The sequence below is a fragment of the Amblyomma mixtum genome, chromosome 3 (assembly GCF_055824585.1).
Source record: "Amblyomma mixtum isolate Tamu chromosome 3, ASM5582458v1, whole genome shotgun sequence".
NCBI classification, from domain to species: Eukaryota; Metazoa; Arthropoda; class Arachnida; order Ixodida; family Ixodidae; genus Amblyomma; species Amblyomma mixtum.
In genome coordinates this window covers 306,832,311-307,077,213 of record NC_143014.1, presented here as the reverse complement: position 1 = coordinate 307,077,213, position 244,903 = coordinate 306,832,311, and the positions used below count along the sequence as shown (strand labels likewise).

The 244,903-nt window shown below is 46.8% G+C and overlaps 2 protein-coding genes, 2 long non-coding RNA genes and 3 pseudogenes across 13 annotated transcripts; 3 read left to right on the top strand and 4 right to left on the bottom strand.

Moving 5' to 3' along the window:
- Positions 1 to 28,140: 28,140 nt before the first annotated feature.
- LOC149355517 (uncharacterized) lies at positions 28,141 to 59,820 on the bottom strand. 4 transcript variants are annotated; one of them, XR_016291529.1, is made up of 4 exons: positions 59,391 to 59,820; positions 54,586 to 54,703; positions 34,054 to 34,264; positions 28,141 to 28,416 (listed from the first exon to the last, which is right to left on the bottom strand). XR_016291529.1 is itself a non-coding variant. In XM_089583825.1 (4 exons), the coding sequence occupies exons 1-4, from the start codon at positions 59,647 to 59,649 to the stop codon at positions 48,792 to 48,794; spliced, it is 546 nt and encodes a 181-aa protein (XP_089439951.1). In that variant the 5' UTR covers positions 59,650 to 59,820; the 3' UTR covers positions 48,730 to 48,791. The 4 variants fall into 4 exon arrangements, 3 of the variants coding, with proteins under 3 accessions (XP_089439951.1, XP_089439952.1, XP_089439953.1); XM_089583825.1 differs by lacking the exons at positions 28,141 to 28,416; positions 34,054 to 34,264 and adding exons at positions 48,730 to 48,863; positions 51,896 to 51,992; XM_089583826.1 differs by lacking the exons at positions 28,141 to 28,416; positions 34,054 to 34,264 and adding an exon at positions 48,730 to 48,863.
- A 53-nt stretch (positions 59,821 to 59,873) lies between these two features.
- On the top strand, positions 59,874 to 65,538 carry LOC149355516 (uncharacterized). Its single transcript, XM_089583824.1, has 5 exons — positions 59,874 to 60,283; positions 60,923 to 61,086; positions 61,460 to 61,589; positions 62,428 to 62,571; positions 65,266 to 65,538. Exons 1-5 carry the CDS (start codon positions 60,134 to 60,136, stop codon positions 65,341 to 65,343), a joined length of 666 nt encoding a protein of 221 aa, XP_089439950.1. The 5' UTR covers positions 59,874 to 60,133; the 3' UTR covers positions 65,344 to 65,538.
- Positions 64,598 to 88,776, bottom strand: LOC149355515 (uncharacterized). 5 transcript variants are annotated; one of them, XR_016291534.1, is made up of 8 exons: positions 88,650 to 88,776; positions 87,707 to 87,833; positions 85,699 to 85,774; positions 83,974 to 84,370; positions 74,080 to 74,149; positions 73,778 to 73,847; positions 71,383 to 71,456; positions 69,714 to 69,868 (listed from the first exon to the last, which is right to left on the bottom strand). It is a non-coding gene; the product is annotated as an uncharacterized LOC149355515 (long non-coding RNA). The 5 variants fall into 5 exon arrangements; XR_016291532.1 differs by lacking the exons at positions 69,714 to 69,868; positions 73,778 to 73,847 and adding an exon at positions 64,598 to 64,639; XR_016291531.1 differs by having other exon boundaries at positions 71,383 to 73,847.
- A 5,580-nt stretch (positions 88,777 to 94,356) lies between these two features.
- LOC149355514 (uncharacterized) lies at positions 94,357 to 98,967 on the top strand. Its single transcript, XR_016291528.1, has 5 exons — positions 94,357 to 94,418; positions 95,225 to 95,351; positions 97,295 to 97,398; positions 97,473 to 97,536; positions 98,867 to 98,967. It is a non-coding gene; the product is annotated as an uncharacterized LOC149355514 (long non-coding RNA).
- A 171-nt stretch (positions 98,968 to 99,138) lies between these two features.
- Positions 99,139 to 150,992, top strand: LOC149355513 (FK506-binding protein 15-like; annotated as a pseudogene). The gene is made up of 15 exons (XR_016291526.1): positions 99,139 to 103,477; positions 103,908 to 104,080; positions 106,790 to 106,855; positions 109,398 to 109,550; positions 113,651 to 113,751; positions 119,882 to 120,112; positions 121,652 to 121,841; positions 128,570 to 128,655; positions 131,185 to 131,391; positions 132,566 to 132,661; positions 139,473 to 139,576; positions 139,648 to 139,711; positions 140,668 to 140,921; positions 150,146 to 150,238; positions 150,857 to 150,992. The product of XR_016291526.1 is annotated as an FK506-binding protein 15-like (transcript).
- An 8,074-nt stretch (positions 150,993 to 159,066) lies between these two features.
- On the bottom strand, positions 159,067 to 163,281 carry LOC149355512 (nuclear envelope integral membrane protein-like; annotated as a pseudogene). Its single transcript, XR_016291525.1, has 2 exons — positions 161,792 to 163,281; positions 159,067 to 160,329 (listed from the first exon to the last, which is right to left on the bottom strand). The product of XR_016291525.1 is annotated as a nuclear envelope integral membrane protein-like (transcript).
- Positions 163,282 to 176,592: 13,311 nt separating this feature from the next.
- On the bottom strand, positions 176,593 to 177,918 carry LOC149355511 (uncharacterized; annotated as a pseudogene).
- Between the last annotated feature and the right edge of the window lie 66,985 nt (positions 177,919 to 244,903).

Sequence of the window (244,903 nt, the reverse complement as noted above, 5' to 3'; positions counted from 1 at the left end):
ATCACCATCAGGCCCATCACCATCAGGACCATCACCATCAGGCCCATCACCATCAGGCCCAAATTACGGGTTCCTTCAGACCGTCAAGCTGATGGAACTTTATGGTGGTGGTCCTAAGGGGAAAAGAAAAGAGAGAGGAGGAGTTCAGGGTGAAGCGGCCCGTGGTGGCAGTCTGCCGAACTAAACGGCCATATCCCGGAAAGCTGGGCTTGGTGTGGCGCTACAACTAATCGATACGAATATAAGCAAGTTAGTATTAAAGCGTTACAGAAATACGCATGGCACTCAAATTATTCTGGCCAGTCAGCGAAATCGAAGATATCTACGGCGATACATGACTTTGTTATCAATATAGCAATTGTTTCCCAGAGTTTACGAAATCTTCATACAACCATTCCAGAATTAGGCTATCAAAAAAATTAAAAGAATAGAGAGTTTTAGTATAGCGTTAGCGTGATAGCGGACCTAAGGGAAATTACGTTAGCGTGTCGCAAGCAACTTATCCCCGCAGACAGTTTTAGTATAGCGTTCTGAAAACGTTAAACGCCACCTGCTTGACATGGATGCGAACGGTCCTTCTAAAATGGTCGACACTGCCGCTACCTAGACAAAATATAATATTTCCGAGTTTTTTAAACAAATTATTACTGTAGTGCTTATTTTCGCCTGCGAAATGACCCCGAAATTTGAATAAAATGAAAAAACAAACGTAAAGCAGTGGCGCCATGTAGTCAATGCAATGTTAACTACAAGCCGTTCGAGCAAGGATATTTGCCATCAGATGACGTGTAATGTCAAAAAAACTATTTTAAATTTAATATAAACTCGCTTTACATCAATTAAGTCCATAAAACACTGCGAAAAAGCTCCATATCTATTTTTGTTTCGTTCCGGACGTTTGTGCTAGGTTTCGGCTGCCTTTCGGGCAGTTGCAGACGTTAGCAGTGCAGCTGGAGGTACCATTAGGCTTGCGCGCTCCAGAATCGAGAGCGTATCTCAAAAACATGGCTGAATTGCAGCTTAAACTTTATCGTCGAAGCAAGGTAAGTCATTTCGAAAAGCAAAAACACCAGTAGTTGCCGGTAAACGTGCCGACCGGAATCGCAAGAGCTGCTGAATCGGCTGAAGCGGGCGGCTGTCGCTTGAAAGGACGCCGCCATGTTTCCACGCTAAGGGCGCAAAAGCCGCAACTGCCGCAACGCTAAATTCTGAAAATTGCGTGCGTACGCTAACGCTATTTCCCCGTTAGCGTTCTGCGCATGCGCACTCTGGACCCGCTATTGCGCTATGCACGCAATTACGCAAAGCCCGCAATACTATAACTCTCTAATATTTCACTAGTGCCGGCTAGTGGAAACAATGCACCCTCAAAAGGTATCAAGGGTTGAGCACCATTTCATCGCAGCTTTCATCGCAGGGACCGGCAAAAAGTGTCTGCCTGGACGGTTGGTTGCGCCTTTCTTGTAATGTTTTGCGTTTGACACGCTTTTTCATCATTCTCTGCCTCACAACTCTCTCTTCATGTATATATGCACATACCAGGTATCCATCAAAATGTAAACACGTTTTTGAAAAGGATGGTGTGCTCTGGGCGCGTAAAACAAACTCAGGGCTGTTGAGGGTCGGGTGGCATATTCAGAGTATTTTTTTTTCGTTGTGCATAGCTGGTTATTTATTTAAATTAACTAGCGAGCTATTTAAATATTGGCTTCGGGAAGAAAGTCCAGCGCTCGTGAACGTCCTATGTGTCCTCTCTTCGGTCCCTCGTCCGTTTTTTTTTTGCGCTGACGTCTTCACAAAATCCATTCCGAATGTTGTAGGTCACCTTGGAAAACAGCCGGCTGAAGTGTTTTTAGCGAGGTACCGTCTAAGCAGTTTTATTGTAGAAATCTAAAGGAAAATGCGCGGAATTCCAAATCCACTGCATATAACTGTGGCGCAACTTGACCGCCCCAGATGAAAATTATTTCCTTGTCGCATATCCCGCGACCAGCGCAAACCCGAAACTCAGTCGGGGACTAGTTTAGCTGGAACACCTGGTATATTGCCAAGTCAAATAAAACCTTCACCCGCTCTCTGTTCTTCGTCAGCGGAAGCTTTTCGGAGGAGGAGGTGAGATCCTTGATGTTAAAGGGGAAAGGTCGGCACGCGACGATTGCAGTAATCTCTGTAGGAAGAAATGGTCGCAGCGCCCCGATAATGCTTTGTACGAGGAGGGGTGATTTGAAAGTAGAAAGGAGTGGAGAGGGTCCGCCTTGGGGGAGAGAAGCAGGGGGAAGGAAAGGAGCATGCAAATTGGTTGATGGACAGCACATTATTTGTTGTTTGCTACAGGCGCGCCTGAAGGGTGAGCGTCTTAGATAATTCAAGGAGCTGGTTCAGAGCGCGCCGTGTTTTGTCGCGCCGGGCGTTTGGGAATAAGAGCTCTTCGAGGTGGTGGCGGTGTTGTGATCGGGGTCCCAGCCAGGGGAAACAGGCGAGCCAGGCAGGCGCCATATCAAGCTATCGTGGTGACCGAAAGCGCTGCTGTTCGGAGGAAGCGCAAGAAACGCCGGCGTGGGGGCGGCTACTGAACGAAGGCGTCTAATCCCCTTCGCCGGGGATGCTGAATGCGGCCTCCCGAGCTGCGCATTTCCGCGGACCGACGGACTCGACACCCAATGGCGGCGACGGCGGAGGTGTCGGCGGCGCCAACCCATTGCCCGCGTGCGCCCTGTGCAGCCGAAAATGCGGGGATGGTCACGGCTGATTTGTCCTTCCCTCGTGAAGAGTCCACCGGTGTGAGCCGTCAGCAGTCGTGTCTACCAAGATCAGGATCGCCACACAGCAGCTAACGACCTTTGGGCCTGGTCGGCCCGCGGCAAACCAAACAGTTCGCGACTGCGAGGCGCCAAGTTCCTCCTTGCCAGTGCGTGTGTCTGTGCGGTATGCGCGGTCACGTGGGGAGGGCGGAGCCTATGAAGAGGCTCACGGCGCACTGCCAGATATGACGACTACCATAGCTGCACCGACAGCACTAGCAAAATTCTAAAATTTAACCTGTATGTCTAAAGAATTTTCTATTTCAAAAGGAGCAAGACTAAGCTGGCATACTCAACTATAGTAATAATGTAAGCGTAGATAGAGCGGTACATACCCGAATAAGCCCCCAAAAAGGCTGGAACTGTCCACAAAGGCTGACAAACGGCGCCGGCCTTCCTTGATCGCGGTGCAAGCTTCCGCCAAGCTCCCTAAAGGTCAACTCCCAAGACCCTCCCCAAGCGCTTTTTTATATAGAGCCACTGGAATGGACCACTTTCCCAGTAACGTCCTGCGCATGCCCAAAGCCTCCTCGTCCGCCAATTTTGAAGACTGAATCTTTTAATGGGACAGGAATTCGCTGAACGTGCTTTTCCACGACGTCCCCTCGACGCGACACACCCCTGCACAATAATGGACCATTTGGGGAAATCTGTAAGTTAGCTTTCCGAGACGACGCTCTCGCATTCTTTGTGCAGTCTCGTTGCCAGGTTTACCAGATTGGGCTATTAATAGCCAAATTGGGCTACTTTCTGCCCGAGTTGGCGTCAGAAATTTCGTTTTGGCTATGTGGCTACTTTTGGGCTACATCTTTTTCATGCGTGAAAAAAAGTTAAAGTAGTTATAATGTGCTCTGTTATAATTGTACACTGACAGAAATAAAAGGCATGATGGAATCCAAATGCAGGCTATAGCAGGTTAAAGGAATTGAGCGCGTCTGCAACAAAATGACAATTTGTAAACGCTGTTTTCGAGAAAACTTATGCGTTTCAGACGGTCAAGGATCATGGCCTTTCAATTTCTTTTATAAAAAGGCCGCCGCGGTGGCTCAGCGGCTATGGTGCTCGGCTGCTGACCCAAAAGACGCGGGTTCGATCCCGGCCGCGGCGGCTAGAATTTCTTTGGAGGAGAAATTCTAGAGGCCCGTGTACTGTGCGATGTCAGTGCACGTTAAAGAACCCCAGGTGGTCGAAATTTCCGGAGCCCTCCACTACGGCGTCTCTCATAGCCTTAGTCGCTTTGGGACGTTAAACCCCATAAACCAAACCAATCTTTTATAAAAAGTGGCCACTACGTAAAAGTTGCCCCCGGAAACACTTCACGGCCTATAGATTCCATTTAATCCGCGAACTAACGCCACCCGCGCGCGCGCGTCACCCCATCTGCACATGCGAGCGTTCTCCCATTGACAGTGCACCACGGGTGACCTTGGCGCCAGAATAGAAGGAAAACACTGTGAGAGAACTTAAGTCTCCCTACGTGGTGTGAATGCGTAAGCATTAAATGCTACTGTTTCGCTTCTGTTGCCTGGTTTCGTGATCCTCTCATGTTAACCGTTAACCGTAGACGTGGCCTAGTCGCTTCGGCTGCGGTAGGTGGCAGGTTGGATACCCACCGCCAGGCATGTTGTTTTCTTGTAATGCTTATTCTGGTTCTGCGGACACATTCTGCTCAGAGGCAAGTAATGCTTACGAATTAATAAGATATTTTTCTGTTTCTTCTTATTCTCATGGTGGGCACAGCAAGCGCGCCACTCGCAAGAGCCTACGCTTTTTCTGCAGCCTCATGCGGCACACGTGCAGCCCTCGCGATTCACTGCGAGCGACGCGAGAGCGCCGTGTCCGTTGCGTAATCTGCATGCACTCATGCGGAGCCATATAGCCATCCTTCGGCGCGGCGCGGAACCCATGAAGGCGGCGGAAGTTAGTGGCATGACTTGGCATTAGATCCGTCGCTACGAGAACTTTCATAATGGGCAAGTGGGCGATGTACATCCAGAACTACAAAAAGAAATGCAAAAAAGAGCCGGAATTCAAGGGTAATGTATGTTTTTCTCATTATTGTGAACGTGCTGTTAGACTGAAGATAAAATCGACATGGAATATCATCTAATGGCCTATATCCTTGATTTATTCTGAGCTCATGCATATCGTAGAATGTAGCTTCAAGAAGGCACATGCTAGATGCTTTGAGGTGACGCTCTCAGTGAGAACCTTTCTTTTAAAGCATAAAATTGAAATGTGAGGCTGCGTAAGTATGCAGTAAGGTACTTTCACTGTCGATGTGTCTAATCTGCGCGCGAACATTTAAAAGGTGAAATATTCTTAAACTAGAGCTGCGATTGCGCTATATAGCGCCGCCGTTCTTTTCCGCGTGCAGACTAGCTGTCGTCACTCGCCTCAGGTGATATGGCCTACTGCCGCGCCTGCAAAGTGGAACTCCGGCCCCATCTTTAGGACCTGGTTAGCCGCACTGGTTAGCGCGCATGACGGAGGCGAAACGTAACAACGGAAAGAACACGCCGTGCGCACCCCCTCAGACATTATGTGCGGGAAAGAAATCTAATGTGTAAATATTCTTGCCGAAAATTAATTCAATATGCTTAAGAAATGTCGTCCCAAAAAAAAGTATTTTTGGCTACTTTTGGGCTACGCAAAAATCTCGCTTTTGGCTACGTTTGGGCTACTACGGAGGCCAATTTGGCTACCTGAGGTCGGAACCATCTGGCAACCCTGCTCGTTGCCCCTTCTGAGTAACTTCCAGAATATCGCCATTCGACTTCAAGATGGCCCCGAGAGATGGGGACCACTGTCAACCTCCTGCAGCACCGCAGTAGAGGTTAGGCAGGAAATGCAAGGAAACGGGCTTTGCTTCTGTAGCCTCGTATACATGGAGCCCGACGTTGCGGGTCGGGTCGGGGTGCGCCAGATGTCGGGCTAACCAGCCCGACCCCACCGCGTTTACATGAACCGGTTTTCGGTCGGGCAGAGATCGTCGCTACCCCTAGCGTCGAGCAAGCAAACCACACGCATGGTAGAGGAGTAGGAACGCGCGGACGAAAAGTTCCCTTTCCCGACTGCTGCTCTTTCCGGTCGGTTGGTTCGCCCGTTCGCGTGCGCGCTCTTCGAAGCCGGCAGCGGCTCGGTTTGATTTACAATAGGTGTCTCCGCTGCTGCGTTGAGCTTCGTGTTATGTTTGAATCAGCTCTATTTCATGGAGATTTTAGTTTCATGGATGAATGTGCACAACATGGTACTTGCCGTGGCGATGCAACGTCAAAACGTTCGCATCCGCCGCTTCCGAAGCCTCACGTCAAAATGGTCTCGTTCAAGACTGAGCAACGACTGGTCCGATCCGAACAGCTCCTAACATCCGCGAATAAATTACCCGGGAGGTCACACAAGGACGACTTTTTCAATATTTACAAGCGTAAACCTTTTCTTCATGTTCTTCCAGCAGGTGCGCAGCTGTTCCCATGTAAAATTATTACCCATACCGCGCATCTCCCGCTCCAATTCTTTATATACGTCTTGATTTCGCTGTCGCTTGCTGTCGAGTGCTTCGCTCAGGTGCGCGCTCCATCTTTCGACAGCAGCGCCATCTTGCGTCTGGCCGATTTCTCCGCCATGTTGGCTTGGGTGGCCACCGCTGCAATACAGGCAGCGAGTACTCACCGCGCTGTTCAGCCTTATCCGAGTGTTGATTTTTGCATGATTTTGACCTGCAAAGTGTTGCACTGTATGCACTCAGCAACTGTGAACAAAATGGCCCGTGCTTCGGTGAGCAGCAACGCGGATGTTTCCCTGCAAGCTTAAAATCGACAATGGAGGTGCGCTTCTACTCAAGTGTGCGAAATTCATTTAACGGCTTTCTGGTATCTATAAAGGAGACATTTATCAATGCGAGCACGAAACTTGCTGAGCGCTTCTATGTTGTAGTTACAATTATAAAAGAAAAACCGCTCCGTTCCGGGCTAACAGCAGTGTTGCTGTCAAGCGCTCAAGCGGTCTGCCCTGCGTTGCGCCGGTGACACGAACAGATTGAAACTGCGTTCGACCGCGTCTTTCACTACATTTCCCCTCTGCACTGCCCTAAAAAACGGTACTTTCTGTAGTGCTACATGGAGAAGGCACCGCTGGAGCGCATAAGCGCAGAGAATTCTGTTGCGGCTTTTGGCTTTGCATAAATTTCTTGATTACTTCGTACTAACGGTAAAATAACTGGTGAAGCGTGCAAATGTAGGGTGGTCCACTCTTAGCGTGAACATGCGAGTGTGTGGCAGCGCTCTTCGGAGCGCCAGTGCATCGGTCGGCGCCGCGCGTCGAAGCAAAGTGTCGCATGCAGAGGAAACTGGATGTGGAGTTTCGCGTCGTCTGACATTTCGCTAAACTCGGAAAAGGATGTAGCAGAGAGGCATCTGGCCTTCGAACGCGATGTAATTATACACTCGAAACTGGTGCACATGTATGTTGTGACAGTTCCTGAGGGGTCTCGGGTGCGGCCTCTGATTAATGCCGAAAAAGCGAAAAAGTGCGTGCGTGTGGTCGGGTGGGCACTGTGTGCCTGTTGATTGCACGTCCCTAATAGGCACATTTTTTTTTAAACAATCGGCACTTTGCATTATGGCGTCAGTTGAAAATAGTATTTGGTCGAAGCATGAGGTGACACGATGCAAGGCGGACACGTCAAAGCTGCGGCCTTGAGTTTTTTAAGTCCTGCTGGTTTATCGGATATTTACTGCAAGCAAACAGCTGTGGCATTTGCGCAATGCATCATGGCTTTCAAGTACTGTCAAATAGCTATGTTTACAGTGCCGTTGTCGCTAATAATCAGTCGCCAGTGTCGGCAGTTATTTATTTATTCAGAATACCCTAAGGGCCCAGCAGGGCATTACATAGGGAGGGGGGGGGGGACTGATGAAAAACAAACAAGCGTGCACAAAAATTTTTACAGAAGAGCTATAACAGAAATGTTTCACGCAACCCGCAGTGCTGCTGCATCATTTCCCCGAATTATTACTTATGTTTTGATTTTGCAAGGTTCACAGACGACACATATCTTAGCGACATCAGCAGTAGGTGCTCGCGTGTAAGGTATGTGTAGCTGAAACAGCCCGCAAACGCACTGCCGCCGTGGCTCTCTGTGTTCTTCGCACTGCTCCGCTTCAAGCCGCCTTCGCTTCCTGTAGTTGTTTGAACAGCAGATGACTGCGCAGTGGTTTCCTGAAGGCCTCGTTTCAGCTTAAATCGCGCTACTACAGCTAAGCAACCGCATACAATAAACACGGAGAACCGCAGAGAACGCACGGGACGCACAGATACCGCCTTTCCGAACCAGTTAGAGAGGAGGAAAGCAACATGGCGGTGTTCGGCGCGCATCTGGAAAACATATCTCCGAGTTCCTGATCTGCGCCAGCCAGACCAGAGAGGAGGAAAGAGAGGAGGCAGGAGAGGAGGCGCTAAGCCGATGCGGCAGCGTATACATGCTCCTTCCAGCCGGGTCGGGCAGAGTCAACCCACCCCCTGCAGTCGGGCTGGCCCAGCTCGACTCGACGGTCCCTTAGCTTGACCCCCTAGCGTATACATGAGCCCGACAACCGGTTCTCGGCCCGACAGCCCCCTTAACCCGACTTTTGTCGGGCTCATGTAAACGCCCAGTGTGACGGCAAAAGTGGACTACCTCATACGGGAACTCTGCTCATAATAAACTTACTTAGAAGTTTCTGCTGAACAAATTAGACTGGCCCGCACCGTCGCGTCAACTTCCCCTCTTCACCCCTCCGTACCCCTAGCCCAAACAACAATGAACAGCCATACAGCCTACCAGCCACTTCTCGACGACAAAGACCCTTTTCATGCGCCACGCTGATCGATGACACATCCGACTCACAAAGACGACAGTGATTGGGACTCCGGGAAAACTTCCCTTCGCATACTGCGAATTGCAGTCACTCCCAAAGAAGGGATGGAGCTGGTGCTGGAACCTTGGATTGCAAATAAAGGGTTTTCTACATGAAGGCCATGAGATATACTTGTCTCGGTCATTCTATTACCTTATTGGCATTTCAGCCATAGAGTAATATAGAAGTAAAGAGCGGACACTCCCGTAGGCCCCAGCGGCCGACTTTTGTGCACAGCGCACCTAGCGAACCCGGGGAAACGCACTGGCCTCAGAGATGATAGGCATAAACAGGAATCTTGGAGGCTCTACTGTCAAAACCTGGTGGTGGGCATCTGCCCTTGACGCAGCTTTGTTGCCTCTTTGTAAGTGCTTAGGAAGAGCTGTTGGACAGTTCACGGGGTGGAGGAAACAACCGTCGCAGCACCACAGCAGTACACAAAACGGACGTGCCCACGAAGCTTGCAGACGCCGCAAAAAAATACAGCCGCTCACACCGTCGGTCCGTCGCACACTGCCGCCTGGGCGTGCTTGCCCGTTGGCTTGACGCACTTAAAAGACGCCGCTGTTGCTGACGTAACTGCGGCCGTAGGCGCGCAGCGCACGTCACTGCAAGCCAAGATATGCCAAGACCATACTCTTTTTCTTTTTTTTATTTGCACGTTCAGTGCCATCTGGCGGAAACGGGGAAGCGCCGAACTCGGCCGCGAAAGGGCCCGAGTGTCCGCTCTTTACTTTTATGTTTCAGCGCTGAATGAAACTAGCGAGCAAGTGGCGCTCGGCGTGGTACCTGCACTAGAGTGTTTTTATTGTTAGAATTGCCGTTCTATGAAAACCAAAATGAGGGCTAGCACTTTAATTCATACCTGTTCCAGAGACTTGGGGGTGTCTTTAACGTGTAGTTTCCTACTAGGACGTCATGGGAACGCGGAGGTCGTAAGTTAGGTTACAGCAAAAAAAATGTAAACAAGGCAGGAATTCAGGTGGGGGAGGGGCTGAGCCCCCTTATGAGAATACTTGGGGGAGCTCTGGCCCCTCTCCCCCCCCCCCCCTGTTCCGGCATTCCTGCCACCAAGGTCACCTGACTTATCTCCCCTGGACTTTTTTCTTCGCGAATACGTGAAGAATAAGGTTTATACGACGCAGCCCTCCAGCCTTGATGACCTGAAGCTTAGAATTACTGTGGCCTTGACAAGCGTTCCGCAGGACAGGATTCAGCGCTCTGTCCGCCCGATGAAAGATCGTTTTTTTGCTGTGCATAGCCATGGAAGAACAGCGTTTCGAGCAAGTGATGTAATGCTCTTGTATTGTACATGGGCGATGGAAAGAAATGTGAACAGAGCAGAGTAGTATAGGCGATTCGTTATTCGTATTTATTTTCATCGCGCTTTTACTTCGGTGGTAGCAGAAATACGCTAGATTCTTCCGTGATGCATTCTAGGACACCTCCAAGCAGGTAAAAGCGCCATGAAAAGAAATTCGAATCGCGGAGAGCGTAGGCGCCGCCTTGTTCGCGTTTCTTTCCATCGCGATAGTAGACACGCACATTTTTTTTCTTCCAGACGCGCAAGTTTTCTGCTTTGTAATGAATCGATTTTTATAGATAGATTTTTATTCCACGTGGTTGCACTGTTGAATATGTGGGACAGCATTTTTAAAGCCTCAGGGTTAATTAGTCCGCTTGAGCGTCATTACCGTCCGCCTAAATGTCACTAACCTATGTTACTGCGCTTCAGCCTTGTAAAGGTGACCTACGTAACTTGGAAACATAATCCATAGACTCTTGTCGGCATACTGTTAGGTCCTGTGTTTTCTTTTCTTTTTATTTTACAAACAATCGCTTGGAAAAAGACATCAGCACTGACGACTCGTGTCGTTTGCTGACTCACGTTTTGTTGAATACGAACGAGGCACTGCCTTCTTAATTATAACGCAAAACCAATTAACCCTGCTCATGTCCTTACATACTCATGCTGTTGTTGTGAACGCTATAGTTATTGAGCAATCTTGGCGGAGGCTTTAACAAATTTCAAAGCCTGTGAAAAACTATTAAACAATTACAAAAAATAAACAGGGAAGAGCGAAGGCAGCGAAGGACAGGAGGCGGAAGAAAAACATCGAGCAAAAGGTATTATCAAACCATCAATTTTCGGCCTGGAAAAAACGGAACGTCGTGTGAAACGAAAAAATATGCAGATAATTTACTGCAGCGAGCTATGGAAAGGAAAATGATAGCTGTAACGTTAAGAGATCGGAGGAGGGCGGAGTGGGTGAGGGAAGAAACGCGGGTTAATGACATCTTAGTTGAAATCAAGTGGAAGAAATGGGCTTGGGCCGGGCATGTAATGCGAAGGCAAGATAACCGCTGGTCCTTAAGGGTAACGGAGTGGATTCCAAGAGAAAGCAAACGTAGCAGGGGACGGCAGAAAGTTAGGTGGGCGGATGAGATTAAGAAGTTTGCGGGGATACAGTGGCGGCAACTGACAAAGGACAGGGTTAATTGGAGAGACATGGGAGAGGCCTTTGCCCTGCAGTGGGTGTAGTCAGACTGATGATGATGATGATGAGAAGTGACAGCGCAAGGAAAACAACCGTTGAGCGCGCATTTCTTGCCTCAAAATTACCTGCGCGACAAAAACGAAAAAAAAAAGAGCAGCACACGCGTAACTTCATTTTACACATGCCGGAACGACAATTAAACTTGACCTGCTGGTGCTTTCACAGCAAAAAGGTCGGTGGGAAGAATAATACCGATACACAGATAAACAAAAATTGGAAGATGCAATCAGTTCAGCACTGTAGTCCAAGCCGCAAGCCGTGCATTCAGGGCAAGAAACTCGTTCGCCAAGTGCGGCAGCCAGTGGGCCTCTTCTATTACCCGCGGCGCCAGGCGCTCGATTTTCTCGGGCTGCTCCGCGCACTTCCGGTGGCTGCCCGGAACGCGTTCGTTTTTCTCTGGCTGGCCCATGGGCTGGCCCGTTTCGGGCTGCCAGCGGGAAGCCAGACTCGCCAGGACGATTTTGTGCTGGCAGCGCCGTCTGCTAGCTGACACGGCTCTCCGCTGTGGCAGCTAGCAGACGACAAAATGAAGGCAGGCGCATTCGCGACAGCTCGGGAGTGGGGCTAACAGCGTGGAGAAACGGCGTTCGCGTTCGTATCTCTGCCGTTTCCCTAACATTTGCACGTCGCGTGGTGACCCGAATTGTGGTTGCAAATCATGGTTTCCGATGGTTATACGTATCTCATTTATAATCGAATCTCCGCGGCGCATCTTGTTTGTTTACTCGTTTCAACTCTCGCTTCTTATCTCGGCACCTCTGCGCAGCGTCTCGTGCGTGATTACTCGCGGAAATGGGTTGGTTTCACGTATTTTATTTTACTGCATGCACGTGAGCGTCGGCATATCGCATTGACGTACTGCATGCATGCATGCATGAGAGCGCTTGCTTGCGGGTAGTATATCTTCTTCTTGCATCTCCCATCTTGTATTAGCCGTATCTATCTTCGCTTCATGTCTTGCAGGTTCAGCGACATATTTCGGCAGCTCTGCGCGGCGTCTCAAATGGGGCGGCGTTATCTCTCATGACTACTTTCGCAGCAAAGATACGTCGTTACCAGAACAAAGCTATAGATAAGACGCCGCAAAGGACGAATTAGACACCACTTAAGCCAGCAGCAAAAGGCGCTACAACGCCTGCATGCATATCCTACATCAGAGGGATGCGCCGACACGCGCGTGCGTATGTGCTGCAATAAAACGCGAGCCGAAACCAACTCCGTGAGCTCACGAAAGATAACGGTACGGTACGATGCATTCGTTATCTCTCTACGAGACGCCCGGAGCGCGAGCATGCCGATACGATCGAGTAGAAGCAAGCCGTCGCATCAACACAGGCGCGCGAACGCATGTCTGCACCAAAGAGATGCCGCACGGATGCCGCGCAGAGCTGGATGCCGAAACGCGGAAACACGCAATGTGAACGAAACAGACGGATCGCCGGTGTCGGAAGCGATCGCCGAGCCTGTAGGCGAAAAAAAGCAATGATAACACCACGAGATTGACGCGCCGCGCGCAAACGAAAAGATAAATAAGCGCGCGCGCTAAGGAGTTTTAGAGAGAAGCGACGACACGCGCTTGTATGTGTTTAGATAAAATACGGCCCGAAACCAATTCGTCTCTTGCAGCTTGGCCGATATCGTTCTGATGCCTGTGCTTCGGACCGCGTTTCGGTATCCAGCTCTGCGCGGCATCCGTGCGGCATCTCTTTGGTGCAGACATGCGTGCGCGCGCCTGTGTTGATGCAAGCTTACCGGTGGTATCTAATTCTGTTTCTTTGGCGGTTTGCGTATGTCTAGCAGAGATCTCTCACATGCTATCTTTTGCATCTTGCTTCGTCCCTTATTTCTACGTCAGCTCCCTTCCGACACATGCGTTCATTTCGGAGGAGATAGGATGACCGCGACGCTGAGAATCCTCTTGGAAGGTGTGGAGACAAATTTTCGAGGCAGTCGACGGCACCGGTGCACCCATTGCCCATGGAAACCACCGCCTTTATGTGACGGCAGGTATACGTGCCCACTTTCTCAATGTGCAATATTTGATGCATGTAGTGCGTAACATACATGCTTTCCTTTGGTTGCAGACAACGTGCACGTTTGGCTGCATGCGCCGGCAGCCCCCTGCACCACCTACCAGCGAGCCCGAGGAGTTTTCCTCGAGCGATGTTCTGTTCCTGATTGAAGAATATAAAAATTTCAAAACAGACCCTTCTAAACGCCTAAAAACTAAAAGACAACTCTGGGAAAATATGGCCGATTTGGCGAATTCAAAGTTCGGATGCCATTTAACCTATTGGCAAATTGAAAACAAGTGGAGGGGTCTTAAGAAAAAAATATAAAACTGTGCGTCTGCTGTGCACGGGCCGCAATTTCGAACCCGCGCCCAGCCCAGGCCCTACCCTACCGGCAGGAAGCCCGGCCCGACACTGAAGGACGTCGAGCCCGCTCGGGCTCGACCTGCAAAGCGGCGACGACACAAAAACAGAATTTCAGGAAAATGAGTTTATTTCAATGACGTTAAAATTTTTAACCTCGCATTCCAGATGACTGTTTGCGAATATACACCAGACACAACGCATAATGGTATAGATTTATCACTCTAAGCTAATATGCAAGGAAAAGTTCATTGATGATGGCTTGATCGAAACTAGAGCGGCGCTCCTTCATTACGAATCCTACGGCGCTGAAATTTTTCTCGCTGTTTGAATTAGTGGCCGCAACGGCTAATACTTTCATAGCAAGAAGAGAAACGCTTGAAGTACGAAGGGGAGTGACAGGGGTGGTGTCGTAAGCCATGGATGGCGTGCCACGACAGGAAGACTATTTGACTTGTGTTGTGTCCCCTTAGTGCTTTTGTGTGTGTGCGCCCCCGCGTCCTCCTCTTAACGACAGTAAGTGTTGTGTCCCCTTAGTGCTTTTGTGTGTGTGCGCCCCCGCGTCCTCCTCCTAACGACCACTCGCATCCTCCTCCTAACGACCACTCGCATTCCCCTCCTAACGACCGCTTGCCCCTCGTCGCACGCTGTCGCCAGATGCCCCCCCATGGTGCGCCCCCGCACCCTCCTCCTGCTCTGGGAAGCCACTCCCTCCCGTGGACGCTTCTCAGCTCCCTCCTTTCTTCGGGCGGCCAGTTCGGCTCCTGCCTCGGTCGACGCTGGTCGCACCCTCATCGGCTTTAAATAAACGAAGTCTAAAAGTACCGTGTGCGTCTTTCGCTGCATTCAACACAGCGACCGGACACGACAGTGGCGACGAGAAAGTGGATTCGACCCGCGCTACGCAACGCTATTGACAAGCCATGGCTACGCGAGGGTTTCCCAATCAGATACCAGAGTTCAACGGCTCATCGTGGTCATCGTGGGTTGGACGCCTTCAGTTCTACTTTGAAGCTAACAACATCACAGACCCAGCCTTGAAGAGGGCCAACCTGCTGACGCTGTGCGGGGAGCAGACCTACGATACTGTCTGCGCCCTTATTCAGCCAAGCACACCAGCGGCAGTGTCTTACGACGACATCGTAAAAGCGCTGCAAAAGCACTACGACCCAAGGCCATCCGAGGTCTACAGCCGGGCTCGCTTCCAACGACGAGATCAACTGGGAGGAGAAACTGTGAGCGCCTACGTAGCCGCGCTCAAGAAGCTCGCTGCCGACTGCAATTTTGGAACGCTGTCGACAACAGCTACCGGGCAGGAGGGAGACGCAGCTTCTTCTGCTAACACCACCATGCTTCCCTTGGACGTGATGTTACGCGACAGATTTGTGTGCGGACTGAGTGACGAGTCACTGCAGCAGCGCCTGTTCGCTGAGAAGGACCTCACATTCAGCAAAGCTTACGACATCGCCGTTCGAGCGGAGAGCGCCGGTCACCAGCAGAGAGGGATTCGCCGGAACACCGAGCCGGTACACCAGACAAGCAACCAGGTGCGCAAGCCTTCTGTTGTTGTAAAATCGGTCAAAAAGGCACAACGCTGCTGGCGGTGTGACGACCAACACAACCCCCAGGGATGTCGATTCCAGTCAGCCACGTGTAATTTTTGCCACAAGCGAGGGCATATCGAAAGAGCATGCATTACGAAACGGAGACTTGCCAAGATAAAGTCACCTTCCCAGCCTAATCACAGCGTCAACGCCTCAGAGAATACGCCGCTATCTGATCTCCATGGAACAACATCAGCAACACCATCTGTGTTGTACGACCTGAACACCATGAATCTCGGCACGCGACCGAAGATTTTTACAGAAGTAAGCGTACATCACCAGCTGATTAAGTTCGAGGTGGACTCCGGCGCAGCCTGTACTCTGATCAGTGAGGACACGTTCCGAACTTCATGGCCATCTGACGCACCCGCCCTGCAACAAGACGACACGCACCTGCGAACGTGGTCAGGACAGAATCTGCCACTATTGGGCTCTGCCAACGTGCAGGTTAACTACAACGGCCAGACCCATACGCTACCTCTGCTTGTTGTGAAGGGCACAGGATCAAGCCTTCTAGGGAGAAACTGGTTTTCTCCACTAGGCGTGATGATATGCGGCATACACCAGACGCCGAGCCAGAACATGGTTGAGCAACTGCACGAGAAATACGAAAGAGTATTCTCGGAAGAGATTCCAGGAAACGAAGGGCCCCCGGTCACACTGGAGTTGTTGGACAACGCGCAACCCAAATTTCTGAAGGCCAGGCCGGTGCCGTTTGCTCTCCGAGATTCAGTTGAAAAAGAGTTGGACAAACTGGAGCAGCAAGGTGTCATCGAGCCGACGCAGCATTCCATCAAACTCTCAGCGTACGACTACGCTCTGGTCTACCGCAATGGGAGTAAACATCAAAACGCCGATGCGCTAAGCCGTCTGCCACTAGACGCAACTGTTGACGAACCATTTCCACCAGGAGACGTTCTGATGTTCGAAGCACTGCCAGAACCTCCGCTTACAGCAGGCACAGTTGCAGCATCTACGCAGAAGTGCGCAGCTCTCCGGCTAGTTTACACAGCTGTTCAACAAGGCAACGTGCATAAACTCAAAGGGGACAACTTCGACGCTTACCGCAGGCGAGCTACAGAGTTGAGCACCCATCGCGGCTGCATCATATTTGGGTCCCGAGTTGTGATGCCGAGAGAACTACGCGCACAAGCTATGTCTCTCATCCACGCCGGACATCGGGGCATCGTTGCAATGAAAAAGTGTGCCAGAAGCTACATGTGGTGGCCTGGCATTGACAACGACATCGAAACAGTGGTGCGAGAATGCAAGCCTTGCCAGAGCAGCCGGAGCGCCCCGCCGAAAGCTCCTGTCCCAGAATGGGAAAAGCCAGACACACCATGGCACACACTGCACATTGATTTTGCAGGACCAATTGAGGGCTGCACTTTCCTTGTGGTCGTAGATGCCTACACAAAGTGGCTTGAGATAAGGCAAATGGGACAGACGACTTCGGCAGCAGTCATTGACAACCTCCGATCACTATTTGCAACGTTCGGCCTGCCGCGCAAGGTAGTGTCGGACAACGGAACACCGTTTGTGTCTGCGGAGATCCTCAAGTTTTATCGCGACAACGGGATCTCATCAGTTACATCGGCCCCCTACCACCCAGCGACAAACGGACAAGCCGAGCGCTACGTAGCCGAGCTAAAACGCGCCCTTGAAAGAGATCAGACAGGCTCGCTGCAGCGCCGCCTTGCGCGCTTTCTCTTCAAGCAGCACACGACGGTTCAGAGCACAACAGGCGAGACCCCCTCGAAAATGATGTTCGAGCGTGAAATGCGAACCCAGCTCACAGCCATCCTCCCCGAGCCAAAGGCAGAGACGTTCCGGGAAGAAAAAGCAATCCCGCGCTGCGGCACGCTTAATGAGGGGCAGCGCGTCCTCGCCCGACAGTTTCTGAAAAAGCCACGCTGGGAGGAAGCTACAATTGTCAGACGCATAGGCCTGCGCTCTTGGCTCGTCAACATACATGGCACAGTAGCACGCCGACATCTCAACCAGCTGCGTAGATTTACGAAGCCGTCTGAGAGCTGTCCGCCAGCGGAGAGAACACGTGCACCATCTTCCCACATAGCCTGGCACCTCTTCCAGGAAGAAGAGACTTCGCCCAGGACAGACCTAGGAGACACAGCGAACAACAGCCAGCCTACAAGTGTTTCTCCCCCGAGCGCACAAAGCCAGCGCGCCTCCACGCGTGAGCGCCGACCCCCTGCACGATACCAGGCAACTTTCTAAGGGGGAAGGAAGTGTTGTGTCCCCTTAGTGCTTTTGTGTGTGTGCGCCCCCGCGTCCTCCTCCTAACGACCACTCGCATCCTCCTCCTAACGACCACTCGCATTCCCCTCCTAACGACCGCTTGCCCCTCGTCGCACGCTGTCGCCAGATGCCCCCCCATGGTGCGCCCCCGCACCCTCCTCCTGTTCTGGGAAGCCACTCCCTCCCGTGGACGCTTCTCAGCTCCCTCCTTTCTTCGGGCGGCCAGTTCGGCTCCTGCCTCGGTCGACGCTGGTCGCACCCTCATCGGCTTTAAATAAACGAAGTCTAAAAGTACCGTGTGCGTCTTTCGCTGCATTCAACACAGCGACCGGACACGACAACTTGTCAGAGGATAAGCGAGCAAATAAGCGACAGCGCGGCGCTATCCTGCGAATGCCGATGTGGCCGCGACGTCCCTGCTTCTACTATTCACGGGAAGGCGCGGTGCTGTGTTCACTTCGCTGACAAGCGATTACGCCGAAACGCAGCAACCAAGGCTGCGCCAGAATAGTACGAGCTGAGCCGTAGTGGAGGCACCAGTGACATTCTTCTAATGCCATTCATGTGGTGGGGATGGGTGGGGGCGCCCCTTCGCTCTCGCCCGCGACTATTGTCCGTCTCCCCTGCCGGAACCGGAGAGAGTAGCTCCTGCCGGGTAGACGGACAAGAGAGAAGGCTGCCGCCTCTGCGGTGCGCTGCGAAGCGTCTTTCCTAGAACGGAACCGCAAAGCGTCCCATCGTTATCTTCGCTGGATACCGACAGTGGCGAGTGGAAGAATTTAACCTCGCGGGACACCGTGACCCCGCGACCTCGCGTGCGCCGTACGCAGCCCTGCCTGCCTCCGCTTTCCAGAACCTTCCATTATTCTTACATGGCGCCCAAAACTTGTTGCTTTTCCCCAACGTTGGTACTTGCTAGAACCAAAAATGCGTTAACGCAAAGTTATTAAAAAGCACTGCAGGTTATTCGTTCATTATACTAACCAAACTTTTCTAGTATTGACCTGTCAACGCTGCTACTGAGTGGAAGATCGGAAAGGTGGTTACAGTCTACAAACCCGGCAGCAAAGCATCCCCTAGTAATTATCGTCCCATATCCCTTGCCAGTACTTCATCCAAAATGTCCAAACATATAATATTCTCCAACCTTGTTGACTTCCTTTCATTGAACTCCTTTTTTATGTCAGCGCAACATGGTTTTTGAAAACCTGATTCTTGCCAAACACAGTTAATATATTTTACACATGCATTGCACTGTATTCTAGACTTATCATCACTAACTGACTCTATATTTCTGGATTTTTCAAAGGCTTTCGACAGTGTATGTCACAACCTTTTGCCTCACAAACTAAAACACCTGAATATTGACTGTAACTTATTTATATGGACTGAATATCTACTTAATCGCTCACAATTAGTTTTTGCTAACGGTTATAACACCAGTTTTACAGAGGTGTCTTCCGGAGTTCCACAAGGATCAGCTCTTGGACCCCTACTGTTCCTGATTTAACATCAATGATCCCCGCTCTCTTATGGATTCTCATATTCACCTATTCGCTGATGCTTGCGTCATTTTTAGAGAAACAACCAATGCTAACAACCTTACATTACTTCAGTCAGTGGCGGTCCCAGAGAGTGGTTTTAGGGGGAGCGGGCAGACTGCTGTATATCAAAAAAGAAAAAAAAATAGAAACAATTTTTTATTTATTTTATTTACATAAAAATTTTTGTGCGCTTTGTTATTGAAAAATAAATGGCGAAAGGTATAGATATTATACCATTACTCAATCTTTGAATGTTAACGTTTACGCGAGCAATATTCATTTCGATACCAGGAGAAACAAGTCGATGGCTGAGATATCCCGCCACGACATGTCCACGAAGGTCAAGGTACCTGCCCGGACATTTCACCAGCGGGATTAGCGGCCTTCATTACTCAGTTCTGGGAAGTGGCTTTGTTCCGCCCTCAGTCCCCTCCTTCAAGGCGGCTGGTCGGCACTCCTTGTCAAGCCAAAAAGGGATGATCCCCTCGCTGGCGTCGCTGTGTCCCATGGTGGGATAAAGACATGAATGGGTGGCTCCCCCCCCCCCCCCCGACGAGGTTGTTGGCCACCGCATCCGCAGGTGAATGGCACCGCTGTCGCCGTCATGGCAAGACAACGGTGGGGTCACGGCAGGAATACGATACCTCGACAATCACTACGAATTGTGCTCATATAACTATCAACGAGTAGAACGTGGAATTCTGTGAAATAAGACAGCCGCTTATAAGGTGAACGTACAAAGCAGGGGACTACTTGACAAGACCGCCACTGACTTCAGCCAAACCTCAACACAATAAGGGAGCTGGTGCGAAGAAATGCAAAGTCATGCGTGTATCTAGAAAAACTTCCATCCCACCTCACTACTACATTGATAACATTTCGTTGGAATCAGCCTCGTCATATAAATGCATCGGCATCCACATTACTTATTATCTTAACTGGTCTCTTCATACCGAGAACATAATTGAAAATGCTAATCGCATGCTTTGCTACTTACGTCGCAACTTTTTTAACGTTCCTTCTAATTTGAAACTATTGGTTTATCAAACACTAATACGACAAAAACTCGAGTATGCAACACCTGTATGGCACCCTGCTCATGACAACTTCATTAATGATCTTGAGCTGGTGCAAAACAACTCTGTGCGTTTAATCCTTGTTAACTACAACCGCACAGCCAGTATGACTACTATGAAGTCTAATACATGCTTCCCATCACTGACATCGCGTAGAAAAGTGTTTCGTATCACCCTCTTCCACAAGCTGTACCATCATCCCGCTCTTCGTGATCACCTCATTCCCCAGCCAATTTCTGTATCCCGCCGCATTGATCCTGATCACATAGTCGGAAGTGTGTCATGGAACACGAAATGCTTCTCGCAGTCATTCCTGCCGCGAACCTCATGCGATCGGAACCACCTTGCCGCAGAAGTTGCCGGCACTGAAAATTATGAGCAGTTCCGCGTAGCACTAGCTAACGTTGTATATTCAGGCACTGTTTAACATTCATGCAATCAACTGTATTTTTCTCTCAGTTTTTGTATATTTACCATTCCCCCTGTGTAATGCCACCGGCCTTGAAGGGTAACGTAAATAAATAAGCAAATACAGAGTGTGATGAAGAAGAAGTGGAACCTTTGACACCCTCCTCTGACCACCGCCGCCGTGGCCGTGAAACCGTTCACATCAGCCGCCTCAAGCCCTACCACGAACCCGTGATGTGTACCACGCCGTGAGTAGCCAGGATGGCTCCTCCTTCGCCGGGGGCCATTGTGATGAAGAAGAAGTGCCCGCGCGGCAGCCGGACTGCTCTCGGCGAGCGCGCGCTTCCTTTTGGTGCCGTTGGAACCAGTGCCTGTCGGAGAACGCCGTTCCGCGCTTTGTTCTTTGTGTCGAGCTGTGCTTTGTGCGTTGTACCCGAAAAACCCATTACAAGAGTAATATGCAAGCCTCGCACACAACATTCACTAATATTTCTTTCTTTCTGTAATAACGCTTTGTAGACAGCCTAAAGACTCATATTGCACTGATGTGAAGGTTCATTTTTCACAGCCACAAAGTTCCATACTGTGAGCGCAGGATAGCTTTTGTCCTGCATCGTTCTTCTTCTGTGTTTGTCACTGTAGGCGCTATTGTTTGTTTTCTCAAGTACTATGCACCAACTACCTCAAACAGAAGTTCTTCTAAATCTTATTTGATATTAGCAGTTCTAAATTCAAGCCTTCTGCAGGATTTGAAGAACATATGCTTATATAAGCGCACAGCCGATTTTAGGCCCAAGGAGCCGAGGACTCATTTTATGCATATGTAAACAGCTAATTATCTGTACTATTGTAACTTGAATTTTCTATTTTACCTTATGTGCTGTTCTTATATTTCGTGCCATAGTGCTGAATGTCGCAATTTTTGTATGTATTATAGCGTAAATTGATACTGTATGTCTGCTGTCAAAGTGATTTCTTTTTCTTTACTGTAATGCGCGATTGTAATGTGTATCTCTTATGTTGTTTGGTGTACTTTCCATGTTCTTTTAAAGCAGCAACTTGTTTTTCTTACGTTCAAAACTCATCTAATGGTCCTCTGGGCCTTGTCAAGCTGTGTGAACAGCTTTTAGCCCAGGGTGAACAGCCAGATTTTTCTGGTAAATAAAGTGCATTGACTGATTTATTAATTCATTGATATGCAACTTACAAATGATTGGAAATGAGGGGAACATGTGCACGGGGCGGAAAGCGCGTGGTCTGCCAGGAAACACTGAGGTGGCCCCGAGAAGGGCCTTTAGTAAGGACGACATCCGTTTTGTGTCCGAATTTCATTCCAATTCTCGAATGTCATTAGACTCAGATGTCATTCGAACGTTCCCGTGTACCACAGGTATAAGAAATAGCGATGGCGACGAGATGGCAGAGGAAGGCTTTCCGGTGATCAGGCGCAGTCGGAGAGACAGACGAAAGGACGCGAGCGCGGCGCCGCGGGCGCCGCGGCGCTCCATTTTCCCAGAGTGCTTTGCGCGGCCGCCTGGTGGCGCGGCGGAATTTGTGAAAAGCCAGCGCGTGCACATACCAGAGTACAGCAGACACCAACGTTTCTCGATAAAGACAGTTGGAAAACTCTCTCCGGGTATGCGGCCCCTTTCTGTCGCCGATTTCATCTCAAAGAGATGCGAGCGTCATCTCTTGGGTGGTGGGAGTACCGCGTTTGTTTTCTATGGCCTCCGTGACCAGCTAAAGCATCGGTACTTTAACACCGCGCTTAATCTCAGAGGCCACGATTTCTCTTCGCCGCGGCGCCCATTGACTGCGCTTGGTCACTGTTTGCTGCGCGAATGACTAACGTTAATTCGCGCCTCGCATCGTCTGCGCCGGGGGCGGCTGCTTCTAGCCGCGCTCATCTACGCATTGCGAAGTCCGCGTGCGCTCCACGTCTGGGGTAGGTGCGGGCAGGATGCTCGAGGTTGAGCTTTTGGCTGTAAATATCGGAGAAAACTGGAAGCCCTTCTTTCCGCGGTTTAGAGAAACATGACCATACCGCTTGCCTCCTAGTAGTTTATGTTGATAATATTCCTCGGGTGGGTAATATTCCTTAAATACGTTGTTTTTTTTAACGGACGCGAGCCATCTTTTTCCGGCAACCCTCAAGCTGGGAGTAGCAGACGACGCGCTCATCCTAAAGCGACCGCCGCGCCACCGCCTAGACCGACGTTTTTAGATCCCTTTCAGTTTGAAAGCTGCGGTGCGCGGATTGTCGCCTTTCCGTTTCCTGCCGCGCGGTGGCGCTCGCCACGCTGTTTGCCCGACCAGCGTGGCCCTTCGCGTCTACGCCATCGTCGCCGCCGCCCGATTTGGAGCAGCCAGCAGATATCAGCACGGAAGATATCAGCTCGCCATTGCCAGTTGTTGGCAGTGACGCTTATCTTACAGTATACAAAAGCTTCAAGCAAGGGTGCTTAAAGCATCCCACCAAAAAGATGCTAGAGTTTACCAACATTGTAAACAAAGCAATCTCGATTTCTTTGAAAGAAGGTCCCGTTTTTGGGGACGTTTTTTGAGAGGTGTAGACGAGCTGGAATTGCAAAACGTTGCTCGGCTTGGATGTGCAGAGCATATGGCCACTTTTACGTGCCAAGTGCTGCATTTTGTCATAGTGACACGCATGCACTTCTATGCGAGAGACGTGAACCGTCGGCTGGAGAACAGAGAAAAGGTTATCATTGCAAATAAAAAAGCTCGCCTTCTGTAGCCATTCCCTCCGTGCTTGATGTCGTGTTCGTCGACCAAGCGACGCCAGGCCGCTCCATTAACACTTCCGACTTAGTGTGTCTGCATTTAATGCTTGTCTGTGTTCAACGAAATTAACCTTCTAAAAATGAAAGTGCAGGACGCTGCTTTCGTCTGTGCGGTCATTGCAAATAAAAAGCTCCTTTATAGGTTATTCGCTCCCTGCATCCAGCTCAGTGTGTCTGCATTTATACTTGTGTTCACTGAAATTGGCATTTTAAAGAATGTGCCAAATGCTGCTCGTTTGTGCGGTGCTTCGTTGATAATAAGCGCGGAATTTCGTGATTGATCTAGAAGCGGAACATCGCTAGTTTTAACCTTTCATTAATGTTTCGTGCATTCTCCCGAAGAAATATTGATAGCTTTACTCCAACACACGCATATCATCAGCGCTAAACATCGCAAACGCGATGCGATAAAGCGCAAAGCAAACGATTGTTTTTTTGCGAACTGGCATCAGTCTGCTCTTTATCTCAGCCTTACTAGCCAGGCGAAACATTTCTTTAACCACGAGACTGAAGTTTCAATGTGACAGCTCTAAAAGTACAGCAAATTTGAGTTCGACGTGTTCGTTCCCAATGCTATCGCGGATGACAACGGGCTGTCACAGCAACTGGCAAGCGCAAGCGCTCCGGCGGTTCCGGGCCGACAGCGACAGCAGCGCCGCGTGGTGAGTGGAAGCGGACGGGGGCCGCTTTCTCGGGCGCGGCCCGGGGGAGCTTGCAAACTGAAAGGGATCTAAAAACGTTGGCCTAGACAGCGATCGCGTGGGGCCGCTCTGCTCCCTGGCTCGCCGGCGCAGTTTCCCAACTGTCTTTATCTAGAAACGTTGGCAGACACCGCTGTGATGGAGGAAGGCTTCCTCCATGCACCGCTGTGATAGTGATCTCCATGGCCATTAGACTGCGGGGCGTCAGTGAAACCAGAACTAAATTTCTTCGGCAGTTTTAATTTTGTCTGCGTGTTTTATTGAAAAACAAAGTAATTCCAGCTGTTTAAAATTTTTTTACATAGAAATATATCTTTCTACCTTAGTGTTGCACTGCTCACTATTTGCATACACACCACATGCAAACTTGCACTCGAAGTAAAAATTAATAAATAAATAAATTAATACTGTCATGATGAGGAGAAGTGATCTGGTACCGGCTTTTTTATTTGGGCTTCAGAAATAGCCCGAGAGGGCAGACAATTAGCCTATAGCATGAATGTTATAGCAATGCCATCGTATGTGGTTCAACATTTATTCATCATTTGACAATATTGTGACGAAGACGAAGCTGGCAGTGGCGCGGGACGGAGCGCCCGCGCTAGGCCAGCGGCCATTAAATCATCTCATAGCCATCGTTCACCACGCCTGGCCGCCACGTTACATTTGGTGGAGGTGCGGGGGTCTCTTCATCGCCATCCTGGTCACGAAGCTTCGGCGTCCTGGGCCTGCCGTGGACGTCGGCCGTGAGTACCTGGTCAGCGCCGCACGGCCGCGCCCCAGCCCGCCCGACCTGAACCGACCTCGCCGCTCACCCCAGCCCCGTCCCCCGCCCGGACCACAAGACACGACGACCCAAGACCCCACCGACCCAAGACCCCACCGACCCGAGACCCGAGCGACCCAAGGCCCAAGACCCACACGTGAAGACACTGCCCCCCTGCCCTTGCCGTCCGGTGCGACCACGGACCTCGGCCGTCAGCACCTGGCACCCTCCGGCCCGGATGCTTCGTGGGCCGGGACTCATTCTCTCATCTTTCTCATCGCGGCGGCCAGCACTGCACCATCTTCTACATATTGTTCGATCCTTCACTCAAGACCATCGCCATTTCGCCATCTGTTCGTCACCGATCGGGACGATCGCTCGGAGGCCCCGGGTAGTGTGACGAAGACGAAGCTGGCAGTGGCGCGGGACGGAGCGCCCGCGCTAGGCCAGCGGCCATTAAATCATCTCATAGCCATCGTTCACCACGCCTCATTCTTCGGCTGGCCGCCACGTTACAATATTGCTGCAGTGTGAAAAGACCACTTTAGAGCAACGTTATCAGCATGTTGCTTGGTAACATTCCGGCAACATTATCTAATGTTGAAGAATGTTAACGCAACATAGTACAACATTGGCAATGTTGCTGCAACGTTGCGGTAACATACTGTGCTACTAGGGTTGTGTTTAGACGTTTTGCTTTGTCTGGGCACCTGCAATGTCCTAGCATATACGAATGATGTGGAGACCTGTTTCAAGCTGTTGTACTATATTTCAGTCTAACCTCCTCGATCACGATCACCTAAGCCTTTCCCTATCTGTTGCCATACTTTTTATGGAAACACTTAAAAACAAAGCGCCATGATCTATCTCAGTATTGTTTTATTTGCCGATCTAATTTTTCCGAACATAACATGTAATACCAACTCCCCTTTAAGGTCCCTGTCCTCGTCTCAAAGTCGCGAATTTTTAGATGTGCGATCAGTATTCTCGTTAGTGCATTTGTGCATACAAGCGACTATAACAGCCAACGCGGCGAATGAGCTAGATTTAATCCTGACAAATCGACCTGACATAGTCTCACCTATTACATATCTGCCACGCATCAGCGACCTCTTGCTAATGCACTTTGGCATTAATCTAGCCACTCCGAACACTAACAAAAAGAAAAAAATAATAATACGAGACTACAACGGAGAAAATTTTCAGGTGATAAATAATGAACTATTTTTTTTTGTCGATGTTTTGCCATAGTTTTGATGTCCGCAGCGTTCAAACCAACTGAAGCATGCTCACAGCTATAGTCACCCAACTCACAGAACAATACACTCCTCAACGCACTATTACCACCCACTCAATAGCTCGCTGGTGTAATAATCACATTAAACGTTTATCTAACAAAAAAAAGCCTCTACCGCATCGCAAAGTTCTCGCCAACTAGTGAGCGATGGACTTCGTATTCAGCGGCTTCCAACATGTATGTCTAGGTGCTCAAAAGAGCTAAAAGCACTTCCACTCACATGTAACCACCAATGTGAAAAATTCTGCCGTGTCATTAATCCTTCCACCGACGATAGCTTTGCCTTATCTGACCCACTAGGCGACCCCATTCCTTCCGACATTTGCGCCACGATTCTTAACCGCGCATTCACTGACAACTTTACAGCATTATCTGATGTATACATATGCCTACAACTCACCACTTCAACTATGATTTCATGCCACCTATAACTGTTGCTACTACTGGTGTGAATAAGCTTATTGATGGACTCAGTGTTCATTCCGCTTCGGGTTATGACTGCGTTAACGCAAAGTTGTTATGCAGCCTAATAGCCCATTATACTAACCAAACTTTTCCAGCATTCACCAGTCAACGCTGCTACTGAGTGGAAGATTGGAAAGGTGGTTACAGTCTACAAATCCGGCAGCAAAGCATCCCCTAGTAATTATCGTCCCATATCCCTTGCCAGTACTTGATCCAAAATGTCCAAACATACAATATTCACCAACCTTGTTAACTTCCTTTCATTGAACTCCTTTTTTATGTCAGCGCAACATGGTTTTCGAAAACCTTACTCTTGCGAAACACAGATAATATAGTTTACACATGCAGTGCACTGTATTCTAGACTTATCATCACTAACTGACTGCGTATTTCTGGATTTTTCAAAGGCTTTCGACAATGTATGTCACAACCTTTTGCCTCACAAACTAAAACACCTGAATATTGAGTGTAACTTATTTATATGAATTGAATGTCTACAGGGTGACCGGAAAATACTGTAACATGCGTTGAATTTCATGTTATTTATTATTGCTTGCATTTTTGAGCATCGACACTGATTTTTTCATGTGACTTGTGTTTTTCTAAAATAGAACTACTATTTTTACTGCCATTGGTGCAATATTTTCCAGGAAAAATGGTTTCTGAAGAATTGCGGTACTCTATTGTTGCCCACCACAAGCTGGGGATGCCTATTCCGAAAATTGCAAAGATGCTTAAATTGCACCGAGTTCAAGTGCATCGTGACGTCAAACGATTCGAGGAGACAGGAGGTGTCAAGAACCGGCTGCGAAGCGGAAGGCCTCGAACTGCAAGTACCAGGGAACTGAAATTGGCTGCCAGCAAGAAAGTCAAGCGCAATCCCCTGAGGAGGATGCGAAAACTCGCCTGAGAGCATGGAGTTCGCAACTCCAACATGCAATTACTTGTAAAAGATCTAGGACTTCAGGTGCGCAAACCAGCAAATGGCCAGCTGCTTACGGACCACGTCTATACTTCTCACTATCCTCTCCCTTTCCCTTTCATTTCCGCCGGCTGCAGCGCGGGTGCTTCAGATATTAAATAGAAATTGCCGCGGCTGGCAACACTCTTTTGCTTCACTTTTTTTATTTTAAATAAACCACTACCACCACCAAGGACCACGTGAAGACCTCCAGATTGGAAAAGTGCTGCAGAATGAAGCAGCTGAGCCGCGGCGAAGCCCTTAAACGGGGCTTGACAGGGGTATTATATTTGTTACATCTGAGGTTCAACCACTAAAGCCCGTTATACCCGAAGTAACACCCAATAGCTCGTTATAGCCAAGGTTAACACACTAAAGATCGTTACATCCGATGCGGCACGCTAAGGTTCGTTACATCCAAGGTAGTATTCTAAGATCGTATAGGTGGTTTGCCCAGCAGCACAAATAATTGGCCCAATATTGGAATTCTATTGGCGAAGGTTGGTTCTACAAAAGACCAAAGCAAAACCATTCATTTTCAATATTGGGCCGGTTTACCTGTGCTCCTAGGGTTATAAACTCCTTCCAGCCCGGTGGGCAGGTTGCCACCTGCCACGGCTACTGACAGACAGTGGTCGCCATTTCTGTTTGTACCGACCCCTCTACTGCTTATGCATTAAAATTTTAAAAAAGCTGCAAAATGCAGATGACACATATGCGAGGTCTGCCCACGCACCTCGTTTGGAGGCACCAGGGGGAGCTGGTGGCTTCTGCTTGGCTGGAAATCTGCAGGCACTCCCAGCACACCCGTGAGGAAGAACTCCTCGAAGACGGGCACAGTGTCCACTTTCTCGATGTCGGGGTCCCCAGGAGGCCTCTCCACGCCGTGCAGGTCATGCAGAACTGCCGGGGAAAGAGAGTATTCAACCTTATGAAATGGCACCCAGCCACTCGTGCTCAGCACATCCCTTCAATCGTGTAGCCGCCGCGGTGGCTCAGTTGTTATGGCGCTCTGCTGCTGACCCGAAAGACGCGGGTTCGATCCCGGCCACGGCGGTCGAATTTCGATGGAGGCGAAATTTTAGAGGCCCGTGTACTGTGCAATGTCACTGCACGTTAAAGGCCTACTTGACCGAAATTTTTCAAACCGTAAAAAGGTTGTTTTTTCATAGTACACCCCGTATTATGCTACCCACAAAACATTACGCTCTAGATTCAGGCAGTTACACTGCCAACAGCACGCAATAATCAGAGTTTTCAATACCGAAACTGGAAAAACGGGCGCCATTGCCACCCGCCGGAAGTGACGCATGTTTGAGACTTGAGTCCGGACAGGTTCGGAGTGTCTGCTCGTTGCGGCTCGTGCAAAGCGCTGGTACCGGTAGCGCGTGCAGCATTTTGCGCAATAAATACTGGTTATATATGAAAACACACATCTTAAATCGGATGAAACACCCCAGAAAAAGTTTTAAACGTGCTTTATTTGCTGTAGTAGACCAGGAAACTCCTCGCTCAACCTCAGCGAAGATGATTGCGCCGCATGCTAGTGAGCGTTGTTTGCCTGGCAGTATTCAATTACAGCTTGTGCAAAGTTGGGACATAGCGGAGGAAGGAAGCAGGCATATTCAAATGAAGGCCAAGTAGAAGTGCTTTTATTATCAAGTCGGCTTTTTTGAGCGGGCACGCGCGTGCCAACAGCACATGTGCGCTCTGCTGTGCAATTGGTTGTTGTCTTGATACAAAAAAATGACCCAGCTGCTTTCTCGTTTTCCTTTTCCTTCTCATTTTTCTCCCCCGTCGAAAGGTATTCCTTCCTGTGCATAGGAATTTGGAACAGGTGCTATGAACGCGAGGTAAATCAATAAAAACAGCTTGATGTCTAAAAAGGGAGCTCAAGAGAATTAAGCACTGTGTTAAGCGAAAGAATATTTCGGAAGCAAAATTTGTGTAGTAAAATCAATATATATTTTTCTCTTCGAGGACTGTGGCATCAATGTGGTGCCGATGGTGGGCTGTTTCATCTTTGCGCGCCTCGGTCGGGCGAACCACTGCGCGTTTCAAAATACATGCCGGTTCATATGAACAAAGACTTATGCGCTGCGTTCATTACTGTATTTACCTAGAATCACTTAAAGGCCGTGCACTGCAGAGACGGAAAAGTTTTTCTAATCTTTTCAAACCACACAGCTGGACAGAACGACGTGGTTGCCGGACCCCAGTCGACCGTATACGCCTACCACGCAGATTGCCGGTAGGCATGCAGTGTATCTGTATCGACTGAGTTATAATGCAGAACATATAATCAAAATTACGGGTTATCTTCGTACGAAACTATTATCACTCAGATAACATGCGTTCAGGTCTCTGAGGTCTTGGAGACGTAATGCTGAAGCTTCCTCTAATCGACGTCAAGTATGAACGGCGTGAGGTAGTAAGAAATTCGACGTTTTCAGTAACGCTCGTGTGGCATTCCAGGATTCTCAGCCCGGCCTGCAAATCTTCGAGGCAGCAGATACACTGGGCGCACGACGGCATATTGCGCATTGAGCAGAGCTGTACCTGCAATAACGCGTGCATATGTTGATTCCTTTTCAGAAGAACCAGACCTCTCCTTAGAGTTCTGCCTGGTGTAAACAACGTGACGTCAAAAGGGCGTTGCTCAATGAGCAAAGCCGTCCACTTTAGCTTCTGAAATCGCTAAGCTAGCTTGTGACGAGTGGTCCCACGTCTTCTTTATTCTTGGGATCAGAGACGCCTCGAAGCCTTTCTTCTCCCAATTATAACCCTCTCGGTTCGTGGCATGCTATGCCGATCGGGCGCCAGAAACACGTGCGTGCTCTGACGCATGATGGAGACCAGGAGAGGTCTATTGACAAAGCCCAACCCACAAAAGGGGTTAGCGCGAGGCAGAAGCGTCAGTCACCCATCATTATCTTTTTTGAAGAAGAGAGGGGAATTCATGTTAAAACCTGAGCTCCAGACAGATGACACCAGCTTTCGAGATCGGGGGTGAAGGGCAGTGGCCGAGAGGTACACCATGTGCTTTCCGCATTCCTCGTATTCCTTTCCGCGGCCACGCACTTCGTCGACATGATGCCAGCAGTTTTTTTTTTCTCGGAGACCATCGAGCTTCGCGGTGAAAACAGCCAGAAACGCGCCAGAATAAGGGCTTATAAGGGGCGCTCGCTCACTTCAGCTCACTTCAGCCGGCGATGCCGGTGTCTCAATGGTGCGTCATTTCCGGTCAGGTTTGTTAGTTGCCCAGCTCACCGCTAGGGGACTGCGTCGTCTGCTACAGGGGTTTTTGAACGCTTCTAACAAAAAATTCAAGACGTTTCACAGCCCTAATATTAAATATAAATATTGTTCATAACATGCACACTATATCGAGCGCAAAATTAGCCGAAGTAAACTTTCGGTCAAGTAGGCCTTTAAGGAACCCCAGGTGGTCGAAATTTCTGAAGCCCTTCTCAACGGCATCCCTCATAGCCCGGGGGATCGCTTTGGGACGTTAAACCCCATAAACAAAACCAAACCAAACCTTGAATCCTGTAGTTGTCCGTTCTTGAGACGTGTTGTGTTGGGCTTTATGGTGTGCAAGTGACCAGGCCATCATGTGCCAAACACAGATTTAAAAAATGTCTGTTGTATTAAATGGAAATCTTAAAGGTACAGCTTGTTAAAAAAATTTTCTTTTCACGACAACCACACAACTGAATTTTCTTGTAAAAGCAATCCAAGATGAAAAGAGACTTGTTCATGATAAAATAATGTGAAATGCTGTTTTAGATTTCTCAACTTTTGGGCATGAACACAAAATGTGGTTTACTGTGACTATGCCTCTACATGCTTCACAAAGAGGTTTGTTTGTCTTCTTTCAGCCAGATATGAAGTTGAGCTTAAGGTGTGTGTGTCTAACGCAGAGGCGGCATGAAACCACTTCACAAAAGTTGTTAGTAGCTTGGCGCTTACCATTTATAGAGGATCGACTTTAAAAAGGGGAGTTGTTAATTTCATTACTGCATGCAAGTCCAGGCAGAAGTGGGAACCAAAATAGCAGGATGATGTTTTAGCAAGAGCAAATGTCCTCGCAGGAATCATCCCATAACGAAGGTCCAACTGTCGTGACAGAGGAAGAAGCACAGGAGATGAGGACGAGCTCTGAAATCTGCCGGCCTTGAGCCAACCATATTCCCAGTGGGAACTTTCCAGACATGCTCCACCCTGGTGGCGGGCACAGCAACACTAAAAAATTTAATGCGAGAGCATTATGTGGCTATGTACGCATCATCAAAAAGTGTCCAGAAATTTTGTCCGCATGTTCATGTCGTTCTAAAAGATATATGAAAAAAAAAAGATTGATTGCATTAGGTAGTGGGTGAAAAAAATCTCACCAAATTCCAAATTTGATCAATGTGGAGTAATTGGTCAATTAAAAACCAAAAACACACTTAGACGCGTTGCAATAGCCATGGATGTCGATATAGCACTTCGACATCAGAACAGCCATGGCGTCGATATAGTATGTGGACATTTTGCTTTCACGCTGCTCAAATGCAGGACGCCGCAGTGATCTTAAAACAAAAAATTTAAAAACAAAAAGGACAAATAATGAAAAAAAAAATAAAAAAAACAAAAGAAAATAAAAATGCAGGGAAAAAAGAGGACAGGGAAAGGCTCTTGCATTTCCACTCTTAAGCAGGCTTAAGTGCAATCCTGTAATTTCGCACTGAATGATTCCCTAAGCTGATTCATTCATTGGTCAGTGTGGAATGGAACCCAAGATACACTGGGTTCCCCAGCCCCTTTTCAGAGCTGTCGAGGTTCCCCCGAGGATAAAAAGGATTAAGAACTGCTGGTTCAGTTATTCGGTCTATTGATTTCGGCCAGTGCAACCATTTGTGACTGTCGCTCGTTGATCGAAGCAGTTGCACAACCTCTGAAACTTCCAAGCGTGAATGGGCCTCAAGAAGAGAGCCCAGTGACAAATGCCACTACGGATGCTATGCTATGGCTCACCACAACTTTGACAGGACAACTGCGTAGCCCACACAGGGAAGTAACAGCACAGCTGCATAAGAGCAACATGCACTGACGGCACATGGTCACGGGTGGTAACGGCAAGCCAGACTGCACACACAGCCTTTGATAAGGGTCCCCAAGGCCACAGTATAGACCAGTATCCAGAGCCGTTCTCCGGCGCGACCATTTTTCGCCGACTGGAGCGCCCCGGTGCGGGCATTTCTTTGGGGACTGCGGGGCTGCGGCAGTTCCGCGACCACGGCTACATATAACCGCGATTTACAACCCTCCGGGTGCTAAAGAAACATTGCCGAGCATACTTCCACAGCGTGGTGGTGTTGCAGGTAGTCTTTGGGTTATCAAAGGGATAGAATTAATGTGTTAATCATGACATTTAGCTTGACATTAACGTCAGTTGTACTAGCGCTTAGCACACGCTCATGCTATTACTACCGTCTTGGTGCTCCATCACAGAAAAACCTTTTTGGTTAATAGCGAGCAATAGATTTATCGCTAGCATGCAGTTAATTCCTATGCACTCTTACTCTTTCCTGCCGGCCATTAAGCACCCCCCATAAAAAGGGCTTTGTTGTCGCCTCCGCAGTGGTGTGAATGTACAAGTGATTTTCCCACCGCCTTTGTCACAGAAGCGGCATAAAAATGAGTCAGACGAGCCAGTTCGCAGCAACGGCCACAGGTAGCACGCGTGGAGTCAGAGTCAGAGCCCGAGCCGTCGGCAAAAACCGTCATTACAGGCTGTTGTGTGCACGTCTCCATGTTGACTCCAATCTAGAACCAACTGGGTTGAAGTGGCGTCTGCTAATAAAGTGCTCCACCAGCGTCTCTCATTCTGGACAGTTCCTGTCAGCCGCCGTACGAAGGTGGGGGGAGGGCATGACTTTCCAACGTATAATCGAGGCTTTTAACGCATCATTCCTATGGGAGACTCGCCGAGCCTGCGCCAATTCATCGTAAAATGTGGGTCGTCACATGAACGGAGGACGCATAATCGGGGTTCCACTATATAAAACCCAAAAGCAAACCCCGAGGCTCGAAGGCTTTTGACAAAGACTGTGTATAGCATCGAGCACAATACATGCATGCAGCATTTGAATTACGGAACATTTTCTGTTATTGAGAGATAATTTCGACGGGGCAAAAGTACCATGTCAAACAGATCGGTTTTCCGTTACTGAAAAACAATTTGACATAACAAAAGTACAATGCCAAACAGATTGATTTTCCGTTATTGAAAGATAATTTGACGTAACAAAAGTACCATGTCAAACAGGTCGGTTTTCCGTTATTGAAAGATAATTTGAGGGAACAAAAGTACCATGTCAAAAAGATCGGATGCTCGATAAAGCTAATTCTAACCAACAAGACCCTAATGCAAAACGCAATAGGCAGGTGCTGAACAATCATACGCCACCAGGTACAGCGATGCACACAGGGATGCACGCATGAATATAATCAATGAGGCAAGTGGGCAAGCTGCTGGCACACAGTCACACGTACCGTTAGTCACAGCCTCCCACTATTGACGCTCGTAGGCAGCCATGTTGGGCCAGAGAGGCCGATACAGGGACTGGGCGTACTGGCCAACGGCCTTGTTCAGGAACTTGGCCTGGGCGGGCGCATAGTTGGAGCAGCGGCCACTCTGGAACTGGTGCAGCATCCGCTGGTACAGTCGCAGGCAGGTCTCCCGGTCCACAGAGTCGTTATCACCCTGCACAGTGTGTTTCCAGGGTGTGACATCCTGCAAGACTTCTGGCCACGTGTTTCTCGCCTGCCAGGCACAAGACGTACTCCCTACACACGCAGTGTTGCACTCCATGCACTACGTGCCATCATTTTCACTTCTATCCCCGAATAAAGGTGCCTACAAATAGCTGTGTGACCTCCACGAGATGGTTTGGACATCATCAAACACAGAGGCTCTCTCCTTCGTTACAAACTCCCTCGCTTCCATTCGACTGTTGTAGGGAGATCGGAAGACAACCTTGTGCATCACCTGCTCCTGGCTCCTGGCCTTAAAAACATATCCAGATATTTTCTTTGTTCCAGCAGACATAAAGGTATGAAATTAATGGCGTGAACCCACATTTAACCCCAAGCCATTCACTACAAAAAACTATGGGGTCACTTAACAGTGGGTTGCAATACCATTAGATTCCACATTTGTCGCAGCTTCTGTTGCAACTTCCGAGCGTGTTTTGCATCACTTTCTCTGCAGTTGTTTGTCGCTCAACTGCCATATTCAGACTGCTGAAGTCAAACCTTATTACAACAAAGAGGTAAAAAAATAGAGAAATAGTTCGTACAGCCGAAATTCACCATATAATATTTCGTCCGAAATGAACATAAGAGCAGTGCAATTTAGTCAGTGAAGGGAAGGCAACTCAGGCAATCCTTACTAGCGAAACGGACCGACCTTTTCACGCATTTCAGCGATGTTCCGAAGGCACTCGCAGAGATTTCAAAAACCGCGAAAAACCGAGCACCAGTTATGTTGGCTTCCCCGCACAGCACCGCAGGCACGCAACGCCGACACAGGTTAAGGGGGCAGCTAAGGTGGCTTTCTCGCTTTACAGCCGTCTCTCGTGGAAAGCGGTAAGCCAGAGCGAAGACATTAGAATATGTGGCATTTCGCCTACAAGCACTAAATAATTTATAACTGAATTTTTACGCAGAGCATATACAGCTTGTTCGGTCGAAAAGCCGTCGGCGTAGTAGTAGTCGGCACTGCGTGCCGAAAGTAATGAGGGGCTGCGTAAAAAAAATCATATCATGGTAATTTGTTTGGTTTATTGGGGTTTAACGCCCCAAAGCGCCTCAGGCTATGGGGACGCCGTAGTGAAGGGTTCTGGAATTTCGACCACCTGGGGTTCTTTAAGGCGGCGGTACCACGTTAGCAGCGGTCTGCAGCCGGTTTTCGTCATGTTTGTGTGAGCGGTGTGGCTCATCCGTTTGCGTTAGAAAAATGATATTGAGCGCATTGTAAAGATAATTGTATCTTCTTTGCGATGGTATGTGTCGCTAAAAGCTATTCACGTTAGTATAATAGCAGTGAGCAAAAGAGCGAGGGGCATAAAACGATAATTTTGCTCGACTTGCCTGCGTTTGACATGCTGTTTACGAAAACTACCGCTCCGAAAAGAAAACTGCTTCTGCAGCTTTTAGATGAAGTGTGACTCGAGAACTTTACAGGCAAGTTATTGAGTTATATTGGGTAGTTATTTAGAACTGGTGCCATAAATAAGTGTGAAATTTAAAAGAATGACGCATTAATAACTCCTAGTCCAATTCATAAATCACAAACATATTTAGCAAGATTGTAGATAGTGCCCATGTTGTTAATTCTTGAAAATTTCATTGAGCTACATTTCATAATTTTTTAGTTTTCATTGTTCAAAGTTGGTCGTAACCTGGAAACTGCGCTTTTTTTGACAGAATGTTAGAAGCAAGTAAACGTCGTATAGGGAACAAATTCGGCACGCGAAATATCTAGGAAATATTCCAGAACCTCTGAAGGCGGAATTTCGCTATGACAAACAGAACGGTAGTACTGCGCCATTCAATTGCGCCATTTTTTGGTGCGCCGTAACCTCCGCAAAATACATCCAGCGCGAAAGATCACTGTTATATTCCAGGATTTTTTCACAGGATCTGAAGTCGCTGGTCTTAATACTACCAGTGATGTAAATTTGGGTATGATAAACGACTCATGTTAGCCCGCACTCGCCCCTTTGTTGGTCGACGGGGCTGCTGCATTTGAATCTCGCGGGCGTTTTGACTCAACAATGGAGTTCCGCCGGTCAACGACAGTGGCGCTGTCAAACATTTTGAAGCAAGACTTACGAGACAGACGACTGACTTCGCTGAAACCTGTCCTGCCTTTCGGTCGTTTCTTCGGCTGCTCAGCAGGCTGTCATCGGCGTATCGTGCTGTTTTGCTTGTTGGTGTTTTTTTTTACTGTGCTTTTGTATTTGTGTGTAGCGCCGTTTTTTATCACTTTATCTTGCCAGTTCTTTTGTGTGTGTAAAAGTGTCAAATGGGGAATCGGCGGAAATACCTTCAGCGCAAAAGGTCGACGATGACAAAGCTTCGTACGCGCATGGCTGATGTCAGGGCCAAACGCAGGTGAGCCATTCGGACCGCAATTTTGTTATTAGTATGTGCATTGAAGCCGCAACTGTACCTGTGTCGCGTGCGTGAGCTACCTCGTAGTGTGTGTTATCGAGTGCGGTTTTTCATGAATGCGTGCGCAAGATAACCAGTGTCACGGCACTGTGACATTTCGTAAGGCGAGAGCAGAAATCTGCTGCATAATTATTTGTTCTTTAGCTGGGGGCCTGTAGAAGTGGCTCTAAATTGGAGAGTTGAGGGGCTTCTGTTTAGAAATAAGCGATGAGTTTTAAAAGTCACAGAGGGCACTGAGGGATATGCATATCACCAGCGTAGCTGGTGATATGCATGCGCACAATGCAGCAAAAACAATGCCAGCATCTCTTGCCATTGTTTGCACTGCATGAAATACCAGTACCTTCCCTCAGCGGTGTGCAAACCACGGATACCGAAATCGTTAGAAATGCAATTAGTTGTCAGTCTCGGCTACAGGGTATTATGATTCAAAACTAGCTCTCGTAAATGGCGCGGTTTCTGGAAGATCTGCTCCGCAATAGTACAGCTACATTTGGTGCGAATGTCCCTGCACGAATGCGCGTGTAGTGTCTAGATAGGAGTAGGTGAGTTGCATAAATATGGAAGTCTGCTATGGTGCGCTTGCTGCTCGCACCGCTGGCACTTCCTCTATGTGCACGTGCCAACCTGTTCGCGGGTGCTCAAAAGGGGTGGTGTCCCTCGTTGTTAGTCATGGCTGGAATTTCCCCCGTCCTAAGTCATTCAGCGCAAGCGTTTCCCCTCTTCTTTCCTATGAGGGGCGGCGAGGCGTCTCGAATCGGGGTAGAAAGGCGGGGAAGCAGCCCTTGGGACCAGCAACACCCGCTCAGAGCCAAAAGTTGTCAATTTTGCCCACCGGGCCACAACTTTTTGACGTCATGCTGCTTACAATAGGGAGGGGTTTCACAGTTCCGCGAAGCTGATGTTTTGCGAAGGCGATTGAAATGCGGCCGTTCCAATCCAAGCTTCTGCAGCCAAGGCCAGGCTAGAAAGAGGAGACAGACCTGTGTGCCTCTGCTGCGGGGAGTGGGTAGAAGTTGTCAGGGTGCACCCAACCTGGGAGCAGTGGGGTTTGTAATAAAAATCTTTAGCGCGGCACCCAACCCTTGCTCTCACCGTCGTGGTGAAGCGGTGCGTTGCGCGTTTCTTTCCAGGAACGACGCTTGCTCGGTCAACAACTGCGGGGGGTGGGGGGAATGTACACTGCCAGTAGCCTTTAGGCGCTCGCAGTTACATGCGTGGTCCTGACAGTCACCAGACTCCAGCGACAAGACGCGGTCAGGTTCGCCAGCGTAGCCTTGTAAAGTGCACCGGGGAAGGCGTGTCCACAGATGACTTACCCCTTTCATTTCTGGCTATTGAAGCCAGCACTGCCCGTTACTGCTCTGGAGACCACCTGCACCCACAATTATAAATGCATATTCGCAGAAAACATTCAAGGGCGTTCAGGCAACCCTGCAAACGCGTTTCTGAAGAACGGCAGATTGGGCTACTTGGAGTTGATTCATAGGGGTTGAGTGGACTTGATCTATAGTGGTTCAACAGCCCTGCCAGACACTGACAGAGAATAAGATGAGACCCACAGAAGGAGCCTCCTTGTACGTCGCCTTTTTCTCTGTGAGTGTCTGGTATCGCCGTTGAACCCCTAACATAAAACGTGCTCCGCCTGGCGGCCGCTAGGAGGGTACGCTAATGGAAAACTTGGCATAATGCAATACAGTAAGCCGTTAGTACAGGCTCGAGTATCCGAACTGCTGACATGATAGTACCAACACAGCAGCTTTTTCTTTTTTTTCTCTGCGCTATAGCCTCCCCGGTATGCCTGCTCATGGATGCAGCTGCGGACATAAAATAGCTGCACACACACAAATACGCGAGGCCTTGCGAGCCTTGCGCGAGTGCGTTTGTTGAGTCCATGTGGAGAAAGAAAACAAAGCAGTGTGCAGGGGCGTTATTGTTCATTTCCCCTATCCCCCTATCTGACAGAGTCCCATTATCTAAAAGCGACCGTCCACCCGGAAATTAGTCGATTTTTTTTTCGGCAGCAGTGAAGAGAAATGAGGGCTGAGAGCCTACATGTTGCACCGCCGGGGTGGGGGGTCTGTGTGCGCTGCAGGAAATCCAGAAATCTGAGTTTACCGTAGGAACTTCGTCCAGCGTACTAGACGATAATTAACAACAGTTTTAAACCCTAATTTCTGAAAATGAAGTGGCATCATGTTTGAGTAGTAAATACTACATTTTGATAGTTTTCAAATGCAATTTAGTGACTTTTCAAAAATGGTTTACCGTGTATGATTACACAAGGCAAAGCTATTTTTGAAACCGTACCATTTTCCACGTTTGTGCGCGTGCGTGGGGGGATTTATACCCCTGTCACACGGGCAACTTTAGTGATACTTTCACGAAGTGCACTCCCCATGAACGAATAGCACCTTCATTGCGCTGTCACATGGCAAAATAAGTGCTAATTGAAAATCATGATAGTGACGATGGGTGTTGCAGGTAGTGACGATCGGTGCTGCAGCACATTGTGAAAATTAGTTTGTTTTCGCAAATACTTGGAGAATATTTCATAGCAGATGTAATTGCTAAACGAACAGAGCCATGTTTCCGCTGATGAAAAACCTTTGAAATGTCGCCATGTAACTTCGATGGTACTCCTAGGGAGCTGTCGAGAAAGTACAATAGTACAATTTAGGGGTTCGCAGCCGACCTTCTGTAGCAAGGCAGCAGAGGCTAGGCAGGAAATGAAAAGAAACTGGCTTTGCTGTCGTGACGGCAGGAGTGGTTTACCCCATAATCAGCGGATAAAAATCTTTCTTGACAGACAAATTAGACTAATCCCTAACCGTCGAACATGTTGTAGTGATTGTTCTGCTGCTCTTCGAAGTAAGTAACCCGCATTCATTATATGTTTTTCATAATCACCAGGCCTTGATAGTAAATGACTTCTAATAAAGAAGTCCTTTCTGCATGTTGTGGATTTATTGTTATGCGCTGAAAGCGTTTTGTCGCTTTTGTTGTTTCTTGTTTGTTGTTTTTTTGCTGATTTACTGTATATCACTGTATTTTGCCATTTTCTGACGCTGCTTCTGCAAATATACTTTTGTACAATAAGCAGGAAACCGGAACTTGGGGATCGACTGTACGATTGAAGATGTTGAAGTCGTTGCACACTGTGATTCCACGAAGGAGGGTTGATGTGATAGCAGTTGTGCGCGGATCGAGTGACTGAGTGCCCTGTATATATTTGAGCCCCAAACTTGGGAATAAACAATTGGTAGTTCAGCCACTTTATTGTCTGTTTCTCTTTTCCGGTTTTTGTATTTCGGTTGGTTATTTATTTCTAATAATAAAGAGTTTTAGTTGTTGCAGTTCTTGTGTTACACAGGAGTGCTGAAGCGGGCACAGCTCTCACCATGAGAAATTAGTTGCTACGCTGAGCTTAGCGTTTCGAGTAGACATGTAGTATGCAGTCTTCCTCGACTAGCCTGGCTTCCAGGACTATTGAGGATTTGAGGGCTCCAGGAGCTCGTTTGTGGCAACCCTGTATCCCGGTAGCCGATCATCGTGCACATCGTACAGAAAATGAGGGTCCCAACAGGGGTGCCCTAACAGTGCTCATTTCTTCAGAAGGCATCAGCTGGAGGGTACTAACAAACTATGCCCCTTGTGTGCCTCTGCAGTGGATGCCATTATCAAATTTTCTGGGCATTTGGCTTATCACGCTTTTGTCACGTGAATAACCTTTATAACAACTTTACAGTCAGGTGTGACTGAAGAAGTAGGTTCGACATCCGTGCGCGTGGTTGGTAGATGATGTTATTTTTTCTAAATGTTGATACGATGTGTTTAGACTTATGCCTTTGCTCCACTGTTGTTTCTTTTGGACAGACATGTTTCTTCAGAAAAATAGTTGCCGCTACGGATATCGAGTATGCTGCTGTGCAGGCCCAAGATGGCTCGCACATCACGTGAGAGACTCTGGCGTACCGCGTGTCGCTGCCAAGGCGCAAGTACAGTGTAGCCATGGGCGTCCGGAGGGGGGGGCAAGGGGGGGCGGCTGCACCCCCCTGGAAAATCACTCACTCGAACCGTGAGTGATGGCCGCACGTCAGGGGCGGCGGTGCGCTCAGCCAAAAGAGTAAAAGCGGCCCTGCTTCCACGCTTTGGGTCACATCTGCAAAGTGCCGCGTCCGGGGACGCGTCGTTGCAGACATACAGCGGCGCCGGCGAGCATGTGTTTCGAGCCGTCTTGAGATGTGTGCCTGTTTCTTTGATCTCTAGAGAGATAGCGACACGGAGGCAGACAGTGCACACCCCGGCCACCGATGAATTCTTCAGGAGGGAGGGACAAATCAGCCGTGTCCATCCCCGCTTTGTCGGACTGCTCAGGGGCAAGCGGGCGATGAGTTGGCGCCGCCGCCGCTCGCTGTCTCCTCCGATCCACGGGAGAGCGCAGTTCGGTACAAGCGCCGCTTTCAGAATTTTCGGCAAAGGGGATTAGCTGCTTTTGTTCACGGCGACGCAGTCTCCAGAGGCGCCCCCACACCAGTGTTCCTTGCGTCTTCTCCGGAAACCAGCGCCTTTGGTCAAGGCAGCCCGATGGCGCCTGCCTGGCTCGCCTGTCACCTCTGGCTGGGCCTCAAATCCCAACAGCGCCCATGTACTGTGCGATGTCAGTGCATGGTAAAGAGACCGTCCGTCCCTCATAGCCTGAGTCGTTTTGGGGCTCTGAACCTCATAAAAACACACAAAACAAATTTTCCGACCGGAGTGGCGAGTGTCCCTTCCCCTCGGAAGTCGCGCGGCGTTCCTTGCGTGTGCGCGCCTCTTTGTTTGTGCTTCGGTGTTTTTAGTGGCCGGTTGTCAACGAAGCTGAGAACAACCAAGACAGCGGACGAGAAAACGACGAGCGGCGAGTAGTAGTGTGTGTGCAAATACTGGACTGTGCGGTTGCGCGAGCAAGATGGAGCGAGGTGTATGAAGCTGCGAGCGTGCATTTATCTTGTAAATAAGTTTTCGCTGCATACATAGTCATTTTTTGTTTTCAACGTACGCATTCAACCGTTTTTCCAATCAATGTGTATATATTTTTAACACTACCAACCCCGAGGAACTCCATAGCCAGCTTTGTCTCGCGCGGTCCCGAATGATGGGATATTCGACGCTTCTTCAAGCGTCAGCGGTTGTCTGACGAAGCATTATCCAAATGCGCCCCTGCAGATTCTGGTGTGACATGTGACAACGGTGTAGCATTTGAACAGAGTGATGCAAGCTTTTATCACCGGACAGTAGCTGATGTCGTCGACTCCATGGAAGGGACTCTGTCAACAGTGAGTTCAGGTGATGCAGCAGGCCGAGATGATTCCATTTCTCCTTTCTTGGGATTCAAGTCCGGATTTGACCAGAGCGATGCAACCTTTCATCACCGGACAGTAGCCGGCGTCGTCGTCTCCATGGAAGGAACTCCACCAGCGAGCTCCGGTCACGCAGTAAGCCGAAACGATTCCCTTTCTCCTTGCTTGGGATCGAAGTCCGGAGACAACATCAAGAAAACAAATAACTTGCCTCAAGAATATGACTTAGGAGAGTTTCTAGGCAAAGCTAAACTCACTGGCATACCGGACTTTTTGAAGTTACGTCTTCTTACTAAGCCATGGTCGCCAAATGTCACATATGATTTTAAGAAGGATGTAACACCTGGAAAGAGGCCTTTTCGACATCAGTGGCTGGGAGATTACGCCCCCTGGCTTGCGTACTCAGCGACAGCGAAAGGCGCCTTTTGTCGTTTTTGCGTCATTTTTCCTCCGCGTGTTCACCGGGGTACTCAAGGTAGTTTTATCGTGCGCGCTTTCAGTAACTACAGAAAAATGCACGAGGCGTGCAGGGATCACGTAAAATCCCAATGGCACCAGGAGGCAATGACGGCCTCACAGAACTTTATGGATGTGATGAAAGGCAAGCAGCTACCCGTTGTACAGCAGCTGAACAGAGCACTGCACGCGCAAGTTGAAAGGAACCGTGAGAAACTATTTCCAATAGTTTCCACCATTGTCTTTTGCGCGACGCATGACTTGCCGATTCGCGGCAAGCAGTCCGATAGTGGAGTCTTCAATGATCTGCTTGACTTTCGTGTAGAAGCTGGAGATACTCTACTTCAGGAGCACTTCGCTTCTTCTGCTGGCAATGCCAAGTACACTTCTGTCCGCGTCCAGAACGAGATCATCACAATCTGTGGCGACATCCTGAGAGAGCAGATAGTTACCGAAACTAACAAAGCGTTTGCTTTTTCCGTTCTTGCTGACGAAACTGCAGATATTTCAGGAAAAGAGCAGATGTCTATAGGCGTTCGCTTTATTGACAAGGCGGAAGTCGAAGTGTGCGTTCGAGAGCAGTTTTTGGGATTTGTAGAGCTGGAGCAATTAAACTCCGCTTGCATCGCCGCGGCAATCTTGAAGCTTTTGACGAATGTCGGACTGATTCTTTCGAACCTCTTTGGACAGGGGTACGATGGATGCTCTACAATGGCTGGAAAAGAAGCTGGAGTGAACAAAATTATACAAAAACAGTTCCCGAAGGCACTATTTTTCCACTGTGCAAGTCACAAACTAAATCTCGTCATCAACGATTTGAACGACGTCTCTGAAATTCGAAACACAATTGGGATAATCAAACAAACCATAAACTTCTTCCGCGAGAGCGTGCTTCGGAGAAAATTGGTGCCCAACATTCCGATGCTGTGTGAGACAAGATGGTCTGCAAAGTACAAGTCTATTAGGATCTTCTCTCAGCATTACGTGGCCATAGTCGAAGCACTCGAGCAGCTCGCGTCCACGGAATCATGCTCGAACGCTGCAACTAGACAACGAGCTCACATCCTCTACTGCGCAACAACAAGCTCATCTTTCATCGTCTGCTTGCATATTGTAGCGAAGTACAGCGCTCGGCTCGAACCAGCTACGAACATTCTGCAAGGTGTATCCATGGACTTCCATTCTGTGCATGGCCACATCACTGAGCTACAACGTATTTTTCGCGGCCACCGGACAAACGCTGTAGAGGAGTTCTCTAACATCATGAATGCAGCAAGGGAGGCAGCCAATCACTTAAATGTGGTGATATCTGTACCAAGACAAGTCTCTCGTCAGGCCCACCGAGACAACTACGGGATTCAGTCGCCAGAGGAATACTACCGTGTGGCAATATATGTGCCGTACTTGGACTCCCTCACTGCTTCTTTAGCTCGGCGCTTTTCTGAAAGCAATGAGAGGAGCTTCAAACTTCTCCAGCTGCATCCATCAAAAATGAAGCACTTGAGCCGTGTTGAGTTCGCTGTTCTCGCCGAAGAACTCCAGTGCTTTTACGGCATCGACAACTTCAAGGAAGAGGCCATCTCTTGGTACGAGATGTGGTGCAACAAAACTGGGGACCCATCAGAAATAACTTACTGCGAGCTTCTACATCAGGCCAAGACATTCTTCCCTGGTGTTGCAAAAGCCATTGAGGTGGCTCTGGCTTTGCCAGTTACTACCTGTACGGTCGAACGCTCCTTCAGTACAATGAGGAGAGTGAAAACGTGGCTACGCTCAACGATGACAAACGACAGACTGGACGGCCTTTGTATGATGAGTGTGCACCGAGAGCGTGTAATGAAGCACAGAAATGAATTTATCACCAGTGTCATCACGCAATTCGCCCAGAAAAATCCGAGGCGTCTACAGTTTCTGTTCAAGGAAGACTGACTGAGTGACTGTCGTTGCGTGTTTGTGAACATATTGTGCTGTGTGCTGGTCATCAATCCGGGTGTGTCGAGAACCCGTATGCAGCAAGACTGAGCACTCTTCTCCACGAAGTGATAGTGTCTTTTTGCATTTTTATTAATTTTAATTGTTTCTTCGTTGATAAACTCCAATGTATCTCTCCTAGCCTCGCTTTAATTTGCTGTTTGTAATTTTTCTTTCATGTGTGTATTTTACTTATTTATTTTATTTGTATATAAATAAATAAATTTACTCCGCAAATAGTGCCTTTTTGCTACGAACATACCCCCCCCCCCCTCCGGCGCCAACAACCAATGGGGCCCCCCCCCTGCAAAAAATTCTGCGGACGCCCTTGAGTGTAGCGCAGGGGTTAGCGCATGATGTGACTGCAACACTTCGCGAAAAAGTAAAAAAAGAAACGGTACTGCCAGTCGGCGTATGTATTTCTCGCTTCCTGGGTATTTTTTCGCGCAGTTTTTTGAACACGACAGATGAAATAAGTGTTACTGCAAAATTTGCAGTTGGACTGCAGTTAGACCCTTGAGGCCTCTTACTAAAGCGCTTTTTTGAACGTACTATCACGATCAAAAGAAATGCGAACAGAGTGCAGGTCGAGCTTAGTATTCGAAAGAGCAACTTTTGAGAAGGAAAACCGAGACTCCTTTACTCTCTTCCGCGATTTTTTTTCACATTCCCTCAAAATGCGGACTCAACTCGAATTCTGTCCGGCTCATGTATCCACGGGATGAATGGCCTTGTGAATGCCCTGTGTTGGCTGACGCTCTGACAACCGGTTCCGATGCGCTTGAGTTGCGCAGTTTCCACAGCTATTCTAAAGGATTTTTTTTTTTCAGCGAGAGAGCTACCGGGCGCTCCATGTTAGAAGGAGCACAGGGAACGCTGTGAGTAGCGAGAGAGGAGGCGGCCAGAGATGATTATCCTAGGGCGAAGACACGATCTTGCACCCCTGCCTCGCGCTATGGCTCATCGGTTGAGAAGCGCTGTCCTGAAACACCGCCAAATATTTCGAATCGGCTCCTGGACAATGCAGACCACTTGGAGGCCAGATCTGCGAATTTCCGCTACCTATCGCCGAAATTCACTAATTGTGCAAGGATCGATTCGCCCCAGACCTCAGCGTGAGCACAAAATGTTTTCTTATGCTAGAGCAAACATAGCGAAACAGAGCAGCAGAAGAGATTTCAGTTGGAAAGTGACGTGAAAGCAAAAGTCCACTGATTTTGCGGACATCAGCTAGAGGACTACCATGGTGCGTATAGCTCTGACTTCCCGCATTCCCCGGAATGGAGAAAAAATTAGCCTTTTACTATACAAATTTACTATACAAACAGTGCCAGTACAAAAAGATGGGGGGGTGGGAGTGCAATATCCACATTCGATCGCTTATTTTCAAGACAGATTTTAAAGTGGTTTTTGTAGTAAACGTTGCTTTGACTACATGCGCCTTTTATTTTTTCGGCAGGAAAAGAGAGCGAGCCAAAAAGCACGAGGACGACTTCTGTGTACCCACTCTCATTGCGAAATGGTTTGCTTGACGTCGTGCGCAGTGGAATTGTGGCCGAATGGTGAGAATTTAATTTTTCGTCTTTGGTGAGATGAACTCACTGAAGATTCACTACTTTCGCTAACAGCGGGTTTGAACTCATCTGACCTGAGATAGGATGCATTCGGGAATATGTCCTTTACCGCTTATGCACGACGGAAATCAGAACCGCTTAATTAATTTTCCACTGCAGACCAGTTGGTAAGAATATGTTTAATACTTCCGTACTGTTTCTTTTTGCCTTCTACACTTGCAGACTCAATAGAAAATCCGCAATTTCTGGTTAAAGCTTTTGCCCAAGTTCTCTCGCAATGAAAAAGGGCATTACTGTGGACTATCAGACTAGCATTTTTGTGTGGTTTTCAAGTCGCAGTTTCGAATCCAATTATAGCATGCATGCATGCGAAGCGACTAAGGTAAAACAAAGGTGCCCTGAGTTCCTTGCATTCAGCGTATTTCGCAAAAAATCGTAAGCCGTATTTTTAACCCCATTAAAAAAAACTAATCAAAAATGTTTTGATGTCCATGTGGAAGAGACGCTACAACCTGTGCATATTTACTTGAATAAAAAATTAGCTCCCAATTTAGAGATACGAGTTATGATAATAAAACAAAATAATACATTAATCTGTTTTGAATATCACATTAATTTGCTTATCTCGCATTGAATATATTTACTGGGAGTGCGACACGACGCATTAAACTAAATTAAACCATTTGGTATAAGGGAAGTTTAGTAAATTAAATTCCACTTTGTGCAACTAATGTGGTGCTGGTTCTTAAGAATAAATTAAAAATTATCCTGTAAATTATGTTGTTAGTGTCTTCACGATCACTGTGTTTCACAAAATTCGGTGTTATTTAATCATTTTTGTTTTTGTTCTGTGATGGCCATAATTCAACTTACCATGACATCATGCATCTATTTGCAGGCTTGGCGCTTCGTGAGGCCATCGTGCAAGATCTGGACGAGGAATTTGTTTGAATGCAGTCCAGAAGCCCTCTTGCAAGTGGAGTGCAACGATTACTTCGGATACGACTGATCAGTTCACTGGATGACAGCTCCGTTGAGCACTTTATGGATGCCATAGCCGTGCCGCAGCAGCTTGCCGAGATGCTTTGTCCAACCTGATCGGCACGCACCAAACTTCAAAAATAAATTGTTTTCCCACAGCCTCTGCCACCATGCTCTTGAGCCCCCTTTCTTTACTCCCCAGGGTGGCTGGTGGTAGCGCAAACCATCCTGTGTGCGCTAAAATTGTAATTCTTGTAACTCAAAGCAATAAACGGGTCTTTTTTCCGGAATTCTTTCGCACCTTCATTTATGAATATTTGCTAGGTAGAATGGTATGTACATCCACCCACAGTGCCGGTCATTGGCGAGTGGGTTAATTGCATGTGCCAGCGTTCGAAAGCTGGATGCCATTATTCGAAAGCTGGAAACCATCATTCGAAGGCTGAATGCCATTATTCGAAAGCAGGCTACCAATGCTTGAAAGTTAGCTACCAATGTTTGAAAGTTGGATGCCAGTATGAGACCTTTGCTGGCCCATGCTGCAGAACGAACATCGGGTCTGCGTTGGCCGCTTGATCGGCCTAACGTTGGCCCAAAACGGCCATGAAAGTAGGGCCAATGTGTAAAGTGGTAGCGCTCGGCCCAAATGCCAGTGTAGGACCGATGTTCGTGCCAATTTTTGCCAACAGTTGCCCGACGTTCGGCCAATGTTGTTGTGCTGCCTGGGTGGCGGTCCTCGGTAGACAACTCAATAGACAAAAGAAATATGACTCAAAATATATAAGTCAACCCTCGTTATATACCAGGTTATGTAGACCCATTTTATGTAGTTCGCCGCTTGATGGCATGACGGCGCAAGCGCAGCTCAAGGCAATAAACGGGGAGCGATACAATAGCAAAGACAGGAGTCAGTGGCAAATGGATGTAAAAGCGATAAATCGGTGCCATCGCATGTGGCCCGCATGAGTAGCGGCAAACAGAACAGCCAACGGTTCGGTAGTTCCGTGACGCAGGCTACAGAGGTCCCGGAAGTTTATACTCGCATAAGTAATTCGCTCGGGAAAGCGACCGCCGGTGCGAGCCAGCCGGGTAAACGGCGCGCAATGACTTTTTCTTACCGGAAGCAATTCTACAGACAAATTCACTCACCATTCATTCACTCACCTTTCGCAGCAGCACCGGTAATCCGAAGCGTGCCCTGTGCCCCCACGTGCATGTTTTTTAATATAAATCTGGACAATAAATTACGCGGGTGCAAATTACGTAAGTGAACACGGTATTCTATTGCGAAAGCAATACTACTCCCAAGAACGGCCTTTCGCGTAGCGGCGGCCACTTGCCACGTTTGACCTTTAGAATGACCTCTGACATCATACCATGCCTATATATAGTGACGTCACAGCGTGACGTCATACCAGGAGCGGGAGGCTACCAACTCGGCTCGTCGGATAACAGCAGCCGCTTGCCACGGAGCGCCGCGCTCTTCCCACTAGAGGCGCTGTATATGCAGTATAAAACACCTGCTTCCTCAACCTACCAGGCTTAACCAAAGTTAAGCCCCCGCCAATTTTTTTAAAATACTAGTTGGTCGTATCTTATTGGGCTCTCACTGTACCGTCACGGGCCACCTCACGAGGCAGCGCAACCAAAGCAGCAAGCACAGCCAGTGAAGCGAAACAATTTATTAACTGAATGAAGGGACCTGCATGTCATCTGGACCCCCAGCGTTTCAATAGCTGATCACTCCTCTGCTGTTGCCAGGAACTCTCCAGATATGCTCCAAGCTGCTGCTGCAAGAGACCTATTGCAGGCAAAAAATATTTGCATATAGTTTCGCAAGGCTAAGAGTGAAATATCATGAAGTAAAATCTGCCATGTCAGAACAGTCCAAGACATGCCATTGTAAAGGTCATGACAAGGTCAAAGGTAAAGTCATGGTATGTCATGACATGGTAGACTGTGATATGACATGGTATGACTCAGTTGCAACCCTTCGTGCATCAGTAGTTTCAGGGACGTATTTACTTATGCCCGAAATCCGTAAAGTGGGATTAGTAGTGATGCTACACCAAAAAGGATGGCTTTAGCCACATAATGTGGTACAGGGCAAGGACATCGCTTTAATACTCGCAAGTTAGCTAAACAGTACCGGTGGGCTAGTCTGTCTGCAGTCCTTACAAAAACTGTAGCACAACCAAGACAGAAAGAAAGTAGATGAGACCAAATGCTAACCTCTCTGAACGATTTGAAGGGCAGATCACTTTTAGCCAAGGTTCCTAAAACCCCCCAAATTTTCTCTCCATAAGCAATGGTTGATTCAAAAGGGGGCGTGGCCCCCTTGCTGCCTAATCAAGGAATTAATTTTTCAACTAAGACAGAAATGCATTGCTAAAAGGATCCCCCGCAAATCCGTACCTGCCCAGAAACGACAAGAGGAAAAAACAGGACGGCAATACCAAGGATACGTATGTGGTGAGAGGACAGGACAAGCGCTAACCTCTCCTTACATTCGTGTGTTGTTAGGTTCCTGCTCTTGTTTTCTCCTCATGTCGAACTAAAAAGCCCAGCAACATTCAGTGACAACAAGAGTTGTACTGAACTCCATCCCATGACTGAACACCCACTCTAAGGCCCATATAAACCAGGCCCCATATGGGCCTCAATCACCATGCATCTTACGGAATCACGTGACCTGTACGAGAACCAGTCTTGAACCACACAGAACAATATCAGGAGTTCTCGTTCCTCGGCTATCATGTCATGCAGCAGTTTTTGATTACAACATACTTTAAGACAAACATAGTTTACCCCAAGGAAAGCCCCTTATATAGTCGTTGCTCTAAAAAACTTGGGTGCCTTCTTCAGCACATTCTTAAAGAAGAAAATGCCATAGCATTTCGGTTGCCTGTTGCGGTATCTATAACGAGTGTCTAACGGCTTAGCAATCTTCCCGCCAAAACTACGGTTGGGGTTCCACTGCCCTTACACGGTAAGCACCAGTTTTTACATTTCAAAATGTTGAAGTACCTTCCATTGGATTATCACAAGAGATAATACTAATCTGACTCACTAATCCACCTTAATCAATTTTCTGGAGTGGGCTTAGTACTTCCAAATTTTCGGGGGTCCTTCAGAATTTTAGAGGGTGGGCCGATTTCAAGACCTTGGGGGTCCTCAGATTTTGAAATCTGGTGGTGCTCTATGATTGGTCCACTTGTGGTCACTTGATGTTAATGTCGCGACCCTCTCAATCGCACTCATAGATCGCGGCGTGTACTCGTACCACTCCTAGTGCGATTAAGCGATGCGCGACTGCCCTGGTAGGGGACAGTTTCAGAGCCACCGGTTGGGATTGCGCAGGCCGGGCTGTTCTCCCAGCTCCCGTAAGGCTCGTAAGCAGCGCCACGGTGGGCAGGTTGTAAATGCGTTGAATTTGGCAGTGGTGGGCAGTCTGCTCACAATCTGGCAGGCAGGTTGCCACTTTTTACGGTCACAAGGTCGCGCGACCTCTCTCGACCAAGCAAGGAATTTCATGACAGTGAAGCTGGTAGAAGGACTATGGTAGATATCTTCCAGTATTTTCAGATACGCCTCTTCAACACCCCGATTCCACAATGCTGCATTTCTACTGAAGTTTCAAATGAGTCAAATGCTTTCTCGTAATCAATGAAGGCTACATACAATGGTAGCCTTCACTCTGCGCATTCACCTACCAGTAGATTGATAGTGAATATGGTCTACTGCCGAGTATCCTTCACAAAAGCCTACCTGATCACCTGATTATTTGCTTGACTGAAGTCTAGGGTGATCCTGATTCTATCTGCAATTACCTTAGTAAATACCTAGTAGGCAACGGACTGACTGGTCTAATTTTTCATGTCCTTGACATCTTGACATGAATTAAGATGTTAGCGTTCTTCCAAGCTTCTGATATATCTGCTGCTACGTGATCCTCACCAGCTGCTTTCCACTTTCGTTACTGGCGGGATGTCTCATTGCTGTGTGCTAATACCCCTCCGATTAACGTTCAGATTTCATGGGCTGCTGTATAGATTTGTGTAGCTCTTCGGCTACTTTACCTACCTTATGTATACTACTAATCACATTCCCCTCTCTCTCTTAGCGCATACATCTGGTTTTTGCCTATGCCTAGTTTTCTCTTCACTGCTTTTAGGCTACCTCTGTTATTTAGAGCATGCTCGATCTTCTCCACGCTAAGCTTCCTAATGCCAGCTACCTTGTGCTTATTTACTACTCTGATAGCTCTGCCAGTTCTATTCTGTCTGTAGGGTTCAACGCTACTGCATTGGTCACAACTGATTTTGTTCGCACAGCTGGTGACACACATTTTTCCCTTGTCATCCAGCGAAAAAAAAGAGAAAAACTCCATGTGTCGATGGAATTGCACAACCAGGCCTGGGGTGCGGCATGATCTCAGTGACCAGAACCAACAACGCACTCCCTCGCCAGAGCATGATTTGGACACCCTGGTGTAGTACTTGGCCAGGAGGAGGAGGAAAAGCTTTATTGGAAAGAAAGGGAGCTGTGCAAGCTTATGGGTGGGGTCCTTATTCCATGGCTCCACTGGCTTGAGCTCCCCTGTGGACATGCTGTATGAGTGCCCATTGGTAATCCAGGTTGTCGCTGCTCAGCAGCGCCTCCCATCACTCAAAAGACGTGCTTTCCATCGGCAGATTGTTTGGTTTGGCCGCACATCCCCACGAAATGTGGAAGAGTGTAGGGCAGGCCTGGCACCAGGGACATGTATCGGTGTATAATGTTGGGTGTATGAGATGTACTCAATGGAGGTTCTCAAAAAGGGTTCGTCTTTACCTGCTGCCAAGAGATGGCATCTGGGGTGTCTAACTTCCTACAAGGTGGGGGGAAGTGTCTACTTTGAAGGTGCTGAAACTCAAGGCATTCGTTGTACCTGGAAGGTAGAGGGGTAAAAGCGGGCATGGTTTGTGGCCCCACTCGAATGATGATGCCTCGAGCTAAAGCATGTGCCCCTTGTTTCCCTCCAGTCCCTCGTGGCCTGGGGTACAGGTAAATTGGTGGTGCTTGGTAACTGGTGCAGTGCTCAAGAGCCGGGTAACGTGCTAGGGAAGTCGGTCTCTCGGGAAGTTCCAACACGCGCGTTGCGAGTATGTTATCACATGAGCACTCTGGCCTTAGGACTCGTAACACCTAATGGCAACCTTCTGTGAACATCCCAATAAACCCTCAACCCTCAGTCCCCAGCGGCTGTGGAGCAACTGACCAAGGCATTGGTCAGAAATGTGACGTAACAGAGGGTACTAAGAATCTCCAGCTTCGCACAGCCCGCCACTGGAAACTGAGCCTGGCAGCGCTTAATGCTAGAACCTTATCCAGTGAGGCTAGCTTAGCAGTGATGTACGAGGAACTAGCGGCTATTAAATGGGATGTCATGGGGCTTAGTGCGGATACGTAAAAGCTGAACGTGGTGCAGGCCTATGCGCCTACATTCAGGCATGATAACCAGATCGTTGAATGCTTCTATGAAGCAAACTTTAATTTTTCCTCACTGTCCCTTTATGGATAGCTTAAGCACTGTTCAAGTTTTCTGTCTCAAAATACAGCAAAATCAGGCTGCACTCAAATTTCACATTAGGGAGTAGCGTAATCGTCAGTAAATTTTTCTTCAACTTTGATGTTTCTGTGAAAGCTGCAGAGCTTTCATTTGCACACCAATGGATGTACTCAGGTGGATTCTAATGAGTAATTACTGATCTAAACAGAAACTTATTGTCACCTCCTTGGAAGAAAAACCTTGGCCAGCACTAACACTTTCATGCAAGACAGAACACAAGCACCTTAAAACCGAGACCCTAAAAGGGTAAGGTATCACAGCAGCTACTTCACTTTGGGACCCGATAATTTTTACATGAAGATACGACCACAGATGTGAAGTCCTTCACTGTTCAGCATACTAGGGTCCACCACAATCAACATCACCAAGTGGAAAGAACCCAACCCCTATCAATCGAAGGACTTTGCAGAGTGCAAGCCGTGCTCACTGGACAGCTTCCACTTTTTGAAACAGCAACGTTTGATAGCACAAGACCTCCTGCTTGAAGACAAAGCACTTGGCACTTACCCAGACCAGTGTTCAAAAAGTTCCAGAAATCATGGCCCTGGAGAGCACCCAAAACATTCACAATCCCACAAGTAGTGCAATGCTGAGCAAAAAACTGCACACTTTTGCTGCAAAGCCCAGTTACAGTCGGGATAACAAGGTTCACATCAAGTAGGACCGCTGAGCACAGCGGATGCTGTCAATGGAGAGGCTTCAAATCAGTGTTCAACTTCCTATGATCCTTCAACGCGTGGCAAAACTTAAAAGTGCAACTCTTATCGTAACTAAGCACATACAATGACCTGCACACAGTGTCCAACACATAATGCATACATCCGCACATACACCAGCGAGCGCACACAACACATGCCGCTTTAATGTGCACCTGAGAGGCGGGCATTTCATGCAAGCAGTGTGCAAAGCAGTGCATATATACACTTCACACACGTGCTTCACAGATTGACGCCATGGCCAGTTTCGCCCAAATACTGTAAGTAGAGCACTAACCATACGACCACAATTTCCATACCAGTCTCATGCCATGCAACTGATGTAGATGCAGAATGGCGATGCAGTTCTGAGCAATAAGCTGGGTGCTAATGCACTCAACACGCGGCTTGAATTTTTCAGCCACCAGTGGCAACGGTCAGACTCGCCCCGAATAGTGTAATGGGAAGAGTCTGTCACACAGGGCAGCAGTGTGGCAAAATGTTCTTGGCCACCATACTAGTCAGTCTGAAAATGCACAGCCTATGTCAGAAAAGCACAACCCAAGCGGTTTGCTTCTAAACTGTGCAGTGGGGCTCTCCCGCACTCCCAGAAGTGTCGAGCCTCGAAGCCCAAATGCAAAACAGGAGGGCTGTTTGATAAAGGCTGTGCCAACCGACAGCAAGCTCAACACAAATGCTCGAGTGCGAGTTCTGCACTGACATTAGAGCCGCTGAGACCGAGAACATGCTAAACTGTGTCTTTGCGGTTGCCAGTGCCCTGTTTCAACCTTAACATTGTCTCGGAACCAGCGGCCGATGCCCAGCGGTGCTAACAGACACCTTTAGCATACTGTGTACCGTGTTACCGTTAGCATTACCGGAATACCGGAAGCCCACCCACCACCAATGAGCATGCGCAGATTGCCTCAAGGACACCAGATGGGGCCGGTTACCTGACAGCCTCACGCACTCCTGCCACATCGGGACCAATCAGCGCGTGCTCTCTGGCAGTGGGCAGGATCCCGGTACACTGGCAACACTAACGGTAACATGGTATGCAAAGATGTCTAATGTCAATAAAAGACACGCGCTCGAGCGTTCATGTTAAGCGTGCTATCAGCGGGACCAGCTTCATGTGGTATGCCAACGGCACCTCACCCGAGACGAGATGACAGCATGCGCCCTATTCCTCTACGCAGCGAAGTGAAAAGAATTACCTGTTCTCTTCAAGGGCTTCTATGAGCTCCTCAATAAAAATTAAGATCGATTCCAGATAAGCACGGTTGGCATCCAGGCACTGTTCCAAGCCAGAAGGTGGTTCCGTACTGTTCAAGCCTGAGAAAAGAGTGAAAAAAGTATGCGAACTTGTTTTCCCAAGTTTAAAAAACAAAAACAAATGCAGGGTACAAACCAGCACACGACAACTCAGTGTATGCGGCCACATTCAAGGCAACCAAAAATCCCAACCTTCGGTGGCAAGATGCGCTTGCCTTCGGACGCAATGTGATGCGGTACGGTCCGTACAAACCATCACCGGCTCGCGCCATATACAGTGTTGTGCATCTTTATCGAGAAGACTTGTAAAAATTTTCGTGCTACATCCGCTGGCTTGTTTGCGCTGAAACTCCGCACAGAGGTTGCGTGCTGCGGTAACTTTCAAGGCGCAAGCCTTTAACGCCTCATCGTTGTCGAGAGAAGGTTGTCAGCAGAGGTGTCACGCCTTTTCTAGTCAGACCTGAAAAAAAATCTTTGTGCACGATGGGATTCGAACCACCATCCTTCCGTTCGCAGCCAAGCGTGCTAATGGCTACGCTACTTCCTGCCAACGCATATGTAGTTCTCCTTGTCGAGGACGCTGGAGAGTGTTTGCAGAAAGGTGTCAAATCAGACAGATGCCTCCAAAAGTCCTCCAATGTCTCCAGCATTTAAGATTCAGAAACAGTTGTGTACTTAATTAACATCTTAACCATACATCGGTGACACAAGCAGCAACACCGCGCTGAAGACTTTCGCCTCACCGCACTTTAGGTCAACAAAGTGCCGCCCTGAATTTTCTGTCTCACAGAAAGTTTGGCAACGGTGCTTACCTGGTTCAGCCGCGCATGATGCAAACCCGTAATCGTCTGCACCGATATCGGGGAACCGAACGCAGCCAACGCTGGGTTTCAAGGACAGCGGTGGCACCATCAAAGGACCCGCATACCTAGAAACGCTCACCTTGGCGCCTTTCGCGCTGTGGCGCTTTCCTCTGCAGACAAGAGATGGCACCAATACTTCCCCTCTGCGGCAACCTGACGCTTGCGGCTTTGGGTTCCTCGTTCTCAGCACAGATGATTACAGGCTTACATCTTGCGTGGCTGAACCAGGTAAGCACCGTTGTTAAACTTGCTACGAGACAAAAGTTACCAGAACAAGCAAGCTCTGTGCGCAGTTTCACCGCAAACGACCCAGCGGTTCGGGCTAGAAAATTTTGAAAAAATTTCACGATAAAGATGCACAACACTGTAGTATAGTTGTCATGGGCATCCGGAAGGGGGGCTGCTGCTTGATTAGCACGCTTAGGTGAAGGTAACTTTTCGCATTTCGCTTATTAGGTTTATTTCTTTCTTCATTAATAAAATCTAATGCATGTTCTCCTAGCCTAACACTAATCTGCTGTTTCTAATTTTTGTTTCATGTGCGTAGTTTGAACCACAAATAGAGCCTTTCTGATGCTAACCTAACCATCCCCGGACATCGGATGCCCCCTCCACCCTGCAAAAAGTTCTGCAGACGCCCTTGATAAATGTTATACTTATTACTGCTCATTTAAAAATCGCGCGGTGTAGCGAAGTTGTTCAATAAGCAGCCGCGCATCACAACGCGTGCATTATAGTGGCATAATACACGTAATAGATGCCTGTTGGCACCCAGTCTATCCATTGTGCTAAGAGAATTAGGGAGCGTATGACGGGGTTTTTCACCTCCCACGAATGGTATCGTCATGCTACATTCCACGCACGTGTAGTCAAAAAAGGGCTATCCGCAAGCTGCGTTCACTAGGGCGCGCTTCACACTTCCTACAACTAGGGTGCCTCGATGCGCGCGCGCTCCGTTGAGGGTGAAGACAACTGCGTCGTCTGCTACGGCGGCCGCCATTGCCATGCCCACTTCAAAGGCGCGGGGCGTGCTCCAACAGGCTTTGTGCACTTCCTGCTGCAAAAGCGCGCTTGTCTTCGCTACCAAAAGAAAACACAACTGCGTTTCGAGCCTTTTCTAATGAAGTGGCAACAGAATAGGCTTGTAAGGGACAACTGTCCAAATATTTTAAGATTTGGACGGTCGTTTCTCCTCGCACACGACGACTCGGGTGCTGGATTGGAAAGAGTTCATAGAGCGCACTAGGAACCTAACTGCAGGATTAAAATAAATAATAACAGCAATATCGTAAGCAGGTAGATTGCATTCAATCACTCAATTGTTCAAATAATTAAGAACGCTCCAATAAGTGATAGTAGGTACCAAGAAAAGCCTATGCAGAATGCACTGAAAAAGTGAAGCTTTATTTTCGCATGGATGACTAATCGACCAAATTCACTTTTTCTCAGCTGTTATAAAATTTTTAGGAGAGTACAACTAATTTTATTTGTAACAAGCTCAGGGGCACAATTATGCCATGTGTACTATAAGCGGCTTTCCGCGCATCTCATATCGAGCAATGAATTCAGGAAGGTGGCATCACCGATGTGAGCTGCAGTCGGCAGACTGTTACGGCTGTCGCTAAACGTTTTAATGCGAGTGCAGCTCTCGCATTCCTTGGCTCGTTGTGCGAAAAGCCCACCGTCGCCGTGGCAGGAATGCGTGCCAGAAATGCGCGGCAGGGCTCCCTCCCTGCAATTAACCCAGGGGGGGGGGGGGGTTATGACGAGTGTATTGTCACCGCGGGGGTGACAATGCACAAGTTTAAACGTGTCGGCATGGTAAAGGAAGGAGCGAGCAGACACGGGAATATTCCTGCAGCTACCGAGTGCATTAAAAGGAAAATCCCCGCGGCCAACATCAGCTGGCCTTCAGTTTTCGGAGAGCGAGGTTGCGGTGCTATGACGTCTTCACCATCTGAAGTTCAATCACTCGCGTCCACATCATTACGAGAGACAGCAAAGTGTGGCCGTAGGCGGCAGAGCATGGTCGTCTCGCTTTGTCGCGACCTCATAATCAGCAACTTTCAGAACCTCGCAAAAATTACGTAGCCGCACTAAACATTGCAGTAGCATTTCGCCGCAACCCTACATTCAGCGACAAGTAACGCTCTCGCATTTATACATCACAAGGATTGCTTAAGTGCCCCCATAATCGAAATGGACTACACTTTTCCTTTACTGTGAAGGAGAATTGTTTGCGCCATTGTGAAGAGATTTCATATTCATGGTTTATGGTTTGTGGGGTTTAACGTCCCAAAGCGACTAAGGCTATGAGAGACGCCGTAGTGGAGGGCTCCGGAAATTTCGACCACCTGGGGTTCTTTAACGTGCACTGACATCGCACAGTACACGGGCCTCGAATTTCTCCTCCAAAGAAATTCAACCGCCGCGGCCGGGATCGAACCCGCGTCATTCGGGACAGCAGCCGAGCACCATAGCCACTGAGCCACCGCGGCGGCAGATTTCATATTCATTGTTTCAAGTTAAAATGCAGTCAGTGAGTCAGAACAGCAGGCGCACCAAAAACAGGCCTCAAACTTTTTTCAGCGAGAAAGTCTCATTCAAAGGAAAATACTCGAACAACGCCCTTTTTTTTCTTTTTTGCAGTCCATCTCGTCGAGTGAATGCGGGCATTTTTGTTTTCTTAGAAGGTGCGGAACTTTCCGGGCAGTGATACTTGTTCTGTGAGCAATCTAATTTGCTCCCAAATTCGCCACACAATCCCTGTGCACCAAGTTGCTAATCCCCAGCGGCACTTAATTTCAGAGCGATAATATTTACATTTCCCTGTTCAGACCTTCCACACGTTCTCTCAATAAAAATAAATTGCTAGGAGAAGGTAAGTGACGCCAACCAAGTAAAATACAGGAAAAAACACGACGTTTCGGGACCGGCTCGGCCCCTTCTTCACGGTGTGACTACGGGCGAGCGCAGCTTGGCTTTTTAAGCCCCTGTGTGGGGGACCTGCGGGTCAATGGCCGCAGCCCATGGACGTAGGATGAGGGGAGAGTCCCCAGGGAACGATTAACATTCTGTCGTGTTTGCTGTATGTGCCACGACTCGAATGTTAATCGTTCCCTGGGGACTCTCCCCTCATCCTACGTCCATGGGCTGCGGCCATTGACCCGCAGGTCCTCCACACAGGGGCTTAAAAAGCCAAGCTGCGCTCGCCTGTAGTCACACCGTGAAGAAGGGGCCGAGCCGGTCCCGAAACGTCGTGTTTTTTCCTGTATTTTACTTGGTTGGCGTCACTTACCTTCTCCTAACATTAAATTTCCCAACCAGACAGACTTCTGTCGAATGTTTTCTTTTGAGAAAATAAATTGCGTACCTCAACGGCACGCACATGCGAATCCTATGGCGTACGAAGGAAAGTTTTACTCATGCTGCAAATGCACGATGTGTTTGTCTGCTGCCACTTGTCGCGCTTGGTATTTACTGTCCAAAGCAGCCTTCTCTTGGGGTCCCTCGGGAACTGAAATATTCTCCATCCATTTCTGGAGTGGTTGGTGCACTGTGGCACACAACAACCCGGCATTTTTCGATGTGCGCCCGGTCAGCACCAAGAGAAAAGGCGACAAAGCGAACGCACGTGTTACGGCCGCCGCGCCGCCGCGAGAAAGGGCATGAAAATGGCCGCCGATGGACTGTCACGGCCGGCGAGGCGGCACTCGCCCTCCCAAAGGGTGACTCCACCCTAGAGGGGGCGGGCGCGCATCGAGGCACCCTACCTACAACTACCTACAACTTCTCATAAGTTACTTTTTTCTTCTCTTGACAGTTCATTGTAAATACTTACCAAGAATTTTTTCTCTTGACGACAGTTCAATGTAAATACTTACCAAGGAGAGTATCATCTTCACCATCTTCAACGTCGTTGTCGGCGTCGTTTTCGGCGTTGCTGTCCTCTGGCAGAAAGCTTGTGCGACCGACGACATACTCTGAGGAGGCATCGTAACCGGGCTCGTCGAATTCATCGCTCTCAAACTCCTCGACGTCAAAATCATCGGGATTGAACACTAGCGGACGCAAGTCAAGAAGCGTGGCGTTGCTTGGCCCCGGCTCGCTGTAGTTCTCGTCCATGTCAGACTCGTCGTCCATTGCGTCTGGGTCTGAGCAGAGCAGTATTAGAGAGTTTTAGTTCTGCGTAGCGACCGTTAAGCGGGGAACACATGTGCGAACTGTGGCGCGACGCGTCGCTGACGAACGCTCGCAGCACCGGAATCGGAGACACACGGGAGCGCCGCCGGCAACGACGGGTCGGTGCGTTCATCCTCCATGGCGTTCAAGCTCCGCCCATACTCCAAGTTGCCAGACTGGTGCTGAGGTGTTTTATGAGCAAAGAGTTATTAAACAAAAAAAAGCAATTATATGTAGTTAAAACATTTGGTTTTATTGTATTTTGTTCTAAGTATACTTATTTTTGCATTCTGTAGAGCTAAAACTGCTTAAACTAAGTTGTATCAAGTACGCGACTACCCACTGGCAACATCATCTCTCTGCAGGCGAGTGGGCGAGTTGAGACGCAGCTTTTCGGTCTTCCTGCAGCGTTTCTTTGATCCCGCTGTCCTTAAAATTCGCGGCTATGTCTGTACACCTTTCGCGCCGACGAAAGCTGCTGCTGCTTAAAAAGAAGCTGCTTCTCCTGAAAGCCAAGCGTGCAAAAACGAAGCGGAGATGGTGGGTGCGTCCAGCATGGAGAGCTCGCCACACGGAGAGCGAATTCTTCACTACGGTAAGAAAAGTGCTTTTCATTCATGTTGTTTGGTGTGCAGTCGATCATCGAAGAATCGGTGACGTTGATCCACTGAGCGACGCGTCTCGTTTTAACTGAAGTGCGCTAGCGCAGCTCAGCAATTGTACTGCGCGTGCCCACATGTTCAGAGCGCTCGAGCAATACTCATCGGAGCAAAACAAGGAGAGTTTGGAAGCATGTACTGAGAATTTCATATATACGACCATCGGTAGCAACCCCCCCCCTTCTCCCGTCTTCGCGCACATAGACGCGCACTTGTCTGTTGCGTAACTGCACCGGCGCGAGCAGTGAGTCTCACCTGAGGACGTTTTAATTTCAATAACTGGCTGCTCACGGCCGGCTGGCGAAATTAATTTTGTGGACTGCGAACGACCGTGCGAGCGGGAGCAGTCACCCCAAGATGCACGGCTGCAATCACATGTGTCTTACCACATTATAAACTAAGCCTGTATTGACGAGCGTACTTTATATTCGACACTGTAATGTCTATGTCATGAGCATCAAAGCAGGCCGGAGAGACTTGCATGCGGCAGCGTTGTCTTCGCATTTCTGCTCATTCTATTTGTTCCTCCTGAAGGGAGAAGTTTCGGTAACCATAATAGCCTTTTCTTTTTTCAGATGCAAAAAATGAGGGTAGGGGACGTAGAGTATTTCCATAAATACTACCGAATGACCCCTCAGCAGTTCGACTTTGTCCTGGCGATTATAAAAGATGACATACAGAGGATCCATGCCATCAGAGAACCAATATGCCCAGCTGAAAGGTTGGCAATAACACTGAGGTACGTCAAATGCCAGGCTAAGCAGTCATTTTCGTGCACCACAGTGGAAGCTTGGAGGTGTTGTTATGCCTGCAGTTTGCGTGAAGTATTTATGTAAATTGCTTGCCACAGTGTAGAAATGCAGAACGGGCAGTAAGGATTTTCCTGACGCTAAATCAGTTGAAGGAAGGCCCAAAATTTTTGCTTGTATGCATTACCACATAAATGTGCTACTTGCGCCAAACCTAGGACAAGCCTTTTTCCTGAATTGCTTGTCACTCTTGCAATTCTGTGGCAGGACATTGCATTGCATTCTAGAAAAGCTGTGACTGGTTGCAGCTTGTAGCAAGAATTTATTCCACATGCATTTCTCCCCTGCACAATCATTTGACAGGTACTTGTCATCCGGAGACCTCATTCGAAATGTGGCATTATCCTTTCGGGTGGGGATCTCCACTGCACGGGCTGTTGTGCGTACCACCTGCCGGGCCCTGTGGGCTAGGCTCCAGCCCCTGTACATGCCGGTAAGTGCTATTATTATGGTGGCCGATATGGGATATAGATATGTAGTCATTATTTAAAAAGAGGTAAGCTATTTGTATTACATCTGAGGCCAAAGAAGAGGATACAGTGATAGCAAAACATTCATTTAGAGAAAATTAAGCCAAGAACTGCAGCAGTCAAAAGACGATTGTTTACTGTAGTAGTTATATTGATAGCAGCTTTCCGATGCACTGAAAGCTGCGAATAGCTGCTGGGCCGCTTGATTTCAATTGGACAGTCTGTGCCAATCTCTGGATGATAAGTTTAAGGACCATATAATCAACATTGTTTACCTGATGCATATCCTTTCACAGAGCACGCACAGTGGCATGATTTTTTTGGGAATGAACATAGAGCAGGCAATGTTTCCAAGAATATTATTAGCTTGTTTTAACTGTGTTGCAATTCTACATCCTGCAGTTAAACACTTTTGGTTCGAGATTCATGCATTCCACAGGCACTCATTTGGTCGTAAAAAAGAATAAGCGCCAGACTTTTTGATGCATGCCTTTTCTTTGTAGTAATTTGTAATACCACTGTGTCCAAGTCACAGTTAAGGTACTTTGAACTAGGGCTCCATTACCCCATGGGAGCATGCACATTCTCACACGGACACAGATAAGCACATCTGGTTCAAAGAAACATGAATCAAGGCAGCTTTCATCCATTGCTCAGGAACTGCAAGGCAGTTCCTTGCTGTTAGCCTCTTCTATCTTTGTTAGGTTAGTAATGCTATGTTAGGCCGCTCAAACCTCATACATCAATATTGCTGTTTGCCTAATGCACATTCTTCCCTTACTTTTTATGCATACTTTTCAGGATCCTGATCTCATGACTTGGTTGCGTGTCGCTGAGGGTTACAACAGAAATTGGCAGTTCCCGAATTGCATTGGAGCTGTCGACGGGAAGCACGTGCAGATTCGGGCCCCTGCCAAGTCCGGCAGCATGTACTTTAATTACAAGGCAAGTTTGCATGCAAAATTTAAATTGGTATTTTAGGAATTCAGGTCATGTGGCAAATGCATTATAGAGTTGTGTTTATACTGTAAATCCAATCATACTAGTCTGCAAACTTGCAAAAAGAACAGCTTTTCCATCAGCCGTCTCTTTTCACTCCTGTCGCAGACGAGAGCTATACGCGAGCCGAGCAGCTGGTTTGACAGGGCGCGCCATCTGCCGGAAGGCGAGATTCGACGAACATACGAGCCGGGACGTCGTTTGCCTCGCCTTCCGGCAGATGGCGCGCCCTGTCAAACCAGCTGCTCGGCTCGCGTATAGCTCTCGTCTGCGACAGCTTTACTCGCAGTTGACAGCAGTTCCTTCTTAATTTAAAGAAATGCAGGCAAGTACCGACGTTTAATTACATCTCAAATAACGTAGACCATAATATGCTACCCCGTGAGCAAAGTTTGCTCTCAATTAGGACAGTAGTTTGCTCACAGGAATTTTTTAAATTCCCGCAGATAAAAACGGAATTCTCTGTATATATATACAGGGTGTCCCAGCTAACTTGGACCAAGATTTAAAATAACCTAAGCGTTCTAGCTGAAATTGCGTGTATGTCGTTAGGGTTGATCTAAAGTTACAGCGCCATCCCTTCAATTTCAGTTCTGAAGATTGCTTGTTTTTTTTTTTAAAAACTTGGTCCAAGTTAGCTGGGACACCCTGTGTGTGTGTGTGCATGTGTGTGCGCGTGTATTTACTCGCGTAATTTGCGCACCTTTTTTCCCTAAAATTAAAGCTTCGAAAGTGGTGCGCAAATTACGTGGAGATTTCGAAAACACATCCTAAAAATCTTACAAAGTTCATAACACGCAATGGATACTACTGTATATTGCCGCGTATAAGTCGACCCCACAACTCGCGGTCCTCGGCGACTCCTCGGTAGACAAAAGAAATATGACTCAAAACATAAGTCAACCCTCGTTATGTACCACGTTATGTAGACCCATTTTAGGTAGTTCGCCGCTTGATGGCATGACGGCGCAAGCGCAGCTCAAGGCAATAAATGGGGAGCGATACAATAACAAAGAGTCAGTGGCAAATGTCAAATGGAGTCAGTGGCAAATGTAAAAGCGATAAATTGATGCCATCGCATGTGGCCCGGATGAGTAGCGGCAAACAGAACAGCCAACGGTTCGGTAGTTCCGTGATGCAGGCTACAGAGGTCCCGGAAATTTATACTCGCATAAGTTCGCTCGGGAAAGCGACCGCCGGTGCGAGCCAGCCGGGTAAACGGCGCGCAATCACTTTTTCTTACCGGAAGCAATTCTACAAACGAATTCACTCACCTTTCGCAGCAGCGCTGGTAATCTGAAGCGTGCCCTGTGCCCACCCACGTGCATGTTTTTTAATATAAATCCGGACAATAAATTATGCGGGTGCAAATTACATAAGTGAACACGGCATTCTATCCCAAGAACGGCCTTTCGCTCAGCGGCGGCCACTTGCCACGTCTGACCTTTAGAATGACCTCTGACATCATACCATGCCTATATATAGTGACGTCACAGCGTGACGTCATACCAGGAGCGGGAGGCTACCAACTCGGCTCGTCGGGTAACGGCGGCCGCTTGCCACGGCGTGTCGCGCTCCTCCCGCTGGAGGCGCTAGTGACGTTATGGCGTGACGTCATACCAGGAGCGAGAGTCGGGCTACCAACTCGGCTCGTCGGGTAACGGCGGCCGCTTGCCACGGCGCGCCGCGCTCTTCCCACTAGAGGCGCTGCATATGCAGTATAAAACACCTGCTTTCTCAACCTACCAGGCTTAACCAAAGCTAAGCCCCCGCCAATTTTTTTTAAATACTATTTGGTTGCATCTTATTGGGCTCTCACTGTACCGTATCGGGCCACCTTACGAGGAAGCACAACCAATCAAAGCAGCAAGCACAACCAGTGAAGAAGCGAAACAATTTATTAACTGAATGCAGTGACTTGCATGTCATCTGGGCCCTCAGCGTTTCAACAGCTGATCACTCCTCTGCTGATGCCAGGAGCACTCCAGGTCTTTAAGCTGCTGCTGCAAGAGATCTATTGCAGGCACAAAATATTTGCATATAGTTTAGCAAGGCTAAGTGTGGAATATCATGAAGTAATATGTGCCATGTCAGAACAGTCCAAGACATGCCATTGTCAAGGTCATGACAAGGTCAAAGGTAAAGTCATGGTATAGTCATGACATAGTAGACTGTGATATGACATGGTATGACTCAGTTGCAACCCTTCGTGCATCGGTGGTTTCAGGGACGTATTTACGTGTGCCCGAAATCCGTAAAGTTGGGTTAGTAGTGATGCTACACCAAAAAGGATGGCTTTAGCCACATGATGTGGTACAGGGCAAGGACATTGCTTTAATACTCGCAAGTTAGCTAAACAGTACCGGTGGGCTAGTCTGTCTGCAGTCCTTACAAAAACTGTAGCACAACCAAGACAACACAGAAAGAAAGTAGATGAGACCAAATGCTAACCTCTCTGAATGATTTGAAGGGCAGGTCACTTTTAGCTAAGGTTCCTAAAACCCCCCAAATTTTCTCTCCATAAGCAATGGTTGATTCAAAGGGGGCGTGGCCCCCCTGCTTCCTAATCAAGGAATTGATTTTTCAACTAAGACAGAAATGCATTGCTAAAACAGAACCATCCCGTTCCCTCTTTCCAAGGATCCCCTGCAAATCCGTTCCTGCCCAGAAGTCACAAGAGGAAAAAACAGGACGGAAATACCAAGGATACGTATGTGATGAGAGGACAGGACAAGCGCAAACCCCTCCTTACATTCGTGTGTTGTTAGGTTCCTGCTCTTGTTTTCTCCTCATGTCGAACTAAAAAGTCCAGCAACATGAAGTGACAAGAGCTGTACTGCACTTCATCCCATGACTTAGCACCCACTCCAAGGCCTATATAAACCAGGCCCCATATGGCCCTCAATCACCATGCATCTTACGGAATCACGTGACCTGTACGAGAACCAGTCCTGAACCACACAGAACAATATCAGGAGTTCTCGTTCCTGGGCTATCATGTCATGCAGCAGTTTTTGATTACAACATACTTTAAGACAAACATAGCTTACCCCAAGGTAAACTTGGGTGCCTTCTTCAGCACATTCTTAAAGAAGAAAATGCCATAGCATTTCGGTTGCCTGTTGCGGTATCTATAACGAGTGTCTAACGGCTTAGCAATCTTCCCGCCAAAACTACGGTTGGGGTTCCACTGCCCTTACACGGTAAGCACCAGTTTTTACATTTCAAAATGTTGAAGTACCTTCCATTGCATTATCATGTGAGTTAATACTAATCTGGCTCACAAATCCACCTTAAAGGGGTGGAGACACCAAATTTGTGGTTCGCGCGTTCTTTGTTTCAAACGTTTCTTATGGCTCCAGGAAGCATGATACACACTCAAAGATTCATATATTCACAGTGAATAATTTATTATAGCATTTCTAGGTGAACGATTTTCAGTTTCGGAACGCCGATTTGTACAGTGACGTCACAGAGGGGGAAGATCAACTACTTCGCTTGTTCACGTGGGCCCACAAAAGTTGTGACGCACCTACTGCTGCATCGTCTGCTTTCTCACACACGTGCTGACCAGCGCATGAAAACAAACAACTGCATGTCTAGTCCCAGCAGCTCGGATTCTGACAGATCTGATTCTAGTGAGTGAGGACATCGACTTTTTTTTGATCGCACGCTAATATCGCCTTCGTGGGTTCGCGTGAGGATGCGAAACACTTTGCAAAATGCCAGTAAGCATCGCTGCGCCGCTCTACCCAAGCTGCGCCCACAACCGGTGTCACACTTCGCTGCCGTGCAGCAGTATCTGAGCACTGCTTAGGATGGTGTACAAATATCACAAGAAAAGACAAGATCGCCTTGTTATCAGAACTGCCAGCCATACTCGAGCAGCGAGAAAGCATGTCTGCTTATATGTTAGGAGCTTTCGGCAACGGCACCGCTCGCGGGCGCTCCGGGCGACGTACGTACGAGCTCTGCTGCTGCCTGGCTGTCGTGGTCGTCACTAGGCCTATAGCCTGTTTAGCAAGCGGCCGGCGCTTCGGAAATCGCCTGCGCTATAATAAAAGGCCTACTTTTCACAAATAGCTTAAGTGTTAACAGAATCATCTCACAATAAAATAATAGTATAGTCAATCTCCTCGACGCCTTCGGCAGCGTATATAGTGGGCGCCAGGCGAGCCGGACCCCAACGTCGGGCCAGCGGCAGCTGCTAGGCGGTTGTGGCAAGAAATTTGCTCATATCACATTTGTTACCTCTAACAGCAGCTCAGTATTGGTCAGCGAACCTCAAAAATGACACTTTTTTTCACATTTCTTGTCCCATGGTTTATTATTTACGTAAAGAACACTCTTTAGCTCGCTTTTATGACGTCGGCAGACGGTATCCAGGCTGGCCGACCGGCCGGCAGACTCGGCGTACTTCACGTCCACACAAGAAAATACAAAACAGCCATGCTACCAGAAATGATGCTTTCTAGATTCGGGATACGACAGCATGACTGTGCTAAAAGTGGATCTTTCGGCAACGACACTGCATGCCTGCGGCAACGCCGGCCGATGACCTGCGCGCTGGTCCCAGACTGCCCTAGTCGTCGCTAGGCCTAGCTGGTTTCGCATCGACTCCGCAGCTGAGGGCGCTTCGGGACTGGCCAGCACTCAGAAACGTGCTCCGCTCGGCACCCCTTTACTGTGAACTCGTCCCATAATAAAAGATATGTTCGATCTCCACGACCTCTTTGCAACAGAGCAAGCAGACGGCAGGCGAACCGCACCAGGTAGCAGCAGCACAAAACCGGCTATGGGATGAAATTTGCTTGCATCGCAGTCATCACTCCTACCAGGAACTCGGTATTTGCCAACGATCGTCAGAAACGATGCATTTTTGATATTCATATATCCCAGGGTTTGCTATGAACGTGAACTATCAATACTATCGCGTTCTTCAGATGCCGGCGTTCAGCACGAAGACTGGCGCAGGCCGCCCGGCTCCAAGGAGTGCGCCCTATGTCATCATGACGCTGCCACTCTCCGCGCTCGCATTGGCTGCCGCTTCCCATCGTTGTTGTTGCCGCGAGTGGCCCGCCGTTGACATTTAGCAGGCCGGACGCAGGCAACGAGATGCATAATGCACAACTAAACAGGAGCAGCAAGGACTTGTCTAGAAAGGATAAATGAAAACCTTCAAAATCTGTCAGGAAAGGTGCCAGATGCGCTGTCTTTCTATAATTAGTCTAAGAGTCTTCAAGAGTTGATAGGAGATACAACCAACCAGCTATATTTAGAAAATTCATGAATCCTTCTTCATTGTCAAACTTCACACCAATTGCAGCGCTTCTCATCGGCAAAGCTCAAGAAGTTGTTCCCCAGGAGCTGTTGCCACAAATGAAGCAAGAAAAAAGCTGTGCCCATTAATACCAAGTAGCGAACGAAAAAAAAATGCAAATTGGATAAAGGCACCACAATACATCCATTCATCAAAAGAACTCCAGTACAAACTGCACCAAAATGCAACAACCTTTATCACTGGGGCAAAAATTATTTGAGCCTGAAGGACGGAACCATAGCTACAACAGTGCAAACGACAACGAGCACAGAAGAACAGGCAAGGCTGGGTGAGTTGGTTAGCCCTGCTCGACTATACAGAGCATCCTGTTGTCCTGCCCTTTCTTCTTTGTCCGCATGTTTTTGCACTGTTGTAACCACGTCAAGTGTGACTGGCATGTCTGAAACTGAAGTTGAATTTCAGTCGCCCAACTAAAGAATTTCCATACACAAAACTACTCACTTTATTTTTAAAAAACAGTGCTTAACCTAACTTCAAAGTACCAAAGGAATAAAACCACAACAAACCAAAAGCATTCATGTTCCTTATGTTCTAAGCCTCATTTGCATGCATTTGCACAAGACAATGACACTGAGGGATGATGACTCTTCAGTGGTTTCCAATATGTGACCACATGCAAGTGTCACCCATTATGCTCTATACCAGGTGTTTTTTTTAGAAGGTCCAACATTTTTAAAAAAAGGTAAATTGCTTTAGATTTATTTTAGCACTGGGGCTACACTGGAGACTACGGCGGGCGCCAGGCAAGAGGAAAACTGCTTTAATTAGTTCGCTGATTAACTAAATATGTTAATTAACTTTTCTAATTTTTGTTTCAGGGGTTATGTTGTATTCGCAGAATTGGAGATCGTCCTCTAAACAGTCCAACCGAGAAAAAACAATTTTAATTAAAAATTTTTCAAGCACGTTACGAGGCGCGAAAAAGTCAACCTGGTAGGCATCTTCACACCGTAACGCAGCGGCGGGAGCGCCTCTGACATAATTCACTCCGCCTTGCGCTTTGCGTCACGCGTCCTGGACTGGCGGCCTGCACTATCGCTGCTTATCTCGCTTCGCTCCGCGGCCTCACGGAATGCCGCGCTGGAACAAAAACGCATTGACACAAAGTGCAGGGCGGAGCGAACTACGTCACAGGCGCTCACAGACGCTCTGTTACAGTGTGAAGCTGCCTACCAGGGTGACTTTTTCTCGCTTCGTTACGCACGCCAAAAATTTTTTCATGAAAATCTTTTTTCTTGGGTGGACTGTTTGGAAGACGATCTCCAATACTGCTAATACAACATATCCCCTAAAGTAAAAATTATAAAAGTTAATTAACGTATTCAGTTAATCAGCGAACTAATTAAAGTAGTTTGCCTCTTACCTGGTGTCCGCCGTAGCCCTCAGTATAGCCCCAGGGTTAAAATAAATGTAAAGGAATTTACCTTTCTTTAAAAATTTTGGACCTAAAAAAAAAACACCCGGTATATACTATATATAAGGCACTTCATTTTCAGGTAAAACATGGTTTCACCCGATTCTTACATCCCAAGAATATTTCAAAGATCAGGTTAAACCCAATTTCTACCCGATAATCACCTTCTAGAGAAGGAAGACGCCCAGCAAAAATTAGCACGTATCCAGTGCTGAAGAGGAGTGTTTTCAGTTGACTGATGATTTAACCCTCTTCTAACACTTGTTATTCATAAAATGGCTTAATTTCATGATAAGATCAACAAGTGTGTTTTAGGAGCGAGGAAGACATGGATACAGACTAGATGTTTTATTGATGTTGCTGTTTCAACACTGCGATAGCAACATCTTGCTCAAAGGCTCTTGTGCACTTAAAATAGTCACTGTGATGCTGAATGAATGTTTTCCCAGTGCACAAAGGTAGGCAGGTCTTGCGCAGACAGGGAAGTGCTGTGCAAGAGATGGCAGTGTACAAAAAAAATTACTGCACATTATGAGAAACAAAAAGCATTTGAACAGGTAAACAGTTCTTTAGAGCAATTTCAGTTCCATATTGTTCATGAAAACAATGAGCAAAAGATAACAGAAAAGACCATGTTATGCACCATATACAGACAAGCGCTTATACTACATTGTCTTTTGCTGCAAGAACTGAGTTGAAAAAGCCCTGAATTATGGACCTTTGTTTTTAGAAACCAGACTTCGACCTGAAATGAAGCTACAAATTTTTTTACGCTCCCCCCCTTTTTTGAATTAGAAAAATAAAACCCAGGATTGAAAAGCCCTACCTATATACAGATAGGCGTCAGTGAAATGCAAAAAAAAGAAAGAAAAAGCATCCGTTCTGAACAGTCTTCCACTAGTTCATGCCTTTTCCCACACAAAACACTAATGCGAGGGTGCCTTAAAATGAGCTCCTCAGCTGCTGACACTTTTTTGCATCCAGGGATGTACCCAGTGCTGCATGCATATGCTACTCTTCCATTGCTTAGACAATTGTGTATCAGTGCACCATCATTTTTTTTCTTCAGCAATACACATGAAAGCACGCTCCTCACTTCTTGCACGAAGAGGCAAGCCAATGCTGACACTGGGACGGAATGACAAGTAAATGTGAAGTAAATGTGACAATTGTGTATCAGTGCACCATCATTTTTTTTTCTTCAGCAATACACATGAAAGTATGCTCCTCACTTCTTGCACGAATGAGGCAAGCCAATTCATCCCGCTTTGCTTCACTGTCTGAGTATTTGCATTTTTCAGCATCTTCATCCACAAGGAGCTACCACCCATTGAATGTAACACCCATTCACCCGCGCACTGATATGTTCAAATTTAGTTTTTTTCCTCGTGTTATCGAACGATGGAATTCTTTACCCGGTGATATACGTTCCCTGGAACCAAACCTATTTTTCAATGTTGTTGCAAATCTGTGATTAGTCTGTTGCATTTCTGTTCTGTATTTTAATGGTGTTCACTTCTGAATATGTTGTCCCTCTCTGCCTTTTTTTTTCCCCCACTCCTGCAATAGCCCCATCTGGGCTGCAGTATATGTAAATAAATAAATAAAGCAGTGCTGAGAAAGGGAAGCGGAGATAAACTGTGAATCTGTACATTACAAAATTGTAACGATCCAAGCAAAACTTTGTGAACTTTAAAATGGCGACCTGGTTTAATGCATTTATGTGCTGCCCTTATTTACGCTTGTGCCTACAGGCCCAGTGACATGGGGACTGCTCCAAGAGAAAGGCCAAAAGAGGTGCATACAGCCTTGCCTGAGTAGAAAACACAACGCATGCACCACAATCAATCTGCCAGACCTAATACAAGGTCCCTCCTTGAGGCTCACATAAATCTTTGGCTCAAGATTAAAGTGTGATGGCCAGAACAGTGAGCAATAGTTGGCTTGCCACCCATATTATCACCCAGTAGCAATTAAGAAGGGTATGAAGGGCTCCACTTACCCTGACGGTAAATTGTGCATTTATTGCAGTAACAGCCACCTGTTGTTGCTTCTCTTTGTACAAAATAGCTTGTACTGAAATAGAAACGACCATGACAATCAAAAGAAAGTCCCTGACAATGACACTGTAGTGTTCTTCAGTCTTCACGCCCCATTAAACACACACTTAACACTGAGTTTTCAGTGTACCCAGTGTTGTAGGCGTTACTGAAAAAAAGTAACTAAATACGTTACTCGTTACACTAAAAATAAAATAACGTGTTACCGCCCTACGTTACCTACAAAAAAGGTAACGCGTTACCATTACTGTTACTGAAAAAAAGTACCGCACATTACTTTGCCATTACTCCATGGCCGTAAATTTTATTCAGTGCGTCATCGCTGTAAGAACTCAAGTTAACAATTTTATAAAGCTAATTTTTCAGATAACTCCAACTTCACAAAGCAAACATAGCTCAACTCAACAAATTTACAGTAATTCTGGTGTGCTTCTGCTTACGTAATTACGCGGAAATTGTGTAGCAATAAGGAAATGCTTAAATGGCATAGTTCCGGAAAAACATGTGCGCACATAGTTTTTATTCACTTGAACCTACACAATTATCGCAAAAAATACGTGTGTTTGTCAACATGTTCAAGGTCAGCCTCGGTCGCTTAAGAACTTAATAAGCAGAAACGTAGCCGCAGTTGCAGATAGAAATAAGCAAAATTTACTTTGAAAACAATGTTGATGAAGGGAGAAAGTTGGAGCGACAGTGTTGTTAGCAGAAAATATTTAATAAGTTTAGTATGAGGTAGCTCACTACTACACTAAGGCCCATTATCTTTTCTTCCCTCTACTTCGGTGCTACAGACGGTTGTCTGCAATCCCTTTTTCTGTGCAGTACCATTGTACTCTTTCGACGGCTCTCTTGGGGCCATCTTGAAGTAAACTGGCGACATTCCTGAGTTTACTCAGAAGAGGGAACTGCTTACGCAAAGAATGCAAGAGTGCACACCTGGGAACGAGACCTTTTGGTTAGAAAACAAGCTTACGGAGCAACTGCCTTAAAGATTTCTGCAAATGGCCGATCGGTGGCTCGGCATGCGTCCCTCTTTAGAGAGTTGTGTGTGTGTGCGTGGTTTGGGACAAGTGTGTGAATGCGTGTTTGTGCTTTTTTTTAGATGAGTGCGCTGTCAAGGGCAGGTGTTTTCTGGCATGCATGCGAGCCGCAACAAGGGTCGTCGAGAGCACCTGGAGATTTTGTTTATTTGCACCATCATTTTCGGCGTTTTTTTCTGAAATAGAGGCGAAGGGGGACAATTGAAATAAAAAGTAACTAGTAACGTGACACCTCACGTTACCGAAAAATGTTAACGCAAGTATGTTACCCGTTACACTTCCGAAATGGTAACGAGTGCGTTACTAAGTTACCGAAAAAAATAACGCGTTAACGGTAACACTGTTACTTGTAACGCGTTATCGACAACACCATTAAAGCAATGCATAAAAAGGTACACTCCCATGCCAGTAAAACTAATTTTAATATGTTTAGGAGCAAAATGTGAACTGCACAGTTTTTTGCTCGTGTTACAAAAGAGTACAGCAGGAAGTATGCAGTACTGGCTGCAGGATTTGTCCCCTGCACATCCAAAACCTTTTCTCTTTTCTTTCCACCTAATGTAATTGCAAGAATGCTTCAGAGGCACCCCCTATACATAGCATGGCACAGCTATAAGAAGAATACGCAGGGCAGTGACAATTGTGCATACGTGTAAAATTAACAGCACATGATGTCTCAATGTATGCTGACTGTCAAAGAAAAAAAAGTAGACTGAAAACAGCATTCTGGTGTTGGAGCTGGCTGCAAACCGAAGTAAAAGAATTTCTACAAGAAAAGAATGATTATGGCGAGTGCACTGGACTGAAAGAAAGAAGAAAAAGAAGTAATACAATTTATGCAATACCATACAGGCAATAGAGGAGCGCAGAACAATTTTGCCCAAATCTCCAATCAGGGCAGAGGGCTCAGTGCAATCTTAGCCTCACACAGCACCACAGAAAATATTAATAGTCTGATACAACTCGACTCTGCACTGAATCTCCACCCACATTCAAGACTGCTACACAGAATTCCTCCACAACAAAAAAGTAGTCCGAAATTTTTCTTGTTGCCTAAACAAGAAGCCAACTGCCATATGAAATTAAAGGCCACAAATTTTGATGCTTCCTGTTTGATATCATCAAACTTTGAAGTGACTGAATTTTTATGGTGCAAGGGCATCTAGGGCCGAACAGCACCATGGCATAAAGTGTTTTCGTCTTCTCAAGGTGGGGTCGAAGACCCATTTCAGAAGCATTTCATCCTAAAGAAGCTGAGCACCAGGCAACGGGAAAGCTTGTATAGGGCGGGTACCCGGCAGCACTGGGGATCGAACTCCACACCTCCCACATGCAAGGCGGATTCTCAAACAACTTGGCCACCCCTGCAGAGAGTCAAACATCAAAAAGGTGATTGTGTTTACTGTTGTGGTTGGTCAGCGGAGTAATACAGGACGCTGCGAACCATGGCCTACTCTTGTCAACCGCTCTTAAAGTTGTACCTAGCACTAATACACAGCTGAAAGAGGTATTTTTTTTCTTTTCTAAGCTAGAGTTGCTTTCAGCGCACCGTTGCAACTGCAGTTAGCACAGGATCTCACAGCTTTTGCAACTTACAGTTCGTTTTTCATGGTTTCCTAGCACTGCAATGCCTAGAATTCCCAGGTTGCTTGGCTTCTTTCCTTCACTGGAAGAGAGAGAGAGAAAGGTGGGAAATGACAAGCAGGCCGAGGAGGTTCTATGAAATCCTTGTCACACTGCCAAACTTCGATGAATGAGCTCAAGGGGCCACTACAAGGCAAGACCTTGGTTTGCTTTATAGTTAACAGGGGTTTAACATCCCAAAGCGAGTCACACTATGAGGCATGCTGTAGTGAAGGCCTCCAGAATTTCGCCTCCATCGAAATTCGGCCGCCGCGGCCGGGATTGAACCCGCGTCTTTCTGGTCAGGAGCCGAGCGCCGTAACCACTGAGCCATCACGGTGGCCTGAGGCAAGACCTTGATTAAGCAATGTTTTGCTAAACTAACACAAGTATGAATAAGGACCATAACCTTTTGCGGTGGAAAATCCTAAATTCTGCGGATGAAGAATTAAGACTCCATGAAATTCCGCAGGAAGCAGTGTTATGAAAGAAACATGCAAGTTTATTTTCCAAGCACATGCCTCACATGCTGCAGAGGTCCCTCTTCAAAAATTGAATGTGGCTGGTGTAACTCCGATATCAAGTAATGCTTTCCTGTTATTTCCACTCAAAGAATGAAGCTTGTGTGATACTAGATCTCTATAATTAATGAATGATCCCTCTGCTTCAACAAAGTTGATTGTGAAAGACAAATATTTGAGCTCAATAGAAGGGTTGGGGTCACTTCCATTCCAGACAAGAAAGGCAGGACATCGAAGTCTCCGTCCTGTTCGTCTTTCTTAGAGAGAAACTGTGCAATGTCTGCATCACTAGATTACACCTCTCGAGCAGCTTCCAAGTACACCTGACACCTAGGACTGGTGGTCCTAAACTAAGCCCAGGCACGCTTGCAAACTGCAACCTTTTTCCTGGCAGTAACCTGAACGGCAGCGGATCCTCTTTTAGCTATGGTCGACTTGAAGGGTTTTGGATTTTGTTATAACTGCAATCATCTTTAAAACTTCGCTTGAGCCTCAAACTCCCTCTCATGTTATATTTAGGAAAATAAGGTAAATTAGTTATTTTCCCATGGTTCTGTCATTCCTACTGATGTCTGTAACAACAATTGTATCAAAAAATGAGAATTTGGCTCCCAGTAGAAAGTCCCGTCAAAAATGCTTAAATCCATGATTTTTCGCAGAATCGCGGAAAACTAGAGGCCATGAATACTCCAGGTAGATAGGTAGGTAGGTACGCAGGAACCACCAGAAAGGAAACTTCGGTTTATAAACATCAGTAACATGAATTGTGATTGTGAACAATTAACACAGGTTGTCAGCTGACTTCTTTAATTTGTCCACAACACATAAGGAGGAACAATGAATAACCTAAAATGCTTCTTGTTTTACACCAATTAATCTGTACATACATACTTTGGCATCTGCAGCAATTTGAAAGCAAATAGCCAAATCCATCAATCAACTGATCATTTGAAAAAAATTCCCGTTGCAGGCATATTCCAGCCTTAGGCAAATATTTATGTTGTTTTGCTCGGGGCTTCACTTTCGCAGCAAGTCACCTTGTTTGATACTTCCTGCATCTGTGGAAGCTGGTACTTCAACTATGGTTTGGGACATGGAATTTGCATTAACTGCAAGAACTTTATATTTTTCCTGGTGGAAAAACGGCGCAAACTAAGACAGAGAACACAGAACAAGGGGGGAGACACAAGTACTGACTCGCAACTAAGGTTTATTAGAAAAAAGAACAAAATATTTACACTAACCACCCACGACTGTGTACGTCATAACCTTGGGGAAACAGATTACGTGCATGATATCTAAACAGGAGTGGCGCACGTGTGCACCCGGTTATTCAAGTATCTAAATTCCATATCTGACAAGGCCACTGAAGGTTCGTTGATGCACCGTTTGGCATTTTTTCGAATAAAGAAGGCTTCCATCAGCTCCTGGGTCACCTTGTCTTGGTGGCGAAAAAGCACATTAGTTTCCAGGAAAAGGGGAGTGCATTTGCAAACTTGGCAGTGTGCAGGTAGGTTGTCTCGCGAGTCACTGCCGAGTAAGTTGCGGTGCTCAAAAAGCCTTACGTTTACACAGCGACCCGTTTGCCCGATATACTCTTTATCGCAAGACAGTGGCAAACGATATACAACACCCTGTTTGCAAGGAATGAAAGGCGACACATTTTGTTGTACAAGCCTTGATATTCTTAAGGATACCAGCCGCCAGTTTTTGGTCCACTTGTGGGCAAATTGCAGTGAGCTTCTTAGGTGCCGAGAACACCACCCTGACATCGTACCTTTTTGCCACGCTCTTTGACCCATGGGAAAGCCTGCGAGCGTACGGAATGACAGCCGGTCTACGGAGCTCACAGTCAACATGGCCTCTTCCGTTGGCCACTGTCTTAACCCACCTAAGAACTTTTTCTCTGCCCGGGAGATGACGTGGCCGGGAAAACCACTACTTTTCAATCGTACCACTTGCTCTGACACACTTTCCGCAACAGGGGGGTGGCAGGACCTAGATGTGGCAGCCTTAAGGCAACAAACAGCGATACCATCCTTGATCAGTTTTGAGTGCCCCGACTCATAACCGAGGAGTGGCTTGACAGTGCACGGGCGATACATCCAGCAGAGGTGTCCCGGAGTAGCTCTCAAAGAGATTTCAAGAAAGCGTAGCTCGTTGCCAACAGGAACCTCCGTAGTAAAACAGACCACGGCCGAACTGACTGAACACCCTCAGAACGTCCTCAGAACTAATTTACCTTAACTGACTCGGCAGTGACTCGGGAGACAACCTACCCGCACACTGCCGGGTTTGCAAATGCACTCCCCTTTTCCCGAAAACTAATGTGCTTTTACGCCACCAAGACAAGGTGACCCGGGAGCTGATGGAAGCATTCTTTATTCGAAAAAATGGCAAACAGTGCGTCAGCGAACCTTCAGTGGCCTTGTCAGATATGGAATTTAGATACTTGAATAACCGGGTGCATACGCGCCGCTCCTGTTTAGATACCTCTTTCACGCCATGCACGTAATCTGTTTCCCCGAGGTTATGACGTGCGCAGTCGTGGGTGGTTACTGTATATATTTTGTTCTGTTTTTCTAATAAACCTTAGTTACGAGTCAGCGCTTGTAGAGTCTCCCCACTTGTTCTGTGTTCTCTGTCTTAGTTTGCGCTGTTTTTCAGCCATGAATTCCCACCAACTAGCCCAGATGTCTGCTCTGCTACAATCATTTTTCCTACCTAAAAGAAAGTAAACAATAGTACCCTTCATTGTGCATGACGTACATGGTATCATGACTGAAAAATTACGGCTGTTTAAAAGTGTACTTGCGTGGTTGTCTGTCACTTACCACAGTAGAACCCTCACTACTGTGGTCTATATCATTGGTAATCAATGATTCATTGATTTCACTCGAGCAGTTTTGAAGTTTGTTGAACAGCATTGTTACATTTGGGCTTCTTGGAAGTTGCAGCAGCTTGACAAGAACAGACTGCTGGCGAGGACCAGTTGCAGCTTTTCATTAGGACAAAATGACCTATGCAAAATAGCAGCAGCATTGAGTGACCCTCGACAATGCCTCGGCAATGGTGCCTCACTGATAAGCTAGGAAATTGAATTCATAAAATCCCCCACTAAAATTATCAAAATGTCAGGGCTGAAACCAGAAACTTCCCCAAGGTGGCTGATGACCCTATGTTTATATGGAGAGGGGAAGATGACAGAAAACATTCAGCATGTGCACAGGATCAGGCCCATTTTGAAAGGAAAAAAAAAAAATTGTCACAACATAAGGTCTTCTGACCTTCAGAGTTTAAGCCCCCAAGTGTAGCATAAAGCCACAGCAGAACAAAGACTGCACCAATGAGTGAAAAATAACCGTGTGCTACATGGCAACGGCAATGTACATTGTGAAGAATCCCAGCAGCAATTCTGTGTTGCCGTTGAGATCTTTCTCACACACACACACACATAAAATAAAGAAAATTAACACAAACTAATGAGCAAGGTCCTTGACAGTATAAAGACACGTGCATGTATACTTTGTACACGTGTGCCTCCTCTTAACATTGGCAAGTTTCATATTCAAGCAAATGTTGATAGTTGTGCTCATAATAAAGCACAGCACACAAAAAAGTTCAAACTCTTCAGATGTGCTTGCATGAAACTAAGGGGTTCGTTGCATATATGCGCAACATTGTAGTTCGATAAGCGCTGAAAAAATGCAACAAATGTTCCAACTTCTGCAAGGTAACAAGTTGGAATACCTAGATCATCAAAAAATTTTGGCCAAGGCTGCATGAGCATTAGATGTTAATATTTTTGCACTGTTTAGTACCACACCACAAATTCTTTGCGTGTATACATTCTTCAAACACTATCATCCAGAACCTCGGACCCTTCATCATGCATCGCCTTTCATTTGCTTCCGTACCTTTAATTATGGTTATAGGCAACAACAGACACTTCAGGGATGACACCTTCCCTTATTGGTAAAACCACCGTTTGTTTCAAGCACAAACGTAAACACGAGTGCTTGTTCATATTTCTGCTTGTGGGAACAATAGATGGCTTTAACATTGGCAGAAGGAATCGCTATGAGCCTTAGGTCCTGGAGTCAAAACCCAGCGACAGCAGCCAAGTTTCGGTCAAGGTGAAATGCAAGCATGCCCGTGTGCTGAGCAATGTCAGTGCAGGTAGAACCCCAGGAGGTCGAAACTAATCCAGAGCCCCCTACTATGGCTTTCTCAAAGCCCACATGCAGCCTCGCATCGTCAAACTTCACATAATACCGCAATCATGTGTAACAGATGGCACTGAATGCTTGGGAGATGGGGCACTTGATAGATTCTGCATAACATGCATTAACACAAAATGAAATTTATTAGAGCGCTGTCAATATATGGCACGCATTCATGTGATTCATTAAAGATCCATACTAAGGGAGTAATTTACTCATTGGCAGCTACCAACATTAAAGACCTATTTCTCGAACACGATGTTCTGCTTGGGCATTGTTTCAACACATGCTACAGTGGTCTGCCTTGCAATCTTCTGTTCTAAACCAATTATACAGTTTCTACAAAACCCACGACACAAAACTTCACAACAAAAAAAAACAGTGGTAGTTAAAAATGTCCCCTCTACGGCTGCGCCAGTTGAAATCTTCTCTTAAGATCTCATAGAGGGGAATAGACCTTTCCACAAATTCCGCCGCGCCACCAAGCGGCCGCGCAAAGCACTCTGGGAAAACGGAGCGCCGCGGCGCCGCGCTCGCGTCTTTTCGTTCCGTCTCTCCGACTGCGCCTGATCACCGGAAAGCCTTCCTCTGCCATCTCGTCGCCATCGCTGTTTCTTATACCTGTGCTACACGGGAACATTCGAATGACATCTGAGTCGAATGACATTCGAAAACTGGAATGACATTCGGACTCGACGGACGCGCGCGGTGCTACACGAAACCTTCCAAGCGCATTCGAAAGCCTCAGCTGGTTTTCAGTGTACAACGATGACGACGGCGGTGGTCACACTACTCCGACAACGACACTATCACGGTCAACAGCAGCATGTGATTATAGTGAAATATCTAGTTTACTATAATATGATTGCAGTGGGACACGTTTTTCAGGCCAACGACACCGACGAATCCGATCGGCGGACGGTCAGCCTTGTCGGTGGCTGAGCGAAAGCACGGTGATGAGGCGGCGGTGCAAATATGTTCGCGCTTCTAAATGAGCGAAACGAACGGCCATATTTCACATGTGCACACCTGAACAGTCACCAGCGATAAGCGCTTGCCAAATTAATTTCAGTCGACGACGACTCCCTTCCCTTCCGCGACGACTAGGCCTAGCGGGTCCGTGGGATATGATCTGTGATTGCGGCGGTTGTGATGAGCGAATCACTAGCTTTAGCGAATGAAAATGGTCACCGAGTGTAGTTTTGGCAATAGTGACCTGAAATTAATTATTGCTTACATCGCTGGGCACGCATATGATGAACGTGAAACGCCGGTGTGACCCAGACTGCCGAGCCGTGCTTTACGGCCAGCAGCAGATCGTCGCCGTCGCTAGATTGTGGATGACAAGTTAGGCCGTTTCAGTTAAAGCGAACGGTCGCCAAACATACTTCTGGATAAAGTAGTTTAAAATAAAGTACTGGTCACGTCGGAGGAAGCCGGTACAAAAAACGAGAAGCGCCGGTCCTGTGCGATGTTAACAGCCCGCGGTTGTTAAGTGTTTCTCAGGCGTGCGATCGTACCATCGCTTCCCACACATTATCGCACTGCGTAAACAAGCACGGCTACAGCCGGTAAAAAAGAAAACAGGTTGATTAATAGAACTAAAGCGCCGATTGCGTTTTATGTCATAAAAACGAGTACTAACTGTTCGTACGCAGCGATGTAGTCCTCATCGGCGCACTCCTGGGTGAATTTCATGCTGACGCGGTAAATGTTCACTGCTGTAATATATAATCTTCAAGCACTCCCTTAGAAAGAACACGAGCTATTTGCTAAACATGACACAGTTGGTTGACACAGTAAGCGTGACACAGTCGGATGTTGCGTTCCGCGGCCACGGATCACCAGCCGAGCACCAGCAGACGCAGACCGGCGTTCTCCCAATGCATGTATACACAGAGCCCTCGCCGCTCATGTGCCCATGGTGGTGGTGAATAACTTTATTCATAAAAGCCCCCCCCCCCCCCCCAAAAAAAAAAAAAACGAAAATTAAGCAGCAGCATTACGGGCGGCCTTCAGGCTGCCGGTTGTGGCGTCCTGGCCGTACTTAGTCGTGACGCCCTCTGCCCCGGTCACCAGTCGAAGTTGGAGATTCGCATGTGCCCATTGCTCTGCGTAATCACAGCAGGCGTCCGTTCCGCATACACTCGGTGTGGAAAGATCGTGGAGAGACGATCCATGTATCCCTTGCGCCCGCTAGTGATGAAATGCGTACCACATATTTCGTGGTGTTTCGAAGGCTTCCACAGGGTAAATCGCCCTTGCGAACCTTGCCGACTTATCCTGCGCACCCATTCTAGCTTCAGCGTCTTGTCCTTGGGGAATACGTGGTATGAAATGTTGATGTCCTTTCTCGTGTTGTTACTACAGCCGGGCACGCAGCACCTTTGACCGCCACCGCGATTCTAATCTGCAGACATGTCGAATGTCTAAAAAAATCCCCACATAATTGCAGAAAGACTAAGAGATAACCACCACAGCAGTGCGCTGCAACATTTACAACGCGCACGAGAAGACGCACAACGGCTGAACACGGCGGCACAACACAGCAACACGCTTGACAGCAGACGACGCGGGCGGCGACCGCTCCTTTCTCCCATCATGCTTTGCGCGGATCCGCTAGGGGATGGCGCGGCGCTGCAATTTGTGGAAAGGTCTATTGCTGTTGAAGATGATTGTTGTAGGATTCTTGACGTCTTGCAGATTCGAATTGCTCAATCACATTGCAAGAGGACACTTCTGGAGAGGTTAACTTTTTATAACAATTAAAAGCACAAAGGAAGATACAAGCAAGGAGAAAACATATTTACACTTGACTGGCTCGTACTTCTACGTGACAAAACCAGCCCTCGGTCCTGCCGAAGCAGCTAGTTTTAAAACCTATGTCCCCGCCCTCGGTGGGGAGAATAACCAATCAGGTACTGTACAAACATCCACCCAATAACTTATTGGGGAAAGGAAAACACAAGCAATCAATGATTGGGGAAAGAAGGTAGCTCATCGCGACTCCATACACATATGTACACTTTCCACCATCACGATTTGAGAATTACGCTCTCCTGCTGCGAGCTTCGTGAACACTCACTTTCCCAACGTCCGGTTGCCCCAAGTTCAAGGAAAGCCACTTCAATCCATCTGTTTCTCATCGTCGCGCCTCATGCCTGCAGCTAGCGTGACAATAGGTCAAAGCACGCCGCTGCAGACATGGCACAAAGCCACGCACTGGGACGCGGGTTTGCCTCGCCGTAAACACGTGCACCCAGGATGCGCCCTAACGACTCCGTCCATGAGGGGAGTTTGACGTCTCCCGTAATCCCCCGCCATTTGGCGCCCCCTCTTCTCCCGCTGGGTTGCTGACCCCTTCTGTGCGGTTGTGCAGAGGGCCCAAGAGAAAGAACGTAATGGGCATTCCACTACGCGACCGGATGCAGTAAACAAAATACAGCACTGCGAACTTCACTCCTCCCAACCAAGGATGTCACACGGACACTTGTTGTCAGTGGGACATTAAAGTTCAGCCACGGTGTCCAACAACAAAAGTACATACGCACGCACACACGTACGTCGGCTGTCCGGTCAGTCCACACACACGCACACGTGTGCCGGCTGTCCAGTCAGTCCACCAGCACGCACACATGTGCGCACACAGCGGATAGTTCAACCCGTACACACAAGGCCGGAAACCAATCTGCACATTCAAGAATTCACGTCAGATCGGTGCCCCAAACCGGCAGAAATTACTTCTATCCGCCTACATCTCGAAACAGAACATCAAGTTTCTGTTGAGCTTTGTCCACAAAATTGGACCAGAATTCAGAATGATCCGGCACAGCGCCGGTTGCAAAGGCTGCCGCCGCCATCGGGTCAATAGAGCTCACCTGCTCCCCGCGGGCTACGAAGATTGCTGCTGCCCTCGCGTCTCCATTCTCCACTTTGAATTTTACAGTACGCTCAGGCCTCTCATCGGCTACTTCACATGCAGTTTTGCATTGAGATTCATGTGCCCACCGACGTTTCGTTCAAAGAAAATCGTGCTGTGACGCCTTCTTTTCTCACAACTGTCTTCACCAGCTTGCTTACGCACTTCTGGCAATGAAACATACTGTGTCTCCTCCACGCCAATACCCACAAGGACAGACGCATTATCTGAATTTCCCGGTTCCCTACCTGCCGCGCAACCTATTGCAGCGATCTCAATTAGCTGACAATCTGCTGGAAAAACTTTTGCAGCTTCCGGATCTGCCTGAAGCTCTACCGGCGTCTCGGGTTTGTCTCGAACAGGTTCGTGGGCAATTTTGAAATTCTCTTCAAAATCAGCTTCCTCGTCTTCTTCATGTAGCCGCTCTCTTTCTGGTTGCTCTAGCAGTGAGAGCGTTTCAGGTGCTATCAACTTCTCTACACCTTCCGCTACATGAGCTGTCAGTGCGCAGGGTGTCAGCTCCGGCTGGCTACCCACCTCATATTTGAGAGCTAGCTTACACTTGCCTGCGAAGGGTGTTCGCGCTATTGGCGCCTGCTCTGTCGCTTCGTCGAGCATTACTGCTGCCTCAGAGTTAACACCAACCTGCCCTGGCACAATGCTGAACTCCTGTTCACAAACAACAATGCACTCATGTGCCTCTTGGGTCTGCTCTGACAGGCAGTGCTTCACAGGCGTGACTAACGCCCCTATGCCCTCAGCCATCTCTCCTGGCACGGCACACATAGTTGGGCCCTGCTGCCTAACCGCTGCAGCTTTCACACCTATAGCCACTGGCGCACAGGTCATTCTCAATACGGGAACATGCTGTTCTCGCTTCGATTTCGGACAGTCAATCATTAGATGCCCAAATTTCATGCAGTGAAAACATTGAACTGCAGCGAATAACACCTCGCTATCAGCTTTTGTTCCCTGTCCTACTTTCAACTGCATCTGTGTGAGCTTTATCTTTTCTCGCTCAATTAGAAGTTTCAACTTCTCAATTTCAAGCAGCTGTTCTGCCTTCTGCTCACTCTCCCAACAGCGCATCATGCCCTCCCGATCGTACCGCACGGCAGCCATCTCCCTTTTCTGTGCTATCATTTATAGCACGAAAACACTACACCGACATGGTGAATTCGGAGAAAGCAAAAAGGTCTCCTACCTTGTCACTAGTTGCTCTCCTCTGGCGCGGTGATCTCGTCGCCCTGAGTGACGACAGCGGGCTCCTCGACGCGGATGAGTTGAGCCCCAGCTCTCACAGCAGCTCGCTGACTTGAACCTCCTGCCTCGTTTGACTCGCTGGTCGCCTGGTTCTTCTCTTGAACCTCAACGCGGACGCCTGGTTCCTTCCACAGCTCACGGACTTGGCACCTCCACGACACGTCGGTCGCCTGGCTCCTTCAGCTCCTCGCTGACTTGAGCCTCCTACGTCCCGTTGACATTGACCAGCAGTCTTCGAAGCTTCCAACGTCACTCTATGACGCTGACGTTCCTCCTTTTAGGACGTACCGCTCTGCAGCTTGTCCACCGACTTGATCTTCCGCCCCTCCGTCAGATACCTCGAGCAGAAAGACATAGCAAATCCTGTCGAACTGTGCCACTTGATATCCTGACTGCAGAGGTTACCTCTTTTAGGTTACACAAAGAATGATCATAGCAAGGGGAAGACATATTTACACTTGACTGGCTCGTACTTCTACGTGACGAAACCAGCCCTCGGTCCTGCCGAAGCAGCTAGTTTTAAAACCTGTGTCCCCGCCCTCGGTGGGAAGAATAACCAATCAGGTACTGTACAAACATCCACCCAATAACTTATTGGGGAAAGGAAAACACAACCAATCAATGATTGGGGAAAAAGGTAGCTCATTGCGACTCCATACACATATGTACACTTTCCACCATCACGATTTGAGAATTATGCTTTCCTGCTGCGAGCTTCGCGAACACTCGCTTTCCCAACGTCCGGTTGCCCAAGTTGCCCATCATCCGGTTGCCCATCATCGCTCCTCATGCCTGCAGCTAGCGTGACAATAGGTCAAAGCATGCCGCTGCAGACATGGCACAAAGCCACACACTGGGACGCAGGTTTGCCTCGCCGTAAACACGTGCACCCAGGATGCGCCCTAACGACTCCGTCCATGAGGGGAGTTTGACGTCTCCCGTAATCCCCCGCCATTCGGCGCCCCCTCTTCTCCCGCTGGGTTGCTGACCCATCCTGTGCGGTGGTGCAGAGGGCCCAAGAGAAAGAACGTAATGGGCATTCCACTACGCGACCGGAGGCGGTAAACAAAATACAGCACCGCGAACTTCACTGGGGTTTTGGTATGTGGAGTGTAATGTCACAAATCTGCACGTGAGCCATGAGGACAGCCGGCGTAGCGGAGGGCTCAGGATTAATTCCATCTACAAGGGGTTGAACTTTGCATACAAAGATGACAGTGCTTGTGCCGCAGATAAGAAGCGAATACTGTCATAAGTCGAGATGGAAATAAAACAGCAGTGACTCGCGAATGTATCTGAATGCCGTATTACTGCACAAGACAGCATTCAGAGAGCATTACCGTCAAGCACAGATAGAAAAGCTTTCGAAAACAATTGTCAGGCTCGATCCGCACGCAGGGCACGTTTAGAGGCACACACATAAATCTCGGCAGCATTTCTAATTACTTTCAAGGCAAGGTGCCACAGCGATGCACTTAAATCCTGGAAGTGGAGCGAACCAATGTGACTCAGAGGTTTAATGACTCATTACTTAAATGCTTGAACAGCAGCAGCGTGTATTAGCGATAAGGTACCCGAAGAAGACTGTTTATCTGCAAGAAAAACAAGGTAAGTCCAATGACGTCGCCATGACTCTGCAGTTATATACAAGGTAGACACGACTCACCAGAGGCTTAACCAACTGACGGTTGCTTCGGAAGCGTGTATGTCATTGAACTGTTGCCGGCCTTTGCGGCTTCGAGCTGGAAGAAAAAATAGACGAATAAATACCTTACACTTTGTCGGGAGATCACGATGACGAAAAGTATCACTTCTTCCGATAAGCAGTAGCTGAATTCCACTAAATCAATGCCACCTATCCAAGAACAAAGTTATTTCGTTCCAAACGACGCACCTGCCAGGTTGCACAGTAAAATCAGCATCATCGTCGTCATTCCCAAATAACATTGCTGTTGTTCAGAACACATAACTGTGGGCGTGTGCGAGCCTCTAGCAGATAGCGCGCTGCAAACTCAAGACGTTCGCAGGTAACCACCCCCCTGAGCAAGGCAATATCGGGTTGGCAGCTTCAGAGAGCAGAGCGAGCATGAAAGCAAGAGAGCGAGCCGCAGGCTAAGAATATAGAGAAAGAACGAATAAGAGAGGACACTCCCAAAGACCCCAGCAGCACAGTCGATTGTAGCGCTCCTAGCGGTTGGTGAGAGGAACACGCCCAGACTTCCTGTTTTGTTTTCACTGGCACGAATTTCTTCCATGTTGCTCAAAACGATTTCAAGGAACCTAGCCACTAGTGAAGCCAAGCCGCTAGATGAAGCAGCTGGCCCACACTTGTTGTTTCGGTTTCATTGGCGCAAATTTCTAATTGCTTGCGCATTACTCACATTTGGCTGTGGCCGGACAGAATGTCTCACTTAATACCTTGTGCGAAATGCGTCGTACCGAAATTATTTGACTAAGTTGTACAGACAACAGAACTATACAAAAGGCTTTGGATTCATAAATCAACAAGGGCTCTTTCTGTTTGGCGGGCTTGTCTACTGTTCGGAGCAAGTGGTAATTCAGCATGCAGTATTTAATAAACAGATGTAGTGTCGAGGAAACTGTTTATTCCAGGGTAATATAAAGATTGAGCATATAAAGGCTGCATACAAACCGAGGCTAGCATGGTACAGAAAGGTTAGATAGAAATACCATCCCGTTCCTTAATATAGGCAAATCTGAAAGTATTAACAGAGAAGACAAAGGACAGGTAGTCACGGTATACACTAGGCACGGCCAGCTTTGTGAGCTTCGTGTGGCCAGGGTCCATGAAATCTTTTGCAGTGAAATGGTCACTGCAAACCCTGTATGTGGCATACAATAGGCTGGCCGGCTTTCTCAGAAGGTCGTCTCTTCCAGTTTACTGCACCCATGCTGTCATGCTGCAATGACGATGGTGTAGTCTTTGTCAAAAATAACTAGGCTGCATGGTTTGCTTCTAGCTCATACATTGGAGCTCTTACAACATCCCTGAAGCTGAAATGGTCGTTAAAGGTAAGGACTGGGGGTCTTCTTACATTCCAACACCTTTTGATCTTTATGAAAGCTACAGGGGCTCCACTATACAAGCTAGAAGCAAACCATGCAGCCTGGTTACCTTTGACAAATACTGTACCTAGCGTAAGCGTAATTGCTTGAATAATATTCTTACACTTGGTACCACAAGATGTTTGTACCAGAGGCAGTTAATATAGCCACACTTTAAGGAATAAAAAATTGTGGGGTCCGCAGTAAGCTTATCACAGGCACTGACCAAAAAGCATAACTTTGCTTTCTTGAGGGGGTCTTGACTACGCCGATTGAAATAATACGTATCAGACAAAGCCAATATTGTTGAGAGCCCTGCTTACATATTCTTTTCTGCAGCTTTTTTTTAAGGCTTATCTAAAATAAAAAAAAATGTTTAGTTGCTCCACCACTGCAGTCATTCCGAAATAATGGCTTCAATATTTACTAACCCGTAGTAGTAATAATTTACAATACAATATTTTAAACTCAAATCAAGAAGCAGTTTTGCCCAAGCCTTCCTATTATGAAGCTAGCGCTACAAATGTGAATAAAAGATTTTTGTTTTCACCCTTACTGCCCGAACAGTAAGCATAAAGAAATCCAAAATATAAGAAAGCTCAACGCACCTGCTCTCTTGTGGTATACAGAACAAACTAGTCCCTGGCTTCTTGTGCGTTCTGCCGTTGTTCTGGCACCACGACACAGAGCAGTAGCTGGTGTAGGAAGTGCAGCCAGATGGCATGGCAGCATGTTCTGAAGGATGTTAATGCATGCATGTGTTATTATGAATAATCAAAAAAACATAGCAAGTCACAACTTTTTTTTTTATTCGAGGTGTTTGCCATTAGGCATAATGTAAAAGGGAAAGAAAGTTATAAGGACTGTAAACAAGCCTCGCTTAAAAAGTGCCAAAAGTTCATGCTAAAGCGATTATCATGAGTCCACTTGCAATAGTCGCCTGCAACGTCCCATCGCAGGCCTACCTTCTTTAGGAAGCGTCGTCTCACAGAAGCTGCAGCCAGGCAAGTCCACAGCAAGTGCCACAACTATGCTAAAAATTGTTGTCATTGTAAAAGCAAATCGCGCCACAACTCTATCGCTGCCACACAAATACATGCAGTACATTTTGAGTCTAAATAGGAGTTGAACGCAGGCGCAGTTAACAAGTACCCGAAACGTACAAATACGAGCCCTTTCAGGATTTGAAATACGCGCCACGCCGCTCCTGCGCAAGTACGTATACGGAAATATGGTACAATGTGCAATGCGCTTCACTGCGAGCAAAACAATATATTCGCATTAGTCACAGTAAAAAGTTTCAAGACTGCACAGCAATTTGGCCTAAAACTGCACCGCGCAATGATTCTATGCTGTAGTCATTCGTGCTCTGGACCCCCATGCCGCACTCATACCACTCCCCTACATTTGTAAACAAACCACCCAGACGGCCACTGCGCGTCTTACGCCCTATGTTAAAAGCTCACTGCGATGTAAAAACGCAACAGTTGCTTGTGCTGACTATTTATGTCAGTGTTCTCAAGCATAATTTCTGTAAGAAATGTGTCTCACCTGCTGTCCAACATGAGAGAAGTAGCTTCTGCAGCACACCACCGACGCCCACAATCACGTGCAAATGACAGTGCCGATGAAAGTCGAAAAAAAACAAAACAAAAAGACTTCGGAACGTTTTTCAATAAATTGCCTCTTCATATATATGTTAGAACAGTGGCGTTGAAGCATAACATAATTATTTAGCAACAAAAGTTTGTGTGCTTTAATATAAGTACATTTATTTTCGCGTTTGCGTTCTCTGGCGTTCAGGTGCGTAGTAGTGGCATACTTCCCAAGGTCAGTTTTGCAAAGGCACGGGACCTCCGGAAGTACGTCACGGCTACGCACTGAACGCCAGAGGACGCAAACACGAAAATAAATGTTGTTATATTAAAGCAAACAAACTTTTGTTGCTAAATAATTATGTTATGCTTCAACGCCACTGTTCTAACAAATATATGAAGAGGCAATTCATTGAAAAACGTTCTGAAGTCTTTTTGTTTTGTGTTTTTCGACTTTCATCGGCACTGTCATTTGCACGTGATTGTGGGCGTCGGCTGCGTCGGTGGTGTTGTGCTGCAGAAGCTACTTCTCTCGTGTTGGACAGCAGGTGAGACACATTTCTTACAGAAATTATGCTTGAGAACACTGACGTAAATAGTCAGCACAAGCAACTGTTGCGTTTTTACATCACAGTGAGCTGTTAACATAGGGCGTAAGACGCGCAGTGGCCGTGTGGGTGGTTTGTTTACAAATGTAGGGGAGTGGCACGAGGGTGGTTAGTGGTTCTTGTTTGGTGAAGAATTGTTCGTGCAGTGCTTGCTGTTGTCTCCTATGTAGGGTCACGATCGCTGCACTGCACTGGGAAGGAAAAGGGGAATGAAAGAGATAGAGTAGAGGACGGATCGTGCCGTAGCAAAGGCGGAAAGGGAGTGGAACCATGCGGCGCAGAAGTGCGCTAGTGAAGCACGCGTCCCAGGGACCCTCTGCGCGAAGTCTACCACCCCAGACGTGTCGGCGGTTGCGGGCAGGGTAGCTGCGCGTGGAAGAATAGGTCGGAAAAAGGCGAAGAAGGATATGCCGCGAAGCGGCAGCGAGCATATAATGCGCGCGAAGTAAAAGGAAATGAAAGGTATGCCGCGAGGCGGCAGCGGGCATAAAATGCGCGCGAAGTAAAAGGAAATGAAAGGTATGCCGCGAGGCGGCAGCGGGCATAAAATGCGCGCGAAGTAAAAGGAAATGAAAGGTATGCCGCGAGGCGGCAGCGGGCATAAAATGCGCGCGAAGTAAAAGGAAATGAAAGGTATGCCGCGAGGCGGCAGCGGGCATAAAATGCGCGCGAAGTAAAAGGAAATGAAAGGTATGCCGCGAGGCGGCAGCGGGCATAAAATGGGCGCGAAGTAAAAGGAAATGAAAGGTATGCCGCGAGGCGGCAGCGGGCATAAAATGCGCGCGAAGTAAAAGGAAATGAAAGGTATGCCGCGAGGCGGCAGCGGGCATAAAATGCGCGCGAAGTAAAAGGAAATGAAAGGTATGCCGCGAGGCGGCAGCGGCATAAAATGCGCGCAAGGCAAGAAGGAAGAGAAAGGTATGCCGCGAAGCGGCAGCGGGCATAGAATGCGCGCAAGGTAAAAAGGAAGAGAGAGAGAGAGAAAACTTTTATTGCTCTTTCAAGAGATTCGCGGAGATGAAGACTTCTTGGTCGTCCTGCTTGGGCGCTGGCGACTTGAGTCTTCGAGCAAGGGTGGGCCCTCAGTCCAGGGCTCCACTGAGTCGTGCCGCTTCAACAGCGTGCTGTACCAAGGCCCTCTGGACCTCGAGCTCGCTGCTGGAGAGACAGCTCTCCCATTGCTCCTCACTCGGTGGTTGATAATTGTGGAATGCTATGTTTCTTTCGCACTCCCAGGTAATGTGATAGAGTGTAGGTGTACCGCCGCACCAGGGACAGTCTGATCTGAATTGCGTTGGTGACATTTTGCTGTATATGTACAGGTTAGGAAAAGTGTTCGTCTGTAGCCTACGCCATCCTACAGCCTCTTCCCTAGTCAGTGCTCTGTGTGGTGGTGGATACCTCAATCTAGTTCCCCTATAAAGTTGTAGGGTCTCTGCGTAGCCTCCCTCGCACGTGAGTAGCCGTAACTCCGGGGCGTCCGATAAGCCTGCTCGGTAAGTGAGCCCTCGAGCCAGGCTGTCCGCCCTTTCGTTTCCTGCTACGCCTGCGTGAGCTGGCACCCAGATGATATGCTGTATAGGCGTTTTTCCAGCGGAAGCTGCCGCCTCGCCGATGATCCTAAGGGCGATGCCGCTAATGTTGCCCTTCGTATAACTCTTGCATGTTTCTTTCGAGTCCGTTAGAATGTTCAGGGAGCGGCCTCTTCTATAGCCTTCGGCTACCGCCAGCGCGACGGCAATCTCTTCGGCCTCCGCTATCCCCGACACTCCCACTGAAGCGCAGGAGGTCATTTCCCCTGTACCATTGACTACCACTACAGCGGCTGTGCGCTTCTCTACGCTTGCGTACATAGAAGCGTCCGTATATAGTGTGTTTTCGGATCGGCCTAGCCTTTTGTCCATCTGCTCGGCCCTAGCCCTCCGCCTCTCCTCGTGTAAGTTAAAGGTATGCCGCGAAGCGGCAGCGGCATAAAATGCGCGCAAGGCAAGAAGGAAGAGAAAGGTATGCCGCGAAGCGGCAGCGGGCATAGAATGCGCGCAAGGTAAAAAAGAAGAGAAAGGTATGCCGCGAAGCGGCAGCGGCATAAAATGCGCGCAAGGCAAGAAGGAAGAGAAAGGTATGCCGCGAAGCGGCATAAAATGCGCGCAAGGCAAGAAGGAAGAGAAAGGTATGCCGCGAAGCGGCAGCGGGCATAGAATGCGCGCAAGGTAAAAAGGAAGAGAAAGGTATGCCGCGAAGCGGCAGCGGCATAAAATGCGCGCAAGGCAAGAAGGAAGAGAAAGGTATGCCGCGAAGCGGCAGCGGGCATAGAATGCGCGCAAGGTAAAAAGGAAGAGAAAGGTATGCCGCGAAGCGGCATAAAATGCGCGCAAGGCAAGAAGGAAGAGAAAGGTATGCCGCGAAGCGGCAGCGGGCATAGAATGCGCGCAAGGTAAAAAGGAAGAGAAAGGTATGCCGCGAAGCGGCATAAAATGCGCGCAAGGCAAGAAGGAAGAGAAAGGTATGCCGCGAAGCGGCAGCGGGCATAGAATGCGCGCAAGGTAAAAAGGAAGAGAAAGGTATGCCGCGAAGCGGCAGCGGCATAAAATGCGCGCAAGGCAAGAAGGAAGAGAAAGGTATGCCGCGAAGCGGCAGCGGGCATAGAATGCGCGCAAGGTAAAAAGGAAGAGAAAGGTATGCCGCGAAGCGGCATAAAATGCGCGCAAGGCAAGAAGGAAGAGAAAGGTATGCCGCGAAGCGGCAGCGGGCATAGAATGCGCGCAAGGTAAAAAGGAAGAGAAAGGTATGCCGCGAAGCGGCATAAAATGCGCGCAAGGCAAGAAGGAAGAGAAAGGTATGCCGCGAAGCGGCAGCGGGCATAGAATGCGCGCAAGGTAAAAAGGAAGAGAAAGGTATGCCGCGAAGCGGCATAAAATGCGCGCAAGGCAAGAAGGAAGAGAAAGGTATGCCGCGAAGCGGCAGCGGGCATAGAATGCGCGCAAGGTAAAAAGGAAGAGAAAGGTATGCCGCGAAGCGGCAGCGGGCATATGATGCGCGCTAAAAGAAAAGGAAAAGAGAGGTACGCCGCGAAGCGACTGCGGGCACGAAATGCGCGCTAAAAGAGTGGTGGGGCGCTAGCGCGGCACGGCGACGGAGCGGGATAGCAGCAGCAGCGAGACACGGGCCGGAGTGTGGCGGTGGCGGCAGTGCCGGAGGAGTCCGGGGCAGCCCCGCCGTGAACACAACGCAGACTACCGCCCTTAGATAGGGAAGCACGTGTCCGACCTGCCCCGTTTTTGCAGACAACTGCGGCCAACCCCAGAGTGCACCCACCGCCACGAGGACACCCACAGAATCGCCAAAACGCGCAGCGCCCGCAGACGAAGAGAGTCGAAAAGGAAGGAGGTGGCTCGTTCAAAATTTTGGAGCGGCCGGAGAGATGAGCGGGCTATAAGAGCGCGCTGCGTAGTTAGCGAGCAGTGAGGCACGCAAATACGAGCCCTTTCAGGATTTGAAATACGCGCCACGCCACTCCTGCCCAAGTATAATATGGTGCAATGTACTTCACCGCGAGCAAAACAATATACTCGCATTTGTCACAGTAAAAGGTTTCAAGACTGCACAGCAATACGGCCTAAAACTGCACCGCGCAATGATTCTATGCTGTATTCGTTCGTGCTCTGAACCCCCATGCCGCCCTCGTAACCAACGTTTTTAGATTGCTCGTACAACTCCCTTACATTTGTAAACAAACCACCCACACGGCCACTGCGCGTCTTACGCCCTATGTTAACAGCTCACTGCGATGTAAAAACGCAACAGTTGCCTGTGCTGACTATTTATGTCAGTGTTCTCAAGCATAATTTCTGTAAGAAATGCGTCTCACCTGCTGTCCAACACGAGAGAAGTAGCTTCTGCAGCACACCACCTACGCAGCCGACTCCACAATAGCCACAATCACGTGCAAATGACAGTGCCGATGACAGTCGAAAAAAACAAAACAAAAAAACTTCGGAACGTTTTTCAATAAATTGCCTCTTCATATATATGTTAGAACAGTGGCGTTGAAGCATAACATAATTATTTAGCAACAAAAGTTTGTTTGCTTTAATACCGACTGTTGCGCAAATCAGAGAAAATCGAAAAAAAAAATTCTCTCGGCTTAACCGCGCGTTTGTTCGGGCTCAAATTTCGTACAGAGGTTGCATTTGGTGATCAGTTTTGTTTTATACTATATTTAGGTGGGGTACTTGCCTGAATCAGTCAGTATTATCAGGAAATCCCATGGTATGCGGTGACGGCGAACCAAAACCGAAAGACTTCGCAGCAGTGGTGCCCGTGGCGCCCTCTGGCAACCTTCGGAGAAACGAGCTCTCCACCGGGGAGGGCGGTGGGGAGGAGTTGGACTCGCATAGCCATGCGCATAGCCAAGTCACGGCCATGGCCTTCGCTTGATCCTAAAAACGTTGGCTTGATCGCTGCACGCTCGCATTTTCGGTGATGTCTCGCGCTGCTTCGCAGCAGAGAGCACCAAGCAAAGATAATTTGCTCACCAACTTAGCACAGCTGGGTTTCTCCGGTGGGTGCGAGATGGCGCCACGGGTACCATTGCTGCGATGTCTTTCAGGTTTGGATCGCCGTCGCCACATACGATGGGGATTTCCAAATAATTCTGACTGAATCAGGCAAGTACCCCATCTAAATGTAGTATAAAACAAAACTGACCACCAAATGCAACCTCTGTCCGAAATTTGAGCCCGAACAAACGCGCGGTTAAGCCGAGATAATTTTTTTTCGATTTTCTCTCATTTACGCAACACGCGATATAAAAACATTTATTTCCGCGTTTGCGTCCTCTGGCGTTCGAACGCCAGAGGACGCCAGAGAACGCAAACGCGGAAATAAATGTTCTTATATTAAAGCAAACAAACTTTTGTCGCTAAATAATTATGTTATGCTTCAACGCCACTGTTCTAACATATATATGAAGAGGCAATTTATTGAAAAACGTTCCGAAGTCTTTTTGTTTTGTTTTTTCGACTGTCATCGGCACTGTCATTTGCACGTGATTGTGGGCGTCGGCTGCGTCGGTGGTGTTGTGCTGCAGAAGCTACTTCTCTCGTGTTGGACAGCAGGTGAGACGCATTTCTTACAGAAATTATGCTTGAAAACACTGACATAAATAGTCAGCACAAGCAACTGTTGCGTTTTTACATCGCAGTGAGCTGTTAACATAGGGCGTAAGACGCGCAGTGGCCGTGTGGGTGGTTTGTTTACAAATGTAGGGGAGTGGCACGAGGGCGGCATGGGGGTTCAGAGCACGAACGAATACAGCACAGAATCATTGCGCGGTGCAGTTTTAGGCCAAATTGCTGCGCAGTCTTGAAACCTTTTACTGTGACAAATGCGAGTATATTGTTTTGCTCGCGGTGAAGCACATTGCACCACATTTCCGTATACTTGCGAAGGAGTGGCGTGGCGCGTATTTCAAATCCTGAAAGGGCTCGTATTTGTACGTTTCGGGTGCATGTTAACTGCGCCTGCGTTCAACTCCTACTTAGACTCAAAATGTACTGCGTGTATTTGTGTGGCAGCGATACTGTGTTATGGCGCGATTTTCTTTTACAGTGAAAACAATTTTTAGCGTAGTTGTGACACTTGCTGGGGACTTGCCCGGCTACAGCTTCCGTGAGACGACGCTTCCTAAAGAAGGTAGGCCTGCGAGGGGATGTTGCAGGCGACTATCGCAAGTGGACACATGATAATCGCTTTATCGTGAACTTTTGGCACTTTTTAAGCGAGGCTTGTTTACAGTCCTTATAACTTTCTTTCCCTTTTACATTATGCCTAATGACAAACACCTCGAATAAAAAAAAAGTTGTGACTTGCTATGTTGTTTTGATTATTCATAATAACACATGCATGCATTAACATCCTTCAGAACATGCTGCCATGCCATCTGGCTGCACTTCCTACAGCAGCTACTGCTCTGTGTCGTGGTGCCAGAACAACGGCAGAACGCACAAGAAGCCAGGGACTAGTTTGTTCCGTATACCACAAGAGAGCAGGTGCGTTGAATATTTTGGATTTCTTTACGCTTACTATTTGGGCAGTAAGGGTGAAAACAAAAATCGTTTATTCACATTTATAGCGCTAGCTTCATAATAGGAAGGCTTGGGCAAAACGGCTTCTTGATTTGTGTTTAAAGTACTGTATTGTAAATTATTACTACTACGGGTTAGCAAATATTGGAGCCATTATTTCGGAATGCCTGCAGTGGTGGTGCGACTAAACATTTTTTTTTATTTTAGATAAGCCGTAAAAAAAGCTGCAGAAAAGGATATGTAAGCAGGGCTCTCAACAATATTGGCTTTGTCTGATACGTATTATTTCAATCGGCGTAGGTGTTAATTCAAGACCCCCTCAAGAAAGCAAAGTTATGATTTTGGTCAGTGCCTGTCATAAGCTTGCTGTGGACCCCATAATTTTTTATTCCTTAAAGTGTGGCTATATTAACTGCCTCTGGTACAAACATCTTGTGGTACCAAGTGTAAGAATATTATTCAAGCAATTACGCTTACGCTAGGTACAGTATTTGTCAAAGGTAACCAGGCTGCATGGTTTGCTTCTAGCTTGTATAGTGGAGCCCCTGTAGCTTTCATAAAGATCAAAAGGTGTTGGAATGTAAGAAGACCCCCAGTCCTTACCTTTAACGACCATTTCAGCTTCAGGGATGTTGTAAGAGCTCCACTGTATGAGCTAGAAGCAAACCATGCAGCCTAGTTATTTTTGACAAAGGCTACATCACCGTCATTGCAGGATGACAGCATGGGTGCAGTACACTGGTAGAGACGACCTTCTGAGAAAGCCGGCCAGCCTACTGTATGCCACATACAGGGTTTGTAGGGACCATTTCACTGCAAAAGATTTCATGGACCCTGGCCACACGAAGCTCACAAAGCTGGCCATGCCTAGTGTATACCGTGACTACCTGTCCTTTGTCTTCTCTGTTAACACTTTCATTTTCCTATATTAAGAAACGGGATGGTATTTCTATCTAACCTTTCTGTACCATGCTGGCCTCGGTTTGTATGCAGCCTTTATATGCTCAATCTTTATATCACCCTGGAATAAACAGTTTCCTCAACACTCCATCTGTTTATTAAATACTGCATGCTGAATTACCACTTGCTCCGAACAGTAGACAAGCCTGCCAAATAGAAAGAGCCCTTGTTGATTTATGAATCCAAAGCCTTTTGTATAGTTCTGTTGTCTGCACAACTTAGTCAAATAATTTCGGTACGAAGCATTTTGCACAAGGTATTAAGCGAGACATTCTGTCCGCCTCCGGCCACAGCCAAACGTGAGTAATGCGCAAGCAATTAGAAATTTGCGCCAGTGAAACCGAAACAACAATTGTGGGCCAGCTGCTTCATCTTGCGGCTTTGGCTTCACTAGTGGCTAGGTTCCTTGTAATCGTTTTGTGCAGCATGCTAGCAATTCGAAATTTGTGCCAGTGAAACTGAAACAGGAAGTTTGGGCCTGTTGCTCTCACCAACCGCTAGGTGCGCTGCAATCGACTGGGCTGCTGGGGTCTATGGTAGTGTCCTCTCTTATTCGTTCTTTCTCTGTGGTCTTAGCCTGCAGCTCGCTCTCTTGCTTTCATGCTCGCTCTGCTCGCTGAAGCTGCCAATCCGATATTGCCTTGCTCAGGGGGGTGGTTACCTGCGAACGTCTTGAGTTTGCAGCGCGCTATCTGCTAGAGGCTTGCACACGACCACAGTTATATGTGCCCTGAAGAACAGCAATGTTATTTGCGAATGACGACGATGATGCTGATTTTACTGTGCAACCTGGCAGGTGCGTCATTTGGAACAAAATAACTTTGTTCTTGGATAGCTGGCATTAATTTAGTGGAATAAGCTACTGCTTATCGGAAGAAGTGATACTGTTCGTAATCGTGATCCCCCGACAAAGTGTAAGGTATTTATTCGTCTATTTTTTCTTTCAGCTCGAAGCTTGCTAGTCTCTTTTTGGACAACGAAGGCGCAAAGGCCGACAACAGTTCGCTGACATACACGCCTCCGAAGCAACTGTCAGTTGGTAAAGCCTCTGGTCAGTCGTGTCTACTGTGCATGTAACTGCAGAGTCATGATGATGTCATCGTACTGATCTTGTTTTTCTTGCAGATAAACAATCTTCCTTGGGTACATTATCGCTGCTACACGCTGCTGCTGTTCAAGCATTTAAGTAGTGAGTCATTGAACCTTCGAGTCACATTGGTTAGCTCCACTCTCAGTATTGCAGTGCATTGCTGTAGCACCTTACCTTGAAAGCAATTAGAAATGCTGCCAAGATTTATGTGTGTGCCTCTAAACGCACCCTGAGTGCGGATCGAGGCTGACAAGTGTTTTCGAAAGTTTTTCCAGCTGTGCTTGACGGTAATGCTCTCTGAATGCTGACTTGTGCATTAATATGGCATTCAGATACATTCGTGAGGCACTGCTATTTTATTTACATCTCGACTTACGACAGTATTCGCTTCTTATCTGCGGCGCACGCACTGTGATCTTTGTATGGGAAGTTCAACCCCATGTGGATGGAATTAATCCTGAGCTCTCTGCTACGCCGGCTGTCCTCATGGCTCACGTGCAGATTCGTGACATTACAGTCCACATGCCAGAACCACTGTTTTTTTTTGTTGTGAAATTTTGTGTGGTGGGTTTTGTAGTAACTGTATAATTGGTTTAGAACAGAAGATTGCAAGGCAGACCATTGTAGTATGTGTTGAAACAATGCCCAAGCGGAACATCGTGTTTGAAAAATAGGTCTTTAATGTTGGTGGATGCCAGTAAGTAAATTACTCCCTTAGTATGGATCTTAATTGAATGACATGAATGCGTGCCGTATATAGACAGCGCTCTAATAAATTTCATTTTGTGTAAATGCATATTATGCAGAATCTATCAAGTGCCCCATCTCCCAAGCATTCAGTGCCATCTGTTACACATGATTGTGGTATTATGTGAAGTTTGACGACGGGAGGCTGCATGTAGGCTTTGAGAAAGCCATAGTAGGGGGCTCTGGATTAGTTTCGACCACCTGGGGTTCTACCTGCACTGACATTGCTCAGCACACGGGCATGCTTGCATTTCACCTTGACCGAAACTTGGCTGCTGTCGCTGGGTTTTGACTCCAGGACCTAAGGCTCACAGCGATTCCTTCTGCCAATGTTAAAGCCATCCCACATGCAGAAATAGGAGCAAGCATTCGTGTTTAGATTTGTGCTTGAAACAAAAGGTGGCATTACCAGTAAGGCAAGGTGTCATCCCTGAAGTGTCTGTTGTTCCCTATAACCATAATTAAAGGTACGGAAGCAAATGAAAGGCGATGCATGATGAAGGTTCAGAGGTTCTGGATGATAATGTTTGAACAATGTATACATGCAAAGAATGCGATGTGATACTAAACAGTGTAAAAATATTATCTAATGCTCATGTAGCCTTGGCCAAAATTTTTTGATTCTCTAGGTACTCCAATTTGTTACCTTAGAAAAGCTGGAACATCTGTTGCATTTTTTCAGCATTTAGCGAACTACAATGTTGCGTGTATATGCAACGAACCCCTCAGTTTCACTCGAACACATCTAAAGAGTTTGAACTTTCGTGTCTGCTGCACATTATTGTGAGTACAACGCTCAACATTTGCTTGAATATGAAACTTGCCAATGTTAAGAGGTGGCACACATGTACAAAGTATACATGCACGTGTCTTTATACTGTCAAGGACCTTGCTCATTAGTTTGTGTTAATTTTCTTTATTTTATGTGTGTGTGTGTGCGAGAAAGATCTCAACGGCAACACAGAATTGCTGCTGGGATTCTTCACAATGTACATTGCCGTTGCCATGTAGCACACGGTTATTTTTCACTCATTGGTGCAGTCTTTGTTCTGCTGTGGCTTTATGCTACACTTGGGGGCTTAAACTCTGAAGGTCAGAAGACCTTATGTTGTGACAATTTTTTTTTTTCCTTTCAAAATGGGCCTGATCCTGTGCACATGCTGAATGTTTTCTGTCATCTTCCCCTCTCCATATAAACATAGGGTCATCAGCCACCTTGGGGAAGTTTCTGGTTTCAGCCCTGACATTTTGATAATGTTAGTGGGGGATTTTATGAATTCAATTTCCTAGTTTATCAGGGAGGCACCATTGCCGAGGCATTGTCGAGGGTCACTCAATGCTGCTGCCATTTTGCAAAGGTCATTTTGTCCTAATGAAAAGCTGCAACTGGTCCTCGCCAGCAGTCTGTTCTTGTCAAGCTGCTGCAACTTCCAAGAAGCCCAAATGTAACAACGCTGTTCAACAAACTTCAAAACTGCCCTCGTGAAATCAGTGAAGCATTGATTACCAATGATATAGACCACAGTAGTGAGGGTTATACTGGGAAAATGTTAGCGCGAAAAACACGGACAGAAAGAGTAGACGACGCAAGTCCGTGTCCGTGTTTTTCGCTCTAAAATTTTGCAAGATGTATGTTAACCAACTCGCCCAGTATGCAGTACTGCTAAATTACAGTTCTACTGGGGTAAGTGACAGACAACCACGAAAGTACACTTTTATACAGCCATAATTTTTCAGCCATGATACCATGTACGTCATGCACAATGAAGGGTACTATTGTTTACTTTCTTTTAGGTAGGAAAAATAATTGTAGCAGAGCAGACATTTGGGCTTGTTGGTGTGAATTCATGTTGGAAAAACAGCGCAAACTAAGACAGAGAACACAGAACAAGAGGGGGAGACACTACAAGCACTAACTCGTAAATAAGGTTTATTAGAAAAACAGAATATATACAGTAACCACCCAGGACTGCGCACGTCATAACCTCGGGGAAACAGATTATGTGCATGGCGTGAAAGAGGTATCTAAACAAGAGCCGCGCGCATATGCACCCGGTTATTGAAGTATCTAAATTCCATATCTGACAAGGCCACTGAAGGTTCGCTGACGCTTTGTTTGCTGGTTTTTCGAATAAAGAAGGCTTCCATCAGCTCCTGGGTCACCTTGTCTTGGTGGCGTAAAAGCACATTAGTTTTCCCGAAAAGGGTAGTGCATTTGCAAACCCGGCAGTGTGCGGGTAGGTTGTGTTGCGAGTCACTGCCGAGTCACTTAAGGTAAATTAGTTCTGAGGACGTTCTGAGGGTGTTCAGTCAGTTCGGCCGTGGTCTGTTTTACTACGGAGGTTCCTGTTGGCAACGAGCTACGCTTTCTTGAAATGTCTTTGAGAGCTACTCCGGGACACCTCTGCTGGATGTATCGCCCGCACACCGTCAAGCCACTCCTCGGTTATGAGTCAGGGCACTCAAAACTGATCAAGGACGGTAACGCTGTTTCGTGCCTTAAGGCTGCTACATCTCGATTCTGCCTTAGGTAACATAGGGTGGTAACGCATTATTCAATTTTTAGTGTAATGAGTAACGTATTTACTTTTTTTAGGTAACGCCTACAACACTGGGTACACTGAAAACTCAGTGTTAAGTGTGTGTTTAACGGGGCGTGAAGACTGAAGAGCACAGCAGTGTCATTGTCAGGGGCTTTCTTTTGGTTGTGATGGTCATTTCTATTTGAGTACAAGCTTATTTTGTACAAAGAGAAGCAACAACAGGTGGCTGTTGCTGCAATAAATGCACAATTTACAGTCAGGGTAAGTGGAGCCCTTCATACCCTTCTTAATTGCTACTGGGTGATAATATGGGTGGCAAGCCAACTATTACTCACTGAAGTAAGACATGATGTTGGGCTAGTCGGTTCATGGTTCACTGTTCTGTCCATCACATTTTAATCTTGAACCAAAGATTCATGTGTACCTCAATGAGACCTTGTATTAGGTCTGGCAGATCTAATGTAGTGCATGCGTTGGGTTTTCTACTCAGGCAAGGCTGTATGCACCTCTTTTGGCCTTTCTCTCGTAGCAGTCCCCATGTCACTGGGCCTGCTGTAGGCACAAGCGTAAATAAGGGCAGCACATAAGTGCGGTAAACCAGGTCGCCGTTTTAAAGTTCACAAGGTTTTGCTTGCATTGTTACGGCTTATGCAAGTTCATAGGAATGTGGGTCAGTTTATGCCTTGCATATTGACTGAGCAAATATTGCACTACGTTATAAGTAACCTGTATGATGCGAGGAATTATTTTTGGATCTGTGAGCATTCGCTGCAGAAGACCCTGGGGTTCAATTCAGAAAAGAAAGCAGCAGCAGAGCTGAAAGGTGGGGGACAAAGAGACTTATGGCACAACTTTGCGGCTGTATTCCGAGGTTTATGGAGGTACAAGACATTTGCAATTTACAGATTCACAGTTTATCTCCGCTTCTCTTTCTCACCACTGCTTCTTCACAGTTACTTGTCATTCCGTCCAAGTGTCAGCATTGGCTTGCCTCTTCGTGCAAGAAGGGAGGAGCATACTTTCATGTGTATTGCTGAAGAAAAAAATGATGGTGCACTGATGCACAATCGGCTAAGCAATGGAAGAGTAGCATATGCAGCACTGGGTACATCCCTGGATGCAAAAAAGTGTCAGCAGCTGAGGAGCTCACTTTAAGGACCCCTCGCATTAGTGTTTTGTGTGGGAAAAGGCATGAACTAGTGAAAGACTCTTCGGAACGGATGCTTTTTCTTTCTTTTTTTTGCATTTCACTGACGCTTATCTGTATATAGATAGGGCTTTTCGATCGTGGGTTTTATTTTTCTTAAATTCAGAGAGTAGAAATCGGAAAAAAAATTTTAGCTTAAATTCTGGTAGGTTTCTTAAAACAAATATTGATAATTCAGGGTTTTTTCAACTGTTTTTGCAGCAAAAGACAATGTACTATAAGCGCCTGTCTGTATATTGTGCATAAAATGGTCTTTTTTGTTATCTTTTGCTCGTTGTTTTCGTGAACAATATGGAACTCAAATTGCTCTAAAGAACTGTTTACCTGTTGAAGTGCTTTTTTTCTCATAATGTGCAGTAATTTTTTTTGTACACTGCCATCTCTTGCACAGCACTTCCCTGTCTGCGCAAGACCTGCCTACCTTTGTGCACTGGGAAAACATTCATTCAGCATCACAGTGACTATTTTAAGTGCACAAGAGCCTTTGAGCAAGATGTTGCTATCGCAGTGTTGAAACAGCAACATCAATAAAACATCTAGTCTGTATCCATGTCTTTCTCGCTCCTAAAACACACTTGTTGATCTTATCGTGGAATTAAGCCATGTCATGAATAGCAAGTGTTAAAAGAGGGTTAAATCATCAGTCAACTGAAAACACTCCTCTTCAGCACTGGATACATGCTAATTTTTGCTGGGCGTCTTCCTTCTCTAGAAGGCGATTATCAGGTAGAAATTGGGTTTAACCTGATCTTTGAAATATTCTTGGGATGCAAGAATCGGGTGAAACCATGTTTTACCTGAAAATGAAGTGCCTTATATATAGTATATATAGAGCATAATGGGTGACACTTGCATGTGGTCACATATTGGAAACCACTGAAGAGTCATCATCCCTCAGTGTCATTGTCTTGTGCAAATGCATGCAAATGAGGCTTAGAACATAAGGAACATGAATGCTTTTGGTTTGTTGTGGTTTTATTGCTTTGGAGCTTTGAAGTTAGGTGAAGCGCTGTTTTTTAAAAAAAAGCGAGTAGTTTTGTGTGTGGAAATTCTTTAGTTGGGCGACTGAAATTCAACTTCAGTTTCAGACATGCCAGTCACACTTGACGTGGTTACAACAGTGCAAAAACATGCGGACAAAGAAAAAAGGGCAGGACAATGGGATGCTCTGTATAGTCGAGCGGGGCTAACCAACTCACCCAGCCTTGCCTGTTCTTCTGTGTTTGTTGTCGTTTGCACTGTTGTAGCTATGCTTCCGTCCTTCAGGCTCAAATAATTTTTACCCCAGTGATAAAGGTTGTTGCGTTTTGGTGCAGTTTGTACAGGAGTTCTTTTGATGAATTGATGTATTGTGGTGCCTTTATCCAATTTGCATTTTTTTTTTCGTTCGCTGCTTGGTATTAATGGGCACAGCTTTTTTCTTGCTTCACTTGTGGCAACAGCTCCTGGGGAACAACTTCTTGAGCTTTGCCGATGAGAAGCGCTGCAATTGGTGTGAAGTTTGACAATGAAGAAGGATTCATGAATTTTCTAAATATAGCAGGTTGGTTGCATCTCCTATCAACTCTTGAAGACTCTTAGACTAAGTATAGAAAGACAGAGCATCTGGCACTTTTCCTGACATATTTTGAAGGTTTTCATTTATCCTTTCCAGACAAGTCCTTGCTGGTCCTGTTTAGTTGTGCATTATGACGCTGTCTGTTTTAGTGAAGAATGTATATAGTTTTTACCTTTGGTCGACGTAGTGTCTCCTCTGAAGAGACTCAGATTATGAGGGTTTAGATTTTTTAGCTTGTTGGGAGCTGTGACGGTGGTTGTAGTGGGTTAAAATATGTGTGTGGCATGCGCACAACAAGGAGGAAGTTCTCGTAGTGCTGAACGAAGTGCATTTTGTGAAAGTGGTCAGAACATGCAGGCCCAATCCTCTCCTGCATTGCTGGTGGGCTTAACTTTTCTTCCGCTCCCATTTCAAGCTGTTGTAGCAAAGGCCCTGAGTCTTGGTGGTAGCCTTACCGAACTCGGCTACTGCATCTGCCAGGACTTGGTGGTTCCCGGGGAAGGTGATGGCGACAGCCTTGTGCATGGCAGCTCAGCAGTCGTTGAATACACTGCTTGGCTCTTAACTAGTGAACAGAGCCTCAAAAAGGCGAGTGTACTGACATTTTCTTGTACTGCAGTAGAATAGCCAGATGGCAAATATTGAAGTTTTTAGTGATCCTAAATCGCAAAAGTGAGTCTGAACTAAAAGGCCACCTTTCTACAATATCAGTTGTGCAGATGTCTGCAAAGATAATGTTTTGTAACGTAATTTTCAAGTACGTACGGCAGCTTACTGCCCGCTTTCCTTCACTATGAGCGACGGTGCATTGTAATGACCAGAGTTGTAAGCTGTAAGAGATAACAGTACTCACAGTTCCTGTGGTAAAACTGTGGTCAGTTACAAGCCAAGAATGCAGCGGCATAGTATACCCTTTCAGCGAGGCCCTCAAGACAAAATAGCGTCGGCCGATTGTCATGACGCTGCGGTTAATCTCATTTCACTGAGGTACCTGCCATTCACTGGCGATTTCACTCTAGGGGATCAACTGTGATGTCATGAGAACCAGTCGATGCCATTGACTGGAGGACCTCCTTTGAAGGGCATTCGCTGCTGCATTCTTGAGTTTGTACATAGTGCAATTCTTTTTTCCGGTGGTGTTTGAATGAGAGCACAAATAACAAAGCACGAAAAGGTAAAAAAAAATGCCTTCATTAATGTTGTCAGTCTGCATGCATTTTGGAATGTATTTTACGGGTAGCTTTGCATTTGTGTTCTCCATGGCAGCTGTTGATTGAAACAAGCAAGGCTGCAAAGTAAGGTGGCGATTGGAAAGAGCCTGGCTTTGCTCCTTTATTATGCTAGCCTCTAGATTTCCTTTATTTCATTTAATACGGCTTTTGGGGTGATGTAACTTTTGCTATCGATTTTCTTTTGTTAGTTTGCTGTAAGCAAGCCTAGTTCAAGCTTCTCGTGATGCATGGTTGCCCTTTTCTGCTTCTTTTCTGCTTTGACATCACAGATGCATGGGTGATCATGCTTGGTGTCATGAATTTAGTCACTGCGATGGGCAAGACACTCACCCTTATCCCTGAGATCATCAATTGGAAAAACACCTCTCCTTGCAAAATAAACGCTGAAATTATTGCAAGATGCATCGTTATTTGATTGCACTGGACTAATGAAATGCTTACAAATTGATTTTGAGTTCGTTAGCCTTTTGGATGGTCTAAAAGTAGTCTCCATTGCAATTTCGTTTTCTGTTCAAGTGTAAAGGTGCAGTTATGCCAATATGTGAAAGTGTTCACATTTTGAATCATTTTACAAAGCACATAGCCTGTCTATGGAGGCCTGTATTGCTTCCCTCGCATTAGTATCGAAATATTTTTTTCAGACATGGCTGACGTCATCAAAGAATGTGACATCAAGGGCAAAACTTTTTTTTTCGTAAGAAGTAATAAGCATAGAGAGAATTCTCAAGGGAGCCTTTCTTTAAAACTTGGGAGAGATTGCCTGAAAAGCATGGTCCCAAAAAACCTTAAAAGTGTCCGTTTTTTGCAGGATGCATTGTTAGGCAAGCTGGTTCATGTTGAGTAAGGCAAGACGGGCTAAGAGTAAGGACATCCACAAGAGAGGCAACACGGGACAAGCACACTCGCTCATTTGTCCTGTTTTGTCTCTCTTCTGAGCGTCCCTTGTGCGTAACCCATCTTTCCGTACTTGTCAAATTTTTTAGCTTAGTTATGTATTAGAGCTTCTTTCCTTACCTTCACCCTTGATTTTTGTCAAGCTCAAAGTGAAACGCCTTTTACCATGGACACACTTTCATCTAGTACATAGTTGTGTGTTCTTGCATTCATTTCATTCTGCAATTGAAGCAAGCTAATCTATCAGTTACTGTCATATTGCTTGCATTGTAGCACACATGCATGCCAGACTTCTGTGCTGTTTTTCTGGTTGTGATGCCTCGCCAACTAATCCTTAAGAAGTGCCACTTTTCACCAGAAATTGCTTCTGGCACTAGTGAGACTGACCCTCAAGGAGACAAGTACTTGGCTGTCTCAGATTAATTTGCTAGCCTTGCATATCACATGCAAAAGTGATAGGAGTGTGAATAGTAGTGATTTCACTCTCTGTTTTTACAGGCAGTTTTTTACTCTTGAAATGGGTTCTAGGACTCTTTCGAAAAGTGAACATTAGATGATGAGACATTCATAAACATTTGTGCTTGCAATTAAGTGCAGAGTAGAGGGGACTGTGGTTTTACCTGTATTATTTTATGTCGATCTGGAGAGTCCCCGACGTAAACATTTGTTGTGGGCATGAGGTTTGTCATTAGAAACAAGCATAGCAAAGGAGGACACACAGTTGAACTGCTAAATGGCATTCCATGGTAACTTTTTTTCGTGAACATATGAATGGCAGCCAAGTTATTGTGCAACTTCAGTCATAAAGCCAGAAAGTGGCTGTGATCACTGCATTGCCATGCTTTCGTGTGCTTTCTCTCATCGCTGGGGTTTCAGCCAGGGAGCTTTCACAACTAATTGTACTTTGGTATTTAAATGTGGAGATCTGGCTTCTGCATTTTCTTGCTGTTTTTACCGAAGGCATTGTTGTAGTCGTGATTCTCTGTGACCCTCAGTTGCAGCACTGCCACCAACTGTGCCGACACTATAGAATACATACTTCTTCCCATCTGATTACTGCTAGTGCACTCAGTATCGATTGTCGGGACAAATGGCGTGGAACATTTTTTTGTGTGTGGGGTGTTTTCAGGCTAATAGCATGAAGTTATGAATGATTTGTGATTTCTTTCAGGTCTTTGATACAACTGACAGTGATGAGCCTCGAAAAATTAGGATTGGAAGAGGAAAACGTGTGAAGGTATTTATCTCGCTTATTTTTTTTTAACTGCTGCTTTCTGTGTAACATTTGAATGAATTTTATTTTTCAGCCCGTGTCACATAGTACCGTATAAATGCGCATAAGGGCCGTACTTTTTTTTCCAAATTCAAGGCCAATTTTTGGGATGCAACTCATGTGCATGCTGTGCGAAAAAAAAAGTAAAAACACACCAATCGGGGAATGAGTGGCATTTATTCTACGTTCAGTCATCACTCGTGGAGTCTTTGGACTCTGAGCGGGTGCTGTGCTCTGGTGCATGCTCATCCCACAAGAAGTCTTGCAGCATGTCCGTTGTCAAAGCGTAGCGGTTGTTGTGCACTTCCATCACGTAGTAAAGCAGCTGTGCCATTTCTGATGCCTTGCTGGCGTTTGGCACATGATGGCCTTAATTTTAGCTATGCTATTAATCCTGGGCTGCTGCTACCATACAGTCTTTTCCAGATTGAAGCAATTTGATGTATTCATAACTCAGTAATAAAATATGCCAGTAGATCAGCTTATCTGTAGCCTAGAAGCAAGAATGTGGTGAATGCACACTAGCAGCATGCTCGTAGTGCGCTGCTTGCAGAATGTCATGAAGGCTTGCTGGCTTCGCATGAAAGCCACAGTGAACAGAGCTTTGGAGCTAGTCACCACTCCTCATAGAACTGCTATTCTTGGTTTAAAGTTGCCGAAACGAGACAGAAGATGACAGGACGATCCGCCACTCACAACTAAATTTATTGTATGAGACTACATGTACTATCAGGAACAAAAGTATGCAGGGCACGAGTTCTTGGAAAAGCGTTTATTGTAGCTCCACCTCGCTACCCAGTCACCTGACATTGTTACCAGAGGAAGGAGCATTGAGGCGTTTAATACCTGCATACAGTATCAGGCGACTCGGTTGCGAGGTGGAGTACAATAAAAATTTTTTCAGGAACTCCCGTTCCGCAAACTTTTGTCCTCGGTAGTACATATATAGCTTCTGCTTTTACATGTGCTGTGAATGCCCCCCATGCATAAAAAATAATGCAATAACATAAGTATGAAAAAATTGCTCTGAACCACGTACAGTGAAATTAAAATGTTGTCTAGTGCAAAAGATGCCTTCTTGATAATACAGTAAAAGCTCGTTAATTCGAACTTCACGGGACCGGGAAAAAGTTCGAATTATCTAATGTTCAAATTATCGAATGGCCGCGAAAAAGCTGACAAGAACCATTTGCATTAGGGTATATGTATTGTATTTACTCGCACAACGAACCCACTCACATAATGAACCCACTCACCCCCGATTTCTGCCTAAGAATTTGGAAAAAAAAAGTGTCAGTCGTTAACGCTTCTCTCCTTTTCTTACTGTCATGGTCCACAGCGCATTCCTTGGCGGTGCGCCAAGATGCTGCGCAGCGATAATGCCACGGTGTGTTTACTTGACGTTAACTCTAGTGCAAGGGGGGGAAGCAAACTTGGCAGAGTGCCAGCACTGGTCCAGTTCTGCAAGCCTAGTTTTCAGTACATTCGCCTTATCGTGTCATGGGCGATTGGGGTGGACAACGTCTACTGCCACTCAATCATTGGAACGCACGACAGCAGCAAACGCCTTTGCAGCGAATGATGCTGAAAGCCGGCGTCAAGATCGCGGCTTACCACATGCTTCCGTTGGTGACTGAAGGGTGGAAGGATGGACGACACTCGCAAAGAAAAAATGTTTTTCGCACGTAATTTGTGGCGCTCGTCCGAAGTCATAGCCTTTCATGGGCATTGGTTGGGGCCGCACCAACAGTACTTATTCGTACTTCCGAATTAACAGGGCTCGAATCAACGAGTATTTAGTTGCGAGTTCCGGAGGTTGAAAAGAGGGTGGGAAGCTGCCACCGCGGCTGCCAACTCCTACCCTCTGGTGCAGCCGGCTGCCGCACCGGTGATGGCGCCATTTAGGCTTTATACCCACTCTTCCACGGTTTTATCTGGTTCCATCTTCTGTGTCCGTTTAGTACGTGCGCAGCATCTAACTATGCGGAGGTGCTTCTTTTTTTTTTCGGCCATTTGCTGTGTGCCAAGCTGCCCAGACGCGGCGGCACGTAGCGAAACCGACTCGCTTTCGAATTAACGGGTTTTTTTATACACTGATCTCTATGGAGCTTGGCCGGACCAAGTGGTGTTGTTTGAATTATTCGAAAATTCGAATTATCGAGGTTCAAATTAACGAGCTTTCACTGTAAAACATTTCCATCATTTCCTGGAACATCTTTTTCTTGCTTTTGTCGAGAATTCGTATAGCAGTAAATAATGACTCACAGGTGCAGGAAGTGCATGATTTAGTGTGCTTTGACGAATGCCCATCTTGCTTTATGTTGCACTGTTTTTGTTCGGTTCTTATTTGTCTAAACAGTTTACTTGCTGGAGTTATCCTCCTGGTGATATGAGCTCTGTCCTCTCTGTGTGTCTGTGACATGGGCATTTATCTCTATTGATGCTCTCTTTGTGTTGTGTTGGCTTCTACCTAAGGATTCTTTCTGTTCACTCTTTGATGCTGCAGGGACTGGAGGAGGGCCTTCTTGGCTGCAGGAAGGATTCTCGCAAACTCCTTGTACTGCCACCCTCCTTTGGATATGGCTCAAAAGGCTTGGGGACCACAGTTCCACCAAACTCTGTTCTGGTGTACGATGTCTCAGTCATCTCCGTCAGCAGGGTGGGCCATTTTTGCCTCTGTGGTCAGTGCATGCAGTACACCACTTTGCTTGTGCTTGTTGTATTCTCAAATCCACACCAATCAAACCATTGAATGTCTCCATAGCTTACTTGGCTCTTCTGGTTGTATATACCTCTTGCTTTTGCTCCATCTGTGTTCATATAGTTTTGTAATCATTGGCTGCAATGCATGTTCCAGCACCCCTCTGAGTTGGGAGTAGCAGTGAAAACGTATTAGGACAGTACTGTTTGATGTGTCCAAACATAATTTTCCTAACACACTTCTTTAGAGCACAACAGATTAAAAATTCAGAGTTGTTGTAGGCCCACCAAGATGCATACAGTTAAACTTCGATAAGACGAAGTTGGAAAAGTTACAGATTTTTAGTTACATCCAGGTTTTCGTTGCATGCAGTTTTCGCAAGAAGACCCGAAAGGGCAATGCAGAATGGAAACCAAAATAAGAAATAAATGTGGGTAAAATCACCTTGAATATGTTTACGAGAAACCCAATTATTCGATGTCTGATAGCGCATCTGCCGCAGCAGCTGCCACCGCCTCCGCCACGGCTTGCACAACGGCGCTGCGAGAGAGGGATTGGAAAAGGCAAGGGCAGCGCGGCCGAGCTAGTGGAGAGCGTGCGCAGTGGTGTCGCTGCTGTAGACTGGCCTGCTGCCGCAGAGGCGCGGCTCCATACTCTTCTTCCTGCATGTTCCCTCTTTTGTTCTGGCCGCCGCTGTTGCCCCAGGAAACGGACTCTTCGCCTTGCGTCGCTGGTGCTCTCCGCCATCTGCACTCTGCAATCCCGACGCGCAAGAGCTATCTGCGCCGGAATTACGCAAGCACCGCGCAGCGGCAGTGGGCGCACCCTGCTCGTACCGTTTCGGTTTTGCTATGTCCTGTCATTTTTCGCTGCTTTTGAGCATGCACTCTTGTAGTGCCACACGGTATGCCGTTCCAAAGGCGAAAGCAATGGAGATGCAGCGACGGACGCATTGTCTCAACTGCGGTCACTCGTTGCGATCGTTGACACTCCTCTCGCTTTACTTTTCAGCCAAATTTCGTAACTCAGCGCAAGCTAACAGATAGTCGTCCTAGCGAGTTCGTTACATCAAGGTCAAGTGCCGCTAGGCGTTTGTTACATGGAGGTCTCAAATGCACGCACTTCAATTGGGGTGGCATTGGGGAATTGAAAAACTTCATTATATTGAGGAATTCTCTATATGGAGGTTTGTTACATCCACGTTTAACTGTGTTGCTTATTGCAAGACTCATATCATTGCACCAGTATGCTTGCACACGAGCATTGCTTGTCTCCTAATATCTGCAGGGCTGTGGGCGCACATCAAATGTGGCAGTGGTTATAAATTCCAAGTTCATATTTTATTTACTTTTGTGACTGCACTCGTCAAAGCTCTGGTTCATTTTGTGAATGCCCTACAACTCGTATTGCCATTGAATGCTCCACCTCTGAATGAAAGAGTTGCTGTTTCCTGCAGTGTCTTGATAGGTTGATTTTGCTTTTTGCTGACAAAGTGTACTCTTGTTAGTTCATACTCACTCATTTGGACTGACCCTTTGTTCCTGTCAGCCTTAAGTATTGGGTCTTGTCAGTGTTTAATGTAATGAGGACTTTCCTTAATTCAAACTCGCCAAACTCTGATGAGCATTTTTGGTCCCCTTTGAGTTGGAAACATCAAGAGCCAGGTGTACTACAGAAGCAAAGCCGAAAGTTGGGCAAGTTGTATGACGTTCATGATGTAAAAATAGCGCAAAAGGAACATGGGGGACGGAAAGGAAACAGCGCAGACAAGCGCTGCGTCGTTTCCTTTCTGTCCCTCATGTTCCTTTTGCGCTATTTTTGCATCATGTACTACAGAGCCAGATGCTGGCTTTTTATCAGGATTATACTGGAATAAAAAATGGACCAGATGGGTTTTTGTTACACTATGTGTGATCAAACAATAAAGCACCCACAGAATGAACATCAACCAAAGCCTTCTCATAATGATGCGCAGGTGTGATCAAATTAATATGGAGCATGCTTCGGCATTTGAACTTTTCTTGCAAGTTCTGTATATACAGTAGAATCTTGATGTTATAAATCTCACGAGGTTGTGAAAAATATTCGTATCATCCAGAATCCATAAGCATGGGAAATACATTAAAGGGACACTGAGGAGAAATTGAAGTTGGCTTGTATCGGCAGAATACCAGCTCCTGATTACAAAAACGCCACTCATACTGACAACAAAGCTTTTGTAACGTAGAAAAGAGCAAGAACCAAAATACAGGTATCGCCGCCACAGGCCAAACTCGCAAGTACAAGCGTGATGACGTCATAGGACAAAACAGTGTTGCTAGAACCAACACTAGGACACGAGAAGCCACGAATCACTGAGGCGCAGCCAATGCATGCGCAAATCTTCTTGACGTCGCCAGATGGCGCCACATACCCGGCAGCTGCGCGTGCCCCTGCCGCATCGGGACCAATCAGTGCCTGCTCGCCGGCGGTAGGCGGGCTCCCGGTATTCCGTTAACGGTAACAAGGTACACGGTATGCTAAAGGTGTCTATTTGCGAGAACTTCGTTGACGACTTCGAGAACGGGGTCATCGTAACGCTGACAAAACGCTGATGCAAACGTAAACGAAGCGACGGTAGTAATGACCGAAATAGCCGATGGATGCCTTCAACGTGCGGCCGGTGGTAGCTTTCTTTTCGGCTGCTGCTAGGCCGCACTGCTGGCCGTCAGAAATCACGGAGTCTGCGTTACGTCATGTGTACGTCATGTTTCACGTCACTTAGTCCTGTGTCGTCATAGGAGAATTCCAAGTTTGAATCAGAGCGGCGGGAAAAACTTTTTCAACTTCGAATCCAAATTTCTTAGAAATAAATGCATCTTTCGCTGCCGGCCAAGTGGAAACAAAGCCATGAAATGCCGAACTATCGAATTTTGCTTTAAAAAAAATATTAATAGAGGTCTCCTCACTGTCCCTTTAACGCAGATCTTTTCACGGCCGACTAGATTTATTTATGGCTGCACATGACTGCTTAGTACTCGCAGTGCGTACCGCACCACTGGCGCTCACAGAATCAGAGGTGTGAGAGGCCACAGTGAATGCTCGCTGGTGTGATTGCAGAAACTCATTCCTATCATCGATATTGCACAGGAGGACTTTTGGAACATTTGGAATTCTGCCCATTGCACACAGTGCATTTTGATCAGGGAATCTTGCACATTAGTGTCACCTATGATCTTATCATGAAGATTGCACGCTATAAAACATGATGGTTTCTTGGGGTTATATGTGAGCACATGAGTGGCATTTGAGAGCATATTTACCAGACACCTCCTAATTTTCGCCGCTTGATTAGTTTGATCGCCAAAGCATGCTCAGTGTTGTTTTGGTTGCGACTGTACTATTGCGCGCAGTATGACTTGCAACACACACATCAGGTGGTACGAGCTGATGACACGAAGCACTGCGAGTTGGGTGCTACTGCAAAGTTCTGCATATGGCTGCCGAGCAGCATGCCCAGTACTGTGCAGCGCAGCATATTCATTTTCTATCAAACACAAACCAGAGTGTTGCAGGTAATTCTGACCATGACTGTACATTGATAGTACACATTGAAAGTTGGCGACTCTTTTTAGTGCCCACCACAGTGGATGAGAGGTTGATATTTTGCTACTGCACACAGTGCCACATGTATGGTACTTAGCCATGGCAGCCACATTTGAATGGAGGCAAAACACAAACACCAATGCGTATATGAACATTTTAGAGCATATTGGACTACTGCAGGTGCTCAAAATTTACCTTGAGTGTTTGTATGACATCCTTCCTAGCCCGTGTGCAACCTTGAGATGCAGAATTTAGCAGAGTTTGACCATCTCTAACATTGCTGCGACTCAACCTGAAGGCATGGCAGCATTGTTGGTGAGGAAATAGCACTGTTATCACTGACATGGCTCACTTGCTGTGGCCCTTTTTGAATTGCTTCATCAATGTTGGCATACTCTGCAGTTCTCTGGAAGGGACTAGAAAATGCCTTCGAAGACTGCTGGTAATTGTGTCCTTGTTTTATTCAAATACAGCCCAAGTCGGGAGCCAAGGACAGCACCCCACGATCTTCCACTCCTGTCTCTGTTGCAGCTGTGGACACTGACAAAAGAGAAGCAAGGAGCTCTTCACATGGGTTAGCTGTGCATATATTTCGTACTTAATTATATATGTACTTAAGGGGACACTCTTTCGTTCAGTTGTGGCAACCTGTGACCCTTCCTATGCATCATACAGATAGCGTAGTTGGTGCTGTGGTGAGGGACGAACTCATCCACCCACACTGGCTCGGCCATTTCATCCTCTGTGGTCTGGATGAGTGAAAACTTGACGTTGTGGCAGAGGTTGTCTCCAGTGTGCAACTTACACTGGAGTGGCCAGCAGGCTAGTTCTGTGAGGTAGTTCGTTGACTTTACCTTGAGATCCTGAAGTGTAATGACCTGCGAAAAACAAAGGAAGGAAGGGTAGTTGAACACAGGCACTGACCAGCCACTGAAGTTTTATTTGAAAACAATGAAATATAGGCATGTAACAGTGTTTTCTGACAAAAAGCTACAACAACCACTAGATAAGTAGCAATGTCAAATTAAAATATAAAAATAGACAAACTGGCTTTACCTCTGCAGGTGAGCACAGTGTTGTTCTTTCATGGGCATTTTTGTTTGCCAAGTCCTGAAAATAATTAGCATTATTGACCCTGCTATTAAAAGTTGAAAATGTTAAAACTGTGCTTACCCTTGGTACATTTTGTGATGTGATAAAGTGCCGTATAAACGCGTGTAAGGGCTGCACTTGTTTTCCAGATTTGAGGGCCAATTTTCAAAGTGCAGCCCATACACAGATATTTTTTTTTTTCAAATATTTTCTTCGAGAATATTTTCTTCGGGGAAACAGGATGCGGCCCTTACATATGTTGATACGGCAGTTGACTGTGCATTTTTGCCTGAAGCACTTACCTATTGTCGGATACAAGTTAAGTGTGCAGTGAAGCTCCGCCCACATTCAGCCTCAGCAGACAGAACTCCTCCATGACAAAAAACTAGTCTGCTAGTTAAACATTTCTTGTTACCTAAACAAGAAGCTTATCATGAGAAAAAGATTGAGCTCTAGAATTTTGGTACGTAGATTATTTGATATAGTCGGACTTTAAAAAGCTGATTTCGATTGCTTTTGTGATTGGCCAGCGGAGTAACACAAGATGCTGCAGACTGCGGCCCATTGTTAGCAACTGCTGTTTTTTCACGTTGCATCCTACTATAGGTTATTTTTTTTCTCTTTTTACATTGCCACATTATCCGTGCACAAGCTATTTAAAAGCTGCATGCATCACAACAATGCAAGGCTGAGAACACAAAACATGGTACCAGTGCCAACACTAACGGGAACGGGCTGGAGATGAGCTTTAGTCTGAAGACACCACAAACACTGTCTAGCTTGTCTTTACTCCTTGTCTGTTAGTATGGTGCCATGATTTGTTAAGCTGAAAGGAACAGAGTAGCCCAGCTGTTCACACTGTGTGGTGCTGAGCATCTCTCTCAGGCCAGACATCTCCTTATCTCTTAGCATGGGTGCATGTGACTGTTCTACCCTGTAATTTTTATTATTGTGTGAAATGTTTTGCCCGTGCCATGTGAGTGTGGCTTTAGATTCTACCACACTTATTGTGAAGGCCTGTTCACAGCCCTCACCATTGAGAATATTGAAATAAACGAGTGAACTGGATATTTAAGTTGTACATTTGAATTGACACACATAATCTGTTAGGGGAGGCTTAAGGGGTGGGGGGGTCATTTGGGGGATTAGGCATGTGAGAATAGTGGCTTATATGGTTTGAAGCGAATTCAAGGCGAATAGTAATTTTCTTAGAATAATTTTGAAGCAAATATTTCGGATACTTCTGGTGCACAAGAAAGATTGAACGGCAGAATAGGCATTTTCAAAACCATGTATTTTTCGAATGCACAAGGCCATTACACGAAAAAGAGCATATGCATTGCAGCTTTGCCGCACTCATTGAAGCCATGTCGACTTTCTGTAAAAATGGCCTCGCCAATTCAGGGTAACCAATCGACACGTGGTGCTGACGTATCTGTGGGGTGTGAAACCTATAACTGGGGCCTCCAACTGCAGCTCTTAAGTGTGATTGCGTTGTTGTGCAGCTGTTGCTTCATAAGTGGCTTGACTCCATCACACCTGCGAGTCGTATGCACTGTGCGCCCACTGCCACCCCGCGTCAGGCGTGGGAAAGTGGCACCCATCTCCGTGTGCCTCGTGTTAGCTCCTCTTCGTGCTCACGGCTTCGCGCTTGTTTAGCAAATTCCATGCAGAGAAGAGCAGCTGCAGCAGGTACAGCCAGCTCAGACTCGTTCCGTGGAAATCAAGGGAGCTGTGCATCCTCCGATTGAACAGATTTAGCATAGCGCTATCTACTTCCACGGTGAGCCACAGCGCATGTGCAGATTGCCCTGAGGACACCAGAAGGTGCCAGGCGGCAGCTAGCTATTTGCACGCCTGCCTTGTCTCAAGCAATCAGCGCATGCACACTACTGACGGCTCGCGGAAGCGCATCGCACTTTGCTCTGGTTGGGGCACGGGTGCACCGTGGATAGTGCAGCCGCAGACATCCGGCAGGTAGAGATCTGGGCGCTGCACTTCCGCATTGGCACTGGCATACCAGCACCAGCAAACCAGCACTGCACATGCGCAAGAGCTGAGGCATGCGGTGCAGAGCCGGGGCTTTGCTCGCTCACACATCTCAGTGCCATCCCGGATGAGATATGCTGAGCTGAAACTACACGAAGTAAGAGTTCGAAAAACATTATTCGCTCGAGACAAACACTTTGAAATTTCGAAGACCATACAATTAAATTGAATACCAGATACCTTACCATTCAACCAAATATTTGAAATTATCAAATATTTGCACGTGCCTAAAGGTGGTCAGTGCGAGGAGCACTGCACGGGCAAATCTTGGTTTGCCTGTGCCAGTGGCAGTTGAAAAACTGGCGCAGTAGAGGGGCATGCTAAATTCACTGTTGGATGATGGCTGCATGCTCCAGGTGGCCAGTCCATGGCATGTGCCCACTGTGCTATGCAGCAGACAAGGGAAATGTTTCCCATGATACTTCAATCTCTGCATGCAGCTCTCCCCCCGTTGTTAAAGGGACTGAGGACAACTGAGGACAACTCCGTCAGAATTTTTTTTCCTTTTAAACATCGATATTAGCAGGGTTCATGCGGGTCCTTGAAAACCTTGGAAACACTTGAATTTGGAAGAAGTGTTTTCAAGGGCCTTGAGAGTCCAGGAATTTTTGTGGGGTCCTTGAAAACCCTTGAATTCTGGTGTGGTGAGGGAGGTGGCCGTAGAAAAACGCCAGTATCCTTTACATTTTCTTTTTTCACAAACTATCTTGTTGGAAATGACTGCACCAGAACTCCACCTCTGTAGCTTTGATCGCCGTCCCTGTGGCAAGAGCTCTACATAAATGCAGACGAAGCCCCACTGTCTCCGCCCGACGCCGCACATGGCTCCCGTCACCCTGTAACCTGCCCCAAGAGCAAGGTTTGGGTTCGAAGCGATAAGAGACAGTGCTAACGTGGTTTGGGCATGGAACCTGGCGTGCCGTAAGCGTAGGGAGTCAATGCAGTTGCGCGACGCAAGGAGTTCACCAGCACACAGCAAGCATGCGTGCGTTGCTCCTCTAATGCAACGTAGTGTTCCTGTATATGCTCCCGCAGAGAGCATATACAGGAACACTAACGCAACGCAGGATTCACCTAAAGCCATTCTGTAAAATTTTCTGTCCACCATAAAAAAGCGAAGTTATTGGGGCTTCAGCGTCGCCCGCAGCTGTGCCGTCATGCAGGAAATTTTCCTTCATGCAGGCAACAGGGATTCAGCACCGCTTGGCCCGCTGTACATACATAAAGTTCGCATCAGAAAAGTTGAAACAGCTTTGTTATTAGAATGATTTCGAGCAAATACTGAGCATGCTGGCTCAGGTGCCACTGTTTTCGAAATGATGCCGTGCGCAGGCACGTCTGGCGACGGACTACGCTGCTGCTTGGCTGCCGTAGTCGTTCCTAGGCCTAGCCTGTCTCACACCAAAACCGCAGCCAATGGTGCGTCTAAAGTGGCCAGAGCTGAATGAAATGTCTGCTTTTGGTATGGCTAGATGTCAGATCCATCAGCTTATAATAAAATAAAGATGTGGTCAAGTTCACGACGCTTTCAACAGCGAAGCTTGCAGACGCAGGAGAGATGTGAGGTGCAGCTGCGGGTAGAAATGACAGAAATTTGTTGGTATCGCAGTTGCCGCTCTTACTAGCAACTCTTTGCTGGCAAACGGCCCCCAAGAGGTTTATTTCTGACGTTAAAAGTCTGTTGTGTAATAAATGCTAGATACGTGAGATGTAAGAAATGTTTCTTTAATAAAATGCTGTGTTGCTAAGTCCTTGAAAGAAAAAGTCGGGGGTCCTTGGAAGTCCTTGAAAATTCTTGAATTTCATGGCTGAAAACCAGCATGAACCCTGGGCTGTTTGTGGCTATTTTTTGTCTGTCCGGCAATAAAAGGCTCATTTATTGCTTAGAAATTTGGATTTGGGTTAAGGAGACCGAGAAGGACTCCTTAATAACTATTTGCAGATGAATAGCAGTGTAACCTAGCCTAGTGGATCTGCTCTCAAAAAGCCGTCTTGATGCACCACAGTAGCCCAGCATCGGGGATCTGCGCTCTAGAAATTGTCTTGACACACCGCAGTTTTCTTGTAGAGACGGCTGGCAATGGCGACAATGCTTTTCCTTTTTTTGACATTTTCTAGCTTGCAAAAGTTATGTTCTCAGTGAAAGTAGCACCTTTGTCATTAGAATACTGTAACATGTTGTTACCTGCCAACTTCAGTTTGTCCTCAGTGTCCCTTTAAGGCCACAATGCTGTGCCGTTTACATGGCAGTTTGTTCTGGTCATTAATCTCATTTCTTCAACTGGTTTTTGGTGCTGCTGCCTTCTTTTGGCTGCTTTTAGTGCTGCCACACCTCATTCCAGTTCAGCACTGTGTGCCTATTTGGAGTCATAGCACCCAAAGGAATGGGCTGAGTATGTGCAGCTGCAATGTTTTGTTGCTGTGCACGTGTTAACAGTTCAGATCCCCAATTATTGCATTTACATTTGTATTGAAGGAGCCGCCGTAGGGGCTCGGTGCTTATGGTGCTCGGCTGCTGACCCAAAAGAGGCAGGTTCGATCCTGGCCATGGCAGTTTCATTTCAATGGAGACAAAACACTCGAGACCCATGTACTGTGTGTTCTCAGTGTCCACTAAAGAACCCCAGATGGTTGAAATTATCCTGAGCCCTCCACTAAGGTGTCCCTTAAAGCCTGAGTCACTTTGGGATGTTAAACCACATAAACCATTAACCGTTTGTATTGGAGGTAAGTGTCAAGCAGCCATGTGGTAGAACTGGGAACTGTTCATTGAAAATTCTGAGTTAAAAGACTGCTTCTGTGGCTTTGATCGTTACTTAGCATTGAATTTTGATACAAAGCCCGTGTAATGCGTGTTTTGAGAAAATTCTAGAGCCTCACCCATCCAGTGGCATCAACAGTTGGGTGTTTAATTTGAATTAAGTGGAAAAAAAGAATAGCACTAATGCAGTGTTCATTAAAAGAGTGCTCCTCTTCTCTGTTCATTTTGATTCACTATGTCAGTCTTCTGCAACGCCTGAAATGACATGAACAACCACTCGATTGATGCCTTCCTCCCTGCCCGCTTTTCTTTCTTTTAATGCAAGTGTGTTAAGGGTCGTGTGTCGCAGGAAAGCCAGTGTCATTGGCATCAGCGTCATTCGCCGTGAGAGAAAAATCGCGATGGAAGCGGAGAATACGATTAAAAGAAAATTGGGTTAACTTGGGTTTGGGTGGGAATCGAACCCAGGACCTTCATATTGCAAGGCGGGCACGCTACCCATAGGCCATGAAGTCTCGTTGGTTCTACCTAAATAAAGGTGGAACTGGTGAATGCTATGGTCTTTGACTTCGTGTCTTAGAGACCTGTACTGATAAGTACATGAGTAATTATGAGCATGAGGCGATGTGAACGGGAGCCGATAATGTCATGATGGTCTACTTTTAAAGGTGAAGCTTAAGTCATGGGAGGCTTTGCTATGCAGCCAGGGCCCGGATGGGGGTTTGACTATTCCTGTGCCAGTGCTGACTGGAAGGGAGAACAGTTCATTTACAGGCTTCCTTCTTTCCTCTCCTCCAAGCAGCAGTGCAGGCGAACCAGCCCGGTCACGAGCACCTTCTGCACCCCCAGACTGGCCCCCCCCCCTCCCCGCAGCAGCAGCCGGCCACTGCACCACCTCCAGCTCCAGGGGGCGAGTGGTGGTGGCGAGGGCGACAAGGCACGACTGCTCTCCCGCATGGCAAAGATAGGCGCCCAGATGCTGCCCATGCCCAGAGCTGTGCCTGCGCAGCCTAGCAGTGACTCGGAAGTCGAGGTAACAGACCTGTTGTGGAAAAGTGCGAGCCAGACTGTTCGACGCAGCTGTGCAGTGCAGTTTCGCTTTACAGCTAACTTCTTTTTTGTGTGTGTGTATAATGGTGGGTGCCACTGGCACTGAGTAAGAGACCTTGACATCTCTTGCAGTTCATTCATCATTCTTGTAAGTGCTGAGCAAACTCTGGGTTTGTGCCATTGTGACACATGCTACCAACAGGAAAGGTGTGCAAGACATGCTGCTTGTGACCAAAACATTTGCATCACTGCTTTGTTTGCCAGCTTGAGGCTCAGTGTGCAGCTGTGCATCCTTTTGCATGTTCAGACCTGCTCTCTGAATTTTGTTGCAGGATTGTGGAACTGAAATGTTAAACGACAAAAGCCTGCTGCCGGCTTGGAGTGTCTTGTTGTGTGAGGTTGTAATTGTACTGCTTCAGCTCAACAGATCACGATGTTGTGAATATAAGTTTCATTGAAGAGTTGATTAAAGCACTATTTAGGTAACAGTAAATGATTTAATGCTACATACATACAGTAAAATCTCATTCAGTCAGTCACTGGGACCAAGAAAAATGTATGAATTCGACAGGATTTAACCGAGCACAGCAAAAAAAACGGGATCCCAGTCAAAAAATTCAGTCATGGGAACACACTACCTATATTGGACTAACTTTGCGATTACTGTACACAGTGCAATCCACTTATAACGATATTGAGAAAACTGGAAAATCCGTTCATTATAACCAGTTATCGTTTATCTAGACTGGCAAAAAAAAAAAGCAAAAAGGACACATCCATGCATTCCATTAGCCACTGCCATGTGGTGTCTTGGCGCTCTGCCAAGTTCGCTGAGTATTGGGGCTGGGGCACTTCGCATATCAAGCATCAGCTTTGCTCTGTTGTGCCACTTTGTGGCTCCAAGGGACGGCCACTTCACCGGTTTGTCACGAAACTGGGATCGGGGATTGCCGTGTACCACCCCAGGTCTTCGAATTAACTGGGCTGGTGCAGACTGCCACTTCGAATTATTCGGCAAAATTTGCATTAGAAATTACGGTATCATAGAAATCCTTCAAATGATCTGCATTGAGAATTAACTGAGTTCGAATTATCGAGGTTTTACTGTAAGTGCTCACGTAGTATGTCTTCATTTGCAAGTTCATTGGCAACTTCCTTTGTTGCTGTTGTATTCTCCCTCTTCTAATTGCCACTACCCCTCTGCCTAAGAGCACCATTAACCTAGGTAGCAACACACTGGGCGGCCAGGGATGGTCAAGTGGAGAGGGCCATAAGTGTCTTGGTTAAAGCAACTGTGTAATAACTGGCCGGAACTTGAGGCGCAATTCTCAGAGACAGCATCATCCCATGTACACAAGTTTTGTGTGCAACATACGGTCTGAGGTTCGCCTTACCAAAAGAGGTAAAAATCAGCTTTCATTTGAGTTGTATCCTGAGAGGTTTTCATTCGAAATGTGGACAGCTGTGCAAGGCCACTGTAGCTAACAGTAAATCTACCCTTGCCATGGTTCTTGGCTTCCAGGATGAGCGGCTGCCGTCAGTTCAGCAGGTTCCCGTGGCAGTGCCTTTGCCACAGCCTGCTATGAGGGAGGGCTCCCCCAAGCCAGTAATGAAGCCACGGAGCTTTTCACAGCAGTCGTCTGGAGACGCTGTTTTGCAGCCCACTCCAATGCAGCCTGCACTGCAGCCCATGGTCATCGCTTACACCCCAGGTCAGCACAGGTGCCCTGAAAAGAATTGGTAAACAGCAGCATTCCAAAGACAAAGCTACCAGCACACTAACTTTGTTAAACTGACATACTAATTCAGTTGCAAGACAAAGGCTGTGTCATTGTGACTCATCCTCACCGCCTTCAATGGCTTGTAGCACACTGCACTGCAGTCCCCAGTCAAACCCTGGGAAGACAGTGTGCAGCCAGGGTGCATTGTGCACCGCTGACAGTGTCATTCAAGGCTGTGTTCGTAAACAGAAGTGAGCATTTGAAGATGGCAAGTGATATTTGTGAATGCTTCTGTGGTGCTTTGCATTGGTATAACCTTTTTGATTCCAAAAACAGAATAGCACATTGTGGACAGCTCGCTGGTGCATTCATTTGCTGTGTCAAACCCAGTGCTCTCTAGGATGGTATTGAGCGGGTGGCATGTAATAAGCGTAGCAAGGAACCTAACCTAAAAAAAAAAGGGGGAGGGGGGGGACAGGGGATCATACAATGTCATGTTGCAAACCTTTATTACCAGTATTGGTTGTAGATTTCACTTTTACGTTGGTTGCCTTCCCATTCAATCCTGGAGTTTGATTTTGCTGTCGCTTGTTTGTTCCGCTGTTACATTGGGTCCTGGAGTGTGGAGGTGCACTTCTGTCAGTGGGTGGTCCAGGGAGGCACGTTCAGGGCCCTGAGGGTGCCCTGAAGGTGCCTCAGTCTGATTTTATCAGTTCCAATCCACTTTGGGGCAATGGAGGATGGAGGTTTCGGACACACACAAACCACAGTTTTTTCGCTGAAAGAGGACTGCACTTCTTGCACAGTGAATTGCACTGAAAACATTGGCGCTGAATACACTGAACCGTCTTGATGGTTGACCCATTGTGTGGGTCAGTAGCTTTGCCATTCGGCTGCTGATCCCAAGGTTGCAGGGTCGAATCCCTGTTGCGGTGGCGACATTTTAATGGAGGAGAAGTGTGAAAGTGCCTGTGTGCTATGTGATATCAGCACACATGAAAGAACCCCAGATTGTCTAAAACAATGGAGCCTTCCACTACGTCGTCCATCGTAGCTCATGTGTTGCTTCAGGGCATTAAACCCTGCATGCCACCACCACAGTCTTGGTGGTTTGGTCTAGCACATGTTGGGGCTTGGAAATGAAAAGATCTGAGAGTTCATTTGCACCTGCACTTGCTCATCTCTCCTTGCATTGGGTAGCACTAGGCCAGCCTGATCTCTGTGGCCACAAATTAAATCGGGCTATTGACCCTTAATATTTTTCACAAAATCGCATGTTATGTATGTGATGCTGTGCCTACTACAAACGTTACTGTATATTGCCGTGCATAAGTCAGTGCTGAAAGGGTGTTGACTTCAAACATATGTCGATGCCCCCCTCGCCCTGGCTAACCAGAGGAGGATGTATCAATGTCGGCAGCATGCTCTGTTGTGTGGTTTGGCTTCGTGGCATGAGCACAGCTCAAAGCAACAGATGCGTAACGACATATTCGCAAGATCAGCAGTTGGAGGCAAATGAAGAAAATGGAGATCAAAAGCAAGGGAACGCCACATCTTTCACACTCGCGCAAGGCCTGGCTGGCCAGCCTGGTAAGCCGAACTGATGAGTGTCCTGTAAACTCAGAATCTGCCACGATGCACACTCCAGAGGTTTCAGGAAGTTTGCCAGCTACTTGCCGCTCTTCTGGGAAAGCAACTGCCAGCTTGTGCTGGCAGTTGCACAAGGGTGAACAGCGTCCAGTTTGAATTTTTGTTAGCAGAAGTGGTTTGTACCTACGAATTGACTTTTTTTTTTTTACATGTGAAGCTCCATGTATTTTGCTAGAAACAGGCACTGTCATGATGTGTGTGCTAGCCGCTGCTCACCGGAATTACTTTGGACTCTGAAAATATTAGTTTGGCTGTGCATGTAGGTCGTCCTACCCCATTTTCAAATGGTTGTTTTTGGTAAAAAAAATGTCGACGTATACATGGAAGGAAGGGCGAGCTTTTTTGGCCATGGGGCTGCACTAATGACATCTCCTCGTTCACACTAACCAAATGATGCGGCTATGCTTGTTTGTTTTATGTGACATGCAGTGCCATTTCTTTAATACATACATATTTTGATGGTAGCATAGGCATCGTTCGTAATAAGTAACATTCATTATAACTGGCTTCTGTTAGTGGGCTCGATGGTACCTTTGGGTCATATGTTTTCCAGAATGATACATTTTTTCACCACGTTTTTTAGAAGATGTATTAACAAGGTTCTACTGTATTTCATATGTGGTTGGTTTACTGCAGAAGTGTGAAAGATTTTGAGGGTTTGGTATGGTCGTTGAAAAGGTTGAGTGCCAATAGCATTCGGCAACATTGTTGTGTTTACGTGTGTGTGTGCATGTTATGTCATTACTGTGACAGAGACTGCTTAACAGTATTCTGCCTGCAGGTGTTGCACATCCTTTTGCGTGGATGTTTGAACCAGGGGCATGATTGACACTTGGGAAGCATATGTGTCTTCAATCAGTAGTTGGTGTCTCTGGAGACTGACATAGCTGACCATGGCATAACTGCCACACTCTCATCCAAATTCTTGGCAACTGTGGTGCTGTCGGTCCTAACCAACAGCTGATAATGAATGCAGTTTCAGGTCTGCAGTCTGTCCAATGAAAATGGGCTGTTTGGGGTCGTGTGGCTCATGTGGGCCTTGGCTGCCTGGATCACATGACTGAGTGCAGCTGGTGTCCCTTTTTCATCATTGAGGAGGATGACAGGCAATGGTGTTCTTTTATGTTGTCTGCCTGAACTGGCACGCACTGAGTGCATCAAGCCTCAACACTAGCTGATAATGCTGCTGTTGTGTTGTGCAGTAAAGTTTGGCACCGCCTCCCTTTCTCAAATATCTCAGCATCTTCCTGAAATGGCTATAAACAGCCGGCTGTTGTGGTGTATGATGCAGTTCAGTCAATGCAGTAAAGTTATAAGAATGCATGAGTCTGAGTCCAAAATAACTTTTCTGCGTGATCATCCATTCGGAAAGGGTGATAAGGGGACACCTAAGCAACATATTTTTGTTGGAGGGCTTTAGAGCACTAGCTTGTGAGCCAATCCAGTAGAAGGCGGCTTCCCAAGCTGCATGTGGGAGAGCTTCGTAAGTGCTGACACAGCTGCAGAGTGATGTAGCAGCAGCCCTCATCATTGAAAAAAGATGTGCTTCAGAATGTTGGATCTGATTAGGAGAGCAGGGTACCAATGGTACTTTTTTTTTTTATTAATGTGAACTGCCTCTTGTGATGCGGTAACACCACATGAAAGGCACGCCAAATGTTCAGCTCATCCTTGCATTCAGTTGTGGAGGAGGGATCTTGAAACCACTTTCTCGCCTATAGTACTGGTATGTATAGTTTGTAGCTTCTTTTTGCAAGGCATTAACGAGGTGCAGATGCAGATATCGTGGTACATTAGTAACCTCACGAGTTGATCTCATGATATGATGTGCCTGTTTGCTTTGAGCTGTGGCTTGTAAGGAAAGACATCTGTGCAAAACGGGCTGTCGGCCTCACTTCTGCCAGTTCTTTCATTGGAGCTTGCATAGTTTGGTGCTGACCTCACAGCTATGCATGTTTCTGCAAAAATGGAACACAGTTCGTTTGGTGGGGAAAAAAAAGACAGAAGGACCAAAGCCAAAGAATGGAGCAGTTCTGCCCATAATATAATGCCTGGTCGTGCTATTCAAATATGTTGTTGCAAATTTTTTTATTTTTTACAGGCTAAATTTTGAAAAAGTAAACAGTGTGGATGTTTCTGTCATGACAGAAGTCCTTGTATGCTGTATACTACATGGCACAAGATGTGGATAAGTTGGTTCGTAGTAGTACTGTGAGTTGCTAAGTACCAGTGGAGTGTGAAGAATGATTTTAACAGCTCTTACAGTAGCATTACTATTGTTGTTTAGTTTCTGAGAATGTCAACATTTCAAACGTAGTGCCAGTGATTTCTGCAATCCTTTTATTTTTTTTTTCTCTAGTGGACTTTGCTATAGCAAAGCCTTGTTAATTTGACCCCCTTTAATCCAGAAATGCACACAACTGGAACTGCTGTCGTTGCCATGCCAATGCCCATGTTAGTCTATGACACCACACACTTGGTAATTTGGGCAGTGCTGTGCTGATATGGGTTAACTTGAATGGGTTCCTGAAGTGAGACCACGTTGAGCTATGAATGTATGACAGGCACAGCAATCGTTCGCAGAAAAACTTTACAGCTGCATAGTTTCAGTTTCCGAGCTTCGCTGCGAGACTATGGCGATGGTGGCTGTTGGCCATGCATTGGCTTCGTGAACTATGGGTCAGTGTAGCATCAGTCCGCAGTCAGGTGGCCAAGCCCAGCTGTGGGCCATTTCGCATCACTGGCCTTTCCTTTTCTCATAAAGCATCTTGCTGTTGCATTTGCTGGCGTGTGTTTTCCTCGCCTTTGTCATATGGTTGGTTCTTCTGTTCTTCCAGTTCACTGAACCTGTGCATCTATCACATGCTATTCACTGTTACGTGATGGAGCCTCCTGACATGTATTGACCCCACACATGAGGAGGCTCCTTCACAAATGAGTTTACTATGATGCACAGAGTTCTTGGCAGCCCTGGGAGGTCATTTTATAATTTGGTCATCCGATAATAAGAACGTTAATTCTGGCTGCCCACTCCACCGTGGTGGCTCAGTGGTTACAGTGCTCGGCTACTGACCCAAAAGACGCGGGTAAGAACCCGGCCGCAGCGGTCGAATTTTGATCGAGGTGAAATTCTAGAGGCCCGTGTGCTGTGCGATCAGTCAGTGCACGTTAAAGAACTCCAGGTAGTCGAAATTTCTGGAGCCCTTCACTACAGCGTCCCTCATAGCGTGAGTCTCTTTGGGACATTAAACTCCCTCTAAAACCTAAAAAATTCTGACTGCCTAAAGTGCCTAAATATCTGTAGTCTTGGTTATAGTAAAAAAGTGTGCTATTGATAATCATATTAATGCCCAGTGTTGTGAAGTTGCTTTTGAGTTGTGGAGGAGATAACTTACTACTATAGCATGTGTTTTAGAAAAGAAAAAGAAAAAAAAAGCTGATCACATTTTTAAGGTTGCATCTATTCTGAATTTCATTGCTGAAGAATTGCAAGAGCAGCTGCCATTGCTTGCTTTGGCCTCAATATCTTTCCACATGTTGAAACTAAAGTTGCAGAGAAAACCTCAATAGAGCTTCACTTGTGTTATGGCATACTTGTCTTGTTCTGCTTACATTCGAAGTTTCTATACTTACGTTATGGTAGGTTGATCTAACTTACCTGAAGAAAGCAGAATTTGAATTTTTTGTGGTAGTGTTCTACTGTGGTGGCACACCTGAATAGCTTTTTTAACAGCACTGAAATGTTCTAACAGTTTAACAAAGCATCGCCCGGCTTATACGGCAGTGTCTCAACAAGACACAGAGCCACAAAAACCGGTGAGCACTCGCATGTGTTGAGCTCATGCCATCACGAGCGTCATCTGCTAGGCTGTGTCAAGTACAACACAACCGCTGGCAAACTGTTTGCCCTTTGTTATACAAACTCTGTAGCACCTTCACTACAAAGCGCATGCATTTAGTTTGTGCCCTGTGTAGCGCAATGTGTTTTCGCTGTTGCTGGTTGGCAGAGAAGAGCACAGACATGTGCAGGGGTTGTGCATGCATGTGGAAACAGCCCAGCAAGTGGCGCCCTTACTGGCATCAGCTCTGCATGCATGGGTGCTGTTTTCTCTGTTTGCCGCTCCATGCCTCGAGAAGGTGATGACATTCTGGCCAGTCAAGACTTTCCATTCAGAAATTGCCCAGTTGTAGCTCGGAAAAGCGGTAATGCAATGCTTTTAACTGTAATGCCTCTCTCTGTACCTTCACACTTTTTCTACCCAATCTTAGTTTGCAGGCAACTAGTTAACTTTTGTTAATTTTATATCTCAGGCTTACCAACCTCAAAGGTGTTTGATCCTAGAATCAATTTTTGAGCAACTGTGCACTCAGCAGCTTTTTATCTTTGGATTAGTTTTCATGCAGTTGGTGCTTAGCAGACTGCATGGTGTTCGGTTGTCAAAGCAGTTGTGAACGTTTAATGGTTCCCAACTTAGCAAATCATCTTAATTTAAGGATTATTGGCATTGAGTACGAAAGCAGGTGGACTGGCTTTTCCTGTGAATGTCAGCATTTCAAACGTTATTCTGTCGTGCATCTTGGCCTGCCAAATCTTCATGGCAGGGTTAACAATGCTGATTAATTTGAGACGTGGGATTCCAGAAGTTTGCTAACCATTGTTTCTCTTTATGATGTGACAAAATGTGAAAAAATAGTTGGCTGTTGATTGTTACCTGATGTACTCGCCTAGGTTATCTTTCTCATTTGTGCGTGGTCGTCATGATCAGCTGGCGTGTAAGATATGTGGCATGCAGTAACGTCCTCATATTCAGTTACTGCGTTGTACTCGATGGATTGAAATGTCCACGAGTGTTTCTATGTAGTTAACGTGGGCTTGCAGTGATGCAACAGCTCTCTGGGAACAGTCGTTTGGGTGTGGTTATACTGAGGGGCATTGTGCATCTAGCAACGTTATCTTTGACCTTGGAAGTGCTGAAAAATTTTTTATCTTGCTGTATCAGTTTTTGTGGTTGGCCTGTGCATGTTTGTTCTGTGTGCCAGATAAAGGCATTCTCTCACTTGTCATGCAGGACTCCCTCCGGCGGCTGCTGCCATGCCTGCAGCCCAGCACATGGCTCTGTACCAAGCACAGACCCAGCTTGCTGCGAGTTCCCAAGTACCGCGTGAATACATTTCGTATTGACGCAGTGAATATTTGAGCTGTAGATGCTATGTGAATTGGAGCTTTACTGGATTTTTTTCCCTGGCTTTATTTTGGTGCTAATTTTTGCTTGGAAATCGGTGAATTTACAGCCATCATATTTACATCTTGTAGTTGAAGCTAGGCTTGCTGGCATAGTGACCTAATGAGTGCAAAATAAGCTGAAAAACAGCAGGACAGAGACAAGGCTTATTCCATTCTTCAGACGGTCGGCTGACTGCTTTAACTGCAGTGTAAATTTTGCTCACTTTTAGTTTTGATGGTTTTTTCATTATGAACTGGACGTGCCTGCTTGAAAAATTAGAAAGAAAATTAGAAAATTGAAAATTAGAAATTAAAAGACTCTCACCCTCTACAGATTGTTGTTAATCTGCTTTGTTAAACTATTTTTTTTTTTGCCAGAAACCTATGTTGCCTCTTAATTTTGGGAAACCACAAGCTTCTAACTGTGAGCTTGTCTATGCTAACCACTTGCTTCATAGAATGGACTTCGTGGAACTCATAGCAACACAACGGGCCACTACTGCTGCTGTGTCATATGCATTTCTAATTGTTTATGCGAGTGGGCCCTCTGTAGGTTATTCAAGGTGAATAACCAGGTGAATAAAGAATGCTACTTGTGTGTAGTAGTCATTTACCAATTAATGAAGTTGGCTTTGTTCAACACAAATTAAGCTTTTCAAATGTAGGCTAGGAAGAAATGTTTCAGTCGAGTAAAAGGAAAGTAAAGCACTGATTTTGTGGGTGTGCGAACAAGACCTCATTACCTGTCTTAAAGGGCCCCAAAACATCTTTACAAAATTTTCAAAATTTATGTATTGTGAAGGGGCACTGGTGCTTGCAGTTTCTTTCGGCAAGAATTTTGTGTAATACTTTGTGTGAAGTTTCACATCAGAAAGTGCCCTTCAGTGCCTTAAAGGGTTCCCCCACCTCTCTCCTCATTCCTACTGCATTGGAACCTTACATCGTCATTGCAAGATGCTGAGAATGCTCCACCTGAGAAACTTGTGGTGTGCTGGGCTTTACATTTCCTACATTAGTTTTGTTCAGTGCTGTGGCAACCCATCGCATTTTCAGTGGGTGTGAGTATGCCCCAGTGTCCCAGCCAGATGCATGGCTGCTCACATTGCAGTCAGTAGGCCTGTAACCTGCAGGCGTATTGACTGGGTGGGGGAAATTCAAAGATGTGCCTCTGTAGGTGTACAGCAGTGTGCCATGAGTATGCACCGAGCACAGTCTCTCTTGCAGCTGCCTTAGCCCTATGGTGTAAAGATTTGTAGCTTTCCTTCATAGCCGTAGGGCTCTGCTTGGTTGGATGCCAATGACTAATTACTCCCTTATTTCAACTTCAGCATGTTCAAACAGGTTGGTGCTCCAGGCTCAACAATTGATTTAGATGCAATGAGTGGCTTTGTGTAATTCATTACTTCATTCTGTTTGTGAAGATTTGAGATGCTACAAAAGCAGACATTGAGTACTATGTGAAAAGTGTCTTTCTGCTCACACATCACACACCTATATTAGCCCAGGAAATTGTACATGAGTACTGCAGCATTTCCACGGTATGCATGCTTCAACATTGAGTGTATATATACAGTAAGCGTGCCCTGTTGTTGCATGTGAGCCTTTTAGGGACACAGCATGCTCCACAGCCCGTCTTGAGTTGCCTTGGGGCATTAAACCCCATCAAATCAAATCACTATGTTCAGGTAACGAAGTGCAGTACGCAACTAGCCTCTTTTCTTGCATCGAGTCCCCTGTCTTTTGGGCTTGGCATTGGTGCACAACGTTAGAAATTGCTTCAGAATGCAGCCAGTTGGAACTTGTGCATCCAAATGGGTCACCCTGATGCTGCGTGCAGTTCTTTGTTTTGTGTGGCTCCTTATGTGCCGGGTGTTGGTCGGCAGTAACCCCGGGACATGCATACATTGGACACTGGGGTACACCAAGCGCAAGATGAGCAGCATTTTTGATCGGCCAGGTGGTGCACTCCTCTCAGATGCTGTATGGCCAGTAAGTGCATGTGGCAACTTTTCACGCAGGGAAAGGAAAAAAATGTGTAACACTAGATGCTAGTTGGCTTGCAGGTGTGGTACCATGCCCTTTGTTTTACATTTGAGACAGGGCAAACATTCTTAGCAGCTGTGTTGGCGCAGGTAAACATTTGGAGCTTGAGATATTCATGACTGCAGGTGCTAGGCATCTGAAAATAGGATAATTCAACTTGTTAATTCAATCTGAATTTCAGTGTTTGCACCTGCCTAGAAGCTGTGTGCAGATCAAAAGGTCAGTAGTGTGCGGTCTGTTGATTGGGGAGTTTTATTTTTCACCATGTTCAGAAGGTGTTTCAGCAAGGTAAAAAGAAATTTTAGGGTCATCTCTGTGGCACTTCTTGTTGTGTGTCGCATAGTACTCCACTCGTTTCCAGTTTGAGGATACTAAGGCCTTCCTTGCTGCCCTTCTTCCCCCCTAAACCATCAGCAGGGTGCACTGGCTGGCTACCCCTACCAGCAGCAAGGGATCCTGCTGCCCCCACCGCATGCATACCCAGCAGCTCCTGTGCCCACCTCGGTGAGCACAGCACTTGACGCCCAGCTGCCCGTACTGCTCCCGGAAGCATGCTCGCAGAACACAGAAGTCCGACTCAACATTGCCAAGCTGACAGACAAGGTGGACCACATCATTGGAAAGGTTGGTACCGGAGGGACTCTAATTCTGGAATAACTTGTGAAGGAATCTTCTCAGTTTACTACTACTTTCAGTTAGGCATGCTTGTCTCTGCCCATGCAGAGCGAGCGCCCTAACCTCAATAATTACGCCGGTGAAAGAGTGCTGGAGAAGTCTGTTTAAAAGCAGCTGTGCAAAGAAGAGCAAAGCTAGTGCAGTGTAGGTGAGTGTCAGAGCAAAATGTGCTGCCACTTTGCTCAGAATCAAGTAGCATCCAGAAATTAAAGGGCAAATAAGCACTGAGACCAGTGAACACAGGAAAGACAATCACTACAGAGATGTGGCGTGCTTGGGCAGCTGTCATGCACAGACTGTTGTCTTAAAATACCTGCACTGAATGCTTTCACAAGGCCTGAGCAGCATGAAATTGGTTTACTATGTGGGAAAGCAAAGTGTTGCATGGCAGAGGCTTTATACTTAGTCTCATTGTACCCTGTTCATTATAGCTCTCTCTCCTGTGTGCATTGGTTTTACTTGTTATAATGCTGGAAGAAAAGCCTCATATCAAAAATGTTTTTATGTTGCTTCTTGTCAATGGTTAGAGGGCTGGGAAGATTGAATTCTTGACACCACAAAATGAACTAGGGGTGGGAGGAAAGCCTCAGCTCACTGATCGACATTTCAGTTAGCGGACTTAGCCTAGATGAAAGGAAGTCTTCATGTTGAAATTCTGGTCAGTGATGTAAGGCTTCTTTCCTGCCCTTTGTTCATTTTATGCTGTTTGGTTGTAGGTTGTATGTTTGATGCCCAGTTTAAATGTACCTTATTGTTTCATTGTAACTGCTTATACCATGTATTACTAAGGAATGGTGAGGTTTGCGAGTACATTAAACATGAATGGGCTGGATGTTAATGTGTGATGCTTTGGAATTTTATATTGCTAATTAGGAAAAGGCACAAAACTAAGACAGTAAATAAATACACAGGTTTGATCTCCAGGCCGCTTGGTATGACGGCAAACAGAGAGCCACTCTCACTGTGCAGAAAGATCTGCTAACGTGGCGTGGGAGTCTCAGCGATGAACATTTGAGACCGTTCTTACTCTCTCCCAAGCTGTAACTTCTTTGGTGGGCTCTTGGACATCATCTCTGCCTGTAACCTGTGTCCTTTGACAACAGAGCCAAACCTGATTGTGCAGCTGGACACGCTCAGGTCTCAGCCACCTTCAGCTCCCCCACTGAGCTCGTACGTAGACAGTGAGGCACTACTGCACAACATCCAGAGAATCGTGCAGGTAAGTCAGTGACTATGCTGGTCATTTGTTGCATTTTAATGGCCCCGTAAGGGTATGACACAAACAGGGAGCAGAGAACACCTGTACAAAAAGCAAAATGATGAACTGTCAGTTCAGAGGCATGGAACAGCCAAGTGAACCTAGAAAGGCTAAAACCAGTATACAGTTAAACCTGGATGTAACGAACCTCTATGTAACGAATTCCTGGATTTAACGAAAGTTTTGAATTCCCCAACGCTGCCCCCATTGAAGCCCATGTATTTTCGACCTCGATGTAACGAAGACGTTGCGGCAGTTAACCTTGATGTAACGAACTCGCAAAGCTGATCAGTCATTACTTTTCGCACTTTTAAGGAAAATTCGACCAAATAAATGCACTTTATTAGTGAATATTAATATTGTACGGAGCCAACAGCTATGCGAACGCCTGGGATCACCGCGACTGGCCGCGACCAAGCGAACTTAGCAATGATGATGATAGCGACGGCTAGCGCCGCCCCGTGGCTAACGTAGCAGCCTGTTCAGGCTTTGCTTGTGTAGCGTGGCACCAGGTGGCATTTGTAGCGGTGGTTGATTTCTTTTGTTGCATTTTTTATGTATGGATTTGAGGACAAGCACTTTTATTTTGTGATTTCCATTTGTTTCAATGGCTCAGACACAGTTATGTGTAAGAATTCACTTTAAAAGCAACGCTGATGGCCGGTTCTTTCATTACCAGGGCCACGGCTGGTCTCGAGGGGGGCGCGCGCTCTTTAAAGAGCGAGCGCGCCCCCCTCGAGACCGGCCGTGCCAGGGCAAAGGAAGGAGAGGGGGAAAGGAGAAGGAGAGGGGGGAAAGGAGGACGAGACCGACGAGACGACGCGTTGCATTCGCCATTTTGTGTTTGTCCTGCGTCTGCGCTTGTCAGCTGTGCTCTCGTGCTGGTTTGTTGACTTGTTTTGGAGGTGCTACGCCTGCCGTCGGCGTGTAGTCGTGCGTCTCCGCTTGTAACTGCGTCGTCGGTTGGTCGTGATGAGTTCTGCTGCCAGAAAACGAAAAGTTTTGTCTTTCGAAGACAAACTTGCAATTTTAAATGCAGTCGCCGCGGGCGAGAAGAAGAAGGGCATTGCCGCCCGTTTCAGCATTCCAGCGAGCACCCTATCAACGATTTTGAGTGCGGAACACAGCATCAGAAACGCAGTGGAGTCGGGAACAAGCTCGAAGAAAAAAAGACTGAAGACGTCGACATATGCTGATGTGGACAAGGCAGTGTTCACGTGGTTTTTGGACACGCGAGCCAGAAATGTGCCCATTAGTGGCGCGATTTTGCAACAGAAGGCAAAGGACTTTGCGTGTATCTTGGGCCATGACGATTTCAAGGCAAGCAACGGGTGGCTGCAGGGTTTCAAGAGCCGACACGGTGTCGTCGGGAGAGTAATCAGCGGCGAATCTGCCTCCGCAGACAGCGATGCTGCTGCTTCATGGGTGGCTGACAAGCTGCCTGGAATACTTAGTCGCTTCGAGGCGGCCGAGGTCTACAATGCCGACGAGACAGCCCTATTTTATCAAATGCTTCCGGGCCGCACGCTAGCACTAAAAGGCGATGACTGCCGCGGCGGAAAGCAGAGCAAGCTCCGCATAACGATTCTGCTGTGCGCCAACCTCGACGGCACAGACAAGCGAGTCCCGCTAGTTGTCGGCAAAAGTGCCCGTCCCAGGTGTTTTAAGGGAACGAAGCGTATGCCCGTCAAGTATGTGGCGAACTCCAAGGCGTGGATGACTCGGCCAATATTTTCAGAGTGGTTAAAGGAATTTAACCAGGACGTCAAGCGGCAAGGCCGTCAAGTTTGCCTACTGCTGGATAATTGCTCGGCGCACCACGTCGAAGGCCTGCAGCTCTCGAACATCGAACTGCACTACTTCCCGGCCAACTGCACGTCCCTAATACAACCCCTTGACAAAGGGGTCATTAACAGTTTTAAATGCTGTTACCGACGCCGACTAATCCAGAAGATTCTTCTCGACATCCGGCTGGAACGGGAGATGAAGATTGATATTTATCAAGCAGTCGAGATGCTTGCTGCCTCCTGGCAAGAGGTGAGGGCAGAGGTTATTAGGAATTGCTTTTTAACTCTTTTGCTACCGCGCCATAGGCCATCGTTCGCATATGATCGATTTAAATCGCCCGCGCAAAAAAGCTCATTTTGGAGCGTCGCGGACGTGCTCCGCCATCTAGTTAGCGAGCTCAACAACTGCTCTTTCGATTGCAACCTTGGTTTCAGTGTTTTGACATGAGGGGGCGCCGTGAAAAATAAAACTTTGAACGGCCGCAGCAGCGTCAGCCGGAGAAAATGGCGTCCGCATCGCCGCGCGCTCCTCGAAAGCGAAAGCTGGCACCGAGCCCCTCGGCCGGTTTCGGTTTCGTTTTTTGCGACGAAAGCAGCGGTTATTAGTCGGGCAACAATGTACAAACGTCGGATTTCGGTTTCGAGAGCGAGACTTCGCCTCGGGAGCCTGGAACATCAACACACACTTGCATGTAAGTTCTGTTTTCATTCGCTGTGCGTTTTCTGCGGTGCATACGGTTTGTAATTGACGACAGTGGTCTATTTTTGAGCTTCAGTGTCTTCACAACGTATGGCGAACACAGTTTGCCAAATGCTCAAGGTCGCCTCGCGTTTTTCAACCAAGACGACAGCTAGGTGTCCATATCGGCACATTGCTGCGGAGCGGCGCTCGGAGATTCGCTCGACCTCTCGACTTTTTTTTTGGTGCTCTTCACGGCGGAAATGATGAAAACCGTGTGCGGAAACACTAATAAGTATGCATGGATGAAGATTTTGAGCAAGCAAACATATGCTCGGCGGGACGGCTCATGGGAAGAAGTGAATCAGTTGGAGATGCTGATGTTCATTGGAATCATCATATACATTGGAATTGTTGACCTGCCATGACTATATCTCTACTGAAATACCAGAATAATCTATTCTGGCCCTCTGCCACCAAAAATCATTTCTCAAACATTTTTCCGAGCGCACGAGAATGAAACGAGGACTGAAAGAAGACACACACCAGAAAGCGCCGTACTGCAACTGCAACAATACTCGGAAAAATGTTTGAGATGTGTAACCAACTAGCCCGCCAGTTCATCCTGAGCAAATTCATTTCTCAAAATTGGTTTTTCGCTTTTTATTTTTTTGTTTTTTCACGTAACGGACCCGGATGATTCAGTGGCGGCAGCATCTATTGGCAAGACTTGGAAAGTGTCCTGGCTTTTGAACCACGTCGATAAAACTTATTTCATCGATACTGATGTTTTAGAGCTTGCCTAAAACGCCAAATTTTATCAGCTGGCTTTCAGGGAGCAGCTCATTCAAGAAATCTTCGGCTATGATGAGGGAAATGAAGTCCACGCCCCCAATCCGCCCATAGAATCCATTCAACACCAAAAGAAAAAAAAAGAAAAAAAAAGAAGAAACTGCAAGCTCGGCTATCAGAGAACAAGGGAGGAGCAAAAATAAAACCTTATGTGAAGCACCTGTCAGTCTACCTCTGCTGCACATCTCCACCCCTGATTGCTCTTCACAGTGGCACCACAGTCATGACCCCAGACTTGACAGGCCATGGAAAGTGAAGTAATTTTTTCTCATAGCTGTAACTGTGAATAATGACAGCTATAAACATGTGCAACAGTTTGTATATTCCAGTTTTTCTCTAATGAAGTTCTGGCTTAGTGCAGCCGGTAATTTTTGTTTTTCCTATATACTTTTTTTATGTTTTTAGCAAATTTCACAAATAAATGTTCATTTACTTTTGTGCACACAACTCATCTGTTTGTTTCATTCAGAAGTGTAACTAATAAGCTACAATTTCATATATTGCAATATGTGCTGGCTGTGTTAGTTCTTGTGAAAAAAATTTTTCTTTCAGTACACTCCAAATCGTCCATTTTTCCGCGGTAGCGAAAGAGTTAAAGGCCGGAATAGCAAAAAACACACAGGCTGGTGCCGATGACGAGGAAGACGTTTCTACTCCGTCCGATGTGGCCGAAGCGTGGAACGAGCTACGCACTAACGGTGGTGTACCCGACGACGTTGAACTGGATGACTTTTTGTTTGCCGACAACGCCGCCGTGGCTACAGAGGAAATGACTGATGCAGCACTAGCTGAAAGCGTGCAAGATGATGGTGGTGATGGTGCTTGCGATGCAGATCCGTGTGACGTGCCTACTGCAAAGGAGGTGATGAACGCAATGGACGTTATGCGCCGTTTCATCAGCTCGCGCGACGATGAAGGAGCTCTACACGATTTAGCTTCTTTGGAGCGGCGTGTTCTGCCTGCACTTGTGCCGAAGAAGCAGGCAGCAATTACGCAATTTTTCAGTGTAAAAAATATTTGAAGGGTGCCTTCACCGGCCGATCCCGGGCCGGCGTAGCATACGTCTCCTCGCCCAACGCCGCCTCTCCTCCTCCCGTTCTCTCAAAGCTGCTTTGGCAGCTTTTTTTTTTTCAACGGTCCCTCTCGGGGCCACCAATCGCGCTTCGGCAGAGCATGCGGGCGCGATGCTTCCCGCTGCGTCTGACTCGAGTTCCTCTCTCTACACCAAGTCGCCTGTGCGCAGACACATGGTGCAGTCGTTTCGCGCCACGCACTTTCACGTGCGCGGCGATGTAAGAACAGTCGTGTCACGTCATAAAAACAATTGTGATAATGAGGTATAAACAGTGTTGTAGGCATAGTGTTGTGGGCTATTTGATTTCGTTTCTGCATCATTCGTACGAGCCTTCACGCGAAACCGGCATGTAACGAAAACCTGCATGTAACGAAAAATCGGGAGCTTTTTTCAACTTCGTTATATCCAGGTTTAACTGTATACACAAAAAGAACAGGCCTGGAAACATGGGAGGCACTTGAAATGGGTGGTGATTAACTGAACAGTTTAGAGGGTTATGCTCATTAAGATTAAATGAGGGAGCGTATTTGTCTATCACAGCCAGCAGAATACTCAGTCTGCCCGATACCAGCATCATTTGCTACTCAATGAATCTATGAGGGACGTTCCAAAAGTAAGTTTCGTCATTTGTTTTCATATGGAAACTTTATTGCCAAAACACAAATACATCATAGCATCATGAACTATACACCTTGCACTGTTTTCGACATAGTCGCCACCGACATTGAGACATTTGTCGTAGTGTGCAATCACTTTGAAGAAACCGCTCTTAAACTCACTGGCCTGTGGTGCAAGTCATCGTAGTGTGGCCTGCTCCACCTCAGCACAGTTTTGGAAGTGACATCACGAGAGTGCGGCTTTCAGTGCAGGGAACAGGGGAATGTCTGATGGGTCAAGGTCAGGGCTGTAGGACGGATGATGCAATCTCTCCCATCCGAATCGACGAATCTGATCTTGTGTCAGCCTTGCTGTGTCCGGTTTTGCATTGTTGACCAAGAGCACAGCATCTCCACTAAAGAGCCGTGGCCTCTTTCGTCAAATGGCAGATATGAGTTTGGTGAGGGTGTCACAGTAGCATGCCACATTGATGGTCTCTTCATGGAGGAAATCAAGGAGAATCGCACCTTTCGCTTCCCAGAACACTGTGGCCATAACCTTTCCTGCAGAGGGTGACACTTTGAATTTGACGACCAACCATTTGATGAGATGTGACCTCTTCACCATACACGATCCACAGGCGTTCATGGATGACGGAAGCATTATAGTCCCACGTGCCCATTCACGCCGGATAACAGCACGCACTTCCATTGGCGACCACGTTGTCAGCACACGTTTGTCTGCCATCGTGATGTGTAGTCGAATCACCTCGGCCACACCGGTCTGCTGCTACTCTTTCTTCTTCGGCGCTCAGCGCATGCGTCATTCCTCCTCCACTGACGCTTCTTCCAGTGTTGAATTAGCAACGGGTGTGGATTCTTGTGGCGATTGTTTGTTAACTCATGCACCATCTTCTCTTAAAAAAAAAGAAAAATGAAAATGACGAAACTTACTTTTGGAACGTCTCTTGTAAGTTCATCTGTGCTGTTACCGAAAATGAATGGTAATACAGTCAAACCTCATTATAGTGAACAGCTAAAAAATCGTAAAATACAGTAGACTTCCTTTAAGACGAACTTGAAGGTACCAGAAAATTTGTTCGACTTGTCATAAGTTCGTCTTAACAGAAGTGCCCCCATAAAAGATGTGTGAGCATGCTCACTTATTACATATGAGCGCGTTGCTACCTTCGAAACGTGCATTAATGCAATGGGATTGCGTCTCAGATACAACACATGAACGTGGCAGCATAACTCAGAATGAATGGGCAGGCACTGTAATTCGGCCCCACGATAGGAAAACTTTTTGTTTCGAGTCAGCGCGGAGATTGAAGAGAGTCGCTGAGCCCGTGTGATACCACCTCCGGAAGGAACGTGCTTACCAAAAACTCAATAGAAAAGGGGAGACATTGCTGACAAAACAGCACAGTTTTACCAAACGCTGCTGTCAAAAACGCATGCCTTGAAAGGTGAACCTGCGCTGGTGGAAGGCACAGCGTTAGCATCCTTCTGTGCGTGATAATGGATGGCAGCGGCCGGAGGCTGCCTGTTGTTAGTTGGCTAGTTGGCTTATTAGGAATAGGCAAAGCAGTGCAAAGAGCATGGACGACAGAGAGACAACACATGCACTGTCTGAAAGTCTTATTTGCGAGTGGAATATAATGTGATTTATTTGTAGTCTAGTGGAATTAAGCTACTGCTTATCAAAAAAAGTGACACTCTTCGTCATCGTGATGTCCCAACAAAGTGTAAGGTATTTATTCGTCTATATTTTTTCTTCCAGCTCGAAGCTTGCTAGTCTCTTTTCAGACAACGAAGCTGCAAAGGCTGGCAACAGTTCACTAACATACATGCCTCTGAAGCAACATTCAGTTGGTAAAGCCTCTGGTGAGTTGTGTCTACCGTGCATGTAACTGCAGAGTCACGACGTCATCGTACTGATCTTGTTTTTCTTGCAGATAAACAATCTTCGTTGGGTACCTTATCACTACTACACGCTGCTGCTGTTCAAGCATTTAAGTAGTGAGTCATTAAACCTCCGAATCACGTTGGTTAGCTGCACTCCCAGGATTGCAGTGCATCGCTGTAGCACCTTACTTTGAAAGTAACTAGAAATGCTGCGGAGATTTATGTGTGTGCCTCTAAACGCACCCTGCATGCAGATCGAGGCTGACAAGTGTTTTCGAAAATTTTTCCAGCTGTGCTTGATGGTAGTGCTATCTGAATGCTGTCTTGTGCATTAATATGGCATTCAGATACATTCGCAAGTCACTGCTGTTTTATTTACATCTCGACTTACGACAGTATTCACTTCTTATCTGCGGTGCACGAACTGTCATCTTCGTATGCACAGTTCAACCCCATGTGGATGGAATTAATCCAGAGCCCTCCGCTACGCCGGCTTTCCTCATGGCTTACGTGCAGATTCGTGACGTTGCGCTCCAGATACCACCCAAGCAACCACAGATATCCGTCGGACGTATGAGCTAGATCCGAACGTCCTTTGCCGAGATCGGACGTGCATCGGACGTACGAACACAATCTGATTTCGGATATCCGTATTCGTGCATCCGCTGGACGTACGGACAGTGTCCACTTTTGTATATCCGCATGAGAGACGAGGTGTACGTCCGAAGGATGTAAGGCCGAGTATTTTCCCAGGCCATGAGTATGGACGTTTTTTATTTCACAGAAAATTCGAGTCTTTCGTGTATGTATACTGTTTTATTTGCATCAGTTGGAGGGTTTGACGCGAAGACGTTTGTAAATTGGTACGATTCTACTCCTACCTGCAGTGCAAGAGCCGCCAACGAGCTAAATTTATCTAAGAGGAGAAGCAGGTGTTGCAGAATTTTGCAAGAACTCAATGACTAGTTTTATATTTTAAAACTTCTCCAAATTAGAGGAGTTGCGCGACTCTGGGCAGTGGCGGCAGTACAGGCGGAGCACGTCCTAAAAGGCTACCCTCTGTGTTACAGATCTGCCGATAGCCAGGAGAGAAGGTCGGAGACGACTTATCACCGGACTACGTGTATCCACCGCCAGTCATCACCACCTGCTGTCAGCCCTGTGCAGCTAAGTTGGAGCGTCATCGCAGCTTGAAGCACGTGACTTTCGAGCAGCGCAGCCCCGGACCGCTATAAAAGAAGGAACCAGCAGCGTTCTCGGCACTCTGGGCAGTGGCGGCAGTACAGGCGGAGCACGTCCTAAAAGGCTACCCTCTGTGTTACAGGTCTGTGGTCACATCATTTCTTGGAATCATTTGCGATTACCTTTGTTCACGTCTGCCGCCGCATTGCCCTTCTTTGTAGCGAAGAATGAGTGGAGATGAGGATGATTGCTGCTTTGAGTGTGGTTTGCCGATTGGTGACGATGCCTACATAACCTGCAAAGAATGTTCTCATTCCTATCACTCGGGAAACTGCGCTGGTATCTCTGAGAAAACTTTGAAATCAAAAGGTGAAGCAACTCAAAGGCAGTGGCGTTGTCCGCAATGCCGAGGAGCTAAACAAAAAACCGCAGCCGATAACATGAACATCGTTGCGATAGCCGAGCTGCAAGCCGACGTAAAGAGCATGAAAGACACAGTCAGTGCATTCGAGAAAAGCATGCAGTTGCTATCTGATAAGTATGACACAGTGTTGGCTAGAATGGCACAACAAGAAAAAGACATGAAGGTAGTCCAAGAGCGAGTTGAAACACTTGAAAAGAACGAGACCAGTGAAGAAATAAAAAGTATAAAGAAAGACGTCGATGAACTGGAATGGCAAAACAGAAAGCTGAATCTCGAGATTCATGGCATACAGAAGACAGAACACGAAGATGTTCGTCTTAAAGTTAACACACTTGCTGCCTCGCTTGGCCTTCCCGAACTGAAAGACAGTGATGTCGTTGCAATGCATCGTCTGCCCTCAAAAGCGGATAAAACCCCAGGGGTAATTGTTCGCTTCGCCCAGCAATCTCTGAGGGAACAGTGGTTTGAAAAACGCAAGCAACTAAAGGATGAGAATTCATCGACGTACATTCAGGCAAACCTAACCAAACAAACACGTTCACTACTGTGGCTGACGAAGCAATGGGCGAAAGAAAAAAACTTCAAATTTGTTTGGCACAGCAGCGGCAAAATTCTTGTCAGGCGTATCGAAGGAGACTCGGCTCTGGTTGTGAGGTCAAAGGACGATTTGACAGCTATTGCTTAGGAGACAAAAACTTCGGCAGACTGCGGTCTTTCTTTCATGTATACTCTTCCTAGCGACTTAAGTAAGCACCTCGGAAAAGAATATTTATCTGGAATCAAATTTATTCATATAAATGCACAATCAGCAAAAAATAAGCATGTACCATTACAAGTACTTTTTGGCCAGCTCGGCTTTCATTTTGATGTGATCATGCTCAGCGAAACATGGTATACAGACGAAGATGTTTTTACTCTGCCAGGCTACAACGTTTTCTGCCTAAATCGTCCAACGCGGCGTGGAGGCGGTGTATCATTATTAGTGAAAAACACATACAGATGCGACATTATCGAAGCCCTCACCCGTAGTGACACCGACTGTGAAGTACTCTCTGTTTATCTGAACGGTTATCTTGTCTCGGTAGTTTACCGTCCTCCAAGCTCTAGTATTCCTAACTTCCTCAAGCACCTGGAGTATATTTTTGAGTACAGCAGAAGTAATAAATTAAAAGTAGTCTGCGGCGGTGATATTAATATAGATATGCTCGTAGATTCATCAATGGCAAATGAAACAAAATGGCTTTTCGAAAGTTTCGGCCTAATGAACGCTATTAGTATACCTACGAGGGTAACTGCTGAATCTGCAACATTAATTGATATCTTTCTTACTAGCTCAACCATCGCAAATACAAAAGCTGGAGTATTGTCCTGTGATCTCAGTGACCACCTTCCAATATTCATGGCTATTCTGGATCACTGTGATGAATCTCAATCTCCAATGTTCGTGCAAAGTATTTCACCTCAAAAGCTCGAAAGTTTTCGGGTGGAAATATTAAACTTGTCCTGGAGTAACGTATTTAGCACGGATGATCCTAATGATTCCTTTGACAGATTTCTGTCACTATTCACAGCAATATACGCAAAGCATTTTCCGAAGAAAGAATACAAAAAGTCACGAAAAATTAGAAAGCCTTGGATTAATAAAGATCTTCTGAAGAAAATTAAAAATAAGTACTCTATGTACGCTAAATTTCTTACAGAGCGTGATCCTGAGCTATTAAAAGAATTCAAACAGTACCGTAATCGACTTAACAAGGAAATTAAGCGTGCCAGGACAGAATACTTTAATAATCTATTTATGACAGGTTCGGACTCAGCAGCAACATGGAAAAAGATAAATACACTCTTCGGAACCGGAAAGTCCCAAATTCCAGTCACTGAGCTAAATATTGATGGAAAAATTGTAACTGGAAGGGAACTGGCAAGTACTTTCAATGACTACTTAGTCAATCTGCCTTTTTCATTAGTCGTTGATGACAATGCACACTACGTGACTAATAAGTGTGCGCAATCAATTTTCTTAAACCCTGTAATAGAATCTGAGGTTCAAACAGTAATTTTGAAACTAAAAAACACTACTTCTCTTGATGTTTTTGATATCCAAGTTCGACCAGTGAAATTTGTCGCGGACATTATTGCCAGACCTTTAACTTATATCTTTAATCTTTGTTTTAATGCTGGCATTTTTCCTCGTGAGTTACAGATTTCTAGAGTCAATATCCTTTATAAGAAAGGTGATAAGAACAACCTAGACAACTACCGGCCTATTTCAATATTGCCTATTTTTTCAAAGGTTTTAGAGAGTCTTCTTCTTTCTCGCTTTGCGTCATTTACAGACAAACACAGTTTATTATCCGACTCGCAATTTGGATTTAGAAAACATCGCTCAACTGAACTTGCCCTATTAAATCAAAAAGAATACATTCTAGAAAATTTTGAACAAAATAACTTTGTGTTAGGAATATTTGTGGATTTCAGTAAGGCCTTTGATTCCTTAAATCGCAACTTACTTTTGAAAAAGTTAGAATTGTATGGTGTACGTGGTGTCGCACTTAATATGATGGAGTCTTACTTTGAGAACCGTAAACAGTATGTATCTGTCGTGTCCGGTCGCTGTGTTGAATGCAGCGAAAGACGCACACGGTACTTTAAGACTTCGTTTATTTAAAGCCGATGAGGGTGCGACCAGCGTCGACCGAGGCAGGAGCCGAACTGGCCGCCCGAAGAAAGGAGGGAGCGGAGAAGCGTCCACGGGAGGGAGTGGCTTCCCAGAACAGGAGGAGGGTGCGGGGGCGCACCATGGGGGGGCATCTGGCGACAGCGTGCGACGAAGGGCAAGTCGTCGTTAGGAGGAGGATGCGAGTGGTCGTTAGGAGGGGAATGCGAGTGGTCGTTAGGAGGAGGACGCGGGGGCGCACACACACAAAAGCAATAAGGGGACACAACACTTCCTTCCCCCTTAGAAAGTTGCCTGGTATCGTGCAGGGGGTCGGCGCTCACGCGTGGAGGCGCGCTGGCTTTGTGCGCTCGGGGGAGAAACACTTGTAGGCTGGCTGTTGTTCGCTGTGTCTCCTAGGTCTGTCCTGGGCGAAGTCTCTTCTTCCGGGAAGAGGCGCCAGGCTATGTGGGAAGATGGTGCACGTGTTCTCTCCGCTGGCGGACAGCTCTCAGACGGCGTCGTAAATCTACGCAGCTGGTTGAGATGTCGGCGTGCTACTGTGCCATGTATGTTGACGAGCCAAGAGCGCAGGCCTATGCGTCTGACAACTGTAGCTTCCTCCCAGCGTGGCTTTTTCAGAAACTGTCGGGCGAGGACGCGCTGCCCCTCATTAAGCGTGCCGCAGCGCGGAATTGCTTTTTCTTCCCGGAACGTCTCTGCTTTTGGCTCGGGGAGGATGGCTGTGAGCTGGGTTCGCATTTCACGCTCGAACATCATTTTCGAGGGGGTCTCGCCTGTTGTGCTCTGAACCGTCGTGTGCTGCTTGAAGAGAAAGCGCGCAAGGCGGCGCTGCAGCGAGCCTGTCTGATCTCTTTCAAGGGCGCGTTTTAGCTCGGCTACGTAGCGCTCGGCTTGTCCGTTTGTCGCTGGGTGGTAGGGGGCCGATGTAACTGATGAGATCCCGTTGTCGCGATAAAACTTGAGGATCTCCGCAGACACAAACGGTGTTCCGTTGTCCGACACTACCTTGCGCGGCAGGCCGAACGTTGCAAATAGTGATCGGAGGTTGTCAATGACTGCTGCCGAAGTCGTCTGTCCCATTTGCCTTATCTCAAGCCACTTTGTGTAGGCATCTACGACCACAAGGAAAGTGCAGCCCTCAATTGGTCCTGCAAAATCAATGTGCAGTGTGTGCCATGGTGTGTCTGGCTTTTCCCATTCTGGGACAGGAGCTTTCGGCGGGGCGCTCCGGCTGCTCTGGCAAGGCTTGCATTCTCGCACCACTGTTTCGATGTCGTTGTCAATGCCAGGCCACCACATGTAGCTTCTGGCACACTTTTTCATTGCAACGATGCCCCGATGTCCGGCGTGGATGAGAGACATAGCTTGTGCGCGTAGTTCTCTCGGCATCACAACTCGGGACCCAAATATGATGCAGCCGCGATGGGTGCTCAACTCTGTAGCTCGCCTGCGGTAAGCGTCGAAGTTGTCCCCTTTGAGTTTATGCACGTTGCCTTGTTGAACAGCTGTGTAAACTAGCCGGAGAGCTGCGCACTTCTGCGTAGATGCTGCAACTGTGCCTGCTGTAAGCGGAGGTTCTGGCAGTGCTTCGAACATCAGAACGTCTCCTGGTGGAAATGGTTCGTCAACAGTTGCGTCTAGTGGCAGACGGCTTAGCGCATCGGCGTTTTGATGTTTACTCCCATTGCGGTAGACCAGAGCGTAGTCGTACGCTGAGAGTTTGATGCACCAACGTGTCATTCGCGGAGACAAAGTTGGTGGCATAGGCCTTTGTGGTCCCAGAATGCCCAATAGTGGTCGGTGATCGGTTATAAAGGTCACCTTCCGGCCGGCAATGTACTGGTGAAAATGTGTCGCCGCGTAGACGATGGCTAGCCCTTCTTTGTCAAGTTGCGCGTAGTTGCGTTCTGCTTGCGACAACGTACGTGAGGCGAAGGCGATGGGAGCTTCCCTTCCTTGCTCGTCAGTTTGCGATAGAACCGCGCCGACTCCGTACGGTGATGCGTCGCAAGCCAAAAGCAGAGGCTTCCTTTCGTCGTAGTGGCGGAGGACTGTACATCTTCGAATCAGGTCTTTCAGGGCATCGAATGACTGCTGATGGCGTGGCGACCATGTCCATGTCACATCTTTCCGAAGGAGTTGGTATAAGTCGTTGGCCACGGTAGCTCTTTGTTCCAAGAACCGGTCGTAGAACGTCAAGAGTCCGAGAAAAGCCTGTAGCTCCTGCTTGTTTGTTGGAGCTCGTGCTTCTGTGATCGCTCGCACTTTGTCCTCGGTAGGGTGAATGCCTTCCGCATCAATTCGGTGTCCCAGAAATTGCACCTCTGGCACCGCAAAACAGCACTTCGATTTGCTTATGCACAAATTAGCGTTTGCTAGCCTTTCGAGAACGAGCTCTAGGCGCACTGCATGCTCTTCAGTGGAAGTGCCACTGATGATGACATCGTCAAGGTAGACACAAACTCCTGGGATGCCTTGAAGCACTGTCTCCATGAATTTTTGAAATATGGCCGGGGCTGCAGCTACGCCAAAAGGCAGTCGCTTGACTTTGTACAAGCCTTTCAGTGTGTTAATTGCCAATAATTCAGCAGTTGACTCGCTCACCTTCAGCTGCTGATACGCCTGGGTGAGGTCCAATGTGCTGAAGACTCTTGCGCCACGCAGTACACTGAATACTTCTTCAGGTGTCGGTAGCGGGTAAGAGGACGCTTTAGTCGCAAGATTGACGGTGCTCCGGTAGTCTCCGCAGAGGCGTATGGTTCCGTTCTTCTTGCGAACTACGACAAGTGGTGTGGCCCATTCTGAATGCTGCGTCGGCTCGATGACACCTTGCTGCTCCAGTTTGTCCAACTCTTTTTCAACTGAATCTCGGAGAGCAAACGGCACCGGCCTGGCCTTAAGAAATTTGGGTTGCGCGTTGTCCAACAACTCCAGTGTGACTGGGGGCCCTTCGTTTCCTGGAATCTCTTCCGAGAATACTCTTTCGTATTTCTCTTGCAGTTGCTCAACCATGTTCTGGCTCGGCGTCTGGTGTATGCCGCATATCATCACGCCTAGTGGAGAAAACCAGTTTCTCCCTAGAAGGCTTGATCCTGTGCCCTTCACAACAAGCAGAGGTAGCGTATGGGTCTGGCCGTTGTAGTTAACCTGCACGTTGGCAGAGCCCAATAGTGGCAGATTCTGTCCTGACCACGTTCGCAGGTGCGTGTCGTCTTGTTGCAGGGCGGGTGCGTCAGATGGCCATGAAGTTCGGAACGTGTCCTCACTGATCAGAGTACAGGCTGCGCCGGAGTCCACCTCGAACTTAATCAGCTGGTGATGTACGCTTACTTCTGTAAAAATCTTCGGTCGCGTGCCGAGATTCATGGTGTTCAGGTCGTACAACACAGATGGTGTTGCTGATGTTGTTCCATGGAGATCAGATAGCGGCGTATTCTCTGAGGCGTTGACGCTGTGATTAGGCTGGGAAGGTGACTTTATCTTGGCAAGTCTCCGTTTCGTAATGCATGCTCTTTCGATATGCCCTCGCTTGTGGCAAAAATTACACGTGGCTGACTGGAATCGACATCCCTGGGGGTTGTGTTGGTCGTCACACCGCCAGCAGCGTTGTGCCTTTTTGACCGATTTTACGACAACAGAAGGCTTGCGCACCTGGTTGCTTGTCTGGTGTACCGGCTCGGTGTTCCGGCGAATCCCTCTCTGCTGGTGACCGGCGCTCTCCGCTCGAACGGCGATGTCGTGAGCTTTGCTGAATGTGAGGTCCTTCTCAGCGAACAGGCGCTGCTGCAGTGACTCGTCACTCAGTCCGCACACAAATCTGTCGCGTAACATCACGTCCAAGGGAAGCATGGTGGTGTTAGCAGAAGAAGCTGCGTCTCCCTCCTGCCCGGTAGCTGTTGTCGACAGCGTTCCAAAATTGCAGTCGGCAGCGAGCTTCTTGAGCGCGGCTACGTAGGCACTCACAGTTTCTCCTCCCAGTTGATCTCGTCGTTGGAAGCGAGCCCGGCTGTAGACCTCGGATGGCCTTGGGTCGTAGTGCTTTTGCAGCGCTTTTACGATGTCGTCGTAAGACACTGCCGCTGGTGTGCTTGGCTGAATAAGGGCGCAGACAGTATCGTAGGTCTGCTCCCCGCACAGCGTCAGCAGGTTGGCCCTCTTCAAGGCTGGGTCTGTGATGTTGTTAGCTTCAAAGTAGAACTGAAGGCGTCCAACCCACGATGACCACGATGAGCCGTTGAATTCTGGTATCTGATTGGGAAACCCTCGCGTAGCCATGGCTTGTCAATAGCGTTGCGTAGCGCGGGTCGAATCCACTTTCTCGTCGCCACTGTCGTGTCCGGTCGCTGTGTTGAATGCAGCGAAAGACGCACACGGTACTTTAAGACTTCGTTTATTTAAAGCCGATGAGGGTGCGACCAGCGTCGACCGAGGCAGGAGCCGAACTGGCCGCCCGAAGAAAGGAGGGAGCGGAGAAGCGTCCACGGGAGGGAGTGGCTTCCCAGAACAGGAGGAGGGTGCGGGGGCGCACCATGGGGGGGGGCATCTGGCGACAGCGTGCGACGAAGGGCAAGTCGTCGTTAGGAGGAGGATGCGAGTGGTCGTTAGGAGGGGAATGCGAGTGGTCGTTAGGAGGAGGACGCGGGGGCGCACACACACAAAAGCAATAAGGGGACACAACAGTATCTCTAAATAACTGGGTTTCATCGACTAAAACAACATCATTCGGTGTACCACAAGGCAGTATTTTGGGGCCTTTTCTTTTTAACATTTTCATAAATGATATCACACAAATTGATCAGTCTGTAAGGTATATAATCTACGCTGATGATACCAGCGTATTTATTGCAGATAGTGATATTGACTCTCTTTTCCACTGTGGCAACCAAGTTTTATCTAAGTTAACTGATTGGTCTTTTAGTAATGGACTAACCATTAATATTAAGAAAACAAAAGCTGTAGTTTTCAGATCAAAAGGTAAGAAACTGGAACAAGGCCGTTATCTCTCCTTGAATGGAAAACCCATAGATATCGTGAGTAACTTCAAAACTCTAGGAATTATATTTTCCGAGCACATGCTGTGGGACTTGCAATTCGACTTCATAACAACTAAACTAGCTCGCACCACAGGTTTGCTTTATCGCCATCGCGACGTACTTCCATTTAACGTCAGACTTTTGCTATACCACACACTTTTCATGTCCACTGTACGTTACTGTTTTCTCGTGTGGGGAAATAGTACATGTAAAAATATTGCTAAACTTGGTCGCGTTCAAAAGAAAATTGTAAGAATTATAACAAACTCACCTCCAATATGTTCATCTATTGCACTTCTTAAAGAACTTAACTTAGTAAACATGGAACACTATTATGATTTCTGTTTATGCAAGGCCCTAGTGAAAGATAAGAAACAAAGTAACTTCCTCTTGCAGTTAGCAAACATAGGTCACAACATTCACCCATATCACACAAGGCACACAGAACTCTGGGAAGTTCCCTCATCCCGAACAAACTATGGAATGCAAATGTTGGGTAATGTAATTCCAAGACTGTTAAATAATCTTAATCAAGGCCATACAATGCATGAACATATTAGAAACCTTGACGTCTTGTACAGTTGATTTTATTTATGGTATATGAATTATGATGAATGCAGCTAATATGTATATGTGTGTGTGAAAGTGGTGTGTATTATGTCGACATTTTTTTTTACACGGCAATGGAAAATTGTCACTCTCTGGTTTGTCAAATTTGCATGTTATTACAGTATTTATAGAGTTGTCATGTGTTTTGGTAATAATTGTTATCTAATTACTCTAATGGCTTTACAAAATATGTAATTCCTGATGTTTCGCGCATGTACTGTGTCTGCCCTTGTCCATATGTAATAGGGGGTGCGAGCTTGTCAAGCTGCCCGTAAGGCAGCTTTTTTCTCTCGCCCCCTCATGTCCTTTCAGTACATGAAATAAATGAAATATGAAATATGAATATGTCCACTGTTTTGCTAGCTAAACTTGCCATTGAAACCATTCGTAAGCATCAAAACCAATGATCAAAACTCCCGTGCATTCTGCTATCACCATCATCATAGATGTCAGTTCGCGGTCAGACCAATCCAATCCATCAGTATGGCTCCGTAGCGCTGTTGTTGATATGTCGCGTAGTGTTGTCGCGCAGATCTTTATAGCTCTGTTATTATAAAATGTGGCTTTGTTCGGTCTGTGGACGAAAATTGTATGTAACTTAAGCAATTCGAAAGATGCAGGAAGCACCTGAAGCTCTTCTGGAACACCGGAATCCTGTACTGCGTCAACCTTGGTGTAAAGAAGGCTTAGTGCACATGTGATTGCCTACGAAGGTATGTATCCAGTACACTTCTTGGAACTTTGCTTCTAGGACAATGCAGCATGCTCATATAACATTCGTTCACAGGACAGTGGGAGCAGTAAGCGCGAGGAGATGGCTTCCCCAAGTGTGTGCTGTTCTCACACTTTCGGGAGCCTACATCACACAGCTGCGGAAGCCCTCAACTCGTGCAACTAATTCCCACTCCTCTTCAAAGTTGCGGGACGGAGTGTTTTCGCATCTTATTAATTTATAAGGCATCGCTATGTTCACTGTGCCTATATAAAGAGTGACAACACGCAAAAGGCAGACCATAGGAAGCAGTGATGTCGCAGTGGTTCGCAACGGAAGCTTTGCGGCTTTCTGTGCACAGTCGCGTACAGTGCTGCGCAGGTTAGTGCCCTAAGGCCCATGAAAATAAATAAAGAACAGATACATTGTCAAATATGGTGTGGAAAAGTGAGAGCTGTTATCGCCTTATACGTATTGAGGTGTTTGTTAAAGTGCATTGTCTGTTATACTTGCAGCATTAAACACTTCTATTAATTGGTTCCAATGTTTTTACTTTGGCTACTGCATTGTGCCCTTTGTTTCACATGACTGATGTTTGCCGCGTTCTTTTTTATTTCAGAAATCCTGTGGGTGGGAAGATTACGGATGTGTCCCAAGCTTGCCACATTTGAAGAGTCACTTTTAAAAAATTTTCTGAATGTAACCCATTGCTCTGCTGATGTATCATCAACCACAATAAAATATGCGTGCTATGCATCAAATTGTTTTTGATTTTATTGCATTGCGCGGGGTGAAAAAAGCACGCATGCACCATATATGAGAATATTCGAGAAAGATCCGCCAATGGACATACTCAACTGGACGTCCATCGGCGGGCGAACCGTATACCTTTGGCCACCTTTCGGACGGCCGACGGACGTCTACCGGCTCTTTGCGGATGTTCAGCGGACGTACAGAACATCCGAAATAGACCTCTGTCGGCCGTCCGAAGGATATCGGTGGTTGCTTGGGATTGTCGGTCACAAGTAAAGTGTGCTACTATGCAGTGACATTACACGCTAGTATTTCATCAAGTAGCAAAAAGTGGTGCGTACAGCTGCAGCTCTGCACATTAAACATGAAACACAGCATTGAAATGATGCACAACACCGTGAAACTTGTACTGCAGCCACTGGATACTCCTAAACTTCTAGAAGTCTGAAAAGCTACGGTAATATATATTATGCACAATACTAGATCTGTGGATATGTGAAACATGCTATGTTGCCATGCTACAAAGGGTGGAGTTATGGAGGGGGGCAGTCACATTTTAAACATGTATTTCTTGGTCTTTTTTTATTGAGAAAAAGATGTTCACAATGGTTATCCTGTGTAAAATTTCAGATAAATCTTCCCCTGCAGTCTACTATATGCACTTTGGCCCTCTCCGTTTCTGTCACTTGTGTGAGGGGCTCTTGGAGTTGTGAATCAAAAGTCATTGCTGGCACGGCCACCATTACAACACATTATGATGTTACATTTTGCATTCAGGGTCAAGAACTTTTTAGTATACTTGCCCATCCTCACTGCTGTATGCGAGAAAGCATTCCTTGCATCACCAGGCGCACGAAAACATGCTATGAAGATAAGTATAGTATTTAAGACCAACAACAAAGTACTGCAGAATTTTTCTTACCCTCGATCACTTCTGCAGGAGAAGGCACTGTTGACACAGCCAGCTTCCCAAACATATGCAATGGAAGCAGATTGCAACATTCAGCAACAAGAGCTGCATTAAAAGGCAGGTTGAACACTAAGGTGGGGTGTGACCACGCATGGCAGCATTGTTCACGACTCAGCCGAAAGCAGACAAGTGCTCGCTCATTCAGCATAAAACAGGTTTGTGCTATCCACCAGAGTGCAATTAAAGTGTGGCCAGTATTTGGAACACTTTTATGCGAGCATAGCATGCAAACAACCCAATATCAATAACCTTGCTCAGAGATCTCATGCATGAACCTCTAAACTCATTCTAGCAAAGAAGGATTTTTTTTACAACCTCATGAGCACATTTGACTGCTGTCCACTCAAAAATCATTATGCTCTCAAATAGACAGTGTTGCACAGTACTATTCAAATATAAGCCTCGTGCCAGCAAGTTGGACATGAAAGGCCTCCAGGGTTGCCATATACTAAAACATTTCAGGAAGCTTAAGTTTAAAGGCAGTACTTTACACTGCATTAAGGTAGGACAGTTTGTTCGGAAGCTTCATGAAATACACTGTGAGATCCAAGACACACAGCATTAAAAAAAAAAGAAAGTGCTTTCAGGCAATCGGTATGTGAAATCTCTTAATTTTATAACGTTCCCCAAAGCTCTTAAAAAATTTGATAAAATATTTTTGCAGAAATGACTCAAAAAACCTGAGCTACCGGTGACTATTGCATGCAATACTCAGTAAAGAATGCAGGGGCTCGTTCGGTCGAATCTGAAATTTAGCGTTGATTTTGTATGCGATTGTTGTTGCGTATACCTTTATGCACTCGCTGTAGTTTCTACCGGCATCTTGGTTATACCTGCGATTAATTCGATGTCGACTTAACGTATTCATTGATCACACGTGCCCTTAGGTTAGTCTAAACTCAAGGTAGACACGTGCGCCAAGGCAGATGAGTAAATTTTTATTCTTTTCACAACACAGCCACTACCAGTGGCGTAGGCAGAAATATTTTTCAGGGAGTGTTATACGCCGCCGGTAAAAAGAAAAAGAAAGATGCCCTGCGCTTAAACAATACCTTAGAAATTTTTGTTCTTTAATAAAGGCAAGGGGTTAGTTTTGTTCACTGTAATATCTACATAAAGATACGAATGCACACAGGATCCGGAGGACTCCATTCATAAAAAAACATTCTCACACAAAACATTTTCTCACAAAAAGAACTCATACAGAAAAACGTGGCTATTTACAATATTTTCACATCATATACAACAACACAAAAGCTGCTCTACAACAAAGTCATCACCTGCAAACAAATGGCATTTGTCAAAACTTCTACCCCATACATGCAAGCCTGTGGTGGCCTGTGCCCATGTGGTAGCACGCTCCTTCGTTGGCTTTGAAACGTGCGCGCAATCAGCGCGGCGGCGTGACGTCAGCCCGGACAAGATGGCGCCGAGCTTGTTTCCGGCTTCACAAAATGTCACGTGACAGCCTCTCCTCTAAATTTTCCTTCCTCCAAGATATTTCCCAACCAAAGAATAGCCTGACTGATGTCAACAGACGAATCACATATAAAAAAAAAAGAACTTGCCAGCGGTTAGCCGCACATTTAGATCATACTGTAAGTGCTGCCGGCACTTTCCAGAATTCCTCAAACATATTGCCAAGCACTAATGCTTGAAAAGTGTTTTTGTTTTCAGCAGAGTGCCTCTAAACTACGATACAACTGAAGAAAGCAGTTGGTAACAATGGGGTTTGGTCCGCGGCGTCCTGCGTTACTCCACTGACCAATCACAACGGTAAATCGAAATAAGCTTATTAATGTGTGATTGTGTTAAACAAGCCAGAGACATCAAAATTCTTGTCTGGTGCTTAGCTTTTCATTTAAAAACAAAAGTTTTAACAACGGACTACTTATTTGTCATGAAGAAATTCTGTGCGGCGGTCCTAAATATGGGCAGAGCCTCAGTGCACACTTAAGTTGCATAAGTTGTACCCAGCTACAGTACTTCTGTAAAGTTATGTAATGGCTGTTCTGACTGGCTTTGTCATTCTCCTTCATGGCCAACCTGCAGGCAGGCTAGTTTTTTTGTTCTGCTATTATATTAGCCCACCTGTTGAATAATTGATTATTCATTTTGCGTATTGTTTTGCAAAGACCACTTTGTATGCCAATCTTTTTTCAGTTACGATGAATATGCCTCAGCTTGTAACCTCACTTCCTTCGGAGACTTGGAGCATCAGGAACATCAGGGCCACAACAGTCATCAAGCCATGTGGTGCAACAGGCCAACGAGAACTTTAGAGACAGTGTAATGTGGGCACTTCTATTTGCCATGAGTTTAAAAACATTTGACGAATTTCTGATGGAGAAGAATTCAATCTTTATTTTACTTTCTGTCCACTTGTTTCAGTGTTCGTAAGCATCCAGAGTAGCACTACACAAGACAGAAAAACAAAGGAGGGAGACAAAGGGCCACAAGAAATTTGTATTATGCCAACACAACAGGTTGCACCAATTCACTCTTTGGTCAAAACACCTGACAGAGTATTCCACAGTACCAAGAAAAATGCTTTCCTCAGTGTGGGGCAGATTCAACGCACACGGCATGCGAGAGTGGAGACCCAGTGCGGTTCTTCTTCCTCACACGCTTGTTTTAGCACAGCTGTGAGCCTTGAGGAGAAATTTAAACACAAAGTTGGGCCTCCCACTGGGAATAATAAGGGAATAATAAGGAATAAGGGAGTGCCCTCAGCATGTGTAGATGATTGCATCACAACATAACGAATGTGAGCGTTGAGTTTTTGTTGAGCATTACACACTCGAAGATGATGGTGGGGTCAACACACAGCTCATGAGTCACATCAAGCACCCCACCACTTTCACAGTGAGAGCACTCTCACGACCGGATTGGGACAAAGCGTTCAGCTACCAATTCGTGCTTTGCGCCAATTAGTGCTCTTGATTGCCATGATATGCTTCAGAGTGACTCGGACAGCTGAGCTAAACCATCCTATACACTGAATAAACATATAAACAAAAACATAAAATGCATTGACATGTTGCACAACCAAAGCAAAACAAGGTTGCTCAGACTAAGAAAATAGCTCTCACCTTGCACAGCAACCACAGAGAAGTGATTGACAAAGTTCTTGCTAAGGTGAATTACAACTTGTGATCTCACTTGCGTGAATTTTTTGCACGAATACAGAACATGTTGTATAACTAAAGCATAACACTTTGCAAATGTAAAACAAATGTGCAAAGAAAGCCTTCACATAGAACTGTAAACTGCAGTTTAACGTCCGCAAGTGACACATGGGTTATCAGGGACGGCGTAGTTAAGAGTTCCAGGTTAATTTAGACCACCTAAGGTTCTTTAACATCTGCTGACATTGTGAAGCACATGCACGCCTCGTGTTTTGCCTCTGCCAAAACTCTGACACCGCAACTGGGGTCGAACCCAGGTCCTCAGGCTCGGTAACCGAGTGCCCCGACTACTGAGCCAACAAAACGGGTCCTTCATTTAGAATTGCACAGAAGGAATGAATTGGGGGACACTGTGGCTCGTCCCTCAAAAGAACTCGTCACGCTGGTCTTCTATTCCAACGGTCATCATCATTATCAGCCTGACCACGCCACTGCAGGGTAAAGGCCTCTCCCATGCCTCCCCAGTTAACCCTGACCTTCGCGAGTTGCGGCCACCGTATTTTCACGTACTTCTTAATCTCATCCGCTCAACTAACTTTCTGCCATCCCCTGCTACGCTTGCCTTCTCTTGGAATCCACTCCGTTACCCTTAAGGACCAGCGGTTATCTTGCCTTCGCATTACATGGCCTGCCCAAGCCCATTTCTTTCTCTTGATTTCGACTAAGATGTCATTAACCCGTGTTTGTTCTTTCACCCACTCCACCCTCTTCCGATCTCTTAACGTTACACCTATCATTTTTCTTTCCATAGCTCGCTGCGTTGTCCTTAGCTTAAGCTGAACCCTGTTTGTTAGCCACCACATTTCTGCCCCATAGGCAACCTGCAGTGTAGTTTGCAGGTACATGTGGCGCCGTCTCGTGGCCGAAGAGACAAGCACTGAGTAGGCAGCTCGGCGCGGCCCGACCGGCTCCGCTTCCCGAGGAAGGCGCAAACAGCGAGTTTGTGCAGCTTTGCGGATTTTCTGGAAGCTTTACCTCGGCCATCCTACGCCATGGATGTCGGTCGCACTCGGGAAAAAAACCAACCGGAGATACTGTTGCGTGAAGGACTGTCATACCCGAGAAGGGAACGGAGACGTGAAGCTGTTTCGTTTCCCTGCAAGGCCGTACGGGTCAACCCGGCGACTGAAGTGGATCGTCGCAGTGCGTCGTGTCAAGGAAGTTGCACTGGTGTTATAATTCACGTGAAGCTAAGAGGAGAAAAAAAGTATAAATGTGGAGCGGCTGAATGAAGCTATAAAATTGAGCGTTCATTAAATTCGCCGCTAGTAGTTCTCTTGCTTGGTATCGTCGAATTGCGGTCGCGCTCCCGCGTTGAGAAGCCGTTTTCTGGTTCTGTCAGAACAACGGTCTTCAAATCAGGATTCGTCGCGTTCGAAAGCAGGGCTCTTGGTCGCGGTTTTGTCCTATACTAGTACTCAAGTACGTGCGCTCAACGTTAGCGCGTACGTGTCGAGGTACCATGAATTAAAGGCAGCACGCCTCGCGGGGTGAGTCGCAGGTGATTAATTCAGGTCCCACTCCCGTATGTCGTTCCCTTATGTGTTTGCCCGTCTCGCGCAGATTTCCATGCTTTGCCTAAGGGGTGAGTTGATTTTGCAGTGCTTTGTGTCATACAAATTTGGTTGCATTATATTTTAGTGGCGAAGACTTCTTCAACTGCAGCCCAAATGACAACACAAAAATATGTTCAAAACACTTTGTCCGTGGTGAAAACAGTACCACTGAAACGCATCCCGGTTATCTCCCGACAAGCAAGGTCATACATGAAACTGCCCTAACATTATTAACAACCTGAATTCAGCTGTAAACACCTCGATACCGCGGGAGTCATAAAGAGGCTGACTGTGTGGTTGCTTGGACGTTCAGTCTGGGCTCGATAGATGCAATTCTTTCTGTACACCCACCACTGTTTACTGTGCTTTCGATTGCACGCTACGGGAAAAATTCACATAATCACGGGTCCCGTGCATCTAAACTTTGTCCCTTTATGTTTTTCAAAATCTATTTTCCAGATCAGTTACCAATGCAAAGCGGCGAGACGGTTGCTTACACATGCACTGTACATGCACAAGTTGAACGTCGTACAGGTGTTTGCCCCGCTGAGACTGACACTTCGCCGAAATTTCAGCGCCGTCCGTTTCCTTCACTGAGTGCACATGGTTGCTCTCGTAAAGGCGACATCCTTTTTAGAGCTCCGGTCGCCGAAAATACACACCGATGGCATCAATAGGCTTGAATCCGCAATATAAAACAACCGACATTTTCAAATTCCTACTGGGCATGCACGCCGCAAAGAATGACCGCCTACCCAGTACCAAAAAAACATATGGTGGCGGCGCTGTAAGCAGCGCGACAGCGGCGCCGCCTGGCTATTGCATGTTGCCTATAGGCGAGTGCCGGTAAGATACAGCTGTTGTATATCCTAATGGTACTTCTTGTCAAAACAGCGCTGCACGTAAAAGTGATGAGCCAGTTGTGGTCTGTGAGGAATTCATTTGTTGATGTGCAGTAATAGAAATTCTTGAGGCCTCGCTACAGACTTTCGCTATTGCGCAACTTTTTCTGTTCACCAAAAAAATGACTATTTCAAATATTCTTGAGACACCAAACTTTTTACCTAGCTAGACTTAGTTTTCCCCTTTAGTGACCCTTTTAATACAAAGCAGACATTAGGCCAGATTGACAGTGCACTAATCGCAGCTAGCCAACTGGAAAAAGGCAACCATCCATGAAGTCTCTGATGTAGGTTTTCTCCTCTGAAGCAAATTTTAAGAGAGCGGTAATTTTCTTGGAAGGATTTCGAAGCAGGTATTTCGAATACCTCTGGCACAGTTTTGAAAAAGGTTGAACGGCACTACAGACATTTTCAAAATCACATTTTTTTAACATGCAAGGCAGTTACATGAAAAACAAAAGAAAGTGCATTGAAGCTCTTTCACACTCGTTGAAGATTACATGCGGTCACAGACGGGTATCCAGGCCTGTTTCACATAAAAAACTTGAGCACAGCATGGTAGTGCACAGCTGTGCACTACCTACATGATTTACACAGTTTACATTTGTCTTCATGGAGCCCCTACTCCAGTATGTGTCAATGACATGTGTCGGTGTGTGTGTTGAAGACACGAGATTTACGTGCGTCTACTCACCGCGATGCGAGTGTCAGCCAGTGTGTGTGTGTGTGTGTGGACATCACCCATGAAACTCACTGTATTATGCCATCATCAACCTTCATTCGCACTTTCCCTTTCCCCTGTGTGGAGTAGCAGGCCAGGGCCATGTTACCACCGGCCGACCTCTCCACCTTTTCCTCTCATTAAAATTGCTTTCTCTCTCTCGTTGAAGATTAGTCAGTGTTTTGCAAAAATGGCCACTGGAGATTCTGGGAGTCGACCTACGTGCAGAGCTGACAATTTGTAGGGTGCGAGACCTATTTGCGGGTCCTCCGACTGCCGATCTTAATTGCGATCGCGTGGTTGTGCAGATGTCATCCCAGCGGAGGTACACTGAGCCGAAACAATGTGAAGCAAGCTTCTCAGAAACGTTATTCACTCGAGCCGAATACTTAGAGATTTTGAATTCCAAACATTCAGATAGAATCGAATATTGAATAATTTAATATTCGGTCAAATATTCAAAATTATCAAATATTTGTGGCTTTCTTGCTTGGGCAAGACTTTACCCAGCATACATGCACTTGAGGCTAACACAAGTACAAGCACTGCTACAACACGAACAGTGCGTCAGGTGTAAAAGTTGGCACGAGTCAGGTAGAATACAATACAGTTGACTCTTATAATTCGAAATGGAAGAGGGTGAAAATTTGTTCTAAATATGCAGAGAGTTTGAAATAAGATGAGTATTTTTATTATATATGTTGATGGGACTTTAGTGCCAGTTGAAATAAACCAGCAGTTCGAATTAAGAAAGTTTTAATCAGTGAAATTGCACTGTGCAAGCAAGACGCACACCACTGTGGTGAGAGTTAATGTTCAAAAATTCTTAAACAGCTTTAAAATGTATACATTACAATGGTATAAAAATTATGAAAATTTACACAAGGTGCAACCAAGAGAGACAATAAAGTCAACTCTAATCCCACAAAAACACAGTGGGCAAACAGATAAAACAAAAAGGCACCTAACACTGGCACCCAAAGACAAAAACGAATGCGATGTGACATTAGCGCCCATAGAAACCCAAGAAGTTCCTGGCACCATGATGTGCATAAATTATCACCTCTGCTTTTCCATTCTCAACTAGTATCTCCTTCCTTTTATGTACTAATGATGAGCATCACCTTTGAATGGTCTCCTTAGAAAGCCTCAGCGAAAAGAAGCCAAGTTAATAATGACTGTCCTACAACCGAACCATCTAAGCCACTGTCACCCAGGCAGTTCAGGCACTAGGAGTTCCACAAACCACTTGCCCATCACCATCAGGCAGTCCATGTCACAAGAAGGGATCTAACGAGTTCAGCTCATACTTGGTCCCGCAGTATGCATTCTTTCATGAGCAGTATTTGTTCACAGCTGCGTTAATTCGTCGCATTGTTCGACGCTTCCAAAACGTGCGGCTATCTCGAGAACGATGAACTAGGCCCATCCGCAAGCTCCGTGAAAGAGAGCTGCTCATTACTGCCGTCCTCCGTCATCAACTATCCTCGCTGTCTGGTGTGCCATCCGGCGAGTCCAGCTCGTAATGGAGCACCTCTTCATCGGAAAGGTGCGACATTCCCTGCACAAACTTGGCGAACCGCACGGGGTCTTTGAGGCACGTCACCACCTGCCACGTCTTGCAGTCGGGGCTGCTGCAGTACTCGCGCAGGGCATTCAGCGCCCTGCGTGTCTCGATGTTGCCCTGCAGGATGTACTCCTCCTCCGTCAGCAGCGCCACCTTGGGTCGGCACACCCGAGTACACCACCAGGTCCGAAGCTTGGCCTTCCACGGAGAGGGAAAGTTGTAGGTCGTCAACATGACGAGCACGGCAGCGCCCGTCGCTTCACGCACTTCGGAGGACGTGACCACTCCGGCCAGTGCCACGAGCTGCAGGGACCACTGGATCAGGTTTAGAGTCCGCGGGTGTGTCGGCGGACCGACGCGATAGCAGATGCCGAAGCTCACGAGCGCCGTGAACGCAATGTAGCCGGCTATAACGCTCTTGTATTCGGCCAGCACCTGCATTAGCGGCAGCAGAGAACAGGTTTAAGGCATTATTCTGCCTCAAAGGCATAGAGTAAACAATGGCAAATATCATCACAGTGGATAACCACAAATGAATCCCCTAGTTCTCAACAGCAAGCTCTAACATCTTGGCACAACGATATTTCTGTACTTTGTATATATATACATATATAGCACAAAAAGATACATACTTGGTTGCTAGAGGTAGAATGCGAAATTAAGAAACGCTTTATTTAGGTAAACATTTATTTGGAGTCAACGCTGTGTCTGAACACACACACACATACGTGTGTGTGTGTGTGCGTGCGTGCGCACGGTATGTGTGTATATAGATATACATAGATATGGACAGATGAAGGGAATCCTATGCCAGTTTCAACTTCCATCTAACTGAACAGCGGTTCAGCCTCCTAACTGCCCATGAGCTGAATGACTGCATGAAACTCAGTACAACCTATTAAAGGACACCTAACTTCTGGGTGCTACATGTTTTGTTCTTTGTAATGATGCGTAAGGTATTGTTATACACGGATTACCATGTGATATTTTCCTACAACTGGTAAAAAATTTATAATTAAAATTCTTTCTCACGTTGTTTCAGTTTCAGCCATCGAACGATGACTGAATAAGTGTGCTTACAGGTCAGGCGAGACATGAAAACTGCGATACAATTAATGCCTCGTCGTTTTAAATCACTACAATGCTAAATCCAGCCTGCCTCGAGAGCTGGAATGACAACGAATGTGGAAGCAGTGATTATACTGCAGTTTTTTCATGTCTCACATGACCTATAAGCACACTTTGATGTCACAGTCATTGTTCCACTGTTGAAACCGAAGCAGCATGACAGAAAAATTCGATTAAAAATTATTTAGCAGTTGTCAGCAGGCATAGTAGTGTCTTCTGCATCGTTGCAGAGAAGAAAACAAGCCACCAAATTTAGGTGTCTATACTCCTTTTAGTGTCAAGCCATTCTTAGCACATTAATAAGAATGTAGTACCTGTATGGTGTAATGTTTAATTTATATCAATAATTCCACATTGTTACCAACACTAAGGATGGCAATGAGGAGGTGATTGGTTGGTTTATTGGGGTTTAACGTCCCAAAGCGACCCAGAATGCTAAAATTAGTTGGCAAATTGGTTTTTGGGGAAAGCAAATGGAGCAGTATCTGTCTCACATACCTAGGCGGACACCTGAACCGCGCCGTAAGTAAGGGAAGGGAGGAAGGTAGGAGTGAAAGAGGTGCCGTAGTGGAGGTCTCCAGAAAATCTCGACCACCTGGGTAACGTGCACTGACATCGCACAGCACACGGGCGCCTCTAGCGTTTCGCCTCCATCGAAACGCGGCCGCCACGGTCGGGTTCGCACCCGGGTACTTCGGCTCGATAGACGAGCGCCTTACCACTGAGCCACCGCAGCGGGTACAGGATGCCCCCACCCGCCCATACGCACCTGGTAGACATTGTACCAGAGCAGCTGAAGCAGATAGAGCACCAGGGACCATCCGAAGAAGATGACGGAGTAGCCGGCGACGCGCCGGGGTAGCAGGCGGCCCGCGACGAACACGCCCATAAGCAGGAAGGCGAGCACGCCCACAGCGACGCCGCACGTGTAGAAGACGAGTACGTTGCGGCACAGCGCCGGCACGCCGAAAAAGAGCAGCACCGACGCGGCGAACTGCAGGACGCGCCAGTAGTTGGCCTGGCGAACCACCAACTCGAAGCGGTAGTCGTCCTCCGACACGAGCCCGAAGCAGTGCGGTCGGAAGGTCGACAGCGAGATGGTCGACTGCCTCCAAGGCAGCAACGTCACCCAGCTCGCCAGATGAGCGTTGAACTGCGCGCGCACCGACGCCTCGTCGGGCCCCTCGAAGAGCTTGAAGCGCTCGGGTACGTGCCTGAACTCGACGTAGATGGACTTGAAGATCGTCAGGTAGCGAACGGGATCGCCGGGGTAGCAGTAGACGACCATCTCGTTCATCCGGCCGCGGGGCCTGGCGTAGAGGAGGCCCTCCCGTAGCGTCGTCAGGCCGCTGTCGTATGTGTCCTGTGCACTGGACGCGTCGTCTCCGAGGGAAACTTCGGCGAACAGGACGAGCAGTACGGCGGCTAGCGGCTGGAGAGAGGTCGACATGGCGGTTTCCGTGCCTGGTAGTCAGGGGTAGGACCGTTCCGCCCACGACGTACAGTAGGTCGTGGTTCCGCCGTTCCAGTGCCGAAGGAAGAGTTCTTATCGCCTGCCTATCGGTCCCCGTAAAAGCGCGTGCCGTAATCCTGCTTCCAGCCCGTAAGCATCGCAACGCCGGCACGCCGGTCTGTTGACACACGCATTGCGAAAGAACTGAGGCTGTTGTGGCCAACGTTACTAGAACCTACTCAGTTTCGCAGCTCCCCATACCGCCCAGCGGAGGAGAGTGTCCCAAGCGGCGGTCACGAGAACTAACGGCGCTGCAGTCGAGTCTTGCTTTAGTCTTGCTCCCTGCCGGGCGCGTCGTCTGCTACACGCAGCGCGGAAGCGTGGAGCGGCCGGCACATATGAGGCTTTGGCGAGCTGCATTCGCGCTCTACATGGCTGCAGTAAAATAATACTTCCATTACGGCAGCTTTTGCTTCGAAGCTGCGTGTTATCTTGGAGAAAACGTTTGTGTGATGCGAAATTAGGCTGTTAATATTGTGAAAAAATTGCAAAAACGCTGAAATGACTGTCCGTGGAGTCATCGTTGGGATACCCGCTATTGCATCCCGGTGCAAAGCAGGTCAGCATGAAGAGGCCCGATGTCACAAAATACTAAAACAGAATTCAGGGGCCACTTTGACGATCTAAAGTGCGCGAGGCGAAAGCCTTTCCACGCAACTTTGGCCGCACGGCCGTTGGCACACACGAGGTGGCTATGGGGCGACTTGGTTTGGCTAGCCATGACAAATTGGGTCGAGACTAATTAGTCATGATTGATTAATTACGAACTAGTTATGTCCGGTTAATGACTGGCTAGTCATGACAAACCAGTCAACTACTAACGGCTAACTTGTCATGACTGCTTAATAACTAACCAGTCATGACAATTAGTAATTGGTCATGGTTAGTCATGATTAATCCGTCATGACTAACCATGACTAATGGCTAACCAGTCATGACTAGCCATGACTGGTTAATTACCAACTAGTCATGACTAACCATTAATGACTAATTGGGTCATGACATGACCCATGACTTACTAGTCATGATTGGTTATTGACTAACTAGTCATGATTGCTTATTGACTAACTAGTCATGTCTGGTTAATGACTAACTAGTCATGATTGATTAATGACTAACCAGTCATGACTAATGACAACAAGTCATGATTGCTTAATGACTAACTAGTCATGACTAACCAATCATGACTAATTGGGTCATGACTTGACCCATGACTTTCTAGTCATCATTGGTTATCGACTAACTACTCATGACTAGTTGGTTAATGACTAGCTAGTCATGACCAACTAGTCATGATTGGTTAATGACGAACTAGTCATGTCTGGCTAATGACTAGCTAGTCATGACCAACATTACTAGAACTTGGTTCTAGTAACGTTGGTCATGACAAAACAGTCATGACTAACCAGTCATAACTAGTCATGACTGGTTAATGACTAACTAGTCATGATTGCTTAATGACTAACCCGTCATGACTAACAATGACTAATGGCTAACCAGTCATGACTGCTTAATGACTAACTAGTCATGACTAACCAATCATGACTAATTGGGTCATGAATAACCAATCATGACTAAATGAGTCATGACTAATTAGTCATGACCATGACTTGCTAATCATGATTGGTTATTGACTAACTAGTCATGACTAGTTGGTTAATGACTAGTTAGTCATAACTAGCTTGTCATGACCAACTAGTCATGATTGGTTAATGACGAACTAGTCATGTCTGGCTAATGACTAGCTAGTCATGACCAACATTACTATAACTTGGTTCTAGTAATGTTGGTCATGACAAAACAGTCATGACTAACCAGTCATTAACCAGTCATGACTGGTTTGTCATCGCTGGTTAGTCATGACTAGCTAGTCATTAACCAGACATGACTAATTAGTCAATAACCAATCATGAATAGTAAGTCATGGGTCAAGTCATGACCCAATTAGTCATTAATGGTTAGTCATGACTAGTTGGTAATTAACCAGTCATTGCTAGTCATGACTGGTTAGCCATTAGTCATGGTTATCATGATGGATTAATCATGACTAACCATGACCAATTACTAATTGTCATGACTGGTTAGTTATTAAGCAGTCAAGACAAGTTAGTCATTAACCAGCCATTAGTAGTTGACTGGTTAGTCATGACTAGTCATGACTGGTTTGTCATGACTAGCCAGTCATTAACCAAACATGACTAGTTCGTAATTAATCAATCATGACTAGTTATAACCAGTCATAACTAGTCGACTGCTTAATGACTAACCAGTCATGACCAATGCGTCATTAGTCATGGTTAGTCATGGCTAACCAGTCATGACTAGTAATGACTGGTTAATGAATAACTAGTCAATCATGACTAACAGGTCATGAGTGATTAATGACTGACAAGTCATGACTGGATAGTTAGTCATTAACCAATCATGACTAACTAGTCATGAGTTAATGGCTAGTTTAAATGCCAAATGAGTAAGTGACTTCAAATGCCAAAGGCCCTGGTTCGATTCTCAGCCTCGACAGTTTTTTTTTAGTGACGCCGAAACGAGGACACATCTGCCGACACGGCTGCTAACGACAGTATGAGGCAATAAAGGCTTTCGCCTTAAAATTAACCGAGAAGCAGACGACACAAAACGGCTGTCGCGAGCGCTCTCTTTAAAAAGGGCGCAACAGGGCCAGCGAGCCGCACCGAGCGGCGACGAGGGAGCAAGACTAGGGTGCCTCGATGCTGGCATCGAGGCACCCTAAGCAAGACTCGATCGCAGCGCCACTAGTTCGCGCGACCGCCACTTGGGACAGCTCTCCGGGCAGAGCTGTGAAACTCAGTTGGTTGTTACAACACATTTGGATTGGATTGGACTATTTATAGCATAGTCACAAGCAAGTTTCAACCAATGCCACCAATAGTTGCTATTTTAACGTCAGATGACGACGAGAAGCTTTCAGCAGTTTCGGTTTTGGTTCTGGTTTTGGTAAGGCAACAGTGTGATTTTGAAGAACAGAAGCGCGTGACAGATTTTCAGCGAATAATATGCGCGGGAATCACCTGAATCACCTTAAAACGAGTGATATTTTCCTTCGACATTAATATCGCATGTAGATGGTTTTTAAAGCATTGACGGTGACGTTTTACGAGATGTTCGCCGTAAATAGCTGTGCATACTTTCTCTATGGCTGTAATGGGTAACTCGTAAAAAGGAAAGTTGAAGCGACCCTATCTACTCGCGCTCGCTCGAAACAGATACGCGGATCAAATAAATTATTTCCTTCTTTTAAGGCACTCGTCCACTGAGCCGTAGTACCCGGGCTCTATCCGACCGCGGCGGCCGCGTTTCGATGGAGGCGAAACGCATAAGACGCCCGTGTGCTGTACGATATATATGTCAGTGCACGTGAAAGATCCCCAGGTGGTCGAATTTAGTTGGTTGATTGGTCTCAAACAAAGATGGCACATACCCATCTACAGTAAAGCAAACTGCAGAGGAGTGGCCAAGGCACAGGCGGTGAATTGCTGGAAACAGGAGCGTTTAGACGGGAAAAAGGAATAGTATAGGCTGACAGATTGGACGACGTAACGACAGGGGACCTGTTAACTTGGAGATTGAAGACGGGACAATAGTTTTATGTGCAAATTCGAATGCAACGCATGTTTCAATTTCTCGCTGGCTATTCCGGAGACGACCATGACGCCTCTTTCTTCCTTCTTTCGCTCCCTCCTTTATCCATTCGCTTACGGCACGGTTCGGACGTCATTTCTTTTCCCCAAAAACCAATTTTCAATTTCCTTCCTAATACATCGATGTTAAACGGTCCACCACTAGGTCTGTCATCACGTCTACAAACGTGGTCAGTCATCGCGCGAACCGCTTTGATTTTTTTTCTGTTCCGGAATTTTGTGTGGTGGGTTTTGTAGTAAGTGTATAATTGGTTCACAGCAGAAGATTGCAAGGCAGACCACTGTAGTACGTATTGAAACATTGCCCAAGCGGAACATCGTGTTTGAAAAATAGGTCTTTAATGTTGGTGGATGCCAATGAGTAAATTACTCCCTTAGTATGGATCTTTAATGAATCACTTGAATGCGTGCCGTATATTGACAGCGCTCTAATAAATTTCAGTTTGTGTTAATGCATTTTATGCAGAATCTATCAAGTGCCCCATCTCCCAAGCATTCAGTGCCACCTGTTACACATGATTGTGGTATTATGTGAAGTTTGACAACACGAGGCTGCATGTGGGCTTTGAGAAAGCCATAGTGGGGGCTCTGGATTAGTTTCGACCACCTGGGGTTCTACCTGCACTGACATTGCACAGCACACGGGCATGCTTGCATTTCACCTCGACCGAAACTTGGCTGCTGTCGCTGGGTTTTGACTCCAGGACCTAAGCCTCACAGCGATTCTAATGTTAAAGCCATCTATTCCCACAAGCAGAAATATGAGCAAGCAATCGTGTTTAGGTGTGAGCTTGAAACAAAAGGTGGCTTTACCAGTAAAGCAAGGTGTCATCCCTGAAGTGTTTTTTGCTGCCTATAACTGTAATTAAAGGGACGGAAGGAAATGAAAGGCGATGCATGATGAAGGGTCAAAGGTTCTGGATGATAATGTTTGAAGAATGTATACACGCAAAAAATATGTGGTGTGGTACTAAACACTGCAAAAATATTATCTAATGCTCATGCAGCCTTGGCCAAAATTTTTTGATGCTCTAGGTATTCCAACTTGTTACCTTGGAGAAGTTGTAACATTTTTTTGCATTTTTTCAGCGTTTAGCGAACTAGAATGTTGCACGTATATGCAACAAACCCCTCAGTTTCACACGAACACATCTAGAGAGTTTGAACTTGTGTGCTGTGCATTATTGTGAGCACAACTCTCAACATTTGCTTGAATACGAAACTTGCCTATGTTAAGAGGCGGCACATATGTGTACAAAGTATACATGCACGTGTCTTTATACACTGTCAAGCACCTTGCTCATTAGTTTCTGTTAATTTTCTTTTTTATTTTATGCACGTGCGTGTGTGTGAGAAAGATCTCAACAGCAACACAGAATTGCTGCTGGGAGTCTTCATAATGTACGTTGCCGTTGCCATGTAGCACACAGTGGTTATTTTTCACTCATTGGTGCAATCTCTGTTCTGCTGTGACTTTATGGTACTTTTGGGGGTTTAACCTCTGAAGGTCAAAAGGCCTTATGTTGAGACCAATTTTTTTTTCCTTTCCAAAATGGGCCTGATCCTGTGCGCATGCTGAATGTTTCCTGTCATCTTCCCCTCTCCACATAAACATAGGGTCATCAGCCACCTTGGGGAAGTTTCTGGTTTCAGCCCTGACATTTTGATAATGTTAGGGGGGGTTTTATGAATTGAATTTTCTAATTTATCAGTGAGGCACCATTGCCGAGGCATTGTCGAGGGTCACTCAATGCTGCTGCCATTTTGCAAAGGTCATTTTGCCCTAATGAAAAGCTGCAACCGGTGCTCGCCAGCAGTTCGTTCATGTAAAACTGCTGCAACTTCCAAGAAGCCCAAATGTAACAATGCTGTTCTACAAACTTCAAAACTGCCCACGTGAAATCAATGAAGCATTGATTACCAATGATATAGACCACAGTAGTGAGGGTTCTACTGGGGTAAGTGACAGAGAACCAGACAAGTACACTTTTTAACAGCCGTAATTTTTCAGCCATGATACCGTGTATGTACATCATGCACATTGAAGGGCACTAATGTTTACTTTTTTTTAGGTAGGAAAAATAATATAGAATTCTTGCAGTTGATGCAAATTCCATGTCCCAAACCATAGTTGAAGTGTCAGCTTCCACAGATGCAGGAAGTATAAAGGAAGGTGACTTGCTGCGAAAGTAAAGCCAGGAGCAAAACATAAATTGGTGCATAAGGCTGGAATATGCCTGCAACGGGCATTTTTTTCTCATGATTAGTTGATTGATGCATTTGGCTATTTCCTAACGAATTGCTGCAAATGCCAAAGTATGTATCTACAGATTAATTGGTATAAAACAAGAAGCGTTTTAGGTTATTCATTGTTCCTCCTTATGTGTTGTGGTCAAATTAAAGAAGTCAGCTGACAATCTGCGTTAATTGTTCACAATTACTATTTATGTTACTGATGTCTATAAAGTGAAGCCACCTTTCTGGCGGTTCCTGCGTACCTACCTGGGGTATTCATGGCCCCTACTTTTCCGCGATTCTGCGAAAAATCGTGGATTTAAGCATTTTTGACGGAATTTTGTATTGACAGCCAAATTCTCATTTTTTGATACAATTGTTGTTACAGACATCAGTAGGAATGACAGAACCATGGGAAAAGGACTAATTTAACTTATTTTCACGAATATAACATGAGAGGGAGTTTGAGGTCTGAGGAAAATTTTAAAAATAAGATTGCAGTTATAACAAAATCCAAAACTGTTCAAGTCGACCATAGCTAAAAGAGGAGCTGCTGCCGGTCAGGTTCCTACCAGGAAAAAGGTTGCAGTTTGCAAGCGTGCCTGGACTTAGTTTAGAACCACCAGTCCTAGGTGTCAGGTGTACTTGGAAGCTGCTCGAGAGGTGTAATCTAGTGATGCAGACATTGCACAGTTTCTCTCTAAGAAAGACGAACAGGACGGAGACTTCGATGTCCTGCCTTTCTTGTCTGGAATGGAAGTGACCCCAACCCTCTCTTCCACTGAGCTCAAATATCTGTCTTTCACAATGAACCTTGTTGAAGCAGAGGGATCATTCATTAATTGTAGAGGTCTAGCATCACACAAGCGTCATTCTTTGAGTGAAGATAACAGGAAAGCATTACTTGATGCAGAGTTACAACAGCCACATTCAATTTCTGAAGAGGGACCTCTGCAGCATGCAAGGCATGTGCTTGGAAAATAAACTTGCATGCTTCTTTCATGCATAACACTGCTTCCAGCAGAATTTCGCTTATTCTTAATTCTTCATCCGCAGAATTTAGGATTTTCTGCTGCAGAAGGTTATAGTCCTTATTCAAACTGGTGTTAGTTTAACGAAACATTGCTTAATCAAGGCCTTGCCTCAAGCCGCCGTGGTGGCTTAGTGGTTATGGCGCTTGGCTACTGACCCAAAAGATGCGGGTTCGATCCTGGCCGCGGAGGCCCGTGTACTGTACAGTATCATTGCACGTTTAAGATCTTTAGCCCCAGGTGGTTGAAATTTCCGGAGCCCTTCACTACAGCATGCCTCATAGCCTGAGTCGCTTTGGTACGTTAAACCCCCCCATAAACCAAAAACCAAACCAAGGTCTTGTCTTGTAGTGGCCCCCTGAGCACATTCATCGAAGTTTGACAGGTAACAAGGATTTCATAGAACCTTTTCGGCCTGCTTGTCATTTCCCACCTTTCTCTCTTTCTTCCAGTGAAGGAAAGAAGCCAAGCAACCTGGGAAGGCTGGGCATTGCAGTGCTAGGAAACCATGAAAAAGGAACTGTAAGTTGCAGAAGCTGTGAGATCCTGTGCTAACTGCAGTTACAACGGTGCGCTGAAAGCAACTCTAGATTAGAAAAGAAAAAAAAATACATCTTGGAGCTGTGTATTGGTGCTAGATACAACTTAAACAGCAGTTGACAAAAGTAGGCCATGGTCCACAGAGGCCTGTATTACTCCGCTGACCAATCGCAGCAGTAAACGCAATGACCTTTTTTATAGCTGCATTCGATTCAGCCGTGGTTCTCTGCACCGCCGGAACCGGTTCACGGTGCGCTGCACCAAAGCGCTCGATTCACAGCGCCCCCTGCACCACCGTCCGCGATTGATTTTGGTGCAGTCGTGGTGCCGCTTCGGTGCAAAGAACCGCGGCACCCTCAGAGACGGAGGTGCAGGATAGTGGTGCACGTGTTTGACGGCGTAAGCAGACGACGCGCGTAGCCGACGTTTTGTTTGTTAACATCAATGGGCAACTAAAGGAAGTTTCTCCCCTTTCTCGCTACAGCCTGAACAGCCTCTTGAATTGAAATACCTAGCTACTACGCTTTCGTAGTAGTGGGAAATTCTGTTGCGGTCTTTCCGAACTAACTTTGTTAATGCAAAAGAAAGCACCACGTCTGCTTCCTCATCTTCGCTGTCTGACGACTCCAAAAATTCCATAAAAATGGATTCGCCGATTTCGTCGTCCATGACTACACGAGGCACGAAAAACAGACGCGACGCACCGCAACACAACACACCACGACGGACCGTGATCACTCCTGCACGAGAATCGGATAGCAGACGAAAAGGCCCGTGAGTGCACGCGCTCGATTGAAAATCTCCGCACCAGTGATTTGTGGCGCTGATGACGCGCTGCACCGGCACCAAGAAACTGGAATTGCACCGCGTCGGCACCAACGGAACTTTTTCAGAATTGGTGCAGAGAACCAGTTCTGAATCGAACAGACCTGATATTTGACTGACTGCAGTGGTGCCCTAGTTGTTTGAGGATCCGCCTTGTATGTGGGAGGTGCGGGGTTCGATCCCCAGTGCTGCTGGGTACCCGCCCGATATACAAGCTTTCCCGTTGCCTGGTGCTCAGCTTCTTTAGGATGAAATGCTTCTGAAATGGGTCTTCGACCCCACCTTGAGAAGACGAAATCACCTTATCCCATGGTGCTGTTTGGCCCTAGATCCCCTTGCACCATAAAAGTCCGGTCACTTCAATGTTCGATGATATCAAACAGGAAGCATCAAAATTCGTGACCTTTAATTTCATATGGCAGTTGGCTTCTTCTTTAGGCAACAAGAAAAATTTTGGACTACTTTTTTGTTGTGGAGGAATTCTGTGCAGCAGTCTTGAATGTGGGTGGAGATTGATTGCAGAGTTAAGTTGTATCAGAATATTAATATTTTCTGTGGTGCTGTGTAAGGCTAAGATTGCACTGAGCCCTCTGCCCTGATTGGAGATTTGGGCAAAATTGTTGTGCCCTCATGTATTGCCTGAATGGTCATGGATAAATTGTATTACTTCTTTTTCTTCTTTCTTTCAGTCCAGTGCACACGCCATAATCATTATTTTCTTGTAGAAATTCTTTTACTTGAGTTTGCAGCCAGCTCCGACACCAGAATACTGTTTTCATTCTACTTTTTTTTTCTTTGACAGTCAGCATACATTGAGACATCATGTGCTGTTAATTTTAAACGTATGCACAATTGTCACTGGCCTGCGTATTTTTCTTATAGCAGTGCCATGCTATGTATAGGGGGTGCCTCTGAAGCATTCTTGCAATTACATTAGGTGGGAAGAAAAGAGAAAAGGTTTTGGAAGTGCAGGGGACAAATCCTGCAGCCAGTACTGCATGCTTCCTGCTGTACTCTTTTGTAACACGAGCAAAAAAACTGTGCAGTTCACATTTTGCTCCAAAACATATTAAAATTAGTTTTAATGGCATAGGAGTATACCTTTTTATGCCTTTCTTTAATGATACTCTGAAAACTCAGTGTTAAGTGTGTGTTTAACTGAGCATGAAGACTGAAGAGCACTACAGTGTCATTGTAAGGGGCTTTCTTTTGATTGCCGTGGTCATTTCTATTTCTGTACAAGCTTATTTTGTACAAAGAGAAGCAGCAACAGGTGGCTGTTACTGCAGTAAATGCACAATTTACCATCAGAGTAAGTGGAGCCCATCTTTCCTACGTCCTTCTTAATGGCTACTGGGGTGATATGGGTGACAAGCCAACTATTGCTCACTGTTCTGTCCATCACATTTTAGTCTTGAACCAAAGATTCATGTGTACCTCAATGAGACCTTGTATTAGGTCTGGCAGATCGAATATGTAGTGCATGTGTTGGCTTTTCTACTCAGGCAAGGCTGTATGCACCTCTTTTCGCCTTTCTCTCAGAGCAGTCCCCATGTCACTGGGTCCGTAGGCACAAGCGTAAATACGGGCAGCACATAAATGCGGTAAACCAGGTCGCCGTTTTAAAGTTCACAAGGTTTTGCTTGCATTGTTACAGCTTATGCAAGTTCATAGGAGTGTGGGTCAGTTTATGCCTTGCATATTGACTGAGCAAATATTGCACTACATTATAAGTAACCTGTATGATGTGAGGAATTATTTTTGTATCTGTGAGCATTCGCTGCAAAAGACCCTGGGGTTCAATTAAGAAAAGAAAGCAGCAGCAGAGCTGAAAGGTGGGGACAAAGAGACTTATGACACAACTTTGCGGCTGTATTCTGAGGTTTGGGGAGGTACAAGACCTTTGCAATTTACAGGTTGGCAGTTTATCTTCGCTCCTCTTTCTCAGCACTGCTTCTTCACATTTATTTGTCATTCCGTCAGAGTGTCAGCATTGGCTTGTCTCTTCGTGCAAGAAGGGAGGAGCGTACTTTCATGTGTATTGCTGAAGAAAAAAATGATGGTGAACTGATGCACAATTGGCTAAGCAATGGAAGAGTAGCATATGCAGCACTGGGTACATCCCTGGAAGCAAAAAAGTGTCAGCAGGTGAGGAGCTCACTTTAAGGTCCCCTCACATTAGTGTTTTGTGTGAGAAAAGGCATGAACTAGTGAAAGACTCTTCGGAACAGAACGGTGCTTTTTCTTTCTTTTCTTTTGCATTTCACTGATGCCTATCTGTATATTGGTAGGGTTTTTTGTTTTTGGGTTTTATTTCTCTAAAATTCAAAAATGGGGAGAGGGGTAAGAATCGCAAAAAAATTTTTAGCTTAAATTCAGGTGGAAGTCTGGTTTCTTAAAACAAAGGTCCATAATTCAGGGTTTTTTCAACTCAGTTTTTCAACAAAAGACAATGTACTACATTAAAAGCTCGTTAACTGTAACTTCACAGGACCAGGTAAAAAGTTCGAATTATCCGATGTTCGAATTATCGAATGACCTCGAAAAAACTGATAAGAACCATTTGCATTACGGTATATGTGGTGCAGTATTTACTCGAATAATGAATCCACTGCATGATGAACCCACCCACCCCCAATTTTTGGCTGAGAATTTGCGCCAGAAAAAAGTGCCAATCGTTAACGCTTCCCTCCGTTTCGCACCATCACGGTCCACGACGCATTTCTTGGCGGCGCACCAACATGCTGCGTAGCGATAACATCACGGCGTGTTTACTCAGCTCTAGCAAGGGGGGAAGCGAACTTGGCAGAGTGCCAGCGCTGGTTCGGTTGTGCAAGCCTCGTTTTCAGTATTCGTTTGCCTTATCGTGCCAGGGCAATATGGGCGGATGCCATCTACTGCCACTCAATCATTGGAACGCACGATAGCAGCAAACACCTTTTGCAGCTAACGATGCTAAAAGCCGACGTCATGATCGCGGCTGACCGCGTTCTTCCGTTGGCGACTGATGGGTGGAAGGATGGAGGATACTCACAAAGACAGTTTTTCGCACGTAATTTGTAGATGTAGCAGCCTTTATTGGCAAGAGATGACTGGTTGTTAAGGCCGGTTAGAGCGGGCAAGGGCAGGTCCGGTCCCAGAACAGTTGATGCTTTTGCCGTGCGTCAGTCTGCTGCTTCAGCTGCTGATCGTCTTCTCGCCTCGCGCCGCGCATCGGTTCTGTTGCTCGGACTGCTGAGCGTCTTCCTCTTTACATTTGCCCCCGGGGGAAAAAGAGCCATCCTGGCGATTTAGCAAACACCTTTTGCAGCTAACGATGCTAAAAGCCGACGTCATGATCGCGGCTGACCGCGTTCTTCCGTTGGCGACTGATGGGTGGAAGGATGGAGGACACTCACAAAGACAGTTTTTCGCACGTAATTTGTAGATGTAGCAGCCTTTATTGGCAAGAGATGACTGGTTGTTAAGGCCGGTTAGAGCGGGCAAGGGCAGGTCCGGTCCCAGAACAGTTGATGCTTTTGCCGTGCGTCAGTCTGCTGCTTCAGCTGCTGATCGTCTTCTCGCCTCGCGCCGCGCATCGGTTCTGTTGCTCGGACTGCTGAGCGTCTTCCTCTTTACATTTGCCCCCGGGGGAAAAAGAGCCATCCTGGCGATTTAGGGAGTCAACAGGACGCAGGGGTCGTCATACGGCTTCAAACTCATACGTCATACGGCTTCAACACTCACAAAGACAGTTTGTAGCGGCGGGTGCCGCCCAAGTACACGAACTGCTAGCAACCAAACAAATCCCGCTTTATTGCCACATACAGTCATATATATACACATAGCGACACTGGTGCCTCTAGCGGCAGGTGATTCCCAAAACGGAACCGAAACCACATATACAACATATTCCCTTCCTTATAAAAAGAACAGCTACATGGGTTAGTGATTTAGTAGTGTTAGTACGTTAGTGCTCTTTTACAGAAGTATATTTACAGTAACAGCAATGTGCTTGTCTTATGCACTTCATACAAAAATATAAAACAAAAAGAGGAAAACAAGATACAACTCCATTTATGTCCATATTTCACAACGTCAGCAAACTCAACACTCGTGCAGATTGTGACAGGTTCATGTTCACTGCAAAACGTGTCTTGCTGTACTTAGTGTCCATAGCGGTCTGGAGGTCGTCTATTCCTTGATGGCTGTACCCTACGCTGAGGTCCCGATGCTTCTGAGAAACCACTGGCGGCAGGCGAAGTCTCTTCCGGCTCACAGCCGGTCACTGGTGGCATAGGCGGCTGCTTCGCAGCAGCCACAGCTGAAGTTCCGGTTGGCGCTTCTGAAACGGGTCTCTCCAAGGTAGGCGGTGAGCTGCTTTCCCTAGCGGTGTCATTTGTATCACTCCTTTCCCCCCACCCACAGAGAGATGCAGAAGCTCGTGGCATCCTTGACAACTTTGAAGCGTTCCATGTTTTTCCATCATCAAGTTGGAAAGACGATTGCCCCTGCTTTCTTATCACTTTTCTTGGGCGGCTAAAGGCCAGGTCACCTTTAAAAGCAGTTGTCGGTTTGCGTACTTGTACAAGGTCACCAACATCCACTTTGGTTTCCCTTGCGGCCCTGCGAGCGTCTGTGTATAGTTTACTGGATAGCTGTTTTTGCTTCACCCGTTCGCGTAGGCGGTGGAGCTCTGAACTAGGGTCGGTTGCAAATATTGCTGACGGATACCCAACGACATCGAGCCGAGTCCTTGGCAGACGTCCATGCAGGAGAAGTGCTGGGGCAACTGCAGTTGTGGCATGCGGCGTGCAACGGTAAATGCCCAAGTATTCCGTTACCGTTTGGCGTAAGGGACGCTGCTCGAGTGTAGCCACTTGAACAAAGGTTTTAAAAACTCTGTTGAACCGTTCTACCTGTCCGTTTGCTTGCGGGTAGTATACGGATGAATGCCGCAAGCGGATGCCGCGATCCTGCAGAAAAGCTTGGAACTCTCGAGATGAAAACTGTGGCCCGTTATCGCAAACAATTTCCTCAGGGTAACCTTCACGTGCGAACACTGACAGCAAGAAGTCTGTTACTGTGCGTGTTGTGGCTTGGTTGCAAAAGTATACTTCGGGCCACTTAGAAAAGTAGTCGACCAGCGTGATCGCATATCGACAATCGTGTGGTGCTCTCTCAAATGGGCCAACAATGTCCATGCCGAGCTTTAGCCACGGTTCCTTTGGTAAGGGGACCGGGTTCAATGGTGCAGTCATAACCTTCGTGCTCTTGTCCGCTGCCTGGCATATACTACACGTTTGAATAGCTAGCTCGACTTGCCTGTCCATGGCTGGCCACCAAAATTTTTCTCGCAGACGTGCTTTCGTTCGTACAATTCCAGGGTGAGCCTCATGAGCAGCGGTAATTATCCGCGCTGTAAGTGATGCGGGAACCACAAGGCGTTCGCCACGCAAAATCAAATTGTCCACCACTGACAGTTCATCGCGAAGCTTGAAGAAAGGTTGAAGCTCACCCGGCAGAGATTTTTGCGCAGGCCAGGACGATTCAATGTAGGCCTTGATTCGTTGCAGTGTGCTGTCTTCCGACTGGGCCTGTTCAAACTCTTCCCTGGTAATGCAAGAAGAAATAAGGGCAACTGATACAGTTTCATCTGGTAAAGTCTCTTCTTCCTGAGTCTCTTCTTCGCCAACTAATTCCTTTGGGAGGTTAATATCCTGCACGGCTTTCGTCGGGTCAGGGCGCTGTTCCCTTCGAGAATTAGAAGTTAGCGTCGTTTCAAGGCATTGAAGAGATGACCCATCAATCTGTAGACCGAGGGCCTTGATGGCATCGATACCCAAGAGTGAGGTGCCTTTTTCAACGACGTAGAAAAGAAGGCTTGTTGTGCTAGCTTTGTACGTAACGTCAGCGAAGAAACAGCCACGAACCGGAATTGGCTGTTTTGAATAGTCCAGTAACCGAACAGTCGGGGCCAAAAGTACTTGGCCTTCAAAATACTGCTTAAAAAGATCGTGTGCAACAATGGAAACTGACGACCCAGAATCTACAAGGAAAGTTATGTCCGCACGGCCAATCGAAACTGTGACGTGAACAGCGGAGCGAGCGGCCGACGTCACAGCCAGAATGCTCAAAACTTCCTCGCTCGGAGAATCTTGGCTGTCTACCTCACGCACCGGAGCGGAGCCTCGTTTCTGGCAAACATAGCGGAAGTGACCCATGACACCGCAATGGTGACAACGCTTGCTTTTGGCTGGACAGCGAACTGATGCTGCATTGTGCTGGGATGAACCGCAGCGGTAACAATGAGACTGGCGGTTGTGCGCCCGCTTCGAGCTCTCGTCGGATTCTGGTGTACGCGTAGGCGTATTTCCACGAGTATTTATGCGTCCAACATCTACAGAAGGAAATTCTTGCAGATCATTGTACGCCTGCTCAAACTGCCTTGCCAGTAGTACTGCTCTAGCGAACGAGAGAGACGATCCTTCAAGCAGAAGACGCTCGCGTAAGCTTCGAGACGAAATACCCGCAACGAACTGGTCACGCAGCGAATCTTCTTCGACAGGAAAAGAGCATGTAGCAGAAAGCTCCCGCAATGCTGTGATGTACTCATTCACTGATTCACCAGCTTGCTGAACTCGCCTACTGAAACGATGCCGTTCGGCAACAACATTGCTTGTTGCCGAAAAATGAGCGTGCAGAGCGGTAACTGCGATATCGTACGACGATACTTCAGGCCTTGTGTCGCCTGTGCCCTTGCTATCTTCCGACGCTTTATCAGTAGCAGTTTGCTCACCGAGCTTGGCGTTGTCCAACGATGGAAGTGGTAATGTGTAAAATATGCGCTGACCTTCTACGCCGAGGCTGTGAAGAAGTAGTGCTTTGCGACGATCCGGCGTGCAGTCAGAGGCCCCCGAAGCAAGCAGGTAGTTCTCGAAGATGCGGAACCATTGCGGCCACGCAACAGCAGGCCGACCAGGCACAGGCAGGAACGGGGGCGGCGGCGCGATTCCAGAAATGCTCATGGCGCCGGAAAGCAAGCGGCGAAAGTCACGCCCCCCGAAATGATCCCGTCCTCGTCGCCAATATTGTAGCGGCGGGTGCCGCCCAAGTACACGAACTGCTAGCAACCAAACAAATCCCGCTTTATTGCCACATACAGTCATATATATACACATAGCGACACTGGTGCCTCTAGCGGCAGGTGATTCCCAAAACGGAACCGAAACCACATATACAACAGTTTGCCTTATCGTGCCAGGGCAATATGGGCGGATGCCATCTACTGCCACTCAATCATTGGAACGCACGATAGCAGCAAACACCTTTTGCAGCTAACGATGCTAAAAGCCGACGTCATGATCGCGGCTGACCGCGTTCTTCCGTTGGCGACTGATGGGTGGAAGGATGGAGGACACTCACAAAGACAGTTTTTCGCACGTAATTTGTAGATGTAGCAGCCTTTATTGGCAAGAGATGACTGGTTGTTAAGGCCGGTTAGAGCGGGCAAGGGCAGGTCCGGTCCCAGAACAGTTGATGCTTTTGCCGTGCGTCAGTCTGCTGCTTCAGCTGCTGATCGTCTTCTCGCCTCGCGCCGCGCATCGGTTCTGTTGCTCGGACTGCTGAGCGTCTTCCTCTTTACATTTGCCCCCGGGGGAAAAAGAGCCATCCTGGCGATTTAGGGAGTCAACAGGACGCAGGGGTCGTCATACGGCTTCAAACGCGAAACATGAACGGTCTCGCACCCACGTCGTCGGATATCGGGTGATGGCGTCACAGGCTCAACGATGTAAGTGACGGGAGAAGTGCGCTCAAGGACACGGTAGGGTCCGTGGTAGTTTGGCAGCAACTTGGTAGAGAGACCTGGTGCAGCAGAAGGCACACGGAGCCAAACAAGGGATTGCGGCTGAAAAGTGTCTGTGCCATGGGACTGGTCGAAGCGGTATTTCTGGCGCCCTTGGTCGTCAGACGTGAATGACCGGGCGAGCTGGCGGCACTCTTCAGCGTGTCTGGAGGCTTCAGATACGGTTGTGGATTCCGACGAATCAGGATGGTATGGAAGAATAGTGTCGAGCGGCGAGGATAGTTCACGGCCGTATAGAAGGAAGAATGGTGAGAAACCAGTAGTGCTCTGCGTAGCGGTGTTGTAGGCATATGTGACGAAGGGGAGGACGACGTCCCAGTTAGAATGGTCTGCCGCCACGTACATTGACAACATGTCACCTAATGTTCGATTGAAACATTCTGTCAAGCCGTTCGCCTGGGGATGATAAGCAGTAGTGGTGCGGCGAGTAATGTTGCATTGCTGCAGAAGAGATGAAACTACGTCTGACAGAAACACCCGCCCACGGTCGCTGAACAGTTCACGCGGGGCTCCGTACCGAAGTATGAAATGGTGCAAGAGGAAGGCTGCAACATCCCGCACCGTAGCAGCTGGGAGGGCGGCTGTTTCGGCGTACCGTGTCAGGTGGTCTACAGCGACGATGACCCAGCGGTTTCCTGCAGCAGTGTAGGGAAGTGGTCCATACAGGTCAATGCCAACTCGGTCAAATGGCCTGGATGGGCAAGGCAAAGGCTGCATAGGGCCGGTCGAATGGTGATGACAGGGCTTGCGGCGCTGGCAATCGGGGCAGGAACGGACGAATTTTCGTACGTAGTTATACATGCCACGCCAGTAATAGCGGAGGCGAAGCCAGTTGTAGGTCTTAAAAGCACCGCCGTGACCAGCTTGCGGGTCGCTATGAAAGGCTGCACATATTTCTGAGCGTAAATGTCCAGGGATCACTAAGAGCCATTTGCGGCCATCAGAGAGATAATTTCGGCGGTAGAAAATCCCATCATGAATAGTGAAGTGGGCAGCCTGACCGCGGATTGCGCGGTACCGGCACGACAGAATGGTCTGAAAGATAGCGTACAAGAGAAGTGATCCAAGGGTCCTTGGACTGCTCGTTGGGCATATCGTCCAATGACAAGGAGGCGCAGTCGATGGCGGGAGGAGAGGCAGTTTCATTGGCTAGAGGTGAACGAGACAAAGCGTCGGCGTCGTTATGCTTTCTGCCAAAGCGATAGATCACACGAATATCGTACTCTTGAAGGCGTAAGGCCCATCGGGCGAGGCGGCCATTTGGGTCTTTTAGGGAGGACAGCCAACATAGGGTATGGTGGTCCGTGACGACCGCGAAAGGCCGGCCCTGCACGTAAGGCCGAAATTTCCCGATTGGCCAAACGATCGCTAAGCACTCTTTTTCAGTGACTGAGTAGTTTTGCTCTGGCTTCGTCAGTGTGCGGCTCGCGTATGCAACAACATACTCCGCATACCCCGGTTCGCGTTGAGCAAGAACAGCACCGATACCAACGCCACTGGCATCTGTGTGGATTTCAGTTGGAGAAGTAGGGTCAAAGTGGTGCAGTATGGGTGGAGAGGTAAGTAGACGGCGCAACGTGATGAACGCTTCGTCACAGGCAGGACTCCAGCTTGATAGTTCGCTACTGCCACGAAGAAGGGCAGTCAGAGGTGCGATGATAGAAACGAAATTTTGAATAAAGTGTCGGAAGTAAGAACATAAGCTGATGAAAACTGCGAAGTTCCTTCATCGTAGAGGGCTTCGGAAAAAAGACAGCACGAAGCTTTGCTGGGTCAGGAAGGACACCCTGTTCTGACACGACGTGGCCCAAAATCGTTAACTGACGAGCAGCGAAGCGACATTTGTTTAAATTGAGTTGAAGCCCGGCTGCCGCGAGGCATCCCAAAACTTGCTCCAGGCGAACGAGGTGCGTCTGGAAATCTGGGGGAAAAAAAGATATCGTCCAAGTAACATAAGCATGTTTTCCATTTCAAGTCGCGCAGTATCGTGTCCATCATCTGCTCAAAAGTGGCAGGGGCATTGCATTGTCCGAAGGGCATGACATTGAATTCATACAGCCCGTCAGGCGTCACAAAGGCTGTCTTGGAGCGGTCAGCGTCGGCCATCGGGACTTGCCAATAACCCGAACGTAGATCTAAAGAAGAAAAGAATTCAGCTCCCTGCAAGCAGTCAAGTGCGTCATCAATGCGGGGCAGCGGATAGACGTCTTTGCGGGTGATTTTGTTCAGGCACCGGTAGTCAACGCAAAAGCTGATAGAGCCATTTTTTTTGGTGACAAGGACGACGGGGGAAGCCCATGACTGTGCGATGGTTGTATGACGCCCCTCTGTAGCATGTCATTTACCTGGGCGTCGATAACCTGGCGTTCGGTGGCCGAGACGCGATATGGGCGTTGGCGCAACGGCGAATGGGCGCCAGTGTCGATCTAATGGGTAACAGCTGAGGTGCGGCCCAAACGGTGGTGAGAGCAGTCAAACGATGACCGAAACTTATCTAGCAGGGCCGCAAGCTGGGTCTTCTGCGGTGGCGAAAGATTCGCGTCGATTTGGCGCGTGAAGACGGCTTCGGGAGCGGGATCAGGAGACGGTGGGGAAGAAGTAAGTGAAGACACTTGCATGCGGCAGGGGTCATACTCATAAGGGTCCCAGGCGACGATGGAGGCGAAAGGCTGGACACGTCCCAGGCATTCACCGCAAAGAAGGGCACAGGAATGGATTCGACAGGGGCAAGGCGCTGCAGCCGGCTGAGACAGTAAGCACGGTGAATGGCAGGGGTAGACAGTGGTGAGAAGTGAAGGAGTCGGACGGGATGAAGATGACAGGGCCGTTGGATGCAGAGCCGCAATAAACAGAGATGAGCACAGCAGAGCACGGCGGGATCACGACGCCATCAGCCACAGTCAACTTGGAGCACGGGTTAGTGGAAGCATTCACCGAGGCGTTGCCGAAGGGAAGAAGGGCGACTTCGGAATGAGTGCAGTCGATGACAGCTTCATGTTGGGAGAGAAAGTCCCAGCCTAAGATGACGTCGTGAGACGGCGATGCGAAGACGATGAATTCAACAACGTACAGAACGTCCTGAATAGTAACTCGAGCTGTACAGGCCCCCAAAGGCGCGATAATTTGCGAATTAGCGACGCGAAGCATAAAACCAGATAGCGGAGTCATCACTTTTCGTAACTGGCAGCACAATTTTGCACTGAGTACAGATACAGCAGCACCGGTGTCAACAAGCACGAAAGCATCGGTGCCCTCCACAGAAACGGTGATCAGATTGGCCGGAGAAAGTCGAGGTCTTGAGCTTGGCGACGAGCACGCAGTTCTTGCCTCCGGAACTGCGGGCACTAGTTTTCCGAAGGGGAAGAGGGACGACGGCGCATCGGGGAAACCGAGTGGCGACGCGGAGATGGAGAACGGCGGCGAGTAGAGGGGCTGTAATTGGAGGAACCAGTGGTCTCAGAAGGCGAAGTGCAGTGAAAAGGCTGGGGAGGGGCGTAGGCGTAACCTCGAGGGTCGGTATCCGCAGCAGGGGACAAAACTTGGCGGCGGTAGTGACGCATCACGTGGCCAGGAATGCCGCAGGCATAACAAATGGGTAGGTTGTCCGGTGTCCGCCATGGACGGAAACGTTGTGGGGGTGGCCAGGCAGGACGAAATGGGGTCGACTGCGGGATGCTGGTACGAAACAAACGTGTCTAGGCGGGGATGCCTGATTGCTTCGGCGTAGGTTAGTGGCGCAGCGACGGGAGGCTGGGAGGAAACCGGTGGCAGGGCCTCGGACACTTGCTCCCGGATCACGTGCTGAAGTGTGGAAGTCAGGGTAGATGGGCACAAAATAGTAGGAAGAAGCGAAAGCTGCCGCGCAACCTCCTCACGGACAAACTGCTTGATCTGGAGCAGTAGCGAGTTGTTCTCTGTCGTCATGCTGAGGCTAGTTACTGTGTCTGTCTGTGCAGTGGGCTGCCGAGTGAAAACGCGCTGTCGGTGGAGCTCGTCGTAGCTTTGGCAGTGGTCGAATATATCGGTGACAGATGTGACGTTTTTGCCCATAAGCATATTGAAAGCGTCGTGTTCGATTCCTTTCAGGACGTGTTTAACTTTATCGGCCTCCGCCATGGACACATTGACGCGCTTGCAGAGATTGACGACATCTTCTATGTAGCTGGTGTATGATTCACCACTCTGCTGTGCGCGAACGCGAAGACGCTGCTCGGCGCGAAGTTTGCGTACTGCCGGACGGCCGAAGATGTCGGTGAAGCTGGTTTGAAATTCGGTCCAGGTGGTGAAGTCCGATTCGTGGTTTTGGAACCAAAGGTGGGCGACGCCGGTTAGGTAGAAGATGACGTTGGTGAGTTTCATAGTGTCGTCCCAACGGTTATGAGCGCTCACCCTGTCGTAAGAGGACAACCAATCCTCCACGTCGTGATCGTCCGTGCCGCTGAAGACGGCAGGGTCGCGCTGGCGGAGCGCACCATGGCAAGCAACGGTTGCCGGCGAGGAGCTGGCTGGCTGGTTGGCGTTGGCAGGCATGGGGGTAGTGATGGTACGGTTACGTAGCTCCAGGACGGAATCCCGCATCTCCACCAAGATGTAGCGGCCTTTATTGGCAAGAGATGACTGGTTGTTAAGGCCGGTTAGAGCGGGCAAGGGCAGGTCCGGTCCCAGAACAGTTGATGCTTTTGCCGCGCGTCGGTCTGCTGGTTGGTTGGTTGGTTGGCCTCAATTAGAATGGCACATACCCACTACGGGGGAGTGGCCAAGACACAGGCGGTGAACTGTTTGAATGATCTTCAGCTGCCGATCATCTTCTTCTCGCCTCGCGCCGCGCATCGGTTCTGTTGCTCCGACTGCTAAGTGTCTTCCTCTTTACATAGTGCCCGCCCGAAGTCATAGCCTTTCATGGGCGTTGGCTGGGACCGCGCCGACAGTACTTATCCGTATTTCCGAATTAACAGGGCTCGAATTAACGAGTACTTAGTTGCGAGTTTCGGAGGTTGCGGGGAAAAGAGAGGGTAGGCAGCCGCCACCGCGGCCGCCAACCCCTGCCCTCTGGCGCCGCCGGCTGCCACGCCGGTGATGGCGCCATTTAGGCTTTACCCACTCTTCCACGGTTTTATCTGGCTCCATCTTCTGTGCCCGTTTAGGACGTGCGCAGCCTCTAACTGTGCGGAGGTGCCTTTTTTTTTCGGGCCCCGTGCTGTGTGCCAAGCCACCCAGATGCCGCGGCGGCGCGTAGTTCGAATTATCCGTAGCGGAACTGACTCCCTTTCGAATTAACGGGCTATTTTATACACAGATCTCTATGGAGCTTGGCCGGACCAAGCAGAGATTCGAATAATCGTGGTTCGAATAATCCGAAAATTCGAATTATTGAGGTTCCAGTTAACGAGATTTCACTGTATAAGCGCTTGTCTATATATCTGGCTCCATCTTCTGTGCCCGTTTAGGACGTGCGCAGCCTCTAACTGTGCCGAGGTGCCTTTTTTTTTCGGGCCCCGTGCTGTACCAAGCCGCCCAGACGCCGCGGCGGCGCGTACGTAGTTCGAATTATCCGTAGCGGAACCGACTCCCTTTCGGATTAACGGGCTTTTTTATACACAGATCTCTATGGAGCTTGGCCGGACCAAGCAGAGATTCGAATAATCGTGGTTCGAATAATCCGAAAATTCGAATTATTGAGGTTCCAGTTAACGAGATTTCACTGTATAAGCGCTTGTCTATATATGGTGCATAAAATGGTGTTTTTTGTTTTCTTTTGCTCATTGTTTTCATGAACAGTATGGAACTGAAATTGCTCTAAAGAACTGTTTACCTGTTGAAGTGCTTTTTTTTTCTCATATAGTGCAGTGATTTTTTTTTGTACACTGCCATCTCTTTCACAGCACTTCCCTGTCTGTGGAAGACCTGCCTACCTTTGTGCACTGGGAAAACATTCATTCAGCATCACAGTGACTATTTTAAGTGCACAAGAGCCTTTGAGCAAGGTGTCGCTTTAGCAGCATTGAAACAGTAACAGCAATGAAACATCTAGCCAGTATCCATGTCTTTGACTCTCGCTCCTAAAACATCTTATCCTGGAATTAAACCATGTCATGAGTAACAAGTGTTAGAAGAGGGTTAAATCATCAGTCAACTGAAAACACTTCTCTTCAGCACTGGATATGTGCTAATTTTTGCTGGGTGTCTTCTCTAGACGGCAATTATCGGGTAGAAATTGGATTTAACCTGATCTTTAAGAAATATGCTTGGGGTGCAAGAATCGGGTGAAACCATATTTTACCTGAAAATGAAGAGCCTTATACAGGGTGTGCCAGCTAACTTGGACTAAGATTTAAAAAAAAACTAAGCGTCCTTCAGAACTGAAACCGCGTTGATGTTGTTAAGGTTTATCTAAAGTCACAGTACCATTTTTTCGCTCCTCCTATTTGAATATTTAATTGAGATAAATAAATTAACTTTTTAAATATAGCTTGAAACGTTCAGGTGCCAATAGGAAAGTTGAGGAGCTCCACAAATATTCTCCAACCCAGGCACTTCCAACGAGATAGACTTAGCGTGGCTGTTTTTATTCGGCAAAAACGAAAGCCCACAGAGTTTAAAAAATGCCACGTGACAGCGCGCTCCGTGCGCCCGAATGCACCACGATTACAGTGCTCTCATCCGTGCTTTGTAAAAAACACTCGCTTCACACCTTTCGGGCTGCCCAAGACAGAGCTTCGCATTGTGCTTGGTTCCAAGATAAGCACCTGTGGGTACGGGCGGCAGTTGAATGAAAGCCCGGCTTCCGTTTCTGCGGCGATAATTGCACTCTCACGTTAGCAGAATGCATGCGGAGTGACACTGATGACTTTGAATTTGGGAACAAGATCACTACAAGCAGAGACACATACAACAAGGATGATAACGTCGTGTGAATTACGCTGAAAAACAGGAGCCGCGTTTTCTTTCAATTGCCACCCGAACCCGCTGGCGCTTATCTTGGAACCAAGCACAACGCGGAGCCCTGTCTTGGGCAGCATGAAAGGCGCGAAGCGAGTGATGTTTTTTACAAAGCACGCATGAGAGTGCTGTAACTGCGGTGCATCCGGGCGCACGGAGTGCGCTGTCACGTGGTATTTTTTACACTCCGCGGGCTTTCGTTTTTTCTGAATAAAAACGGCCACGCTAAGTCTACCTCGTTGGAAGTGCCTGGGTTGGACTATATTTGTGGAGCCCCACAACTTTCCTATTGACGCCTGAACGTTTCAAGCTATATTTAAAAAGTTAATTTATCTCGACTAATTATTCAAATAGGATGAGCGAAAAAATGGTACTGTAAATTTAGGTAAACCCTTACAACATCCATGCAGTTTCAGTTCCGAAGAACGCTTAGTTTTTTTATAAATCGTGGTCCAAGTTAGCTGGGACACCCTGTATATAGAGCATAATGGGTGACACTTGCATATTGCGACATATTGGAAACCACTGAAGAGTTATCATCCCTCAGTGTCATTGTCTTGTGCAAAATGCATGCAAATGAGGCTTAGAACATAAGGAACATGAACGCTTTTGGTTTGTTGTGGTTTTATTGCTTTGGTGCATTGAAGTTAGGTTAAGCACAGTTTTTTAAAAAAACGTGAGTAGTTTTATGTGTGGAAATTCTTTAGTCGGGTGACTGAAATTCAACTTCAGTTTCAGTCATGCCAGTCACACTTGACTTGGTTACAACAGTGCAAAAACATGCAGACAAAAAAGAAAGGGCAGGACAACGGATGCTCTGTATAGTCGAGCGGGGCTAACCAACTCACCCAGCCTTGCCTGTTCTTCTGTGTTCGTTGTTGTTTGCAGTGTTGTAGCTATGCTTCCGTCCCTCAAGCTCAAATAATTTTTGCACCGGTGATAAAGGTTGTTGTGTTTTGGTGCAGTTTGTACAGGAGTTCCTTTGATAAATTTATGTATTTTGGTGTCTTTATCTAAGTTGCATTTTTTTTTCGTTCGCTACTTGGCACTAATGGGCACAGCTTTTTTCTTGCTCCATGTGTGGCAACAGCTCCTAGGGAACAACTTCTTGAGCTTTTCTGACGAGAAGTGCTGCAATTGGTCTGTGAAGTTTGACAGTGAAGAGGGATTCATCAGTTTTCTAAAGTAGGTTGGTTGCTTCTCCTATCAACTCTTGAAGACTGTTAGACTATGTATAGAAAGAGAGAGCATCTACATGGTGGTAAAAAATTAATTTTCTTGTGATGTATCTGGCACCTTTCCTGACAGATTTGGAAGGTTTTCATTTATTCTTTTCAGACAAGTCCTTGCTGCTCCGGTTTAGTCGTGTATTATGTCTCTGTCTATTTTATCGAAGAATGAATATAGTTTTGAACTTTGGTCGACGTACTGTCTCCTCTGAAGACACTCAGATTATGAGGGTTTAGACTTTTTTGCTTGTTGGGAGCTGGCTATAGCACGATAGTCCCCTAGGAAATGCGAGCCCATCTTGAAGATGTCTAGTTGTCGGCTTGTGAAGCCCACCAACTTTTCTACAAGCAATCAAGCTGGTAGATGGCAATAGGTGGCTTGAAATGGGCTACAGCTTAGTTAGTGCACCCTTCTGTCTGTTCTTGAAGACATTTGGGCAAGCCACACTGAAACTTCCTTTTAGACCACCTCTACATGTTGCGTTCTCAGCACCCCGTGGCTGTACTTTGGTGTATCCATGTGTTGTAGACAACCTATGCTGACATAAGTTAGAATGAGCACTCAATAAAAAAAATTGAAAAAGCATTCATTTTTGAGTATATGAGTTTTTTTTAGTCTAAAGTACTGCAGAATGAAGATATTCAGAAGAAAAGACACCACGGGACGCCCAAGTCCATGGCCAAGGAAACAAGCCAAAAAGCCAGAAGACACATAACTAATATCAACATGTTATTAATAGGCAGCAAGTACTTTCAGTCTAGAAGTGTCCTCTTCAATAATACCATATAATTGCGTGTAAGAGCTGCACCCAGTTTTGGACTACATAACTGAGAAAAAATTTACGGTGATTTTTTTTTTTATTTGTATATGGACACCTTCAAAATTCACACCTGAACTTCAAGGCGAAGCTTAACTCCAAATATGGACATATGTAGACTCCTGTTAATATAGACAGCAATGACCGCAAAATCTTGAATGCCTCTGCCTCATGTATTTGAAGTACAGAAAACCAGTGGAAGAAAGTGTGGAAGTGCAAATACCGTAGTAATTCCCTTTTTTGTGCATGTGTGTATGTGCGTGTATGTGATGTTACATGCTTTACAGTGGCAAGCTGTATTCGTGTGGCAAGGTGGATGCAGTGATAATGGTAGTTTGGGGGGAGGGGGAATCTACCATCATCACTGAAAGCACATGCAAGGGGGGGGGGCTGGCTCAGGGGCTTTTATTTTAATGATTTAATTGTGTTAGCAATCCTTGACTTACACATCTCCTGCAGTTCTTGACTTGCAAATTTCTTCGTATGTTTGTGTTAGGAAATCTTGACTTAAAAAAACTTGTAATTCTTGAATTGCTAGCATATTTGTTGGTTATTAGCATATAAACTTGTGCAAGGGCTACACTTCTTTTTTTACCCCTTTCTGCCCAAGATTTTTTGTTTCGGACGCAGATTTTTTCACTCTGAGTTTTTATCATGTCTAAGGCCCACAACCACAGAGTAAAAATTTCACGCTGGTGGTGCAAGAATCAATTGATTTACAGTTATGGTGTCAAAATCAGACATCAGGGCTCAGAGAGTTTTTTAAGAGCGGAATGAGACAACGTTGCAGTGCTTCCAGGGAGTCCACGGAACGCCATCGCCCGTTCGGCGCGACACCTTGCCTGTTGGACAAATCTAAAATTGGTTTTTTGAGGGCAGGAAATGACACAGTAACAGTCTCACTTATTTGGCCCGAACCGCGCATGATACGATTTTTTTCATGCAGCCCCCGATTAGTATAGGTGGCCGGTTTCCCAGATTATAGGCTACCGGTTCAAATCCTTGCCATAAGTGAGTCTGCAACTTAACTAGCAAGTTTATGCTGCGCAAAATGCTAAATCATGACACTATTTGAAACATTCTCCAGCAAACAGCATTCTGCAGCATTATAAGATTGTTTTTATGCAGCCCCAAATTATTTCTGATATGCGGTACCGACTACTGCTATTATTACGCCGATGGCTTTTTGACCGAACTGGCTGTATATGCTGTCGCATAAAATATATAAGTCCCAGTGAGCTCTGTACATTTTTACCCAGTCCATCTATCTCAGCTGCGAGTTTTCATGTTAACAATCTGTAAATACAGTGAAAAAGTTTGGACCCCAGAAAAATGGCCCACAAATCGAGTTGCCTGTATTATCAGGAGTTGTATTAATGAGGCAAGACTGTATTAAAATGCATGAAGTCAGAATCAGAATCATTTTATTGTAATAAAAAAGAAAATATAAGGTCGTTAAATTTATACAGAAAGAGTTCCCGTAGAAGGACATAATTTTTTTAAAATGTGCTGTTATTACCATTTAACTGCAGTTGAAAGCCGCAAAGGCCAGTTTTGCAGCCAAGCCACAGCAGCTTGCTGTGCGCCGAATGTTGACACAATGCTCCAACGCGAATCTATCCATGCAGCTTCTGAAATATAGAAACATTGCCAAGACATTAGAGAAATTTGTGGCTTCCAGACCACGTCTAGTACACTAAACACTGCAATTCCATGACTACAAATAAATGTATACAAAAGCCCGTTTCTGCCCCAGAATTGCATGTGAGCCTTTGAGAGGAAGCTGGACAGTCCGAATGAAGAGCAAAGTAGAAGCACATCTGTTCAAGTGCAGGAAGAAAATTATCTCACCAAGTATATGCTTAATATGGCCACTACGGTAGCTGAGTGCTTATGGTACTGTGCTGCTAACCCGAAAGACGTGGGCTTGACTGGGGACATCGCGGTCACATTTCGATGAAGGCCGCATTCTAGAAGCCACTGTACTGTGCCATGTTAGTCCATGTTAAAGAACACCAGATGGTCATAATTGCCGCAGCCCTTCACTACAATGTCCCTCATACCTTACTCATTTTGGGATGCTAAACACCCTAAACCAAAACAAACCAATCTATACTTCATATATTGTGCCAGTGCAACTGTTTCGGATTGTAACAGCTACTTCAAAAGGCCACTGTAATGACTTGTCACAGTGGGTGTGCCTTATAATGTTTTTTTGCTTCAAAACAATGCTAGGGTAGCACACAGAAAAGGGTCAATGCAGACAAAACCCACTTCAAGGCACTTGCACAAAGAAACTACTTCGTGTGACCTATGAAAAAATTGTTTCTTTCGTGAGTCATGTGTGGCTCACAATATCCCCATGGGAACTGAAACTCCCTTGAAAGTCCTGGGAAAATTTGGGACATCCTGCACATTTCCAGTGGCTTTTCAGTGCCCATTGAGGATGCCATTCATATTAGAGACCGGCTGTCTAGTATACTTATAATGCAAAAACTGACTCATTTCTTTAAGAATTTTTTTCCGTCTTAATTTATCACAGTACCCACAGAGCCAACAGGAATTGCAGTGAGGAGGAAGAACAGAGACAAAAAAAAACATGCAGGTAATGCAACACATCATGCATACATTCATACAACCAGAACAACCATACAGAAATATATGTCAAGTTTCACCTAAGGTTAACATACAAAGTCATGACCGATGCAGCAACCTGCAGATCTCTCTGAGTCAGTTATAACAGGTATTCTGAACATTGTAGTGCTGGCAGACGAGGGACGAAGGAAGGATGAGAGAGAGATTTTAATGAATAAAGGAAGCTGGTTGATAGCCTAGCGTGCTACTCCAGAGTAGGGCGAGACACACAGTGCGCTGAACTAACTTTAATATCAAAGGAGGGCGATCCACCTATTCTTATACAGTATCCAAGAAGCCAGTGATTGTACTGCATATGCTCAAATCAAGACAAAAAAAAACAATAAACTATATAATACTGTATAAGAACGTGCAGGTCGCCCTCCTTTTACATTAAAGTTGTTAGTTCAGCACACTGTGTGTCTCGTTCTTTCATCGCTCTTCTGTCAGCACTACAATGTTCAGAATGTCAAACCAACTTGCCCAGCAACACACACTACGGCAGGTATGTCTTTTTCCTCCTCTGCATTCACATAGTATTGCTTGTCCAAAGCAGGTATTTTTTTGTACTGCAAAAAACACTACCCAGAAATACTCACGCTCAATGGTATTGTAAAAAAGGTCCTTAATACTCTTCTTTTCAAGTTGTCAGTGTAGACTGAAGGCTTTCCCTGCTTCATCCATAAAATCTGCTCACATGATGTGATGTTGGCGGTTGGAGACTTCAAATTATGGCCCCAAATCAATATGAGTATCCTGTGTTAAAAATGATAGACAACAAGCACAGCTATAACACTGATCTTTCAAGATATTGTTCATATTGCAAGTGTTCACAAGCCCTCCAAGAGTCCCAAAAGTTGAGTTCTATAAAGTTACGATAACAAAAATATTTAATTAGTCTGCAAAGTACATCGTCATCATGAGCTTGACTACGCCCACTGGAGGGCAAAGGCCCCTCCCATGTCTCACCAATTAACCGTCCTTTGCCAGTTGCGGCCATCGTATTCTCGCAAATTTCTTAATCTCATCTGCCCACCTAACTTTCTGCCGCCCCTTGCTATGCTTGCCTTCTCTTAGAATCCACTCCATTACCCTTAAAGACCAGCAGTTATGTTGCCTTCAGATTACATGCCCTGCCCAAGCCCACTTCTTCCTCTTGATTTCAACTAGGATGTCATTAACTCATGTTTGTTCTCTCACCCACTCCGCCCTCTTCTGATCTCTTAACGTTACACCTATCATTTTTCTTTCTATAGCTCGCTGCATTGTCCTTAACTTAAGCTGAACCCTTTTTGTTAGCCTCCACATTTCTGCCCCATAGGCGAGTGCCGGCAAGATACAGCTGTTGTATACTTTTCTATTGAGGGATATTGGTAAACTGCCATTCATGATCTGAGAGAACCTGCCATATGCGCTCCACCCCATTCTTATTCTTCTAGTTCTTTCCCTCTCATGATCTGGATCAGCTGTCACTACCTGCCCTAATTAGACATATTCTCTTACTACTTCCAGCAGCTGGCTACCAATTGCGAACTGCTGTTTCCTTGCTAGGCTGTTGAACATTACTTTGGTTTTCTGCACGTTAATTCTTAGCCCCACCGTTCTGCTCTGCCTGTCTAACTGATTGATCATGCTTTGCAGTTCATGTGCTGACTGACTTAACAAGGCAATGTCATCAGCGAATCGCAGATTACTTAGGTATTCTCCATTAACTCTTATCCCCAACTGTTCCCATTTCAGGTCCCGGAATACCTCCTGTAAACAGGCAGTGAATAGCATAGGCGAGATCGTGTCTCCCTGCCAGACACCTTTTCTTATTGGAATTTTATTGCTGACTTTATGGAGAACTATGGTAGCTGTGCAATCTTTATAAATATCTTCCAATATTTTCACATAACACTCTTCTACACCCTGATTCCACATTGCCTGCATCACTGCTGAGGTTTATACTGAGTCGAATGCTGTCTCGTAATCAATGAACACTATATATAGGGGCTGGTTATCTTCCGCCCGTTTCTCTATCACCTGACTGATAGCGTGAATATGGTCTATTGTCGAGTATCGTTTACGAAAGCCTGCCTGATCATTTGGTTGATTGAGGTCTAAGGTTGTCCTGACCCTGTTAGCAATTACCTAAGTAAATACCTTGTAGGCAACAGACAATAAGCTGATGTGTTTGTAATTCTTCAAGTCCTTGATGCCTCCTTTCTTATGAATAAGATAATGTTAGCATTTTTCCAAGCCCTAGGTACGCTCGAGGTCAAAAGGCATTGCGTATACAGAGTGGCTAGTTTTTCGAGCACAATCTCTCTTCCATCCTTCAACAAATCTGCTATTATCTGATCCTCACCATCTGCTTTTCCCTTTTGCATTGTTCCTAAGGCTTTCTTTACTTCCTCCTTCGTTACTGGCGGGATGTCTCAGTGCTGTGCTCTAGTGCCTCTCTCAGTAACATTCTGATTGCAATCGCTATGGTAGAGATTTGTGTAAAGCTCTTTGGCTGCTTTAACTATCTTATCCATATTGTTAATGACATTGCCCTCTTTGTCTCTTATCACATACATCTAGTTTTTACCTATACCTAGTTTTCTCTTCACTGCTTTTAGGCTACCTCCGCTCTTCAGAGCATGCTCGATTTACTCCATGTTAAACTTCGTGATGTCAGCTACTTTGCGCTTATTTATTATTTTCGACAGCTCTACGAGTTCTATTCTGTCCATGGAGTTAGACGTCCTCATGCTTTGCCATTTCTTAATCAGATCTTTCCCAAGCAACCACAGATATCCGTCGGACGTACGAGCTAGATCCGAACGTCCTTTGCCGAGATCAGACGTACGAACACAATCCTATTTTGGATATCCGTATTCGTACATCCGTCGGACGTACGGACAGTGTCCACTTTTGTATGTCCGCATGAGAGACGAGGTGTACGTCCGAAGGATGTAAGGCCGAGTATTTTCCCAGGCCATAAGTATGGATGTTTTTTATTTCACAGAAAATTCGCGTCTTTCGTGTATGTATACTGTTTTATTTGCATCAGTTGGAGGGTTTGACGCGAAGGTGTCTGCAAATTGGTGCGATTCCACTCCTACCTGCAGTGCAAGAGCCGCCAACGAGCTAAATTTATCTAAGAGGAGAAGCAAGTGCTGCAGAATTTTGCAAGAACTCAATGACTAGTTTTATATTTATAAAACTTCTCCGAATTAGTGGAGTTGTGCGACATGTCCACCGGTTTGCTAGCTAAACTTGCCATTGAAACCATTCGTAAGTATCAAAACTCCCGTGCATTCTGCTATCACGATCATCATAGATGTCAGTTCGCGGTCAGTCCAATCCAATCCATCAGTACGGCTCCGTAGTGCTGTTGTTGACTTGTCGCGTAGTGTTGTCGCGCAGAGCTTTATAGCTCTGTTATTATAATGTGTGGCTTTGTTCGGTCTGTGGACGAAAGTAGTATGTAACTTAAGCAATTCGAAAGATACAGGAAGCGCCTGAAGCTCTTCTGGAACACCGGAATCCCGTACTGCGTCGACCTTGGTTTAAAGAAGGCTTAGTGCACATGTGATTGCCTACGAAGGTATGTATCCAGTACACTTCTTGGAACTTGCTTCTAGGACAATGCAGCATGCTCATATGACATTCGTTCACAGGACAGTGGGAGCAGTAAGCACGAGGAGATGGCTTCCACATGTGTGTGCTGTTCTCACACTTTCGGGAGCCTACATCACACAGCTGCGGAAGCCCTCAACTCGCGCGGCTAATTCCCACTCCTCTTCAAAGTTGCGGGGCAGAGTATTTTTGCATCTTGTTAATTTTTAAGGCATCGCTATGTTCACTGTGCCTATATAAAGAGTGACAACACGCGAAAGGCAGACGCGAAAGGCAGGAAGCACGTGTAGTTCGCAGTGGTTCGCAACGGAAGCTTTGCGGCTTTCTGTGCACAGTCGCGTACAGTGCTGCGCAGGTTAGTGCCCTAAGGCCCATGAGAATAAATAAAGAACAGATACATTGTCAAATATGGTGCGGAAAAGTGAGAGCTGTTATTGCCTTATACTTATTGAGGTGTTTGTTAAAGTGCATTGTCTGTTATACTTTTTATTTTTATTTATTTTATTTATTCTATTTATTCATTTTTTTTAGGCAATACAAGTATTGCCCACGAGGCAAGACAAAAGGAGACTATTGGTCTCCTGACTAGGTCTTGCAGCATTAAACACTTCTATTAATTGGTTCCAATGTTTTTACTTGGGCTGCTGCATTGTGCCATTTGTTTCACATGACTAATGTTTGCCGCGTTCTTTTTATTTCAGAAATCCTGTGGGTGGGAAGATTACGGATGTGTGTCCCAAGATTGCCACATTTGAAGAGTCACATTTAAGAAATTTTTCGAATATAACCCATTGCTCTGCTGATGTATCATCAACCACAATAAAATATGCGTGCTATGCATCAAATTCTTTTGGTTTTCTTGCATCCCGCGGAGTGAAAAAAGCACGCATGCACCATATATGCGATTATTCGAGAAAGATCCGCCAATGGACGTACTCAACTGGACGTCCGTCGGCGGGCAAACCGTATACCTTTGGCCACCTTTCGGACGGCCGATGGACGTCTACCGGCTGTTTGCGGATGTTCAGCGGATGTACAGAACATCCGAAACAGACCTATACTCTGTATACAGACGTATACAGAGTGGCTAGTTTTTCGAGCACAATCTCTCTTCCATCCTTCAACAAATCTGCTGTTATCTGATCCTCACCATCTGCTTTTTCCTTTTGCATTGTTCCTAAGGCTTTCTTTACTTCCTCCTTCGTTACTGGCGGGATGTCTCATTGCTGTGCTCTAGTGCCTCTCTCAGTAACATTCTGATTGCAATCGCTATGGTAGAGATTTGTGTAAAGCTCTTCGGCTGCTTTAACTATCTTATCCATATTGCTAATGACATTGCCCTCTTTGTCTCTTATCACATACATCTAGTTTTTACCTATGCCTAGTTTTCTCTTCACTGCTTTTAGGCTACCTCCGCTCTTCAGAGCATGCTCGATTTTCTCCATGTTTAAACTTCGTGATGTCAGCTACTTTGTGCTTATTTATTATTTTTGACAGCTCTACGAGTTCTATTCTGTCCATGGAGTTAGACGTCCTCATGCTTTGCCATTTCTTAATCAGATCTTTGGTCTCCTGAGATAGCTTCCCAGTATCCTGTCGAACCATCCTACCGCCTACTTCTACGGCACAATCCGTAATGATATCTGTGAGACGATCGTTCATTGTTTCAACATTACGGTCATCATCTTCAGTTCAAGCGAAAAATCTGTTCTGCAGGAAAATCTTGAATTCCTCTACTTTCCCTCTTAATGCTAACTCATTATTAGACTTCCTTTTCACTAATTTCCTCTGTTCTCTTTTCAAATCTAAGCTAATACGAGACCTTACCATTCTGTGGTCACTGCAACGGACTTTTCTGAGGAGCTCCACATCCTCTATGCCAGGGTGAGCACACAGTATGAAGTCCATTTCATTTTTAGTCTCACCATTGGGGCTTTTCCATGTCCACTTCCAGTTAGCTCGTTTGCGGAAGAAGGTATTCATGATCCGTAAATTATTTCTAACTGCGAACTCTACTGATAACTCTCCCCTGCTATTCCTAGAACCTAAGCTATAGTCACCTACCGCCTGGTCTCCAGCTTGCTTCTTGCCTACCTTCGCATTAATGTCGCCTATCAGTACAGTGTACTGTGATTTTACTTTGGTCGTCGCCGATTCCACTTCTTCATAGAAGGTTTCATCGATCTGGTCATCATAGCTTGATATAGGCACGTAGGCCTGCACCACCCTCAGCTTATACCTCTTATTAAGCCCAGTTACGATAGCTGCCACCCTCACGTTAATACTATAAAACTCCTCGATGTTGCCAGCTATATCCTGATTGATGAGGAATCCCACGCCTAGTTCTCATCTGTCTGCTAACCTACGATAGCAAAACGTGCCCACCCTTTAGTACTGTATATGCCTCATCTGTCCTCCTGACCTCACTAAGCCCTATGACATCCCAATTAATATTGGCTAATTCCTCCAACAGCACTGCTAAACTAGCCTCACTGGATAAGGTTCTTGCATTAAACGTTGCTACGTTCAGTCTTCAATGTAGGCCTGTCTGGAGCCAATGATTCTTAGCACCCTCCACTGCGTCACAGGTCTGACTGCTGCCTCGGTCAGCTGCTCTGCAGCCACTGGGGGCTGAGGGTTAATTGGGTTGTTTATAGAAGGTTGCGGCCAAGCACTACACCAGGGTGGCCAAATCATGCCTGTGGTGAGGAAGTGCATTGTCGGTTCTATTGACCGAGATCAGGCCGCACCCCAGGCCTGTTCGTACAGTTCCATCAACACATGGAGTGTCCTCTTTCTAAAGAAACTCGGTGGAGAATTGTGAACACAGGAGACCCAGGGGGGGGGGGGCTATGTCTTGCTAGGGCTAAGCCTCAGCGTGAGGCCCAGAGACTGAGCGTCACGAAAAACGTGGCCAAAAAAGGCCAGCACCCCAGAAAAGGGAGCCGGCGAGGTTCGCGACCGCGCACGGGAGGGTGATGAAACGGCCCACCTGAGTCTCCCAGTGCTGCAGGCCGGACAAACCGAGTGTTTTCTCGGTGAGGGCAGGCACTGTGGCAAACTACAGCAGGGCAATGGGCGGACAATCCCAAGCTGCAGAAACGGCCGAAAAACCGCTGACCAGCCGCAGGAACCGGCAGCGGTGGTCACAGGAACCGGAAGCGGTGGCCACAGGAAGAGCCAGGACCGCTGGCCGCAGCTGAAAATAGACAAAACCTAGTAAAATTACGGAGCTGAGGAGTCAGCAGATCAAACAGTGTCTTCGTCCTCTTCCATGTAACGCGTGAAGTGCAAATGCCTGAATAAAAAGCAAAAAAATGGAGATAAGCAAAACAATTTGATATTTCACTTCAGTATAATGCACTGTCTAACACTGTGCCCAAAGTATGAGAGCACAACAATCTCACTATGCAATAGTGAGAATTTTTTTAACAAAAGCCGACCAGCTACCCAAACAATATTTTATAACCCTTCACCTAATGACATTTCTTTCAGAGCACTGGAAAAAAAAGGTCACACCAGAAACCTGTTTTGTCCCCTGTTTAGGGGTAGAAGAGGAATAAAGCTATCAGCAAAAATGAGTATTAGATGACAATTTATCTGATAATAAATGGGCTAGGAAAAGATGCGCTGAACAGGCAACCAGTTCTCTGCCAAAGTAACATGAAAAGTATGGGAGGGGACATGCAGTTGAGAATGAGTAAAGCTTAGGCGGAATGACAAGAATAGAAAATGTGCACATGCCAGTCCGTCATGGTTAGCTCATGACAACAGTAATTAACTGGAGAGCACCGATGTGTGCCTTTGTGATGTAGTGAGAATTTAATTTGACTGGTGTTAAAAAAACTATTTAGTTGGAAGTAGTTTCTAAAGCTCTACCTGTTTATGCAAAGAGGCATTAAAAACATGAATGCTATTTGTGTTGCTTGCGACAAGCCATTGGTACTGCCAGTAACCGTCCACACTCAACTTTTTTTCTTTTAGTTCAGCCTGACAGTGATGCTTTTGAATCAGCTTGCATCTCTGGTACACAGAGAAAACAACCATAAAATATACAAAATGGTCACACCAGCGAATGGTAGTTCTGCCAATTTACCACGGAACATGCTGCATTCTGTACCAAAATGTTTCTTACACGGTATGGAAAGCTGGCACTCCAGCCTTTCAATGCTCTCCATATCTTTTGAATGTAGTCGCATTTCAACAGCTTTGTTCTACTTGGGAATGTTTATATTCCCCAGAATTTTCTCATTTTAATGTTTGATTACTTCCATTTCCTACAGCACGACAGAGAAGTTTTGAAATTAAGAAATTACATCTATAAACAAAGGAATGATCAAAAAATGTCCAATCAACTTGATGCTGCAGACAATACAAAACCCACCAAAAAGTAGAGCTGCACATTGCACACACGAAAAGAATTTTTGAAATCGAGTACCAGTTATTCATACTGGTTGCCTGTGCTTGAGCCTCTTGCTTCATCTTGAACATGTACAGATGCTGCACTCTATGTGGCCTTCCTAGGGCTTGGATGAGTTTGGCTGGTGCTCCTAGGAACTTTGCTGGTACTTTGGGCAGACTTTTCTGGGCTGCAATTTGTGATAACGTAAAGCCCATGAAGAACCTCTAAACAACATGCAGTTAACAGTGCTATACACATAGTATGTGCGTTTTTTTACTTCAGAAAAAATGTAAACATACAGACTGTTCCGCAATTAATGCTTCTCCCAGCTAAACTGGTGAATTTTTTGAGCTCAGCTTTGGCACAGAAATGGCGTTTGGTTGGCAGAATTGTTTTATACAACACTTTTTTGGGTACTTACCTGAATCAATAACAAGTAGCTGAATATTCTCATCGTCTGTGGCGACGACAAAATGAAACAGGCCGCTGTCTCAGCGATTGCACTGGTGACACCATTTCGTTGGTCGACCATGGAGATTAGAAGGATGGGGGTCTTTTGCAGGAGGTTCGAAGACTCTTCAGCAATTGCTTTATCAATGACCACAAAAAGCTTATATTGGCCAAAACTGCACTAAATCTGAAGACTTTCGTGGTACACCATCGTCAAACCTCCTGCAAAGCAATTCCCCACCTCATTTTGCTGAGTCTCCCTGGCCTAAAAACGAGATGGCACCCATAGTGCAATCGTTGAGAAAGTGGCCTGATTCGTTATGTTGTCCCCGTAGACGATGCAAATATCCAACTTTTTCTTACCGAATCAGGCAAGTGCCTCAAACAAGTGTGGTATAAAACAATTCTGCCGAACAAATGCCATTTCAGTGTAAAATTTGAGCACGAACAATTCACTGTTTTAGCTGTGAGGTGTATTCTACGGTGCACGTTTAATTGCAGAACACACTGTATTTGTAATGGTAGCCCCACTGCCTGAAAGGTAATACACTGGTGGCTTGCATGGTAGGTTATGAAGGCCTGTTTCAACTTGTGAAGTAAACAATACGAAAACCCACCAGGAGAGAGACAGACAGAAAAGTGGTAGAAGGAATGCAGGGAGGTTAACCAGAAGGATGTTTCGGTTGGCTACCCTGTACTGGGGGAGAGGGCACGTAAAAGGAAAAGAAGAAGTAGAGGAATGTGGTCCGGAGCAAACATGGCAAGCAAAGACATGCATGCTAAAAGTCGCAAGCCGCCGCAGATGTGGTGTGCACCTTGAGGGCAGCGGAGCGCTGTGACTTTCGTACAGTACAGTGACAGTCTTAAATCGTTAAACACAAGGCAGTCATATGATGTAGGTCTTGCACAGTTAAACAAGGCTGCTTGCCTTTGCGGTTGATAATACGGATGACAAGGTGAGACACCCAACTTTTTGGAATGATGACACTGGAGGAGCCTTTGTGCCAGCTGCCGAAGAACTGTGAGAACCAGATTAAACACATCCCTGCAGTGCATTTCGTGCATCTGGCATGTGCAGGCTGGAAAACAGCATATGCATGGTGTGAGTTAAGGTCTTCAGCATTGCAGTAACTAGCTTGTCTTCGATGCAAACCGGTGCCTGGTCTAGTGCCCAACCAGCAGGACACGGAGTGCGCAGTGCGTGCTCAGTATTGAAGGAGCGCAATGCTTCGGTACTGATGGCTAAGGCACTTGCAGGCCTTGGCCCTGTTTCAGAGTTTCGCCTTTTGCTCGATTAGCAATAGGCTCGGGACTTAGGGCATGCAGTACCTGCTTGGTGACTGCAGGTGTATGTAGATTCAGTAGGGATGGCCAAGGCATGTCTGCGACAGTTGTACCTGCTTCACCAGTCACAAGGCTCCTCTGTTTTGGAATAGCATGTGGAGCAAAAGGACTAGTTGCAGAAGGTATAACAGCACACAGCACATGCAAGAAGAATATTTGAAATCAAGAAGCATGTCTTTCATACTTACTACTTGTGCTAAAGCTATGAACTCAGTGTGGCTTTTCTGGGGCTTGGACCAGTTTGCCTGGATGTCAACATAATTTTTTTTGTGCTTTAGGCAGTTTTTTGGCTGCAGTTAGAGATAATATAAACCGATGAGAATCTCAAATATGATGCTGTTGACATTGCCATGCGCATGTGTATGTTCCGACTTATGCAAAAATGCAAACATATTGATAATGGTAGCACCACAGCCCCATCATTAGGACATAGGTTGGCGGCTAGCATGGTAGGTAGCCAAGGCTACTTTCATCAGAAGAACCAGGGGAAGAGATTATCCTAGAGAACTATTGCTGCCAACCACGGCCCCTACCTGGAATAACAGAAGCCCATGACTATGTGGCTTTGTGCTGGTGTACACAGGTAGCATCGCTTCGAAAACTTTCCCCTTTAATTACGGCACTCACATGCTAAACAGTGTTTTACACTACTGATACTTGGAATCACCTAGGTTTTCTTCACAATCACTACTCCCCTCTGCAAGACTTCTCACAAGGCACTGCCACTTATAGTGTGGCAATTAAATATTCTGCTTTGCTCTCGCTATGTCAAAGCTACAGTGAATATAAAAATGATGCACTGCCACACGATTACTGCACACTCAGCATCGTATTTAGGCAGCACTTTACTAACCGACTCCACCTTTCTCGACTTTGCCAATGCTTTCGATAAGGTGTCACATCACTTGGTCACTCTTTCTTAAAATAGGTTTCCTGAATATTGACCCTAATCTTCTCAAAAAGATTGAATATATTTTGACTAACCACACTTAGTTTGTATCAGATAATGACTCTCTGTCATCACCTTGTGCCATAACGTCTGGTGTCGCCCAAGGCTTTGTTCTGAGTCCTTTACTGATTTTACTATATATTAATGAGCTTTGAGTTTTAAGAATACTTCCCTCCTGCAGTCCGATCTTGATAACATCTTTATTGGGTTCAGCGATGGTGTGTGGTTCTTAACCCACCAGAGTGTAAAGTGACGTCCATCTCATGCCAATCTAACCTGTCCAAAAGGTTTCATTACAAGATTAATAGAGCTTCTCTAGAGAGCATCTTATACTATAAATATCTTCGTGTTCACACCACTAACAACTTATCCTGGTGCATGCTCGAGTATGTCCCTAATAATGCAAACCATGCCCTTCGCTACATATGCAGAAACTTCCTCTCAGGCTTTATCCCATCTGAACTTACTTTTATATCAAACACTAATACGACCTAAGTTAGAATACGCATCGTTCATATGGGACCCCGCACAACTCACTTTAATCGACACTACAGAGTCGGTGCAGAATCGGTCGGCTTGCTTCGTTTTGAATTATTCTCGCATCGCCAGTGTTTCTTTAATGAAATTGAAACATGGTCTGACTAATCTTGCAGTTCATAGAAACATTTCATGCTTCAGTTTTTTTCCACAGCATTTTCTTTCATAACCAGAGACTAAAACAGGAATTTTTTTCTCCAGTCCCATGCAAGTCATGACATGTTGAGCATCCACATAATGCCCTGTCATCCCTGAGGGCATTTTAATAGATAAGTAAACATGACACAAGATGAAACTGCTTTTGGCAAGAGGATGCACATGTCAAATTACTGATGACCAAGAACAAGAACTCATTTAAGACTGTGCACAGCTGCGACCACAATTCACCACATCATCGTCTTCTGATGACTGAATGTGGTCTGTTTCCTCTGCTCTGGATAGCTGTGCCCGTGCCATTAGGTATAAAGCTGCAAAAGCACTCAAAGATAAATCAGGGTGCACGAGAAACATATCTTCCCTTACTTACAAAACAGCAGCCATTTAAGTGCACCAAAACAACATTCACTCAGTACCTTAGATGAACGAATGATATACTTAAACTTTCTCATGAGAAGGACAAACTATGGAATGACTATAAACAAGATGTCGAGAATCTTGCCTTGAAAGAGCAGTATAGGGCACATCGTAATAAGCTTACTGCTATGCTGAGGCAAGCAAAGAAGCAATATTTTTCTGCTGAGTTTTCTAGGTGCAGCAGCAATACGAGGAAAACTTGAGTCTATTAAATGAATTATTAGGTAGACAGAAGAAATCTAATTTGGATGAGAAGTTGCACTGTTGTTTTCTGAAAGCAGATCCTTTGACCATTGCAAATTCTTTTAATGATGCGTTTGTATCATCCGTAGGGAACTTAAAAAACAAACTGTCGTTTCTACCATTCAATACCAAGGCAAGAAAACAATTAATTCTGCTGCTTTTCCTCCTGTTGATCAAGATGAGTTGTGGAACCTTATTAGGACGCTACCAGACAGCAAACCACCAGGCTACGATAAGATTAGACTGTGTGATTTGCGAAACAATTACTCCAAACTTAAAGATGTACTTTTACATATACTTAATGGATGTTTCAAGACAGGAGAAATACCATCAGGTCTGAAGATCTCAGTACTAAGACCCATCTACAAGTCAGGAAAAAAGACAGATCAAACAAATTACAGACCAATTGCCATACTACCAGTCATTAGCATCCTGATGGAAAAAATTGCGCACCAATATATGACATGTTTTTATGAGAAGTATTCTTGTTTGAGTACTACACAGTATGGTTTCCTTCTTAATATTGGTGCGGTTGTGCTTCTCGAAGATTGCTGTGATTTTATCAATGATAACTAGGATGGTAATCAATGTGTTTTTGGATTATTTTTAGATTTATCGAAAGCATTCGATACCGTGGAGCACTCTGTTTTGTTAAGTAAGTTGGAAAGTATTGGATTCCGTGGTCCATACCAACAATTTTTTTCAAGTTACCTTTCGCACCGTAAGCAAGTAGTGAAAATTAAAGAATAATTTAGTACTTTTTCTGTTATTCAGTACGGCGTTCCACGAGGTTCTGTTTTGGGACCCTTTTTGTTTAATATTTATGTAAATGATATGGTTAACCTAACATTAAATGCAAAATTATTTCAGTATGCTGATGACACAGCTTTAGTGATATCCCATGAATCAAGCCCACTCGCACTGAAATTACTTCAGTACGATATCAATAAAATAGTAGACTGGTTATCTGGAAATCAAATATACATAAACATAAACAAAACTGTGTTAATATGTTTCAGAAATCCGCACAAGAATGTTGATCTTACCCAGTCGGTTCTACTGCATGGTAGCAACTGTGCCAATTGCGAATGTTTGCCACTACCCTACTCGAGCAGTGTTAAATATCTTGGCCTATATCTTGATTCCAACATGTGTGTGTCTTCCCAAATTGACTATTTATTAAAACGACTCCGTGCTCTTTCTGTCCAGCTTTATAGTATAAGATACACTACACCTATAAACTTGCGTCAGACTAGATCTTTAGGAGAATCTATCCTTAGATACAGTGTTTCAGTGTATGGTTCTTGGGCACCTTCTAAGATTAAGAAGGTAGATAGTTTCCTGTGCAGAATCTCCACTAATTTATTGTATGGCACTGCTCACGAGAAGTTCGACCATAACACCAGAATGGTTAAAGCAGGAGTTATTCCTCTGCATGACTTGTACTTGCAGGTGGTAGTTCTGAGAAATTACTTTTCAGCACAGTTTAAACAGCCAGATAAAAAACCAGAGTCACTTAGGCACATAGCGCGTTATAAAGTTCCCAGGGTTTACACACATTATGGCAAAAGGACACGACAGTTCTATATACCCTACCATTTTAACAAACAACCTGCTAAGGTGTTTGGTTGTGATTCGTTGACGGCTGTGAAATCTGGACTGCAAGCGTGGTTTGAAAGTTTCAAAGAAAGGAAATACTGAGTTGCTTTGTAATTTCTATCTTGTTTTTGAAATTTGTGTTCCATTTATTAACTGCAGATTTTCTTTTCTTTACATAATTATCAATCGCTAAATTTGTTGACTGAACTATATGCAATATTTCGGCTTTGTGTTATTGCTTTTTTTTTTCTTCTTCTTCTTCTTTATGGATTGTAAATTGTGCACTTTCAGCGCTTTGTATTGACCGCATGCTGTTGTGACTGCCGTGGCCCGCCCACAAGTGCTTGCGCTTCTGCGGGCACACGCTATGTACTGTGTATATATATCTTGCAATAAAATTCCTGTATGTATGTATGCATGTATGTATGTAATACTGACATGCATGATGATGATGGTGATGGATATTTATGGCGCAAGGGCATCTGTGGCCAAACAGCGCCATGACACAAGGTATTTTTCTTCAATTCAAGGTGGGGTCAAACACCCATTTCCCAAGCATTTCACCCCAGATAAGCCACAATCAGCCAGGACTGTGTACAGCCAGCTTGCAGGACCCACAGCAACACTGTCATCTTCAAAAAACCAGGCCACTGCAAAGATCAGCACCAGCAGTTTGCCTTAAGGATGACTTAATACACTGCATGATTTTAAATAATATTGAGATGCTTTTACCCAAACCCCCTTGAGCAAGAAATTGCATTGGAAAAACTGTAGCATTGATGATTTTACAGACAAATGCGTGCCAAACACTGTTACGCAGTTATTTTGTTACTAACTGTGTTTACAAGCAACACATTTGTATTTTGTTTTGCTGTGGAACATATTGGGCATTTCTGCTGGTCATAGAACATAAACGAAAACTTATACTATAAAAGTCCGAAAAACAAAGACATCACATGAACTAAGAACAAAAACCACGCAAAGGATGATACACAGGGAAGAAGTAGACAGGACGAGCGCGGACTTGCAACTGTTTATTGAAACACATCTTCCTTCCATCACCAACCCTACGCATGCGCAACAAGCAATCTCTATCTAATCGAGTTCAGGAACTTCAGTTCCTTCTTGTACAGATGGACCGAAGCCTCGCTTACACACTTTTCGGGCCCATATCTATCAATCTACCAGGCTTCGATGACCTCACGTGTTTTCTGGTCTTTGGCCCTTCCGATTATCTTTGTGCACTCAAAGATTGGCGTGCATATTTTGTCACACGAAAGACAGTGTTTTGGCAAATGCATGCCGCTGTGAGAGCCCAACGAATTTTTTTAAGAACAAAAGCAGGCTGTGGTGTTAACCACAAAATCAAGTTCGTGTCCTGTAGAATGGGAGTAGTGTACGAAATCCTGCTTAGTTGCGGCTCAGTTTACGTGGGACAAACGGGACGCTGCATTAATAAGCGCCTACAAGAACATAAAAATTCGTTGGGCTCTCACAGCGGCATGCATTTGCCAAAACACTGTCTTTCGTGTGACAAAATATGCACACCAATCTTTGAGTGCACAAAGATAATCGGAAGGGCCAAAGACCAGAAAACACGTGAGGTCATCGAAGCCTGGCAGATTGATAGATATGGGCCCGAAAAATGTGTAAGCGAGGCTTCGGTCCATCTGTACAAGAAGGAACTGAAGTTCCTGAACTCGATTAGATAGAGATTGCTTGTTGCGCATGCGTAGGGTTGGTGATGGAAGGAAGATGTGTTTCAATAAACAGTTGCAAGTCCGCACTCGTCCTGTCTACTTCTTCCCTGTGTATCGTCCTTTGCGTGGTTTTCGTTCTTAGTTCATGGATTACCAACTAGCCCCCCATCGTACACTCCTTAAAGACATCACAGTGTGCCAGAGGTATAACATTAAGGATGAAGCTTTAAAGGGGCTGCGAAACACTGCCTGGGGGAATACCGGCTATACTTCAGGTGGGTTCTTTATGTCACACAGATGCTGACTTAAAAAAAATTACAGGAATCGATGCACAGGAACGGGAGTTATTCAGTGAAGAAATTTCAAAATACAAGCAAACAAAACGCTGCCCTCAACTCGATTTTGGCGGGGCTTCCCACTCCTATTTAGCTCTCCCAATGACGGCACCTGGCGCAACCAATCAAAACAGCCAGCCAGAGCACGTCGCGGAAGTTTGTACTCCATGGTTGCCTGCTCTCTGTAACTCGTTCTTGCTGAGACTGGCAGCGTTGTTTCCATGCCAGAGCGCCCTGTTGGTGTATTTTTATTTTACTTGCTTTGCAGGGCTTTTTCTAGGATGAACAAATTGTTTTTGTTGATCTAATTAAAACGCAGACAGGTGACAAAATGTGTCTCTATTTATTCACACAATTTGCAGTATATTTACTGTTTGTCCGGTCATCAAGCTCGCGCCATGTGATGTCATATCCACTGCTAAAAACCCTCCACTGTGTGGCGACACCATCAGAGCCATAAAGTTGTTTTTGGGAGGACATTAAAATATTAAAAAAAGGAATGTATGCGGTATTACCGACGCTAATAGCACCATTATAACTCACTGTATGCAATCAACATGCAAAACAGTTAACTAAGATTGTGTTTCTGGGCCCCTTTAAGAAGATTGTGTTGTACTCCAATTATAAATCTTTCCAAGACAGTCTGGTATAGCATAACAAGACAAAGACAGGACAAGGTGCATTAAAAAAATGCTGAGAACTACACCTGGACGTGTGAATGAAGCAATGGTAGAATCTCATACACTGATGGTGTTCCTGGCAACGCAAGATGACGAACTTGCATTTGATATCTGTCAAGCGCCATGCCAAGGGCTCAGATAGATTGTGAACTCTGAGAACATCAAGCAACAATGATTTCACACACTTAGAAAAAAGGTCTTTTGCCTGCTACAATTCTCTGCCAATCCTCATCACACACAAAATTAAAGATTAGGATTACGCTACTATCTAAAAGCATGCAGTAGTTGTCACCAGTGCTACATTTGAGGATGAAACCTGGAGAGACAGCTGCAAGATTTTCTGGGCCCTTGCAAGTTACTGGCATTGGACCACCTTCATGAAGATCCTTGAGAATGACATTACAAGAGGACATATTTGGTACACATGACATGTACAGCTCTCTTTTGGTCACAAGCTCATGAATCCTGTTACTCAGCTCAAGAGGTGTTTTCTACTTCGGACAAGACTTGAGCTGGTGCTGGAAGTTTTTTCCAGAAAAGGCACTGAGACATGCAACAAGTATTGTCTCACATGTGATCAACCCACGCACATTGTAGCGTATCTGAGCGTGACCATACAATGTACCAAAACATGTTGCAAAGTAGCACAGCAGATCATCTGCATACCCATTCAAAGCCATGCACAAAGAAGAGCTGGCAGGAATTCAGTTAGCAGTGTGAAAAACTATACAAAATGCTCATACTGTTTTCAAGGCGAAACACACTTCAGGACTATATGGCCTGCATACAAAAAAGAAAGCATGCAACTCAGTAGCTTACCACTGAACGATGTGTTTGAGAGATTGCTGCGGTCGTGCAAACTCTGGAAGACACGGGTTTGATCCCGGCTGCGGCGGTCGAATTTCGATGGAAGCGAAATTCTAGAGGCTCATGTACTGTGTGATGTCAGTGCATATTAAAGAACCCCAGGTGGTCGAAACTTCCAGAACCCTTCACCACGGCGTCCCTCATAGCCTGAGTTACTCTTGGAAGTTAAACCCCCTAAAACCACAGCCAACCAAACTAAGCACAAGTGACTACTAAAACTAAGCAAGGCCTCCAAAAACAAGTCATACAGATGAGGATGATGTGCAGTAGTGCAGGCTATGCTCTGACCACAGAACAAGTAACTTCTTAGTCACTCCTATGCTCACCATGTGCAAATAATCCAAGGGGAAAGTAGACACTATGCTAACTGGAGGCTTCTTGAGGGGGTGTCTTTTGTATAGTGTTTCTTCTACACTTGACAGGTAAAATCATCACCTGTGTGAGGAAGGAATTTTCTGCCAGTGAACACACCCCTTCGATCCCATACCCAGAAGATACCCAGAATGAGTTTTTGCACCAGGTGGTGGTGCCCCAGAAAAAACTGTTTTAATTCGTACAGTTAATTGCCTGCCGCTGACACACAGTCCTTTTTGCATCACGTTACATACTTTGCCCACAAGCAGAGACGAAAAGGTATCAGTAGACTCCGGCTTTGCATAGCCCTATTAGCAGCCCACAACAAACATACCACTACCTGAATATCATCTGTTCTAAAATAGGCCATAGCAGGCTTGCAGAGCTTTTTGTCAATAGCACCCCATCATTAAAGAAAACGTTTTTCTCGCAATGGCACTCATGAAATGTCCAAAACTGACAACAGGACAGTCTTCAGACAGGTTTGCAACACTATCTGTACATACCTTCCAGAAGGCACACTGATAGCATCTGCACTCCTAGGAGTTGCAAGTGGTGTTCTAATGTCTAAACGTAAATCTCCAAAACATGAACACCAGTTATGAGCTTGAAGTTTTTTTTAAGAGTTGGCTGAGAGCAGTGTCTGAAACACTATTTCAACAAACCTGGATGGTCAAAAAGTCTTCCATGCTTTCATGGGTCATTTATCTATGCACTTGTTGCCACTATAGTATAGCTTTCTGATCTAACAAAAGCTACAAGCATTTGCTATCTGAGCTACTGTAGCTGTCCTCCACCGTACTTTCTTGCACACATGAATGTTGCTCACTTGAGCAGAGGAATTCTGCCTCAAAGGCTGCCAGTGTTGAACACCCTGGCCTTCCTTCATCTGCAGATTGAAGTGGCTCAGGCAACGGGCTCTGGAAAAGTTCAGATTCTCTCAGCGACAACATTAGGCACTGATGTCTCTGCTAAAGAGAAAATTCATTGAATGCTTTTTTGTGCCTTGTTGCCATTCCTCAAGTGTAAGACACAAGCATGTTTTCTACCTACCTTTTGGAGAGTCAGACTTCACCAGTATGCATGTCGTAGAAACGGGTAAAAATATAAAAAGGACAGACCAAACAATATACCCCTCATGCTGGAGCTTGCAACACAAAGCTTTCACAGGTCACAATCGTTGGCCAGACAGAGAAGCTGTTAAAGGTGCCCTGCGACGTAGATAAAGCATGGGGTTTTACTCTTTGTATGCAGAGTAAGGGACATTGTGAGTCCCGAACGCGCAATGAGATCACCGAAATCATAATATTTGATATTTTAATCTTCGCTAGAAATGCTTGTTTCGAGCCGATGGTGGCGCAACGCGGCGGCCATTTGCGGCAGCGGAAATGAAGCGGCATCCAGATAGGGCGCTGCCTTTCTCATTGGTTGGGCGTCCAGTTTGCATATTGTTCCTTTATACTTGCGAAATGAATCCAAAATATTATGTCTCTGAGTACTGAAAGCTTTTCGCATGCCACAAAAACTGGAAAGAAGCAGGGAAAGCGAATGAAAACTATCAAGAATACAGCTAGGGGCGACACTTTCCACTCCGCTTCAAACCTTCGTGGCAGCCAGCGCTGTTCAAAAAACCTTGGCTCAAACCAGAAAGCGCGCGCGTCGAGATCGGCCGTGACCATACCAAGAGGGCAGCGAAAAAAAAAAGCCAATCGACAAGAAAGGCCGGACAGGAGAGCGGAGTCGAGTTTGGGGGGGAGGACGGCTACTGCCCACCGCCTTCCAGTCCGACTAAAAAAGAAACTTCGGGGAGCTTCCTTTGTTGTTAGTCACCCCTGCCCTGAGTAGGGCGTCGCGTACACGGGGGGAAGACGCCGTCAAAATGAGCGGATGTCTACAGCCCCGACAAAGCAACAACTGCATGCACGCTTCCGCTGCGTGTGCGCCAGGCGCGGTTCTGATTGGTAGCGCCCAATCTCGGTACAGGGTGAGTGAAATGGGCGAGTGAAGTGCGTTTTCGTCTGAGCTTTTCATTTCGAATTTTCAGAGTGGAATAACTTTCGTTTGCATGCTCCGATTTCAATAATTCTTTTTGCTCTGGTCTCTGGAAAGCATGATGAATCTATTTAATGATATTAACTGGTACCGAGGAAATCATCGCGGTGCCCCTTTAACCTGCGAAGGACACGGCGAGATTAAAAAATGTAGTGGGGTTTAACTTGATTCCGAAGCACCACGTGGGCTAAGAGGGCACGCAGTAGTGGAGGGCTCAGGAATAATTTCGACCATATAGGATTTTGAACATGCGCTAACACACAGCTAGCACATGGGTGCCTTATGTATATCGCCTGCACCCAAACAGGGCTGCCATGTCCAGGATTGAATTCAGGGTTCCCAGCTTAGCAGTGGAGCACCGTAACCACTGCGGTGGTTGTAGTATGATATCATACAGTTTGAAAACTACAGTGCAACAAGCGTCGTCAAGGGCGAATTTGAATTCATAGCACAATCGGCTGCCAAAACAAAGAGCAGCAGCGTGATGCCATTCATGGAGTCGAGAAATAGCTGACATGTACACAAATCTTGTCAGTATGACGACAAACATGTGTCATTACGAAATGATGAGGATACAGCACGGGGAACAATAATAGCTGTCGTATGAACAAGTAGGCACACAGGGTGTTAAGATACACATTTCACAATGAGAGGATTAAGTAGGCACAACCATTAACTGACGCAGCTGTTTGCGGAATTGCAGGCACATGTAGAAAGAAAAACATGCCAGGACTTCAAGGTTGGAAAGCAACCACGAGATGAGCTCAGAAACCAAAATACATAAATATCATCCACCATTTACATAAGAATACGAAGAGGTTTAAAAGAAAAAATAAGAATAATCGTGCCTCAGATTGTGCCGCATCCACCATTGACAGTCGCCATCACTCAGTAAAGCTGCAGGAATGGCTAAGGTGCCACAAAAATAGTGCGTGGCTGACAAAATCCCACCACAGCCGGTCACACATGACCCAGCTTCCATAGTGGCCAATGCTACAGTATATGGAACAAATATGGATCGAGGGGCTTGGCCAAATGAGAACGCTTGGAGCCTAGAGTTAAGCTTGCAGTAGCGGCGCAAAGCAATGGCAGTCGTGCACAGTATAGTTGCGTAAGTTGCCCGGGTTTGGATTCAAAACAAGCATTAGCATATTTGTGTACTTTGCTTTTAATTAATTCTCAACTGACAATAATGATCAAAAACTGTTTTAGCTTCACATGGCATTCAAAAGCTTTGCAGCTAACGGCAGGTGGTTTAAAATTAGGTGTATGTTCCTTCAGGTGCAGTAAATTTTCTTGTTTGAAATTTCGATGCAAAGAGGATGACACAACAGGAATGAGTGGCCAACTAGCTCACCACCAAGATGTCCTGAATTTTGTAGGCAGCCAGATCAAGAACTTAAGTAGCATTTCTTTGCTCAGTCACACACAGGGCGCTTCATCCAGAAAGAGCGGAACGTACTTCATGTTGAAGGTTTTTTAATTATATTTTATTCTCATAAAACTACTGCAATGAATTAACTGATTTTTGGATCAAGTTAGCAATATTGGCATGCATATAAAGAGGCATGCTTCTTAAGCCAGTAGAGTATGCACATGCACATCTGCTTATTGGCGCTTCAGGGGTATGTCTTGAAAACTTCAAGTGCAACATATATACGAAACGTTAATGCAGGTTCCTGAAGTATAGTACCAGCCATGTCAAGTCCAGGCAAGCTGCGTCAAGTCGGCTCGTAGCTGGGCTTGGTTTCCTGAGCAGTGAGCAAAAACTCCACGAGTGGTGTCAACCGAAAACACCATGTGCTTCAATTTAAACCTAGGGCAGGTTCCAATTCCAGAATTTAAAATTAGAAAACCATGGAAATTTCTACTCTTGCTTGTGGCTAGGCTTTTAAAAATGCTTCGTTATTATTATTTTAGTTGCATTTCTCAATTTTTTACACTGTACTGCAAAAATTGCAACAATTACATTAAAAACCACTTTATGTTTTCAATGTTTCCTAGCTAATGCAGACAAGGACTCAAGAAATCAAATATTTTTTCTGATTTTTTAGGTTGGAGTGATTTGCAGTCCGTTGCAAAAGCACGTTTTTAGTTTAGAACGTTAGAACCCACTTTTCGGGTGCTTACTGATAGTGGTTTAATTTATTGACCATGGGCGTCGAGGCAATCCATTAACACCTGGCAGAGGAGGCCAAAGGTGCAAATTCTATGTGCAAATGTTGCGTATTAAGGGCACGCCTGGACAGCGCTGGCCAAGGAAACACCAAACTAGCATTGTGCATGGATGCTCTAGAAAGAGAGCTAGAGGTTGAGAAGGCAGAAAAGTGAATCTTCAAGAACAGCTTGGTCACTTGGAAGCAAAAATGGCTGACACTGCCACCAGAAGCCCCGTGAATGGGGCCGGCACTGGCAGGGACAACAATAAGAAAGTAGGTCAAGCAGGTTTGAGCAGTAACAGCTATGCACAGGTGGCACGGGCGTAGCCAGGGGGGTGTTTCAGTGTCAGAACACCCCTCGAAGTATTCCGAGCACTGCGTCCCCCTCTACCCCCTCCTTTCCATCTTTTCTTCATGCAGACTATTTACATAGCGCATCAATATACTAAAATGTAAAGTGAAAATAAGAAGGGTGTCGGTTTATTCTTGGAATGATTGATGTACATTGTCACGTCGCTATAATAGGAAGTGGAAGTCAGTGCAGAGAGAGCCACTCTTCTTCATCACCACACGGCGTATGGCACTCCTTTGAACTGTAGGTAAAGTTCACCCAATTAAACATACCTTTTCACAACAGCCTGCTTTATCATCCTTTGCATTATCCTCAAATGATCATAAACTATCGCAAAAATAAGAAGTGATTTTTTTTAAAGCACCTCTGCTGATCGGCCTACGTTCACATGCATTGGGTAGAAGTTTTGACAAATAGTACCATTCGTTCACAGTTGCTGATTTTCTTGTGGAGCAGAACCTTTTTTGTTGTTTTATAGTATGTGCAAAAATTGTAATTAGCGGCAATTTTTAGTATGATGCTTTTTTTGGAAGAAAACAAATGTTCTTTAAGCCTAAAGTCCCCGGTATCATGCGTGCACTCGTATTTTTATGTTGATTTTAGAGTGAACGAAACAACTAACCTTTCGGTTTTAATAATGCAGAGAAATTAAGATATTGTTAGGGCACAGGCTCTCTATTTTTGTTGCCCAGCGGCGTATAATACCCCTAAAAATATTTATGGTTATGCCATTTGGCGGGGCTAAATGATGTCCTCGACGGTGACGCTGCACAAGTGGTGGAAAGATTAGCTGAGGGAGTTGACAGTACAAGGGCAATGGGACAGCAAGTGTGCAGATTGTGGTGTGCACAGTAGTGGAGGTGCAAGAACGGAACAGAGAGCCTGACAAGGATGTGGTGACCCTTAATCAGGAGGTAAGGAAATTAAGCCAGGAGAAAAGCTTTCAAGTGGCAGACATAAATAAGGAAGTGCATGGAGCAGGCTTTGGCAGAGCGTTTACACCAGATGGCAACCAACTGAGTGGAAGGATAGGAGCAGAAATCGGCTGGCATTTGGGAGGCCGGGCCATAGATTTTTTAGGATGTCCACGACGGCTCTGGGCACAGGGATAGGCGGATGAGAAGAAGAATGTGTAATAACCAGGCTGAGCCCAACAAAATGGCCAGTAGGAGGCCCAGTAAGAAAACTACCCAAAAGAAATTTAACACCAGAATCAGTTACATAAACATGCAAGGAGATAGAAGGAGACTAAAATGGTCAGAAATAGAACAGCAGTTAAAAGACCATGAATTAGGTAGGTACACCCTGTGCGAGACACATCTCAGAGATCTAGAAGATCGACCAATTATTCATGGCTACATCTGGAAAGGGTGCAACAGAACAACGAAGAAGAGGGCAGGGGTAGGTATGCTGATACATTAATGAACAAACTAGCAAAGAATAAAATCAACTTGCAAAGAACATGTCTGAGTATCAGAAACAACTGCTGGTAAAGGGAGATGGCAAGGCATAGGGACAGGGATAAAAGCAGGCCAGAAAACAAGTTTCTAGTTAAGTGTCTTAGTGACGATATAAAACTGTTTGGAGACTTTGCTGATATTATTCTGCTGGGTGACATGAATGGCCACAGTGAGGATTTGGATGGATACACAGATTGTAACGGGAAGTTAATGGTAGACATCTGTGAGTGGCATGACCTAGTTATTGTGAATAGAGTAACTAAATGTGGGGTACAAATCATGTGAGAATTTTGTAACTGGCAGAAGACCATTGACTACTGCCTAATGTCGCTGGGAATCTACAGCAAGTTTGCAAGAATGGAAGTAGACGAAGAGGGAGAGCACAGTCTGCGAAATGATCATACATGTATTAGTCTGCAGTTGGGAGCCCTGATCAAAAGAGAAATGCAGAGAAGTAAAAAAGTGAACGCAAAATCAAAGGACGAACAAATAGTGCTAAGAGCAGCAGAGATAGAGTAAACAATATAGAAATGCCTAATAGAAAAGTGGGATTATAATCAGTTGGAACAGCTAATTAGTACAAAAATGAAACAAGTAAAAGGGGTAAACCACTGGAAAGGAAAAAGGAAGCCATGAACTTGGTGGAATAAGGAAATTAAGGAGGCCATCAAACAATGACGGGTGGCCTCAAGGGAACACTGCGAAGCAAAAAAGGCACAGTTATCTCAAGAGGAAATACACCAAAAATGGGAATCTTGTCAAGAAAAGAAACAGCAAGTGCAGGTCCTCGTCAAGGCTCAAATACAGCAGTCCACTGGTTGCTGGCTGGCTGAAGTGCATAATGCAACTAAAGAGTGGCCAAGAAAATTCTGGAACCTAGTAACCTCACTAGGTAAAATGAATCAAAGAAAGAAGGAAAAGATTCAAGAGGCAGTGAAATTAAAAATGCAGTCATGGGTAGAAAGCAATAAGATACTCAGAGAAGTTAAGGATAGGTTCACAAGGGGTTGACACTGTTGATGCTTACCTAATGCATGCATATAGCTAAGGCAGAGAACAGACCTCTCTAGTCAGCCTTTTTGGACTTAAGCAGAGAATGCAACAATGTGAACAGGGAACTCATGTGGAACATGTTACAAGGTGAAAGTATCAGTAAGGAGGCAACTGATTCCCTATAGGAAATATAGCAAGATAATAAAGTTGAAATTACATGAGAAGGAATTAAAGGTACAGCTGTCGAAGTACACAAAGAATTAAGGCAAGGTTTTCTTCTATCACCACTACTGTTCGTGCTTCATGTGGTAATTATGGAAAGAAGGCTACAGGACAGTAATCAAGGTTATAATCTGTCATGCAGATTAGGTGAAAAAGTTGTTGGGCAACGGCTCCCCAGTTTAATGTATGCGATGATATTGTACTGTTAGCAGATAGCCAGTAAGATTTGCAAACTCTGGTTAGTTGTTGTTGAGACAAAAAAGCCACTCTAGCTTTCCGTTTTAACGCAATTAAGTCAAGTGTGCTGATTTTCAATGATACAAGTAATCAGGCGCTTACAATACAAGGCCATAATATTCCCTGAGGAGCCAAATACAAATATCACGGGGTACTGATTAACAAAAGACATATGCAAGGGTAAGCACGAGCAGTACGTAAGGGCAAAAGGCTAAAGAGATGCCGGGATAATGAAACAAGGCATTATGGGTTATGACAAATATAACACTAAGAGGCATTTGGAAAGGAATATCAGTACGGGTCTTACTTTCGGGAATACGGTTCTTTATCTTTATCGGCCCTAGTAAAAAAAAAAACACTGGAACCAACTGGACGTTTCAATTAGAACTATTTGGTCATTCCCACCGGTTCCAATTGGATTTCCCAGTTGGAGCCAGAAGGTTCCAGTTGCGTTACTGGACACCCGACCAATTGGACCCAACTGGATCCAACTGAACTAGCCAATTGGGCCCATTAGGCCAGGCAGTTATTTGACCCAGAAAATATTCACAAAATATGTTATGTTCATTGAGAAAGGTAGCTAAACATTTGTGAATAATATGCTCTAGGATCTTCGATAAACATTTCTACCACTTAACGTATTATAATGTGCAAAAGGAAAGCTGATTTATGAGGACTGCAGGGAGACACTGTGCCTAGTGCCAATCAACACTTTTCTACAGAATTGAAATTAACATGCTTTTATGTAAATTAAAGCCAACAGACACACATACATCACACACTAGCAACACTGCACATTCAGGCACTAGTAGCATATATTAGCTCAATATGTACATCCAGAGAACATGCTTCTGCTCCAACTTATATACCAAATTTATGAGGCTCTCATGCTGGGGCCAGTGACGCTTGCCCACTGAGCACAGTTATTTAATTTAATTTCAGCTGCAGTGGTGGTGTAGATGATGAGTTGAATTTAGTAGGTTAAGCTGCTGATATCTCTTATTATAAGAACCATATTAGTTCTACCTCGTTTGTGAAATATGCAGATTCATTGGATAAATTGGGTGCAGCTAGGCAGACCAATTAGATGCAATGGATAAGACCAATTGTCCTCACCAATTTGAAACCCAACAGGTCCTGTCCTATTGGATAGTCCATTTGAGTCTACAATTAAAACCATTTGGAAACTCCACTGGTCCAATTGGAACCAGTTGGAAATCCAATTCATTCCATTGGTTTTTTTTTTACTGGGGGCATGCGATAAGATCTGGGTAGAATCTCGAACACAAATCCAAGTTGACGCCAAGGTGCACAGCCATTTGTGCTTTGGTAACGAAAAGCAGGATGACGAAAAACATGCAGAAGGCACAAGGGATGGCTTAAAGTGAAGTTTAGAGAAGGGCAAGTGCATCTTCCATGCGCAGACTGTCTACTTCAAAACAAAAAACGGAAACCAAATGAGAAGCTCACGTAAAAGCAAAAACAAAGCTAATTGCTTGCTCATGCTCGATTTCTGCACTGCTGTTCTATGGTGAATTCATACCAACTCTCCTAGATAATTTTATTAATCAACCAGGCGTTTTGTTGATGTCTACATTAAGGATGGAATATTTCTGTACAAAATATGGTTAAATTAAATTTATTTCAATTTAGTCTTCATAAATTAATTTTATTAAATTTAATTATTACTCAATGCAAAAGAGCTTTTTAAATGTAGCGAACAATGCCTTGACACTGTTGTGGCATTGTTGTTTTTGCGACTGAAGGAAGGATGAAAAGGAAAGTGCACGGGCCTGCCTAATTGCTTGTGCTGAGGCACAACTGCTGCCACATACAGATAGAGAAGAGTTATTTACCACTGCTGCAAAGCCTCTGGCAATGGCAGTACACTCAGTAAAAATTGCGAGGGGGGGGCTAAGTAGAGAATTAGCTGATATAGCCCAGGTTCTGTTTCAGCCTCCTCTGTGCATTTCTACGTTTTCAATAAATAACAGCGGAGGAGGTAGCACAAAATGCTCACTACAGCTGACACAGCCATGTCATCCGAGAGGCACATAAGTGCATTCAGTTTTGAATAACACAAGAATAAAAACATTGTTTTCTGCTTCAAAGATCTGATATTATTTGACGTGCCTACTAAAATGAATATTATGTTTACTTGAGAAGGAGCAACCCATTTAATTTTGACAGATGCATGCTAGTGAAAATAACAGGGTAGTGCATATGTCTCCAAAACCTGTCTTGCTGGCAGCTAAAATTAAGAGCCTTCTTAATTGTTTTCCTCAAACGATAAGTGCAGAATATTTATGAATGTTAGCGCAATTTTTTTGTTCCTTCAGAGAACCAGGAGCTGTTCTGCAACCTTGCCAACCTTCTGTTTTGGCTAAAATTATAAAAATAAAAGTAAAACAACTTACAGCAGTTGACTTCCCCAAGACGTAGCCTCTTGTTAAGAAACTTATTAATGAACACCTCATAGAAAAAACACTTCATAACAATCATCACTGAAAGTAGGCGGGCCAAGTTGGAGCTGCCTGATTCTTAGCTTGAAGCAATGTCACTCTTGGTTAATGAGCCAAACCCTGCACCACTTCTGATCGGGGAGAAACTGAAACAGGCTAGGCTTTTTCCCGTGTCTTTCCTAGCTTTCAGCCGCACCAAACCAGAAAGCATATTACTTCCGCTCCTGTCGTCATGGCTGAAACAATGTGAAACAAATACAAACAAAATGCCAAAAATAAAACAATTACCCCAATACATTGCCAGAAATAGCACCTATAAACAAAATGACGAGTTCAGCTCATAACTGACTCCCTTTTAGATGTATAGGTTGTTGTACTTGGACTCGCTTGGACTCGACTACGGTAAGTCGACTTGAAGCACCACGTTGACTTCAGAACCCGCAAGATCAGTTTCGTGTTTCATAGACGCTCAACCTGACTTGCTTCGTCATGTCGAGGGCGTGCTTCAACACGAGGGCACACTGGTCGCCTGTGACCGAGATTAACAATTGATTCCCTACCATAATGCATGTTACGTGACAAAAAGTATATAGTTCACTGAACATTCACAGGCGCATAAATAGTATGAGTGCTTTTTGGATAAAAATGCTTCCGGCAGGCACTGCAAATCAGTGCTCTCCACATCTATGGCGCGAATGTGGTTTTCGGTTGGCAATGCGCATCACAGGTGTTCAGCCATGTGCAAAGGCCAACACACTGCTCACACAGTTTTCATCGTGGTGTTGCATGCATTTGGAGAAAATGTTGCAGCCGACCCAGCTACCTTTGTCGGCGATAGACAATGTGCCCTCGCAACGCAAGGCAGCACCGTGCTTCACGGCGGAAGAATAGTCGCTGCTAACCTCGATTGGAAGCAGCGCTCGCAAGTTCTCGAGTGCAAAAAAACAGACGTCGCTTCTTAGGCAAAAAAAAAATCAAGTATGGATGGAGATGGCGCATATATTCAACTCCCACCACGGTGTTACGCGGCGCGACTACCTACAGCTCAAGAAGTGCTGGGCGAACATGAAACAAAAGTGGAAGGAGGAGAGTGCCAAGGGAAAGTGAGAGTGCCACAAGTCCAGTAAACGCAGTTTTCGAATCACACACGATTGGCGCATTTGGGTTGTGTTTACATTTTGCTTGCCTGCATATTTTGTATTCGCGGATTAACGCATGACAATTCAGCGCGCTGAACATGAATATGGTTGTAAGTGCCAAGTGCTGGAATGTGTTATGAAACTGTAGGGCACGCATATACGATGGAAATCGTGCTTTCATTGAAATGTGCTGTTTGCTTCTTTCTCCATGATTCCATGTGCCGGCTTTGCGAGAAGTAATCAGGCTGCCATGAAAGCGTAAAAAGTGTCTGTCGAGGAAGCGGCGACGTCGCGGTCACCAGTTAACAGGATAATCTGCGTGACATGAGCACGTTCTATACCCCACTGGGTTTCCTGACAGCATGAGAATCGGAAAGGGTATCCTTGTTGCTTTTTGCAAATATGGTACATGCATCCTGTGTTTGTGTCAACAGTTTTCTAGCAGTTTTCTAGCGGCAGAGCAGCCAGCCTTTACTGGTTCTTGTTAATTCTTTCGAGTATATAGGCATGAAAACAACACGTAGGAGCACAGGCTAGTGTGTATTATTTTTTGTATGCAAGCAGTTTACGAGAGCTAGTTTTCAATAAATGTGAGGAAGCAAAAGTGGTGGAGGATAATTCATTTCTAATTGAATTACTTTATTTTTCAAAGCTGGCTTCCCTGTGTGCAGGGGGCCACCGCTCTCTATGGGCAGCGCACTGCGTTCTTCACACCTCCCCTTCTAGACACCCTATTTGTGGCACACGATGAAGCTGTCTTGAGACCAGTGCAAGACAAGTACGAGTCCAGAAAGCTAGGCTATGTGAGACACCGTAGTGAAGGGCTCCGGAAATTTCGACCACCTGGGGTTCTTTAATACGCACTGACATTGCACAGTACATGGGCCCCCAGCATTTCGCCTCCATCGAAATTCGCCCGGCGTGGCCGGGATCGAACCCACGCTGTTCAGGTCAGCAGCCGAGCGCCATAACCGCTGAGACACTGGGGCGGCCCAGAAATGACAATGATATGAGGGAAATGAGAAAAGTAATGAGATCACATAATTAAATCAGAATTAGGCTGACATTGAAAGGTGCTCAAACAATGAAAAAATTTGCCAAAAATATTTTGGTGCAATATTCCCACTTGCGCCAGGAGAGCACGATTTTGAGCCGTAAACCGGCAAGGCAGAAGACTGAGTGAACGACGAATACAGAGAAGAGAATAGTAGTGTGTCACGTTAGACCGTCGATTCATCTGGATCCCCCACATGAATGAGAATATATCGTGTGTTGCGGAAATGCACGCCGTAAAATGATTATCTCAGCTGAACGGGCGCATTGTTCGAGCTCAAATTTTGCACAGAAATGGAATTTGGTTGGCAGAGTTGTTTTATAACCCATTTTTGCTTGGGGTACTTACCTGATTCGAGCAGAATAAGTCGGATATTCACATTGTCTGCGGCGACGGCGAAGGAAATTAAGACATTCTGTCAGAAATCGCACCGGTGGCGTCATCTCGTTTGTTGGTCATGAAGATTCAGCAAAGGAAGGGGTTCAGGAGGTTTGAAGACGCTCTTTCAACAGGTTTTTTAATGGTCACAGAAAACTTAGCTTGGCCAAACTAAGTTTTCTGTGACCATTAAAAAACCAGTTGAAAGAGCGTATTCAAACCTCCCGAACCTCTCTTCTTTGCTGAGTCTTCACGGCCAACAAAACGAGATGGCGCCACCGGTGCGATCGCTGACAAAACGGCGTGATTTCCTTCGCTGTCGCCGCAGACGATGTGAATATGCATCTTTTTTTGATCGATTCAGGCAAGTAACACAAACAAATGTAGGAAGAAACAATTCTGTCGACAAAATGCCACTTCTGTGCAAAATGTCAGCTCGAACAGTGCGCCCGTTTAGCTGGGAGAAGCATTCTACCGCGTGCGTTCATTTGCGCAACACGCGATACTACTCTTTCAAACATCCGCATTTTTTACCTGAGAAAACGCCCACCGACCTTGCGTGGCCTCGGCCACATCACGTCAGGAAGTACGGAACTGTGTGCCACTTCGAGTTCTCGCATTCAAACTGTGCTTGCTGTGTTGTTGTTGCGAATTTGGGAAAGGATGAAAGCGAAAGTGCACGGGCCTGCCCACTGGCTCGGGCTGAGCCACACTCGCTGCCACGTGCAGGCAGAGGAGAGATTGAAAGAAAAGACGCGCTTCGCAACAACCGCGTCCGCCCAGCGACGACGCCGGCTGTCCTACAGCCGACGCTCGACGGTGCGGGCTGCAATGCCACCTTGAACCACTCAATCCGCAGCATAAGCCAGCGTAAAGTTGAACAAAAGTTTCTTGGGTAGTCTATGCAGTACACTTCTTATCATACTCGCAATAAAGCGTCTTAAATAAGATTTCAATGCATTCAACATTTATTGCAAGCTGCAGAAACTAGGCTAACTATGAAAAGAACATCTGGCAACAAAAAACTTTAAGCAGTAATTGCTAATTATTTGCATCATTTTGTAAAGAAAATAACTATGCTTACTTTTTTACTGCAAAATAAGCAAAACATGGTCCAACGTTTACATAACAATTTTTGTTTGTTTACATAAAATACTGGCCACCCTGTGACAATTGTAAAGCCTGGCAACATAAAAAATAAATAAACTTAATGTGCACTTACAACCATCTCAATATTTTGTAGAAAAAGGAAGAAAATCAAAACAATTGTTTCTGACAATATCAAAGGTTACCTTAGGTTACCGTTCAACATTTATTGCAAGCTGCAGAAACTAGGCTAACTATGATAAAGGATCTGGCAACAAGAACTTTTGGTCAATAGTTTCCAAATATTTGCATCGATTTTTACAGAAAATAAATAAGCCTAATTTTTATTGAAATAAACAAGATATGATTAAATTTTTATTTCACAGTTTTTGTTTCTTTACAGAAAATACTGGCCACCCTGTGACAATTGCAAAGTCTGGCAACATAAAAAATAAAGTTTAGTGCATGGCTAGAATCATTTTAGTATTTTCAAAAAAACGGAAAAACAAAACAATGGCTTTTGACATGGAGGAAGGAAAAAAAGAGGAGAGGTCGTTTCCACACAACACCCTGGGAGAAAAGTGTGGAGGAAATCACGTGTTTTTTTCTCGATTGGGAGGCCATCTTGTCCCAGCAGCTTAGCAGCGGCTTCGTAGTTGCTGTTTACAAACCGGGCGATAGCAGACGGCCGCGGCGTAGGCGTACTTTCCTCAACTGCTCGAGTTTGTTTTTATCGTGCTCACAGGCTGACGTTGGCGCCGTTCACTCATATCTCAGGTGGAATTCGCTGGAAAACTCTCGTTGTTGCGTGCATTGATTTCAACGTGCTCGGCGACCACGATCACACGGGCATTTCGTCTACTGCGTCACCGCTCGGAGCCGTCGGGAGACCGCCGCTGCATTCGCGCTGTTCGTTCACCAGTGATTCAGTACGGCGTGCGCTAGAGCCTCTAGGTCGTCGGCGCATTGTGCGGACGTTTCGCGTCCTGTAAGTGCAGTGTGTGTGTGCCATTCGCGCTCCCGTTTACATCGGCAGTGAAACCTCGTTGCTACCTATGCGTGCTCTTGCAACGCTCCAGCGATTGTCACTGACGTTGGTACGACTGCCATTTTTGTTTTTCGGCGATTGCGCTTGTGTGAGCGGCGGGGGCCATGACATGGCGGAGAGCGATATTGTAAAGGAAGCAGCTGCGCTGGCTCTGCTCTTAGTATACAGAAACTTTGTTACATGCCCGTTTGAAGCGTCTAGCGAGCTATTTGCCTCTGGGACGTGCCGGGCTGAAGTGTATTCATTCATATCGTGACCAATTCTGTGTTTTTGGTCGCGCGCTATGTTTAGACCGGTTTCCTGTAGCAGGTTTGCTATTGCTTTTCTAGCTGATGTCATGGTCAAGAAGTGGGAAAAAGGCGAAGCTCTAGCTGAATTTGGAGGCCTTTTCTCACATGTGTTTATTGTGCCCATGTCCTGTGATAGTGGTATTTGTCGTGAAAAGTACTTAGTGAAATGAGGATCCACATGTGCACTGAATTTCACTGATGCCTGTGGTTATTGTGTTCAGGAAAGTAAAAACAGCACTAAATTTTACACAAACCACTAAGAAAGACGGACAGCGCCCCTCCTGTCTTTCTTTCTGTGTGGTTTGTGTAAAATTTAGTGCTGTTTTTACTCTCCTGAACACAATGTCACACCAACTAGCCCAGCAAAAGGGCCTGTGGTCATGTTGAAATAATTTGATGCATTTATTACGTACAATAGATCGACTTTCATTGCCTGTATTGTCGATCACAAGTAAAGTGTGCTACTATGCAATGACATTACAAGCTAGTATTTCACCAAGTAGAGAAAAGCGGAGCGTACAGCTGCAGCTCTGCACATTAAATATGAAACACAGCATTGAAATGAGGCACAACACCATGAAACTTATACTGCAGCCACTAAAAAAGTGGCTTTTTTTATAGGGACTCCTAAAATTCTAGAAGTCTGAAAAGCTACGGTCATATATATTATGCACAATACTAGATCTGTGGATGTGAAACATATGCTATGTTGCCATGCTACAAAGGCTGCATTTACGGAGGGGCAGTCACACTTTAAACGTGTATTTCCTGAAATTTTTTCATTGAGAAAAAGGGGTTCAGAATGGTTGTCCTATGTAAAATTTCAGTCTTTTGGAGGGGGGCGATATCCCCCCCCCCTCCTTAAATCCTCCCCTGCCGTCTACTATATTGTAACGGAAAATAGGGCGACAGGTCGCTAACCGGTAGAATACAGCAAGCAGCCAGCCAGCCAGCGCGAGACACTTCAACGTCTTCAAAGACACTTCAGCGCCACCTGAGAACACCAGGTGGCATTACTCCCCCTCCCAAAAAAAGAAAAACAAAAGCGGGGTTGCGGTACGGGCAGTGGAAAGAGAAAAAAAACAGCACAAGCACATAAAAATGTACAAGGGAGGTGGGCGAAGGTGTCCCACGCGAAAACTAGCGGAACACTGAGCGTACTATCCATTACCGCGTGAAGTAGGGTTTCATGCGGACAACGTGCACAACCTCAGAGCGGGGTGGACGACGCTGAGGCTGCACAGTCCCGTCAGGAAGAACTTCGTAGGTCACTTCGGTGACGCGGCGCAAAAGTCTGTACGGTCCAAAGTAACGGCACATCAGTTTTTCAGACAAGCCTGGGCGGCGTACCGGGGTCCACACCCAAACTTGGTCACCCGGATGGTATTCGACGTGCCGATGACGGAGGTTGTAGCGGCGCGCATCCGTGCTCTGCTGCCGCTGAATGTGAATACGGGCAAGTTGACGTGCTTCCTCGGCGCGCTGAGCGAACTGCTCGGCGTCTGGCGTGAGTGGGTGGTCATCAGTGCAGCATGGAAGCATTGCATCCAGCATAGTCTGAACGTCACGTCCGTAGACCAGACGAAATGGTGTAAATCGGGTCGTCTCCTGGGTGGCCGTGTTGTAAGCGTATGTGACGTACGGGAGAAGCTCGTCCCAGGTTTTGTGCTGCGAGTCTATGTACATTGCGATCATGTCGGCGATCGTTCTGTTGAGTCTCTCTGTGAGCCCGTTCGTCTGTGGGTGATAGGCAGTGGTTTTGCGATGGTTCGTGTGACTGAGCTCGAACACGTCGCGCATGAGCTGTGCCGTAAACGCCGTACCTCGATCAGTGATTACGTGGGACGGTGCGCCATGACGCAGCACGATTTTTTGCATAAAAAACTGGGCGATCTCAGATGACGTACCGCGCTGCACCGCCTTAGTTTCCGCATACCTTGTTAAATAGTCGGTCGCGACTATGATCCATTTATGACCGGCGGATGACACAGGGAATGGGCCCAGAAGATCGATGCCGACTTGATCAAACGGCGTCCGAGGCGGTTCAATAGGTTGCAGCAAGCCCGCTGGCTTGAGAGGAGGCGCCTTACGACGTTGGCAATCGCGGCAGCCTCTGACGTAACGCTGGACGGCGTGATAAAGTTTGGGCCAATAATACGCCTGGCGCACGCGTGCAAGTGTGCGGGCAAAGCCCAAGTGGCCGGAGGTTGGCTCATCGTGGCAAGCAAGAAGGATATCGGCGCGGAGATCTGCCGGAACGACGAGGAGGTGCGCTCGCTCAACAGTGCTGGAGTTTTTCTTAAAGGGTCAGTCTACTCACCGAGATGAGTGTATAAATGATGGCATATTCTGGTAGTTGGCACCCTGTAACATCAATAACGAGGGATCTGCGCTCGGTTTAGGCAGGAATTTATATTTTATTTCGGCGTTAAAAGTCGCGTAAAAATGCATGATGGCGACCCCAAACGTTCATTTTGTTCAAGAAAGTGGTAGTCTTTTTTGTAGAAGCATAAGTGAATATACTACGTACCATTTGTATGCCCCAATGTCAGAGAAACGCACGTTTTGTTCTAGTAAACTGTAGAAGGCGTACCGCTCGCTTTTTCTGTCACATGAATATTTATAGTTACACGTACGCAAAACGCAGGCACATTCCCACTTTTAGTTCACCGTATGCTAGCAAAGACGCAAAAATAAACTCAGCCTATAGTGGCGCCATCTGGTCGTCAGGACGGGAACCATTGCTGTAAACAAACCGACTCTCCACTTAAGCCTAGGAGCGGCAGAATCGTCACTCTAATTATTAAAATAAAGCAAATTTATCTCTTATATGTTTTCTTATAGGAGAGATGAGACGAAGCGAAAGACAGGCGCCCCATTTATGGCCAGCGAACGCACTGAAAAAGGCAGCAACAACGAGAATTCAGTCCGAAGCGAGAGGTCCAGCTTCGACGGGCGCCGCCATGTTTGTCGCCGCGCGTCGGAAATCCAGATGGTTGCCAGATGAGACTACCATCTCATACAGATGTGTTCCCACATTAATAAATTCTATTTTAAAATGTTCTACCGCACTCCTTGGCACCACAGCTGGCTAAACGGTAATTTGAGTAAAGAGCTATCGGTTGCCGCAAAGAAAATATGGTCGATAAAATTCAGTAGACTGACCCTTTAAACAAAATGCCGTTCCGGAGACAGAAGGCCGGCAGGTTTCTAGAAAATTGTCGGGGTACGACAGAAGCTCGGCCCTCCAGATAATCGATGATAGGTCGCAGGTCTGGGTCAGCTCGCTGTCGGGTCATTAGGTCTAAGTCGCTGACAACTCCAATGAAACCACTCTCGTCCTCCATGCTATCATCCGCTAACCCGACGGGTGCGCGAGAGAGTGCGTCAGCGTCTTCGTGCGTCTGGCCAGATTTGTGCACAATGGTGTAGTCGAATTCTTGGAGGCGGAGGCTCCATCGGGCTAGGCGCCCCGATGGGTCGCGAAGATTGGCAAGCCAGCACAACGAATGGTGGTCGGTAACTACTTTGAACGGGCGGCCGTAGAGGTACGGACGAAATTTCATGGTTGCCCACACAACCGCAAGGCATTCTTTTTCTGTGGTCGAATAGTTTGTTTCAGCCCGAGAAAGCGTGCGGCTTGCATACGCGATGACCCTTTCCACGCCACCTTGGTGTTGGACGAGTACGGCGCCGAGGCCGACGTTGCTCGCGTCGGTGTGGACTTCGGTTTCAGCCTCTTCATCAAAGTGCGCAAGAACAGGGGTTGTTAGCAGTCGTCTGCGCAGCTCGGCAAAAGCCTCCTGCTGCTCGGCAGCCCACACGAACTGTGTATCATTGCGCGTGAGGTGGTACAGGGGTGCGGCAATCTTTGAAAAGTCGGCGATGAAGCGGCGGTAATATGCGCACAGACCCAAAAAACGTTGCACACTTTTCTTTGTTGCAGGAACAGGAAAGTTGGCGACGGCAGCAGTTTTCTCGGGGTCGGGCTTAACGCCATCGGCACTCACGAGGTGGCCGAGAAACTTCAACTCTTTGTACCCAAAGTGGCACTTCTCTGGCTTTAGCGTTAAGTCGGCCGATCGGAGGGCATCTAATACTGTCCTCAGGCGTTCAAGGTGTTCGGCAAAGGTTTCGGAAAATACGACGACATCATCGAGATAAACCAAACAAGTTTGCCATTTTAGTCCAGCGAGAACGGTATCCATCATCCGCTGGAAAGTTGCCGGCGCTGAACATAGCCCAAAAGGTAGCACTTTAAATTCGTACAGTCCGTCGGGTGTCACGAACGCCGTTTTTTCGCGGTCCCGCTCGTCGACCTCTATCTGCCAGTACCCACTCTTTAAATCAATGGAGGAGAAGTACTGGGCGCGACGAAGTCTGTCGAGCGAGTCGTCGATACGAGGCAGCGGGTAGACGTCTTTTTTAGTGACGGTGTTCAGTTTTCGATAATCCACGCAGAAGCGGAGTGTCCCATCCTTTTTCTTCACCAGCACGACAGGTGAAGACCAGGGGCTGCTGGAAGGTTGAATGATTCCATCTGAAAGCATCTCCTTCACCTGCGTTTGGATCGCCTCACGCTCCTTCGGTGAGATACGGTACGGCTGCTGATGGATGGGGCGGGCATCGTCGGGCGTAATGATGCGGTGCTTGAGAAGAGCCGTTTGCCGGACTTTCGATGAAGAAGCGAAACAGGTAGCGTATTCGAGTAGGAGGGCACGTAGTTCTCGCTGTTGAGTCACCGAAAGGTCCGGGCTGATGTCAAGGGATGGGCGCACAGGTCTAACAGCTTCTAACGCGAAACATTCAGAAACCTCCGCTAAGGGGTCGGCGAATGCGATGGCAGTAGCACGAAAAAGGTGCCGGGGCTCGTTAGAGAAGTTAGTCACCAGGAGCTCAGAGCAGGCGTCGTGGAGATGGATGAGACTTCGCGCGGAGCAGATGCCGTGGGTGAGCAAAAGGGACAGGTTGCCCTCTGCGACCGCTGTCCCTTCACGTAGTCCGTCGCAGTGAACACTCACAAAAACACTGGCGCGTGGCGGAATCCAAACGCTCTCGGCGGATATTCGAAGGGCGGCGCGGCGTGGACAGTCCTCGGAGTAAACATGAGCTTTCTCGGTAGAAAATGTGACAGTGCGCTTTCGGAGGTCAATAATAGCTCCATACTCTCGGAGAAAATCAACGCCAAGGATACAGTCACGGGAGCAGTCAGGTAGAACTAGGCAGCTGACAACAAATGTGGAGCTGCGAATTTGGACTCTTGCTGTGCATACGCCAAGAGGAGTTACGACATGTCCGCCAGCTGTGCGAATCTGCGTGCCGGACCATGGCGTCATTACTTTTTTAAGAAGCGCCGCTAGCTTTCCGCTTAAAATCGAGAAATCAGCGCCAGTGTCCACCAAAACACTAACCTTATAGCCATCGAGAAGCACGGGTATATCCAACGAGAATCAATCTCCGAGTTCAGGTACTGCAGTCGTTGCCTTTAAATCGCGGTCGGTCGCTGTTCGCGTTGTCGGGGGGTCTTGTTCGCATCGATTGCCAGCGGCCTCGCCCCCTGAGGTCGCTCTCTTTAGTTTTCCCGGCAGGGACTTGGCGACCGTCTCTGCGCCATCCAGGAGGAGCTTTGGGGCTGTGGCGAAGGTCGGCGTGGTGATGGAGACCGAGACTGCCGCTGGGGAATTGTCGCCATGCGCTGCTGGTCTACGTAGTCCTGGATCTCCCGGGGTCGTTGACCTCTTGGTGGACGGGGCATGTCGATAGGGAACCCCTGCAGCCCAAGCTGTCGATACGGGCACTGGCGATACAGATGACCGGGTTCCCCGCAGTGAAAGCAGAGACGCCGCCGATCTGGAGCACGCCACAGGTCCGTCTTCCGCTGGGGTGATCGTCGATTGTCGATGTAGTACGTGTCGGGGTGTGCGGAAAACAGCGAGCCTTGATTGGACGGAGGAAACTGCGCCGAAGAGGGCGCAGGACGTTGCAAGGCTTCAGCATACGTTGGACGACGGCACTCCGTGGGTAAAGGCGGCGGGTCAACGGACGGGAACGAAGGTCTCAAGGCTTGAACCTCTTCGCGGACGAGGCTAGCGAGAGAGCCGGCCGTCGGCAGGGGAGCACCGAAAAGCGCCTGGAGCTCTTCGCGCACAACGGAGCGGATCAGGTCGCGGAGAAGACCAGGGTTAGCCCCGAAGGCAGGAAGCGGCTCTGTAAGCATGGGCGTCCGGAGGGGGGGGCAAGGGGGGGCGGCTGCACCCCCCTGGAAAATCACTCACTCGAACCGTGAGTGATGGCCGCACACCAGGGGCCGTGGTGCGCTCAGCCAAAAGGGTAAAAGCAGCCCCGCTTCCACGCTTTGGGTCACATCTGCGAAATGCCGCGTCCCGGCGGGCGTCGTTCCGCCGTTTTCAAACCACGCCATCGTTAGCTCTACTAAAAGGCGACCTGTTGCAGACATACAGCGGCACCGGCGAGCATGTGTTTGAGCCTTCTTACGATCGGTGTCTGTTTCTTTGATCTCTAGAGAGATAGCGGCACGGAGGCAGACAGTGCACAGAGCATCTTGTTTTCGCCTTCGTCGCTCGCTATAATCAGGATACGTTCGTACGCCGGCCACCGATTAATTCTTCAGGAGGGAAGGACAAATCAGCCGTATCCACCCCCGCTTTGTCGGGCTGCTCAGGGTCAAGCGGGCGGTGGGTTGGCGCCGCAGCCGCCGCTCGCTGTCTCCTCCGATCCACGGGAGAGCGCAGTTCGGTAGAAGCGCCGCTTTCAGAATCTTCGGCAAAGGGGATTAGCTGCTTTTGTTCACGGCGACGCAGTCTCCAGAGGCGCCCCCACACCAGCGTTTCTTGCGTCTTCTCCGAAAACCAGCGCCTTTGGTCAACGCAGACCGATGGCGCCTGCCTGGCTCGCCTGTAACCTCTGGCTGGGTCTCAAATCACAACAGCGCCCATGTACTGTGCGTGTCAGTGCACGGTAAAGAGACTGTTAAGGTCCTAGTACATGGGCCTGGAAAGACTACTTCCCGACGTGTGTCATCGGGAAGCAAGATGCGGTGTCAGGATCGAAGAACGCAGGTCTGGGAGAAATTACCACCAAACGTGGGTCGTCGTTAAGCAAGATGCGGCGAAGGCTAAGCAGCGGCGGAGGCAGCTGGCACACATATGTCTCCTGGGTGGCTGAGAGTACCTGCTTTCTACTCGGCGACCGTTGCCCCAAGCCTGCCGTCATGGACCACACAGGGGACCCAGGTGACAGCTGATTCCATTCACCGAGCCCTTCCCGTTCGGAGTACAGAACCATAAATAAGGGGTTGAAGTTTTAGCAAAAACAGACCGCCTTTCCGAAGTCTTTTCAAGTGTCGCCGCCGCCGCCGCGGGGAGACCGACGTTATCTTCCCTAATTGCTGCGAGCGTGCACGGGGACAAAGGGCTTGCTCTTTGGCGTGCCAAGCACCGCGACGAGCTGGCGGGCATCATTTTGAACATCTGCAAGGACAAAGGACCACTTTCCGGCCTTTTCCTGACCTCTTTGTTCCGGCCTCGAGCGGCGGATGCCATCTGAGGAACAACAGATGTCGGTGACCCGTGGGACTTTCAGCTGGCCAGAAACCACCACCTACCGCAGTCAACGCCTCGACGGCGGCCTTCTTTCCTTCGGAATCAACACGTGACAGGGGCGTGACCCTAGGTGCGGTGTTGTGTTTGTGCGCAGAGGTGAAAGTTATAGGCCCCTCCCAATCCGGCGTGGGCGTCCTCAACCTAGGGAATTTGGGGACGAAGAAGGGTATAAAAGTCGACAACGAATGCGGCAGAATAGTCTCCCACTTCGGTCTCTCACTCAGGTCTCTCACTTCTCTTACGCTTGTAAATATGTGAATAAACCTTCCGTACACTTTCCTCCTAAATGGAGTTCGCCATCTTCCTTTGGAGCCGGGACCTGCTGCCCTGAACGACCCTCCACAACTCGCTGGGCCCCTCCGTCCACAACAAGACCCAGACCCAGGTGGTCGACATTATCCGGAACTCTGTACTACTCCGTCCCTCATAGCCTGATGCGTTTTGGGGCTCTGAACCCCATAAAAACACAACAACAAATTTTCCGACCGGAGTGGCGAGTGTTCCTTCCCCTCGGAAGTCGCGCGGCGTTCCTTTCACCCCCCAAAGTGCGCATTCGGGGATATTGCGGCAAGTAAGCCCTTGCACGTGTGCGCGCCTCTGTGTTTGTGCTTCGGTGTTTTTAGTGGCCGGTTGTCAACGAAGGTCAGAACAACCAAGACAGCGGACGAGAAAACGACGAGCGGCGAGCAGTGTGTGTGCGGTTGCTCGACTGTGCGGATGCGCGAGCAAGATGGAGCGAGGTGTATGAAGGGGCGAGCGTGCATTTATCTTGTAAAGAAGTTTTTGTTGTATATATAGTTGTCTTTTGTTTTCAACGTACGCGTTCAACCGTTTTTCCATTCAATGTGTATGATGAGTATGCACCGAGAGCGTGTAGTGAAGCACAGAAATGAATTTATCACCCGTGTAATTACACAATTCGCCCAGAAAAATCCGAGGCGCCTACAGTTGCTGTTCAAGGAAGACTGAGTGATTGTAGTTGCGTGTTTGTGAACATATTGTGCTGTGTGCTGGTCATCAATCCGGGTGAGTCGAGAACCCGTATGCAGCAAGACTGAGCACTCTTCTCCACGAAGTGATAGTATCTTTTTGTATTTTTTATTAATTTTAATTGTTTTTTCGTTGATAAACTTTAATGTATCTCTCCTAGCCGCGCTTTAATTTGCTGTTTGTAATTTTTCTTACATGTGCGTATTTTACTTATTTTTTTATTTATATATAAATAAATAAATTTACTCCGCAAATAGTGCCTTTTTGCTACGAATATACCCCCCCCCCCTCCGGCGCCAACAACCAATGGGGCCCCCCCCTGCAAAAAATTCTGCGGACGCCCTTGTCTGTAAGTGAAGCGGCGAGTACCGGCCGGTCGTAGGTGGTAGACCGCCGCAGGAGCATCTTCTCCATCGTGACCGCTTCCGTGAGAAACTCAGCAACAGTCCCAGGTGGACTGCGCACGAGGCCAGCGAAAAGTTGCTCCTTAACGCCGCGCATGAGTTGGCGCACCTTTTTATCTTCGGGCATGGCCGGGTCAGCTCGCCGGAAGAGCCGAGTCATATCCTCCACGTACATGCTTACAGTCTCATTCGGCATCTGAATGCGAGACTGCAAAGCCCGTTCAGCCCGTTCTCGACGATCCGTGCTGGTGTAGGTCTCCAGCAGGCGTCGGCGGAACTCGTGCCATGATGTTAGGGCGTCTTCTCGGTTTTCGTACCAGGTACGCGCACCATCCTCGAGACTAAAGAAGACGTTTCGAAGCTTGGCGGCGTCGTCCCACTGGTTGAATGAGGCCACGCGTTCAAACTCGAGAAGCCAGTCTTCTACGTCTTCGAGCTGACTTCCGTGGAATGGTTTGGGCAGTCGCGGATTCTGCAAGGTGTAGTAGGCTGCAGCTGGCATGGCAGGTCGATGGGTGGGTGCTCTGGCAGACTCCAAAAGCCCGTGTTCGGGAGGTAGGCCTTGGTTTCTCCGGCTAGCACGGTGCACGGGGGTGTCCACTAGCGAAGGACTGGAGCCCAGGGTATCCGGAGGAGTATGAGACATATACGGGGATCTTTACCCAGCGCCTACACCAAAATATGTAACGGAAAATAGGGCGACAGGTCGCTAACCGGCAGAATACAGCAAGCAGCCAGCCAGCCAGCGCGAGACACTTCAACGTCTTCAAAGACACTTCAGCGCCACCTGAGAACACCAGGTGGCAATATGCACTTTGGCTCTCTCCATTTCTGTTGCCTCTATGAGTGGCTTTTGGAGTTGTGAATCAAAAGTCATTGTTGCCACGGCCACCATTACAACACGTTATGATACTACATTTTGTGTTCAGGGTCAAGAACTCAAACTTTTTAGTATATTTGCCCATCCTCACTGCTGTATGAGAAAACATTCCTTGCATGGCCAGCCGCACGAAAACGTGCTATGAAGATAAGTATGGTATTCAAGACCAACAACAAAATACTGCAGAATTTTTCTTATCCTCACTGCTGCAGCAGAAGGCACTGTTGACACTGCCAGCTTCCAAAACATGCAATGGAGGCAGATTGCAACATTTAAGCAACAAGAGCTGCAATAAAAGACAGGTTGAACTCTAAGATGGGGTGTGGCCATGCATGGCAGCATTGTTCACTGCTGAATCGAAAGCAGACACGTGCACACTTGAGTGACAAAGATTCATCAAAATATTTGTCTTAGCTACTAGCTCATTTTATGGCCTTTACGTTTTTCATATCAGTGGCGTGCACTGCTTTGCTGGTTTCGAACTGATGTAATTGTAGACTTCGTGTGATATTTTGTTTACTTAGTAAATACACAAAAACATGGAAGCATTGGTATCAGTTAACACGATTTTTAAGGCATGCAAATATACATTCTTTTATTTTAAAGAATACATAATTCACTTTTCTAGACAGTGAGCTTTATCTAATGCACAATGGCATTCTCAATGGCAATGCAGTTATTCTTGCGTTTGATCCCTCCGCAAATTCTATGAGGAGGCCGCGCTGCAACACGAGTCCCCCTTCCCCCCCCCCCCCCCCCCAACAAAAATTCTGGCTACACCACTGCCAGGGAGGCTTATAATCTCCGCCGTCAGAAAAAAAAACGTAGCCAAAAGTGGCGACGGGTACTGCATGTCAAGATGGGTCACTGCAGTAATTGAAAGCGAAGGTCACTTCCCGCGCTTGCAGGAGTTGAGATAAGCATTTTTCCGGGCTGCTACTAATTGTGACCAGGGCCGAGCAGTTGGAGACTGGCACGAATATGACGCAGTGCGAAGCAGTAACTGGAAGTAGTCGCCTGTCTCACACGGATATTTCCGCTTTATTAACTTTTCCGCTGACGAACACCAGCATAGGGCACCCTAAACCGGCAAGCAGCCAAGCACCACTCGCGCGGGGGCCTGTTCTCATGCGGTAGCACGCTCCTTCGTTGGCTTTGAAACGCGCGCGCAATCGGCGCGGCGGCGAAATGCAAACATGTTTGTAAACCATAGACCTAATATATTGTAAACAGAAGAGCCCGCCGGGACAAGATGGCGCCGAGCTTGTTTCCGGCTTCACAAAATGCCACGTGACGGCCTCTCCTCTAAATTTTCCTTCGTCAAAGGTTTTTGATGAAAAATATCAGAGGTTACCTTAGGTGTAAACATACACCTTCTCCATCAATTCAATGCTCTGAGGGCGCCACGAAAGAGACGAGGACAAAAAAAACTGTAGTATATGAAAAACGAATCAATATTGGCAGAAAAGACCCCTGAAAAAATAGACTGGTTATAACTTAGAAAAAAAATTGCATTCTCAGTGGAGAGAGCGAGGAGAGAGAAGAAATGCTATTATGAGCAGAGCTTGGAGGGAGGCCTTGAGTAGAAACCTCCTCAACCGCGCCGTGAGTGAAAGGATGAAGGAAAGAATGAAAAAGTGAAGAGAAAAAGACGCAGTAGTGGAGGACACTCGATTAATTTCGACCGCATACTTAGTACTTTGGTTTCATGAAACGAAAACTGCTTTCTGTGTACATGGGGTAAATCATTTCACTCCTTACTAGCTTCGGCAGTAAAGACAGCTTTAAGCTAGGTTAGTGCGCGTTTAGACATAAATAAGTTCGCGTTCTTCCCAACAAACACAAAACCTCCTCACAAACTCCAAAAAAGGATGGAATGTCCCAGTCCCAGTACAGCATTTATCAGACGTTTCCAGACCATAGAGGCAAGACATTGAAACACAAGCAAAAAGGCAGTGCACCCACTAAAGGTCTAGAAGCGTTTTTTCGAGAGTTTTAAGCAACAACAAAAACGAAATAATGCACTTTGGTCCCAGAAAGGCAACTGTGTATAACGTTTTCGGGACCAATGGTTTTCAACAAGAAACAAGCAAAAAAATAAAAAAAATCGACTCCTCGCTCTCTTTTCTCTCTCCCTCTCGCCACAAGCTGCGGGGGAGAAGGTTTTGCTTTTGCACTCGTCGCTTTGAGAGATGAAACAGCAGTTTCATTCGAACAGCCGAAGGAAACGGTAAACCGGCCCGCATCTCTCTCGGCGCATGCGTTTCTCGCACGTGGCCGTCGGCTCCATGCTGCAGGCAGGCGACGGCGGTCTGCATTTTCTTCGCGCCGCCGGCAGCGGCGGTCACCAGCTTTCCCGTCTTCTAGAGTTTTCCCAGCTTCCGCCCAACTTCAACATTGTGTGGTGGTCCTTCCAGGCGTCTCCGACTATCGGCACTCCTCGCTGCGCCGCTGTCTACCAGAAGTGCAGTAATGGCCTCCCGTCGCTCGCCCGGCTTCCTCGCTGGACGGAAGCCATTTTGCGCGCGTTTATTCGCGCTGCCCCAGACGTTCGAGCACAAGCCCCAGAGCGCGGCAGTTCTTGCTCTCGTCACTGCGCCAACTGGGCTGTCGTGGACATCGTAGCTACGGATTCACGGCAGTTTTCCCGCGCACCTCGGCGTGCTCATACCATTCCTTTTGGAACTGATGCCGCGGCGGCGCATCGCAAGTCCTTTGCGCAGCTTCACGGCCGTACTGATGCCGCTGTGCGAGGCGACGTTCGCGGCAGCGGAGTTCGTGGCAATAGGCGACTCCTCGCTCGCACCCTGCATTCCTCAGCGCCTCCGACGACTGCAGCGCGTTGGTGGTGGAAGCGTGGCCGTCTACTACGGTCGAGGCGGGAAGGACCTTCGGAGACCCACCACTCCCTTTCTGCGAGTGCCCATGGATTAGCCTGCTCTACCTACTTCGCCACCGCCTAGCCATCGTGTTGCAACGGTATAGTTTGTGCAGTGTTCGCGTGGTTGTATTGACTCTCCCCCGCCGGATTAATTGTGCCTTGATCTCGACTCCCACGCTGGACTGTGCCGCATGCGCGGTCTGCCGCACCATGGATGCAGCGCGCCACCGCACGTATACCTGAGCACGTTCACCTTCCCGCCTGGCTCCAAGCAGTCTTATCCCCACTCTTAGTCACAAGAAAATAAAGCTCCCAGGATCGTTACGGGGGTGTAACGCGTATGTTTGAGCGTTTGCTGTGCTGTGAGAAGGCGCAGGACAGAAGGCTGCGTTTAATTCATGGTTAAAGCTGTTGCAGCCTTCTGTTTCAACCCTGCGTTTCCGTAGGCAACGTCGTCAAGGTATGTTGGTATATTTTATTTATTTATTTTATTTATTAGGTCCTTTTCGCACTTTTTTATTTTCGCCTAGTAGAACTAATATTTTTTTCTGTTTTGATAATACGGCGCTGAAGCTTCCTGCGAGTTTCTATGCTTGAGGGGGGTTTCAACTTGAAGTAAATCTGTGACCTGAAATTGCGTGTCTGCAGAGCACGCCCATCTCGTCTTTTCTTTTGTCACGCAAGTTGCTCTTTACATACGTTTGCTTTTGCGTGCGCATATCTGCTTTTGTAGCCCTTAGATTGCTCGTTTAAGGTGCATCAACTTTCAGCCTGTATTCTGTTTTACTTGCTTCATTTCGCAGATTTCTCAGCGCTGGAGAAAAAAGTGGCCATCATTATATGCATGGTGCCGTACGTAGTGCTATGTACACTGTGTATTAAATGGTGCATACGTTCGCGTCTGCTGTTTGTATTCATTGAGATTTGCGCCGTTACGCGCAAGTTTTGTTCGACACGGACTTTCAATTCGGTCTGTATTGCTTTTCTTTGACTGAAACATGACTGCAATTTGATTGTGGTGGCGTATGGTGCGGTAGCCGATATGGACGACAGGATGCAATTCGTGCTAAGAGCACAGCTAGTAAACTGATATGACTTCTGTATGGCGCTGCTATTTGCTCTTATATGGGCCAAATCGGGTGACTTTTGAATTCATATTTCCGTTGTGTGTAAAATGCTAGGCCATTTCACATGAATGGATAAGTTCAGAACGGCCGAGCCAGCACGCATTCACACGAGTGGAAAGGTGTATTACACCACCTGTAACGTAAGTATGCGCCTGAAATTTGGCACATATGTGCGCTTGGATGTCTGCAGGCTGCATGAAAAAGGAGGAATAATTTTATTGAACCAGAGCCGAGAAATCGAGCATTAACCTTTTGGGGCTTTCCATGGGATGCACAACTTTTTGGACATTGCTAGTTGTGGGGACGTTTTTTAGATGTGTTCGGGAAAAATGAGCACCTCCTGGGGAGATTCCAAATGTGCCGATGGGTTATTTTTGGGAGATTTTCAGGAGGTTTTGTGTTTGTTGGGTTGTCATTCAGTGAAGTGATATTTCTCATAAAAGACACCTCAAAATTTTTCGACGAAAAAACAAAAAGCGCGGGAGGCACGGAAGGAGCAACGTTCATTAGAAAGTGCGAGCGTGGAGTCAATTGCAGGCAGAGCTGCGCAACGTGCCATAAGACCTATGTTCTGAAATTTGGCGGCCTGATTGAAGCAAAACTACGAAGTTAGCAGGCGGTTGCGGCACTTGTGAGGTTTATACACTGCTCAGTGCAGAGTCATAGTGGAGGGCTCCGGATTAATTTAGACCACCTGGGGTTCTTTAACGCGCGCTCAGGGAGGTCTCTCCTGACACCGAGGGCTTTTTGCAGGCCACATGATCAAACCTTTCAAACTCTGTCCGCACAGCGTCTTCATTTGCACCTTTATATTTTTGACATCCTCCACCGCGCAGTTTCTCCAGGCGATATGCCTAAAGCCCCAGCTTCACGGCCGGTTCGGGGAGTCTCCAAGATCAAGCACGCAGTCTTAAATACAGGCTCCACAGAGGAGTGCAGCGAGCGACTGATGGGGCGACTGCATTGAACGTAGACGTCGATCGAAGTATACAAGATTTTTCACCATAGGAATCAGGTGCCACCGTGTAGGAAGCGCTGGCGACAGCTACAGTAGCGATGACTCATTCCTGGTGAGGCGTACTTCGCTCGTTACAAAAGTTTGTGTAGCAGCAATTGGCCTCATTTTGGCTGAATGTATTTCGTTCACAAGATGCGAGCTGCTTTCATTTTCAATTCTGCGGCAACTAAACAGGCAAGCGAAAACATCGGAAGTCTCCCAGCCACGTCAAGTAGAGGAGTAATCAGGTACGGATCCATTCAGGAGAAATACAGCGCACGACAAGGGTTTAAGTAAGAAGTGATACACTGTCGCGGCTGTGCGTGTCGCTTCATCCCGTCCCGTCCTATCCGCTGTATTTCGTCTGCAGTGGTGCCGCGTTAGTGCTGCAGCATGGCACCACAAGTACACAGGTCGAAAAGCTGGAAATTAGAAAATACTTGTGGCTATAATATCATATTTTCGCGCATATATACCCGGATGTATACAACCCGAACTGTAATCACTGCGGCCAAGAAGATAACTACGATCATATCTTCTGGGATTGCAAAATAGAACCACCTTCGGGTATTCGAGTTACCGCTCCTTCTCTCGAGCTGTGGGAGAGCGTGCTGGCTAGCTCTGACCCCAGAACTCAAGTTCTGGCGTTGGAGTGAGCTCACAAAGTCGTCGGAGGCTATGTACCCTCGACCACTTAACGCGCCCTCTTACCAAGCTCTTCCCGGCGAATAAAATGTTTTACAATCAATGGTGATTGGCAATATTACTGCCGCATCTTTGAATGCCTTTTGCCCATCGAGAGAATATGAAGTGTCAGTATTCCGAAGGCATGAATATGTCGTAATGGGAGCATTTTGAATTCCAATTAAAATGCAAAATTCTTTTATTCGCAATTTTTCGTCGTCACCATGACAAGGAAGCTTCGTAATTCAGCATAACTTAAACACAGTCTGAGCGTTTCCTTGTTTCATTCGAATTTTTCCCACCACATGTCAACTTTTTGGGGCTGAATAGTAAGCATGTCGGCTAAAAGTTTCATGCTGATCATGCTTTAAAAAGCACTGCTAAACATCTGCGAACTTTAGCGAGTGACATAGCCACCAGTTTTGTCAGGGTAGCCAGGATGCGCAGGATGTTGATGGAAGGAGCGAGGCGAGGTCCGTTCGATTCGCGCTACACGATGTGAACCAACCCAAGGCGGTGCCAATAGAGCGCCGCACTCATGCAGCGCCAGTTCAGCAGAGCAGGCGCAGCGCAGCACTTGCGCCGAACGGAAACGAACGCCAAAATGCAGAAGTCAAACCACATGCAAACCGGGCCAACCTCCGTCAAGCTGTGCAGGCTTCCAGCCTCTGGTACGCGGTCGTGGCTTTAAGGGTGTCGATCATTCGCATGTCCACGTTTTTCTTCGCTGTTGTGTAGAAAAAGAAAAAAATATGAACTGCTGCTTACTGCCAGTGGTCATAGAGGCGAAGAGGGGTTTTGATTTCAAGAACCTTTTCCGCCTCTTACAAGACACACATGACACTCTTGTCGGTTCTTTGCAAGTGTCCCCGTTTTTCCCGCATGCCTTAGGAGGCCGTCCACACATGAGTGCAGATAATACATTCCTCGTCGTTATCTGTGCCCTTCGGATCCAGTGCAGCCCGTATTCGCTGGCTGACCCCTTCAATGTGTCAGTGTCGTCGGTGCATACTTGCATTGGACGATTCCGACGACTGTTGCCATCATGCAGTCTGCTGCTGCACGAAATCGGCACCGCCGTAGCGGAATTGCAGAGTTTCGCTGAACTAGGTACCAGAAGCTTGGAAGAACGCAAAAGAAAGGAGCGCCAAGACTTGAAAAATTACAGACTGAACAGCTTACTGTCCGTTGCTATCGAGTGTATGCACGAAAGATGCCGGCGCGGTGCTTTGTGGGTGGGCAACCATCTTGTAGTACTCCTTAGCAGAGGCCCGCTACAAACGCTTGGCGTTTGCATAGGGACACCGGAACCGGGCCGTTCCCCAAACTGTTTCCAGGGGGCGCTGCCCCCCCCCCCCCTCCCTGGATTTTTCCTGATAGCTGATGCGGTTCGCCCGATCGGCGGTGCTCGCCGCTTCGGTCTAAGCGCATAGACGTACCAACCGTAGACTTATGCAGGTTGTTACATGGGGCTCGCCTGCGACATCCCACCGCTGTCGCACGCTAGCCCCAAGGGTGGTGATCTCTTTTATTACTCCCAAAACAGGGGACCAGTCTAAGGACCGGTTGCGCTAGCTTAGAGGAGGTCGGCGGGGATCCCTTGGGATGTCGCGGCCTCCACCGCGCGCTGGATAAGCCGGCGTTGGTCTGCCGGCTCGGAAGTACGCAGGAGAGACTCCCACGTCTCTGGGGTGTTTGGGTTGTTTGTGTTGTAATGTGTACAAGTCCACACCATGTGTATGAGAGTGGCTGGAGTTGAGCAGTGTTTGCACATGGGGTCTATCTGTTGCGGAAAGATCTTGCTGTATAAGAGGGGGTATGGAAAACTGCCAGTTTGTAGTTTGCGCCATTGGACGGCCTCGCGTCTTGTTAGATCACGGTGTGCGGAAGGATAGAGACATCTTTCGAGCCGGTAGTGCTGCAGTATGTCCGTGTAAGTGGTGAGTAGAGAAGCGTGTGAGATATTAGTGTCAGAGGAAGCAGGGAGACCGATCATACACTCTGCTCGGCAGCTGAGATCTCGGGCGAGAGTGTGCGCCTGGGCGTTTCCGCTGAGCGACTCGCGGGCTGGGGCCCAAAGAAGTAAGCGAGAGTTGGAAGAGGGTGCAGTAGAAAGGAGAATGTGTAACGCCTGGCAAGAGATACGGCCAGCATTGTAGTTGCGGATAGCCTGTTAAGAATCACTAATGACGACTTTGGTATTAGGGTCGGCTAGCGCTAGGGCAATGGCAACCTCCTCTGCTGCGGTGACTGTTTCTGCATTGCGAATGCTGCAGGCTGTGTACCAGCTGCGGTGAGGGGCGAGAGCTACCGCCACCTTCGCTGGCTTCGAGGGATGGTAAGAGGCGTCCGTATACGTGACGTCCGGACGTCCGCTGAAGCGTTTCTCGAATTGACGTGCACGGTCGGCCCGTCTCTCGGCATGGCGTTCCGGGTGCATCCGTTTGGGAATGGAAGGGATGCGGAGATTTTGGCGATATTCCGGGGTAAGTTCAGCATAATTTGGGGCCGCTCTCGGCGGGGAGATCCCAACTTGCTGCAGTACCGCTCGGCCAGCGTGTGTGAGTGAGAGCCGCTCGTATTGGGCAGTGAGGGTTGCTTCAATAAGTTCGCTCACGGTATTGGAGATTCCGAGAGCCATGAGCTTATGCGTAGCTGTGGACATGGGAAGACCCAAGGCCGTCTTGTACGCTTTTCGGAGTGACGCCTCTAGCCGTTCGCTTTCGGCACGAGTGAGACGTAGGTAGGGTGGAGAGTAGGTGATGCGGGAGCAGATGAAGGCTTGAACGAGGCGCAGGAGATTGGACTCTTGCATACCATGATGCTTATTGGAAACTCGCTTAAGGAGGCATCCCAAGGGTAGCGTTGACCTGGCGGTTCGGTGTCCTGTGGAGAGCATCGGCAGGTTCCGGCAAAGGACGATGGCATTGTCTAACAAGAACAAGGTTTAATACTGCATCTCGTACGAACGGCAAGAGAAGCTGGCCCCAGAGAGAAATCTGACACGCCCATACAGCAGGTGTCTCGACGGCGACCTAGCGGCGGGATCATCCTTCAGAGGGAAAGGAGGAAGGTTCCGAAGACGGGCACGTGTCGAACCAGCGGTCATGTTCATGGCAAGCGTCGCTGACTCAGACCAGGCTGCGCCGTGATCCGGATCCATCCGGCCCGGGGCGAACACTCTCTCCCCGAGCGCCGTGCTCACACAAGCGTTTGCAAACACGCACGCACACGACGACACGTGGCAAGTGGATCTGTCTGACCACGATTCCCGAGACGGCTTTGGGCGGCAGTCGGCCAAGTGTATTGTCCGTTGCTCGGAATGATACCCCTGCGCCAACTGCAGCCGCGTTGGTCTCGCACGGCGGTGCGAGATTTTGACACTGCAGATTTTGACATCAGCAGGCTTTCAGCGCAACTCGTGCTTCTCCAAACGCTCCTGCGTGACGAGGGGTCCGGTCGCAAGTGAACGCATTTTACAAATTCTGCAGGGGAAGTCTGCAGACATGCGTAATGTGATGGACCGGGTTGTCCGGTATCTGCAACTCGTGTTTTCTGTGCCTGCGTCAGCTGCTTCAGGAGAGCAATCTTTCAGTGTTCTGATTTCTGCGCAATCGAATGACGCAGAGGTGGCTGACACACCTTCTCCTCCTCCAAGTGGACAAGAAGAGAGTTGCGGACCTGCATTTGGATGTCGTTATGAAAAAGTTCGTATCTAGAACGGCAGAACGAACAGCAACCTTCGGCCTCCTTGAAAATCTCTCCTGCCCAACGTCCTCTTGTCATGCTAGCCTTGAAGCTCGTCAGTCTGCGATACTATAGCTTTGTACCTAGTGCTTACTTTCATGTCTACTTGCATGAATATATCAGTTTACATTTGCTTCAGCGCAAGCGCGAATTCAGAATTATTAAAAATGTTTTTTTTTCGCAGCTTTCGAATCCGTTTACTCCCTTGCGCGGTCTGCGCAGTTTCAGTAATTATGAAATTTCCAACCATTTTTAAAGTGTTTGGTTTGGTTTGGTTTATTGGGGTTTAACGTCCCAAAGCAACTCAGGCAATGAGGGACGCCGTAGTGAAGGGCTCCGGAAATTTCGACCACCTGGGGTTCTTTGACGTGCACTGTCATCGCACAGTACACGGGCCTTCGGGCCTTTAGAATTTCGCCTTCATCGAAATTCAGCCGCCGCGGCCGGGATCGAACCCGCGTCTTTCGGGTCAGCAGCCGAGCGCCGTAACCACTGAGCCACCGCGGCGGGGCACATTTTTAAAGTGTATATATCAATGTAGAATAAGCAAGGATGCAATTACGTAAAACTGAAACGGCTAAAATGAATTAAAAACATTAATAATTAATAAGAACAAGAAGTTTGCAGGAGTCAAGTGGATGCCGCTAGCACAGGACCGGGTTAATGGAGGAATATGGGAGCGACCTTTGTCCTGCAGTGGGTCTAGTCCGGCTGATGATGATAGATAGATAGATAGATAGATAGATCTTTATTTAGACAACAAGGTCCCGGATACAGGGGCAAAAGGCAGATGCACTCTGCCTGACGGGGCCCAAGCACCCGACACAATGCTCAGAACAAGCGGCAAAAGAAGCATGAACTTCAAACACTCTTATTACAAAAAACAACACATAATTATACAAGGTAAAAGTAGGAGGAAGGTGCATACTTTTGCAATGACATAATTAAAGTAAATATTTACAAGGCACATCACAACAAGAAAAACACGAGAATTCAAAGAGTTGACGGAAAAACAGGGACATCAAGAATTTTAATCATTCGGGCGAGAAAGGAGGTAAGCTTTAGCATTTCTATTGAATGACTTTTGGGAAACAGATTTCTGAATGATTTCTATGGCCTGTGTATGTTTATTTAGAAGACTGGGAATTAAATATGAAAGCATTTCGGTTCCATAGTTAGTCCTTACGAATGGTACTCTGTAACTGACGTGCCTTAATTTATAAGGCGCGTCACTACTAGAGTTTAATTGAACATATTTAGTGGGATGATGTTTGAATGATGATGATGAAGCAAAGACAATACTTGACTTCCACTCCCAAAAACGTTGCGGAGTCCCTGCGTTTGCAAAAAGGACAGCTCCAGTTCCTGGAGATTATGCAGCGACGCTCTCCGAATGGGATAGACGACGTTATGAAGAGGAACCAAAAAGATTCAGAAGGGACCCTTTCAAGCTGCGAGCAAGCAATTGCGTCCAGCACATAGTCTTGTGGCCATGCGAGGATGCTTAGGACGTCCACGAATTCTTGGTCTTGAGAAAAGCTTCACCACTGGGAAGCCATATAGAAGTCGCGGAAGGCATTGGAGGGCCACAACTTTGAAACGAGCGGCTGGGTGCATGAGCCGTCGGTGAAGGAAGCGTCGGCTGAGACCGTAGTCATGATAACAAAGGTAAGGCGGCTTCTTTTGCACCTTAACATGCGCTGATTGCGCATTTTTTTGCAGGTAATCAGTTCCCAAATTCTGAAACCAGGCTCCGCTAACAGCGTGGGTGCTGACCAAGAGCGACGGCGACATTATGGTTGCTTACAGCCCCTGTTGTTAGCCCTTCAAAAGATGACACACACGCACACTGGGGGCTCGGTCAAGAATCCGGAGGCAGAGGCTGCCATTCACCTGTACATAATAAAGGCAAAGCACGCGGGAGAGCAACAGCGGTGGATTCTACCTCAAGGAGGGCAGGGACTGAAAAGGGATAAGAGTTTGGATGAAAGAGAGAGAGAGAGAAAGAAAAGAAGAATTGATTTATAAAGATGTGATAAGCCATAGAAAAAAAATATTATAACATTTAGCAAGGCAGCCGATAAGATTCCAGTAAGAAATTTTTAACAGCGGCACAAAGAGACCTGCGCCTAAACCCAAGTGTGGTGGCGCCAAATGATCAAACTAAGGCCAAGAAGCTGCAAAAGCTTCTCCAGCAATCTTCTTCTCAAAGAGGTGAAACGGCGACAATGGAGCCAAAAATGATCGATAGATTCCGGCTCACGGCAAAATGGACAGAGGGGAGATAGCGCCAAACCAGACCTGAGTAGATAGAAATTTAAAGGAGGGATACGGGAGGCATACCTCGTTGGAGATACTTCAAGCTCTCGAGATCGACAAACTTTCCTGCTCCAAGAATATCGCAGATGCTGACATTCCGCCGATGTTAAAAGTGCTGTGTGTTTTAGAGATGAATAACGCACGTCGCCGAAACCTAGATTCACTTCCCGGAAGGCTGGCATGAGAGAGGAGAGCCTAATCAGGCTCGTCCAATCCTTCATCAGCCATGTCGCGTACGTTGCAGCCTACCACAGATGGCTGCAACACGAACGCAACAAAATTAATGTAATCATCAGGACAGCGTACAAGGCGGCGCTGGGCCTGTTCGAGTCCACGAGCACGACCCGCCTCTTACAACTCGGGATGCAC

Excerpts from the sequence above, each read along its gene's own strand:
- LOC149355516 (XM_089583824.1), top strand. The coding sequence starts at position 60,134 with ATGTCTGTACACCTTTCGCGCCGACGAAAGCTGCTGCTGCTTAAAAAG. Across the intron at positions 60,284-60,922 it reads AGAGCGAATTCTTCACTACG|ATGCAAAAAATGAGGGTAGG; the intron begins GTAAGAAAAGTG and ends TTCTTTTTTCAG. Across the intron at positions 61,590-62,427 it reads TCCAGCCCCTGTACATGCCG|GATCCTGATCTCATGACTTG; the intron begins GTAAGTGCTATT and ends CATACTTTTCAG.
- LOC149355517 (XM_089583825.1), bottom strand. The coding sequence starts at position 59,649 with ATGGACGACGAGTCTGACATGGACGAGAACTACAGCGAGCCGGGGCCA. Across the intron at positions 51,993-54,585 it reads GAAGCCCTTGAAGAGAACAG|GTACAACGAATGCCTTGAGT; the intron begins GTAATTCTTTTC and ends TCTACCTTCCAG. Across the intron at positions 48,864-51,895 it reads ATGCCATCTCTTGGCAGCAG|GTCTCTTGCAGCAGCAGCTT; the intron begins GTAAAGACGAAC and ends TGCCTGCAATAG.